Genomic DNA, 282,909 nt, shown 5'->3' on the forward strand with positions numbered 1-282,909 from the left:
CTGTAATTAACACAAGATAACCTTTCTGCTGAGGAAAAGGGGAGAGTTATGATGTGTTTCCTTATTCACAGCAGGGAGGTTTTTATCTCTTCCCATCCAGTTCACAAATGACATGGGAAACTTAGAAGGACTCACATTTCACCCACTTCCCCTGCAAACATGTTTATCCTTAAGATGAAACTCATCGCCCAAGCCCCAGCCGCCAGTCACCCTTTTGCACCCTTTTCCATGAATAATCTTTCCAAAATGTCTGCTTGTAGGAGCAAGATTTGGGATTTCACGGAAAACTACAGAGACACACATACACACCCTGTTAGCTAGAAAGAGACAGAGACGAGACAGAAACGACCGAAAGGAGAACAGCTAACGTGCCAACAAAATAAAACAGATCCCCCAAACAGCAAAGTGCAAAAGATGATTTAAAAAAACACATAGAGACCGTGTTTGTAATTACCCATCCAGGTCATATTTTCAGGGCTTCCACGCAAAGAAACGGCTGGTTGAAGTTTTGTGCCCGTCTGATTGTGATGGGAGGGTTGTATTTGAAGCTCTGGGCACGTAGAGATGGAATGAGAAGGAGGCTGAGCTGGAAGAAACAGAGAGGGGGAAGGGAAGGGGAGAGAGTGAGAGAGAGAGAGAGAGGGAGAGGGAAAGGGAGAGGGAGCGGAGCTATCTCTAGCTACGCCTTCCTCTAAGCTCCGGGAGCCCAGGAGAGCGCTCATTTCAGGATCTGGGAGAGGGGTAAAAAGAGGAAAGGCAGCCCCCGCTCTGCCCTGGCCTTGCCGCCCCCGAGGGAAGGGAGGACTCTGGCCCGCGCCCCCCCTCCTGGCGGGCCGCCGGGGGAGCCGGGGAGCGCGCGAAGCAGGAGGCGCAGGGAGCTGTCCACTTCAGCACCACCCGGTAATGCAGTAGGTGTGGGAGCGCCTCCGCCGGGGGCCGAGCCGGCGGGGAGTGGGGTGGGAGGGGGCAGGCGGGCGGCCCATCCTGCAGCAAGACGCCGGCTCCCTTGTTTCCAGGAGCTTTGCAGATAGGGGGAGGGAAACCCGCCTCGATTCTCTGGGAGAAACCCCCTCCCTCCCCCACTTCGCCAACACTACCACCGCCACCAACAACAATAACCGCCGCCGCTGCTCGTCCTGCCGCCGCCGCCGCCGCCGCCGCCGCGCCTGCCCGCCCTGCTGCTGCAGCTGCCGCTGCCGGGGCACAACCATGGAAGGCGAGACCCCCGCACCTGTTCAGCTGAAATCAAGGGCTTACAGAATACTGGGAAGTCTGGTCTGAAACGAAAACGCCCGAGACCCCCCCCAAGGAAGAGAACTGGCGAAGCAAAGGCTTTTCATGGCGCAGGCCGCAGAGCCGAGAGCGAAGACGGAAGGTTGCATCTCGGCTTTTACAGTCTCTAACTGTCTAGGTCCCGACCATGAGAGATTGTGTTGAGAATGCGGCTGATCCCTGGTTCACTGTGGAAGCCCTCTCCAAATTAGCTATCACATATGGAAACTGGAGACCAGAATTTTAGGAAAAGAGATTAAGGCATCTCACTTGGGGGGGTGGGGGGTGTCTTTTTATTTTTTCCTTTTTTTTTTTAATCACTGCAACTGGAACAGTTTCTGATCTCAAAAGGCAAGCCTCTCTTCCCGTGTGATCTTTATAATTTACACTCTTTTCCGTGAGCTTTCTTACCTCCCTTTTTTTATATCTTTCCATATCCCCTATTAACACATATATCCATTATATTCGTAGTGGAATTATTTTTATTTTTATTTTTTTTGCTTTAGTACTCGCACCCTCACACACACTCTCCCGAGAACCAGAAGTCGGTTGGGTGTTTATATAATGAAGAATTATGGGGCTGTTTGATCGAGGTGTTCAAATGCTTTTAACCACCGTTGGTGCTTTCGCTGCCTTCAGTCTGATGACCATAGCTGTGGGGACCGACTATTGGCTCTACTCCAGAGGGGTTTGCAAGACCAAAAGTGTCAGTGAGAATGAAACCAGCAAAAAGAACGAGGAAGTTATGACCCATTCTGGATTATGGAGAACCTGCTGCCTAGAAGGTATTTGATTTCCCATCTCCTCCCCCTCTCCACCCCCCCTCCTCTTCTCACTCCCCCTCCCCACCCGCCTCCAAATAAGTTCCCTTTACATTCCACCATTTTCTTACTTCACTCCTTCCACCACAGATCAAGGTTGGTTGGGTTAGTTTCAGAGGAAAGAAAATCAATAAGCAAAAACCATACTCAACTCTCAAGCCTCCACCCCCCCGCCTTCCTTCAAACCTCTTCATTGAAATAATCTATGATATGATGAAAACAACAAGAGATTGTCTTTAAAAGTCAAATGTGCTCCACCTGCTTTGGAATCATTAGGATTTGCCTTTTGATGTAGTATGGCCATCGATGAGGGGGTAGAAAATAACTGCCTCTCTCAACACTGCTCCTCTTTTCGTAATGAAGAATTCCAAAATGCTCTTCCTTTCCCATCCTCCTCCCCTTACTCCCCAAAAGTAATGATGAGACACCTCATCATCTGCAAATCTCCTTTTTTAAAAAAATCTGTTTTTTCTAAGAACCCTTATTTGGTAAATCCTAATTATTCCAGGATCGCAAGCTGAGTTCAAGAGCATTTCGTAATGTCTATGAGCCACACATATCATTCGAGGCGACTGGCTGTGTGTCTATGTGTGTTTTAACGTTTACAAAGTCTAAAAACACGTACGTCTCTCACAGGAAACAGACCCAAGTTCTAATAAGCAGCAATTCACTTGCAGGTTAGACTGAGAACCAATTCACTTCCACACAGAGTGACATGTCTATTATCCAGAAGCGTGTAGAATCAGCACTGCAGCCAGCTTGGGAATGAGACATCGTGCAGGGAGGCTGGGAGGGAGACGAGGGCATGGGGAGGTTGAGGGGAAACAGTAGAGAGCAGTGGGTCAGGGGTGTTAGCTGTTTGCCTTGATCTTGCAGGGTCATTGGGACACGTGTGCCTGTGCATGTGCTGTGGGCAAAGCGGTCCCCACGGTGGAAAGGCTGGAAGATCAGGGTATGGATGAAAGCATGTGCTTTGAGACACATTAATAAACACAGGGGGGAAAAACTCCTGCAGGTCATACAACCTGCATTTAGCAACAGACTTGAATATGAGGGGCTGCATTTGAGCAGCTACTTACGTCTGTGTGTACAAGCTACAGCCACCCATAGGAAGACATGCACAGAGAGATACATGTTCCTGGGTGGAAAGAAAAGCTTATGTGCTTTGCTTCGGGTATGAACCAATACGGAGGCCGTTGGAGGTGGTGTCGGGAAGCGGGGACTGCAGGATTGTTTGTTAAGCTCAACATGGGATGGTGATGCAGGGAGTTGAAGCCAGGAGATAGAGGAGAAGAGAAGAAAACAGACAGGGAGAGGGAGAACTGATGTGGCCCCAGAGTCTAACCCAAACTGAGCAAAAGCTGCTCTTTGGGAAATGTTTACGTCTGGGAAAGAGCACCAATTCCATGCCCCCCCCCACCAACAATCTTGGTGCAAGTGGTTGAGTGATGGCTGAACATGTTTTGAATAGCTAAGTGACTTCACTGAGCGATGTTCTGTTTGACGCATACTGCATTTGGTGCCCTTTCTCAATCCAAGCCACTGCCTTGAACATAGTCTGCAGCGGAGCTCTATGCTGAATACTATATGCTCTTCCCCAGTCAAAGAATCAATATCAGGAAATTAATAGGTGCTGTTTTAAACACACCCCTCCCTTAAAAAAATGAAGAGGCTTTCATGCAGCTAGTCACTAACCGTGGAAAGACTTCCATTTAATTAAACATTTATGGCACGCTTTTATTCCAAAAGAGAAGAAAAGCAAAGTGAATGAGGATTGCTTTAGGGAAACGATCATAGTAGCAATTTGCCTTCCTTGGATTTTAGTTAGATGGATGAAGATATGCAGCCAAGAGATTAGACGAAAGACAGGACATGAGTTTAGGAGAAATATTCCCAGAGATTGGTGAGTTGGTATAAATATACTTTATCAGGGTTTTATGGGCAAATTCTTAATACCATGATCTTTTAAACATTTTCTAATTCCCTGAAGGGAAGAGGAGTAGACAGTGGCTTTGAATCACTTATGCATTAAAAGGCTTAAGTATTTTCATTAAAATTCCATCTGTTTGGTGTCCACATCCCCAAATGTGCTGCCCGCCCCCTTCAGCGTTCTCTCCAAGCCGTACCCACACCTCCCTCCCTGAATCATCCCTAAAAGGGTTAGTGTTGCAACACTTCCCAAGGATTGTGTGATTCGTACAGGAGCTGTGGGTTTGGCTCTTCTCCCCAGGACTGGGGCCTCCCTGCAGTCGGGGGTGGGGGAAGGCTGGGCCAGGCTCCTTTAGGATTGTTGTGCCTTTTCCACTTGTAGCCAAGGCCCAGGCAGGAAGGGTGGGTACTCAGGGCCCCTGGCCTTTCATTTCCAAAGCCTCTGTCCATATGGAGTTTTGAAGGCCTCAGACTCCCCCTTAGGAAGTTAGGCCTTGGCCACTTAAGAAGTGGTTTGAAGGTTCTAAAGCCACATATTTTCAAAGACTGCACTGATTTCCAAAGATTATAAATGCACTTAATTCTGCAGGTTGACACAGATGGTTCTTGTGGGGTGTTCATGTGCTTGCTTTATTGAGCATTCAAAATAAGGTTGGCCTTTATGGAAATCAAGTTGCCAGGTTCCCCCAACCTGTGTTTTTTGTGAGAAACTGGACTTTCAGAAAAGATTTCCCATCACCCCTTTACTGTGTTTCCTGCCCGTATCCAAAAAGTTGTGAACAGATTTCCAATCTTCTCTCCAAGATGCTGCTAATGACTCCACATGAAAAACAACCCTGTCTTCTTCTGATCTCTTTGGCTCTCCAGTTTGCATTAGGGCTTTTTATCTCCTGAGATGATTTTTTTGTTGTTGTTCACTTCTTGATGAAAATAAGAATCAGAAAACATTCCTTTGCTTCTATGGCTGTTTTTGAAATGAATTCCTCTGTTGAGGAATGAGAAGAGAACAGGACCACTTGTTAGGGGTAGACACAGTGGGAAGGGGAGAGGAATCAAGAAGAAACCACAGCCTTTATTTTCTCCCTCTGCAGAGTAAAGAGTAGTAGTGTCTCTGTGTGTGAACTTGAAACCCCTAGCAGACTACTGTCCTTAGTGGGATTTGAGGGCATGGGGGATGGTCTGCACATGGATCCATGTAGATGGAAAGTGATAGGAAAAGTTCTTGAACTTTTCAGGAAAGCTGCTTTAAGTGCCTCCGAATGGAGAGATGAATTGGCCCTTTCAGAGAAGAATTCAGTAAAATCTACAACAGGACATTAAAACAGCTTGTTCCAGGCGTGCTATCTCTGGGCCACGCGGTGACTTGCTGTTCAGTATATTAACCTCTGTTGTCACCAAAAGGAATCATCGTCTCCAGGGGCAGCAAGAAATTCACTCTTTGTGTTTATTCTCTCCTACACCTTCCTCCCCTCTGTCTGGGCTCCATGTCTCCCCCAGAGGATTCCCAGCCCTGCAGAGGAGGAGCCAGTGGCAGTACAACGTGGTCCATAGCAGAAATGCACCCTCCCTTCTCTCTCCCTCTCTCGCCCTTTTCCTTGCTGTGCTGCAGAGCAAAAATCTTTCTCTCTGTCTGGATTGTTCAAATCCCTCTGCTGAGTTTCTGAGCTCCTCTTCTTCCTGGCTTTTCCTCTCTTCTCCTCCACAACTTGCTTACTCACAGGGGCTCTGCCATCCATTCTCCATCCCTGTTCTCTTTGAGTAAGAGGTGTCTGGGTTTTCCTGAACTATCTTTTCCAAGTTCGTAATTGCATAGCTTTTGCTTGGCCTGCAAGGTGCCCAGTGCCCCACGCTGGGTTCAGCCATGGCTCTCTTGTTCTGCAGAAGGAAAGTATATCTCTTTTATTTTAGAAAGGCGAACTGCCTTCCCTGGACACTCTTGTCTTTACATGTGGAAGAGCTGAGTTTAGAAGTTATTAATGGGCCTTCATACTGTGCACCTATCGCTCCATAATTCCCAAGATAATTTGATTCTCTTTAGGTCCTTTGCACACAGTAGGTACAGAAAAAATATCTATCAATGGATTGATTCAGAAATTCTTAAATTATTGAAATTAATTCAAAGATCATAAGGACATGCAACAAGCAAGTAATTGAGAGAGAGAGAGAGAGAGAGAGAGAGAGAGGGAAGGGGGTGAGGAAATCAGGATGATTTGTTTGTTCTTCCCAGAATTTCTTTTTTATTTTTTTAATTTAATTTTTTATCTTATATTGGAGTGTAGTTGATTTACAATATTGTGTTAGTTTCAGGTGTACAGCAAATTGATTCAGTTATACATACACATATATCCATTCTTTTTCAGATTCTTTTCCCACATAGGTTATGGAATTTCTTTTTTAAAAGAATGAGTCATGACTTCATTGTTGTAAAATGAGAAAATTCAAAAGGAGTCAGTCATTGGGTTGCACAGCTCCTAATTAGCTAAAGAAAAATTATCAGTACACTCAGTCTCTATGGGGAAGAAAAAAGTTAACCCACTGATTTTCTTCCCTCTTCAGCTTTTAAAGGATGCCAAAATCTAGTTTGATCCTAATACTCACCAGAACAGACACTTTGGGCAGAGAGCAGGCATCATGGACCCTCCCTTTGTAGCTTCCCCAAAACCTTCCCCAGAATTCTTTACCAAACTTCCCCACCCAGTTCCCAGGACCTCGAGAACTTTGCCTAAGGTCTTAGGTTCTGATCAGCAGTTTTCCATGGAGCCAGGCCCCACTTTCCTAGCCCTCCTCACCTTGTAAGACAAACCTGATTCCTTTATTGAGGAACCAGCCCTGCAAATCCCAGCCCATTCACACTGCCCTCCTGCCCCTCCCTTTACAGGTGCCATGTGTGACACCTCACACCAAGGCCACATGGGCAGGGGATGGCAGAGGGAGAACTTGAATCCAGGCCTCTTGTTTCCACCCTGCAAACATCCAGAGGGCTCTAGGCGTGAACCTTGGCCTTCTGTGGCCTTGTGTTCAGATTCACTGCCAGCACTGGATTCTATTCTGTCTGCATCAGTGTCCTCATTGAGTGCCCAACCCAAGCATGTCAGGACACCTGAACTCTGACCCACCTGACTCCCCTACATGCCCCTCCCTCCAGCTGCTTGCACCTTGCTGGGTGACAACTCTGCCATAATCTTCTCACTCCCATGAGCCCAAGGGAACAAATACTGAACTTCAGGCTGGACCCACCACATGCCTCTTCGTGTTTGCCCTTTCATTTTGGAAGTGTCCTCAATGTAAACTCTCCATGAGTTTTATGTTGGCAAGCAGTTTTCAAAGAATAACAAATTTATGTCCCCTGAAGTCACAGAAGTTTTCAGATGCAGCTTTGTTGCATGTGGTGCAGTGGAAAGAATTTTGCAGCCACACAGACCTGGGTTCACTTCAAGCACTGCAGCCTTATAAGCTGTGCGATTTGGGGCAAGTCATTTAACCTCTCCAAGCCTCGGTTTCCCTTTCCACAAAAAGGAGGTCTAACAGCCTTCTCACAGGGTGATTCATTGGGATTAAACCAATGAGTGCCACCTTCTTTCCTGATCACCTGGTTTGAAATTACAGTCAACAACCCCTACTCTGTACCCCCTCATAAATCCTCCTGGCCCTGTTTTTTTTTTTTTTTTTTTACAGAGTACATCCCACCTTCCAGCGCACTATGAAATTTACTCATGCCATTTATTGTGTGTCTGCACCACTAGACTATCTGCCTCAGGAAGGCAGGGATCTTTGTTCTGCCCATTGCTGTAGCCGCAGCAATTATGATGGTGTAAGAATCAACCCACCTCTGTTGGCAAATGAACAAACCGCCACTGCCCACTACAGGGTGAGCATTGAGAAATAATGATCCCTTCATATCGTCAAAGGATTGTTCTTTAAATTACAGACCGCGAGCAATGGTGGCAGAAGCATCTTTCTTTCTTTCTTTCTTTCTTTTTTTGACATCACAAAAAATAAATAATGGACTCAACACAGAGAGAAGAGAGAAGGGAAGGAGAGAGAGTGTTTCAACACACAAGGGACAGTAACAAAGATAATAAGAAAGAAAGTGTTTGGAGAGAAAATAAATGCCTGAGAAGAAAGTGCTGGGGGGTGAACATCCTCTAAATAGATACGGGCCATGCTTTCCTCTCTCCACATCATCCAGAGCGTCTGTCACAAAGATCCTCGGGGAGAGTTTCCCATGAGTGTTTGCTTTCAGGTCAGTGGGGGAGGAGGAGATATGTATCCAGACTGATAATGCAGGAGATTTTTAAATGGTTCAAAAATGCAATGGCTCCTTTTAGCCTTGACTATAAGTATTTGGCCAAAAAACCATATTCAGATGAAATATGCATTTTAAGTTTCCAGGTTAGTTTACAGCCACAGATCAAGCAATTCCTTCACTCATTTATTTTATTTGTTAAATCTTTGATGAGCCCCTGCAACGTGCCAGGTACTGGGCCAAGTGTTGGGGTCATGGTGGGCAGCAACTCCCTTCAGGATCACTGCCCTCAGAGCCTTCTGGAAGAGACAGACCTTACTTTAAAGACTCTCACTTAACATAATTGTAAAGTAAGTTACAACTATGCTAAGTCCTCACAAGGAGAGTCACAGGAGACTGTGAGTTCATGATATTAAGATCGTTCTAATCAGAGGAGCCTTCCCTGAGGAGGTGAGATGTGAATGGCTATATGAAGGATGCATAGAAGTTAACTGGGTGAAGAAGAAACTTTCCAGGTTGGAGGGCAGCAAGTGCAAAGATCAGTGAGGGAGAGAAGGAGCAAGTCCTGAGAGGAGGCCAGGGTGGCTGGAGGACCCAGAGGGAGGGGAGATGGGGGAGGGGATGATGCTGGATGGTGTGGGGAGGGGGATGCAGAAATAGTTAGCACCCAAGGGTGTGGGGCCTTGCTAGTCTTGTTAAAGAATTTTGCTCTTTGACTTCTGGCTTCTTGCTTATAAGCTGTGTGACCTTGAGCTAGTTAATTCTATCTCTGTGCCTCCTTCACACCGTCTATCTAATTAATGGTGCTGATGATGCCTGCCCCTAAGGCTGTTGTGAGGATTAGAGCACTCTTCCCTTCTCTTTGTCATGCTCTTCCTGATTCCACGCACATCTGAGTGTGGTGGTCTCTTTGGCCTCAAAACTTATGACAGCACAGAGAAGGGAAGAAATAGATTGATTCAACTCCAATCAACAAAATTCAAACGATGCTTAGTGGAGGTGTTGATGGTAGGTTCCAATCCTGCAGTAGACATTGGGAGGCAGAAGTGAACGAGACCCACCCTCCCTCAGGACCCTCCAGGTGAGCCCGAGCAGGGAATCCCAAAGAACAGGCACCTCACAAAATGACTGTGTCTCAGGCCAGACACTTGACACAGCCTGCTGCCACCTCGCCTTGTCACCCTCCCCCAAACTCAGAGAGCTTCCCGGCGTCTCTTACGATCAGTTAGGATCTTTGAGGATTTGAGCTGGAATGGCAATGAGGCTCAGTTAAATCCGCCAGACTTTTTGAAAATAGGAATGAGAGTAGAGGGATGTGAACTGTGCTCCCCAGTGCCAAGAAATGCATGTCAGCCGTTGTGGGATCGTGGCTGAACTCTATGGCCTCGCCGGCATCCCGGTCCTTTCTCTTGGGTATATAAAGGGCTCTAATCTCCCAGTTCCATCTTCCCTCAGTTCTGATGCCATTGATTATAAAAATGAACTATCTATTTAAACAGCTTTCGGGACAGGGAAAAACAAATTTCATGAACATATCAGTTGTAAAACATACTCTAATTTCAGAAACCTTAAAAACTTAAAATTTGTGCCTTGGAATCAAAGGAAGATGGAAAACTATCTTGCTGGCAGAGAGAAATGCAGGCAGGGTGTTGAGAGAGCCCAAGGGATTTCTCCAGGTCTCCCTTAGTGCGTGTCCCGTGACTCAGGAAACAACATGGGGGAAGTGTGTGGTCTTATGAGAAACTTTCTTGACAAAGAAAGGGTGATAGTTGATCTTTGTTCCACAGCTTTCCAAGTCCTTGCCAGGTGCTGGGTGAGAGTCTAGGACAGAGGCAAAGTCTCCATCTGCCCTCAAGGAACTTCTAATCTAGTAGAAGACAAACCAGTGAACAGACGATGCTGATGACACAGTGGGAAGCATAAGCCCGGGGAATTCTGGGACCAGAGAGACTGGGGAGGAGGGGATGCCAGGGAATATGGGGTTCTGAGGGTGCATAGGGGTGAGCAAGCTGGGGAGATGAAGAGCACTTCAGACAGAAGGAACGGCACGTGCAGAAACACAGATGCCCAAGCAGCCATGCCAATGGTCCAGTGAGGCTGGAAGGTAGAAGGCAGGGAGGGGGAGTGTGGGAGGCAGTGGAGATGGGATCCCAAAGGGACAGAAATGGCTCTCACAGAGCAGTTTGTGTTTCGGCGTGGGAGAAAAGGGGGGTCCAGAGAGGTGGGAAGCAAGGGAGGGGCGCACTTGGCTTTGTCCATTAGTGAGATCACTGGCTGTTCGGACCCTGATGGATGGGAGCTGGGGTCGCCGGAGCTGGTGTGATTTAACTGGGAAGAGGCGAGCACAGGACGTTGTGGCAGTGACCAGGTGACTCGCCCTAAGTCACTTGTAGTGAGCAGAGAGTAAGAGGGGGAAGGAAGAAGATCGTAAGCGATATACAGTAGAGGTGCTTCAAGGCGCTCCCTTCCCAGCAGAACGAGCCTTTATTGGCCACACACAATGAGCTGGGCGCTGGGGTGACAAGGATGCAGACAAGTCTCTGCTCAATACCACCGTCTTGAGGAGCCTTCCTGACTGCCCCGTCTAAAGTAGCTCCCTGTCCAGTTACTCGATTTTATTTCCTTCTTTAACATCTTAACATTTCTTTTCTTTTGAACATTTATTTGCTTATGGTCTGTGTCCCCCTAGAAGACTGTGAGCCACGTGAGGGCCGGGGCGTGTCAGCCTTGGCACAAAGAGTGTGCTTAGGAGCTAAATGTGCAGTGAACGAGTAAGGCAGCGGTGCCTGGCCTCAAGGAGCTCCCATCAGGGGAGGGAGGTGGGCTCTTAAAAACTCCCTCCTCTTGACCAGTCATCCTTCCAAGGTGTGGCTGGAACCGCATCTGAAAGATCCTTGAGAACAGGCAAGGGTTTCCCTGGCACCCCGCAACCTGGGATGCTCTTTGGGTGCCTCCTGGGCCACAGCTTTGCCACAAAGCTTCGGGAAGCTGATAAGCCCCTGCGAGCCTGTTCCCTCCTGGGCAGCCATCACCTTTTCTCTCAATCCAAACCCTCATATGTTATCGCCTGGCTCAGAGGCACTGACTTGGGAGCCCTGAGTCAGCCTCTGAGGAGCCGCCTCCCCTTTCTCCGTGTTGACACTATATTTATTCCTTCTTCTCTGAACGTCCTCGACCTTGGGTAGTCTTCCAGCTGCTAACAAGCATGCCACAGATTAGGTACGGGATCCCAGGTGCACAGTTGCCATAGCCTCATTGAGTGGGGAATTGGCACCTTGCTTTGCTACACCATCCACCATGCAATGTACATGCCCCAGTGCCAGCCTCTCTCTGGCCTTGTCATCGGGAAAAATTCACTGGTGACCAGAGCTTGCTGAGCCCCAGACCTTGCTTTTTTTTAACTTCTTATTTTATATTAGAGTATAGCCGATTAACAATGTTGTGATAGTTTCTGGTGTACAGCAAAGCAACTCAACCATACATATACTTGTATCCATCCCTAGACCTTTCTTTTCTTTCTTTTTTTTTTTTTTTTTTTAAATCAGATTCCTAACTGCTTAGAGAAGGCTGTGACTGAATTTTTTTTCTTTTTTGATGTTGGGGGTAGGAGTTTATTAATTTATTTTTGTTTGCTGTGTTGGGTCCTCGTTTCTGTGCGAGAGCTTTCTCTAGTTGTGGCAAGCGGGGGCCACTCTTCATCGCGGTGCACGGGCCTCTCACTATCGTGGCCTCTCTTGTTGCGGAGCACAAGCTCCAGATGCGCAGGCTCAGTAGTTGTGTCTCACGGGCCCAGTTGCTCCGCGGCATGTGGGATCTTCCCGGACCAGGGCTCGAACCCGTGTCCCCTGCATTAGCAGGCAGACTCTCAACCACTGCGCCACCAGGGAAGCCCCCTAGACCTTTCTTTATCCCAGTTTTGCCCCAGGCTGTTTTTTCTCACTTTCTCTGCATAAAGGATCATTTATTCATTTCTGCCACATTTTCCCCTCAACCTGGATCTCTGTCTGCACAAGTCTTATTCTTTATCCTTCTTGAATTTTCCCTATGGTTGAGAAGTCTCCTCCCCAATTCTCCTCCAACGTATTTTGCGAAGAAAGCAAAATACGTTGAAAATGACTATTCTGGCATCATTTTAACACTAATAATATGATAATAATAACTAATCATTCATTGAGTGCTTCCTTTATGCTGAGCACTGTTTAGATGCTTTCCAGGGGTTAACTCTTATTTAATCTTTACAATTCTAAAGGTATATGCTATGATATCCAGTATCTCCATCATAAGAGGCTCAGAGAAGTTAAGTGACTTGCCCAAGGTCACACAGCAAGTAGCAGAGCTGGAGTTCTAACCCAAGCCTGTCCAACCCAAAAACCTGTGCACAGCCTTCTATTACATGAATTATATTTACAATTTTCCCCTGGCCCCAAAAATCTATAAATAAATTTCTTTGAGAATTTGAAGGCAAAGCTAAGCAGAAATTGCTGTTTGTGTTCTACGTTTGATGAAGTTTTTAAAACTTTGAAGCTTCAGTTAGGATATGCTCCTTACCCAGAGAAGAGTAGGGAAAAGTGGAGGGGCTACCAGGTTTTCCCACAGCTCTGAATACAGAAGGATGCCTCAAAATGCATAGACATCCCTCTCTTTGTAGTTTGTGGAGGGGGAGGAGGTGAATACATACATATATTCCCTCTCCCCAGCCCTCTGCCTAGAGGGCCATTTCCAACCACATTCCACTTGTCTTCAGGACTCAGATGAATTGTCACTTCCCCCAACAGCTTTGCCCCCTCCCACCCTGCTCCCACCTGGCTCACGTTCCCTCCCTCTTTCCTTCCACAGCATCTCTGCATGTCTCCGACGCAGCATCTTCCATCTTTTTTGTTGCCTGTTTCCATTTCTGTCTCCACGTCCAGACCATGAGTCCCCCTGTCCATTTCTTCAACAAAATGTACTCAGTCACTGCCATGTGCCAGTTACCATCTTAGGCTCTGGGTTTACAAAGGCGAAAAGACACAGCCCCTGCCCTCAAGGAGCTTATGCCCCAGTGGGGGATTGGAGGACCCATGCAAGCACATCTAGGGGTGGAGAGATTCTTCCAGGAAGAGGTGTGAGAGAGCATGCTATGTTTGGGGGACCACACAAGTTTCTAGTATTGCTGGAGGATCAGGTGCAGGAAGGGAGGTTGGGGAAGGTGTTAGTCCTGAGGGATGAGGTTAGACAAAGACCACGTCATGAAGGGATGGTTCATGTGTAAAGAGTCTAAAGAGGAGAACTTTGAGGAGGAAATGATATGATCAGATTTGCATTTTAGGAGGATGGCTCAGGAAGCCATGTGAAGTAGGAATGGGAAGAAGAGGAGGACAGAGAAGGGAGTCCAGAGAGGAGATGGTTGCCCAGCCCAGCAAGTGATGAAGCAGCTGACCCAGGGCAGGGGGCAGGGGGGCTGTCGAGCAAGGGAACAGAATCAGAGGATCCACAGGATCCAGGACTGTCACTTGTGTTGAGCAAGGTGTGACAGTGAGTGACCTTCACTGAGACAGGGGAAACAGGAGAAATTTGCAGGAAGAAGATGGTACCTTTAATCTTGGGTAGAGTGATTCCACACCTGTATTTCCAGGGCCTGGCAAGTAGTAGCTGCTCAGTCAGTATTGAATGAATGAATAAAGAAAAAAAAGCTTTACATTTGAGATTATGATGCATATTGAATCTCAGATTTTCCCCAGCATCATCATAATGAAAGAATGCATTATGTTCTAGCCAGGCCTGTAGTTCGTGTCAGCTCTGGCATCTGACAGCCTGGGTTCAAATCCCAACCTTATCACTTACCAGTTTTGTGACCTTGGACAAGGAATGTCACCTCTCTAAGCTGGTTTTCTCGTGTCTAAGTGGGGAAAATTGTATCTCACGCATGGGTTGATTGTGAAAGTTTAGTAAGATGCTCCATGCAAAGTGCTTAACAAGATGCTGGTACATAATAAACACTCTCTAAATGCCAGATGCTGTTACCCCTAGCATGTTTATTATTGATTATACCAACAGTTGCAAACAGTGACCTGTGGGTTGTCACTGTTTGGCAACTCAAAATATTCTACAAATCGAGAACTTTCCTATTAAAAAAAAAGCCCTGTCTTTGGCTTCCTTTGGGGGAAAAAATCAGACTTTTGTAACCCTGAGCCCCCTTCCTGCTTGGCAACATCGGAGCAGGGCAGCCGATGTCCCTTCAGGTATGAGACAGGGACATCCTGTATGGCAGGTATGGCAGGTTCTCTGCAGTTCCCCAAAGTCCCCACCGCTCCCCGAGTATCTTTGGAGGCTGCTGGGCTGCTTTGGCCTTCCTCTGGCCTCCGTCGGCATCCGAGTTTGCAAACGCTCCTCTCTGCCAATGGCAAATTACAGGTGGAGTCTCTGTCTTCCAAGGGCTGAAAACGTAAGCAAAACACCACCAGCCCAGGCAGAGTGTAGCAGCTAACAGAGTGAATAAAGCCATGCATCTGGAAATACATGCATAAACATCCAACATTCCCAAGCAGTGCTTGCTGGTAAGACTCAGGTGGAAGGCAAGTTCACCTACTCCTTTTTACTCAGCAGCTCTAGGGTACGTTGTCGCTTTTAAAAAAGAGAGACTCTCACCCATTTTATGCTACCTTCAGAGCTTCTCTTTTAGAAGTTGACATTTTCTGACCTTGACCCCAGTTCGGGGAAATGCACCCTGTCGTGCTGACCACGTGGTGTGCTTTATTCAATAACTAAATGGCAACATATTAAAAAAAAAAAAAAAAAAAACTAAATGGCAGACGCCAGGGAGATGGTCCGCGTTGTCCGTGCTGGCTGAAGAGAGAGAGGCAGGGGATTCGCTGGAGAATGGGGGATTCTCTACTTTAAATTTTTACCTCGGAAGACTTCATAGAGAAGAGGGGAATTTCAGGAGTTTCTTGGTAGGAAAAGAATTGCCTAGCAATTGCTCGGAAAGGACATGAACTTAAAGACATGCAGTTTGATCTGGGAGAATGGTCAGATCTGATCCAATCTGACAGTTTTTGAATGTTTGATATGTCAGGCTCTATGCTAATTTGTGGGGCACAAAAACAAGTCAGCTCCTATGGGGGGTGGTCTGCCCTGATCCCCCCAGCTGACAGCAACCATCCTCTTCCCAGTCTCTCTTTTCTTCATTTCGTGTTCTCCTAATTTGTCTACAGTGTTTATTATTTCTTTCCCAACAGAATATAAGCTCTGAGAAACCAGGATCTTTTCTGTCTTATTTACTACCATAGCCCCAGGACTAAGATCAGACCTGGCACCTAGTAGGGTGCTTAGTCAGTTTCAATGTTATTTGGATGACAGAAGACATACCATTGCTCCAAAGGAGATCAAGGCCTAGAAGAAGAGATAGGCATGTACCGAGACTATTACCAGTGAACTCACGCACTGTGAAGGCCTGTGTAAGGGCCAGACAAAAGAACAACTCTATGTGGGGAGGTCCGGAAGGGGTCCTAAGGAAGTGCCCTCTGCAGTGGGTTTTGGAGGATGAAGAGGAGTTTGCCAAGTAGAACAGAGGGGAAAGGCACAACACAGATGAAGGAACTGAAATCACTGGAGGCTGCCTCCCAAAGAATAAGGTCAAGGAGAGAACAGAGCATTACTGGGTCTAGAGCAGCACTTCTCAAACTGGGATGTGTACCCTAATAACCTGGGGATCTTGTTGAACCGCAGATGCTGATGTGGGGTCCAGGTGGGGGCTGAGCCTGTGCTTCTAGCTCCCAGGTGAGGCTGATACCACACTTTGAGAAGCAAGCTCTTGCAGCATGGCCAGTGGGCTCTGGTGAACATGGGTCTAAATTCTACCTCTGCCACTGGCAGACTGGGCCTGCTTTCTCACCTCTAAAATGATGATGACAACTTTTCTCCCAGACACTGAATAAATTCAGAGTGCCTGAATTTGGTAAAGCCATCAGTTCAGTCCTGAGCACTTCATATCAATATGTTTCAGCTATTATTGTCATTAACGGCTAAAGGCGATTGTATAGAGGTGTGAGAGGAAGGGATGATTTTCCCTGAGAGCTAATGTTGTTTGAGGGTCTCCTGTGTGTTGGGCCCTGTCCTATGGACCACTCAGTTGTCACCTTCCTTAAACCACACTGCACTCTATAACATAGGTGTTATATGATTCTCACTTTGTCAGTAAGAAACCAGAGGAAATGTGTTCATTTCCCATTGCTGCTGTAACAAATGACCATAAATTTAATGGCTTAAAATGACACAAACTTATTGTCTTACCATTCTGTAGGTCTGAAGTCTGAAATTGGTCTCAGTGGGCTAAAATCAAGGTGTCAGCAGGACTGTGTTCCTTCTGGAGACTCTAGGGGAAAATCTGTTTCCATGCCTTTTCCAGCTTCTAGAGACTGTCCACATTCCTTGGCCAGTGGCCCCTTCCTGCATCTTCAAAGCCAGCAGCATCAGACGGAGTCTTTCTCATGGTGCAACTCTGTAATGCTAATTCCTCTGCCTCCCTCCTCCATTTCTAACGATGTTTGTGACTACATTGCCCAGTGCCTGGATAATCAAGGATAATCTCTCTATCTTAAGGTCAGCTGATTAGCAACCTTGATTCCATCTGCAACTTTAATTGGCCCTTGCCATAACATGTGAAACATATTCACAGGTTACAGGAATTGGGCTGTAGACATCTTTGGCAGGTTATTATTCTGCCTAGCACAGGGAGTGAGTGCTTAAAGAATTCCCGTAATATCAGAAGCTCAGAATGGCTCCCCTGGAAGGGATTTTAGAGCTTGTATCAGGAAGGATTAGATTTGACAACAAGCAACAGAAAAAGAAAATTAACAGTGGCTTAAATAAGCCAAAAAGTTTATCCTTTCTCAAGGAAACCGATCTGGAGACATGAAATACAAGGCTGGTCTGGAGGCTCCACAAACTGGTTAGCAAATGCAGACTCCTACCAGCTCCCTGCCCCACCATCCATAGAGTACGGCCTTTAACCTCACATCTCCAGTGTGAGTGCCAGAGCTCCCGCCACTGTCTTCACATTCCAGGCATCAAGGTGGAGGATGGCACAAAGAAACAAAGGCAAAAGGCACCTGTTACATGGCTCTTAAGGAGGTTTCCTGGAAGACACCACACAATATTTTTGCTTTGGTCTCATTGGCCAGAAGTTTGTCATGTGACCACACATTAACGATAAGGAAGTCTGGAAAATAGAATCGTATTCCCAAGTGGCCACATGCATGGTGAAAAATTAGGGGTTCTGTTGCTACAAGGAAAGGAAAAAAGGAAAGCAACTAGCAGTGTATCCAGGGAGCTCACCTAGTCCAGACCCTCACCTTATGACCCAAGAACTTGAGGTCCAGAGAAGGAAGGGACCTAGTGCCATAGAGCCAGCTAGAAACAATGCTGGGACTAGGACCCACGCACCCCAGTCCCAGTCCAACATTTAGCCTCAAGCACCTAGCACGGTGCCTGGCACATAGTAGGAGCTGAGTTATGCTTGTGGAACTGAAGAGAGTTTGCCATTCCACTGCACCAGACGTTCCCCTCTGGACCATACACTCTGCTGCTGATGCTTTAGGGCAGATGAAATCCCACCTTTCAGAGGCCCAGCCGACTGCACTCCTGGGTCTCTTTATCCTCCTTCCTCCCAGCTTACTTACATCCCTGCTTGTACCCTCAGATAAGCTCTGGGCTTCTCTATCTGTCCCACAAAGTCACATGAAAGGGCAGTAGGATTTGGCAAGAGAGAGGCCTCGAATAGCAGTGAGAAATGGATGGTTTTCTCCTCTTTGGGATTTTCTCTATAACAGGGAGACGTCTGCTTAGAGATGGGGCTTTATATCTGGGGTGGATTGTGACAAGAAACCATTTCTACTGTCTTGGCATTTCACAGTTTTCGTTGTGACATAGTGATAGGAGGGATGGGGACTGATCAAAGCCAGAAGCCACGTGGCAACTCTCAACTTTTTCCCACGGGCTGCAAACGCCAAAGGAGCTCCACAGTCGGGCATTTTTCACTCCGGCCAGTTCAGACGTACAAGATCTGGGCACTCTCTTGTACTTTGTTCTCAAACCTTTGTCCCTCCAATGGAACAGTAAGGGTCTTGAGACAGGAGGTGTCAGGTTTGCCTCTGTGCCCCTTGCCTGGCATGGTGTCCGGCACGTGGCAGGCACTTGGTTAAGAAATGGGGGATTGGTCGATGCGTCAAAATGAAGGAGCTAAGGCAGTGTCTGGCACGTGGTGGGCTCTCAGCACAATTTTTCAGTGAAAGAAGGAAAAAAAAAGAAAAGAAAAGAAGGACAGATGGAGGAAGGGAGGGAGAAGGAAATTGGTTTGAGTCTTGGCTGGACGTGGAAGCAGCAGCTCCCCGGCTCTCCCGGCCTCAGTTCTGGAATAGCGAATTCCTGCCCACTGAGTTCAGAGGCTAACCAGGGACCCTGGCCCCGAAGTTCTGTTTCAAAGGGCTTCCCCTCCAGCTTGAGAGCACTGTGCCTTTCAGGCTTCCCAATGGGCCTCCGTAGCCACGGTACCTGGTGCCAGGGTTACAGGGATGTGGCCAGAGGTAGAATTGGTGGGGTGGCTGGTGTGAGGGAAAGCGGGATGCAGAGGGAGAGGAACTCACCCCCATCCCACATCGAAGAGAGGAGACAGGGATGGGCAGAGGCTGCCTGGGCACGGAGGCTGCACCCTCTCGGAGCAGATGGAACTCAAGGGCCAGAGAGTCCATGACCGTTGGTGGGAGGGAAGAGGACCCGCAGCAGAAATCAGGGAGGGGCCTGCCTCCTGCCCCGCCCCCCAGGCAGGAACAGACACGCCTTCCAGCCCCAGGAACACTGCTGAAGGAGAACTCGATGAGGACCTGGAGATCAAAGAGAACTCCCCACAGGGGAGTAAATGCTTGTGGACTGAGCGAGGAAACCGCAGAGCCTGTGGCCAGGACTCAGGCTAAAATTACAGGCCAGATGACAGGACCACACACCGGGGCAGCCTAGGACCACAGATTTTCCCTAGAACCCAACCACTGCCTGCCCTAGTTTCTTCTGGATTGATTGGGCAGCAGGATCCAGGAGAAAGAGCCCCTTTTGGACATCAGACGGGCTTGGGTTTGAAGACCGACTAGCTCTACAACCTCAGTCAGGGTGGTTAATCTCACTGAACCGCCGTTTCTTGCCTGCAACAGGCAAGAAATAATATTGCAAGGAATAATATTGCTTATCAATCAATGTGTTATAAAAATTAAAATAATCTGTATAAAGGATTTGAACACAGAATAGGGACTCAAAAGCTGGCGGATATTGTTTTAAATCGAGATTTCCCATCCTTCAGTATTGGGGTACCACCTGCATTATTTTTGCCATATCCAGGGACCACCTACATTGTTATTAATCAAACACATATCTTTAAATTGATCCCATTTTAGCCTCATCCTAAGCAATAATATCTAAGGAATCACTGATTTAATGCACTGTTTAAATTTTTGACACTCATTAATAATACTCAGCTTACATTTGTTTAAACATTCATCCCTCTACCAACTAAATTCATCTCAGATACCGCAAAAACCCATCATTCACTTTGCCAAAGCGCCATCGTGACTAATAAACCATCCACTGGATTTGAAAGAGATGCAGAGACTGGTGTTCCTCCATCCCCATTACTCATCAGCTTTTTTCTTTAGACGATAAAAGGGCAGTGGGATGGAAAGTGAAGAGAAGGTCAGAGGCCAATCCACAGAAATTGCTTGGACTCCAAGAGCCGCTCTGCGGCATCAGGAACTCTCAGCTCTTGGTTATAATTTGACAGATTCTTCCATCTAGAAAGGACAATGGTGTGGACTACAGCCCAAGGAAAGGGGTAGTGAACACGTCTCCCTTGTTGACATGCTGGCTTGAGTTGGAGGGTTTTCCCTTTGTCTTCCTGCAGGGTCTTCAGGAGATGCCCCTTCCCAAGACCACCAGAGTGAGAGCAATTAGCTCTTTCCACTGCATCTACCAAAGGGGAAGGGATTTCTTGCTCTATGCTAGAGTCTTTCAAACCTAGAGGGATTTGCCTCTAGTGTGAAGAGGTACTATGAGATTTCTCAGTAACGAATGTGCCCCGGCGGGGGCGGGGGGGGCAGAGGGGAGGTGAAAAGTCAGCCTTTTAATAATAGTAATGACTATCTCCCATGACAGTAATGGCAGAAAGGATTTGGGGAAATATAAGAAGGGTTTGACATAAGGTGACACACAAGCCCAAGAGTCTCAAGGGTTAGGAATCCAGGTGTTGGGTCCGAGCGGAGGAACACAGGTATTACTTTCCCTACCTTTGTTCCTGACTGAGTCACTTCGTTTCGTGGGCTTCAGGCCCCTCAGCTATAAAGCATGCTCTGAACTTGAAGTGTTGGACTTCACCTCAAGCCTGTTTATCGTGAAGATCCAGCACTGTCTCGTTAGAGCCTAAACCGCTGAGAAGAGACAGTTATTTCTTAAACAGTTGAATGAATCAACACATTATCGAGATATAAACTAATTTCTGGGTATTAACGTGGGGGGTTGGATATGAATCACAGGGTCTGTGCAGCTGTGAATGGAGAGGCCAGGAAAGAAAAGCAGGATGCCTCAAAGGAAGAGTCGGGAGCAGCACACCTTCCTTTGGAGGGTCCTGAGGTATCATGAACTCGTCGGCTCCGAGAGCCCCCTTTGGGATGGCAGGCAGGGGGGAAGTAAGCGTTCTCGCAATGACGCTGATGGGATTTTAACAGCCAGACAGATGGTCTGAGAAAAAAGGAAGATTATTTTTTCAGATGAGGGAAAACACTTCCATTGCTTCCCTTCAATTAAAACAAAGTGAGAGGGCTTCCCTGGTGGCGCAGTGGTTGAGAGTCCGCCTGCTGATGCAGGGGACGCGGGCTCGTGCCCCGGTTGGGGAGGATCCCACATGCCGCGGAGCGGCTGGGTCCGTGAGCCATGGCCGCTGAGCCTGCGCGTCCGGAGCCTGTGCTCCGCAACGGGAGAGGCCACAGCAGTGAGAGGCCCGCGTACCGCAAAAAAAAAAAAAAAAAAAAAAAAAAAAAAAAAAAAAACAAAGTGAGAGCCCTTCGTGTTGGGAAGATGTATCACCATTATTAGCATTGTCAGTTTGGAGGTCTTCTTTTTAATAATTGAATGATTGAGCATCAATAATGAGCTAGGGTGGTATTTTCAAACACATTAGAGGGTGTATCTGTCCACTGACTTTCAATGCAATTATTATTACTTTGGTTTCATTTGATCTCACAGTTTAATAATGATCCCCAATAATTCTGCTCTGTTTATTTATGCAATCAAACATGTATCACTTAATGGATTTTTTTAGTGGCCATTGTCCTAATGACTGCAGGTTCCATACAAGCCACTCATAAGCACCCAGCATTTCTCAAAATCTATATCATGAAACCTGGGAGGAAAGGGGAATACATAGAAAAGGAAATCTTCAAAAAGAAAGGGGATAGAGAGGGAAGGAAAAGGAGAAAAATAGCATCTCTTGAGCACCCCCGTGGGTGCCAAATGTTTTTATTTTATCCTCAGAACAACATGCAGAATCTGCTTTAGGATCCTCATGTAGCTGATGAGGAAACTAAAGAGCTGAGAGATTAATACCTTGCCCAAAGTCACAAAGCTAACAAGTGCAGAGGTAAGAGTCAGGTTCAGAACTCCCTCTTTGCCCTCCACTCCAGCATGGGGCTTCCATCTTTAAGTATCAGCAGGCTGTGGAAACCTGTGGAGATGGGCTGTCTCGTATGGCTCCTGCAGTGAGTAAAGGGACACCAAATTCACATGGGAATTCTGCCTCCTGGTCTGTCTATGTCACACGTCCCTCATCCAATTATCAGATTTGCCTAATGGCTGAGCATTGTAAAGATAAGCTGATGGTAGAGGGAGAGCTGATCCCCAAGAGCATGCAACCCAGGCATCCTTTGGCTGTACCAGAAATGGACACCACAGAGAGAAGAGGAAGCAATATTCCACATGAAATGTACAGGTACTGAGCACACACCTACCATGCACTGAACACACTGGGAGCTACCGTATAGACCTTATTTCATTCCATTTCCACAACATTTCCTGTATTGCACAGATGAGAAAACTAAGAACTTCTTTTGAAGTTAAATGACTTTTTTCAGAATAATCATTTGTGGACTTGGAATTTAAACCCTAGTCCACCCAATGGATTCCAAACATTAATGGTTAATTTTACTTTAGCATCTGGGTCATGAATTTTGGTAAAAGACAAAAGGAAGAAGTGGGAGAGATTGGGGATATGACCTGAAAATAAAGGATTATGACTGAGAATAAAGTGGCCCAAGGGGCCATGGATTTAATTCCCTTCCTGTGCAAAAGCTGACACTCATTCAATTCAACAAGCATTCACGGGATGTCACCAATGTGCACATCATGGTGCTAAAGTACCAGGGGCTGATCAAAGATCTGGATTTACTGCCTTCTTCCATTTTAGAAATCTCTTCTCTGAATAAAGAGCTGTACTCTTTTTCCCACAAAAAGATAACGGAATTTAGTTACTCTTCACCATGCTGTTTCTAAATATGAACAGTCTGGTATCTCTACTAGGGCACTGGGAAGCATTTTCTATATTTTCAGGTGCTGTGTCAATTACTTTAGGCTCTGAGATCTAAACCAACTGTAAGTGATGGTGGAGGAATGAAGAAAAAGAAAAAAGGAATAGTCACAGAAATACAACCAAATATGGAAAGAAAATGATTAGATAGATGATAGATAGAGAGATAGAGAGATAGAGAGAGAGATAGAGGCAGGTCTTGAGCTTCTAACTTACGAATAAAACAGATAAAAATTCTTAAAATAAAATAATAGAAAATAGAAAATGATTTTTCATTCTTATTCTTTATAAAGGATAAACTTATAACTAAAGAGTTTGACAGGAGAGAAGAATTTAAGAGGTAAAGATCAGGATCGGAGTTGTTCAGATACAGTGGTAGCGATCATGGTGGTAACGATGAAGATTGTGGTGAAGATGGTGGTGGTGATGGCGGCGGTGGTGGTGGTATTGGTGGTGATGACAAAGGTGATTATAATTGTGATGAAACTGGTGGTGATGAAGTTGGTGGTGATGATGGTGACAGTGATGAAGAGGTAATGATAAAGATGGTGATAATGAAGGTGGTGATAACTGTGATGGTGATAGGGATTGACATCATAACAATGACTACCATTTGGAACATTCTTCACGGTATCCGAAGCCTTTCAACTTGCATTACTTCATTTTAGAAGAAAAACTCTGTTCACAACAAGAGGCTAGATTTTTCAAAACAACAACTATTTCTAATCCTAGTTCCACCCTGAGTGTCACCCCAACTCAACCAAGTTCAGAGAAAAAGGAGTGTGGTGGGCTCTTTCCCCATCAAACATAAGCGGACAGTTAGACAAGGATGAACGGACAGTTATGGAAACTAGGGCAATGCCACAAAAGCCCTCTCCAGTCTTCCCTCAACCAATTGCTCCTGCCCCAAGGTTATACATCCAAATTAGTGCCCAAGGGCTTCCCTGGTGGCACAGCGGTTGAGAGTCCGCCTGCCGATGCAGGGGACGCAGGTTCGAGCCCCGGTCCGGGAAGATCCCACATGCCGCGGAGCGGCTGGGCCCGTGAGCCATGGCCGCTGAGCCTGCGCGTCCGGAGCCTGTGCTCCGCAACGGGAGAGGCCACAACAGTGAGAGGCCCGTGTACTGCAAAAAAAAAAAAAAACACAAATTGGTGCCCAAAATTAATAGTACATAATGCCCTTGTCACCTGATAGCAGTTTTGTAGCTTTTATAAAATGCATAAATGATTGTGGTCCGGTTCCAGTGGATGAATAAAAATCATTTGTGATAACTGAAACATATTTACTTTTTAATTAGGTAGCAGCAAAGAACGAGGAGTCCGTGGAGAGCCAACTCCCATAACCTCTTAAGGAGTCCTAATCACATAGCGAGAGGGGTGCTTGGTGGCTGATGCATTTATTTGTTCTTTCCCACATTTTCCTACAAAGGCCTTTAGCCCTTGACTGTCAGTCCACTCCACTTCACCAGAACTATTCACACATCATAGTTTTTTAAAAAAGAAAATTGAAAATGCTGACAGATATGCTGTCAACACAATAATTTCTTTAAAAATAACCTAATAACTGAATATCAGATTAAGGCACAGACAGCTGTGCAGTTTCCTCTGGCCATGCCAGGTGCCACAGTAATTGCCTGCTCTGGGTTGTGCTACAGACTTTCACTGGGAATGTTGACTGTGTCAGAGGGCTGAACATTCTGGCAATGACACAGACACAATGTCCTTGGGAAGAGGGGGTGTGAGGAGATGGATGACCTGAGCAGTGTTTGAGGAGTGGGAGAATCAGGTCACATCACATCCCTGCGCATATTCCTGAGGGGAGAAAATGTTGCTGTGCAGAAGTTGAAGCTGTGTCTTCAGTATTTTTAGAGAAGGGGCTGCTGGCCCGTGTGCAGGATGAGAATGTAACGGTTCTGGCTCTGGTCCGTTTGGGGTGGAGGGTGGGGAACAGGTGTGAATGACTAGCCTGGAGGTGGAAATTAGGTCAGATCTGTAGTGTGGGGAGGTGTAGGGGGAATGTTATCGCATGTGCATGGGGAAGGATAGAGGCAAATTGGGTCATGTCTTTGTGGAAATGATGAGAGAATTGGGTCAGAACTGTGGGGGAGAAGGCTCGAGAATTGGGTCGAGTCTTTGGATAGAAGGGGGAACTGGGTCAAGTGTGGATGTGTGTGGAGGGAAGGTAGTAGAAGGTGATATAGAGAGTGGGCTGATTCTCTGAGATCGGAGGGGAAGGGAAATGAGGAAGCAGCTTGCACCCACATAGGGGTTAAAACTTGAACTTCTCTGAGTTATGGTCATTGCCTCTCAATTCCATTGACTTGCAGGCTTCCTTCATGTAACGTTAGACAAAGTAAGGCTTTCCTACTCCTATCCCAAATTAGGTGTCCTATGTCTCCTCCAAGACAGGGTGTAACTCATTCTTCAGCACTTTGCTAGCCAACCCAAATTGGCATTTGGGGAAGTAACAGTTCCATAACTTGATGTGGCCTCATTTCACCCAGGAAGTAAGCCCGGTGAGCAACTGCCCTCCCTTTGGGTTTCCGCTCATCAACAAAGTCAGCACCAATTCTCTCTTCTTCCCAACCACTGGCATCATTGCATGATCACCACGTAATGTGGAGCCTCAAAATATATTTTGTAAATAAGAGCTGAGTAATACGTTCATTTGAGTGGCCTTCAAACTGGCTTTGTTCAAATCTCTGGTATTATGAGGCCATCAAACCACAGCAATACTCAAAATTGAACTTAAAAGGAATGTACTTTTATTAATTAACTGTGCTCCCATTGGCTACTTGGTTGAATAGAACTACTCTCAAAGCCAAAACAGAATGTGCAATTCACAGCTCTGTCTGCTGTGACACTCTTCAGAGAAAATTGATTAAATTCACAGAAGTTTATTACGATTGAACAGAGCCACAGGGCCAGCATACACCAGTGTATATTTCTCTGGTAATTTCAGCTTCATTTATGCCCATGTGGGTTAAGTAGAGGTTCTGTTGAAGCACACAGTACACCCATGACTTGCCATGTCCTCTGGAGACCTATGTAAGGAGCTACAATGAATCTGCTCAGGGCCACATTGTTTAAATCTGCATTTCGGCTTCTTCTGAGAATTCCCTTCTATTGATACGGATCACAGTGATTAATGGGATAAGCCTGTAATAGGCTTCTGTGGCATATGGACCACACTGACCCATCCCAGAGGGAGATGCATGTGCAGGCAGTACAGTGGTGAGGAGACCATATCGTTCCCCATGGACCAGAGAAAGCTTCAAGGAGAGACTACAACATCAGTGCTTCCTATTCTTAAGGTGAATTGGTGGTATTTTGGAATTACCAGTATAGATACCTAACAAATACATTTTTAGATCAAGTAATTTGACTCCGGTTTTTCTTGACTCTTGGAATCTTTGGATGTAGAAGGATCTTGCAGATTCTGAAAGCCTTTGCCAGGAAACGAAGAGAAAGAAGAACTAAAAGGGAGTCATTCCCTCTGCAATTCAAATCAGACCTTCAGTTTCTTCAGCAGAGTTATTTTAAGTCATTCATTATTATTTTTGCTCTGAAGCGGAGGCTGTTTGATACTGCTAGATTTACCAGAGGGAGTAAAGAGGACACTGGAGTATTATTCCTGCCGCAATTTCAAATGAATTTGGTACTGACAAAAGATTTTTTAAATACACACATGCATGCATTTGTGCACACACACACACACACTTCATATTAAAAGAAGCAGAAAGAGAAACGAGTCTTTCAACAGGCAGCTGAGGGAAATGAGGTCCCTGCCATTTTTCCAGGGTACTCACCAAGGCTGGCCCAGCAGCTGTTCCCAGCAATGGGGTAGAAGAAGTGGCACCGGATGTGAAGGCAGAGAATCTGGGCTAGAGGCGGGTACATCTTCCACTTCTGAGCACAATGACCTTGATCAAGTCTCTTCACCTCTCCAAGCACCCATTTCTTCCTCTGCATAACAGAGGGAGTGGATAACAGCTAACGTTTCAGGAGCAAGTCACAGCTTCCAAAGCCCCTTTCCAGGTAGCCCCTCACGTCAAGCCCCACAGGAGCCCCATGAGGAAGCGGGTGTTGACACAATACTCTAAGACCTGGGTGGGTCTGAGAATTGAATGACTTAAAATAGGAGCCAGATGATGACCTTAGGCCGGTGGTTTAGCCCCTCTGAGCCTCACATTTCTCGTGTGCAAAATGAGTGCTGTTGCTGTTTCATGAGATCCTGTGGCACATAGTAGGGACACATAAATGGCAGCCATGTGCATTAGTTACAGATGGCAAATACTCTTCTACAGAGAGGGTCATGGTCCCAACCAGAGAAGGATCTGCTGCTTCCAAACAAGATTTGGGTTTGGAGGGACTTCCAAGACAGTCATAATTAAAGGTCAAGGTGCAGCTCCAGGGAAGGCAAGAGCAACTGTGTCTGTGAAAATGCACATGGGGCAGCAAATGTTCTGTGTCTAGCCTTCCCAAGAGGTAATGTGGGATAGAAGGTTGGAACCACCCAGTGGCCTTGAAGTCCCACAGGCCAGGTATGACTGGTAAGCATCCACCACTGCCCAGCCCTGTGGACACAAATCTACTTCACCTCTCTGTGCCTTCTAAAATTGGGGGTGTGGCCACGCCAACCTCCTAGGGTGGTTGCAAAGATTCAGCTTGATCTTGCCAATGGCACACTTCCGTAAAAATAGTGGCTGCTCCTATCACCCTGTTATAATTGTTGATAGTCACTGTTGTTAGCGGTAGTAACAGACTATTACAAGCAGCTTTTCTTTTCTTCCCTCTCTGTCTTTCTCAAATATCTCCCTATGGAGAGAGAAAAGGAAATAGGTGGAAGGCAAGAGAGAGGCACAGCAGTACAGGAGCTGTAAGCTGGGCACCTCGGAACCCTGGCACTGCTGTGACAGCCATGCCTTCCACTGGCAGGGTGACGTCAGAACTTTAAGGTAGCCCCAAAGTCCCATGGGTGTTTGATGAGACGTAATTCCTACAACCATTATCCATACAATGAGACTCACCATCTTGGAAGTACTCCCAGCTCTTGGAAAAAAGTCAACATAAAAAAAGTGGAGTGTGTGCGTCATAGGATGAAATTCACTCCTGCCTGGATTTAGCATCGGATCAGAGCTTACCTGTTGGTTCAGAGAAGAAGGACAGGGGGAAGGGCTATTAATTTTTGATCACCCACCTCATAAATTTATTCCGTCCTCCCACCAAGCCTATGAATAATAAGAGTGAGAATTTATCGAGCACATACTATATTCCAGATGCAGTTCTAAAGGACTTATTTGTGAGACCTCATTTTACTTCTCAGAATGACTTTTTAAGACAGTTATTATCATTAAACTTGCTCTACAGATAAGGAAACTGAGGCTCAGGAAAAATGAAGTAACTTGCTCAAGGTCACACAGCCAATTAGCAGAGAGCTGGGATTCAAGTCTGGACCCAGAGCGCCCACTCGGAGCCTCTATGACCCCCCTCCCCTGCAGCACGGCACAGCGGATCAGAGCATGGTCTAAGGACTCCAACTTCCTGTGTTCAATCCAGCTCTTTGAGTGGCCTGCGCTAGTGTCCCCGTCACAGGCGTGATTTAAGAATTAAATGAGAATGAGTGAGTGTATCGCAGATTTATCCTGAGGAAGCAGGTGCTGGAGGAGGTGAAGTAGCTTTCCCACACTCACCCTCCCCCTGCTCAGAGCTGGCAGAGCCAGGAACACAGCCTGGCCTGAGCCTACCACGTGGCACCATCAGCCAGGACCAACATTAGCCCGCAGCCATCAGCCGCAGTGTGGGGACCAATCTCTTCTATCTCTCCTATCACCAGGGCAGACTCAGCCAAGCACGGGGACCACCAGACCTGTTTCCTACTTGATCATGAAGGAGGGACAGCCACCAGCTTCCCCAAGCCCCATGACCCACCAGCCATCAAGTGCAATCTGCAAAGATTCACATGGGACCCCATTACCAGATCACCCTGTCCCCCTTACTCACAAGCGTGTCCACCCTCTGGATGTGTCTCCAGATGCTGCCACTTGTCCCACTTCCCTGAGTGTTTTCACCTCCTGGAAATGAAAAGCAGAGAGGATATAAGTGACAACTTCATAAATTGTAAGGTGCACTGCTCATGCATGGTCTTGGTACGGAGGCTGGCACCCCTGGATGGAGTCCATGCACTTCTTCCCCTACCTGCACTCACCTTTCTCCAGTCTTTCAGCAACAGTGCAGCAGAAAGGTGGCCAGCTCCCATCTTCCCTCTTCCTGGACTTGGGGCCCAAACTTCTCTCCCCCGTCCTGCCTCTCCATCTGCCTATCCTGCTCTGGACTGTTCTTTCCACTGGAATGACCTCTCCATGGAGATGCGTTTTCACAGCATTTAAGAATTTGTAAAGGAGATCAATATGTATGTCCTGCAAGATGTCTTTCTCATAGGCAGGCTACCATCCACATAGAAGTTTTACCACTGGTTCTGACATTATTAGAGTTCAGAGAATCCGGCCACCAGCCTTCTCTCTCTTCTCCTAATCCTTGCAGTGTATTCAAATTGATTGATCGCCCCCTTTCCTTCCCCTGGACCACCTTCCCCGCCCCCATCGTCTTTGCTTCTACAGAGATTCACGAGGTCACTCCTTCAGTGTGTATCTATTAAGGTCCCATTAAGTGTCCAGCCTTGCGCTTCAGAATAAGAACAGTCAGCAAGGTAGACGCTGCTGAGCCCACGCACCAAGCTTACGGTCCTCAAGTTTGCCTCTCAGACTTCAATGTGCATGAATCACCTGGGGTCCAGTTCAAATGCAGATTCAGGTTCAGTGGGTCTGGAGTGGGGCCCTGCTGTAGGGAACCCAATGATGTACGTTGACAGTGATGATGCAGGAAGCAGAGGGTTTGCTGGGAGGCTGGGGAAGGAGGACTGATCGTGTGAACTGAGAACTGAAATTGCTCCCAGGTTCAAGGTCACCCGAACAAGCTGGGGAATCGGACATCTTAAGACCCAGCTAATTCGAGTGGCTGCTATCCCCGCAAACCCTGGCTGAAGCCAGCCTGTGGAAGAACCCTCATTACTTGTGGTTTCTCAGCCTCCTCCCACCCTATTCAGAAGGTAGCCCCACCTTGTGCCCCTTCCTGGCTTCCCTTCCACGCTTTCCCAACAGGTGTAGCTTCGAGGCCTGTGTTCACCTTCTCTCTATTACCTTAGGTCCAAGGAAATGTCTTTTCCCTTTCTGAGAATTGGGTCTGTTTCTTTCTTCCCATCATTGCTTAGTGCCCCTCCTCATTCTTTTCTGTTGAAGTTACCACTGTTTTACCCCTCCTAGCCCCTCCCCCCATCCCTAACCTCTTATCTCCAGGAGTATACCTCTTTTCTCTTCTCTTCAAAAAGCCTGGCCACTTTGCCCATAGGGGAAATTTCTATCCCTGACAAGTGGCTGGTAGAAACTGGAGTCCCCCTCCTTAACTGCAGAAGGTCTGAGTCATAGTGAGCCTCGAAAGGTGACAGAAGCTCCGAACTAAAGGACGAGAAGGCAGGGGTTCCATGTAGACCCTTGGAACAAGCAGCTCCAGCCAGATCTGTAACTTAGAGCACAGATGTCTCCAGGTGTCCCAGGAAACATGGTCAACCCTCTCCCTTGGGTCACAGGGAGGCTGAGGATACACATATGTTCAGAATATCCAAAAATTGCTTTACAGAAGGGTGAGATCCTAACAGAGATTTGCCTTAAGATGCTGGGGGAGGTGACGGTTTGCGCCTCTTTCTGGAACATGTCAGCCTGTAATCTCCCATCAGTCAGAGCCCTCATCAGGCAAATGCCAACTCCAAACAACAGGTCTCACGAAAGGTTACGAATTATTTAAACCAATCAGCTGTCAATGAGTGGAACAATTATGGGGGTCAAATCCAAGGGGAACAGAGTGGTATTTTTCAGCCTGCTTGGAGATTGTTAGAATAATTTTCACTTATTTATTTCTGGCCTTACAGAAAATGTATTACTACAAGGTCAAACTATCTCTCTGTGTCTATAATTTTAGAACTCAGAAGTAGAGAGAAAATAGATTTTGGACCTAGCCTGCAAATCCGGCTACCCTGCCCCTTGGGCAAATGATGTAAACTTGCTGAGCCTCTGTTTTTCCTTCAGAGTAATGGGTATGAGGAGGCCTGCCCTGGGAGGGTGTTCTGGACATTAAACACATTGTAAGTAAAGCCTATTTTAAAAGCTCAATTATATAGCTATTATGATAATTATTCTTTCATCACAGCCCAGCAAGATTGTCCTGTTATAAAGATACATACTTAAAAATATATCCCTCCAAACAAGCCAACTAGTCAGAAGATGCTGAGCTATATAATCTATATGTCTATTTCATATTTAATTTTATTTGTAACTGGCAGCATCATTTGGTGTGTCAGGTCAAATTTGAGACTGTGGACCTTTGGGTTTCAAAAATTGCACGGGCACTAATCTATTGGATTTTCCTTAATTCCCTTTTCACATCACTCATCAACAGTCAATCACGGTCTAGTCCAGCACCCCAGTGCAGGTTGTGGTGTCTAGTATACAGTAGGTGTTTAATAAATGTTTGCTGTTGATTTTTTTAATGAATGAAATCTGTAAGGAGAATCTTACAGTTAGATCAGTGTTCTATTGAAGCTGAGAGGCAGAGACTCGATTCCTACATCCATATGGTTTATAATCTCAACATGGAAAGAAAGCGATCCCACGAGCATGCACACACTTGCACATACATGCCCACTCAGGCGCGGACAAGCATGCACACCACCCCTGGACCACCAAACGTTAAAGCAGGTGGTTTGGAACCCGAGTGCAACAGGAGTACAGAAAGTACTTTCTGGCAGAGTCTAGACAAAAGCCTTGCCTTGGAGGATGCCTGGCGGGGTACAGGCTGGAGACAGGCGGGCATCCTGGGGCAGGCTTGCGAGAGCATAGGGAGGCAGGGCCCCAGAACACCATCACCCTGGAGCCTGGGCTCGTACCTGGGAAGCCACATGCCCCACATGACCAGGATGAGGAGTGAGGGTAGGGCCTGGGAAACAAGAATGGGGAGGGAGAGGGGGTCTGAGAGCCACGCAGAGGTGCCAAAGGCCCCGGACCAGGGAGCCTCCATCCCCTGCCTGTAACCTGGTGATAGTAGTATCACCTGCCTCCTAGACCGTGCAGGGATCTGAGGAGTCCGTGGGCCACTTAGAACGGCGCCCAGCCCCGGGCTGGAGCTGGTGCGCTTGCTGTCTGGTGGCGTGGTTACCATCATCCCTGAAGTCTTGAGAAGTAATGGTGTGGATGGACTGTTTTAGGAAGGCGAGTCCGGCAAAGCAAAAAACCAAGATAATTACCAGATATTTAGGCCAGAAGAGAACTGATTAGCATAGCTCTGTAAGGCACACTTAACAACACCCAGTGACCTAATTTCTCGAAGGAGAAACACCAACCTTCGCTTTATTCCTCCCAGTTCCGGAGGCGATGTGCCCGCAAAGGCAGCCCTCCCTCCCCCGGCTCTTCGTCTCAAGGGGTTTTAACCAGGGAAATAATCTGAGCAGCTTTCAAGGTTCTGTGTGGACTTAACATTTCCCCATCACTAGGCATGTGCTTACTTTATAGTAATAACAGGTCACGGAGGCCCTTCTGGCCTGCACTTTCTCCTTTTTTAACAGCCAAATCCATATTCTGCAGCTGCTGACTAAGGCACAGTGCTAAGAACTGAGCAGAACAGGGAGTTCAGGTTCGGCCGAGCCTGGACCCTAACTGTGGAGTGGTGGAGGCGGTCATGTGAACATCTCAGAACAATGAAATCATGAGGGGACTGGGCCAGAACCTTGGAAGGGCTCAGTACCGGCACAAGGGAGGGAGCAGTGAATTCCAGGGTGGACGAAAGGGTCAGAAAGTTCTCTCCAAGGTGGGAGCTGAGTCTTAAAGCTGACTCGTGTTGCATATGGGCAGTGGGGGGGTGGGGGGAGCCGGGGGGAGGTCCCTGCAGAGGAAGAAGTACCAGCAAGGCCCAGACGGGGAAAGAGCAAGGTGCTGGCAGGAGCTGTTGGTCACTGAGTCCAGTGGGAAGGCAGGGATGGACAGAGGGAGCTGTGATACAGAAAACTAGATGGGCCAGCAGAGGCCAGATCTCAAAAAGCCTCAAATGCCAGGGTTTCCTCTGAGGGCAACCAAGAGGCTCCACCCATGGTTTTTAGAAAGGTTGTACTATACATAGATTTAAAACAAAGACCGCACCTCGCTTTAATTGAGCGCCTACTACATGCCGGACACTATTCTAAGTGCTTCGTGCACATTCTTTCATTCCATCTTCATGACAACCATGAGTCTGGCACTACTTCAACCCTCACTTAGAGATGAGGAAATGGGTGCCCAGAATGGGCAAGTAATCTGCCCAGGGTCACACAGCATCAGAAGGGACACAGTGGGCTTCAAATCTAAGCAGCTTGGCTCCAGGGTCCACATGCTCATCACCAGGCTCTACTGTTGACAGAAAAATCACTCTGCCTGCCTGTGAAGGTGGACACTGGAAGAACAAGCAGGAGACTTAGAGAGGGTCGAGGAGGTGTTTGAAATAAATCCAGCGGGTCATCCAGATCTTCACTATCGCGTGCCTCCACCAACTCTCCTACCTTTTAACAATTCTCTTCTCATCAGCCTCTCTGCTCCATCCTGATATCCTTCCAGTGGGACCTCCCATCCTTGGCATCTCCCTCCAGGCACCAGCCTGGTCTTCCGTGGCATGCCAGCCTCTCAGGGCACCTGGCACCCCTTCATCAGTGCTGAGTTGTATAATCAGGAATCGATTTCTTCTGGGTCTATTCTCTTTACATTTCAGCCTAAAACACATGCTTTCTCCCTGGAAATTCCAATCTTAATTTTGCTTTCTTGTTCTGTACACATTAGAAGATGAAGCTTATGAGAGAACTCCGTTTTATTACACTGCAGTCTAGCAAACATAATCGAATTAGGAGATGCCTTATTTGAGCGCACTTCAGCCGCATTCTTCCTCCCAGATGGCACAGTCCCTCTCAGCTCAGTTTTCTTAGTCGGCTTTGAGCAATGAGTAGAAAGAGAAGGGGTCCAGAATCTAGAATCAGATTCCAGGTCCACAAACTTGGACAAGCTGACCTCCCTGAGCTTAGATCCCTTGTCCAGAAAGTGGGGATTCAGGTGGTGTCCGCACCCATTGCATAATAATGTGGCTTTAGTGAGATTAACTCTGTGACATCCTGGCTTCTGGAGAAACTCTCCCACTAGAAGACTGAAATGAGTTTAAGTTCTAGTGCAACAAGAACCTTAGCGGTCCTGTGCACTGCTGGACCCCCAGTGTCCAAAACAGTGCTTATCACCGAGTGGATGATCAATAAGTATTTTTGAACAAATGAATGTCAAAATATGCCTCTCCATTTCTCGGTGTGTGTGTGTGTGTGTGTGTGTGTGTGTGTGTGCGTGTGCCTGACCCTGCAACATTCTTGGTTCCTGAGTCATTACTGTAAAACTTTTCAGTTCTGTTGTGCTTTCTTGAAACTACCTTGCAATTCCTGACTCACTAAGTCAGTGGAATGAGGTCTGCATGATATCAAGTTACAGATTTTTTTGGCCACCCTCCTGCCATGGCCAGCCACAGGGAAGGAGGCGTGGGAAGAAGCATTTAGCCAGGCAATGAAGAGCAGAGCTGTGGGTGGAGATGAGGGTGCCGGTGATTGGGTGCGCTCCTTACTGAACTCAGGCGTGACCCCTCCTAGGCATGATTTGTGCTTGTCCCTGCAATGAACAGCCTGGTTCCTTCTAAGCCTCTTCGGGACATCTGTGCCCTTGGTTAGAAGCGGGCCCATGTGACTGAAGCCCGTGTCCTGAATTTCTCTTGTCTTCCAGCCCCCCACAGATGGGAGCTGGGTTAGAGCTGCCTTGTTCTTGCCCAGGACACAGCGGGTCCCCGTGACGTGACCCTGCTAGACTCTGAACAGTATCAGACAGTCATCTAAGGCACCCAGGGATGCTGAGGACTGCAAGCGATGCAAACTCTTTGGATGTCTGCTTCCCACGGCTTGCGGGAGAGGCCCCCTTGTGATACATTAATAAAGATTAAAGGTCCCTCTAGTCCCTGTGATCTTCACCATGTCAAAGCGAAAGAGTCATTTTTCTAGGCTTCTCTCTGTCATTTATTAATATTGCAGGGTTTTGCTCTAAAAAGGAAAAACTCAGGATGTCTGGGGAAGATGGGTATTCTGAGCGCTGTAACTTTCATACCGCTTCGTCATTTCATTTCTTGCTTATGAAATGCAGCAGTCATCAGAACTCTGATTTCTCTGCCTTTGGGGAGAGTAGCGATCTCTCTTTCCTCTACGTATCCCTTGGCATAAGCCAAAGATTGTTGGACTCGGGGGCCTCACAGTAGACTGGATCCACAGACAGCAGAACCATCTAAGATTTCACACATGAGGGAGAAACGCACCTAATTATCAACTCCATATTTCCTGAGCACTTCCTCTGTGCCAGGCACTGGAATAGACATGCGTCTGCCCTCCCAGGGCTTACCCTCCTAATAAAACTTGTCTTAAACCAGCCAGGAGCCTAGGAACAGGGGATACTTAACTGAGATCTGCTTTTTTAAAAAACTATGATTGTTCCAGAAACACATCGTGAGCGCTCAGCATTCATTCAGTAACTATTGTTTGAATCCCTGCGTCTCTACATGGCATCTCACAAAGACATCCGCAAGAGGGATCTAGTTATGCTCATTTTCCAGACAAAGAAACTGAGGCTCGGAAAACTTAAGGGTCTTGTCTGAGGCCCCACAGGGAGTGAGGGCAGAAGCACTGTTCAAATTCAGTCAGTCCAAGTCCCAAGCCCATCAGGCCACTGTGAATCCAGTCCCAGAAGTTTCATCCTCCAATAAGTTCTGGACCAGGTCCTCCCAACCTAGGGGACCATCAATTTTGGTGTCCCTTTCATTTGGTGGCATAAAGTGGAGCTCGTTCCAAAACAGCTCTGCCTTCCGCCGGGGATACCCCAGTCCTTACGCGGGAGAACTCCGGGGCTTCAGGATGCCAGCATCACTGGTTAAGGTGCTGCTCTCAGGAACAGAACTCGGTTTTAAACTCCACACCCCAGGCTCCATGCTAAGCCTCTGACACACAAGACCACACCAAATCCTCCCAACTCCCTTAGTGTAGGTGCAATTATCAACTTGATTCACAGATGAGGACGTTGGCGCAAGAGACGTTGAGTCCCCTGTCCCAGCTAACTCAGCTCAGAGGTGGCAGAGGTGCGATGCCAAGGCAACATTTTTCCTCTTCATCGGATAATATCCAACTGAGTAGGCAATATGTTTCCAAATGAAATATGTTCTCAGGAACCCAGCATTTAAGGTTTCCTCATGGGCTTCCCTGGTGGCGCAGTGGTTGAGAGTCCGCCTGCCGATGCAGGGGACGCGGGTTCGTGCCCCGGTCCGCGAAGATCCCTCATGCTGCGGAGCGGCTGGGCCCGTGAGCCATGGCCACTGAGCCTGCGCGTCCGGAGCCTGTGCTCCGCAACGGGAGAGGCCCGCGTACCACAAAAAAATAAATAAAGTTTCCTCGCTATCTACACGGAAGGACAGGAGAGAGCCACACCTAGGCCAGTCCACATGTCAGCCCAGCCCCTCATGCCATTCCTCGACACTGGAGACTTCATTCAATTTGCTCTCAAACTGTGTACCTGGGAGGGTCTGAGCATGAGGATGATTTGTTTCACGGCCATGGGGTGTATGGCCGAGGAACATAGTGCCCTGCGAAGCCCTGAGCTCAGAGAACACTTGCTAAGGCTGGTACAGGACCTCAGCATCACAGCCAACAGCTCCTGAACACGCACTGTCCACCAAGCACTGTGCAGAAATGTCACTAGATCTTTTTTTTTGCGGGGAGCGGGGGAAGTATGAGGACATTCATTATGGCTTTATTTAAAAATGAAAAAATGGAATAATATTCTTTTAAAATCATGTTCTTAACATTTAAATATATGGAAAACGGTATCTATACAAGTGGGAAAAAAGTTTACAATACAGCATATATAGTATTGTTGCAAAGTACATAAGCTATAGATATGTATACATTTTAAAGACTATCAGATATAAAACAAGTATTAAGAGTGGTTATCCCTGGGTTAAAGGTTGACATATTTTATTTCTTTATACTTTCTGTATTTCCCAGTTTTCTCAATAAACATGCATTAATGTTATATTCAGAAAAAAATAAATGTTATACATTTTTTGAATTGACATTTTATTTTATATTTACAGTAATTTGCAATCACATTACATTATAAATGTACATTACAATACATTTCCATTCTTTCCTTTTGGTCAAGTAAAGTAACTTTTTGGCACCATCCTACCATCACGTTAACCATATCTCATTTAATCCTCATAACCATCCCGTGTTATGACACCTCCATTTTCCAGATGAAGAAACAGAGGCACAGAGAGAGTAGGTGATTTACCCCAAGTCACACAGCGAATCAGAAACTAGAAGGCGGCCTGATTTAGAAAACCATGGGCGAGGGGGCATGAGTAGGGATTGGGATGTGGTGACTGACAGGATTATTCCCACTGGGCAACTCACATCCATGTTTATTTCACAGCCCACACCTCCCGACCCTGGGTGCACCTACCATGGGGCACCATGTGGGTGAGAACTGGGCCATCCAGGCACACACGCTGCCCCCTCTCTTCTGGGCAAGGCTGGAGGACCAGGCTGGCAGAGGGAAAGAGGCCACCGAGCTGGAAGTGGCAAAGTCTTTGTTTGTGCAGGAACTAGGGGTCATGTGCTCGATTATGCTTGAATCAGTTGGCAAGAATTCCAGGAGCAGTGTGGAGTTTCCTTGTGATTTTCCAAGACAGAAAGTGAGAATGGGCTGGGATAAAACCAGCAATCGAAAGCATCAGAAGGAAAACAATGCTGAAATGTGGCAGATGCCTATGCGTGCTTTGCATGGAGGGCTGCTGCATCCATTGTAGTGAGCACAGCTCACAGACTCGGTGATCACGGGACTCTGTCTCTACCGGGATCATCCCCAGGCAAGGATGGGGGCGATTTCCTGTTCGATTCAGAAGGGAATTCAACAAATATTTGCTGAGCAGCCCCTACATTGTGCCAGGTCCTGTTGTGGGCACTGGGGACAGGAGATGACTCAGGCGCATCTCTGCCCTGCAAGAGCTCACAGCCTAATGAGGGTGACACGTTAACATACAACCACATAGAATAAAGCGGTACAGGTGTGTGCTGGCGATGAGAGGCGACCTGGGAGGCTGAGGCTTCTGCAGGTACCAGGATCAGAGTCGTGATGGGATTGTCCTGGTCTGTCCCCCAGAGGAGGCTGGGCAGTAAGACCAGGCTGGGGAGGCACGGGGCCACCGGGCCACTGTCCTCCCTGCAACTCCAGTGGCAGGGAGCCAAGGTGAATGAGTCAGGCTCTTCTGGGGGACTGCTTGCTCAGGCCGCCAGAGGGAAGAGAAGCTGTAGGGGCTTCCGGGGGGTGGGTGGCAGGCTGGGGGAGGGGCAGCGGGGGAGTTGGGCTCTTCAAGGTGCTCCCTTTAGCTGCTAGATTCTAGCAAATGGCACAGGGGCGATTTGAACACAGGTCTCTCTGATCCCGAAAACAAAGTCCACCCCAGCACACCAGAGTTGTCCCCTCACCACCACTCCCTGCCCACCCCCCAAGAATGACCCCCAGGTCCTACTCCTCTGGTCCCGTCCCGCCCCAGCCCACCTGATCCGCTGCCCCCCAGCCTGGTTCACAGGGAAGAACATGGGTTTGGAGTCAGGAAGACATGCACACCCTTAGTAGCTGAGTGAGCTCGGGCAAGTTACTTTAACCTCTCTGAGCCTCAGATTCCCCATGTGTACGACAAAGACAGAGAACCCTCTAGGAAGTAAGGCACGTGAAACAGGTAACACAATGTTCAGGGCAGAGAAGCTTTGGCCGGCGTAACCTCCCTCCCCCTCTCCTTTTCTGGTCCCTGAGAAATGCCATCGGGATCTCCATGGTGGGTGGGCTCCCAGCCACACGTGGCCCCCAGCCTCTACCCACCCCCTCGTGGCTCCACCCCAGCCTCGTCTCTGATTTGGGGTCAGAGCTTGTGCTGTGGGAAGACAGGTTATCATCCAGGACCTCTCCCTCCAAAGGGTGGAGCCCCTGTTTCTGTGGCCTTAATAATGCATTAGGAAGCTCTCAGCGGCGCTGTGTCTACACTTACAGGAAAACAGTTGGTGTTTTCCCCCCGCACCGTCCCTCGCATTTCCAGAGGCCACAGGTTTCCTACCCACTGTATAAAGTGGTATTTGCTCTTCTGACTGGACACCCTCTTGCGAAGCCACCTGCTAGCATGAGGAGTGCATGCGCTTTGGAGAAACACCTTCAGACTCTCCCTCCCCTCTGCTCGCTCCTCTGCCGCCCCCCAGGTGTTCTCTTGGCTCCCATGACATAAAATGGCCTTCCCTCCCAGCCCTGCACCCAGCCCTTCTCATGCTGGGCTCCATCTCATCTTAAGTCTCTGTAGAAGCCGGTCCTTGACCTCTCAGCCTAGGGAGGCTCCACCCTCACTTTCTCTCCCATCACTGCACCCTGTTTTCCCTTCACAGCAGTCACAGTCTGTGATTGTCTCACTGGTTTGTTACTTTGTTCGCTGTCGACATCTCCTCCATTGATTGGAAGCTCCATGAGGGCAGAAACATTCCTGCCTGGGCCACCGCTGGCTACCCAGTATCTGAGCAGGGCCTGACACCCAGAGGGCATTGGATATGAATGTATCAGAGGAAGGAAGGAATTAAAGAACAGATGGAAGAGAAAGACAGGCTTAGGTGCGAATCCCAGCCCAACATTTAGAAGCCATGAGACAGTCAGTAAACTGGTTTCTGAGCTTCATTGCCCTAATCTGTGAAATGGGAATAATAATAAGCATTTCAGGATTTTTAAGGTGCTCTACTATCTGCTCATCTTCCCTCCCCCAGATCCCTTAACAGTCTCCATCAGTCTGTCCGCTGGTACCTGTCACTCCCCTGCCCTTTTTGGTGAGGCAGCACGTTCCCTTAACGTCAAGGGAAGCATCTGCCCTGATCTTGGTTCTTGTCCTGGTTTGAAATTCACAGCCCAGGGCCCATCTTTCTCCCAGTCAAGGTTAGGCTGTTTTCCCTTTATCCCTGCCTGCACTTGGGTTCACTGGCCAGTTTTTCTTTACTCCTGTGGCTATGTGAGGTCTTTGTTCATAAATGTTGCCCCTGTATTTGTTCAAGCGACTTAAGGATTCCCATGGACCACGCTGGCAGTCCTACTACAAACCAGTACATGCTGTAATACTCCAGGGTAATACGCTTATATCTGACAATCCGGAGGAATGTGCTGGACAGCCCTCTAGAAATACCAAGTCTACAGGCTCATCTCCCGAAACACAGAGTCCCTGCTGGCCCACTGTCCCAGTAAACCTCTCTAGGGCCTCTGCACTCAGAGCAGTTGGAAGTGGACAAGGATTAGAGAACGGGTTTGAGCCCCCAGGCACCAGAACCACACCAGGATTTTACCGCCTGCTTGGTTCACTAGAGCCCCAGAGCCCTCTGTGCTGCTTGATATTCTGGAATCAGAAGCTTCTGGTCCCTGGGTCATGACAGAGGAAACGCACAAACCTCAGGACATCCTTCCTCATGATGGCACTGCCCATTCACAGGCCAATCTTACTATGTCCAGCAAAAAAATGTTTTAAGATTTACAAAAATGAAAACTTTATACAGGTAAAAAAAAATTATAGGCAGAGTGTACATCCAGTGTCCAGCCCCATCTGATTTAGAAAACAGAATCTTTTAAAGATAAACTACACAATCCAGGGAACATTCATCCAATAAAGGCAATACCAGCCGAAGGGTCCCACAGCCTGACTTCTAGAGCAGCTTTCGCACCCCTTCTCCTCCCAGGCAGAGGCTTCCTGAGCCCAGGCCAGGCTTCTCTGTCCTTGACATGTGAGCCACATGTGTCTTCCAGGGCCGGTGGTTCTTTTCCTCTGAGGCTGGGTTCTGTATACCCCCAAGTCTAACCATAAAACATAACCTTCACTGGTTTCCATCTCCTATTGAACTGAAGATGTGGACACCTGGGTTCTCTTTTGCTCAGCTCTCCTTGCATGCCCAGAGCCACTTGATCTCTCCTGAAGAAAGCACAAAGGCAAGAATTAAACATTCATCCACAGTAATTAAGCCACAGGCATTTCACACATATACACAATCATCTCTGCATGATCGTGGCAAACCTCAGAAACACAGGCACATGCCACACGGAAGCGACCACCCATTGCTGGTGAGAGCTCTTGGTGTTTATTTCACAGACACAGTCAGGCACTCCTATGTGCCAGACACCATGCCAGGTGCTGGGACACAATAGTGGACAGAGAAGACAAAAGTCCTTACCCTCATGAAGGGCCCTCGTTCTACTGAAGATAGACAGTCAATAAACAAATCAAAAAGCCAAATGTAGGTCAGATGGAAGTAAGTGCTATGGGGAAGAATTCAACAGGGAAGGGGGCCAGGGAGGGTGGGCGAAGGACCTGCAATTTGTAGGCCAGGGAAGGAAATGAGGGAAAGAGCCACAGTGATATCTGGGCCTCGAATAACAGGAGAATAAAGAATGTGCTCAGTGTGTCTGAAAAGTGCAAGGAGGCCAGTGTCCCTGGAACTGGGGAGGTCAGGCAGGCAGCAGGGGCCAGACTTAAAAGACTTTCTTTGGTTTTTCTTCTGAGCATGTTGGAAGCCATTGGAGGGCTTTGAGTGGAGGAGGGTCATGATCTGGTTGGTGGGAGGGGAACAGACCCCAGGGGCCAGAGTGCAAATAGGGAGACCACTTAGGAGGCCATTACAATAGTCCGGCTAAGCAAGGATGTGGCTTGGGTTAGGGGGGTTGGGAGGAGGTGATGAGAAGTGGCTGGATTCCGGCTACACATTGAAAGTAAGGCCCACAGGATTTGTTAGGGACCGAATGTGGGTTAGGAGAGGAAGACAGGAGTCAAGGATGAGTCTAAGTTTGGGACCAACTTAGTATCACTGACAAACTCATGAATGCATAGTCTCTACTTTCCCTGAATCATTTTTTTTAACATCTTTATTGGAGTATAATTGCTTTACAATGGTGTGTTAGTTTCTGCTGTATAACAAAGTGAATCAGGTATATGTATACATATATCCCCATATCTCCTCACTCTTGAGCCTCCCTCCCACACTCCCTATCCCATCCCTCTAGGTGGTCACAAAGCACCAAGCTGATCTCCCTATGCTATGTGGCTGCTTCCCACCAGCTAGCTATTTTACATTTGGTAGTGTATATATGTCCATGCCACTCTCTCACTTCGTCCCAGCTTACCCTTCCCCCTGCCCGTGCCCTCAAGTCCATTCTCTATGTCTGTGTCTTTATTCCTGTCCTGCCCCTAAGTTCTTCAGAACCTTTTTTTTTAGATTCCATATATATGTGTTAGCATACGGTATTTGTTGTTCTCTTTCTGACTTACTTTACTCTGTATGACAGACTCTATGTCCATCCACCTCACTACAAATAACTCAATTTTGTTTCTTTTTATGACAGAGTAATATTCCATTGTATATATGTGCCACATCTTCTTTATCTATTCATCTGTCGATGGACACTTAGGTTGCTTCCATGTCCTGGCTATTGTAAATTGTGCTGCAATGAACATTGTGGTACATGACTCTTTTGAATTATGGTTTACTCAGGGTATATGCCCAGTAGTGGGGTTGCTGGGTCATATGGTAGTTCTATTTTTAGTTCTTTAAGGAACCTACATACTGTTCTCCATAGTGGCTGTATCAATTTACATTCCCACCAACAATACGAGAGTGTTCCCTTTTCTCCACACCCTCTCCAGCATTTATTGTTGGTAGATTTTGATGATGGCTATTCTCACTGGTGTGAGGTGATACCTCATTGTAGTTTTGATTTGCATTTCTCTAATGATTAGTGATGTTGAGCATCCTTTCATGTGTTTGTTGGTAATCTGTATATCTTCTTTGAAGAAATGTCTATTTAGGTCTTCTGCCCATTTTTGGATTGGGTTGTTTGTTTTTTTGATATTGAGCTGCATGAGCTGCTTGTAAATTTTGGAGATTAATCCTTTGTCAGTTCCTTCATTTGCAAATATTTTCTCCCATTCTGAGGGTTGTCTTTTGGTCTTGTTTATGGTTTCCTTTGCTGTGCAAAAGCTTTTAAGTTTCATTAGGTCCCATTTGTTTATTTTTGTTTTTATTTCCATTTCTCTAGGAGGTGGGTCAAAAAGGATCTTGCTGTGATTTATGTCATAGAGTGTTCTACCTATGTTTTTCTCGAACAGTGTTACAGTGTCTGGCCTTATACCTAGGTCTTTAATCCATTTTGAGTTTATTTTTGTGTATGGTTTTAGGGAGTGTTCTAATTTCATTCTTTTACATGTAGCTGTCCAGTTTTCCCAACACCACTTACTGAAGAGGCTGTCTTTTCTCCACTGTATATTCTTGCCTCCTTTATCAAAATAAGGTGACCATATGTGCGTGGCTTTATCTCTGGGCTTTCTATCCTGTTCCACTGATCAATATTTCTGTTTTTGTGCCGGTACCATACTGTCTTGATTACTGTAGCTTTGTAGTATAGTCTGAAGTCTGGGAGCCTGATTCTTCCAGCTCCATTTTTCTTTCTCAAGATTGCTTTGGCTATTTGGGGTCTTTTGTGTTTCCATACAAATTGTGAAATTTTTTGTTCTAGTTCTGTGGAAAATGCCATTGGTAGTTTGATAGGGATTGCATTTAATCTGTAGATTGCTTTGGGTAGTATAGTCATTTTCACAATGTTGATTCTTCCAATCCAAGAACATGGTATATCTCTCCACCTGTTTGTATCTTCTTTAATTTCTTTCATCAGTGTCTTATAGCTTTCTGCATACAGGTCTTTTGTCTCCTTTGGTAGGTTTATTCCTAGGTATTTCATTCTTTTTGTTATAATGGTAAATGGGAGTGTTTCTCTTTCAGATTTTTCATCATTAGTGTATAGGAATGCAAGAGATTTCTGTGCATTAATTTTGTATCCTGCTACTTTACCAAATTCACTGATTAGCTCTAGTAGCACTGATTAGCTTCTGGTAGCATCTTTAGGATTCTCTATGTATAGTATCATGTCATCGGCAAACAGTGACAGCTTTATTTCTTCTTTTCTTATTTGGATTCCATTTATTTCCTTTTCTTCTCTGATTGCTGTGGCTAAAACTTCCAAAACTATGTTGAATAATAGTGGTGAGAGTGGGCAACCTTGTCTTCTTCCTGATCTTAGTGGAAATGGTTTCAGTTTTTCACCATTGAGAACGATGTTGGCTGTGGGTTTGTCATATATGGCCTTTATTATGTTGAGGTAAGTTCCCTCTTTAGCTACTTTGTTGAGGGTTTTTATCATAAATGGGTGTTGAATTTTGTTGAAGACTGTTCTACATCTATGGAGATGATCATGTTTTTTCTCCTTCAATTTGTTAGTATGGTGTATCCCATTGATTGATTTGCATATATTGAAGAATCCTTCCATCCTGGGTTAAACCCCACTTGATCATGGTGTATGATCCTTTTAATGTGTTGTTGGATTCTGCTTGTTAGTATTTTGTTGAGGATTTTTGCATCTATGTTCATCAGTGATACTGGCCTGTAGTTTTCTTTCTTTGTGACATCTTTGTCTGGTTTTGGTATCAGGGTGATGGTGGCCTCATAGAATGAGTTTGGGAGTGTTCCTCCCTCTGCTGTATTTTGGAAGAGTTGGACAAAGATAGGTATTAGCTCTTCTCTAAGTGTTTGATAGAATTCACCTGTGAAGCCATCTGGTCCTGGGCTTTTGTTTGCTGGAAGATTTTTAATCACAGTCTCAATTTCAGTGCTTGTGATTGGTCTGTTTATACGTTCTATTTCTTCCTGGTTCAGTCTCAGAAGGTTGTGTTTTGCTAAGAATTTGTCCATTTCTTCCAGGTTGTCCATTTTATTGGCATGTAGTTGCTTGTAGTAATCTCTCATGATCCTTTGCATTTCTGCAGTGTCAGTTGTTACTTCTCCTTTTTCATTTCTAATTCTATTGACTTGAGTTTTCTCCCTTTTTTTCTTGATGAGTCTGGCTAATGGTTTATCAATTTTGTTTATCTTCTCAAAGAACCAGCTTTTAGTTTTATTGATCTTTGTTATTGTTTCCTTCATTTCTTTCTCATTTATTTCTGATCTGATCTTTATGATTTCTTTCCTTCTTCTAACTTTGAAGAGTTTTTGTTCTTCTTTCTCTAATTGCTTTAGGTGTAAGGTTAGGCTGTTTATTTGAGATGTTTCTTGAGGTAGGATTGTATTGCTATAAACTTTCCTCTTAGAAGTGTTTTTGCTGCATCCCATAGGTTTTGGGTCATCATTTTTTCATTGTCATTTGTTTCTAGGTATTTTTTAAATTTCCTCTTTGATTTCTTCAGTGATATCTTGGTTATTAAGTAGTGTATTGTTTAGCCTCCATGTGTTTGTATTTTTTATAGATTTTTTCCTGTAATTGATATCTAGTCTCATAGTGTTGTGGTTGGAAAAGATACTTGGTATGATTTCAATTTTCTTAAATTTACCAAGGCTTGATTTGTGACCCAAGATATGATCTATCCTGGAGAATGTTCCATGGGCACTTGAGAAGAAAGTGTATTCTGTTGTTTTTGCATGGAATGTCCTGTAATATCAATTAAGTCCATCTTATTTAATGTGTCATTTAAAGCTTGTGTTTCCTTATTTATTTTCATTTTGGATGATCTGTCCATTGGTGAAAGTGGGGTGTTAAAGTCCCCTGGTATGATTGTGTTACTGCCAATTTCTCCTTTATGTCTGTTAGCATTTGCCTTATGTATCGAAGTACTCCTAGGTTAGGTGCATAAATATTTACAATTGTTATATCTTCTTTTTGGATTGATCCCTTGATCATTATGTAGTGTCCTCTTAGTCTCTTGTAATAGTCTTTATTTTAAAGTCTATTTTGTCTGATATGAGAATTGCTACTCCAGCTTTCTCTTGATTTCCATTTGCGTGGAATATCTTTTTCCATCCCCTCACTTTCAGTCTGTATGTGTCCCTAGGTCTGAAGTGGGTCTCTTGTAGACAGTATATATACGAGTCTTGTTTTTGTATCCATTCAGCCAGTCTATGTCTTTTGGTTGGAGCATTTAATCCATTTATATTTAAGGTAATTATCGATATGTATGTTCCTATTACCATTTTCTTAATTGTTTTGGGTTTGTTATTGTAGGTCTTTTCCTTCTCTTGTGTGTCCTGCCTAGATAGCTTCATTTAGCATTTGTTGTAAAGCTGGTTTTGTGGTGCCGAATTCTCTTAGCTTTTGCTTGTCTGTAAAGGTTTTAATTTCTCCATCGAACCTGAATGATATCCTTGCTAGGAAGAGTAATCTTGGTTGTAGGTTTTTCCGTTTCTTCACTTTAAATATGTCCTGCCACTCCCTTCTGGCTTGCAGAGTTTCTGCTGAAAGATCAGCTGTTAACCTTATGGGGATTCCCTTGTATGTTATTTGTTGCTTTTCCCTTGCTGCTTTTAATATTTTTTCTTTGTGTTTAATTTTTGATAGTTTGATTAATATGTGCCTTGGCATGTTTCTCCTTGGATTTATCCTGTATGGGACTCTCTGCACTTCCTGGACTTGATTGACTATTTCCTTTCCCATATTAGGGAAGTTTTCAACTGTAATCTCTTCAAATATTTTCTCAGTCCCTTTCTTTTTCTCTTTTTCTTCTGGGACCCCTAGAATTCGAACATTGGTGCGTTTAATGTTGTCCCAAGACTGTCCTCAATTCTTTTCATTCTTTTTTCTTTATTCTGCCCTGTGGTAGTTATTTCCATTATTTTATCTTCCGGGTCACTTATCTGTTCTTCTGCCTCAGTTATTCTGCTATTGATTCCTTGTAGAGAATTTTAATTTCATTTATTGTGTTGTTCATCATGGTTTGTTTGCTCTTTAGTTCTTCTAGGTCCTTGTTAAACGTTTGTTGTATTTTCTCCATTCTCTTTCCAAGATTTTGGATCACCTTTGCTACCATTACTCTGAATTCTTTTTCAGGTAGACTGCCTATTTCCTCTTCATTTGTTAGGTCTGGTGGGTTTTTACCTTGCTCCTTCATCTGCTGTGTGTTTTTCTGTCTTCTCATTTTGCTTAACTTACTGCATTTGGGTTCTCCTTTTCTCAGGCTGCAGGTTTGTAGTTCCCATTGTTTTCAGTGTCTGTCCCCAGTGGCTAAGCTTGGTTCAGTGTGTTGTGTGGGCTTCCTGGTGGAGGGGACTGGTGCCTGTGTTCTGGTGGATGAGGCTGGATCTTGTCTTTCTGGTGGGCAGGACCACATCCGGTGGTGTGTTTTGGGGTGTCTGTGAACTTTTTATAATTTTAGGCAGCCTCTCTGCTAATGGTTGGGGTTGTGTCCCTGTCTTGCTAGTTGTTTGGCATAGGGTGTCCAGCACTGGACCTTGCTGGTCATTGAGTGGAGCTGGGTCTTAGCATTGAGATGGAGATCTCTGGGAGAGCTTTTGCCATTTGATATTACGTGGAGCCTGGAGGTCTCTGGTGGACCAATGTCCTGAACTCGGCTCTCCCACCTCAGAGGCACAAGCCTGACAGCCGGACAGAGCACCAAGCCCCTGTCAGCCACATGGCCATGTATGTGGGGGACTTTCTTGCCTTTTGGGAAGTCTGAGGTCTGCCAGTGTTCAGTAGCTGTTCTGTAGGGGTTGTTCCACATGTAGATGTATTTCTGATGTATTTGTGGGGAGGAAGGTGATCTCCACATATTACTCCTCTGCGCTCTTGAAGGTCTCTCCCTCCCCTGAATCATTTATAAGAAACAAAATTAAAGGGCCCAACACTGTTTCCTTGGAACACATTTCCTAATTTAAATCAGCTCCCAGAAGTAATCAATTAGGGTCTATTCATCAGACCACTCCATCCTTTGCTGCCTGAATATTTTCAGTAGCCCTTGATATGAACCTAGTTAAAGAGATTTGAGAGGCTTAAGATTTGAGAGGCTTAAGTCAATCACATCCATTGGGAGCCTCATTCATTTGTTCAACAAACATTTACTGAGTGTCTAGTATGTGCCAGCAGCTGTGTTCTTAGCTATGAGCTGAATCCATAAAGAGCAATAAAACATAGTTAATGTCTCTTTTCCAGAGCCTTATGGCCAAGGAAGGGAAACAAACATAAATTGATAAGTTGCCATACAGGGGAAGAGGAACGCTACAATAGAACCAAAAACAAACTGGTGTGGGGGTGTCAAGAAACTATCTAACTGCAGAGGAAGAGAGGAACGCTTCACTTGATCCAGACTTTTGTCACTTAACTAAGACCTCAGGTAGAAGAGTTGATATTCTCCTTACAGGCACTATATTGCCATAAACCCACTAACCTAAACTTGTGTAACCCTAACAAATAATAAAGCTCCAAGTGGTTCAGCTCTGCAAAGAGTCGCTATCAAGAAACCAGCCAAAGAGTAATTGAAAAAGAATGTCAATCCAATCTCTACTCATGAGCCCTAAAGAACATTAAAGAGGATCCAATTCAGGGACTTCCCTGGTGGAGCAGTGACTAAGACTCTGCGCTCCCAAAGCAGGGGGCCCGGGTTTGATCCCTGGTCAGGGAACTAAATCCTGCATGCATGCTGCAACTAAAGAGTTCACCTGCTGCAACTAAGAAGCCCACATGCTGCAGCTAGGACCCAGGGCAGCCAAAATAAATAAATATTTTTTTTAAAAAAGAGGATCCTCCAATTCATAACCCACAGAAACATTTCTCACTTCTAGAGCCTCCTACACCAAATACCAAAATCTTCCAGCCCCAGACCCAGCCTTCTATTCTCTCCTCTCCCAATCACCTTTAGTTGAGGTGACCTTGGGCTTCCTCGCTAATCCTGTCCCCTTTCTGTTTGCCTCTCTGATTCTCTCAACGTTTTTCCTCATTCTGCATCACAAAGACTCAGACCCCAGTTTAGCAAAAACTAAGTTGAGATGGGGAAGAGGAGGAATATGTCCCATCACATTTGTGTAAGGAGGTTGAGATCCTCCCTTGATAACCAGAGTGCCCAACACGGAGAAGAAACTCAAGCATCTGAAGTTCTAAGAGGTCCTTCTGAAATTCTTCTAAATGAAGATCACTCTGACACTATAACAGGTCTGAATTAAACTAGAACATTTTTATAATGCTGAAGTTAAGACAGCACTTCTTAATGGACTGTTACATCTGGTTTTTGACTTTTGATTTTTGAAAGGCTTGGCTTTCTCCAGTCTCTCCAAATACACGTAACAATGAGCAGTGCCCTAACGCAGACTTCTTCTAAGTATGGGTTTTTAAATCACAAGAAGAGGGACTTCCCCGGTGGCGCAGTGGCTAAGAATCCACCTCCCAATGCAGGGGACGTGGGTTCAAGCCCTGGTCTGGGAGGATCCCACATGCTGCGAAGCAACTAAACCTGTGCACCACAACAGCTGAGCCTGCTCTCTAGAGCCCGTGAGCCACAACTAGTGAGCCCGTGTTCCACAACTACTGAAGCCCTCATGCCTAGAGCCCGTGGTCCACAACAAGAGAAGCCACTGCAATGAGAAGCCCGCGCACCGCAGCAAAGAGTAACCCCTGCTCGTCACAACTAGAGAAAGCCCACACGCAGCAACGAAGACCCAACGCAGCCAAAAAGAAAATTTTAAAAATAAAAAATAAAATAAAATAATTTTTTTAAAATATCACAAGAAGAAATGGGAACATGCAGAGTAAAGCAAATGCAAATTCACTTCTTAGTACAAACAGATGGAAGAAGAAATGAAAAACGCTCCTGAAAGAGAAAGGTCAATGCTCTCCTGAGAATACAGGAAACACCATTCATATGACGCAGGTATGAGTTTGGCCCACAGCTTTTGCATGTAAAAAAACTGCGTTACTATATTTGTTCTAAAATAATTAAATCGAACTCTCAATACATGCAAACACACTGTTCTTGGAGCAACCAAAAAACAAAAATTCTGATAGCTGTCACATTTTTGAGAGGCCCCTTTTCTTTCCCTGTCATCATGTAAGAAACCTTGAGGTCTTATACTATCAAGAACCTCTAAGAAATGGCCTGTAGTCTTCAGGTCATCTCCTTGTCTGGGTCCTCCTGGTCCTGAAGGTGGGCAGCTCCATTGCTTCCACAAGCTTGGATACAGGGGACTGGCCCAAGCTGGAAGTTCAGTTTCAGGGTCCCCCACAAAGCCCAGAGCCTTTAGAGTCTACGAATACCTCCGGCCTCTCCAGGTTGTGTCTGCTTGACCTCTCACAGCCCTTGGGGCCCTTCTCATTTTAGATAACACAGCTCTGTGGTCTCCATAAGCCAAGGCTGGATACTACCACCTCCAGTACTCAGAAAGGCCAGATGGGTAGCGTAATGGAGGAAGCATTCCAGGTGGGGACTGCGGGCAGCTGCAACACACAGGACCCAGCCAAAGCAGCCCCAAGTCAACTCCAGTCAGCTGACGTACTGCAGGCCCAAAGTTGCTGGATCTTTCGGTTTTTCAGAAGAAGCCAAATATTCAAATTTTTATGCTAAACCTCTCAGCTTCTCAATGCTAGCAACCCGTCCAAATTTTTGGAAGGAAGGAAGGAAAGACCATGTGGGCCAACTCTGTGCTTGCCAAACAAAGCATCTCTGCATCCCAGCCCAGGCCCTCCAGCATGGGGGCAACATTGCATCTTGGCCCTACAGCCTAATGCCATTGCCCTACCCCTGAGGTGTTTCTGCCTCCTTGGGATGGAACGTGAAAACCAACTACCCAATGAAGATTCAACCTAAATTAATTGCTCAGCAGGGCATCCTGCCACACGTCACTCGCCCAAGAGCCATTGGAGGGTTTGGAGTGGAAGCATGGCCTAAGCTGACCTGTGTTTTAACATCATGACTCCAGACTCTGAGTTGAGAATTTAAGGAAGGGAGATGATGGCAATGGGACAGAGAACAAGTAGAGAAACAGAAAGATAAGCTGAGAGGCTATCCGCATCATCCAGGCAAGAGTTGGAGGTGGCTTGCACCAGGGTGGTCCCAGGAGAAGCTGTGAGAAGTGGTCAGATCTGGGGCACCTTCTGAAAGTGGAGTTGACAAGACTTGCTGGTCGATTGGAAACAGGGTGTGAATTAGAGAGAGGAGTCGAGGTGACTCCAAGTCTTCTGGCCTGAGCAACTGGAGGGATGGAGCTGCCATTTCCTGAGAGGCAGAAAGCTGGGGGAGGGACAGATGGGGGGCTGGAGGGGATCAGGAGCTCAGTTGAAGACATGTCCAGTTTGCGAACCCTGAAGTGAGGATGTTGAGTTGGGAAGGCCCTGAGGTGAGGACAGCAGTAAAATGAGAAAGACAAGAACCAACTCACACAGGGCTTGGGAGGTCACAGAGGGGAGCCTGGATTTGTTTCTTGGTGAAATCGGAAACGACAGAAGAGTTTTAAGTACTATCTAATGTACTTTCAGAAGATGGTGCTGACCACTGAGGTGAGGTGGAGGCAAGAAGGGTCATCGGGAAATCTCTGCAGAGAAGATGATGATTACAATTAGGACAATAGAATTGGAGAAAAGGAACAGATTTGGGACAAGATTTGTTGATGAATGGGATATGGCTGCTCTTGGAGAGAGGAGAAAGAAGTAAAGGTGAATCCCAGGGGTCCGTCTTGAGCAAATGCGGGGGTAGATGGGGCCATTTACTGAGATGGAAAAGGGGAAATTAAAACTGCAGTTGGATATGGAAATGTTGGATAAGGTGTTACTTGGGCAAGGAAATGATAAAAGGATGCTCACCCAGGGGATCCTGGAGATAGAAGCGTGAAGAGGGAGGAGGGAAAAGGCCAGACAGTTTGAGGCAGAGGGAACCACGTGTTTCCAGTGTGGACTTGTTTGGGGCACTCTGAACAAGGCTGTGCTAGAATATAAGATATGAACAGTGGATGGCAAGACAAGCTAGAAATGCCAGCAGGAGCCTAGTGAAGGAGAGTCGTTTATTTCATGTTACGGAGAGCTATGGGTCATGAGGACACTCTGTATCAATGGATTCTTCGTTATCTATTTCACTAATTTAAAAAAACATCATTGTTTCAATATATGGTACTATATTTTTCTGTTGCTTGATTTAGAAATCATATGGTCTTTTCAAATTTTTTATTTTCATTTCACTATGGGCCTCTTGGACACTTGCCACGACTTGATGGAATCATTTTATAAAGGGCTGAACTTACACTGGGAAAAGAATTGCACCATTTCTCAGGTTGATACCAAGGACTTGCTGATAGTAGAGCTGGGTGATGCTGTTACCTGGGTGATGTACACCTTCCCGGCAATTGGAAAATAGACTTTTGAGCATATAGATTTCTCCTCTGGCTTTTGCTTTATTAGATAAAGATCTTAAATTTATCCCAGAGTTATTCATTCATTCATTCAACAAAATTTTGTAAAACCCTACTTTGTTCCAGGGGAGCCTGAGCTCTGGGGATAGAGTGAGGAGCAAACAACTGAGCCGGTTCTTAACCTCATGAAGCTTAGACACACACACACACACACACACACACACACACACACCTACAAACTGTGCTAAGTGTTATGAAGGAAACGTACTGGGAGTTAGAGAGTGTGTAACCAGAGATTTAGCTAGCTTTAAGGGATGACATGGCAATTAGGTGAAAGGTGAGGAAGAAAAGAAAGTTTTAGGCAGAAGTAACAGCATATGCAAAGGTCCTGAGGCAGGAGAGCAAACTGAGACAAAGACCAAGAAGGAAGGCAGAGTGGCTAAAGCAAAAAGTAAAGCAAGACTTGTGGAAGGCAAAACCAAGGCAGATGTTTATTTTTATCCTTAGAGCAATGGGAACCACTGAAAGGTCTTAAGAAACTGAGGACTGATGTGATTAGCTTTGCATTTTAAATGGTCCCTCTGGGTACGTGCAGATGAAGAGATAAGAAGGAGCAAGAACGAATGAGGGCAGACCTGTGACGAGGCCACTGCAGCTGTGCAGGTGAGGGATGATGGTGGCCTGGACAAGGATGGTGAGTAGAGAGGGAGAAAAGTGGAACGATTTGAGAGGTAAATCAATAAGACCGAATGCAGTTAGGTAAGTGACAGCATCCATAGGAATTTTAAATGAAGATATGCCAGAATCGGGGCTTCCCTGGGGGCGCAGTGGTTGAGAGTCCACCTGCCGATGCAGGGGACACGGGTTCGTGCCCCGGTCCGGGAAGATCCCACATGCCGCGGAGCGGCTGGGCCCGTGAGCCACGGCCGCTGAGCCTGTGCTCCACAACGGGAGAGGCCACAACAGTGAGAGGCCCGCGTACCGCAAAAAAAAAAAAAAAAAGATATGCCAGAATCATTTGACTTATTGATCATTTGCAATAAGGCTAATCCACTAGGAACAAAAGCTTTCTGGAGCTATTGTGAGCCTATAGTGACTGGATGGTTTGAATAAACAGCATCATTGCCTGCCCCCTGCAATCAGACCACCATACCAAAGGCTATAAGAAAATATAAAATGAAGACCCCCCCCCTACCTCATGAAGTAACACCCAGCTCATCTATTCATTTTTTCTCTTGTTTACTATTATTGTGAGAAATCTCATAAGATATAAAAGATTATGGAAGCCCAGAGGAGAGAACACCAAGGTCTGGAGCTGGGAAGGGTGCGGCAGGGGGAAAGAAAAAGTAAGGAAAGCTGATGAGAATCCCAAACGGAATAAAAAATCATAACACTGGAAAATCTAGGAGGTGTGTGGTGTGACTGGAGCTCAAAGTGTTGAGGAATAAGAAAAGGGCCATTACTCTAGATATGGGTTTTACATTTTATTCATAGAAAAGAGATAATTATTTGCTCCATTTTACGGACTAAAATAGGCTTCTTAGATTTTATGGGAGTTTAAAAAGCAAATATAGCTGATTGCAAATCAATTTTTGTGAGGCTGTGGATAAACTTAGCTGAGGAGCTGCTAATAGCAACAATGATAGCATTCCTATCTGATTCGGGTTTCATCACCACTTGAACAGCTCCCAAACAAGGTCTTATGTTCTTCCCCTGTGTAGTGCTAACTTTTACTTCCAGTGAAATTTCTTTTTGCAGTATGCCAGGATTGATGTCATTATCTCAAACTTGAGTTAGGAAACAGATACCTTAAAGTAAATGGATAAGTTTCATCTAACAGTGGCCAACCATACTTATAAAATAAGTATTTCCCTATAAAACAGAGGGAAATAGATAATAAAGGGAAAAGAAATGCACGTATAACCATGGAAAGATCTTTCTGAGATGTGAGCTTGCTATTAGTCATTTCACACTTTTTTTTAAATAAAATCAAGCCCAAGCCAAGATTTTTTATTCTTTTCAGGATAAGAAGCCCAACACCTAATGTTAATCAGTGTTTACGTCTATCCTTAATTCCTTTGTTTCCGCTTTATATTTTTATTTCAACTTAACGTTGCTCAAACTTTAGCATAAATTAATGGGAAGGGTGTTCTATTCAGAAAAAAACTGACTCTATACAGGAAATTTTATGTAGAAACATGTATTTGGGCTTCTTAGGTTTGGATACACATGGTTGCTTCTTATAATGTTTCTTTTCACATTTGTTATACTGTGGAAATAGGAGTTGAATGAGGGGGAGGGTACAAAAGTGAAAGAAGAAATGCTTTATGTACATTTCCCATTATGAGATTCCTGTAACTCTAGAGATACAATGTTTCCATAAAGTGATTTAACATCCATAAATGCCAGCTGACAGAACATTATCCACTGCCATCAAGGAAAAAATATATTCTCCCTCTTTCCCTACCCAATGAGTAAATTTTGAAAACAATTACAAGTACCTGTAATGATAACACAGCAACTTGCATTTCTATAGCAACTTTCACTAGAGGATTTCTCAGCGTTTTGCAAACAGAAATTAATTAGACCCCCTAACATCCCCATGAGGGAGCCAAGAGATGTGGGTATGCGTTAAACAACTCCCAACACTGACTCGCTGTCATCTCTGGGGTGGATGAACAGCTGTTGTTTAAAAACTGTATAGCAAACAGAATTCAACATTTTAGAAAATTATTGGAGTCAGAATTCCAAGATGCAACATAAAATTGGATTTGGTGCATGATTTTTGTCTTGTGTAAGTGTGATAAGAGGCATGATAGCAAGATATTGTTTTCTATGTCATCTGCCATCACTGCATCCCCTAAGGCTAGATTTACCTCTTGGCATGAAGTAGCTCTGCCAGGTTGATCATCCCAGAGATGACCCCATTACCAAGCAATTTTGCCTTAAGGAATGTAACAGACTTTCTTAACAAACACATATACAGAACTTTTTGGGGGCCAGGCACTGTTCTAAGTGCTTAGTAACTTATAACTCATTTGATCCTCACAGCAACTCTTTGGGGGATTGTTATTGTTGTTACCATTTTACAGATGAGGAAACTGAGGCATATGACCCAAAGTCACTCAGCCAGTGAATAACAGAGCCGACATAGTCTGGTTCCAGAATCCTTTACGCTACCTCTCAGGGTTGACATCACTTGAAATAAACGTGAACTCTTGAAAATTGGCACATTTTCTCAACTTGGTCATGCAGGTTGTATCTTTTTTCAAGGAGTTTTTTTGTTTGGTTGGTTGGTTTTTTTCCCCCAGTCATATGGTTACCAGGAGTAGTGATTCAGAGGCAAGAACCCAATCTGAGAGAAAGAAAAATAACCTCAGCTTGCTTCAGCACCTTGGAGAGTGCCTTCCGAGTGTTTCCCCTCCGATACAGCAGCTCTTGGAGGCCTAATGAGGTTCCATGATAACAGGGTGAGCCTGAGTATAGGCAGGAGCCAAGCTAATGGGGATTGTTTTTACTCCTTTTTCTTACTAAGATCATCCCTTTAAGACAACAGAAAATAGGTGCAGGATTGTCAGGCCAGTTTAGCCCCGGTCATTTCGAGCCTGGGACCTGACAGCTCTGGTTTTCCTATTCATGGACTATTGGGGTGTCTTGGGCCTAAAAGCCGATGAATTTCATACTTAACATCCAATTTTCCCACTGCATATGGATTTGCTTCTCTCTCTCTCTCTCTCCCTTTTTTTTTTTTCTTTTTTCCTCCCAGATCCCTGGCAGGAGACTATCTCCCCTGGCAAATAGGCTTTTGCCCAAGGACTATTGATGTGCTTTTTCAGATTACCCTGCAGGAAAGGCAGTGAAGTATATGGTTAAGAGCACAGGCTCTGAATTTAAACTGCCCAGAAATTTACTTCAGCCCTGCCACTTCCCAGTTGTGACTTTGGGCAAGATCCTTAACTTTTTTAAGGCCCAGTTTTTACATCTGTAAAACGGAGCTAATAGTGGTCACTGAGTCACAAGCTTGTTCTAAGGCTTACATAAAGTAACATGATTAGATAACAGATTTTATTATGTGGAGAAATAGGGAAAGTAGTGATGTCTCTTTCTGAACAATGAGATTCACGTCACTGACATACTTTCCCACTCTGCCCTGGCTATCAGGGAGCTTCGGGCCAAAGTTCTCACTTGTCACTGGCAACTTTTTAGGACCCTATTGACTGCCCATTGGCATTTCTTTTCTTCTCCTCTTGTGCTGATCTTCCCTTCTGACTGACCTATTTTTGATCCTGATTCTTGTTTTGATTTTATTGTCTGTGTCATTTCAGGTCACTGCATAAGATGGGTAGAGAGATGTAGATCATTAGACTATAAGCCCCAAGTGAGCAATGAGTTTCGTCTGCTTTATTTGTTGCTATACTTGCAAAAGACTAGGACAGTACAAGGCAATCACATCTGCCTATAACTGATGCTTAGAATAATCTTTTTACTTGGATTACTACAATCACTAACCCAATAACTTTGCAGTGGTGCTGGGTTAGCTGGCTGATACAACTTCACTAATTATCCATGATTCCAAGAGCCCTTGCCAAGCACACAAGCTGCAGGGGACTTTTCGGTGAAAATGCTATCCACAATACAGTCTATCTTTCCCCTGTTGTTTAAGGACATAAAGTGAGGAAGCAGAGTAGGAGGCTTGTTATGGAAATTCCTCTTTATCAAGGTAACTAATACTGAGATCTCAGCTGATGCAAGCTCCTTCCCTAAAAAGCTAACAGGATTTAACCAATGAAATAGAAACAACAGTAGTAAAATCAGTCACAGCAAAAACTTGCCCTTCTGGCTCAAGAGACCCAGTGTGTGGGCCAAGATGTGCCATATCTGTGATGGGGAGATTCCCCTGGGAAGCGCTGGATCCTTCTTTGTGACACAGCCAAAGTCTTCAACACTGCTGCTATTTGGGACAGATTATTAGGCAACCTGAATGCACAGGGGGGCTGAGCGGGGAGAGACATGGTCAAATCCCCATCCACATCACAGCAGCTAACACAGCCTCCAAACCCTCACAAGCTAAATTCAGTTCTAATTCAATTGACGTTTCTTGAGTGCTTACTATGTGCCAGGCCAGGGAATTGCTGGATGCAGCAAATTTTCAGGCATTTGGTTTGAACATTAAGAATTGGAAAAGATGCTCACACATTTCCCTCTCTCCTCCACTTCCTCCCCTTTGTCTGTCAGCCTTGGTCTTAAGATATTAACACACTTCCAAGTTGGAATCAGCTTCCCTTCTGAGTTTTGGAAGGAATCCAGTCTACCCTCTTCTCTCTCTCAGCAGGTATTATACACACAGCAATTCCAACCAGGCAGGGAACGCTTTTCTTTCTCCCTCTTCAGGAAATCTTCCAGTTCTGGTCTTGTTATAAGAATCTTGCATTTGAAGTCGCCCTGGGAATAAACACACATTTCTGATAACTCTAAAGATTAAGCCAATGAAATAAAAATTCATTTTTGAGACATAAACTGTAAATGGCCAGGATTTTTCACAGAAATATTGGCACTTTGGTAGAGACACGGCGGCCCTCAAGTTGACAGTAATTTCCTGCAATGTGCCAGGCAGTCCTGAAGTCGTTCAATAGAAAAGACATCATCAAATACCACATCTGAATTCTGTTCATATTATTAGAATGAAAAGGGTAATGCAATTCAATTGCCTGGAGAACCATTGTACACACAGACATAAACAGAGCTGGCCAGAGGCAAAATTGCTTAGCGAGTGAAGTTCGTGGAGCCCCTGGCTTGCCTTCCTTTACCCTCCCAACCCAGGCCTCCCTTTTACAGGAATCCCATGTGAATTTAAATCAATGTGCTGCCCCTCCCACGGGTATTTGTTTTTTTAATGTTCTTCCTAGTTTGATAACGAGGGGATTAAAAACTCTCATTTATCAAACACCTACCATGGACCAGGCACATTTTCACAAACAGTGTTAACTCTGGTTGCATATTATGCAATTGTTCATTCAAAAAATACTTACTATTTACACCGAGCCAGACATGCAGTTGGGTACTGGAGATCCAGCCGAGGTAGAAAAGTCAGACCCTCCCCTCATGGGCTCTACACCCTAATGGGAAGAAAGAAGTAATAAAATAACAAATACATAAACATTTGTCAGGGGTTGATAAGTGTTATGCAGAAAAATAAAGAAGCGTAGAGGATTTTGACAGAAAGGGAATGCTCTACGAGATAGGGTGGCTCTGGAAGGCCTCTCAGAGGAGGTGACACTTGAGCAAAGCCCTCAAAGGAGATGAGTGAATGAGCCATGTTGATATCGGGGCCAAACACCTTCCAGGTTGAGGGAATGGCAAGTCCAGAGACCCTGAGATGCTCAGCATTTCCAGATGGAGGCAAGTGGAAGAGAGCAGAGTAAATAAGGGGAAAATGGAGGGAAGTGGGACAGAAAAGAAGTGGAGGCCGGACGTGGAGGTCCTTGTAGAGGCTAGCATGAGGATTTCACACTGAAGGACATCGGAGGCCACTGGAGGGTCTAAGGAAAGGAGCGACATTCCTTGTCTTGGGTTTTCAGAAGCTCACTCTGGCTGCCGGATGAAACATAGCTTGTATGGGAACAAGTGTGGAAACAGAGGCCAGTTAGGATAAAGTTGCAGAAACTAAAGCAAGCAATGAAGGCAGCCTGGACAGGAGTGAAGCAGGGAGGTGAGGCTAATCAGTCAGACTTAACCCTCTGATGTGGGGAGGATGGTCTCCATCCTTCAGGTAAGGAGACTGAGGTACAGAAAAAGTACCATGGCCAGTTGGTTACTAGCCAAATCAAGTCCTACAGGCTGCCCAGCTGCAGAGGCCTGACTCCCTTTAGTCTGCCACAAGCTTCTCTGTTACCAGGTGATGAAAGGCAATTCTCCTTGGTGAATAAACTTTATTCAATATAGAGCAGGAAGAAGCAGGATTTGGGGAAGCTGAGGATTTTCCTGGGCCCTTGTAATCTCACTCTAGTCCTTGCTTTAAAAGGGCTCCCCCAAGAGTCAATAATAATACTCAACACTTACCAAGCTATCACTATGGACTCGGCAGTGTTCTATGTGCTTCTCGCTTGTTACTGCACCTATTTCTCACAGCAGCTGCCATAGAAGAACTATCTTCATTCCCATTTTACAGATGAGGAAATGGAGAGAAAGCTATGTTAACTGGTCCAAGGTGATAGAGTGTGGATGTGGACCCTGGCAGTCTGGTTCCCAGTGCCCCCACTCTTGAACATCATACTATTTCTTCCTTGAAGAGATGTTTACTTTTCAGTACTTTTGTACTGAATTTGGGGCTCGGAGACTAAAATTCACACTACTGACGCACATTTGAGCTGACGTCCATTGACATGAGCTCGGGGGTCGTTGGAGATGTCCAGGCAGGGGTTGAATGCCCCTCCTCAAGAATGCTGCCAAGGGCTTCCTGTCCAGGGTGAAAGCTGGATGAGGTGGCCTCAAGGCCCCCATCCATCTCCAAGTTGTTGACAAATCTCTCCTCGTGGATCACTGGCTTGTCCATCCCAGGGCACAAATCTTCCAGATGTTGGGAGAGAAGAATTGAGTAGTCATTAATAAAACCACAGCTGCCAACTCCCAATTTTATTTGATGGATGACAGACATGTTTCCAACCCTTCTTTCTTCCCAGTTTTAAGGGGAAAGAGGTAACTAGAGGTACAAGCTAATACAGGGAGGACAAAAATGGGAACAGGGTTGAGAGTCAGGGAGGAGGAATGGATGGGGGGGGAGGGATTCCCAAAAGACAAACTGAACTATTCTGGGAAGGAGAGAGGGAGAGGGAGAAATGGGAGAATGCTGATTCTCAAAATACCACAATCCCAGACTCCCCCAGAATACCATTTTTGCTCTCACTCCAAAAACATTTCCTTCTTTATCTACCTTCCCTCAAGAGCATTTACTCATTTATAAGAGCCTCCTTAATCACCCTCCTTAGGTAGAACTGACCAAACTCCTCTTTATGTCACATCCAAGTAATAAAAGCAAACAAGAATAACATTTTCTCTTTATTGAGCTTTGCTTTTAAATACTTTATCTCATTCAATTTAGCGTCAAAACAGCCCTGCAAGATGCATGTGGTTATCTCCATTGTACAACTAGACACTCAGAGCTCAGAGATATGCCGTCACTTGCCCAAGGTCACACAGTCAATGAGCTGAAGTACCAGTAATCCAAACCTGGAGCAACTTGACTCAGGCCTTTGTCCTCCCATGTTTCCACATCTACCCTAGTTCACCCCCAACTGAGTTACTGGAGGGATGGCACTTTTTCTCATTCCCTTTTGCATCCTCAGCACCCAGTTGGTACTAAGTAAATATTGATGGAGATGATTCACAGATGAATAAATGGATGAAAACGGAGTTACAGTGAACTGGCTTCTATAAATATGCTCATATGTACTTACATTGCCAGAGACAATGCCAACAGTTTTTGAGAACCATTTATTCATTCAACAAATTTGAAAAGTGCTTATTGGAAATCTACTGCATACTGGGCTGATGAGATTGTGGGGAACGGAACCATCCAGGCCCCTAATGTTGAGTTGCCCATAAAGTAAAGGGGGAGAAAGACCAAAGACAAGCTAACAGCCAGTGATGTCACAAAGGAAAAAATACTTGCAAATTGATAAAGGGAGAGTACAGGACACTAAGGACAGGGTTATGGTTAGACAGGGACATTCTCTGAGTAAGAAATACTTAAGGTTGCGTAAAAGTCATCCAGGACATATTTGAAGGTCCTAAGGCCGGACTAAGAGATTAAAGCCTTCCAGAAAGTACAGGAAGACCAGTGTAGATAGAGCCAAGAGTAGAGGAGATGGAAGGAGACAGAGAAAGAGACACAGACAGGGCCTTGTCGGCCTCATTAAATATCTTGGATTCTAGCAAAATGGCGATGGGAACCCTTTGAGGGGTGTGAAGCGAAGACGTGACATCTTCAAATCTGATCCTGCTATGTGGGCGTGGGGACCAGAGAAGGAAGCAGAGAGACTGGTTAAAAGGCTATTTTAGTCATGCAGATAGGAACCACTGGGGCCAGGCGTAGTGAAGAAAAATGGATGGATTGGAGATCTCCTTTGGAAGCAGGATATTGAGCACACAAGACAATATTTACACAACTTGGTCACTTCCACGATGTAGTAAAGGACCCACGGTGTACTATAGGCAGTGTGGACTTAGGAAACAGGCAAGGTTCTAATCCACCATCTATCTTTTATGGTTATGTGGTTGTAGGCAGGGCATTGAACCTCTTGGACCCTCAGTTTCCCCAATTGGAAAATGAGGATATTCCGGAGAAAACTCTAATTCAAAAAGATACATGCACCCCAATGTTCATAGAAGCACTAGTAACAATAACCAAGAATGGAAACAACCTAAATGTCCATCGACAGATGAATGGATAAAGAAGGTATGCTATATATACAGAATGGAATACTACTCAGCCATAAAAAGGAATGAAATAATGCCATTTGCAGCAACATGGATGGACCTAGAGATTATCATAATAAGTGAAGTAAGTCAGACAGAGAAAGACACATGTCATATGATATCACTTATATGTGGAATGTAAAAAAAAGATACAAATGAATTTATTTGCAAAACAGAAACAGATTCACAGACATAGAAAATAAGCTTATGGTTACCAAAGGGGAAGGGGGAAGGGATAAATTAGGAGTTTGGGATTAACATATGCACACTACTATATATAAAATAGATAACCAACAAGACCTACTGTATAGCACAGAGAACTATACTCAGTATCTTGTAATAACAAATAATGAAAAAGAATAGATTTTTAAACTCTTTTTTATTTTTTAAAGATTTATTATTTATTTATTTATTTTATTTTTGGCTGCCTTGGGTCTTAGTTGTGGCACGTGGGATCTTTGTTGAGGCATGTGGGATCTTTCGTTGAGGTGCACAGGCTTCTCTCTAGTTGTGGTGTGTGGGCTTTCTCTTCTCTAGTTTTGGCACGCAGGCTCCAGGGCACATGTGCTCTGTAGTTTGTTGCACGTGGGCTCTCTATTTGAGGAGCGCGAGCTCGGTATTTGTGGCACGCAGGCTTAGTTGCCCCGCGGCATGTGGGATCTTAGGTCCCTGACCAGGGATCGAACCCATGTCCCCTGCATTGTAAGGTGGATTCTTTACCACCATATATATATATATATATAACTGAATCACTTTGTTGTACACCAGACACTAACACAACATTGTAAATCAACTACACTTCAATTAAAAATTAAAAAATAGAAAGAAAGAAAATGAGGATAAGAGAACCAGCATCCGGAGAATGCTGTCATTAAATGAGACATGTGGGGCTTCCCTGGTGGTGCAGTGGTTGAGAGTCCGCCTGCCGATGCAGGGGACACGGGTTCGTGCCCCGGTCCGGGAAGATCCCACATGCCGCGGAGCGGCTAGACCCGTGAGCCATGGCCGCTGAGCCCGCACGTCCGGAGCCTGTGCTCCACAACGGGAGAGGCCACAGCAGTGAGAGGCCCGCGTATCGCAAAAAAAAAAAAAAAATGAGACATGTGACAGTGCAGAATGTGATGACCCTCCCCCAACAAACAAGCATCCCTTCGCCACCTCCAGATACTGGTAGTCTGACTTCCCAACACCCCTCCTTGATTATTGGGCTCTACTGCCCCAGTAAATATTTTTAAAGAAAGAATTAATCCCTGTATACTCCATGCCAAACAGAAAATGCAGGGTGGCCTTGCATCAGCCTGCCAACCTCATGCCACTGATACTTGTCACTGACCACAGCCTCTCATTGCCTTAGCAGTAACTCAATTACCAGTTCCTGGGCACCTTCAGGCACAAAGTCTCTTCCATGGGTCCTCATTGTTTTCCTGAGAAGCCCAGGACACAAGTCAATTTCTTGGTCCTAATGAAAGCTTTTCAACACCTGACAGTAGCTATTGAGCATGTGCTAAGTGCAGCCTTAAGGCCACCCAGGCTGCCTCCCAAGACAGAGGTCCTGGCCAGCCAGAGGGTGTGCAACAGGGGCTCTGGCATCAGAGCCTCACACAGCAGATCTTGACACCTTCAGTGGTGCCCCAATTATGAGGTTAGCGCCCTGGACATTAATCCCTGGGTCCTTGCCAGCCAGGACCTGCTCGGCTCTCTGGTTTAAAAACACAAGTCCTGGGGCTTCCCTGGTGGCGCAGTGGTTGAGGGTCCGCCTGCCGATGCAGGGGACATGGGTTCGCGCCCCGGTCCGGGAGAATCCCACATGCCGCGGAGCGGCTGGGCCCGTGAGCCATGGCCGCTGAGCCTGTGCGTCCGGAGCCTGTGCTCCCCAACTGGAGAGGCCACAGCAGCGAGAGGCCCGCGTACCACAAAAAAAAAACAAAAAAAACACAAGTCCTTTGTGGGGATCAAGGAAGAGTCTTGGGAAAGCCATGCTTTCAACTGCTCAGATTCAAAGCCCCATTTCTCCTCTGCATCATATTCAAGGCCTGAGTCAATGCCCAAGGATTTCAGCAGCATGAATGCCAGCCCCGAGCCACCACAGGGCAGTCAGCAAGGATCGTTATTGCAACAGAGACCCAGAAAATTAAATGTCTTACTCAAGGAAATAAAACACATTTGCAGGAGTTCCCTGAATACAAATTTGCTTTCCTGATACCGGGTTTTTGAAATGTGTTAAGTAAGTGGTAACTTCCACAAGAGAAGGGGAAATAGCAGAGGGTCTGGCACTTCATAAATATTTTTGGCATAAATGACCAGCCCTGATTCAAATTCAGTATCAGAATTATGCTCTATGGCTTGACACTGAGTCGTATAAAGGAAGAATATCCAGTCTGTATCATCAATGATGAGTGTTTTTTTAATTTCTGGCTCCTTACCATCCAGAAGTCCCTGAGCCACCTTTTCCTTTGCCCGTATAAGCTACGAAGCAGGTCCCGAAGGAACCTGACCTAGATGCAGGACAGCATTTTTGAAGTCATTGAGTCTATGAGATCTGGAAGACATGTAGACATGAACCTGGCAAGGGTGCATTTGGAGGCAGAGGAGTGGGTTTGGAAAGTGAATTCTGAGCAGAGAGAACAGCTGTCCCATATCCTGTGGCTAGATTGTGGAGAAGGAGGTAGAGAAGAGTAGAAAGGGTGGAGAGACAGGCAAGGCTCAGACAATGAGGTATTCAGTGGGCCGTATGAAGAACTTTGGTCTTTATTCTAAAAGCAGTGGGAAGTCATTGTGGAGTTTGGGGGGTGGGGGGGAGGAAGAGCAGAAGTGACATGATCAGATGTGACCTTGAACAGACTGAAAAGGAACCTAGTTGGCAGATGGGAAGCTAAGCCACAGTCCAGGTGCAAGGAGATGGCAGCTTTGACCAAGGAGGCAACAGCAGAGATGAAGAGAAGAATATGGATTTAAAGATATTTAGGACCTAATAGACTGGATAGGAGATGAGAGAGAGAAAGATCAAGGATGATTCCCAGAATCCTGACTCTCACTACCGGAGATGGTGAGGCAGGAGATGCTGGAAGAGGGGCAAGTTGGAGGGGTGGGGAAGGGGTGTGAATCATAAGCTCAGGTCTGGGAACACTGAGTATGAGATGTTTTTGAGACATCCAAATAAATACATCCTGTAGGCAGCTAGAGACATCGGTCTGGAGCTTGGAGAAATCAGGGCCAAAGTCATAATGCAGGGGTCATTCTGTGCAGGTGGTAATTTAAACTGTGGACTTTGATGAGATTTCCTAGGGACAGATTACATCTAAAGACTGTGCCCTGATTTACTTAAGCATTCTCCCCATATTGAACATTTGGGTTGTTTCTGATCATTTGACATTATAAGTGTCCAAGTAATGAGCATCCTTGTCCTAATTTATAGCTTTTTCCATATTCTAGGTTAATTTTCTAAATAGCCTTCCTTGCTAACATGGTTAACAATGGATAACTGCTAAAAGAATGAATATATCAAGTGTTCCAAATGAAACAGAAATTCTGTTTTGATTGCCCACTATTTGTGGCGACCTATGTAACTGCTCTCTTCTGATATTGATTATTGTCTTCCCCAACTAGCCCAACCAAAGGGACCTTCTTTCTCTGAATTCTACTGATTAATACTAGAGACACTCCCTCCATTCTTGTCCTTCAGAGGCTTCATATTTTAGGTTACAGATACACATGACGGGTAACTGTCTTCCCCATTGTACGTATCTGGAACTAGAGATCTGGGACTATATTTTACACTCCTTATATCTCCTTGGGGTCTAGCAAAACCCTCACGGGGTCAATGCGTGATGACTATTGTAGATTAACTAGGCAAGAGGATGGTAAGAACCAATAGCTATTAAACCCCTGCTACATACCAAGACATTCTGAGAGCTTTAAACAAAATATATATCAACCCCTCCAAAAAAATCTTTATCCCCATTTTACAAAGGTATTAGGGTAATGGTATCTGATATAACAACTAAACACTCAAATCCCAGTGGCTTAATACATGGAAGTCTATTTCTCACTCGCATTTGTTTTTCACTCTGAAAGTCCAAAACAGACAGCTCTCCTCCGAGCACTGATTCAGAGACATATGCCTTTCCACCTGTGGTTCCACCATTTTCAGCACATGGCTTCTGAAGGCACCAGGCTCCTCTGCCTCAAACCAGAAGGGGAAGGAGCATGGCAGATGGCCCAGGAGAGATTCTTATGGTCTAAGCTTGGAAGTGACACACATCACATTCGTCACATTCTACTGGCCAGAACTCAGCCATGGGATCATGCATAGCTACAAGGAGGGCTGAGAATTGCAGTCACGCTGAGTGCTAGACTACAGGCAAAACAGATTTGGGTGATCATAGCAGTCTCTGCCATGTGATGATAGAAACCAGAGTCCAGAGATGCTAAGTAACTTACCTGATGATACTCAGTCTATACACAAGAGAGCTAGGTTTCAAACCCCAGTCTGTATAACTCCAAAGTTCATGCTTTCTCCACCATGTCCTGCTGATTGACAGCAACAATTGGGGTGCTGTCCTTCCAGGGCCTCTAAGATGCGTCTATTTGACTCACTTTGGCAATTGTTTGATTTCACATAAAACCCAACTCAAATGGCAGTGATAGTGACAGATTCACCCTAAACCCAATTTTCAGGGGTATTTTGCAGATTCAACTTCTGTTACTTCCAAATATGTTACTGGTGTCCTCCTTCAGCAGTCAGTCAACTCGCTGACATGCCCTCACATTAGATAGGAACATATTCCTGTTCTGAAGTCTTTGCCTTATAAACTTGACATATCCAGATGCTATGGCTCTTATCATGAGTAAATTAAAGCTCTTAAAGTGTCAGAATGTTTTTGTTTCATTTGACATTCACCATAGGTCAAAATGCCTCCAAAATACACATGCCTAAATGGCTGTCTAACCATATCGCTCAGGGTGGCTTTTCAGGAAGTCTAGGACATCCAGGAGTGTGGTGATCTGAGGCTCTTTAGCATCAGTAATTCTGTTTGGATCTTTTCCCATGTAAGCAATTTACAGAGCATCCACTGTGCTACAGATCCTGGGCTAGGGAGCCTGAAAGGGATCTTGGGAAGTCACTGGCTCTCCCTCTTGCTTTAAACCATAGAATCTTAAAGTTGGGAAAAATAATGACATTAGTAATAACAGTAGCTGTAACCCTCAATGAATGCATTCATTCAATAAATATCTATTGAGAGCTCACTTTGTGCTAAACACAGTTGTAGAAACTGGAGATAGAACTGTGGATAAAACAAGATCCCTGTTCTAATGGTGTAAATGCACAAATAAATATATAATGCTTTGAATGGTGCTGAGTGCTATGGAGATAGATTAAGGGGAGATGATGAAAACTGATAAGGTGTGGGTGCTCTGGGGTTATACGAGGTGGCTAGGGACAGTTTCTCTGAAACAATGACATTTGAACAAAGACCTGAAAGAAGTAGGGTTGTGAGACTCTAGGTAGAGGGGATAGTAAGTGAAGAGGCTTGAAGGGAGAGTGTACTTGGCATTTTCCAGGAAGAGTAAGGAGACCAGGTGACCTGGGAGAGTGGTAGGAGAGGTGCCAGATCAGATTGGAGAGGGGGAAAGATTGGCTAAAGCCTTATAGCCCATGATAACGATGTTGGGCTTTCTACTTGAACTGGGATAAGGAGACTTGAGGCACTCCATGGTTCAGGGAAGATAGGAAGAACCAGCAAATACCCTGAGAAGGAGTAGCCAATGAGGTAGGAAGACAGCCAAACAAGGGAGTGCCCGAAGGCAGTGAAGAAATTCAAGGAGAGAGTGGTCAATCAGATCAAACACCACTGATTGGTCAAGTAAGGTAGGACAGAGAATAACCATCAGATCCGACAAGCAGAGGTTGCTGGAGATGAAGGCCTGATGGGGGAGAGATGAAGAGAGAATAGGAGAAGAAAGAAGCTCTCTCTCTCTCTCTTTCCCTCCCTTCTTCCCTTCCTGTCTTACCCGTACTATTTTCTGGACACAGTACAGGATTTTTATGAGTTTCCCAATTTCATTCACAGGACAACCTTTTTTTCCTCCATTTTACAAGTGAGACTTGGGGAGACAATGCAGCTCCAAAGTGTGAAAGCTGGACTTGACCTTCACGTGTGCCAGATCCCAAAGCTCCCGTCTTTGTCCTCTGGGCTAGCCAAATCCCTTAGAGGTCGTCTGGGGCAACCCACACAAAATGAATTCCCACTTTTTAAAAATCTCAGAAAATAGGTCATTCAGCTTCTCTCTGAACAGTGTCTGAATCATTTTAATGATTAGCATCTCTCTTTTGGATTTTTAATAAAAGAGGTTCCATAATCCACCTCTGTACACTACCACACCATGGAATGTGTTCTTCAAGTACATTCTTCCTTTCATTACTCCACCTCCTTCCTTGTTTTAAAAAAAGAATAAAAAAGCCTTATTTGGGTAGGAAAACCATCCTATTAATACTAACTCTCAGAACACTGTGAGCATTAGAGTTCTTTGTCCATCTCAGACCACAGCCTGATCTCCAGGTCTAGACAGAAAGCCCACGTGCCTGCTGGAAATCTCCACTTGGATGTCCCACTGCCCCTTGTATCAGTTTAGATGCTCTGAGCCGCAAGTAAGAGAAAATACAACTCAAACTGGCTTCACAATATGGAAATGGGCTGCTCACATAACTGCGTTGCTCCAGCCCATTTGCCTGTTTCTCTCAATATCCTCAGGGTGATAGTGAGACAGCTACAGTGATTTAGGGCTACACATCCTCAAAGGACAACACCCAGAGAACCAAAGAGAGTCACTTTCAGGTGGTTTCAGGGTAAAAGCAAGGAAGTTGCTTTCCCAGAAGCACCCAGAAAACCTCTCCTCCTATCTCAATGGTCCAAGTCAGTCACATGACTGCTCTCATGTTAATCATTGGCCAGTGGTGGGTTACCTGCCTAAACACAAGAACCATCCCTGGAGCTGAGGGTGTGGTCAGCTTCCCCTGAAGGACATGACTGTACGGAGGAAGGGGAGGGAGGCAGTTATGAACAAAGTCAGCATTCAGTGAGGAAGGAGGAAGGGCCGATACTAGGGGAGCAGCACACCGTATCGATTACACTGGAGTCCATAACTGCACTCTTCTCCTCAACCTTCCCCATGCTCTGCTCTGCATTGCAGTGAATGGAAACACCATCTGTGAACTTAGAAACCTAGAAAATAAGACTTCACCCTCTCCCTCATCTCACACATGTAATGAGTCACTGGAATGGGTGCCTGGAACACAATAAGAGCTCAATATATGTGTTGAATGAATGAATGAACACATGGTTATTCTACCTGTCTGGCTTAAATGCTTATCACCTGGCCCCCTTTACCTGCCTAACTCCTTCACATCCTTCAGGCTCAGCGCTGCCAGTCATCAGCTTGTGCGCAGGCACATGCTCACACACACACATACATACACAGAGTTGCCTCTCCTCTATCTCCCACAATAACAGCCAGCATTTGCCCCTATCACTGTATATAACACCCTGAATTATAGTTATGGCTCCTCCCCCAGTGCTCCAGGCTCCTTGGGGATGGGTCCTTTCACTCTGCATCTCCATCACCCACTTCACACCCATCACAGAGAAGGCACTCAGTGACTATCTAGTAAATGAGTGAAAGAATGTATTCTTCACTGATAATTAGGGCTTTGATTGTTCCTTAAGAGATAAAATTAGACCTGTATTACTCATTTCTCTCAATCAGCCTCCAAGTTTGAGATTTGGGGGGCATCCTAAAGTTCCTCCCAATGGCCCTTTCAGTCTATACTCTTGCTGTAACAGGCTAACACTTCTCTGAATTATTTGGGAACTGGAGCCTCCGTCAACATTGTATTTCTGATTGGCTGCTATTTGTTTTGACAGCTGTCGGAATTTTTTATTTAGACCAAGCTCTCTCTGGGGTTTAGTTTACTGGATCCTCTCAATCTAACACCTAGAAAGAAGAGAAAATGACTTAACTGTAAATCGTTTTTTATTGAAGATGTACCATAAAACAGACCTTCTTTCACCTCTCCACTCTCTCCTGAGACTTAAGGATTCTTGGTTTTTATTGTTGTCTTTGCCACTCATTTGGAAAGGACAGAGCAGTGGGAGGCTGGAGAGGCTTATTAGCTCCACCCAGGAGGGACTGGGGCTCCCAATCTCCCTGCCAGTGGACCCAAACAGAGGGAGCTTTCAAGGGAGTTCTTGACAGTTTCTTACCAGAAACACATACCAAGCTGAGGGAATGTACTATATGACACACATCCACAGAGCCAAAATTACAGGCCATTTTCTCCTACCTGTCTCTTCTGTTTGATTTCTGGCAGATGTCCATGGGCAAAACCATCAGTTTCCAATGGGAAACTGGGGTGTCTAAAGAGAGAAACTTTAAAAAAATTTTTTTTTCTTTACTTTTAACATTTTTTGGCTGCTCTGCATGGCATGCGAGATCTAAGTTCCCGGACCAGGGATCGAACCCGCACCCCCTGCAGTGGAAGTGCAAAGTTTTAATCACTGGACCGCCAGGGAAATCACGAGAGAAACTTTTTCTTGCTCATTTTAACTGGTGTTTCCACTCATAAGAGATGGTGCAGAGTTGAGGCATTTGCAGGAAAGAAATATTTCGCAAACTCAAACATACTCCCTGCCAGTTCCTCCACCCCAGCCCCCAATATCCATCCAGACTAGAACGTTGATTAAGGTCAATGGGAAATTGCTTAATACTCAGCTTCATTTTGTCTCTGCACATACAAGTCACTGTGTATTTCGAAAATATCTCGGTCCCAAACATCTATCTTTTTTGAAAATAGCATGTATTATTCTTTGTCGAAGCAAAACATGTTCATTACAAAACTTTAGTAAATACAGAAAAATATAAAGAAGACAATTAAAATAATTCACCCAGAAATAAACATTGATAACATTTCAGGAAAAATACTGAATTTCTATGTCTTTTTTTCTGTGAATGGGATATCTCCTTTTATTAAGGTATAATGGATGTACAATATTATATAAGTTTCAGGTGTACAGCACAGTACTTCACAATTTTTGAAGGTTATATTCCATTATAGTTATTATCACATGTTGGCTGTATTCCCTGTGTTGTACAATACATCCTTGTAGCTTATTTATTTTATACATAGTAGTTTGTACCTCTTAATTCCTACCCCTATCTTGCCCCTCCCCCCTTCCCTCTCCCCACTGGTAACCACTAGTTTGTTCTCTATTGTAGATCCATATCTTAAGCAAGACTCAGATCACATTGGATACATACTTCTATGTTCTCTTTTCTCGTAATATCATATCAGAACTTTTCCCATCTCCTTAATCTTTGAAAACATGACTTTTAATGGGCTAATTTTCTTTTGTTAGCTTTACAATTCTTCTTAGATAAAATAAACCCAAAGAAGTTATCAGGTGACAACAACCTGGCTATCCCAAAGTGACAAGTGAGTTTAAAATTTGAAAATCAGAGTTATTCATGTTAACTGCTTTCTGGAGGCAACTCACCAATAGGCAAGACCAAGGTGAGTTTACGGTAGCTAAACCTGGGAATGTAGGACTCAAAGTCCAGCCGTGGGTCACAGTTATCTCTAGATTCGGGGATAATAGGCTGTTTTCACTTTCTTTTTTATTCCTTTCTGTACAGACTAAATTTGTTACCACAAGCATGCCTTGCTTTTAAAATCAGAAATAAACCATAATGCTATTTTCATTTTGGAAATAGACAACACCTAATTATATATTTACCCTGGTTCTCTCATCCTCATTCTCTCTCTCTGTACAAACACACACACGCACACACACGCAAGCACAGCCAGGAACCCCATTCCCACCTCCCATTTTCCAGGTGCACAACCTCAACCCCTACTCATCCCTCCTCCCTCCTCCCTCTCCCCTGCCCCTCCAGGATCCTGGGCAGGCAGGAATGGGAGTAGGGGACTTTCACCTGATCCCTCAGTCTTGTCCTGTCTGGCTCCAATTCACTCATCTGGAGCCTGATGCCAGGAGCCAGCACTGCTCAGCAGAAAGGAGACAAACTTTGATGGAAATAAGCTTTTGATGTCAGAAGGGCTGTGCCACTTCCTGTCTGTATGGCCCTGACCAAGTCACTTAACCTCTCTGAACATCAGTTTCCTCATCTGTAAAGTGAGGATGATATCTAGTTTGCAGGATTATACCACAATTAAATGATGTAATCTCTTTATCATACTAAGTGAAGTAAGTCAGACAGAGAAAGACAAATGTCATATGTTGTCACTTATACGTGAAATCTAAAATATGACACAAATGAGCTTACCTATGAAACAGAAACAGACTCACAGACATAGAGAACAGACTTGCAGTTGCCAAGAGGGAGGAGGTGTAGGGAGGGATGGAGTGGGAGTTTGGGGTTAGCAGATGCAAACTAGTATATATAGGATGGATCAACAAGGTCCTACTGTAGAGCACAGGGAACTATATTCAATATCCTGGGAAAAAACATAATGGAAAAGAATATAAAAAAGAATGTATGAATATGTATAACTGAATCACTCTGCTGTACGGCAGAAATTAACACGACACTGTAAATCAACTATACTTCAATTTCAAAAATCTCTGACAAAAGCTTGCACCACATACATGCCTTCATCATAGGCTCACTGACCACCTCTGGGGCCTTAGTTTTACTCTGAACTTGTCCATCCTTCCTCAGGCCAAGGCCAAGCCCAAGACCTCCTTAATCAGCCAGGACTTTTCTGCTTGGAGAAAGGGATACATTTTAACGTTGCAGCTGGAACTCTCACAAAGGGCTGGGAATCTGGTTCTAAAAGCAAAATATTGAGTAGATGAGAACCAAAATATCACTCGACTCTTAAGAATGCTCTCTCCTGGTTGGTTGAGGTTCTCAGCTTGCCTTTGCAGTGAAATCCACAAAGCTCTTCCTTAAATACTGCCTTCATTGATAAAGAAGGGAACAGACCAACAAAACCCTGACAGTTTCTCTTTTCTAATCCCACATTTCATCCAATCGAAAAATAAGAAAGAAGAGACAGGGTAAAGGAGGAGAAAGAGGAAGGAAGAAGAGGGGAAAATGGGGAAGAGTGATATGGATATCTTAGATGAGTCTTTAAAATGACAAAAAAGTGGGGATGGGGAGAGAAAGAAACAGCGCATAAGAAGGAAGTAGGTCGGTGCTGTCATCTTGTGCCAGAAGAGCAAACTGGGGCTGAGCATTTAAATGACTCATTCAGAGGCTAAGACAAGTCAGGATGAGAAATAGCATTAGAATTTGGAGCTCTTAGTTGGTCTGCAAGTGACACTAATTTTAAAGATGTCAATGAAAATGTATAACCAGGTTTTAAGACGGCCAGCTCACTCTGCTCAATTTTTCCTCTTTGTACCTTTAAATTCCCAAGCAGCATTGCCTGTTACTGAGTAACACTTGTTTTCATTGTTTGCTTTTCTCCAAGAAAAATGACTGGAGGTAGAAAACTCCAGATTGTCAAATTACTTTCAGAAGGTTTTACTAGAAATTATTTTTTAAACTGTAGTTAAAGATAAACACAATGTCTCCAAAGCTGAGCTATTTTATCAAGTCAGACAAAACAGAAAACAGTTTTTTTTTTTTAAGAACCCAGATTAGCTGCTATCGTGGATGATTATCTGGATGTAATACGTTACCACGTGCAGAATGGAACAGCCTACTAGATACATTTGAGGCATCATTCATTCATTCTACAGTACTGACTGAACACAGAATTTATGAGAAGTGCTGTCTGGACCCTGGAAACACTGACCAAGGCAAAGGAGGGGTACTGGTGCCCTTCTGGAAGGACCCTGCCTTCCAGCAAGGGGGGGGGGGGCAGGTACACAAGCATTTGGAAGGCAGAATGTGATCTCCAAATTGTAGAACCAAGAAGGATCATCTCATCCAACCATCGTTTAAAATGAGTCCCAGAGAGGGGAAGGGACTTGCCCAAGGTCATACACAGAGAGTTACTGGGGGAGCAAGAGGGAGTTTTCAGACTCCATATCCAGTGCTCTTCCTCTGTATAAAGAATAGATTTGAGTTTAATTTTTGAAATGTGCTATAACCCCACACCTGGGATTGTACAAAGCCTAATGGAGCTGCAGAGATTCCCGTTAACAGATTTTAGGACCCTAGTCTCAAAGAATGTTAGATCCAGAAGGGACCCCAAGGATCATCTGAACTTGTGTTTCATAATCAAGAGGACACATCACCCCAGAGCTACCAAATCAGAGTCTGGCGGTTGGGTGTCTTCACTGCTTCTTAGTACCTTGAAGGTGCTTATCACATCTTTCCTGGGACACTAAGAGCAGGTTTGGAGAGAGGCCAGCAGAGTGAAGGGACAACTAGGAATCAGGGGAAAGTGGAAGAAATAAACACAGAGAGACAGTTTAGGGTGGTGGTCACTAATATGGGCTTGGGACACAGACAAGCTGGGGTTCAAATCCTGGCTCTGACCCTTGAGCCAGGTGGCTTTGGGTGAGCAGCCTGACCTCTCCGGACCTGTTTTCTCATCTGTAAAAGGGACACTTTCTATGTCCCTCCATCATAGGCTTGCTACACAGGCTCAGGGAGCCCAGGGGGATGTCGTGTGGCATCTGGCAGGCAGTCAGCGCCACATAAAGAAGGGCCATTACTTCCACCACCGGGTGGGCAAGAGAAGGTGCCAGAAACCACTACCTGGTTCACAGCTTCATCTCAGGCCATCCTGCCACCTCCCACACAGAGGTCCAGAAGTTAAAAGTCCTGCATGGTTTGGGAATGATTCGTGAGGTGTCTAGAATTCCAAATCACAAGTTCCAGGGCGCTTGGCCCTTTGACACCTGAAGCTCGAGGGAGAGGAGCTCCCGGCTCTGGGGATCCCAAGGCTTTAAGAACTGATGTGTCTTAATGATACGGGTTGAGGAGCCACCAGGTAGGAGCAGCACAGCCCTTAGAGAACATTGAGGCCAACCACACCTTGGAGGCCCAGAGAGGTCAGGCAACTCACCCAAGGTCACACAGAGTATTAATGAGGCCAGGGAGAGACTCAGTCTCTCCCTCCTGAGAGCAGAGGTAATAACTGGGATTACTGAGAGGACACAGTGAAATTTTGCAGTAAAGCATTTTGCACATGACTGGCCCACAAATGTCTCAATGAGCAATACAAGTATCTAATATTACTATTATTATCATCATCATCAGTATTATTACCATGTGTTTTTAGGCAGTTCCCCAGTCCCCAGACTCTCAGTCCAGTTCCCTTTCTGCAGCTTGAACCTCACTCTTTCAGTCTTTCTGTGCTAACTACCCATTAACAAAGTCATTGACAAACTTCGGGCTAGGCACTGCTGTTCTAACTCACTTGGCCCTCACAGTGAACATTTATAAGGTAGGTCCTCTTGTCACCCCATTTCTCAGACAAGGAAACTGAGTACAAGGCAATTACATCCCATGCCCAAGATGACATGACCAGGAAGGGGCGCAGCTGTGACTTTTACTGAGCTGGTCTGGCCCCAGCATATGAATGTCAAGTGTTCTATCCTGTTAACACTTCAAAATCTTCTCCAAAGTTATGCCTCTGTTACTTCTCCAAATTCTGAAGACTGAATAAGGAAGATGTCTTGCCTTTGAAGTAGTGTAGTGTCAGAGCAGGGCTGGCATATAAGAAGGGGCTAAAAATTGTTCATTCTTCCCACTTGAGTTCCAGAGCTGAATTTCTGTCCTCACTGGACGATTTTTGGCCCCGGTCCAACCCATCGATAGCTTGTGTCTACATACATTGCTAGTATCGCTTTTCCTATTCTAAGAGTGAGGGAGAAAGGTTTAGACCAATGGCTCTCAGAGTGCATCCCCAGACTGCCAGCACCTGGGAGCTTGTTAGAAAGGCAGATTTTCTGGCTTCACCCCAAACTCACTCAGTCAGAAGCTCTTGGACTGGGGTCCAACAGCCTGTATTTTGACAAGCCCTCCAGGACATTCTGGGGCACACTGACGATTGACAGCTACTGATGGAGTGATTTGTACCACACCTAGACTGTGCCCAGTGCATAGTGGGGACTCGGGAAACATAGTCTGAGCCAACTGGCCAGGTCTGAATCCCTCACCTGCACTGACTAGCTAGGCAACCTTGGGCAAGTCACTTCACCTGTGTTTGTTTCCCCGTTTCTAAACAGGGAGTGATAGTAGCGCCTGCTTTGTAATCATGTTTGGAGGGTTAAATGAGATCATAGGTATAAAGCACTGAGTAGAGTGAGCAGCAGATAGCAAGTCCTCAGTAAACGTCACCCGCTGTTTAATTGCTGTCGTCGCTGGCAAATACATGAACCAACATGCATATTTAACAAGATGGAAAACACTGTGGCTTGTCTTGCAAACCCGCAAGTTTGTCTTAAATGGCTGGAGCACCAGTTGTCTTTTTAATTCAGCTCCATTCAAGAAATATTTACCGGGACTTCCCTGCTGGCGCAGTGCTTAAGAATCCGCCTGCCAATGCAGGGGACGCGGGTTTGATCCCTGGTCCGGGAAGATCCCACATGCCGCGGAGCAACTAAGCCCGTGCGCCACAACTACTGAGCCTGTGCTCTAGAGTCCACGAGCCACAACTATTGAGCCCGTGTGCCACACCTACTGAAGCCCGTGCACCCTAGAGACCGTGCACCATGACTACTGAGCCTGTGCCTAGAGCCCGTGCTCCACAAGAGAAGCCACCGCAATGAGAAGCCCGCACGCCGCAACAAAGAGTAGCCCCTGCTCGCTGAAACTAGAGAAAGCCCTCGCACAGCAGCAAAGATCCAACGCAGCCAAAAAAATTAATTAAATAAATTAATTTTAAACAATTTTTAAAGAAATATTTACTGAGCATCTATTATTTACCAGTACCTTTTCGATTCTGTGATGCCAGGATGAATAAGACACTGTCCCAGGAGACAAATGCAGCTGTACTGTGGGGAAAGGAGGGAGACAGGCATGTGTCCCAGCACCTGTGGGTGTGTGGAGCAAAAAGGGAAAGCTCCTGGGGGGGGCGGGGTGGTGTGCGCACATGCACGCATGTGCACAAACTCTACTCAACCTTTGATTTTTTTAGTAAAAAGCACACATGGACACTAGGGATGGAATTCATTCTGTTCTTATGACTTCTTTTTCAATTTCAAGAATGATTTCAATACCTATGCCATATCATTATTAGTCATTAGGCTGAAGCCAAAAACAAAATCATCCTTGCCCTCAAAATGCTCCCATCTCATAAGATGAAAGATTCTTAAAGATAAAATATGTGACCAGAATAAACAAACTTGGACTGGGTGGCAAATCCAGCAGCCAGGAGTGGGCTTGGTGAAGAGAGCCCTCGCCCCGAGCTTCCGGAAGTAGGGAAGGCTTCCCAGAGGAGGTGCAACACAACTCAGCCATCTTGAAGGATAAGGACTTGAACAGTAAATACTGTATTCCTTCTTTTTGGAGCTCTTACTGGCCTCTGGCCAGATAAAAGGTGGTGAATAATGCAGATGTGATCTTGCACTGGCTAATGGACTCAATGATACAAAACCACACACTGAGTATTTAATACGCATGCCTCTTGTGAGCTCCGTAACAAACCTGGTAGGTGGCTACACATTACTATCAGCAGCATTTTACAGATGAGCAAAAATAGGCACAGAGAGGTTAAGTAACTTGCCCAAGGTAACACAGCCAGTAAACAGCATTGCTGGCATTCAAATCCGGGACACCTCACTCATAAGTCTATACTCTCAAACACTCCATGACATCATAGAACAAATGAACTGGCAGAAGAGGAGATTTTGTAGGTAGCAATTGTTTAGTTGAAGGAAAAGAGAAAAAATTTTAGAATCCTTTTCCTCCAAGTGCATCCACGTGAACACATTCCTTTCCATACCATAAGCCTCACTCTGCAGTGAGAATTGTGCTATCACTTGGCTGAGAATCATTCAGTTGCCTCCAAGGGGACCACCTGCCTTAAATTCTCCTGCCAGTAAGGGAATGCTTCTCTGAGCCACTTGCTCTCTGCAAACAGACTGGGAAGATTTCTGCTGAAAGGTGAATGTCCCATCACTTGTCTTTACTAGTCTAATCTGAGCTCAGTCACAGGGGGCAGGGGAGGATTTCCCAGAGTGAAGTCCTTCCTAGACTCACGGTCCAGGCTCTGTGTGTGTGTACGCCCACACTCGTATGCATTTTCTAGTTGATGATAATCTTTTAAAATCCACTTATGCATAACTGGCTTATATGGATCTGAAGAGGCCCCTTTGAACACCATTTCAGTGCTGGAGCTTGACTTTGTGTTCACACAAAGCAACCACCCCAAGTGACAGCATTTAACTTTTTTTTTTTTTTTTTGCGGTACACGGGCCTCTCACTGTTGTGGCCTCTCCCGTGGCGGAGCACAGGCTCCGGACGCGCAGGCTCAGTGGCCATGGCTCACGGGCCCAGCCGCTCCGCGGCATGTGGGATCTTCCCGGACCGGGGCACGAACCCGTGTCCCCTGCATCGGCAGGCGGACTCTCAACCACTGCGCCACCAGGGAAGCCCAGCATTTAACTTTTAACAGGTTGATAAACATGTCCAGCTGCCACTAGAGTGGCAGGTATGTCCCACTTTCAAGCGACAACAATCGGCCGTCAGGTTGAAATCTTTTACATTACAAAGGCTGAACTTCTCTCTTGCTGTGGTCTGTGGCAATGGCAAATCAGACTCGTAGAGTATCGCTTTCACCTCTTAAATTATTTGATAAGTTTAATTTTACATCACAAAAGTAGTATCACTGGGCAGGAAATTTACTGCCTTAATTGTCACAGACTAAGGAGAAAAGGACAGAAGCAACGTGGATGACAGGCTCCTATGAACTGAGGTGACATGATGGTGGTCTTTCTTTTTTTTTAAGTATAGTTGATTTACAATGTTGTCTTAGTTTCAGATGTACAGCAAAGTGATTCAGATATATATATATATATATATATTCTTTTTTAGTTGGTGGTGATATTTACATGTTAGGGTCTTGAGTTAATTCACAGTGAAAACATTGGTAGATAAACAGAGTAATCACTTGGCACGTACTGGCCGAGGCATAATGAACTCAAAAGAGAGTCCAGCAAGATAACATCATTCATCACATTAAATCAGTGTTGTTCATTTGAATTCAATTAGTACAGTACCTCTGTATTTCCTTGGTAATTTTGCTTATGGTTTAAAATTGTATAAGAGCTCTAAGCTTGTATGCTGTGAGCATAAGAAATTTGTTTTTACGTTATAAACATCAGAATTTTTTTATTCTGTCATCCTACAGAGCCAGAAGAATTATATTCACTTAATACACCCCCTACACTACTCAAGTTTGAGAACTCCTGACGCAGTGGGATGAGCACAGAATTGGGAGGTGGACATAACTGAGCTTGAGTCCTGGCTCTGGCCCGTGGCTGCTGTGTGAGCTTGGGCAATCCCTCATCAACCTTGCTGGTTCTCAGTTTCCTCATCTGAGTGGTTGGCTGTGAGAATTTTAAAAGATCTTTTATGGAAAGAGCCAGAGCTGTAGTAGGCACTCACTAAAAGTGAATTTCCTGCCCTTTTCTCTCAGTGTTATCTCCCTCTGCATGCCATTCTGTTGTTTGACTCCTTTCAAAGCTGGAGGATAGTCCTAGGAGAGCAGCCACATCCACTGACAGCGACACCTCTTGCTTAAGCACGCCCATTTCATTCTTTCTGGTTTGTCAGGAGCAGGAAGGAGCAGGCAAGCCTCCGTGGCCATCAGGATGACAGAGAGGTGGAGAGGGACCAAGAACACATAGCTGCCGCCTGCCTCCCCAGGAAGGGGAGAGCCAGTCACGCGTGTGAGGGCAGAGGGCAGACCTGGCAGCAAGTCGGGGCAGCGTCTGCAGCCTGGGATGTGACACTGGGGCAGCTGCCTCAGAGGGGCCCCTGCAGGCACACTCGGCTGCGTTCCTCTGGCTTCCGCCCAGGTTCCAGCCCCCATGAAGTCATGGCCATATGGCAGCGGGCTCCTCTTCGGGAAGAAAGAGGAGGGAGGAAAGAGGAGGTCAGTGCTTCCAAGACCCAAGGGAGCAAAGTCACAGGGGAGGGATTGGCAGTGTCCCAGACCCGAGTCCTGGGACCCATCCAAAAACCGCCAGGCGTCACCAGCACGCAACTCAGAATTCACCACCCACCCCTCCCTTCTGCCCTCTGCCTCTGCCTAGGACGGAGTGTAGCCACGGAAGATCAGACAGTCGTTCAACACACGTTAATTCGCCAGCTACTATGGCCAGAGAGACACTACAAGGCCTTCATGTTTATACTCTTGGCAAACAGCTAAAACATGTCAGGCTTCTGCGTTGTACACTGATGACTAACAGACTTACCAGACCCTAGAATGGGATAGGTGTTCAACATAAATTATCTTGGTGAATCTTCTCAGAAATCCTCAAAAGCAGAAGCTATTAATCCATTCTATAGGTGAACAAACAGGCTCAGAGAGGCGATGAACACAGAGTTCCATCCTTGTCCGATTCCCAAGCCCATCTCCATCCCACCACACGGTATTGCCTTTTGAACTGAAGAGGGACAGGAGACTGATGTTTTATTGAATGCCTTCTAGGTGCCAGGGATAGGGATTTTACATAGATTTCTTCCTTTTATCTTCAGAATATGCCTATGAGGTAGATACGATTATACATCTTTTTTTTTTGGGGGGGGGGGATGAGGAAATTGAGACTCAAATGGGTTAAGTAAGTGACGAAGCCAAGGTTCACACCAGGTGTGTCCACTTCCAAAAGGCCGTGAACTTCCCCTCCCTTGGGTCCAATCTCTGAGCAACTTCCAGATTACAACCTTTTCAACATGACTAGATTGATATAATAATCCTACCCATCATCAGCTAACTTACATTAAGCACCTACTTTGCTTTCAGCCCTATGCTAGGCTCCATAATAATTTTTTAAAAAATAGTTTCTGCTCCTAGTCCCCAAGGAACATCCATCCTGGTAGGTAGATAAGACATGAAGCCTGAAGAGTGATAAATACACCAGTGCTCTAACAGACTTGATGATGGGGAAACATCAGTCTCCCCTTTCCCTGCCCTCTGCCCAGCTAGTTCCTGGTCATCCTTCAGGTCTCCACGTCAACACAGATTCCTCAAGGAGGACTTCATTGAACACCCAGACTGAGTCATGTCCTAGTTACACATCTCTAGGATTCTCAGAACTTCTCTTTCCCTATACCCCCCACATGTACCATCACTCAGTCAATATCTCTGTGCCCCTCCCCTGTGTATGTCGTGAGCACAAGGATGGTCCCTGATTCATCCTCTCTGCCCCAGTGCCTTGCATCCCTAATGCCTAGCACAATGCCCAACACAGAGTAGAAAATAAACCATGATCGAATAAATGAATAATGGATTCATCAGGACAGACTTCATGAAGGAGGAGGGATTTTAGTTGTGCCTTGAAGAACGTGGGAGACTCAACTAGATCATGAGAAAGGAGATGCCAGTCCAGGCAGGGAGTACCTTATGAGCCAAATAAGCAGGACTGTGCCAATTGGATACTCAAATGGGGCTGTGCAATTGGATACCCAATGGGGGACCAGATGTATCTCAACCCCTACCTCACACCACATGGGAAAAAAATCAATTGCTAGCAAGTTGCATATCTAAATGAGAAAGGTGAATGTAAACTTCATCCAGGTCTCTATTAGCAATACTCTATATTCTTCAGGGACTTACATTCTCATCGGGAAGACAGAGCAACAAGAACAACTGGAAACAATAAAATCCAGTGCACCATAAAGCCCTGCTCAATATGGTGCAGCCTCACGAGGATAGCGCTCAAAAATAAAAGACAACTGTTTAATAGAAATCTTACCTACAATACAACTGCATGAAAAATACATCCGAAACTCAAGGATAGAATTTTAATAAGGGAGAATTTCAATTATAATTCAGTGTTAAAATGGCTCAATAATAATAACTAACCGTTAAAGAGTTCTTGGAATGTGCCAGGCACTTCCCTAAGCACTGAACCAAATTAACTCCTTCACAGCAACTCAATGAGGCATTTACTTTTCTTATCCCGGTATCACAGATAAGGAAACCAAAACAACCAGAGGTTAAGTAATTCGAGGACATTGTCATTCAAGGGATATGAGGTTTGGAATCTTCGGGGCAAGTGACTTTATTTTTCTGAGCCCTGGGTTAGAAAAATAGAAACGGAAAATTCCCCCTACCTCCTAAGTAGTTGTGAGGAATAAATGGGGGAATGAACATAAACACACTTCCTTACCTCTCAGTGCAGTTTGCCAGTTAAGGTCTTGGTTTTTTTACCTGATACCCACTGTGACATTGTTTCTTTAGGAAGAAGAAGGCTAAATCAAAGCAGGCAAGAGATTTATTCAAGTAATCCGTCAGTATTTGTCAAGCACCTTCTATGTGCCAGGCACTGATTTAAACACTGGGGCTGCAACAGCAAACAAATCAAAGCCTTGCCCTTGTGGATCTTCTATTCTAACAAGAGAGACAAATTAAAATGTGATGAGACATCAGCTAGTGATTAAATAAGAAGAAAAAATAAATCCTGCTAAGGGGACGTAGGATGGTCGTCGGACGATTTTTGTTCAGAGACCTGAATGAAGTGAGAGAGGCAGCCACGTAGATGCTGGATAAGTGCACTGTGGGTGGGAGTCCCAAGTGCAAAGGTCTCGAGGGGGAAGCCTGCCTGATGTGTTTCAAGACAAACTAGGAATCTTATGTGGCTAGAGCAGAGTGAATGGGGGAGGGTGGCAGCTAAGTGTAGCAGTCATCACAGACTAAACCAAGCCTGGTACCTATGAGATATACAAAATGTGTACACTGGGCAGCAACTCGTGCAGTTTGCTCACTGGTCTTCTCTGTATGAGATTCCAGCCAATCACTACAAACCTTGTGCATGCACTTTTCCTCCTACGCAATCCGATGGAACCTTATATGCTGTAGCGGTCATATGGCTGCGAACACATTCATTAAACTCATTCATTCTGCAGAGCACCTGCTATAAGCCAAGACCCTCACTGGGCACTGGGAATACATTGTGAATAAAACCTCTACAGTCCCTGCTCTAATGGTGGGCATCCTCTTGTGAGGGAAAGAGGAAGTAAACCAAGTCATAGTGCCTGGTGACAAAGACCCTTGCTGCCAGCCTGGCATTGCTCAGCGGGTGAGGGAAGGCACAAGAGAAGCTGGGAGAGGAGAAGTCAGTTCTCCCTCCAGGTTCCAGAGCCCCTCTCCCCTGTGCAGCAAGTCAGGACATATGTCATTACTGTCAATTCCACATCACAGCTGGTAATGGGCAAATGGATTGTTGCAAACTGCAGAAAATCCCCAAACCTCATTTAAGTCAATAGCTGCAATCTCTTCCCTCCACAAGCCTTTCGCTAGCTACGTGAACACAGGGAAAGTGATTGTGGCATCATAGTCCCCACTACCTGCTGCTCCCAACTCCCTGCTGCGCCCTGGCAAGGGCTGAGATGGTGCTTGGGCACATCTGGAGACACGAGGAGGTGGGCAGGCTGCCTTTTGCCTAAAGACATGATGGTAAACCCAGCAGCTCTCTAAGAGGCAAGGAAACAGGCCAATGTACCATCTCAAGGTGGTGTGGGAAGTGTTACCAAATGGGAGAGCATGGCGGGCTGTGGGAAGAAGAAGAGGGGTCAGCCCATTCTTTGGGGTGATGTGGAGGCCGGAGCAGACTTCAGGGTAGCCTTCCTAGAGGAACTGATGAGTAAACTGAGAACTGAAGCACCAGTAGGAGGCATGGGGGCGGGCAGAGAGGAGGGAGTTGTAGGGAAGAGGGAAGGGAAGTACGTGCAGAAAGGATGTGGGGAAGTTCGAGGTAGGAGCAGGCACGTGGAGTGGGAGTCAGGGCAGCTCAGGGTGGCTGGGGCGTGGCTTCTGGAGAGGGCTGAGGCTAGAGATTGGAGAGGCAGTCAAATTGTGCTGAATCCTGGAGGCCTTGCCAAAGAGCCCTATCCTGTAGGAATGGGGAGCCACTGAAGGTCTTTAAGCAGAGAAGAGGCAGCCCAGATTTCACCTTTTGCAAATCACAGTGGCTGCAGGGTGGAGGGTAGATTGGAAGTGGTTAAGAGGAGAGCAAGGAAGCCAGTTGGGTGGTGGAGGGTGTTGTAATAATGCACAGAAAGTGGGTAGTAGTCTGCACTCACTGAGGCATGAATGATTCAAGACGTGTTAAAGAATTGGCAACTAGGGCTTCCCTGGTGGCACAGGGGTTGAGAGTCCGCCTGCCGATGCAGGGGACGCAGGTTCGTGCCCCAGTCCGGGAAGATCCCACATGTGGCGGGGCGGCGGGGCCCGTGAGCCATGGCCGCTGAGCCTGCACGTCCGGAGCCTGTGCTCCGCAACGGGAGAGGCCACAACAGTGAGAGGCCCGCGTACTGCAAAACAAAACAAAACAAAACAAAGAATTGGCAATTAGACAAGAGTGAGGATGGAGAGGTAGAAACCAAGGATGACCCCGAGATTTGCAGCTTGGGAAACCGGCTGGATGAAGGCATGGTTTATTCAGAAAGAGCCTCTGGGAAGAGGGTCTATGTAGACAGTGGGCAGTAAGTTCAGGTTGAGGTGCAGACATCTGTGAGATGTGTGTGAGGGGAAGCCAGTGCACCATAAAGTCAAAGGTAAAAAGACAGGTTTGGGTTGGACACAGAGACTCATGGGTGATCAGTATGTAGATGAAAATTGAAGCCATGAGATGAGATTCTTGGAGGAACTTACGTAAAATGAAAAGAGAAGAGGGTCAAGGGGAGAGCCCCAAGGACACCAAATGAACAAGACAATCAGAGGAAGAGGAGCTTGCACAGGAGTCTGAAATGAGCAGGAAGAAAACCAGGCAACCATGGGGTCCCAGGCATGACGGGAAGAGGGTGCCTCAGGAGGGAGGAGTACTTGGCTGGGTCAAATGGTGCCAACAGGGCAGAGCAGAGGCGGGATGTTGTAGGGACATGTGTAAAAACACCTCCCGTGCTAGCACTCAAGGAAAAAAAAGGTGTTGGAAACCTCTGTACTCTACTTTTTCATTACCCTCTGCTCTGCATGAAAGCATAGGTGTAAAATCCAAGATTCATTTAGTGCAGTGTCTCCCAAAGGACAATCTAAAGGATCTAAAGAATCTGCCCCATGATATGAAACACACACACACACACACACACACACACACATCTCTATTGAAATGAATTTTTGGAAAGGTTGTGTACTATGTTCCCAAAGGTGATTTTGAGAATGCAATTAGCAGAGTAAAGCCTCAGAAAAGCCCTACAGTAAGGAAACGTATTTAACCCCATTTAACCCAGCATTGCCCCAGCTTAAAGGAACCCCATCGTGATGTATCTCTTACTAGCATCTCTTGGGCTGGCATCAGCAAAACACACTTTGGAAATCACAATATTCATGGAAAAGGGCATGTCTAACTGATGAAATGTCTGCAGCTGTAAACCACTGGTTAAAAACATCCTCTCCCAAGTTTAGGATGAAAGACTTCCTTGATCCGAATTCCCTCATTATTCATTGATTTTAAATTTATTGGTTGCCTACTAAGTAGCAGCATAGCCTGGAGGGTGATGGACATGCTACTTTTAGGGGAACAGGATAGAGGAGACCTGGGGGAGGGCATTCTTTGGACCTGTAGGCTTGTGTTCATTATATTACGAGCCAAATAACCTGGCAGATGCTGGCCAGTTGGGAGGGATGAGGGAAGAAGCATCACCATGAGATGGTCTTCTCTCTTCTAAGAAGTTATGAGGTTTGGGGGAACAAAAGCCGTGCAGAACATTGATACAGGCAGTGAAGAATACTGGTCAGGACCATTCTCAAAAGTGGTTGTAGTTGTTACCATGTATTAAGCACTTATTCTATGCCAGGCATTTACATAATATAAATATAGTAACATTTACTGAATTCCTACTCTGCACCAAATTCTCTCCTAAGTCCATTAGCTTATTTACCCTTCCAACAACCCCAGAGATATTTATGATCTCACTTGCCAGATAAGGAAGCTCAGTGAGAGGTGACATTTCTTGCCCAAGATTGTGGCTAGTAAGTGGCAGAGCTGAGATTTGAACCTAGACAGTCTGCTCCAGACATTATATTCTTAAACTATGCATTCTACACCCTTTAAAAACATCCCACTGATACTTGAACTTGGATTTCTGGAGTATGAATCTAAAGTGCTAACCATTATACCCAGGAACCACCTACACTATTTATGTTCTTTGATTTTTACAGCAATGTTTTGACGTAGGTGTTATTAACCCCCTTCACAGAGAAGGCTCAGAGAACTAACACAGCTCATAGGCAGCAGTGCTGAAGCTCTTGAATTCAGTGGGCTCTGACTCCGAAGCTCCTACTACTAGGTCTGTAACCTCTTGCCGCCCAGACTGCTGTCCCTTTTAAGGCTGAAACTGGGGTGATAGCATTTTGCATGACTGCTGAGACCTAGACCCTGACCAGGCAGAACGGAGGCTGGCCATGGTGCTGGAACAGCATCTTGGAGACACCTGCATCAGGCTCCAACACTTTAGTAGCTGGTTGGGGAAACAGTCCAGCAGATCCTAAAGGGGGGCCAGTGTGGCCAGGCAAGTGGGGAGAAGGGGGATTTGGGGGTGTTTGGACAGTGTTCTCGTTACTAACCCACATATGACAACCAGTCTAGTTGTATCAGTACATGTCTGCAAAACATCAGCCCTGGCTAGGATCGAAAACATGATTGTTTACCAGCGTCCAGCAGCCTGGACCTTCTCTGCCCCTGGGGTCAGGGCCAGGTGGGCTTGAAGACAGTTCCTCAGTCCAAGGAGTCCTCGCCTGACCTGGGGTCATGACCTTGAACCTCACATAGTTTAGGGTTCATTTGCGTCGTTCTACGGTTACTGCTGCAGCCCCCACCCTAGCAAATGTAGGTTTCACACAGAGTGGGCTGGAACCCTGCATTACCTCTACTACAGCTGCACAAAGCAGTGCCCTTGAACTAGAATCTGCAAATGGCAGACCTCAGACTTGAAAGTGCCATCCCAGCCCATGCAGTACCTCGATGGCGCTGGAGATTCATCAGAGCAGACCCCGAAATAGGTCCTAATTGAAGGGCTTGAAAAACCCTCTGTGCTTTGTTGATCTAATTAAGTTCTGACATTATATCTAACTGAATCCTTTTATTAAACATTTATCTTCAAATTCCAGAGTGTCACAACACCACATTGTTTTAAGTGACAGAAATGCAAATGGCATTTGCCTTCCCAATAGCAACCAAAGTGCTGCTCTTAGCAGCCAACTGCAGTCAGAGGCACTGGCAGGGCAGATCTTCCCAGAGCCCACTCTTCTTCAGCGGGGTGGCAGAGGCTTTGGTGGTCCACCCACTTCAAGAGCTTGCCTCCATCTCTTCCATGCACACCTGGCAACTGGTGCAACCAGCTCCGCCTGATCCTTGTCCTCACTGAGCTGTCTGGGTCAGCTACAACTTCTCTCAGTAATTTTCCTCATCCCTCAAGAACCCCTTTCCTCTTGCAGATTGTGGTGAAAAGGCAGAAGGCAGGCAGCCTGGCTGTCTTGTTTGCACCTCTCTGAGTACAGGCTGGCTTTGTGGGGCTGAGGCTCACTGGGTCCACCCCTCCCCCAGACTACGAAGGCTTCAGAGCAAAGATTCTGATTTTTTCATCCCTATGTGCTTCCCTAGCAGAGTGCCTAGTACAGGGAAGTCTGCCAACATGTTTTTGATCAATCAATTAATCAATAACTGAAGACCAAGTCTTGCCCGCAGCTTTGTAGTTTTTGTTTTGTTTTAGTTTTTTAACTCTAGAAATAGTTGCTCAGGGTTTTTTTTTAAATATTTATTTGGCTGTGCCAGGTCTTAGTTGCAGCACGTGGGATCTTTAGTTGCAGCATGTGGGGTTTAGCTCCCTTGACCAGGGATTGAACCCAGGCCCCCTGCATTGGAAACTCGGAGTCTTAGCCACAGGACCACCAGGGAAGTCCCAGCTTTGTAGTCTTGAAAACTCTTTTGGCAATTTCCCCAGCGGTAATCAAGTTCTGGGGGATGGATTCCTGCCAATTAGACTCATGAGATACTCACGTTTCCATTTCTACAAATGGCTTCTGGGCAGGAGTCTCTCTCCCGGAGAGAGGGACAATTCTGAGAAAATCACAAGCTCTGACAGTGAGTGGCCCTGTCTTCCCACCTGGATGACTGGTCCAGATTTATTTAAACTCCGGGAAATACTAAGACTCGCATTCTGATCATTCTTTTTTCTAGATATGACAAGTCTCACCACTCTTTTGATAACAATGACAATAGAAACTAATAACAGGTAACATGTACTGAAAGCTCATGACATGCACTGTTCTAAGAGTTTGACATGCATGTTAACTTATTCAACCCTCACAGGAACCTGTGAAATTGGAGATGTTATTATCCCTTTTTTTTTTTTTTTTTTTTTTTACTCCTGTGGCATGTGGGATCTTAGTTCTCTTACCAGGGATAACTTAGTTCTCCGAACCCGTGCCCCATGCATTGGAAGCACAGTCTTAACCACCGAACCACCAGGGAAGTCCGTATTACCCCATTTTATAGTGAGGAAACTGAGGCCAGAAGCACTTAAGCAATTTGCTGGAGGCTGCATACCCAGGCAGTCTGATAGCATCAGTCTATTAAAAAGAGTAGCTGATATTAATCAAGCTCTATGAGCCTCCAGTTTCTCATCTGTAGAATGGGCATTAACAGAACCTACCCAAGGGGTTGATGTGATAATTGAATCAAGTGAGGTGTAAAGTATTGGCACAGAGAAGATTTTTAATAAACATGAGAGAGGTTCCCTCACCCACTGAGAGAGAGAACAGAAAGTGTACAGTTCGATCCTTTTCCTCAATGCATGTGGAACGTTATTAGGAAAATGACACATACACTTGTGAAATTTGAAATGACAAGACGGCAATACCAGAGCTGTCACGAGGCAGCCTGTGGTTAATTGCCAGATGAGTGATCTTGGAGGTCAAAGCAGAGTTGAAAGAAAGGAGAAGCAGCTCTGAGCTGTGGGATTAGGGAGGGCTCCGTAAATCCTAGCTTCCAGAGGATGGAAGACCTCAGAAGCGCCTACTCTACCTCCCAGCTAGTACAGAAATTACCTCTTCAGCATCCCTAAGAGGCAGCTGACCACCTTCTGCTTGAACCCCTCCAGTGACAGGGAGCTCACTACCGTGGGAGTTCTGAAAACCACAACACCCACCCAGGTACTAATCTGACATCTCCCCTTCACTGGGCCAGGCTAGGACAAACTGCAAACTTGAAGGAGGTGCTCACTGCACTTGCACGACCCTGAGGGTGAGTGCCTCCTTCAATTGGACCCTAGGCACCTGACCCTAGTCCCGGTCCTGCCTGTACATTCCTACCCTCTGGAGTGAAACGGGCATTGTTTCAGATGGAGAAGAGGGGAGAGCTTGGTTCAGCAGGGGAGGAAAGTGTATGCAATGGTGAGGAAAGGAGAAAGGCAAATGTTCTCCTGAGTCCAGCGTAGCTGGGAGACAGGAGTCAGAGCAGATAAGGTGGGAAGCTTTGGGTCCAAGTGGACACGGCTGAGAATCGGGCTCTGCCGTGATGTCTGCCCTTTGTGCTTCAGGTAATGGGAGACTTGAAGATTTCTGAGCATGTTTGGTTTGGAAACAAGAGTGTGGTTAGATGGGCATCCCCAGGCCTATGGATTCTCATCTCATGGAACAGTTCCATCCTTGTGGGCCAGTGGTTTCGATGGCATTTGACCACTTTGGCCTGGATCTCTGCCATGAAATTGAATACACCTAAGCAGATGAAGATGAATCAAAGAGGGTTGGGGAAATTGGTGGTCAAAAAATCAAGGCAGATTATGCAAAGCGGGAGAGGCCATTGGCATTTTCTCATTCCATGGAGACATCTGGGCAACATGTTGAAGACCTTCACAAGATGCTGCCTGTGGGACGCAGCCTGGCAGCCAGGCCCTGTGATCTTTGTACACAGAGTAGTGGAAGAGACACTAGCTCTGGAAAGATTTTTTTTTTTTTTTTTTTTTTTTTTTTGCGGTACACGGACCTCTCACTGCTGTGGCCTCTCCCGTCGCGGAGCACAGGCTCCGGACGCGCAGGCTCAGTGGCCATGGCTCACGGGCCCAGCCGCTCTGCGGCATGTGGGATCTTCCCGGACCGGGGCACGAACCTGCGTCCCCTGCATCGGCAGGCGGACTCTCAGCCACTGTGCCACCAGGGAAGCCCCTGGAAAGATTTTTATTTCCTAACACTTTCTATGTGGCAGGCATAGTGTCAAGTACTCTGCACCTTATCTTATTCATTTTTACAACATAAACACTTTTACAAAGGAGAAGATAGAAGTTGAGAGGAGGGGAAGTGACTTACCCAAGGTGTCACAACTAGTGAGTTTTAGAGCAGCAATTTGTCCAGGGAATAGGAGGTATATATATACGGAGGGAGAGTTGTTTGGCCTCATCTCATTCACTGAAGGATAACTGTGCTAATCAGCCTGCACCTCTGTGCAGAGTTTTGCAATTTACCAAGTGGGTTTATTAGCTCTCAATTTCACCTCATTTCATCTATTCAATTACACCCTCAGGAAAGCAGAACTGGCCCATTTCCCATTTTACAGATAAATAAATCTCAACTGACTTCATATCCACCCACATCTCTCTATCGCCACCGTCCTGACCCTGCCTGAGCCACGTCCATCTCTCACCTGGACCACTTCCATCGCACTGATCCAGGCAAGAGATGCTGGTGGCTTGGACAGGCCTCATGGCTTCCAGGCTTGTCCCTCCAGTCCACTCCCCATGCAGCCACCAGGCCCATCATCCTAAAGCACAAGTCTGGTCACATTAACCACCTGCTTAAAAGCAGGTGGCTCCCCACTGCTACTAAGTCCATACTTTGCATGGCTTATTAGGTCCCAAATAATCTGACCACAGCTACTATCTCTCTGGACTGGTTACACACACAGGCTTATATCCAGCCCAACCATCTGTCCTTCAGACAGACCAAAGCTCTTGGCCGCAGGATCCCATCTTCCCTTATTGGCTAAACCTTGCTCTTCCTCCCAGCACCTCCCCACCCTCCCACTCCTCTGCCAATCTCTACTTATCCTTCGTGGCTCATCTGAGATGGAGCTTCTTCCAGGAAGCCTTCCTGACAACCCACCACCACCCAGACGGAGCCAGGCACCCTCCCGCCCACCCTCCACCTTCCCGTGCTCTGCTGTAACAATGTCACCTAGTGGTCACTAGAACCCCACTGCCTGGGGTCAAATCCCAGCTCCTTCGCTCACACTGTGAATCCTTCAGTGCATGTCTTCACCTCTCTGTGCCTCTATTTCCACACCTTTAAAGTGGAGACAATAATAAAAGGGTTTTTTTAGGATTAAGTGTAAAGTGCTTAGCCCAGCACCTAGCTCGTGGCAGCTTCTCCAAGGGACCAAAACCGTGACCATCCCCGCCCTTGCTGTTGTTTTCACTCTGGGTCAGATAAGTTGATTATTTGTCTCAGTGTCTCCTAGACACCATTCTTGGGGATGGCGACTCCTGCTGTACTCATCCCCTCTCTACCACGGCGCCCAGCCCAACCACCATAGCTAGTGGGCACTCAGTAGACGTTTGAGGACCAGCTGAAATATTGAATAAATCCCAGAGTGAATGACTTGCCCAAGATCACATGGCTAAGACGTGGCAGAAAGACGGCTCAAGCACCAGCTCTCTCACTAAGTGGCCCAGCCATCTTTCCACTATGCCACCAGCCTCTCAAGAAGAATTTAGAGCTGTTGGCACATGGCAGTATTTTTTCATTATCCGCCTACTCCTGGGGCTCTGGGGTTGACAGAGTCCTTTGACCAGTCCTGTTCCAGAGGATCTATGCCTATCAGGTTCCCGTACTCCCTGGGCCTGCCTCCACATGGGAGCAATCTTGACATCAGAGTGTAATCACTACTCTCTCTGACTAGTCTGTGAGCTTCTTGAGAGCAGAGACTGTGTGTAACTCATCTGTACCCCCAGCATGGGGCCCAGGCAGTAGCACCGGACTGGTGCTACTTTATTGAGCACCTCCTGGATGCCAGGCACTGTGCTAAACCCTCTCAATTCAGTGTGTTATGCAATGCTGACAGCCCTATGAGATAGGTCTACTGTCTCCCCATCTTACAGATGAAAAGACTGAGGTTCAGAGAGGCTCAGTGGTATAACTGGGATATGAACCCAGGTTGCCCGTCTCCAGACTCTGAGGTTAACCACTGACCTTCGCTATCTTTCTAGCAGCAGGAGTTGAACTAATAGCATTGTATTTGGGAGAGGTTTCCTCACGGCTTATGACAACACCCAAACCTACAGGCCTATTTTATAGAGTACATTTTAGGTTGACTTGTAACCTCTGTGGAGAATCCTTAACCTCATCGGGAACAGGCTTTCAATCACATGGTGGTGATTGTGGGTCTGAGGTCTTCCTGTCCCCGGGAGCCTGCTCCAGTGTCAGCACTATGGGGCAGGGGGGACAGAGCTGCGAGGCTGTGATGAAGGGGCCTTGACGTTCAGAACCCAGATCCTTCCAAGTTCTCAGTCTTTGTCAGGCTCCTATTGATCCACCAGCCAATGAGGACACCCCTGCCTGTGACACCCAGAGCCCCCAGTGTAAGGCCCTGACCAACATCTCTGGGACCTCGTCCACAACCTCTAAGCACTTACAATCCTCGTTCACTTATCTTCACTGGGATCCATTCACTCTTCCTGTCTGAAGTCAAACCCACTGTCTTGCACCTCCTTCCTGGCTCCCTTGTCTAAGTTGACTTTCTCCCTTGCAAGCTCATTCTCAGCAACGCCCCTGCCCACCTCTTCCCTTATGTACAGGCACAGCCAGCACTGAACCAGAGCAAAGTTTATCCTGAACAAAGGGGTTGTGAGGAACATTGAGATAATTTTTTTTTTTTTGCGGTACACGGGCCTCTCACCGCCGCGGCCTCTCCCATTGCGGAGCACAGGCTCCGGACGCGCAGGCTCACCGGCCATGGCTCACGGGCCCAGCCGCTCCGCGGCATGTGGGATCTTCGCGGACCGGGGCACGAACCCATGTCCCCTGCATCGGCAGGCGGACTCTCAACCACTGCGCCACCAGGGAAGGCCATATACACATATTTTGATACTGTCAAATAAGCTTTTAATAAGAGAGGTACAAAAGATCCTGGTGCCCCAGGGATTCTAATAGTTGTCATAATGTTCATCTATCTATTCAGGAGAATGGAAATGTATAGAACACCCTCTGCCCACACAGGCACATACACACACACACGCACACAGATTCATTTGTTTATTTGTCCATTTGTTCAATAAACACTTGTTGTGTAGCCATTATCATTAATTATGAGACACACCATCAAAGTAATAATGATTTTTCAGGAGAAAAGAGACACATAGCAGTAAATGAACGCATCAATTATAAGACATAACCCAATTTCACTGAAATGTGCATGTGAGCATCTTGGAATCAAGGGAAATGTGGTATGTTCAGGAAACTCTCTAGAAGAAATTCTGCCCTTGAGAAACTTACAGATTTGCAGCCATTTGTTCCTAAACAATGACACCAGAACAAAAAATAGGATCAAAGCAGATACAAAGTACTCGAAAACCAACCCAAAGTGTGGTCCACCAGGGACCGTGCAGCATCAGCCTCACTTGGGAACTTGTGAGAAATGCAAAGTCTCAGGCCCCACGCCAGACCCATTGAGTCAGAAGCTGGTTTAACATGATCCCCCAGTGACTCCTATGCCCATTAAAATCTGGAAGCACTTCATAGAGGCATAGAGGAGGAAAAGAGTTTTTCCAACTAAGGGCAATCAAGAAAGGCTTCCTGAAAGAGGCATCATTTGAAGAAGAAAGAGAAAGAAGGATTACATTCGTTGAGTGCCTGCTCTGGGTTAGGAATTGCACAAGGGGCCTTCACTTCTGTTATCTTCTTGAGTCCTCAGAATGTCCCCAGGGGGCAGAGATTAATATCCCCCTTTGACAGCTAAGGAAACAGGCACAGGGAGGTCACATGACTTGCTCAGGGCCACACAGCTAATAGCTAGCAGAGCCAGGCTTAGAAGCTGGAACTCTCTGAGTCTGGGGTCCAATCTCTTCCCCACATCACACTGAAAGGACTAAAGAAGCAGCTGACAAGAATCAGGACAGGATATACTCCCAGAGGTTGTGTGGGCAAGTGCTCAGTGCTGTGCCCAGGGCTTCTGGAAGGTGAGAGCTCAGGGCACAAGATAGGGCAGAATCGAGGAAGGCAGGCATGCAGAACAGCCTTCTTACCCCACTTAATCCGGCCCAGTGCCTGCACGGGGACCTAGCACATAGCAGGCATTGAAAACAATTCAGTGAATGAATGAACGGGGAATGAGTGAACTTATGGACAGCCACAAAGGCTGTTGTTTCACACCTTCCAGCAGCAGCCTGTGCCAGCGCTGTTTGGGGCCTGGGACTCCCAAGAGGGACGAGCCAGGCCTCGCCCACCTGCCCCAAGGTCTCCTTAATCCCTGCGGTCAGGGAGGGCCCTGCCAGCTAAGCAAACAGCCAGGAGCAGAACAGGTCTAAAACACAGCACAAGCAGCTCCCACCAAGCCCTGTCTTTGCTTCACTTAAAAAATTACTTAGCCGATCTCCTCCCCATGCATCCACCGGCCCCCTCTGTGCACCCTCCCGGCTCCGAGCTGCTCTTTCAGACTCTCGTGAATATGTGGAAAATAAAACAGTGTCTGTTCAACCCTTAATGACCAGGTTTATGAAGAGCTTATTGCATCTCAAATAAATGAGACGGCAGTTGGTGCTGTGAGATATTAATGTGCTTTTCACAAAGCTGATGAAACCTCCTTTTAGACTACTTAATACCTGCAAGCTGAAATTTTCAGTCTGAAGCGGGAAATTCCTGGAGGCAGAGTTGTAGCTGCCTCAGGCACAGCCCTTGGCCTTCCCACCTCAGCTTGGCCTGAAGTCCCTGGGCTCTGGGGTTGGCGTGGCATCACTGGCCCTTCTGGGGTGGAGGTTCAGTAGAGATTTCGCGGTGATTAGAATAATCCTTTATATAGTTCATGGTGGGAGAGTCCCCCCATCTCTTCATCCTCCAAAAGCTCAAAGCCAATGCTTGTAGGGGGAGTGGACGCTGAGATACCCTCTCCTCAGTTCAGTCTGGACCACAGGTCCCTGCGGGACCTGGCCCCTGCCCCTCCCCAGCCATCTCCTGACCTCACGCTGACCCATCCAGCCCTCTCAATGGGACCAATCTTTCTGTAAATCTCCAGTCCCAGGAAGATGTCACGTCTTTGCACCAGCCAAGCCCTCATACGGGATTGCCCTTCATGCAAGGGTGTCCTGGTAAATGTTTAACAGCTGGCTCTCTGGGCAGGGAAAGGGGACCTTGATTTGTAGTGTTTGCCGATTCCCGTGGTGCAAATACTACCACCATGGCTGATTTCAAGCTACTCATGTGAGTTAGGAAGAGACACTAACAATCAGCTCCCCTGATGTAAGCCGGCTCCAGCACACCGCTGCTTTCCGGCCTCCCTGTTACCCACAACTCTGCCCTGGACGACCTGCCTGACCCCTGAGACACTCTGCTCCCTCCTGTGTGCCCAGCAGTTCCCTGACTTTGCTCTTGCTGGCCCTTCTTCCTAGAATCCCTTCTCACCCTCCACCGCTTCCTCACATGCCCCAACACACACACACACACACACACACACACACACACATCCCTACCTACCTGCTTCACCTGGCTAACTCCTCCACCTTGCAAGTTAGGAGGCCTGTGTCAACACCTGCATACGCACACACCTGGATCTGCAGCCCTCTGTGTGCTCCCAGACACGTCCTGCTTTGTCACAACACACATCCTGCTACCCCACAGCCTCTGTTCTCTGTCTCCCATAGATGGCATGCTCTGTGGGAGAAAGTATATTTTTTTCTTTGTGTCCTCAGCAGATCGCACAAACATGGCATACAGTTGGTGCTACATAAATGTCAGCTGAACAACTATGTTCCCATAAGGCCTTATACATCCCTCTAATATACGACGTGAGACATTACATTCTAGTAAATTCCGTGCTTTCTGTCTTTCCTCCCAGACTGTGTGCCCCTGAAGGGCAAGAATCAGGTCAGATTTCCCTCCACCACACCAGGCCCAAGCACTTAGTCGGCCCTTAGTCTCTACCCTGGGGAGATAGGAAGGATGATCAGAAATGGTGAGAGACACCAGATTTTTGAGCACCTGGATCCATCTATGCCTGAAGCTGTGTCAACTCCTGGGCTTGATGACCACCAACCAGAAAGAAATACAGCAGAACTCTAGGCTGGCATCAGGAAAACAAGATGACACCCCTCTTCGCTCTTGGTTGTAATGTCTGCCGACACAGATGTTCTACCAAACTTAAATTTCACCAAAAGTGATGGGGTGCTACTGGTAGCACCACCTTAGTCAGACTGAGTCCTGGGCCACAGAGCCCCCAGTGCTGCCGGAGACCCCTTATGCTTCCAGCTGACACTCACAGCCTCATCATCACCATCAACCTCAGAGACCATTGGGACCAATCCTGCCAAAGCCTGAGTTCCAGGTTATCTGGGTCTTTCCTCACTACCAACCATTCATCCCTCAGAGCTCTGATCCAATCTCCAGCTCCCCCAGCCCCACAAATCCTTGCTCTGGGATTTGTGGAATTTTGTCCTGATGTTGACAAAATCCCCCATGTTCTCAATCTCTTCTCTTCTTGCTCTGATGGAAACCTGTCCTCGCCTGAGGACACCACCCCCTGCCCTCCCCGACACGGGGGTGTTTTATCACCCACACCCCTGAGCCTGGGGGTGGTGGGACCCTCCCTGCTGTTTCCATCTCCAGGCCTCTCTCCTAAAATCCTTTCTCCCTGAAGTTCATCCCAGCCTTCTCTACCCTGACTCCCCCTCGCCTCTATTCTTTGCCTCCCGGGCATTCCCCCCAACCACTCTTTGACATGTTTACCACTTGCTGCTCCCTCATTCCCTAGTGCTACTCCTGTGGTCCTCTGGGAGATTTCACAAGCAGGCAGAGAGCCCTCCCAGCACCTGGCCTCACCCCCTCGCTCAGCCAGCCCTTACAAGTCCTGCATCATTGCTTGTTTAATACTGAAACCCCATAGCATCAATCAGCCCCACCAAGAATGGGGAAGAGGGCTGAGCAGGGTTGTGACAGGCAGAGAAGGAAGGGGCTGGGGCTGAGGCCTATGGCCTCTCCCCACTCCCCAAGGATGGATGGAGGGTGAGCTCTGTGCCTCTACAGGCTCCGGTACATCTGGCTCTGCAGGGGGTAGGCAAGGACCCAAGAAGAACAGAACCTTCGAAGGGTCCTGAGTGGCAGGGCCGGGCTGTGCTCACCCCACTGCCCACAAGAGCACCGCCTCTTGAGGTTTCCGTCCTTCTCACCTCCACCACCACGCCCACTCTTACCACTCCCAGCTCTGGCACTTTCCAGGACAGAGGGCTATTTTCTTGGAGAAGTCCTCAACTGAACTGCATCAGGCAGGTTAGGAGAAAATTCTGCATCACAGAGACAGGATGACTCTTCCTCTAACACAGAAAGGCCAGAGCATCTGGTGTGGCTCCCTGTGTCAAATCTTGGTCCAGACAGGGCCATCATTTAGCTTGTAAGAGCCTCATCATCAAAAGGTCACGCCAATAATTTCTAAAAACCAACCATTGATTTGGGGTTTATTAGAATAATTTGATGAATCATTTGCATATCAACATTTAACTTGGTAAGCAGTTTTATAATATGTAATTGATGTATATAGGAAATAAAAGCAAACATTTAGTTTTGTTTTATGTACAAAAGTTATTTAGTTTTGTCTTGTATATTAATTTGTATGAGCTTTGCTAAATGCTTTGAATGACATCCCTACCTCCACCCGACTTGAGCCACCCGGTTCACGGTCTTATCATTGACCCTGACGTTACCAATAACCATGCCCCTTCCACAATCTCAGTCTTTTGCATCTGCTCTCTGACTCCCATGCCCCACCCTTCCAGCTCACTCCCGCCACCATCCCTTGACCCTCACCTTACGTTTCCAGTACATTGATCGCACCACCTTTTCACTGTCCCCTTTACCAGCTTAGGATCTGATCCATCTTCAGAATCATTGCCTTTCTCCCCTCACCTTCTTGCGTTCATCTCACTGACCCTCATCCTGGTTAAAGGCAACTCTCCAGCTAGACTGCAGCCACATTCTAAATGTGTTCAGAGAAAACCACAGAATCTCAAGAGGGACCTTCAAGCCACTAGCACCCATACTTCATGTCTCAAGCCTGGCCCATTCCCTCTCCCACTCTCATGGAGAAAAATTTCACTTTCCACTTCCCTCAAATCTCCAACCCTTCCTCCCCTTCATCATTCTCAGTTGATGAGCATGCTTCCCATTTCATCAAGAAAAGCAACCAGAAGAGAAGTGTCACAAGCTCCCACCATGCCTACTCATCCCCTGCATCTGTATCCACAGATGCCCCTTCCCTCCCGGTGCGGTGGACACACCATCGTCCATATAAGGCCAACCTCGCACTTGTGTCCCAGACCTCATCCCCTCTCACATTGCTCCTGCATTGCTCCATCCCCTCCCTGGGTTATCAGTTCTTCCCTCTCTACCAGAACATTCCCACCAGCATCATTCATGCCTTAACACCTCCCCCCAACACAGAGCAGCCAGCATAGTGGCAGACACCCCACTAGCACAGTGCAGGAGGGCCAAAGAAGGTTGAGAGAGGGACAACAAAGGATATGATGGGGGCACAGGAAGGTAGACCAGCGTGTGCAAAGGCCCTGTGGTAGGAGCAAGCATGGCAGGAAGAACAGCAGAGATAGAACATGCATCAAGAGGGAGGTGAAACCAGACAGAAGTCGGGGTCAGGCCCAGTTAAAGATGTTGAGCTTTTCCCTAAGAGCATCAAGAAGCTGTTGAGTGTTTCAAATTGGATGTGGCTTGAACAGATTTGCATTTTCAAAGGTCCACTATGATTACTCTGTAGAGACGGATAACAGTGGGTACAAAATGATCAGTGGGGAGCCTACCGCAGTCATCCAGGGAAGGAAGCACCCACCTGGCAGTGGGTGTCACTATTGTTGGAAAGAAATCGATGGGTTTGAGAGATACTGAGAGCTAATACAGACAGGACGTTGTGATAAATGGAGCCTGCAGGGAATAGGAGGAGATGTCGGCGATGATAACTAGGCTCAGTTTTCACAAGGGAGCGATGGAGAGGCATTGGCTGACCTAGTTGGTGCCTCCAGAAGACCAGGCTTGAGGGACAGATCATGAGTTCCAGTGTGGACCTGCTGAGTGTACGGTGCTTTTAAAACATCCACCAGGAGACGTCAAACAAGCAGCTGGATACCCAGGTCTGGACCTCACCGGAGAGGTCTGGCTGCTGAGTATTTGACACAGCCTCTCAACAAGCATCTCCGGAGTGCTTCTCCTGTGCTAGGCACCATGCTGGGACCCAACGGTCCAAGGCTGACGGAGGCACGGGCTGGGGCAGCGGGACAGCCAGGCTGCGTGGGGAGAAGGTGCAGGTGTGGTCCACCAGCCCGAAGGGTGGGGCCCTTAGAAGAGAGACGTGGAGGCACCACCTGTGATCCCTTGGTTGGGGGTTGAACACTGCCCCCAATTCTTTAGGAGCTCGGGGCACGTCAGTACCGTTCTCCGCGCCTCACCTCCTGTACGGATTCCTTGTAAAGATGCCGGGCACCAAGCTGGCACCGACAAAATATTTGTCAGACCGAATTGAGGGAAAATGAAAGCGCTCTGCAAAGTGCTTTGTAAACACACCGATTTGTACTTTTAACAATGGGGAGGCTATGTTATCCTCTTAGCAGCGGGTACAAAGACTCTTCTCAGGAGAGAAGAGTGTGTGGCTGGATGGAGGATAAGCTAGTAGGGGGAGCGGGAGGCCTCCGGTTAATGCAGCAATATGCCAAGGGCAGCGTGGGACGTGATCAGGACAACAGAGGAGGGGGAGACAGCAAGGTATGGGGTGGGGAGGGTGCTGAGCAAGAGAAGAGATTGCCCACCACACTTGGAAGACGCCTGCCCTGATGGGAGCATCTGCAGTGAAACGCTGTGCTCTTCGGATCCTACAAAGCTGCAGTGAAGCTACCCGAAGTTCCGTTATGCTCTGGGGAATTGTTTTTCTTGCAAAAGTTGGGAAAGGAAGCGAATTTGGCATAGAGACAGTTAAGGGGAGGTTGGAGAGTAAGGATCAACCATCTTCTCTGTAATATGTAGTATAGAATTACCTACGTAACATAATAACAGCAAGAAATACCTAAAATACTTAGTTATATAAGCATACCTGTATCCTATGTATACAGCTATATGTGAGATACACAGGTCTGTGTACTAATGCCTTAAAATTCCTAAATAATTTCTATAGTACATGATAAAACCTACTCCATGGGCTACAAAGGCTCAGGATCCTATAAGAAAAGAAATTGCTCCTTCGGGTGAAGGTGGGAGTGTTAAGCTCCGCGCCAGCGGGCTGGAAGTCGTTCCTGAAAATGGGAGGTCTGTGGCTTTCGGGCACTCCAGAGAGGAACTTCCCTGGAGGCTCAGTGGTTTAGAATCCGCCTGCCAATGGAGGGAACATGGGTTCGAACCCTGGTCCGGGAAGATCCCACATGCCGCGGAGCAACTAAGCCCGTGTACCACAACTACTGAGCCCGCGAGCCACAGCTACTGAAGCCCGCGCACCTAGAGCCCATGCTCCGCAACAAGAGAAGCCACCACAATGAGAAGCCCACACACTGCAACGAAGAGTAGCCCCCGCTCGCCGCAACTAGAGAAAGCCTGCATGCAGCAATGAAGACCCAACGCAACCAAAAATAAATAAATAAATAAAATTGAAAATAATAATAATAAAACTTCTTTATACAATGGAATACTACTCAGCCATAAAAAAGAATGAAATAATGCCATTTGCAGCAACATGGATGGACCAAGAGATTATCATACTAAATAAAGGAAGTCAAAAAGAAAGCCAAATACCATATGATATCACTTATATGTGGAATCTAAAATATTACATAAATGAACTTATCCACAAAGTAGAAACAGACTCACAGACATAGAGAACAGATTTGTGGTTGTCAAGGGGGAGGGTGTATGGGGGAGGGATGGAATTAGCAGATGCAAACTATTATATATAGAATGGATGAACAACAAGGTCTGTATAGCACAGGGAACTATATTCAATATCCTGTAATAAGAAAAGAAATTGCTAACACGTATTGGGGACTGTATTAATTAGGTTACATTAGCTACCATCACAGGAAAATCCTGAATGTCAGGGGCTAAATGTAGTCAAGGTTCATATCTCTCTCACGTCAATACCCCCAGCGCATTTACTAACATGCCAGGTACTGCTCTGAGCGCTTTAGACATGTCAACTCGTGTAATCCCCGTGACAATTGTGAAGGAAGAATTGCTCTGATCTCCAATTTCCTCTGAGAAAACTGAGGCGTCTTCGTGAAGCTGAGCCAGACCCAAGAACCAGCCAGTCCAGCCGCAGAGCTTGCCTCTCACCCGCTGTTGCCATATCTCCCTACACAGGTCCGAGGGTTCAGTCATTCAGAGAAAGTTAAGCAATATCCATAGTGCCTATGCTGGTGTTGGGGATACAACGTGAATAAAACAGACAAAGTCTCTGCTGTCACGAAGCAGCCATGCTTGTAATTCTAGTCTCCACATGCGTTTTTATGAAGTTCACATTCAATAGTTCACTCATTCATTTAGTGATCACTGCTGGGGGCCCACTGGACACTGGGCTAGGGGTTTTCATCTGAGCCAGCTCTCACTTTCTCAGCAATCACCAAGGAAATTTTTAGAACCAAAAGGTCTTTGCTTGAGCCCTTATTCCATCATTTCCTGGCCATGAGTACTTATTCAGTCATTTAACCTCCCTGAGCCTCAGTTTCCTCATCTGTAAAATGGAGATGTTAGTACCCCTCTCACAGGTTGAGTCGTAGTCCAAGAGCCTGGCAGAGGGCCCAGCCCCCTTGGGGGGCTCAACCCTAGGGGTATTTCAGAACTTTCAGGGGCTCCATATAGTGAATTCTATGTAACTGCCAGTGAGAAAATGCTTTGCAAGCTCATCTAAAGGTCTGTGGGAATGTTCTCCAGCTCCGTCTGGGGTCGGCCTTCTTTGGAAAGCGATCTGCTTTCTCGCATGTAAGACACGAGGTGACTCCCAGCCGGGCTGGGGCGCAGAGGCAGGTGTACTGACATTCACCAGCTTCCTCCGTGACAGTCCCCAGCACAGATTCAAACCTCCACTGCCCGCCATGCCTCAGCTAATCCTCAGAAGCCCTGATGCAGAGATGGAAGGCTGGGTTTTGAAGTCTTAAGCCTTAGATCCTCTCCACAGCACCGCGGGTGTGTGTGTTTTGATTCACCAGACAGATGTCCAAACAGACAAAGCGATACCTTCCTCCGGGGATGAGGGAGAGGGCTGAGCCAGCTTCAGAAGAGCGAGAAGTCTGGAAGAGGCCGGTGGGCTCTGAATCCCCGGAGCCTAGGATGTCTGACGAGCTCTTTCTTCCCTTGTTTTCCAGGGAACTTCAAAGGTCTCTGCAAGCAAATCGATCACTTCCCAGAGGATGCAGATTACGAAGCTGACACAGCAGAATATTTCCTCCGTGAGTGCATGCAATTTTTTTTTTATCTCCTTCCTCGTGGTGGGTCCTGCCCTTCCATCCTTCGAGAGTCAAAGGCCAGGACTATCTAGAGGCCCCTGTCACCACAGAGGGCAGGAAAAAGCTGAGCCTCCCTCCTCCCCTCCTGCCCAGTGGCCAAACCTTCATGCATGCTGTTTCCCTCTGCCTGCAACAGCCTTCTCTCCCCTCTTGGTCGGCAAGTTCCTACTCATCTTCCAGGTTTCAGCTGAAATATCACCTCCTCCAGGAAGTCCTCCATGCCCTTGAAGGGGTTCCCAGAACCTAGCACCTTCATCACTCTGTGGGGTCCTGGTCTATCTGAGCAGCCAGCTCCCTCACAGTGCTGCCAACTCCACTAGGACTCTGATAGACTCTACTTATCTCGTTCATGATTGTATTCCCAGCCCAGCACCCGGCCCGTAAAAAGCACTCAGTAGCTATTTCTTGAATAACCCAGTGACGAAACTCATCAGGCGGTGCCAGACTGGAACTTCTACTGAAACAATGAGATTTTTTTTCTTTCCTCACAAGTCAAGTCCAAGTTAAATCCTGATGTAAGAGCTGTGATCTTAAATCCACCTGAGACATATTATCAAGAGAAAGTATTTTGAGACCCAAAGGAAATCTCTCAAGAATCAGCAAAAACTAACAAGGCAAAATGTTCCGGGAGGAAAGGATTTCCAGGAGAGGGGCTAAAGGTCCTTGATGCCTGGTACAGCAAAGCCGCCCCGAGCAGAAGTGGTTGAAAGTTCTGCTCCAGGCTCTTAGGCAGCACGTCCTGAGGGAGTTTACCCTCCTCCCAGGAGCATTGCCCCCCTCTTCTGCTCCCAGGTCCCCTTCCCGGGCCAAAGCCTCCCTCCCATCCCCCCACAGCATCGGTTAGTATTACCCTTGGATCACTTTTATGAAAAATGTAGGGGGCATTTTATTGTATGGATCATCCCTGTCGCTTTCAATAATTACTCCTCACATAAAACCTAACTCTCAGGTCAGCCTGAAATCTGGGTTTCATTGCAAGCCCATGGAACACGAAGCCAGCCAGGCGGCTGGGAAGAGAAGGGAAGGAAACATCACGTCATTGACCGCTTTATTTTTAAAGGGGGGAAATATCTTACAAAGCTCATCCTTTCCCTGTATGAATTCCTGCAAGATGCTGCTCTTAGATGGAATTCCTAAAGGGTCATTTGGTCGTCATCCCCATTACCAGGTCTGGGGCTCTCAAAGGAGCCTGGTGGTGGCATAAAGGCAGATTGAGCGCCTTCTGTATGCCAGAGGCCGTACTCAGCGCTGTGGTGATCCAGAGGAATGAATGAGACACAGTCCGTGGCTGCAGGTAGAGCACAGCCTGGCGGGAGGACCCTCTGAGAACAGCTGGACTTGGGATGCAGGGGCCGGCAGAGACACACCCGAGGGCAGAGGTGGAAGGAGGGGCGAAGCAGAGCCAGCACCCAAAGCTGCACTGGCTGAACACAGTGAGGGCGTGATGCTTTATCAGCCAGATGCCAAGTGCTTGTTGGGACAGGACCCTTGTCTCATTCTTTGCTCTGTCTAGAACAGCTCTTGGAATATAGTAGGTTCACAATAAATGCTATTTGTTAAATAAAAGAAAGATATAGGATTCTTCAGTGGCTATTCCTACCTAGTCTATACCTCCATTTCCCTAATTTTAAAGAGAGAATTGCTTAGAGTGTTTGGTTCATTTTGGTGTCTCCGGACAGAAGACTTGAATGTACATTAGCAGTGCAGGTTTCCGAGGGTCTGACTTGAATTGACTTAATCCAACCATATTTTTTGAGCATCTGTAACAGAGATTGGCAAACTTTTTCTGTAAAGGGACAGATAGTAAATATTCCAGGCTTTGTCGGCCATACAGTCTCTGTCCCAACTACTCATACCTGACCTTGCAGCACAAAAGCAAATACAGAAGCACATGAGCGCGGCTGTGCTTGCTCCATTGAAACTTAACTTCACTTACAAAAACAGGCAGAAGGCCTCATCTGGCAGAGTTTGCTGACCCTTGATCTGTAATATGCCAGTCTGGGCCAGACAACAAAAGTGACTTTTTTTTTTTTTTTTTTTGCGGTACGCGGGCCTCTCACTGCTGCGGCCCCCCGCGTCGCGGAGCACAGGCTCCGGACGCGCAGGCCCAGCGGCCACGGCTCACGGGCCCAGCCGCTCCACGGCACGTGGGATCCTCCCGGACCGGGGCACGAACCCGTGCCCCCCACATCGGCAGGCGGACCCCCAACCACTGTGCCACCAGGGAAGCCCAGAAGTTAGTTTTTAAAGCTGGAAGATGTGAGTTCCCATCATCCTCCATTAAGCTCTAACCTGATTGGCTAGAGAAGCTAGAAGACAGAGGTCATTCTTCTGGCCCAACGAGGTGGGCAAAGCTGGGGCCCAGCGAGGTGGGCGGAGCTTCTCCTGGAGATGGGTGTGCCTTTGGCCCAGGGAGGTGAGTGGAGCTGCACCCGGGTGGGCGGGGCCTGAGTCAGCTTCCGGTTCAGGTCTGTTAAACCTACAGCACACCTGCCACGAAGGCTGGACAGACTCATGAGCCTAACATAGACGCCTCAGGCAGGGATAGAAGGCAGTGTGGGGTGCTGAGGGAGCCTGACTGGAGGCGATCATTCCAGAAGGGTTCCCTAAGGAAGGTGGCACCAATGCAGAGACTTGGACTCTAGAAGCATTCATTCATTCATTCGTTCACTCAGGAGACACTCACTACCACTCACCATGTACAGGACACTGTTGATGGTATGGGAACCCAAAGGTGAACAAAACAAAGAAAGTCAGAGCCTTTGTGAGGGTTACATTCTGGTGAAGGAAACAAGCAAAAAGCAAGGAACCTGTTATAATCGTCCAGACAAGAGAGGACAGCAGCTTGAACCAAGGTGGTGGCAGTGAAGGAGGTGGGAAGGGGTCAGAGCCTGAAAGTATTCCCGAGGGTACGCATACAGGGTCTTCTGAAAGGCGGCATGAGGATTTCCAGGGACAGGAAGGAATCAAGGATGGCTCCAAGGTTTGTGTCCGTGGAGGGAGCAGGCTGGGACGGGGAAGGAGGGAAGCTCAGTATCAGCCACACTAAGTTACAGAGGCCCGCGGGGAGGTGTCCTGGCCCGAGACAGGAGTCTAAGAGCTGTCAGCTTGGAGATGATATTTAGAGCCGTGAGGCCTGATGAAGGCACCAAGGGAGTGGTGCAGAGAGAGAAGAGGTGCAGGAACTGAGCCTCAGACTCCAAGGCTTAGAGGCAGAGGAGGAGGCCCCAGGGAAGAAGATGAGGAGGGGTGGCCAGCGAGGGGGCCTGGTTAACCCCTGCCATCCATGATCCACCAGCTGGATGCAGGATCTGGAGCAGAGGGAGAGGAGGGAGAATGCTAGGAGGGCGTGGCTGGCCGGGAGCGCAGAGCTTATCTCCTGGGCTGGCAGAGAAAGTGGGGCTCACCTGCTCTCAAGCCAGTAGGCCAAGCTTCAGGCAAGTCCAGCGCCTCTTGGAGGATAGGGCAGAAGGAAGGTGCCGAATTAACATCTGATGGGACAAATGAATGACTGAATGAATGCATGCGTGCTCTTACTCCCCAGTCTCCATGAGTATGTGAGGAGGTCCGCAGCTTCTCCTGAGCTGCAGAGTCCAGGGAGGAACAGCTGTAGCCGGTCCCAATCATCACTCTGGGCCACTGGACCTCTGGCCCCAAGAAGACGTGGCTGATACAAGCCTTGCCCACCTATTGCTACCTTACCCACAAAGGAATGGTGACCAGCCTGTTTTTCCCAGGCAGCTCTGCGGGGCCATCGGCTGGGTCTGCGGTGTGTGGCGCCTCCCTAGCCCTCTCCCTCCTTACCAAAGCTCCTTACCTCAAGCTGGTGAAGCGCAGAGGCAATGGTGACCAGGGTGTGACTTCCTATGACTCTCAGGGTGTGTTGGTGTGTCTGTGTCTTGTGCACAAGGGCATGAGTCGGTACTGTGTTCCGTGTTTTTTGATGCCTGCATGTCCATGCGTCTGAGTGGCTATCAATCTAAATGTAAGTGCCTGTGTGTTTGCATGTGTCCACTTGTGTGCGCATGGGTCTCTTCGTGGTGTGTGTGTGTGTGTGTGTTGCATCCAGGAGATGGGAAGTGGTATTTCCCAGCTGTCCCAGTGAGATTTGGAGTGGGGAAGAAGATTCAGAAGAATTTAGTCTCCTTCCACAATCATGTCTTAAGCACCTACTGTGTGCTAGACCTCAAAATCCACTGTAGTGTGGCCCCAAACTGCAGGGTAGGGTGAAGCTCTCCCCACCCCACAGTCAGAGCTTGGGGCTGGGGGTGATGGTCCCAGCAATGGCTACTGTCCCTGACACACTCTGCCCAGGGGGAGGGGAGGGTTTGGCCCCCATAGGTCACACGTTCATGTACACACACACACACACACACACACACACACATACACATCAGAGTTGCAGTATCAGGGTCTTGCCATGCCAACTACTCTTTTTCCAAAGCCAGCAGTGGACAGAAGGGGGAAGGGAGGGAAGACTCTGGACAGGGCCTATTCCTCCCCCTCAAGAGAGATCTCACCTGATTACGCTTGAACTGGGAGTTGACGTCTTCCCAGAGTCACTGACCCCCTGAGAGCAAGAACAGGCAGGAGGAGAGTTCCCTGGGAGCGGCCGTGTGTCAGGAACGGACACCTGTAAGGGAGACAGAGGGGCCATTTGTAAGGGAGGTGGAAAGCAGCCAAGGCAGGCAGGACCTTGAGGATTATTTGGGGGTAAATTTACAGAACTTTACCACCAGTAGGAGACAGGAGAACATAACGGCGGGCTTTAGCACACGCTGCCTGGGTTCAAATCCAGCTCTGCCACTTCTCAGTTAACTCCCTGGTACTCAGACTCCTCCGGATGGGGAGGATGTTCATCCCTACGTTCGCAGGGTTGTAATGAGGCTTGAGTGAGTCAGCATAAGACAGCTCTTCCCTCCAGCCCAGAGCACAGTAAGCACTCAGGAGGTGTTAGCCATTATTGTCGGTATGTTACACAGTGAAAAGTACAAAGGATAAAGATTAAGGAAGGGAGAGAGGGAATGCGAGAGTTTTCAGTACAGTGGTCAGAGAGGTCCTCACTGGGGAGGTAACGTTTGAACAGGGACCTGAAGGCAGTGAGGGAGTGAGTCTGGTCCTGCAGATGCCCTGAGAAGAGGGTTCCAGGCAGAGGGAACAGCCAGTGCAAAGTGTCTGAGGCTGGCATGCAGCGAGGCAGAGGGTGTGAGCGGTGGGTGGGAAGCCAGGCCAGGACTTGTGGGTGTCAGCTTTACTCTGAGACTGGGGCACGAAAAGGTTCTGAGCAGAGAGGCGAGGACTGACATCCACGCTGACAGCACCGCTCTGCTTCTGCTGTAGAACTGACTACGGGGTCCCAGCAGAAACAGAGGGACCAGTAGGAGGTGACGGCCAGAATCCAGGCTGGACACACAGGTGCTCAGGCCAGGGCGGAAGTCGGGGAGGTAGATGAGAAGGGGGCCGGTTCTGAGGCCGGCAGGTGTCACTGACAGCCTGCATGGGGGGAGGTGAGAGAAAGAGGACTCAAGAGGACACCTAGGCATCCTGGCTGGGAGACAGTGGACAGTGCTGTCCTTCTCTGAGGCTGGGAATGTCCAGAAGGCTGGGTCGCAGGGGGGTGGCCGCTCTGTTTTCCAGCCTGCACGTCACAATTTCTGTTACGGACTCTTCTTTCCCACTGGATGGTGAACAGCTTGAGGACACCGCAGGGAGTAGCTGCAAATAGGGGGTCTGCTCGCACCCCGGCCAGCACAGGGCCTGCCCCCGGTCAGGCCCGGGAGATGCTTGCTGAGTGAATGAATGAGGAAGCACCCTCGCTAGAGCCGCCTGGAACGTTCACCCTCTCCCCAGAATGAGGACTGAGGCGGATGGAGGGTCTCAAGCTGAGCCAAAGCCACCCTTCCCAGCCTCAGAGAATCCCCCTCCTCCCTGTTCCCCCTTCTCCACTCCCCTCTGCCAGTCCCACCAGGCACACAGCGGGTTCCTAGGTGGGAGGTGAGAGGGATGCCAGGAGTCAAGGTCTGAGCTTGGGACTTGGAGTGAAAGGTCCTGAATCCAAGGCGAGCTCTGCTCTGTGGTCTTGGATCAGTTGCTCAACTTCTCTGAGCCTCGATGAATACCAGTCCCCCAGGGGGCTCTGAGGATACACTGAGACAAGGGTTAGGGAGGTGCTTTGTTAGGGCTCCCCAGCTGCCCCAGGGGAGCACTGAGGGAAGTCCACCACCCCCTCCTTCCCACCAGAGTTTAGAAGTTCAAGGAGACATCCTTGCAGCTCCGGAAATGCTGGAGATAGACACGCCCCGAGGGTCACCCAGCCCCACCCTCCCATTAGACAGATGAGGAAAAAACCGAGACCCAGAGAGGGAAAGTGACTTACCCCAGCCCAGCACACTTTGTGGGATGCCATCTGCCTCTGTGATGGTTTTCCAGGCTGCGTGCTCCTGTCCTCTGCCCCGGACCTGAAGCCCCTTCCAGTAAACCTGTCGTGAGGGACATTCCCTCCAGAGATCACCACAGTGGGTGTGACCACATCCTGCAGTCAGGGAACATCTAAGCTATAAATCGTACTAACTCACATCCACGCAACCAGAGCGAACGCTTCTCGAACGGCACCTCCCCTTCGCGCCCTCCGCCCACGGAGACAGTTTCTCTTCTGTCCTGGTTCATTTATTTAAGTGCTGGATGCAGCTACCACCACGCTGACTCCACGACCTGCACTTTAGGAAACATCAGTGGAGGTAACCCCAGGCCCATGAGAAGCAGCAATAATACGCTCTGCTGTGTGAGAACTAACATCTCCTGTTGCCAGTGGGTACCAGGCACTGTTCCAATAGCCTCGGATGCATTGACTCAACAGCCCTCATTGCTGCCCTGGGAGCTGGGTGTGCTGATGGTTGCCCTGCAGCAGAGGAGATCACGGAGGCTCAGGGGGCTGGCGGGCAGCACAGCAAGTGAGATGCGCTCAGGCCATCTCTCCGGAGCTCGTGCAGCTGATCACCCACCCCAGAGACCACAGGAAGTGGGAAAGCATCCAGCACCTGCACAGGTGGTGCTCCCAGAGGAAGCTTGCTGGACACCAAAATCCCTTTCCTATGTCCGTAGATATCACAAACGTTCATGGAACACTTGACTATGTGTGTGCCTGGCCTGACACTTTATAGGTTATCTTCATTCATCTCACAACAACTCTAGGAGATGGGTATTGTTGGTGTCCCCATTATACAGATGAGAAAGGAGAGGCACAGAGGCCACGCAGCCAGTGGGGGGACCAGGATGGGACCCTAAGCAGTCCACATCAGGAGCCCACGCTCCTAACCACCACTCAGGACGGCTCTGCCTCCCTCCCTCTCTCCCTCCCCCTCCTTTCCCCTCCTCTCCTCCTCTCTCTCCCATCACTCTCTCTCTCACACTCACACTTTCTCACACTCACTCGCGCATGCATTTACGGCAGTCTATCCCTTTTCACAGCATTCAGGAGGAGAGGGCGAGAGATGCCCCAGAGCCTAGAAGGTCCTCCCAACCCCAGCACATCTGCGATTCTATCCCATTAGAATGGATCGAATTCCAAATGGAATAACAGGCATAAAGTTAAATATGCCCAGATAATAAGGAGCCTGCCTTCTATTTACCTGATCATGGCAACTGTTTTGATCAAAGGCATGACCAGCACCTGGCCAGCCTGGCTGAGTGGTCCCTAAGCAGAGGTCTGGGGGGCACAGGACCACCAGGGATGGATGCAACCTTAGGCGTCATCTGGTCCAACCTCATCTGAGCCAGACCTGAGACCCAAAGAAGGGAAAGCCCACACTCAGGCCCCAGGATGGGCCAGGCAAAGAGTGGGCCCCAGGAAGAGGTCTGCCCACCTCTCCCCACCCCCAGGGACCACCCCCGCCAGACCGAGTGGGGAAGTGGAGCCCCTGTGTGCAGCTGTCTGCCTGTCCTCCAGCTGTGTCCACCACAGCAGGACACCATAGGTGCCAGGCCCACAGGGCACTGGATCACGAGATGGTTTGTCTACAGAATTTGGCCAAAAAGAGGGTGAGCGAGCTTATGGCTGAGACCGCCCCCTCCAAAAGGCAAGATGTCATTCCCTCCTGGGTACTTATGACACTCTTCATTTCTGTCACCAGCATAGAAGACAATAAATTGTTCATAGTTTACCAAGGCTCTGTATTTTCAGAAGCTTCCACATTCTTCTTCCTAGTTAACCACTGTCACCCTGTAAGTTAGACAGAGTTCCAATTTTCAGCCCCATTTTACAGACAAGGAAATGAAGGCCCCGGGACACCATGAGATTGGCCCAAGGTCTTCCCAAGCCAGTCACTGAACACTGGGGCTCCCCAAGCCTCAAGGTGAACCCTTGTACTCTTCCAAGCTCAAGCTCTGCTGTGCTCACCTGTGTCTGTGACGCCCCTGTTTACAGCTTCAGCCCAGAGTGCACCTCCACTTCCCAATCTTACACATTCGACTGTCCCTCCACACTCTACGTGTGTGTCCCCAAAACATCTCAGACTCCACGTGCCCCAAACCAAACCTTGATTTCCCTCCCCTCACCCCTTAGGCTTGATCCTCTCCCAGTTGCATAAGTGGTTGTATCCAGCCAGCCAGCAAACCTGAGACCCAGAAGTTATCCTCAACGCCACCCTCTTCTCCACCCATATCCACTCATCACCACGTTTTACTTCACCTCCTAAACATCCCTCAAAGCCAGCCACCTCTGCCCACACTCTTTGTACCCACCCTGGTCCAAGTACCACCATCGCCTGGTCAGCAGCACCTACTCCTGGTGCCCTGTAGCTACCCTGGACCCCTTCTTAATTAATTTGCTTTGTTTATTTTTTTAAATTTTCTTGGAGTATAGTTGATTTACAACGTTGTGTTAGTGTCAGATGTACAGCAAAGTGAATCTGTTATATACATGCATATATCCACTCTTTTTCAGATCCTTTTCCCATATAGGCCATTACAGAGTATTGAGTAGAGTTCCCTGTTCTATACAGTAGGTCCTTATTAGTTATCTATTCTAATACCGAGTGAAGTAAGTCAGAGAAAGACAAACATCATATGACATCGCTTATGTGTGGAATCTAAAAAAAGGGTACAAATGAACTTACCTACAAAACAGAAATAGAGTTACAGATGTAGAGAACAAGCTTGTGGTTTCTAGGGGGTAAGGGAGGTGGATAAATTGAGAGATTGGGATTGACATATTCATTTGCTTATTAAAATGCACATCAGATCATGACAGCCCTGTCGGCTTTAAGGCCTTTATAAATTTATTTATTTATTTGTTTGTTTGTTTGTTTGTTTATGGCTGCCCTGGGTCTTCGTTGCTGTGTGCGGGCTTTTCTCTAGTTGCAGCGAGCGGGGGCTACTCTTTGTTGCAGTGCGCGGGCTTCTCACTGCGGTGGCTTCTCTTGTTGCGGAGCACGGGCTCTAGGCATGCGGGCTTCAGTAGTTGTGGCACGTGGGCTTAGTAATTGTGGCTCGCGGGCTCTAGAGCGCAGGCTCAGTAGTTGTGGGGCACAGGCTTAGTTGCTTCCTGGACCATGGCTCAAACCCGTGTCTCCTGCATTGGCAGGCGGATTCTTTAAAGACGGCCCGTGAGTTCCTGTGTGGCCTGGCCCCAGCCTGCCTCATCTTCCTTAGAGCTCCCCAAGGCCCCGCACTGACTCTTTGTGACCAGCCCTTTCACGTCCCCAGATGAGCCATGATTCCTCCAGCCCTTGCTCATGCCACATCCTCCCTAGAACACCCTGCCTCTACTCTGCCCAATTAGCTTCTCTTATCCATCCATCTCAGCACCAACATCACCCTCTCAGGGAAACCCTCCCTGTTGCCCATGTGAGTTCAGAGGATGCTCTGAGAGCCAGGGGGTGCAGTTGTTAGGCACGCAGAGCCTGGACTCAGAATCCCTGGGTTCACAACCCAGCTCCTCCATTTCCTCGCTGGGTGGCCTTGAGTGAAGGCTTAACCTCTCTGAGCCTCAGTTTTAGCCTGTGTGTGATGGGGGTAATTACAGCACTTACTTCATGGAGTTGTAAATGAAAGCAGTGTACTATATGTACACAGTCCCACCATACTCTGATCCCTCAGGCAACATCAGCCATCTACAGGTGACATTAGCCTGTCCCTTGCCTTCACGGTGCCGTATGGGTACCTTTCTTCCTCAGCACTTCATCCTGGTTGGTAATTACATGTTCATCTGTGCTGTATCTCCCTCATGAGAATGAAAGCCCTATAACGGCATGGACCAGGCCTGGTTTTGCTCCCCTATGCCTTCTGTGCCCAGCCTGGAACAAGGCACGGTGATGGCCACTCAGTCAAGAGCAAAGCATCTCCCCGCTCTGAACCACACAGCTTTTCCCCAGTACAGTGTATTATGCTCTCCGCCTGGGGTGGCCAAATTGCAACGGTTAGGCTAAATTTGGCCTACCAACTGTTTCTATAAATAAAGCTTTATTGGAACACATCCACACTCATTTGTTCACATATTGCCCATGGTTGTTCTCAGGCTACAAGGGCAGAGTTGAGTAATTGCAACAGAGACCATATGGCCAGCAAAGCCACAAACATTGACGATGTGTCCCTTTACAGAAAAAGTTTACCAGTGCCTGCTTTAGGTATTTGTAATCTCCTTTAAGCCAAGGCCCATGGCTCATGGGGTTGGTAGGAGGTTTAAGTGGGTTCATCCATGGAAGGTACTTAGCACAGGGCCTGGCACATAGGAAGAGCCCCAGAAATGTCAGTAGGTGTTAATATGCTTACTCATAGGAGATCAATAAATACTTGTGCATTGAATAAATGAGATATTTTCTGCCCCTCACGATAGATTTTAGCGGTAAGACCACCCCAGCCTTAGTGGGAAGTCAGGACAATTCATGTGTCTGGCATGAAGGGGAAAGGACATTAGAAATAACAAAAAGGGCTTCCCTGGTGGTGCAGTGGTTGAGAGTCTGCCTGCTAACGCAGGGGACACAGGTTCGAGCCCTGGTCTGGGAGGATCCCACATGCCGCGGAGCGACTAGGCCCGTGAGCCACAACTACTGAGCCTGCGCGTCTGGAGCCTGTGCTCCACAGCAAGAGAGGCCGCGATAGTGAGAGGCCCGCGCAGCGCGATGAAGAGTGGCCCCCGCTTGCCACAACTAGAGAAAGCTCTCGCACAGAAACGAAGACGCAACACAGCAAAAATAAATTAATTAATTAATAAACTCCTACCCCCAACATCTTCTTAAAAAAAAAAAAAAGAAAAGAAAAAAAAATTGCTACCTTTTACTGCCCGCCTAGCATCAGAAACAATACAGATCTTATCCAATTTAACCCTTACAATAGTGCTTCTCAAACTTTCAGACACATGCAAGTCTTGTTACCAGGATCTTGTTAAAATGCAGATTCTTTTTTTTTCAATTTTATTGAAGTATAGTTGATTTACAACGTTGTGTTAATTTCTTGACCAAGGTCACACAGTTAGTAAGTGACAAAGCCAGGATCTGAAGTTAGGTGTGACTTAACTCCAAAATCCCCACTCTGTCTGTGACATTGCCCAGCCAGAAAGACCTCTTTTGAGAGATTGTTTCAGTGTAGGGGTCCCTGCCTGCTCCAAACCAGCTTCCTGCCAGCCTGAATCTGGGTCCTGCGGACTTCGGCCTTCCTAGGCTTGGCACTGTTTACCGGCTTCCCCCTGTCACCTTTTTTCTGGGCAAAGAGGCCTCTTCCAAGGGAAGCTAGTGTCTGGGTTGGCTGTGCCGGAGTGAAGAGGCTTCTGTTTGTGTTGCCTGCTTGTCACCATATCATAAGCTGCTTTGGTACCTTGTGAAGTGGTCCTGTTTTCTCCACATTGCTCTCTGCTGGCTGCAATACAACAGACCTCTCCCTCCAGCCTCCCCGCTCTTTATCACGCACACACACACACACACACACATGCCCATGCGCACGCGCGCACACACAGTTTCTCATCTCCCTCCACAGCTGGTGCTCCCTCTCTCTACCGGCAGGAAGGCTGAGGTGGGACACCCAGGCTCCCACAGCAGACCAGACTGAACTGGAAACGTCAGGCCCAGGGCTGCTGTGAGGCATGAGCTCTGAGGATGCAGTCCCAGTCTGCCAAACGCAGCATACTGCGGGCAGGAAGAACCTGCTTTCTTGGAGGGAGAAGGTCAGAGAACTTCATCTGCCTTGCTCATCTGAGCGGCCACCACTGCCCCTTGGAAGTCACACCAGTCTCTCTTTCTTTCTTTATGCTGTCGTCCCCCTTTCCAGTTGGTCAGAAATCATATCCACATGGAGAGGGCAAAAGCATTAGAAATCGGCTAACGGTCCACACCCATTTTACACATGGGGAAACCAGAGAGGGCAAGGTACTTATCTCAGCCACACAGCAAGTGAGTGGCAGAGCTGAGACCAGAACCCCGATTTCTGGACCCTGCATGCTTCCCAGGCTCTTTGAAATCCCCAGAGGGAGAGTCCAGGGTAGTCCAAGAGTTGGGCTGATCTGGGCTTGAATCCTGACTTACTAGCTGGGTGGCTTTGAGCAAGTTACTTCACCTCTCTGAAACTCAGTTTTCTCATCTGTAAATTGTGGCAAAAAATACACCCTGCAGGGGTGTTACAAGGATTAAATTATAACATGTACATCAGACCCAACATGGTGTGGGTGCTTCACCAATACTATCTCTTGTGCTCTGGGTCTTCAATACGTTCTTACCATCTCTGTGTGCTTATGAAGATTGGCATCCAGGTAGCTATGAGTGTGCACGTCTGGGCATGCGTGTCTGTGCGGGGGGGTGTGGGCTGGGGGATGAGGTTGGGGATATAGCTTGTCATCTCAGAAATGACTTGCAGGAAGAGAACATCCGCTCGGGTCTGGGAGGGAGGCAGCACTGTCCTTGCCTGCAGTGGGAGAGGGGTACTGGATTGCTGAGTAACACAGCTGTCCTCCACCCTCTCACCACTGCTTCTATATGGGCAGCAAGGTCCCCCCCACCCCGGATGCAGAACTCCACCCTTCTTCAAGGCCCCTCAAAACAATCCACTCATCCAGGAGCATCACTAGCAGTGTAGCCTTACTGAAGAAGATCCAGGGGGGAGAGAAGAGAAGGGTTTTACATCACACGTCACAGCAAACTGCCTGAAACTCTTAGAAAAATTCTTCGAGTGCTATATAGAAAAATTCTCTTCTTCACATATCCTTCGTGGTCACACTGCCACCAAAAGGAACAGGGGTGGGGCATTGGGGAGGCACTTCCCCTCCAAAACATAGACCCCCCAGCCAACCTCTGGGCCGAGCCAAAGGGCCCTCTGTCTAAAAGGACTCAACTTCCTAGGTTACCATTCAAGCCACCCAAACATGTCAAGAAAGCATCCCTTTCCTTACACTAGCCTCCAGACACCTCTGTCTCCTGCCTGTCCATAGCTCCCAGGACAGGGAGTCAGGAGCCCTGAGATCACTCTCTGCCTATTTGAATCTGGATAGAAAAAAATATTTTACTTTCCAGACACACTTTGTAGAGGACTCCACCCCTCTGGGTCATCTTTCAGACACTGTCCCCCCACTGTAGACCCTCTGCCGCCTTCCCTTTGCCCTCAGCCGTCCGTGCCCCTCTGCATTCTCATCCTCCCACACGCAGGAGTAAAATAGTCATTAAAATATTTTCTTCCCCTGCCTGTTAGCCCTTCCTTCTTAACTTATCCTGAAGGGTTTTTTAATTTGCTTTTTGTTTTTCTTTTTCTTTTCTTTTTTCTTTGCAATGTGTCAGCTTCTTCCTCTTCCTGGACCACCTCTCCACGTTTATTCACAAGGCAAGCTTGTATCAGAGGCTTACTGTGTCTTTGGCTTTGAACTAGGTGGTGGGGACAGAACGAATGAAGGGAGAGAACTGAAAAAACAGCTACATCCTGGCTCTCATGGGAACCCATGACCTATGGTGGACACATATATATATAAGCACATATTTACTATAATAACTATCATTTATCAAATGTTTACTATGTGCCTTCAGAGACTTATCTAAGTACATTATCAGAATTAACTCATTTAATCCTCACAGCAATCTTAGGAGGCAGGCACTGTCACCATCCCTATTTTACAGGTGAGGAAATCGAGGCACAAAGGTGAGATGACTTACCCAAACTTATCCAGCTAATAAACGCCAAAGCCAGCGTCCAACCACTAAAACACACTGCCTTTCCATGTGCCCCAAGTGCCCCAAAGTGCAGAGGAGAGAGCTAACAACTTTGCCTAAGGAAGTCAGGAAATGCTTTGTGGCGGGGAGGGGACTTTTGAGCTGGGTTGTTTTTTTTTTTTGTGGTACGCGGGCCTCTCACCGCTGCGGCCTCTCCCGCCGCGGAGCACAGGCTCCGGACGTGCAGGCCCAGCAGCCACGGCTCACGGGCCCAGCCGCTCCGCGGCACGTGGGATCCTCCCGGACCGGGGAACGAACCCGCGTCCCCTGCATTGGCAGGCGGACTCTCAACCACTGCGCCACCAGGGAAACCCTTGAGCTGGGTTTTGATGGATGAATAGAAGTTTGCTGAGTGAAAAAGAGCAGGAAAGACATTCTAGGAAGAAAGCTCGGTATGTCAAAAGTCAGAAACGTGCATTAATGAGTCATGGGAAGTTTGCCATGGCTGGACGAGAGGGAATGTGGGGATGGGCAGAGACCAAGTCCCATGGGGCCCTGTGGGGCTCATGAAGCGCTGGGGTTTGATCCTTGAGGAAGTGGAGCGTCCCTGAAGGGCTGTGAGCCAGGCAGTGGATTGCTCCCTCTCCCTCCCTCTCTAGTGTTGCGAAACAACCTCCACTCTGGTCCTGTGTCCATAACCCACCCCCAGGCCGGCTCCTGTGGACTGCTCTTGCCCCTCCCTACTGTGTCCTCCCCCCCAATCCCTGTCTCATAGCCCTGCCGTTCTCTCTCCCCCACCCCCCATGTTCTCCAGGGGCTGTGAGGGCCTCGAGCATCTTCCCCATCCTGAGTGTGATTCTGCTCTTCATGGGTGGACTCTGCATCGCAGCCAGCGAGTTCTACAAGACTCGACACAACATCATCCTGAGTGCCGGCATCTTCTTTGTGTCTGCAGGTAACAGCTGCTGAGCCAGGTGGGCCAGAGTCCAGGCCCACCGGTGGGGAGAAGGCTGAGGTTGGGTGCCCAGTGGCTGGGAGGACCTGGCACAGAGAGGAGGGGAGAGCAGAGAGGAATTTCCGGGCCTTGCAACAGGCTGAGCCGCAAGGAAGACAGGCTGTGCTGGGGCTCCCACCCCAATGCAATGCCCGAGCCCCCCATGGAGTCCTCCAGGACCATCCCCAGACCATGTCCTTTAGCCCAACGATGCATCTTTCTCCCACCTCCTGGAAAAAGGCCCCAATCTCAGGATCCTCTCAGGACACTAGGCTTATCCTCACTTGCCCTCTCCTCTCACTGTCCTACCCAGGTGGGAGCAGGCAGGCACCCAAAACCACATTTCTCAGCCCAGTTACGTGACAAGTCACATTGGCTTCAGATGCCAGAAAAAGAACATGGGCTGTAGTATGAGCCATTTAATAAGAACGACTAACGTTTAAGCAGCACCTACCACATGCAGACTTCACAGCTTTCATGTGTATTAACTCACATGCATCAACTCATATGTATTCAAATATATTAATCCTCCCCATGACCCGACAGGGGTAAGTAAGTCCTATTATTTTTTTAATAGATCTTTATTGGAGTATAATTGCTTCACAGTACTGCATTAATTTCTATTGCACAACAAAGCGAATCAGCCATATGCATACACATGTCCCCATATCCCCTCCCTCTTGAGCCTCCCTCCCACCCTCCCTATCCCACCCCTTTAAGTCATCGCAAAGCACGGAGCCGATTTCCCTGTGCTGTGCTGCTGCTTCCCACCAGCCAACTGTTTCACACTCGGTCGTGTCTGTATGTCGATGGTACTCTCACCTCGCCCCAGCTTCGCCCTCCCAACCCATGTCCTCAAGTCCATTCTCTATGTCTACCTCTTTATTCCTGCCCTGCAACTAGGTTCGTCAGTACAGATATGGAAACTCAAACAACAGTTCCTTTGCCAGAGGCTTTGCATCCAGACAGTCTGGCTCTAGGAGCCAGTCTTAACCCCCTGCTACACCAGCTTCAAATCCCTGTGCAGCCTTGAGCAAGTTACTTAACCTCTCTGCAATCTGTTTTCTCATCTGCAAACCCCTTGAAAAGCACTCAGCAGTGCAAGCAGGTAGTAAATGCTCAATAAACAATATTATTATTATTACTATTATTATTACTACTCAATACACTGTAGGATGCCCCTTGCTTCTTTCCCTTCTTCCCATAGCTCTGTTTCCATTAGCTCTTCCCTTTGCAGCTCTCTCCAAATGGAATAATAGGATAGTACGGTGATGCTTGCAACACCCCTCTAGACCGGCCCATCTGTTCTCCATGAAAACGCTGGACCAGGGAAAGACCCTCCAGCTGTTCCTCGTCCCTTCACCCTGCCCGGGGCCTGGCATCCTCCTTGGAAACTAACGATCCTTCCCTCTGCTTCCCTCCCCGCCCCGCGCCCACCCTCTGCCTGCAGGTCTGAGTAACATCATTGGCATCATAGTGTACATATCTGCCAATGCCGGAGACCCTTCCAAGAGCGACTCCAAAAAGAATAGCTACTCGTACGGCTGGTCCTTCTATTTCGGAGCCCTGTCCTTCATCATCGCCGAGATGGTCGGGGTGCTGGCCGTGCACATGTTTATCGACCGGCACAAACAGCTGCGGGCCACGGCCCGCGCCACGGACTACCTCCAGGCCTCCGCCATCACCCGCATCCCCAGTTACCGCTACCGCTACCAGCGCCGCAGCCGCTCCAGCTCCCGCTCCAGCGAGCCCTCTCACTCCAGGGACGCCTCCCCCGCGGGCATCAAGGGCTTCAACACCCTGCCGTCCACGGAGATCTCCATGTACACCCTCAGCAGGGACCCCCTGAAGGCCGCCACCACGCCCACCGCCACCTACAACTCCGACAGGGATAACAGCTTCCTCCAAGTTCACAACTGTATCCAGAAAGAGAACAAAGACTCTCTCCACTCCAACGCAGCCAACCGCCGGACCACCCCCGTATGAAGCTCCCGCGGGCCTCGCCGGCGCCGCCGCCGCCGCCGCGGTCCCGGGCAGAGCCGGGAAGCGGGGCGTGGCCCGCGGGGTGGGCCAGGGGGTGGGGGGGAGGGGGAGGAAACGAAAACATCCACGGGGGACAAACCTTCCAAAAGCAAAAACAACAAAAAAAGAGAAAAACATGAGTAAATTTTAAAAAAACAGAACAACATATAAGAGGAACAAAGAAGCAAAACAATAGAAAATGTGCAAAACTATAAACGAGGGAAGGAAAAACAAACTTTAAAAAAAGCAAGAGAGGATAAAAATTAAAAATAGAAAATAAATCTAAAAGAAAATGCATGATTTCCCATGTACCATTATTTTAACGTTTAATAAAAACCAATTTAAATGAAAACATACAAGGGAACCAAGATAATATTAAAGCAAAAAAAAGGAGAAGGAGCAGAAAGGAAGGGAAATGTTCTTTGCATTTATCAGGGGTTTATGTTACTTTTTCTTCATGCGGAAGAGTTACTTTTCTGGTCCCTTTAACCCCAAGCTGGCTCTGCCGCCCTGGGTGAGTGTGGGGGGGTGGAGACTCAGGGGCCCCGGGGCCAGGTGAGCCTCCCGGTCACTGCCAGGTCCCTGGAGCTTCTGCATGAGTGCCCTAGGAACGCTAGGTGGCTTGCAAGCTGGCTCCACCCAGCATTGATGGGGCAATTGTAAGCCTCCAGGTGACCCAAGAGTCCCTGGTCCCTCCTATCCGAAAGGTGCCTGGAGGGGGGTGCACCTGGGGCTTGTCCGGCCCCAGGGTTCCCAGTCCTTAATGGTCCTTAACCCACTGTGATGACTTCCTAGGCCTTGAGGGAAGGGAAGGAGAGGAGATGGCTGCTGGTGGCTTGCAGAGATGCCCGGAAAACCCCGGAATCCTCAGGGTGAGCCTCTTGGGGTCACTGCCCCAAGCTCCTGTCCTTGGGGGCAGGAGATGCCCACCCCCCGGGGGATATAAAGCATCTCTCCCTCCTCACCCCTCACCTCAGGGCCACGCGATGACCCTGGGGCGATGGTGGACCCCCAGACTCAGAAGCCCCCAGCCCCTTGGGAGGGGTTTCACAGACCCTTTGGGGGTCCTTGGACTCACTGAAGCCCCCTCAGGGCCCAGCGGGTCCAACAATGACACTGCAAAAAGGTTTCTTTTTACAAAAGAAAAAGGAAAAACAAGTGGTGATTTTTTTTAATAAAAAAACCACAGACTATAAATAAATGTAAATATATAATAAGTGGATTTACTTGCAAGAAAATCAGATAGTATTTTTCTTTTAATTCTTTTCCAGCTTTAAACTGTGAAAACAAACAAAAAAATGGGGTGGGGTGGGGGACTTAAAATTTAGCAGGGAACTTGTAAAGAGAAAACAGAAAACAAATATACAAATCCATTTTAAGAAACAAACAAACAAGCTGCTGTGAGAGATGAGAGCTGGGCTTCAAGCAGGAGGGAGAGGAGAAAGGCCCCAGGGAGCTGCACGGGGCTGATAGAAAAGATCTCCTCCTTACTCCAGGAAAATGCTACTAAAGTGAAAGAGAGAGAATCAGTCTACACAAGTGAGATCGCACACCCCACTCTCACACAGACACACACACACACACACACACACACACACGCATGCACAGTCCTCGAAGCCCAGCACTGGAATCACTCATGGGGACACACACTCAGTCCATATCCTTCCATCCCCTTCCCCAACCAGAGGCAGGATTCAGAGAAGACTGACTCATGCCCACCAAAGCCATTGACGACAAAGCTCTATATTGGCCTTTATGCTATGTGCGCACTCCCACCACACCACAGTCACATATGCACACGTGCGCACACGCGTGCACACACACACACACACACCGCTCGCATGCAAGGAAAGGGCACCAGTCTAGAATCCAGCTCTGGATTCTGGAATCCCTGGCTGTGTGGCTTCCCTGGGCCTCAGTTTCCCCCTGTGTAAGCATGTGGATTGACCCAGATGAAACTCCAAAGGCCCATTCTTCTTCTTGGTGTCGATGACTCTTAAGATCTGCCACCTGCCCAGAGGAAGATGCCAAGGGATGACCAAAATAGCTGCCATCCAGCCCCCAGACATTGAGAACATTCCCAAAACATCAGCCACTCAGCCACACACACCACACACACACACCACACACACAAACACACACAACACACACACAACACATCACACACACACAACACACACACACACCCCATATGCCTCCTCACTGTGCTCCCAACCCTCTGCCCCCACATCCAATGTCAAAGCAAAAATACACACATGTGAGCAAACGTCTTCTGCCGTTCAGAGAGGGAAAGGTACCAGAAGTCCCCAAAGCCACTCTTGATTTTGTGTCCCTTTTCTTGAATGCCATAACCCCATCACAGAGAGCAGAGGGGACTTCCTTGGGAGAAGATCAGCCACCAGGCTTCCCCCACTGTCTTTAGAGGTCAGGGAAAAGGAGGGTCCTCCAAGGTTTGCTGGGAGGGGTGAAGGCTGAGGGATGGAGAGCAGAGATTCACAAAGTTTGGTCCCAGCATGAGGACCAACCCCCAAAGTTAAACTTAGACCACAGACTAAAGTTTGGGGGCATCCCATGTTGCTCCCCTTTCTTCCCAGAGCAACAAGGCCACTTCAGAATGAAAGAAAGCCAATCACTTTCCCAAGCTCAAATTTCAGCCCAGCCTGCCAGTCACTCTGCTGAAGGTGGGGCCCCTGCTGTCCCCATCAGCATGGCTTGGTTGGTCTCTTTCTTAACACTGGCCTGTCCTGAAGCTTCTTATGTTGAGCTCTGGGGAGTTGGGGGGAGTGGCTGGAAAAGTTTTGGGGGCTTGCCCACTCTCAGCTGCCCTTTCCATCTTTTGTCTGGGAAAGGAAAGCTCTTTTCTTAGGTCAGTAGCAGCTGGGACCCTAAATCCAGCCTGAGCCACAAGACAGAACATCTGTCTGCCAGCCCAGAAGTGCACGGGAGGCCCTGGGAGCCCCAGGACAGAGCCATGGTGGCCAATGCCAGGTGTGGTGGTCACCCAGTATTTCTCAGTCTGGGCAGAAATCACAATCTCTCCCTCCCCACTTCAACCTTGCCCACTGCCCCCATCAGATCCCAAACCTGAAAGGATCAAGGACTAGAGAGAAGGGAGAAAGAAAGAAAACAGCAAACGCACGGGCATGGTCCAAAGAGGAAAATTGGTCCCAGTTCTCTGAGTTCTGGCAGAGTGTCTGGGATGGCAATCAGCGTTTCTTCCCAGGCCATGAGACCTGGAGCCTGGGTTCCCTTGAAGAAGGCCAACCAGGTGTGGGGTGAAAGGGCTAGGGGGCCTGGAGGGAAGGAGCTGTGTTCAGGACTGCAAAGGCGCCGCTTGCCAGGGTGGACAATTGCTCATGTCCAGCTCAAACCAGTTCAAGAAACCAACCTCCATTTTATTTTGTTGGTGGGTCCTTTTTTTTTTCAAACTGTTAACAGAAAAAAAGTTTTAAAAAGCTGAAAACTAAAAAAAGAAAAAAAAAAGGAAAAAAATCCTGGTACATGAAATAAAGATTTTTTTTATAGCTTGGTCCTCACTTTGGTGGATTTCTTTCATTGCTTTCCCAACTTCTGACATCTCATTTAAAACCATCCTAAAGCTGAAATCTGAGAACTCACATTCTCAGATTTCAGTTGAGGGATGGGAGGCTTAGAAGCCAGGCAGTAGAATAACCCTAGTCCCCAGGTCATAAGTTTCCTCTTAAATATCCCTTACTGATATTTGCACACCTCCAGTGACAGAGGGATCACTCCCTCCTTAGGCAGCCCCAGCCCGTGAAGGGTAGTGCTCATTGGTAAAAGTCTCCTCCCCACAATGAATTTCAATCCACTTCTTCCTTTGACTCCAGCAACAATGAATGAATCCCTTCCCTTTTTAGAACAACAGTCCCTCGGATATTTGAAGGCCATGAGCATGACATCCTTGAGTTTTCAGTTTTAGAATAAATCAGCCCCCATCAAAATTCCAGTGACACTCCAGGGTTTCAGTTTTTCCCGTGAAAGTGTGCAGCCCGTAATGGACATGACCCTGCCGCTGTACTTAGATGGCCCCTATACAGGGGTGCTCCTTGGAGGGGACTGTGGATTGGGAGACAAATGGGGAGGGTCTAGCAGGGGGCCCTGGGACTCTCCTAATGTGAAAGGCAAGATGGAATGTGTCTTAGTCTGCTCAAGCTGCTGTAACAAAGTACCACAGACTGGGTGGTTTAAACAACAGACACTTATTTCTCATTTATTTCTTAGACTTTCTTAGACTGGAAAGTCTAAGATCAAGGTGTCGGCAGATTCCATTCCTGGTGAAAACAATCTTCCTGCTTGCAGACGGCCACTTTCTCACTGTGTTCTCCTCACACCACAAAGAGCGAGCTCTGGGCTTTCTTCTTTTATTATAAAGACACTAATCCCACCGTGGAAGCCCCACCCTCATGACCTCATCTGAACCTAATTACCTCCCCAAAGCCCTGCCTCCAAATACCATCACATTGTGGGTTAGGGTTTCAATATATGTATTTTGGGGGGACACAAACATTCAGCCTTTAAAGGAGGCTAATCTCTCAGGAGGATTTGACCCTTGACATGAGAGAAAGGCCCCATTTGAAGGCAGCTAAAGAACTAACACACCAATATCCGGCCCTGTTCTGGTCAAACTGTCAGGGTCAGTTATTTGAAGGAAAGCTGTAAAAGAGATGGCACACAGAGCAGACCTGAGTGACACAGACCTAAGAGAAGGCCAACCCCACACCCGGGGGCCCTGGAAAACTCCCCTCTAGAATTGGCCAACATTCACAACTCCCTGCTCCTCTCAAAATGCATTAAATACATTTAATTTAGTTCATTTAGACTTTAAAAACTGTCATATTGGGTTTCCCTGGTGGCGCAGTGGTTGAGAGTCCGCCTGCCGATGCAGGGGACACGGGTTCGTGCCCCGGTCCAGGAAGATCCCACATGCCGCGGAGCGGCTGGGCCCATGAGCCATGGCCGCTGAGCCTGCGCATCCGGAGCCTGTGCTCCGCAACGGGAGAGGCCACAACAGTGAGAGGCCCGCGTACCGCAAAAAAAAAAAAAAAATGCATGGAGGTCTCATTCATTACAATGGCTGGGATTCACTGCCCTGGTTATTTTAATATTTTCGTTTGGAGAGCCAGAAGTGTGATCTATGAGGGGTAACCAGGTCACCTTAGATACAGTCATAACAACACACAGTGATGGGGACCAGGGAGGGTCCCAGACATCACAACCCCAGTCCTGACACAAACCAGGGCTTCTTCATAAGCTCCAGGAGGTAGGGTCTCTGGGGACAAGACATTGTCTAAGATGCAGGGCAGGAAGCTTAGTCATTGTACAGCTCTCCTTGGGGCTCAAGAGAAAGGAGAGGGCATGTAGAGGAGACCTGAGTAACACAGACCTAAGAAAAGGCCAACCCTACACCCCGGGGCCCCCGGAAGACTCCCCTCTAGAATTGGCCAACATTCACAACTCCCTGCTCAATTCAGCCTTTGGGCCACACTGCCAAGCTTCCCATCAATCTCAAGCATCTCTTCCTCCAAGCTCACCCCTAACATTTGCTGGTCCCAGGACTTCCCTGGCAGTCCAGTGATTAAGACTCTAGCTTCCAATGCAGGAGGTGTGGGTTCGATCCCTAGTCATGGAACTAGGATCCCTCATGCCACATGGCAAGGCCATAAATAAATAAATAAATAAATAAATAAATAAATATTTTTTAAATTTGCTGGTCCGAGAGCAAGAGTCAAATGGGGGCCCCCATACCATCAATCTAAATATTTAACAGCTACAAATCAAACTAACTGACTTTAAAATATGTTCTATCCTGACAAATCTATCTCCTTGATGACCTAAAATACAAGGTTCGAATTTAGAATTCTTACCCCCCTCTGAATTCTGTTCCCAAAAGTGGCACAGGGCAAGCCCACCCTGGCTTGGAGCCTACCGCCCGGCCCCCTTCCCTTCCCATCTCCAGCTCCACCCGGCACATGCAGGGCCTCTCCTGCAAAGGGGATGCCCATCCCAGCCTGCATATCCAAGTTCCAGCTACAGCCGCCTGAAACAGCGACTCCTCGGCCACTGTTCAGGCCAGTCCAAACTCAAGACAGATGGTGGCCAGCCCTGGAAGCCAGCTCAGGAGACTTTGGGCAGAAATTCTGAAAAGCAGGCACCAGAGAGAAAGGGCTACAAGAGAGGTGTGGGCTCAGGGTGAGCACATCGTGTTGGCCTGTGGACTCTTCACCCCACAGGGAGGGGCATAGTGGGAGGAGGGCCAGAGCAAGGTCCCCTAAAGCCCAGGGCCCCTCTTGTCCATGTCTGGGAGCAGCTTATCCTCTCTCTGGCTTTTGAATATAGATCTCAGGGTCCAATCCAAGGGCTCCTACTCCCGGAGGGTCAGGTAAGGGGATGTAGAGCTCAGAAGACCTATCCCTTCATGGGAAAAAGGTACTATTTAGAGCCCAGAAAATTCAAGCAACTTGCAAACCAGACTTGCAAAGTGAATTGGCTTCAAGCAGGCTGCTGGCCCCAGAATCTGACCTCTGGCTTCCCCAGCCACCCCATCTGATGAAGGTTTGAAGCTTTCTTTCCCCCTCCTCCATTCATGCTCCAAGCTTAGAGATTCCTCCTCGCAGGAGTGCTGACCTCACCAAACTCCAAAAGCTCTGAGAGTGTCTGCCGGGGGTGAGAGAAGGCTGCTGTTTTGGTGAGTGTCTAGACCTGCCTAACAAGGAGCATCAGTTTGGACCGGCTTCCAAGCCGATGGTGAGAAAGGCAGCTGGTAGCCAACGACTGCCCCGCTCCGCTGGTGCACAGGCTCTGGAAAGAAGTGTCTGTGGGCCAGCTTGCAGGGATTTCCCCCAGGCCAGGCCAGAGGAACTTGGCCCTGCCCGCCCTCTCCGCCACTCTATCACAGACAGAAATCCAGCGTGTGCAAGGGCTGCCTCTTACAGGCTCACACGAACCCACCACGTGCATCTCTTCTCCACTCTGAGTTCAGTGACAACACACTGGCACCCTGAAATTGGCTGTGATGGGAGTGTCTACACCACAGAAATGGGCAAATGTTACAAATCAGGCAATTCTTTTTTAATAGAGAGCTGATTGTCAAACACCAACATATCACTGCATAAGGCTGTAGCTATGGTGTGTGCATATATGTTCACTCATGCACACCTCTGAGGCACATTCATAGCCCCTAAAGTGGGTGTGCCTGTGAGCATGTGTGCATGTACGTATTCTTATGTGTATGCATGCCTGCGTGTGCAAGTGCACACAAACATGCACTTATGGAATTAGATCCACTCACACAAACATATCCATTCAGTCTGTCAACTTTTCTTGACCACATCCCCTCCACCAGGTCTTGATCTTGGTCCCAAGTGTACAGACATGACAAGGACACGGACTTTCCTGCAGGAAGCGCTCAGTAGAGACAGGATCATGGACAGGGAAACAGAGGCTTGCTGAGAAATGCGATAAGCTGCACAAAGGCGTGGCAAGAAGGGTGAACTAACATGGGTGGGCACACAGAGCAGGTGGTGCTTCAGCATGATGTGCCCCCCGCCGCAAGGATTTCTCTACGTACTTAATCTACATGCACCTGTAGACCCATCTGTGCATTTACAGGCACAGGTAAGTGCTCGCATCTATATGGACACATGTAGCATATGTGTATGTTCATGTGTCCATACGTGCTCAAAACATTGGTCAGAACAAAGGAACGCCACACTAGGTGAGATGGCCCATTTTTGTCACCAGGAGTACCCAGCCCTGAAGCAATAAGCCCAGCCTTCCTCCTCCTCTCTCTTTCAGCCTCCCTCTCTCTCTTGCTCTGGCTCTCCTTCCCCAAGTCTCCCTCGCTTTCTCTCCCTCCTTCCTCTCCCACCGAGTTACCCGTCTGTCTCACCTCACCCACACTGCTATGCAAAGGATCCCAAGGGAATAAGAAGCAAATGGTAAGATCACCCCAGGCACCTCTCTCCACCTCTACTACTCAAAGAAGAGAAGGAAAGAGGCCCACAGATGTGCTCTCTGAGGCAGCCCTCTGAGATGAGCCCAACAAGAGCAAGAATGTCTGTAATGAGGGGGAGAAGGAGAGTAGCCCTTCCCATCCAATTCAGGTCAGGAAGTCTGGGATGGCCTGTCATGGCCCTTAAACAGTTCAAGATCTCACGGGGGTGATAAGACATAAGGATGTGAAATTCAGACAGCAATGTCAGGCAGGATGTAGTTAGCTGTCAAAGGGTGATTCCTGGGGGAGAGGAGGGAGGAAGCCAGGGGAAGGAAAGGGTAGGACTTGAGCTAAACCACTGCTTCTTTATGTCACTCCCTTACTCGAAAACCTTCAATGGCTCCCCAGTGCCCTCACAGTAAAGGCTTTAATGCCCTCCCTGGCCAGACTCCTGGTTATCTGTCTTGCCACAGCAAACTGGAATTTGGGGGAGCCTACAATGTGCCAGGCACTACCAAATCACATACTATTATAGGTTAGCAAGCAAGTATTGTCACCCCCTTCACAGATGTGGAAACTGAGGCTCAGAGAGGCAGAAAGTTCTGGGGGTTAAGAGGGTGGGCTCTGGAGTCACATTGCCCGGGCTCAAACCAGGCTCTAGCCACTTACTAGCAGCACAACCTTGGACAAGGTATCTATGCCTCAGTTTCCTCATCTGCAAAAGGGAAATAATAATAGCACCTAATACATAAGGTTAAGTTATGTTAAGGTTAAGTTATGTTAGGAAGTTAATGAATAAAAAGCATTAGAACGGGGCTTCCCTGATGGCGCAGTGGTTGGGAGTCCGTCTACCGATGCAGGGGACACGGGTTCGTGCCCCAGTCCGGGAGGATCCCACATGCCGCGGAGCGGCTGGGCCCGTGAGCCATGGCCGCTGAGCCTGCGCGTCCGGAGCCTGTGCTCCACAACGGGAGAGTCCACAACAGTGAGAGGCCCACGTACTGCAAAAAAAAAAAAAAAAGAAAGACTCATGTTCAAGTGGGGAAGAGGAAAAATTAGCAAGTTAAGAATCAAATAATTATATAATCACAAATCTCTCTGAGACACTGGCTTTCAGCTGAAATTTGAAGGGTAAGGAGGGAGGACCAGGAAAATGGGATGGAAGAGAGGGGGAGGCTCCAGGCAGAGGGAACAGCATGTGCAAATACTCATTTCTTAAGGCAGGAAAGAACTTGGCCTGTGAGTAAATCTAAAAGATGATCCAATCTTTATCCTAGGTGAGCAAGAGACAAGTGACACAGGAGGAGGTGAAAGAAATGGGCAGGGGTTGGTCCTCATGGGGCAGACCTTTGAATTTTATTCCAAGCACAAAGACAGCCCCTGACCCAGAAATGACATGAAAAATCACCACTGAGGTTTCCATACAAAATTCACCAAGCCAGAGCCATGGCTAGACACAGTGGGAGGGACAGATATAAGTAAAACACATCCCTTTCCTTAAGTTCATAGTTTTATTTGAGTTACTTACTGGTGATTTGTAATCTGCCCTTTTCCATTCAATTAATGTCTATTTATGAAAAGCTCCTCCCAAGGGTGAAAGAGCTTACAGCAAAAGACACATAAAGAAAAAGGATGTTAAAGGTAGAAACCCAAACCATGGAAAGGAGAAGGAAGCAATGTGACAAAAGTACAAGCCTCCTGACAAGCAAGGCAAAAAGAGAAACATCATAAATTCTGTAGCTTTCATGGTCAAAGTCAACACTTCAGTTGCTGTAGAAAAGAAAATTTTTTTCTTGATCTCACACTCTCTGGAAAAGAGAGAAAACACACATGCAACAATAATTAACAATCAAGGCTAAAAGTACGGAAGGCCAAAAGAGTGTCCCAAACAGAAACTGAGATGAAAGTCTTTGAATCCTGGCATCTGAGAGCACGCACCCCTTGAAAGGCAGCAGAAAAGGGCCGGCAGGAGAGCATTGGTAGAGTTAGAAAAGCCTATATTTGAAGCCCAGCTCCATCCTTAACCAGCTGCGTGACGTGAACAAGAAACAGCCTTGGACTTTCCTGGCGGTCCAGTGGTTAAGACTCCGTGCTTCCAATGCAGGGGATGCATGTTCGATCCCTGGTCAGGGAACTAAGATCCCGCATGCTGAGCAGCACAACCAAAAAATTAAAAAATTAAAATTAAAAATAAACAGCCTCCCTGAGCCTTTCATTTCCTCATCTGCAAAATGGGTTCAATGATCTCTATGTAGGATTAGTGGCTGGGATGCTCTGAGGAGGCAGTGAATGTGAAAGCTCCTAGCACAGTGCCCTGAGGTAGCTGGTACCCAACAAAGAGTGATTATAATCATAGCTAGAATCTGTTGAGCTTTCCCTTTGTGCCAGGCTTTAAGCATTTTCCATAATAACGATAACAGCCACATGATGAGCTAGATCCTATTATTATCTCCATTCTATAAATGAGGACACTGAAGCTCAGAGAGATTAAGATATGTGCCCTAGGACACACAGCAACAATACGGTAGAGGCTAGACAGTAAGCCCAGCAGTCTGTCGACTCCAGAGCTCATGTCTTCACCCCTACATGAACTTACTTCTCCAGTAGTGATCTCCTCGCCCCCTTCTCTTTACCTCCATCCCCCAGTACACAACCACTCTGTCTGCTAGAGTGCTCACCACTGAATGGAAGCTCCCTCCCCCTGCCCCACTGGCTCACCTCACTCTCACCTCCTTCCCACACTCTGCCTCTCTCCTTGCCTTAGCTCTGTCCTGTGGAGTTTGTGAAAACCAGACTAAACTTTCTTCCACAGAACAGCCCTTTAGAGTCAATTGCTTCTGCTTAGGGGACTGGCAAAGGGTTAACAGAAGTGAGACACAAAGCTGGCCGTGAAGGATGAGGAGGCCTCTTCCCTGGGCTCCTTGACAGCAGAGACGTGACTCACTTTTCACTTGCTTGGCACATGGCAAGACCTAGGAATCTTATGAACTGAATAAAGGTGGGCCGAATTGAACTGAGCTGAATTGAACTGAACTGGACTGAACTAAATTGCAAGGTTGAATGGATGGAGCGTGGGTGGTGGGTGGATAGCTGGCTGGCTGGCTGGATAGATTCATGGATAGGTGGAAAGATGGATGATTGAATGGATTGATGGATGATGGAGAGCTGGTTCGAGAAGTGGAAAAATGGATAGATTTTTTTTAGTTACTAAAATGATGGATGGATGGATGGATGGAAAGTAAATTCAGTGACCATAGCTGGTAGGGAAAGCTGGTAACTGAAGGTACAGAGGTAGGAATGTCCCAGGTATGTTTGGAAAACACTGACTAAACCATTGTGACTGGGGCAGGGGGCTCATGCCAGAGAAAATAGAAGAAGAGTAAACACCCACATTCCGCCTCCTACAGGAACACATGGAGGCACTGACGAGGGTGCTGTGCAGGTTGTGTGTCGGTGGCTGCTGGGAAGGGAGGAGTTAACAGCAGGATGGCTCCCTGGCCAGCTGCAACCAGGGTGACACTGACAGATTACAGCGTGTCCTCCGCACTAATAACACTGCGGCGTTCTCCTGCCGCTCCCCGGCCAGCTTCGGCTCCAGTGGATCAATACCAGAAGGCACATATTGAAAATCCTCAGCCAACTCCCTCCAAGGCATGGATGCTTTAAAGGACTGAACTGCAGAGTAGAAGGGACCCTCAAGCCCAGCTCATTCCCTGGACTGGGCACTCCTTGGGCCAGGGGTGATGTCCCATTCACCTTGGCATCCCCTGTCCCATTAGAGGGCCGGACAAGGACAGCCCTCTCCAGAAGTTTGCTGAGTGGATGAATCAACCTCCTGGCCAATGCAGGAGTCCTCACAGAAACATCTCTATGGCGCATGGTCCCTCAGCCTCCATTTGCACACCTCTGGTGACAGGAGGCTCTCCACCTCCCCCAAGCAATGACAGCCTTCTTTGTTGGACAGATTTGACAATGAATCATCTTCCCTATTCTGAGCTAACCTTCCCTCCTCTTTATTTGTCCATGGACTTCTATTTCCCATCTCCTCCTCTTCCCTAGCCTCCTCTCTTCCCCTCTCCCAAACCGTCCGGTAATCCAGTCCTCATTTCCTGGGATGCTGAAGTCACATGATTGAGGAAGGGCATCTGCATCCACTGAGCACCTGCTCTAGGCGAGACAAGTCAGAAATCTACACGTGTCGTCTCATGTAATCCCCCTGGATGTCCTGTGAGGTAGGTGCTATTATCCCCTTGTCAAAGACAAGGACCCCGAGGCTCAGAGAGGTTAAGTAATGCATGCAGAGTCACTCAGACACATGGCAGCAGAGCTAGGGCTTGATTCTAGGTCCGTGGGCTTCCACGGTGCCACTGCCGCCCAAGGGCACACAGTGTGAATATTTCCCACATCTTGTTCTCGGCCTCAGTCGAGTCTGAGAAAGGACTTAACTGGTCTTCTAATCCCCCACCCCAGGGGGAGCGGGAGGGACTTATTCAGAGCTAAGGGGCTGCCCAGATCAGAGGCTCTTCCCCCCAGCACTTGCCACTTCCCTCCGTCTCTCCCCCTGGGGCTGTAGCCCCCAAAGAGCACTCCTCACGGGAGGGAACCAGGGCTCCTTGGAGAAAAGGCTGATTCCAGGACTGGGGAAGGGAAAGCACAAGATGAGTCTGGAACATTGTTCTTCCAGAAAGCCAGCGAGTTACCAGAGACTCCTGAGGGCTGGGTCACAAGGCTCAGTATCCAACTGGATGGGGCTCCAGAAGAGGAGAGGTGATAATCAAACAAAATAAAATCCACATGCATTACATGTTATTAACATATTACATACACATTAGCATAACATGTAGTATTCTATCTATAGGTAGGCTTCCGACTCTGCCTAGGAGAGCTCTAGGCACTGTGGACACTCATTCAGATGCAGCCTGGGAACCTCCAGAACAGGATCCTGAGCCCACAGCCTATCCCAGGCTGAGCATCTCCCAAACTCTTCCACTCCCCGTCCCCGACCCCACCTTTCCCTCCATAGTGAAAAACAGTAGGGGATATAAACTTCTGTGAAGCGCTCACTGGCACTGACTCCTGGGGAGGGAAAGGATTTGCCCAGATTGCCCTGTGGGCCACTTGGGCCAGACCTCCAGGCTCCAGAGCCCACGGCCTCCCTGTCAGTCCACTGCCAGCATCTCAGCTCTGGTGTGTGGCCCGATGAGCTGGAACTGTTCCAGGAGTTCACACGAGGCCTCAGACACGGACTGTCCCGGCCCCAGGGGCCATCTCTGTCCCTCTTAGCGTACCTCCAGCCCTGCCAGACACCTGCCTGGCATGACAACCCCTCTGCAGCCTCTGTTCCCTGCTGGGCCCCCATTCAGTCTCTCTCCAGGTCCCACGGTCCTCCCTCCTTCATCTCCATTCCATCACCACACCGTCCCCCCAAGTCCAGCCCAGCACTGTCACACACACACCCTGACACCCCCTGCCCGCCCTCCAAGCCCTCCTGTCCCCCTGCTCAAATAATGATAACACTCTTAAAGCTCAGACAAAAAAGTCAGGATTCAGCCCCCTGCAGGCTGTTCTCAAAGCCCACGCCTGTGACTCACATGCACTTGTCTTTTCTTACCTTTTGTGCTTGAGTCTGGATAGAACATCTCTAGAAGGAAACACCAGAAACCAGTAAGAGTGGTCACCTCTGGGGAGGGAGAGCCGGAAGCAGAGATGTAAGCAAAACCAACTTCACTGGGCATCTTTTGAATTTGGAACCATATACATAAAAAATCTATGTAACATGAGTGAATTAACTTTAGTAAAGGTGACCATTCAAAGGCCAAAATGACAAGCCTTGACTCCACCATGACTAGTTCTCTGACCTTGGACAACTGTACTTAAGTACTCCAAGCCTCAGTTTACTCATCTGTAAAATGGGGGTGATCACAGTATCTATCTTGCAAGGTAGGTGATAAACCAGTGCTGAGGAAGCACTTAGCGCCATGCACGGCAAACAGTCAGGGCTCAGGAAACATGACTGATGGTTTTCTCTTTGTCCACCTTCTCCATGAAACTCTGAGCTCCTTTTTTTTTGGCTGCACAGCGCAGCTTGTGGGATCTTAGTTCCCGGACCAGGGAGACGGTGAGAACCACAATGTTCCACTTTGGATCCCAGAGTTTAGCACAGCTCCTGGCATGATGATTAAAACTCTTGAAACATTCCCTGACGATTATGAGACACATTTCACTGTCCTGAGGATGGCTTTCATGGCCCCTCTCTGTCTGCCCCCGTCTTTGGGCTGCACCTCTTACCCAATCCTCAAATGCCCAATGGCCTTTGACAGCTCTTGTTTCCGTGCACTTGCCATCACCCCTGACTCTTTCCTTCCCTCCACCTTTGCACTCCCTTTGCCTGGTAATCTGCAAACTCATCTCATCCTTCAGGGCCTTTGCAAAAGTTCCCTCCTCTGTGTAGCCTGTCCTCCTGCCCCTGGTGGACTCAGTCACCCCCATGGCACTTAGAACAGACCTCTGAGCAACACCTATCAATCTGTATTCTTCACTATTTACCCTCTGTCTCCCCTACTGCTCTGAAATCTCCAAGAGGACAGGGGCTGTGTTTTTCACTTCAAATGTATGGATACATTTTCTGTATCCCTAGTGTTCAGCAGGGTCTTAGGAAATGTTTGTTGAATGAATAAATGAGTGAATGAATAAATGAGCAATTCCTGTCCCCTCGGCCACGTGGCAGCCGTCAGGGGGCAAATTATGGTGAGTCACTCATGCCCTGCCCATGCCTTGTGGTGAAAGCAGTGACCTCTCTTTGCAGTGTCTTCCACCAGCTCCAAGCCAGAGGCTGCATCTCTCAGCCTGAGTGCACCCAGAGAGCCTTCCAGGCCTGGCCTGGGAGCTGCAGTTGGCTGGCTGTTCAGCACTGCGGTTTCAGGGAGACTGAGCAGCCTGCAGGGAGCCCCCTGCTTCCCCTCTCCCTGCTGCAGAGTTCTGCTGAAGCCCTTGACCAGGCACCATCCTAGTATTGGGGCAGAAAGGCAGATAAGATAGTCCCTGCCCTCCCAGACAAATAATGGCATGGAAAAGATGGTTGCCAGGTCCACCCCATTCAATCCACCACCTATGATTCATCGAGTGCCTGCCATGTGTCACTCTGTGCCTTTATGCAAGTCCTGTCACCTCTCTGTGCCTCAGTCTCCTCCCCAAGTGGGGGTGAGGAGACCTACCTCACCTAAAATATCAGGATTATTTGGCAAAAGGAACGTATGAGAATTGCTCAATGAACTATGAAAATCTGTACCAATGTTATTATTACTGTTGTTGTTATTTATATAGCTTATGATAACATTAATAAATAACTGAAGCCCTCTCCTCAGCAGCCACAGTGATTTGCACATAGTAGGTGTTTAATTGATCGTCAATGCATTGAAATGCAGTCCAAGTGCTGGTTAGGACTCTTCATGCCTTGGGGAGCAGCGCCATCCTGTGGCCAGAACTCAGAACACATGGACCTCCCGGTGGTCAACAGGGATCAGGCTGAGAAGGGATGGCTGGGAACCCATGGAGGTCGTTTTAGGACAAATGCAAGGAAAAATCAGTCTGACACCACAGAACAAGGAGAAATTTCTTCACCCTCAGAGGTGGTACAGGCTCAGAGTATAAACAGGGGCAACAAGGGTCTGAAGCAACACTGGATTATTTCTCTATGAAGAGGTCATTGGGAAAATTGGTGTGCCCAAGGAGCAGCCCAGCCACCTTTGCAGATGGACTGGCCTGGCTCTGTGAACAACGCTGTCATTCCTTCATCTGAGAAGACTTGAACTTGGCTCTGTCACTCATAAGCTGTGTGACCTTGAGCAGACTGCTGCCCTCTCTGGGCTCCAGTTTTCTCATCTGTGCAGTGAGGTCATAATCCCTACACTGGCCACCTCAAAGAGTTCTTGTGAAGATCAAGTGGGATAAGAAAAGCACAACTAGTTCATAAATGGTAAAATCATGTACAAAAATGATAGTTATTACTATTTCTAATAATACTAATAACTGGCATTTATTGAACTTCTCACTGTGCTTAACCCTTTATGGTATAATCTCATTTAATTTCACAAAACTCTATAAGATAGGTACTTTTACAAATCCCATTTTGGGATGCAACTAGAGATTATCATACTAAGTGAAGTATACTAGTCAGGAAGAGAAAGACAAATACCATATGATATCACTTATATGTGGAATCTAAAATATGACACAAATGAATCTATCTACGAAACAGAAACAGACTCACAGACAGAGAGAACAGACTGGTGGTTGCTAAGGTGGAGGGGGTTGGGGGAGGGCTGGAGTGGGAGGCTGGGGTTAGCAGATGTAAGCTTTTATACAGAGAATGGATAAACAACAAGGTCCTACTGTATAGCACAGGGAACTATATTCAATATCCTATGATAAACCATAATGGAAAAGGATATTTAAAAAAGAATGTATATATATGTATAACTGAATCACTTTGCTGTACACTAGAAATTAACACATTATAAATCAACTATACTTCAATAAAAATAAATAAATAAAAAGAATCCCATTTTGCAGGTGAGAACACTGAGGTTTAGGCATGTTTACAATTTTGCCAAAACACACACTCAACTAGTAAGGAGGAAGGCCAAGATTTGACCTCAGGACAAGGTGACCCCCAAATCGAGATAGTCAGCCACAATGCTATACTGCTTCAATAGTTCCAGCCACTGACAAGGGGTTTCAAGGTAGCCCCTGATATGCAGGGGTAGGGGTCTTGAAGAAAATTAAGGAATTATTGACATTTCTCCTCTTTTTCCCAGGAAATTCTGCTTCCTTCCCATCTCTAGCTCAGTACCTCCTTTGACTTTGGAAGAGGGGAGCCCTTGGGCTCTGCACCCAGAGTCCTGCTCACAGCCAAGGTAAGAGAATCTCAAAACATTCCCTTCCTGGGTCCACACCTGGAAAAAGGCCATGCCTGCTCCCACAAGGCACTGGCAAAGGCAGATGGGGGACAGGTCCCCTTCAAGGTCTCTGTCGAAGAGATGGTGACAAATCTGTCAGGGGAAGGTGGCTAATTTGCAACAATTATAATGACCCTCATGTGTCAAGAGCCCTCTTGAGTTTATGAGTGTCCCCCTATCCATTTTCTCATTATTTGGCCCTCACGATGCTCCTTTGAGGTCAGAATCCTTAGAGATTTTTACAGATGAAGAAACCGAGGTTTTAGGAGATGAAACAACTTATCCAAGGTCATGCTGCAAGTAAGTGGCAGAGACAGGCCTCAAATTCAAGACTCCAGAGTACATAATGGACAATATCAAAACGCTGGCAAGGCATGAGAGAAGGGTGAAACTTCTACACTGGTAGTGAGATTTTTTAAATAATGCAGCCACTTTGGAAAACGTCGGCAGTTTCTCAAAAACTAAATACAGAGTTACCATACGACCCAGCAATTCCATTCCTAGGCATATAACTAAGAAACCGTATGTCCACACAAAAGCCTGAACATGAATGTTCATAGTAGCATTATTCATAATAACCAAAGAACAGAAACAACCTGAAAACACACAATTGTTTAAAATTTTCTATTAACTACTGTATCAGTTCAGGGCCTACTATAAACAAATGTAAAAAAAAAAAGAAGAAGAAGATTCCAGAGTACAAATTCTCCTGACACCCAAGGCCCCCAGCTATTTCTGGTTGACAGTCCTGGTTCTAGCCCTAGCTGTGCCATCCTCAGCCAGGCCACTTAGCTTTGGTTATGTCAGAGATCCCTGCCAGCTCTGCCTTTGTGTCCTCTGTTAGTGTCCTTGAGCCATAAAGATGAGGGTGCTCAGCGGTTTCTGCAGGTTTTAGAGAGAAGCAGCTGTGACTTCGCCTCCCTTGAGGAGCTCTTCCTGACTGCCCAAGGCTGAATTATTATCCCTCATCCTGTTCCCACAGCACTCACAGCATTGCATTGTAATTTATCTGCGAATTCCCAGGGGGCCAGGCAGCGCACATTCATGAACATGAAGTGGGTCAAATACGATGCAATAAGGAATAGTGGGGACTGTGGTAGAGAGCCCCTGGTCTGTGGGCAGCCCGTATGCAGTGCCAGTTTCTTATCCTCAGGCAGAAAAGCCAACCCAGTGTTGCTCGATCTTAAGAGAAGCCAAAATTCTGGATTTTTATGTGAAATCTGCTTTTTAAAGGTAGTTCAAAATCTATTTCATTAAGCACTTCATAGGTATTGCAGCCCCTGGATTAGCCACACCTACTTTCCCACTAGACTTTGGGCTGCTTGAGAGCACAACTGGGTCTCTCTCTCTCTGAACTCTGAGTGAGCAGCCCAGGAACTGGTTCCCTACAAGTGACAAGAGATTGCTTTTGAAATGCTGCAGTATCTTGCCCCAGTCAAATCCCTACAGGTTTCTGGTGACCATGCCAATCCAGCTGGCATGGATTAAGGGTTTACTGCACACCAAACACTGTTTAAGCACTTTACATATTATCTGACTTAATTCCCATTACCTACCTACTATGATTCTGTCTATTTTACAGATGAGGATGCCGAGACTCAGATAGTCGCACAACTTGCCCAAGGTCACGTGGCTAGTGATAACCTAGGATGCAAATTCAGGCAGTCTGTCTCCAAAAATTTCTGCTTGCATTGCTGTGATACCATACTGCCCCATGAGACGCCCCCCCCTTTAAATATCACCTGCAGTCACTTATCGGGGATAAAGCTCTCTGGGAAGCTGCCAGGTATGGTTTCCAGTCTTAAGGACAGTGGGAGCCAGGGCATGAGGCAGAAACAGAGAATAATGCATGCACTGCAGAAAGTGGACCTGAGGTTCAGAGAGGGGTATGTACTAGTCCAAGACTATACAGCTAGATCAAGCCAAAGTCAGTGTTTACCGTTTACCCCAGAGCAACAAACCCCAGCTTCTAACAAAGGAAAATGTATAGGGCAGAAAGGAGGAGCCAGGAGAAGCCTGGTTCTCGCTCATCCCATTGAAACAGTCAAGCACTCTCTAAACTAGCTAAATGGTTCCGAAGGAAATGGGAGTCTATTTTGTCTCCTGTCACCAGGGCTGCAAATCCTGATATATCTCAGGCCACAGCAGAGAAGTGGATGGCTCAGCATTTGGAGAGATGCCCGCACCAGACAGGAAATGGGGTGTTTGATTCAACAGGTACCTCTCTATTCTGAGAACTGATCCTGTGATGGGTGAGTGTACATCCAGCTGAGATAAAAAAATAAATTTGAATGCCAAACATCGGAACCTACAGCAAGCCTCCCTTTCTTCCAGGGGACTTAAAGCATCCTTTGGGATGCTTTAATCCTTCCAGGTTTTCTATTTTTAAAATTTTGCTGGGGCAACAAGGCTCTTAGGAGGCTGGGGTAGGCTGGTGATTCAAAGGCTTCCCTTCCTCCCGGCGCACCCTCCTACAGGATGATAAAATGCTGCGGTTCCACAGAGTTGGCCTGGGCACTACTTCCCCCATAGTCAGTCCTTCTCATCTGTAAAATGGAGGTAGTGCCCTTTGCATCGCTGAGACAGAAAAGTTTGGTGCAAGTCCACGATTCCTTATCTGAAACACTTGGGGCTCAATGTGTTTGCTAACAGAATTCTTTGGATTTCAGAAAGGTTTTATGGTGGATCTACTGTATATTACACAACATGCCCAGCAAACTCTGGGGCAGTACTCCATAAACCCTTTCATACACTCTTTAATATTCCTATACAGCAAAATGTATACATATTCATGCTAAGTGGGATAAAAGAAAGACTATAAATAACCTCACATCCAATTCACATCGGGTTTGTTATCAAATGCTTGCCCCAACCTCATGAGAAAGCTTTTGGTTTTCAGAGCTTTTTCGGACCTTGGAATTGTATATGAGTGCCAGCTTCGGTTTCAGGCACATCTGGGTTTCCATTCCAATTGCACCTTTACCAGCTGGCTGACCTTGAGCAAGACATTCCTTTTGACTGCACCTCTGTTTTCAAGTCTATAAAATGGGGTGGTAATCCCTGTGTTGGTTCCTAGAAGGCACACAAGGTTGCTGCACTGGAAGGGGGTGGCCACACTGACAGGTCCCCAAAGGAGGCCTTGGTGAGTCCATTGCAGTTTGGGGTAAGTCTGCACACAAGGCAGGGGCTTGCAAGGCTGACGCATAAACAGATGATCCATCTATTAATAGACAACACAAGAAATACAGCCGCCAGCAGGACCCGGCGCTTCTGTTGGCCTGACCAGCACATACTCCCCTTCAGTAAAAGCTCAGCGAGGATTCATGGTCATGATAGGAGGGAGTCCAAACAAGCGGCAGCATTTTTCTGAAGAAGCATTCATCAGCAGAGGGAGCTTGAGGGGACATTCTTGCCCAGGAAATGGGGGTGACACTCCAGCCCCCTCGACAGGGCCAGCTCTGGCTCCAGGACCCTCCCCCTTCTACATCTCCATTCCCTCCTCCATTCCCTGTGATCAGTTTCCCTTGATAAACCATTCCAGGACTCCTTCCAGCCAGACTCGCTCAGAAACTCTGGCATTTGATGTGTCCCCAACTCTTCAGCCACACATTTGCAGACAACCAACTGGTGACTCTTACAAAAGGCCAGTTTACATATGCGGCAGATTTTCTGCTCCTACCATGGCCACGATAGCATCTCCCACTCCACGTTCTCTTCTAGAACCTTGTGCCTTGACTCTGGGCAGGCCTGTGACTCGCTGGTAACCCAGGGAAGGGGTGGAATTGATGCTGTGTAACCTCTGAGACCAGATCGTAGAAGGCCATGTAGCTCCCAGATTACTAGTCAGAATACTTCCTCTGGAAGTCTTCAGCCCCCATATAAGTAGTCTGACTGTCCTGAGACCACCATGTGGTGAGGAAGCCCAAACTCTCCATGTGGACTCACCACATAGAGAGACCCTGAGACGAAATGGCGAGAAAAAGAAAATTGTCTGGCCAGCCCCCAGCTACTCCAGCTCCCCCCACATCTATCTACCATTGGCTGAGAGACCCCAGGCCAGAAGCACCCAGCCAAGCCCTTCCCAAATTCCTGACCCACAGAAACCAAGAGAGAGAATAAACAGATTGTTGTAAAACACCAAGTTCTGGAGAGATGTTACACAGCAACAGATGACCAGAACAGAGGCCAATTTTATTTCCTTTCTGCCTAGGGTGACCATACCTCCCAATTTGCGAGGAACAGTCCCCGTTTATACCTTTTATCTGGCATAATTATTGATAGTGACCCCTTCTCTCCCAAAAAGTGCCCCAATTTGGATGGTAAATTATATGGTCACCCTGAATTTGGCCAAGTTCTCAGAGAATACTACAGATGCTGGCAACAACCTTCCACCTCACAGTCTAGAATAATCAAAATACATGAGATGCCACACACACAGAAAGCCTTCGAGAAATCGGTGCGGTCCTCTCGTCCCTTCCCCTTCTCCCAGTTCTGTCCTGTCTGGATGCTCAGCAGTTCTGCCAGGAGATGGCTTAAGGAGCAGGCTCAGCCTCCTCACAGTCTCCAGAGTGCCTTCCCCAAATGAACATACAACCCCAGTGAAAGCAGGACATCTGCTATGCAAACACAGCTTCAAGACAAGCCCGGGGCTCCCCCTTTCCACCAGATTGCTCTCACTATGCCCTTCCCATGGAGAAATTCTGGAGCTGCCACTGATATCCAGGATAAGAAGGGTCTGAGTAAATCAGAGAGCAGAGGCAAGAGACAGAAGAGTGGTGAGAAAAAGAAAACCCAAACCTCAGGAAAGCCCTTCTCCACCACCCTGGAAGGGATGGGAGCTTTTTTTTTTTTTTTTTTGCGGTACACGGGCCCCTCACTGCTGTGGCCTCTCCCGTTGCGGAGCACAGGCTCCGGACGCGCAGGCTCAGTGGCCATGGCTCACAGGCCCAGCCGCTCCACGGCACGTGGGATCTTCCCGGACTGGGGCACGAACCCGTGTCCCCTGCATCGGCAGGCGGACTCTCAACCACTGCACCACCAGGGGAGCCAGGGATGGGAGCTTTTAAGGGTACAAAACTGCTCTCATATCCTAGTGCAGCCACTTACTCACTGGGCCAAGTACCCAACTGCGCTGAGCCTGCTTCTCCCTCCTGCATGAATGTCTCAGAGAACTCTTAGAAAGAATTGAAGAGATGACGATTTATGTAAAGCTCTAGCACAGCACCTGGCATATAGTACGCACTCAATAAATGCTGGTTCCCTTTTTAGAACATTGGAGGTTCCTATTAGAAAATGCATTTGTTTTATCTGGAAGGGACAGGACAGAACAGAACAGCACAAAGGGCTGATCAGAAAACAGTAATAATGGTGCCTCTTGCTTCTAGACACAACGTAAGGGTATGAATGTGGAGGGCCTGGCAGACACCTATGTCTCCCCTTTTTAGTTTAGAAAATGCTTTTGCAGTCACTCCCTCGTCTAGAACAGAAGCTCTTTGAAGGCAAGACTCTCACTATTGATCATTATATACACAGGGTCCTGCTGCAAAAGTGGTGGTTCTTATAATGCAAGCTGAATAAATGACCTCACACCAATTTTGATCCCTTTATTCATTGATTTAGTCAATAAATTCTTACTGGTCACCTGCTCTATGTCAGACACTGTTCTAGCAGCTGAGAACACAGGCCCCACCCCCACCCCCTCGGGGTGCTCCATGTGACAGAAGAAACATACATGAAGCCAGATTTACCCACGGCTGGCCTGGTCTCATCATCCCTGTGTCTGCTCAAGAGTTATCTCCGCAATGAGATCTTCGACCACCACTCCTAAGACAGCTGCTTCTCCCTCCATCCCTCTTCGCCCTCCAACTCTGCTTCATTTCTTCGTAGTTCTCCTCGTGCTCTGAAATATTTTTGTTTCCTTGTTTAGGCTCCGTCTCTGCTTCTAGAGTGTCAGCTCCGTGAGGTAGAGGCTTTGCTGTCTCACCTAGAACAGTGCCTGGTGACACATATTTGGGGAACTGTTGAATGAATGATGGGGTTTTGTGAGAATTAAATGAGAAAATGAATTTAGCACATTACCCTGGGCACATAAATAAGGACTCAGTTAATGATAATGTATTCAATATCAATAGTAAGTTGTAATATGTGCTAAAATATAGGGGGAGACGTACTTTTGCTGAATTGCTTGGATCATGTCTTTTGTTTTTTGGTGTTGTTTTTTTTTTTTTTTTTTTGCTGTGGGCCCACAGGCCATCTGCCAGTCTCTCTCTTGTGTCAGAGTTTCATCGTCTTTTCCATTTTGTCTGTGAGGTCTCTGCCCACCCCAGATGAAGAAGGATTTGGAGTGTCTGTCTCATTCTCAATTATGGGTCCCTGGGCTTGGGTGGAAGATCTTCCCTCCATTCCTTTCTCAATGGACGCCTCTGCTGCCTCTTTCTGCCTATCCAGTCTCCACAGGATGACCCTCCTTTACATTAAATCAGGGCATGACCTCCCTCCCTCCCCACTTCAAAATCCTTCAGTAGCTTACCTTTATCCTGAGGATAAAAGCCCATACTCTGTTCCATGGACTGCACATTTCTACGTGGCCACTTCCGCCTTCTGGGTCATACTCAGGCTCCTTCCTGCCTTGAGACCTTGTCACCTGCTGTTCCCTGGTGCAGGGAATACATCTCCCCTAGATCTTCACTAGCCTGTGTCCTCAACCAACCACCCCTCTGAGTAGCCTTGCCCCGTCCTCATTCACTCTCGCTCACCATGTGCCTGGTACCATTCCAAGAACTTACATTAACTCATTTAATTCTCACCACAGCCCTGTGGCATAAAAAGAAAAGCATGATTGGGAACTCCCTGGTGGTCCAGCGGTTAGGACACGGCACTTTCACTGCCGGGGCCCAGACTTGATCCCTGTTCGGGGAACTATCCTGCAAGTCATGCAGTGCGGCCAAAAAAAAAGCATGATAGCTAGCAGAGAGTGAGTATAAAATGGCAGGATATAAAGATGATAGGTAGCCAGGACCAGACAGTCCACAGGAAGATATTTGTATTTTACCCCAAGTACGTAATGGGAAGCTGCTAGAAGGTTGTGAATAGATTACTTTGATCATCATGCAGAGAAGGAACCCTAGAAGGACAAGAGTGGACACTGGGAGTCCAAGCATGAGGCTGGAGATGGTGAGGGAAAAGTGGTGGCATTCACGATGGGTTTTTTTTTTTTTTTTTTTTTCGGTATGTGGGCCTCGCGCTGTTGTGGCCTCTCCCGTTGCGGAACACAGGCTCCAGACGCGCAGGCTCAACGGCCATGGCTCACGGGCCCCGCCGCTCCGCGGCATGTGGGATCCTCCCGGACCGGGGCACGAACCCGTGTCCCCTGCATCGGTAGGCGGACTCTCAACAACTGCGCCACCAGGGAAGCCCTCACGATGGGTTTTTATTTTGGGGGGCCACGCCTTGAGGTTTGCGGGATCTTAGTTCCCCGACCAGGGATCAAACCCGTGCCCCCTGTAGTGAAAGCACATAGTCCTAACCACTGGACCACCAGGGAATTTCCTCAAGACGCCTGTTTTGTTTTGTTTTGTTTTGTTTTTTGCGGTACGCGGGCCTCTCCCTGTTGTGGCCTCTCCCGTTGCGGAGCACAGGCTCCAGACGCGCAGGCCCAGTGGCCATGGCTCACGGGCCTAGCCGCTCCGCGGCATGTGGGATCTTCCCGGACCGGGGCACGAACCCGTGTCTCCTGCATCAGCAGGCGGACTCTCAACCACTGCGCCACCAGGGAAGCCCTCAAGACGTCTTTTGAAAGAATAAAGAGGACTTACTGAAGGATTGAATGTGGTGGAAAAGGGAAAAGGAGCTACCAATAATGACTACAAGGTTTTGCAGTGAGCACCATTCGCTGCATAGCATGAACAAAAAGTAGGAAAACTGGAAGATGAGCGGATTAGGAGAGAACTTATGGAAACAGATGCTGCTGTTAACATTTTCATTTTACAGGTGAATAAGGTTTCAGAGAGATCGTATAACCTAAGTCTGCCCAACTGGTAAGTGGGATTCCTGAGTATTTTCACATACATTTATCTTTACCCTCAAGGCACCCCCTTTTAATCTTCTCCAATTTACAGATAAGGAAACTGAGGTCCAGGGAGGTGAAGGCTACACAGCTAGAAAGTGGCAGAGCCAAGAATAGATATCAGATCTAACAGCAGATGTATTTCCCAATAAAGGAGACACGCTGGGAGACTAAAAAGGAAACCTCAGAGGCCAGGTAGAAAAGAATCTGAGGTTTGAACAAAAATCGCGCGCTCAGATTCTCTTTTGATGTTTTGAAATTCCCCAGTAAGACTCCAGGACCAAGTCCGTAAGCTGGGTTTCGAAAAGGACAGCACAGTTGCCATCGTAGGCAAGTGCTTCCTGGTCGCCACTTCAGAATCACAGCTGCTCATTAAAATGCAGATTCTGGGCTCCAGCTAAGACATGCTGGTATAACAATCTATGGAAGGGACACCCGGAATCTGCATTTTTCAAATTAGCGCCCCAGAAATCTCTGTCAAATAATAAAGCTTGAGAACTGTGGAGGTATGGTTTGAACCCTGGCAGCCACCCACTACACTAGTAGTCTGACCTACGCAGGTCACTTTGCAACTCCTGGCCTCAGTTTCCGAAACTGTGAAAGAACAGCGCGTCCCGCCTGAGACACTCGACCTCCCCCTAGCAGTGAGAATCGAACAACACGATCGCTTAAAGAAGGCAGGAGCCGCGGGGCACTGTGGGATACAGAGGTGCAGAAGCGGCCCGCAAGGCATTGTGGGACACAGGGGGGCTGTTAGGCACTCTCGGCCTCCAGCTTCGACTGCAGGGCCGCCTCGTTTCAAGAAACTTGAAAACCCTCTCGGAGCGTCGCCGGGTGTCCCATGACGTAACTGTAAACATCCTCCGGTGTCTTGCAGGCTAATCACAACAGCTCGAAAAGAACAGTGACGAACTTCCGGGTTGCCTTTGCTTTACGACTCGTGCGTTCTGCCGCCGAACCGGAAGGAAGCTGGGGAGCAGTTTACGACAGCGCCGGTCGTGTTTACGGCGCCGGCCGCTGAGCGCGCGTCTTTCCTCTTTTCCCAGTTCCTCGGTCCACAAGTGGTGGTGCGGTCTCCGGCCTGGACAATCTCTCGCCATCGGGCCCGGCTAAGGCCGTTGCAGGTAAGCAGTGTGTTTCGTAGCGTTCCGAGGACCTCCGGAGCCGAGTTGGGCGGCTCCTGGCCTTTGGGGGCCTACCGGAAGAAGCCCCCGTACACCCCCACCTGCCTCCGCGGGGCGGGGCAGGACTCTGCCTTCGGGGTCCCAGGTCCGACCCAGTGCGGGGCAGAGCCTTCTGGCTGAGGTCTCTGGCCCTAGACTCCGTTTAGCGGCCACGGGCTGGGCGAATGTGATCATGTCACTTAACCCAGCTGGGTCTCAGTGTCTTTTTAAAGCGGCCCACGGCTCCCTGAACTGCTATGAGAGAGGTATTGGGGGTGCCAAGCTGAGCGGTGTTCGGCCCTCTCTGAGGAGTTCATGGTCCAGATGTTTTCCTTCCCTTTCCTGTGAAATTGGAGGCCAGGATGGAGTTGATTGATCTCTGATCTGAAATTCTCTAACCCCCAGGAATTGATGGGGAACGACCTGCAGTGGCTGCCATAACATACCCAGTACCGTGGCCTGCCAGCCGGAAGGCCCCTTCTGCCTGCCCTTTTGGTGCCTCCTCATCCTACCCCTGTAGCCAGTACAGCTGTCACTCCGTTTTAACTGAAAAGCTTAGTTTCTCCAAGTATGTTTGGAGATATCTTACTGTGTTATCAGTAGGGGCTGAAACCCCAGATCTTTTCAGGCCGCTGCCCTATTACTATAAAATAATAGGAAGAGTGTTGGACTTACGGCAGACGACCCTAGAAACCAAATCTATTTTGAAATGATGGGCAAGTCAACTGCTTGATTTGGCTGAACTGCACATTTTTGTCTCTAAAATGGGGGCGGGGGTGGGAGGGTTAGTGGTGTTGCATCCGACACGTGTAGGAGCCTGATAAGTATTTAATGTGAATTGTTTTGAGACCACCACCGCTTCCCTCAGTCCGCTTCCTGTAGTGTAACTTAAGTTCAAGTTGGAGGATGGAGCTCCCAGGTCATTCCCTGTTGCTCTCACCCAAGTGTCCCTTGTGTAGGAAGCCTTAATCTCCCTATCGTTGAACAATGAAGAGAGTTTCCTAAATTTAGTACCCTGCACTCTTTGATTGCTGTCCAGACTCCAGAAATGTTTGTGTAATGAATTTTCCCCTGGGAACTCAGCTTCTGAGCATTTTCAGGGGATTACAGTGGATGATAAATGTGTAAGTTTTTGATAGGACCTGTCAGATGAACATCTGTCTGGAGCCCCTGGTTTTTACGCAGAGTGTGGACCCTGGAGCCAGTTTGCCTGGGTTCAAATTTTTCGTCCATTAGTGTTGTGACTTTGGGCAATTTCTTGATTTCTCTGTGCCTCAGTTTTTTTATCTGGAAAGTGGGGCTAATACTGGCCCTACCTTGGGATTGTTGGGAGGAGTTAATGAATATATGTGTGGTAAGCACTAAGAACATGCCTGGTACTCATAATGTTTATGAACATTGGCTGTATGGCCACTTTTATGAACTAAGGTTTCTGGTGGCCTCCTCAGCCTTCTGGCGGGCCTTTTGCCTGTCCCTGTGTCTACTTGCTCTGCATAAGGATTTTCATTGACAGAAAATCAGAAGAACAACAAAGGAAAGTTACATTTCAGGATATATTCACGGACCCTTGTTTTCTTCTCAGCACTGTGTGTAAATATATTTTTACAAGACTCAGGAGTAATTGTGCAGCATTTTACAGTGGAATCATTTCCAAATATGTTAATTAATACCTACGGCTTTCACAATGATTCTCTGATAGAAATAAAACAAGGATCTTATGTATTTTACAGATGAAGAGACTGAGGCGTAGGGATTAAATATTGTATGCCTGGTGAAGGTGAGAATGAGAACTACAACATGCCTATTACACTTGAAAAAAAGTTACTACGTTTCATCAAATATGTGAGATACCACTCATTTCAAGAAGCACAATTATTTCATGTAACACCAAGAAAGAAAAACTACCAATTACGATATGACACCCCATCAAGCAGAAGGTGCAGACTCATTTCAGAGGTGGTGCAGCGGGAAAAAAATCAATGAAATATGATACATCAGTTTTGTTAGCAGTCTTCTGAGTTTTAAGTATTCACAATATTATTTACAAGAAGACATTGAATGGGGAGTAGCTCAACAGTTGAGGGTTCTGTTTTGCATTTTTAGTTTTGTCATTCATGTCTTAGCTTACCTCAAATGGAAGGCTTTTTTTCTAGTTTGAGGCTTTTCTTCATGGAGCTACTTATATTATTTGTATTTTTAAGGTTTTAGAAGATGGCAAAGTTCATGACACCCGTGATCCAGGACAACCCCTCAGGCTGGGGTCCCTGTGCGGTTCCCGAGCAGTTTCGGGATATGCCCTACCAGCCATTCAGCAAAGGAGATCGGCTAGGAAAGGTACCTGCCTGTCAGCGGGGGTCTGAATCTTTTAACCTGTGGCTGCTCCTCCAAGTTTGTTTCAATTTTATTCTCTCAAAAGCATGAGGGTTATAAGTATCCATTATATAGTATATATAGTATCCATTATATAGTATCCATCTGGATACTTCCAGTGGTCATAGGAGAACTGGGCTCTTAAAAAGCCATCCTGAGCCAGTCCTGACACTTCCCCACCCCGTATCCTCACTTTGGGGGGGTTTCTGAGTGAACAGAAACCCACCTGGTTGACCTGTGCTCCATGTCTTCTTCCCTTGTTGCTCTTACTAGGTTGCAGACTGGACGGGAGCCACGTACCAAGATAAGAGGTACACAAGTAAGTGTTCTCCGCCTGACTGCCCGGATCAGGGCCTTGGGGGATTGTTAGTTTTTCTAGTAACCTCCACCTGAAAGCATTCTAGGATGGGAACAAAATGCTGATAATAATTCATAGTATTTCAGGGCATATTCTGGACTGTGGAAACAATCCACATTCTTTTTGGAAATAGCCTCAACTTAGACTGTTCATTAAAGAGGTTCGGCCTATTATAGTGGTTTCCCCCCCCCCCACTTTTGGGGAACCACGGCCCCTTTTACAAATCTGGTGAACATGTTCCCATTTTTCATTTCATTGCAATTTATTGAACCTACGAGGCCAGTCAATGGATCCCAGTTTTAAAACTCCGGGTTTTAAGATCCTGATACGGTAAATTGGTTTCTTCCCTCTGTGCCAGTTGAGAGAGCTCGAAGTGGCTCCCTGGAATACTGAGTTAAGATTATCTGAGTCTGAGGTCAGCAAGAAAGTCAGTCATAGCCCATTAGCCACGTGTGCCTTGGGCACCTGATGATGACAGTGACGATGCTTAGACCGCATACTTGCCTCTCCTGAGAGAGTAGATTTTAACTCATATTCTTACAGAATAAGGCAGAGAGTGAAATGGGCTTGTCTTAAGTTCCTCAGACTCTGTCTTGACTTAGAAAGTTCTTTGGACCAGAGCTTTTCAAACTTGAATGTGCATTTGAATCAGCTGGGGATCTTATTAAAATGCTGATTCTGATTCCGTGGGTCTGGGGTGAGGCTGTGAGTCTGTACATCTAAGATGATCCCAGCCAATGGGTCAGGTCCTGAGACCACACTTTAAATAGCAGGGCTTTAGACCACCATGTATTTGTAAAATCTGTAGGCAGTGTTGTTACACGCTGTCACCTTTGCCTCCAGATAAGTACTCCTCTCAGTTTGGAGGTGGAAGTCAGTATGCTTACTTCCATGAGGAGGATGAAACTAGTTTCCAGCTGGTGGATACAGCACGCACACAGAAGACCGCCTACCAGCGGAATCGGATGCGGTTTGCACAGGTAGGCCAAGAGCCAGCAATCTGACCGTCTTGGGGCTGTCACCTGCTGCAAAAAATGCTACCGTGTAGTACTGCTGAGAGGAGAGCATGTTATTGTGGGTCTTCTAGTGAATTCCAAGTAGCTATTCAGTGATAATTGTGCTAAAATAAATGGGTACTAAGTCCAGGGATGCATTTAAATAGTTTAGCTTTCTGTTGACCAGTAGCAAGGACATCTGTGCTAAGGATGGATGTTAGCACAGGATTAACAAGGTGATCTGTGTCTGTTGCCTCACTTAATTGCTATGTCCAGGATTTATTAAGTAGATCGTCCAGTTGGGCTGCATCTTCTCATATAAAGAGGCAAACTCAACAACTCTAATAAGAGCCAGTAAACCTACTTCAATAAAAACTGCGTGTGGATATAAATCTAAGCTAATTCCAAGTACAAACATACCTCATTTTATTGTGCTTCACAGCTTTTTTTTTTTTTTTTACAAATTGAAGGTTTGTGGCAACCCTGAATCGAGCAAATCTTTTGGCGCCTTTTTTTCCAACAGCAGTTGGCTCACTTCATGTCTCTGTGTCACATTTAAGTAATTCTCACAATATTTCCAACTTTTTCTTTATTATTACATTTGTTATGGTGATTTGTGATCCGTGATGGTTCATGTTACGACTCACTGAAGGCTCAGATGGTGGTTAACGTTTTTTAGCAATAAAGTGTTTTTATAATTAAGGTGTATACATTGTTTTTTTTTAGAAATAGTGGTATCGCACACTAATAGTCTACGGTGTAGTGTAAACTATATGTATAGCATAACTTTTATATGCACTGGTAAAGCAAAAAAATTGTGTGACCCGCTTTATTGTGATACTTTATTGTGGAGGTCTGGAACCAAACCCAAAATATCTCTGGGGTATGCCTGTGCATACTTGTAAACCCCCAGATGTTGATTCTATGAAAGCAGAGTAAAATGTGCAATTTGGGTTTGCATCCTAAACTAACTCTAATGGCCTCCCATTAGGCACTGCCAATTGTAAGCCAGAGCTCCAAGATTTTATCATGGATATTTTTTTCCTGCTTCCCAGCGGAACCTCCGCAGAGACAAGGATCGACGGAACATGTTGCAGTTCAACCTGCAGACCCTGCCTAAGAGCGCCAAGCAGAAGGAGAGGTGAGGTGCCCATCCCACCAGAACAAGATATTCCTCCAGGACCGACTGCACTCTGACGGCAGGAGGCCAGAGCAGGAGAATAGTCGTCTTCCCCACCATGGCAGGAAAACCAAAAAGTCTTCCCAGGGCCAATTAAGCCACTGTCTCAGCCCTGGTGTCATTCTCGAAGAGCTGTTAACAGCAGGGAGCTTGGGCAGGAAACTGCTCACAGAGGATGTGACTACTGAAGGGAAACAAAGGCAGACAGGAAGCAGTTTGGGAGCTTACCTAGGCTTGGGTCTGCTGTGGCACAGCTCCAGGGGGCCCCATTCACGCTGGGTCCCGTGAGTCTCTGGAGCTGTGCAGGATGGTAGCCCTGCCCAAGCTGGGGCTGCCAGTGGACAGCTGGATAGATGGAGTAAAATATATGCGTAATACTGGTCAGTAGTGGGGGCGGTATGCCTCTAGCATGTCCAGTGTGCGCCCTGTTGGTCTGTTCTTTTGTTTAAGCCCCTGTTTTCCTTAAAAATCTGCACTGAAAGCACAGTTTTCCTGTCTTTCCAGAGAACGCATACGACTGCAGAAAAAATTCCAGAAACAATTTGGAGTGAGGCAGAAATGGGACCAAAAATCACAGGTAGTATATCCATATCAGAATTCTGTCCAGGAATTTGATTTTGTTTATTTGTTTGGTTTTATAACAGCTTTATTGAGGTATAGTGCACACACTATACAATTCACCCATTTAAAGTGTACATTTCGGCGATTTGTAGTGTATTGACAGAGTGCTACAACCGTTATTACGGTCCATGTCAGAAGGTTTTCATCACTCTAAAAAGAAGCCCAGTACCCTCTGCCAGTCAGCCCCTCTCCTCCCCAGCCCTGGGCCGCCCCTTATCTATTTTCTGTCTCCAGATTTGCCTGCCCCAGACATTTCATATAAATGAATCATAGCGGAATGATCTTTTGTGACTGGCTCCTTTCACCAAGCATCATGTTTTCAAGGCTAATCCATGTTGTAGCACATGTCAGCGCTTTATTCCTTTTTATCGCCACATTCTGTTAGATGGATAGACCACATTTTGTTTATCCGTTCACCACTGATGGGCACTGGGGCGGTTTTACTCCAGGGCATATTTTGAATGATGCCCCTGTGGGCATTCCTGTACAAGTGTTTGTGTGGGCGTGGTGAGACTAGAAGACATGTAAGCAAGCGTGAAGGTACAACTGTGGAAGTTACATTTTGCTGGACATGGTGCTTGCTGTAGCAGCAAGAATAAATAGCTGATACCCTGAGAGAAATATAAAGGAGCTGTTACAGCTCCTGTATAAAATGTAGGAATATGGAAGAGCTGATGTTCCCAGGGTGGCATCGTTACTGAGGAGTAGAATTCCCATTTGTTTCTGAGCTCTTGTCCCTTCGGTCCTCTTCTAGATTGTAAGCTCCTAGGAGTCAGGGACGCTGCTGGAAAACAGCCAGCACATAGTAAATGTTCTGGATGTATTTATTGAATAAAAGCCTTCGTACTGTTAACCTGCCTTTTGCTTACGTTTTGCGCTGGCTGTCATTTTTCCCCTCCGATGGTTTCCCCCAACAGAAGCCCCGAGACTCCTCGGTGGAAGTCCGCAGTGACTGGGAGGTGAAGGAGGAGATGGACTTTCCTCAGTTAATGAAGATGCGCTACTTGGAAGTGTCAGAGCCCCAGGACATGTAGGTGACGTCTTTTACTACTGTCCACCACCACACATCACCAGCTGGTGATGACTGTTGGCCTAAGCCCTAGTATTTCCAAAGGTGTTGCATAAGATTGACAAACGGGTTTTAAAAAGCAATGCCAAGAGGGGAAAGCAGAAAAGTTTACTGATATTAAAACTTCATCTCCTCGGGAATTCCCTGGCGGTCCAGTGGTTAGGACTCCACACTTGCACTGCCAAGGGCACGGGTTCAATCCCTAGTCAGGGGACTAGAATCCCACAAGCTGTACGGCACGGCCAAAAAGAAAAAAAAAACTTCAGCTCTCTTTGAACTTCCTGGCATTGTGAGCAAAAGAAGAATTAAGTGGGCTTCCCTGGTGGCGCAGTGGTTGAGAATCTGCCTGCCAATGCAGGGGACACGGGTTCGAACCCTGGTCTGGGAGGATCCCACATGCCGCGGAGCAACTGGGCCCGTGAGCCACAACTACTGAGCCTGCGCGTCTGGAGCCTGTACTCCACAACAAGAGAGGCCGCAATAGTGAGAGGCCCGCGCACCACGATGAAACGTGGCCCCTGCTCGCTGCAACTAGAGAAAGCCTTTGCACAGAAACGAAGACCCAACACAGCTAAAAATAAATAAATAAATTTATAAAAAGAATTAAGTTATAGAACTCTTGTTGGCAGAAAGAAATTTGCTGTTAAACTCCAGATTTCTTTCCACTTCCTGAAATCCTGAGCAAAAGAAAAAATTAAGTTCTGTATCTCTGAGGGCAGAAAGAGAAAGATAGCAGTCCTTCAAGAGTCACGAAGCTTTTGCTTACATTTCAAAGAGCTCCTTACCTCAAAGGGCCAGTAGATGGAAATACCTTAGTGGGGAGCTGGAGCACCAGGCCGGAGTCAGTGTGCCTGCTGGGGGCTCTAACTGCTCCTCTCCCTGTCTTGGCCTCAGCCTCCCTGTCTTTAAAATGAGGAGGCTGAGCAGAATCAGTTGTGTCCTCACTGTTCTGTGGAGCCACATCAGGAGGTGCGGGGGCAGGGCCCAGAGCAAGCACTGAGAGTCTAGTCAGAGGATGTTTTCATCTCATACTCTAGACTTTGGGATAAGACTTTGGATTCCGTGGTTTAACAGAAAAGAAGTAGGTGGTCTTCTCCTTCACTTAGCGCGTGTTGCCTGCTCTCCCCTCAGCGAGTGCTGCGGGGCCCTGGAATACTATGACAAAGCCTTCGACCGCATCACCACGAGGAGCGAGAAGCCGCTGCGGAGCATCAAGCGCATCTTCCACACTGTCACCACCACGGACGACCCCGTCATCCGGAAGGTGGGCGCCCCCTGCCCCGCACCTGTCCGCCCATGGGGAGTGTCGAGGCCTCAGGACAGAGATGTGGGGATGCGTGTGAATCAGTTGGGCCTCGGAAGCCCCTGTAGATAAGACTCTTCTGAATCGACTTAGGATTAGATGAAAATAAGAGCACTTTGCTGGCCAGACCATAAGTGTTGACGTTAGGTGAAGCTGGGCCCGGGTCCCAGCTCTGCCGTGCTTCCTGGCTTCACCTCTCTGAGGCCTTAGCTTTCTTACCTGTAAATTGGGGTAAATGTACTTACCACGTGCCGCTGGGGTGAGGGTGGAAGCATCGGGCAGTGCTCTCCTGGGATATAGCAGGTGCTCAGGGAGCTGCAGTTCCTTGGACCCCAGGACACAAGTTCACTGGCTGGCTTGCTGCAGCCTTGCTCAGACAAGGGTGTGGGTGTGAACGTGCCTTACAGAGGAGTCCTCCCCCTGCTGTGAATGGCCAGTTCAACCCTGAAGTAGCCTCATCTCTCTTCTGCCCTCTGCAGCTGGCAAAAACTCAGGGGAACGTGTTTGCCACCGATGCCATTCTGGCCACACTGATGAGCTGCACCCGCTCCGTGTATTCCTGGGACATCGTCGTCCAGAGAGTTGGGTCCAAGCTCTTCTTTGACAAGAGGGACAACTCTGACTTTGGTAAGAAGCCTGTTTGGGAACAACACAGAGGTGCTGAGTGTCCTTGTTGGTTCAGAGCCATTCCCTGCTCTAGAGAATGGGTAGAAGAGGGTCTGTCTCCTCACAGGCATCAACAGCCATGTCAGAATCCCACTCAGCCTTCTCAGCGACAGGGGAAAGGGACTGTCACTGCAGTCCCTCTTGGGGCATCAGCTTCCGGAGTCCTCATGGTGCCCGAATACCGTACTTCTAGTTTTTACTCATTTGAATAGCACTTTCCTGACTTCCGTCATCTCTCTACACCACCTTTCGTACATACTTAATGTTTCTCTTTAAATTGATGCCTTTTTTACTTCAGCATATTTACGAAGGAAAAAATACGTACGCGTATGTCTTACACCATACGTGTGTGTATGTGCACACACGGTGAATGAAAACCACTCAAAAATAGCAGAGTGAAGCCAAACATGATTATATTGCTTCTCTTTGTTGAAACACTAATAAAATCAAACATTCTCTTGAGGAATCCAAAAAGAAGGAAAAGGTATGGCTTTCCTCCACATGATCGTGACTGCATTTAACGTTAGTGTCTCAAGTTGCCCAGAAGCGCACCCTGCTCCTGCCCAGTGTGTCCCACACTCAGGGGACCCACGTTAGCAGATGGCGGTTCTTTGGAGGAAGGGTGTGTGTCGTTTGGATCACCACTGCTCCCCAAGGGGCCACACACCTCTGTGGTGACTGTTTAGTGAGTGGTTGGCTATGTCACCGCCCTTGCAGACCTCCTGACGGTGAGTGAGACAGCCAACGAGCCCCCGCAAGATGAAGGCAACTCCTTCAACTCACCCCGCAACCTGGCCATGGAAGCAACCTACATCAACCACAACTTCTCCCAGCAGTGCTTGAGGATGGTGAGGCCCTGGGAGCATCTGGGAGGCCATTTTTAGCTTGTCGACTCCAGCTGCTGTTTATTGAGCATCCGCCGTGTCGTCAGCTCCGGGGTTGTGGGATTGGTTAGGATAGATGGGGTTCCCTGCCTGTCACAGAGGAGGTCCGAGCTTGGGCTTTAAGATCAGACAGCCTGACTTTGAACCCTAGATCCACCAGTTTTTAGCTTTGTGGTGCTGGGCATGTTTCTTTGTAAAATTAGAATACCAATAATACTTGTTTCACTTAGATACATTGTGACCTTTTCTTCAAATATCTGTGTACAAGTGCACTCACTGTTTCGGAGCTGGGGATACAGCAACCAGCCAAAGTTGCAACCCTTCAGAAGCTTTGTTACAACGGAGGAGGAAAGACAGTAAACCCTGAGTACACATATGTTGTGACAAGTGGCTGTGTGTGCCATGGAGAAAAACAAAACAGGAGGGACGAGATTGCTATTTAAATGAGACACCTAAAGCACGTGGGCGACAAATATAAGCACGGGGTGAACGCGAGCTGTTACATCCGTTTTGGTCCGTGGGCTGCTTGCTTGCGCTCGGAAGGGGTAAACGATGCACAGCACGTAGTGATCCCAGATCCCCCTCAGGAGCCAGGGACCCAGTCAGGGCTGTGACAAAGCAGAGGTGCAGGGTCTGGCTGATTGCCTTGGCGACAAGTTGCTGCCGTCTCGTGACACCTCTGTCATCCTTGCAGGGGAAGGAAAGATACAACTTCCCCAACCCAAACCCGTTTGTGGAGGATGACATGGATAAGAATGAGATTGCCTCTGTGGCCTACCGGTATGTCACCTCCCTGGTGCCCGTGCCCTGTGTGGGTGGTGCGTCTGAAATCCAGGGTCTCAGCTGACCTTAGGAGTTTCTCCTTCCTTGCAGTTACCGCAGGTGGAAGCTCGGAGACGACATTGACCTCATCGTCCGCTGTGAGCACGACGGCGTCATGACTGGCGCCAATGGGGAGGTGTCGTTCATCAACATCAAGACCCTCAACGAATGGGACTCCAGGGTGAGTACCATCCTGTGTCTCTCTTCCCCTCGCCTCACTCAGAGAGCTACCGAGATTTTTTTTGTCTTCTGAGTTTTTCCCCTACTTACTTACTGAGAAAGAGATGGTGTGTGTGAGGTAATTACCTTCTTCCAGTGCTTTCTGTCCCTCTGTTCCATTCCCACCTCCTGTTGATTTCTGCTCTCTGCAAGCGTGATTTTGATCTTTCCTGTGAGCCGGGCTGGCAGGTTTCCCGTAAGCCACGCAGCTCTTCTTTTTGACCTGCTCTTTCGCTTACTGCAGCCCCTACCTGGTCTTCAACCTTCGGACGCCCTTTTTCCAACTCCTTCACTTCCTGAAGTCAGAGATGCTCAGATAAGCCCAGATTTGGCTCTTCAGGGGGCATCTTGAAAGAATCATGTGTCCTTCGCTTTTCCTCCTCTTTCTGTTCTCTCTCAGGCTGCTGCGCCATGATTATTGGGCTGTCATCCTTTCTGAAAGTACCTGGGCTACGTGCCTGCATTTGAAATGGGTGGCAGAGCTCCTCGGTGCTGCTGTGTAGAATAAAGGATTCTTGGTGCAAGGACAGGAAGGCCGGGCCTGTGTTGAACGAGGGTCCAGTGAGATGGAGTTTGGGGGCCGTTGTGCTCTGCTTTCATTAGAGCCAAGGGATTCGCATTCCAGGCTGCTGAGTCTCACCCCCAGATGCTCCTCAGCCTCCATCACCTGCTGAGAGCACACCAGAAGGTTTGCTGCGAACTTAGCTCTGGGCCAGTGGCCTTTTCTTAGACTTTACACCATGCCCTCCCTGTAGCATTTGGTGTCGTTATATTTGTATGGCTGTGCCCTCTGTTAGTACCTTAATCTAGTCTTACACGTTTCTCAGCTTCCTTCACGTGTTTCCTTTGCTGGTTCCCCTCGTTTTTGACCCCCAGTGGAGCCTTCTCTTAGGCTCAGTCCCCTTTGCAAGTCATTTTGCCATAATCACTTCTTTATATAGCATGTATTCTTCATCTTTGGCTCCATAACAAAGTAACAGAAACTTGGAGGCTTAAAATGACATCCATTAGCTCATAGTTTGGTAGGTCAGAAGTCTAGCATCATGTGGCTTGGTTCTCTGCTCAGAATATCCAAGAACTAAAGTTAAGGTTTCAGCAGAACTGAGTTCTCAGCTAGAGTTTCTGGAAGAAAATCCACTTCCAAGCTCATTCTAGTTGGCATAATTCAGTTCCTTGCAGATTGAGGTCAGATTGAGGCCCCTGGTTCTCTTGCCAGATGTCAGCTGGGGCCGCTCAACTCCTAGAGGCCACCCACATTTCTTTCCATGTGGTCCCCTCCACCTTCAAACCAGCAACAACATCAGATTCTTTTCGTGCTTGAAATCTCTGGCTTCCTCTGTGTCCGACCTCTACACCCAGATTTAAGAGGCTCGCATGGTTAGGTGAGGCCCACCCAGATGGTCTTCCTGTCTTAAGGGACCTTAACTCCATCTGCAGAATCCCTTTTGACATGAGATGGCATGATCGTGGGTATTTCATCATCCTCACACGTTCCATCCAGACTCCATGGTAGCAGATGCTGCAAGAGCGGGGTCACCGGGGGTCATCTTAGAACTCCGCCTACCCCGAGCCTCAGCCTTGAACTCTAAAAAGGATTCCCGAAATCTATTCTGACTCCTATTCCGTTGTTGGTTTTCTTCTTTTTTCTAAAATACCTTGTTCTTCCAGTGGCCTTGTTTGTCGTTCCCTCTGGCTTGGCCGTCCGTCAGCTTTGTCTCTCCTGCTCTCTTCGGCTCAGAGCCTCAAACATCTCCTCCTTTGCACTCTTGAATTCTGCTGTCAGGTGCAGTCTGTCTTCTTGCTCAGCTCTGGCTCTCGCTGACATCCTCCCCCTAGTTTAGGGCCCTCCTCTCCGTGATGCCTGTTATTAGCTGACCTCCCTAACTCGCTCCTCCCTCCCTTCAGTATCTCTGCCAGTTAACTGTCCGAAACACTGCTTCCTTGAGGAAAGGCCCTTAAAATGCCACAGCAAACTCACAAGGCTGCTGCAGGATAGTTTTAATTTTTGAAGAAAGCCCAGAGACATCTGTCAGAATACTGCCCCTAAGTGGTTTGGACCTAACTACTTAATAAAAGGAACTCTTTAGTATTTCTTCTGGCCTAGGGTTGCCAGGAACCAAGAAAGTTTAGGAGTCTCTGCCATGTGCCCTTCAGCCGGTCACTTCACTCTGAGGCCAGGTTCCCACATCTGCAGAAGAGGTGGTTGGAGAAGGTGGTCTCCGGGGTCTCTCTGCTTTTTGTCTGTCTCTGTGTGTGTGCACAGTGCCAGACCCTGACCTCGCTCTCTGTGGGCCTCCACGCCCACCGGGGCTAAACCGGCCCGTCTCTCCCCGCATCCCTCTCAGATCACTCCACCTCCAGCTTCTGCCAATATCCTCCATGGGGGAGCTGCCAGGCTCCCATGCAAAACCTTCCTCTCCGCACAGCATGTGATAAACATGTGCCCTCACCACTTGTGTGGCACTTGTTTTTTTAACTTGTGCGCGTGCGTGTCCTGGTCTGGATGAGCTCTTGTGAAGGGAGGAGTCGCGCTCTGTTGAGCACCTGCTGCGCAAGGGACGGCCCGAGGCCCTGCCTCTTAAAAGCTAAGTCCGACCCCTGCTTTACCTGTGGGCTTGCCCCTCCCCAGTCAGGCCCCCTAAGGAGTTTCCTCTCTGCCAGAAGTGGCAGCAGGCCGTGGGCAGTGGGAGCCCGCCTTGGCCCCTGTAACCGGGGCTCCCCCCCTGCAGCACTGTAATGGCGTTGACTGGCGTCAGAAGCTGGATTCTCAGCGAGGGGCCGTCATTGCCACCGAGCTGAAGAACAACAGCTACAAGTTGGCCCGCTGGACCTGCTGTGCTTTGCTGGCCGGATCCGAGTACCTCAAGCTTGGGTGAGATTCCTGTCCGGGAGCTCATCTTTGGAAGGGGGTGGTCTGCAGGTTGGGAGACGAGGGCTGGCCTTTTCTCCTTTTTCTTGGGACAAGCATCAGACCAGGTGTCACCATTTAAATGATACTCGACCCCAGGCGTCGCTGTGTCTCTGTGCCCGCCTGCCCCCCCTCCATAATACTCCTCTTCCCCTCGATAGTTACGTGTCCCGGTACCACGTGAAAGACTCCTCACGCCACGTCATCCTGGGCACCCAGCAGTTCAAGCCCAATGAGTTTGCCAGCCAGATCAACCTGAGCGTGGAGAACGCCTGGGGCATCCTGCGCTGCGTCATCGACATTTGCATGAAGCTGGAGGAGGGCAAGTACCTCATCCTCAAGGACCCCAACAAGCAGGTCATCCGCGTCTATAGCCTGCCCGACGGCACCTTCAGCTCGGATGAGGACGACGAGGAGGAGGAGGAGGAAGAAGAGGAAGAAGAAGGTTTGTAGCAAGCCTCCCTCCAAAGTCTGGAGTGAGCGTGTGCCGGCTGGGGCCCAAGCTCTGTATGCACGGTCCTCTCTAACCTCGATGGAAACCTCTGGGAATTCCCTGAGATGTCACTTGGAGTAGCATTCAGTCTGGCTCCAGAAGCTGCTTCCAGAGCCTTTAGATCACAAGACGGGGTCAGGGAGGAGAGTGGTCTTTTAGAGGCTAGGGCAAGGAAGAAGCATCTAGAGGAAGGCACTGGAAGTCCCTGATGTTAGCCAGTGGTCTGAGGGAGGAAAGATGCTCCAGGTGAGTTACATGGGCTTTAACCTTTCTCTCACCTGCTTCACCAGTAGGTGACGGAAGGAAATGTAAGGATCTAAAAGGTTTCACTAATGAGTGTAGGTGTTGAAAATCATAAGCAACTCACCAGTTTGACGTGGCTTTTGTATCTTTCAGAGGAAGAAACTTAAACCAGACAGTGATGTGGAGCTGGATTCTGTGATTCTGCCGAGCCTAGGAGGGCCTTGGATACCTGGTGGAATGTTTGTCTGATCGTTGCTCTCTGCAGCTTGACAGTTGGAGTAAAGTATAAGTCTGTCTAGTCTCTTACCTTCATCGCGTGCCTATGTCATGATTGACAGCCCTTCTTCTCCGAGTAGCCCTTGGGAGAGGGAGGGTGAGATACAGCAGAGTCTCTCTGGAGTTCATAATCTGGGTTCCAGCCTTTGTTCTTGAGCATTAGTAGTTTTACATTCCTGTTAGGAGGTGAATGCCCTGAATTTTTTTGTTCTTGGAACCCCTTGAAATTATCCTTTCCTGGGGAGTGTTGTCCATTGTGAGTTCCCCGTAGGAAGTCCATTTCCACAAGCACGAGTGCCTGCTGGCTGCGTGCCAGCCCCAGCTGCTGCCTTCAGAGACACACATCACTGGTGAAACATGAAGCAGGGCAGTCTTTGAAGGTTGAGGTGGGGTGGCTTCAGGTGCAGGAGACTGCCTCGGAAGATTCTGATGGATGTTCCACTGTGTGGTGATCGTAATGGTTCGTAAATTGTTTTCAAGCTTGCCACGGGCTGGTGACGGGATCTCAAGCTGGCACCCTCAAAGAACTGTGTCATGAACAAATCAGAGCTACAGATGTTTAGTACTTGTAAACTTTTTATAAACGGACAGTGTTCTGTCCAATGTACAGAACACTATGAAGTAATATACGGTGCCACATGTTATACTGCATGTTCTATAAATATCTCATCGGACCCTGACACAGAACTGTAATGCTGGTGGAAGTCATACCATTATACAGATGAGAAAACTGGCTCAGCTTTTGGGTAACGGTCCTAAAGTTAACAATTTTAATCAAAATAATTGAGCCTCAGAAAGCAAGCAAAAACTTACTGGACTGTGTTGTCAGAGTTACTAGGAAAATAGAGCACAAGATGTGCTTCTTGGGGACCTTTCACTGTAGGTGGAGCGTTACAAAATTCACTTTAAAGTAGTGTGACAAGTGTCATGGGGTTTCAAGTTCGGGCTGGTACTCCCCGAGCTGCCTCCTGCAGACCCATGATGCAACCCAGCAGGATTAGCTGGAGCAAGTGGGCAGGTGGAAGTTAATTTCAGTCACATTCTCTAAAAACATCTTATATCAGCCTCCACATGCCTCATGTCTTTCATCTATCCCCTACTTCCACCTGGTCTTGCTTGGGGCCACCAAGTTGACTGCTGTAAATAGTCCTGACTCTAAACTTTCAATCGCATCCTGTGGCCTACAATCCAGGCTCAGCCTAGTCTGAAGGCCCTGCCGTATTTTATCAGTCCTAATTTCCCAGTACAAAATACAGCCAGCAGCTATTTTAAGTAATTAATTGCCGACACCCATTCTCATAATCTTCACAACTATTAAGTAGACCTCCCTAACTTCATTTTTGGTCTGTCTGGTTTCAGTGTTTATTCAACAAATTATTAAGGGCCTCCTGTATGTCAGATGCTGATGGAAGCTGTGAGGTCACTATAGTGAATAAGATCATTTCTGCTCTAATGAAGCTTTTCTCTGATGCTGATATAGGCTAGGGAAAAAATAGATAAATGGCATTCCTTAGGGTTAGGGGGTACTTAGGTCTGAGAGCTCAAGGAAGACTGTTCTAGAGAAGTCCCAGTGATGATTTTTAATGAGAAGCAGCTCCAGCCATGCAAAGCTGGAAGATCACAGGGTTTTTCCACACTAGGCACGGCTGCCTTCCCACCAGGACCCTCAGCCCCATCTCACAGGACTACTTTAACACCCCTTGAGGTTTCCTATACTTGCGCTGTGTTCTACCCATGTAAATCTCATGCAGGATCCACATCCCACCTCTGGAAAGCCAGCCCTGGTCATCCAGTTCACTTGAATGGCAGTTCAGGGTCATCCTGTCATCCTCCATGTTGCCTCCACTTTGGCCACCGTTGCTGGGCATGAGCAGTGGATTTGTGTTTAAGTGTCTTTACACTGAACTGTCGTAGGCCACTTTGTTTACATGACCAATGATGAAATAAAAATTCACATTTTAAGGCAAGACAAGAAAAATTTCAACATAAAACCTTTTCTCTGTCTTTCAACCTTCTCCCTCCCCTCTAGTGTGCATTGTGCATCCACATTATGCGTTAACCAAATCTCCCCTATGGCAGAAATGCCTGCTCAACCATAAAGATCAATTTTTTTTCTGGTGCCAGCAATTCCTTGGAAGAAAACATTCATTTCTCAATCCTGTAAGGGGTCACAGTGACCCTCCACTCGCCCTGTAGTTGCAGACATCTTTGGTGAATTTTATGTACAATGCCAATATGCCATTTCCCTTAAAGACAGTGATGGGGGCAGAACAGGCTGGTCAGGTGACCTAGGGAGATAATGGCCTGCACCTAATGAAAGTTCTTAGCTTAAATACTTACTTATGACCGTATTAATATTGCTAGCTATATTACACATTCTGCCTATTTTATAAGGGTGTTGTTTCTTGCACATATGTGTGACAGAGCCTCCGATAAAAATGATGACTAGGCAACTTGAAACAATTACAAACATACAATCCTATAAGATCAATGATTGTAATAGTCTTAACTCTAGATATGGGAAGAAACAACAGGTGGGAACCATTTCCTGAACCATAATAGACTAGTAAGACAGGTGGTCCAGAGGCTTTTGGCTACTGTTAACAGGGCCTAGTCCAGCAACAGCACATGGAGTGGCCTATCAGTAAATTTTGCATGGCCTGGGAATGAGCATTCCTAGCACCATGTGACAAATCAGTCACAGAATGCCTCCCAAACCTTGGTCGAAATTAAGACTGAAAGGGAAGCAATTGTAAAATAAAGAATAAGCTACCGCCCAGTTCTACAAGAATCAAGTCATTAGCCACTGCAGTTGCTGACCTACAACATACCCTGAAGGAATTGAGGATGAGGATTGGGACGAGGCGCTTTTTGCTCTAAAAGTGGCAGAACCAGCCTTCAGACAGACATTTTCAAGAGAAAATCTGAACCCAGTTTCTTGCGTTTTCCAGTACTTAAGAGAACTAAAACCATTAACTAAGCTGTTAATTCCTTGTGAACAGCAGCAACCTTCTACCAAGATGTGTGCTTGATTGCACATACCCCTTCATCAAAATCACATATATGCTGGCCTCCCCTACCGCTTCGTTACAGTCCTCGAGCTTTCTGGAAGAGCTCATAATTTGGAGTATAAAACGGGGGTTTCAATGTCACACTCCATTTAACTGTGTGATTTTAAGCAAATCACCCCTAAATTCCATTTGGCCAGTCAGCTATTTACATTATATTGGAAACAATCCCGGGCCTCCTTCTGGTGGCAGATCCAGTCAGTCCTGTTTCTTAGTAAACTATAGACTGAATCATTGTAGCGAACACCAGTTAATTTGTTTATCCGTCCTGGCTTCATCAACCTGGTTTCCGGTCCCAAAGTACTGAGTACCCAACTAGTCTTTGGCTACAGTAATGGAGTGTAACAGCTGCGATTATCTCCAAAAGTCGTCTGCTCCCGTGCCTCCCTTACACGTGGAAAGACACAGCTTTAAAGAGCCCCAAGCCACTTGTCAGATTTGATCTTCAGTCGGGCCACCACCTGCCAGGGCGCGCCGGCCGGCGGAGCAGCACGTGCCCGGCTCTCGCGAGCGACCTGGCGCCCAGAACCCGACAGCCCAGCCCCGCATGACGCGCGCCGCCACGTGACCCCGCCCCCTGCCATTGGCGGGGCGGGGCCGCCGCGGTGGCGCGGGCAGGCCGATCGCGGCCTGACTTGGCTGCGGGCTGTCTACGGAACGGCTGGGAGGTTCGAGCTGTGCTGGGGGTGGACTGGCGGGCCGGGGAGGCGGGAGCTGCGGGCGTGGGCACCGCGCACGCGTGGGGAGCGGCTCCCGGATTCAGCGCGCCCGAAGGAGGGTGGCCTCGCGCCGCTCCGCGGGCAGGTGTGCTGGGGCTTCCCTGTCACGTGACCGAAGAGACCCGGGTGTGGGACGGGGGCCGGCAGACCACACCTCCTTCAGGCTGGAGGCCGGAGCGCGGGGGCGTGGCCAAAAAAGACGTGACCCTCGAGGGTCTGGCCTTGGGAGGCCCTAGGGGGGGTGTTGGGCATCCCTGGAATTAGGGGAAATTGGAGAAAACACCCAGCCTCCTATTACCATGTCAATAAGGAGTCTGGCGCCCTTGGGAACTAAGGTCCTGAGGGAGATGGAGGGGCTCGGGACTCCTGGGGGGAGCCCAGATGCGAGCTTGAAACGATGGAGTCGGGGCAAATGAGTTCAGAGGTCCTTGGGTTCTGGTCCTGGCTGCGCCCCAAGTCGCAGTGAGCGCTCCGGCAAGCCCCTGCCTTTCTGGGCCCCCAGTTCCTGGCTCACGTCCCCGGGCCTCGAGGGGCCTTCGTGGTCCGAGGCCTCACCTCTCTGGTCTGCCGTAGGATGGGCCTCTCCGCCGCGGCCCTGCTGTGGGGCCTCCCAGGGCTGCTCCTGACCATCGCCCTGCACCCGGCTCTCTCCCCGTGCCCCGCCCAGGCCTCGGTGCCCGCGCACCGGGACTACTGTGTCCTGGGTGCCGGGCCCGCGGGGCTGCAGATGGCCTACTTCCTGCAGCGGGCCGGCAGGGACTACGCCGTGTTCGAACGCGCCCCGGGACCGGGCAGCTTCTTCACGCGCTACCCCCGGCACCGCAAGCTCATCAGCATCAACAAGCGGTACACAGGCAAGGCCAACGCCGAGTTCAACCTCCGCCATGACTGGAACTCTCTGCTCAGCCACGACCCCCGGCTGCTCTTCAGACACTACTCCAACGCTTACTTCCCCGATGCCGGCGACATGGTGCGCTACCTGGGCGACTTCGCGGACCGGCTGGGGCTCCACGTGCTATACAACACAACCATTGCCCACGTCACTCTGACCAAGGATCAGCGGGCCTGGAATGGCCATTACTTCATCCTGACCGACCAGGAGGGCCAGGCATACCAGTGTAGGTAAGGAACCGGGCTCCAGAGCTCACCTGCTGAAGCCAGTGCCTTCCCTGGAAGAAGGAAACCCATTGGTTGGCCCGTAGGTGTGGGAGAAAAGAGGCATTTCTGCCCATCCTTGCTCCCACTGAAATCCAGTGCTAAGAGGTTCAGTTCAGCCGTCATTTCCCAGGTGTTTCCTAGAAATGTATGTACTCAAAGATACTTGAAAATTCTGACCATTTCTTTCCTCCAGGATTTTTCAGTCTTCAGTATCTTCACATTCACTGAAGGACTCCAAGATTGGGTATTGAGCATTGTCTGAGCTTATGCACCCACAAAACCCTTTTTGTAGAGCATCTCCTAGAACTTGTGTTCCCCAAAATACATTCTGAGAAATACTGGCAAGTGTCCAGCAAGTGTTAGACAGGCTCAGTAGGATTTCTGAACTGAATGAGAGGGAGGGCCAACAGGCAGTGCTGCCAGGATTCGGTTTTAGCTCGCTTTGACTTGGGATAAAGCTTAGCATAGTGTAGAGAACCCAAATTCAGAGTTATACGTTATACCGTGCTTGTCTAATCCTCACAAGGACCCTTTGAGGGAGGTTCACTGATCCCCATTTTACAGATGAAGAACTGAGGCTCAGAGAAGTTAAGTAACTGGTGCTGTGCCACACAGCTAATAAGGGGTGCAGCTGCCACCTGAGCTCACATCTTCCTGAGTCTGAAGCCTGTGTTCTTAACACTGTGCCCGACTGCCTCTCCGTTCCCGGCCGTCAGCCTAGCACCTGGCTCCAGGCAGGTGCTTGATCACGGTTCATCTTCTCATGCCTTTTGCCAGAGGCTCAACCTTGCTCCTTGCTTGTTACAGCCCAAGGAGAGAAGGGTTGGGCCAATTTGGACCCTCGCATCTTAGGCAGCAGTGCTACAGTGTAGGGGATTCAGATGTGAGCAAGTGGACAGGCCAGAAAGCAAGGGGCCACAGAGGCTGACCGGGCCACAGAGGCTGACCAGGCCCCTTCTCCAGGCCACCCGGTCCTGTTTTCGAAACTACCTTGTGATCAAACCATTCCTCTGCAGGCCAGCAGGGTCCAGTTCCCAGCCTGTCCACCACAGGATTGTAATCCCCACCAGTAGAAAGAGCAAGACTCTGGAATTAGGCTGACCTGTGGTCAGATTCTGGCTCTGCTATCTAAGGAGCTCTGGAGGTCGTGGGCCCACGTGGAGCCTGTATCTCCTCACCTGTTGAGCAGGCCGAATAACACCAATGCAGAGCTTCTTTGAGCAGTAAGATGAGGCAGAAAGCACTTAGTACAGGGCCTCATACAGAATCACTACTCAGCAGATTCTGCATCTGCCAGGCAAGTAAGAAAGGGGGAAGCAGAACGTCTAGTTTCATTTTCATGACTAGGGTTGTACTTGGTGAGGCTGCCACGTTCAAAATTATGAATTAGTCCATTTCTCATGGCGTCACCCTCTCCAAAGTCAGAAAGTAAAACTAATTCTCACATTTGGTATAATCCCAGGAAGGTGTAAAGGAAACTGCACCCACTGGATCACTCAGTGAGAGGCCAGGGTAAGGTCTCAGATGCACTGGGACAGGTCAGGAGTGGGTGAATAAATGAACAACCTGCTTTCTTTTAGGAGCCAGCAGTCTGGGTGAGGCGGGCGAGCCAGACAGCAGGTCCAAAGAGGGATTTTTCACTTCCTGGTCTCATAGCTAAGAGGCCAAGCCATCCTCCCTCTGTCCCCCCCCACAGCGTCCTTCTCGTGGCCACTGGCTTGTCAGTCCCCAACCAGGTTGACTTCCCTGGCTCCGAATACGTGGATGGTTATGAGTCCGTGTCCGTGGATCCCAAGGACTTCGTGGGTCACAATGTGCTGATCCTGGGCCGAGGAAACTCGGCCTTTGAGACGGCAGAGAACATCTTGGGTGTCACCAACTTTATCCACATGCTGAGCCGCTCCCGGGTCCGGCTCTCCTGGGCCACCCACTACGTCGGCGACCTCAGGTATGCTGGGCAGGTACTGTGTGTGCTGTGCTGCCAGCCCCTGACCCCCCGCCCGACTAACCACCCTGGCCCCTGAGGCTTCCTTACCCAGCACAGACTTCTTTCTCTCTCCTGACATTCCCCTTGGGCCCCAGGGCCATCAACAATGGCCTGTTGGACACCTACCAACTGAAGTCCCTGGACGGGCTGCTCGAGTCTGACCTGACAGATCTGGCCGTTGTGAAGGACCATGAGGGCAAGTTCCACGTCACCCTGAAGTTCTTCCTGGAGGAAGGCAACCAGAGTGCCGACGCCGTCCCCCTCCCCCAGGACGATAACGACAACTTCGCCTTGCGCGTGGCCTACGACCGGGTCATCCGCTGCCTGGGCTGGAACTTCGACTTCTCCATTTTCAGCAAGTGAGTCCGAACAGAGGGGAGGAGCTGGATATCTCAGCAAAGCCCTCTGGTCAAGGCCCAGGTGGACAAGGAGACGCCAGAGGGCTTGAACAGATCCTCCTGTGCCATCAGGTCACACAGGGACCCAGAGCCCAGCCTCCAGTGAGGCTTGTATCCTGGCTCTGTCCCTGACCCACCACCACATCTTTAACATGAACCTCAGTTACTCTGTCTGTTAAATGGACATCATCATACCTGCCTCCTGAGGTCATGGTGTGGTTTAAATTTGAGCAGGAATGTAAGCACTTAGCTCAGTGCCAAGGCTGTAAAAAGTGTTTCATACATAGCAGCGATTTTTATTCACAGCCCTTTCCACTCACAGGTCCCTCCGACTCTCTGCAGGGGGTGAGCTCAGCAAGAAGTACCCCCTGGTCAAAGCCAGCTATGAGTCCAAAGGGAGCCGGGGCCTCTTTGTCCTGGGGACTGCCAGCCACTCCGTGGATTACCGGAAATCTGCTGGGGGCTTCATCCATGGATTCCGATACACAGGTGAGCCCGGCAGAGAGGGCCGCTGTCCCCAGGGTTTGTAAAGACATGCCTGATTCCCTTAAAGCAGCCTTAACAGCAGTTGATTGTCATAAATTCCCTGTAGGGCAGGCAGCAGTGGGTTTTCGTGGTCTGAGGACACATCTAGAGAAGTACCAGATAAGGGGTAAAAGTAAGTACATCTGGGGATGGCGTGTTACCCGCATCACCATGATTGGCAAGGATGCTGAGCTTGGGACTGCTAACCTGGGGAAGCAGCTGCATGGTCTCAGGGGTGAGGTTTCATAACCTCCCTAAGCCTCTGTTGGCCCTCCCAGATGTCAGAGTTGTAAATGAGGTGAATTCTTCACTCCATAGAGCTGTTGTAAGGACTAAATAAGGTAATATCTGGAGACCGTGGAGCTGTGAAGCATTACGTACACATAGACTCTTTGGGTACCAACAAATTTCAATAAAAGTTGCAACTAGATTATATCAGCTCTTTTTCAAAACTCTCAGTCTTAGTACTAAGGGTACCAATTTTCTGCGCTCTGGGTAGCCCATTGGATGGGTGCTTTATTGCATGACGAGTGTTACATGGGCCAGTTAATTTGACCATAAAAACACCATAAGGGGGCTTCCCTGGTGGCGCAGTGGTTGAGAGTCTGCCTGCCAATGCAGGGGACACGGGATCGTGCCCCAGTCTGGGAAGATCCCACATGCCACAGAGCGGCTGGGCCCGTGAGCCATGGCCGCTGAGCCTGCGCGTCCAGAGCCTGTGCTCCGCAACGGGAGAGGCCACAACAGTGAGAGGCCCGCATACCGCAAAAAAAAAAAAAAAACCATAAGGGTCCTTCATCCTGATGTTTCTGTATTTAATGTGATGCCTCACTTGCCTTAATGCTACTATTTGCATTTCACTCCCCTTCCAGTTTGACAGGGAAAGATAATCATGCTTTGCTGTTGATTTCCAGGCGATATGTTTTATACCCTTTGCATGTTGTCAGGGAAAGAAACCGAGAATGTTAGCTGTCTGTTCACCAAAATATTTGCAAATGGAACACACACACATACACAGAATGGGAAGAGTCTGTCTCTCTAGCTGTGTCCCCAGCAAGAAACCCTCCTCACGTTCCCGTGCATGTCACCCCTCCTGCACCTGCTGTCCCGACAGGTACTGCCCCATCCCTCTTGCTTCCCTCTGTCCCCTCATCCTTCCCCAGCTCACATTCTTAACTCTCCCAACAGCCCCATAAGAGACATCTTGTTATTTCAACTCCATTTTTCATAGAAGGAAACGGGGGCACAGAGAAGTTAAGTCACTTACCCAAAGTCACCCAGCCAGTGGATGGCAGAGGTGGCATTTGAATCCACACCTGTCTGACTTTGAGGCTCCCAGCTGACCACTAAGCTTCAGGCAAATGGGAAACAATCCTGGATGGACAGGCCACCAAGAGCTGTGGTCACTCCTACTAGCTGGGGACCCCACTAGAGGGAGGGGCAGTGTGGCTGTACACAGTACATCCTGCCCGACCTTGCCCATCATTCAGCTGAAAAAAAGGTCCCCAAGGGAGACAAGTAGAAAACAGCAAGGCAGAGTAAAGCAAGATGAAAGATGGTAACCTCAGAAGGTAGGGCCTGCTGGGAACCCTGCCCCTCCCCCTCCTGTCTCTCTCCAGTCCATCCCAGCCTCACTTGCCTGACTTGGGACCTCTTGGTCTCTCTTGACTGGTCTTCCTGCCATTGGTCCCTCTGGCTTCCCAGCCAGCTACTCCGGTACCCACCAGAACACTGTTCTTTAAACAGAAAAACCTCCAGAGGCTCCCCAGCCAGGTCCTCAGCATGGCATCCAGGGTTTTGTGCAGCAGCCGGCACCAGCTCTCCTGCCCAGCCTGGCCCTCGCCTCCTTTTCAGAATGTGCCAGGTTCTCAAGGTTTTATGTCTTTGCACCCATGCTTCTGTTGTCAGGCCCCCTTCCCACCCTTCCCTAGCTGTGTAATTCCTCATCCTTTCACAAAACGCAGCATAACCTTGTTTCCTCTAGAGACCCAGATGTCTGTCTGTCTGTCTCGTGAGGCTGAACATCTTTCCTGTGACCGTTGGTCGACCCAGTCTCCCATCACGTGAACTGTCTGTCTGTGTCCTCGCTGTTACCGGATTTGGGTGTTGTGTTGATTCATTTCGAGGAGCAGGCACCTGTGTGTGGTGCCCCAGTGTCACCACTGAGTAAGGGCAGCCGCAGGTACACAGAAACTGTCCCCCTGTTGTTTGAGATAGCTGTTGCTTTTCTAGCCTTCCAGAAATATACAGAGCATCTCAACGTAGAACTTAGTAACAGATGTGGGTTTCGGCTGTGAACGAGAAGGAGCAGTCAGAGGGTTTCCATTTGGGAGTCTCCCATAGACATGGGGACTGTGGGGTGGGGAGAGATGGCAGAGGAAGGCTCTGGGTCTGGTTTGGACGCATCACATGTGAGGTGACAATGGCAGGACTTCCATAGGCAGGTGGCCTAAAGCAGAAGCGGGCAGTCTCGGGCCTGGGGACCAAATCCAGCCGCGCCCGTTCATTTCGCGGTCCTCCATGGCTGCTTTCCCACCAGAGGCAGAATTGAGTCAAGTGGGAGAGACCGTCTGGGCTGCAAAGCCAGAAACACTTGCCATCCAGCCCTTTTCAGAACACACGTGCGGACCCTGCTCTAAAGGCACCTTCTTGGAGCCGTGCAATACAAGCGTGTCCTGAGTGCAGAGCTGGTGGGGGGGCTCTGCGTCCCTCCCCCCGCCGCCCCCCGCCCCGCCGCGGAGGTGAAAGATAGCATCTTAAGGGCAGCATGCCATTCCTCTCTCTGGCCATTTCAGTGCGTGCTGTCCACCGGCTGCTGGAGCAGCGTCATCACGGCGTCACCTGGCCCTCCACTGAGCACCCCATCACACAGCTGGCCAGTGCCATCATCCGGCGCGTCAACGAGGCTTCTGGGCTCTACCAGATGTTCAGTGTGCTGGCCGACGTGGTCCTGTTGAAGGAGTGAGTAGTCCAGCCCTCGCCTTCCCACTGCCCCTCCCCCTCGCACGCCGTCGTATTCTTCTCTTCCTGTTGCACGTGTGGAAGAGCCCAGTGGTTCTTTCCTAAGATGAAGATGGCAGGTGGGGTGGGCAGGGAGGGCGGGGATCAGTCTATTCTGGGGAAATCAGTGAAATCAGCACCACAAGCTCTACTGACAGACAGACAGACAAGACGTGAGTGTGACTGCAGCTTTGCCACTTTCCACCAGTGTGATCTGGGGCAAGTTAGTTAGCCTCTCTGAGCCTTTCTCTCATCTGAAAAATAGAGCTAATAATACCTACCTTGCAGGACTGTAGGAAGGAGTAAAGGTAACTGGTAGAAAAGCATCTGGTACCAAACAGATGAGCAGTGAACTGCAGTGATGACGGGTCGCCACCTGCGTGGGTTTAAGAGCTCCTTGGGCCAGACCATGTCGGCTCCTTATCAATCAAGTGGAGCAGCAGGTCACAGAGGATGCTCCCTGAGGAAGAAACTACGCAGAGCAGGGAAGGGGGAAGAGCTGGGGGTGGTGAGCAGTGGGGCTGGTTCTGAAAGGACACGGGGCAGGTGAGACACCTCAGAGGGAACAGCCTGCTGCAAAGCCAGTGAGTGCAGCAGCACATCGAGTTCAGGGACATGCGGGAAACTCAGCGGTGCTCAGAGCAAAACCCCCATCACCCTTCACTCCTCTCTCTTTCATACCCATTCACCGCATTCACAGCATCCGTAGGTCCCATCAGCTCTACCTTCAAACTGTGTCTAGAATCTGCCTCTCACTAGCCCCTCCCCCCACTGCCACCTTGGTCTGGACCATGAGCATCTTTCACCTGCACTGAGATAGCAGCCTCTCACCTTTGACCCCATGGTCTGCTCTCAACATGGTGGCCGGAGTGATTCTTTTTTTTTTTGGCTGCTGGTGCGTGTGGGCTTTTTCTAGTTGTGGCGAGTTGGGGCTACTCTTCGTTGTGGAGCATGGGCTCTCGGCATGCAGGCTTCAGTACTTGTGGCACGCAGGCTCAGTAGTTGTGGCTCGCGGGCTCTAGAGCGCAGGCTCAGTTGTTGTGGCGCACGGGCTTAGTTGCTCTGTGGCATGTGGAGTCTTCCCGGACCAAGGCTGTGTCCCCTGCCTTGGCAGGCGGATTCTTAACCACTGTGCCACCAGGGAAGATCCAGAGTGATTCTTTTAAAACTTGAATCACTAGAATTCAGTTCTGTTCACTATCTTCCCAAGGCCCACAACTTCCCTTCCCAGCCCAGATGACACCCGACATTCCCATCGTGGCACACACGGCCCTCCTCGACCTGCCCCCGCCGACTTCCCCTCCCCTCCCCCTCGGCTCCACTCCTGCCACACTGGCCTTCTTCCTGTCCCTTGAACATGCCAAGGTGTTCACTCACTCCTAGGGCTTCTCCATCACTGGTCTCTCAGCCTGGCTCACCCTCTCCCTAGATACCCACTCAGGTTACTCAGCCTCTTCTGTCTTCTCTCCCCAGTGTAAGTCAGGGCTCAGCTGTAACAGTAATATTCAAGTGAGACGCGCCGGCCTGATCAGTGTCTGTACGCTGTTTGCCGGGCACTTCTAGGCAGGAGAGGCAGGCGCACGCACACACCACACATGCACGCACAAGCCTGTCACCTCTGCCGCAGCACTCAGGGTCTTACCCCAGCCGTGTTGCCCCTGTCCCCAGGAATGCCACTGCTTTTGAGTACCTGGAGGAGTTCCCCATGCAGATGCTGGCCCAGCTGGAGACCATCACAGGAAGAAGGGCAAGGCACGGGCTCTTCGTCATCAATATGGAGTACGGCCGGAATTTCTCTGGGCCTGACAAGGACGTCTTCTTTTATGACCGCTCTGTGGGGCACACGGAAGACGCCTGGCTGTCTAACTTCCTCCATCCTGTCATCTACTACTACAGGCACCTCCCCACCGGTGAGCTGGGTCTCCGCTCTCCCCCGAGCGAGGGCACTCCTCGGACCCCAGCGCCATCAAGCTGTCATGCAGCACCCTCAGCTGACAGAAGGGGGGCCGCTAGGGGCTCTGCCTAGAGCCTAAACAGGGCAGATGGTCCAAGAACGATAAATGCTATTCCCGGATTCTGGCCCCCACATCGACCTGGGCAGGCCACGTGTGGAGCGGCGTGATCGCCTCCAGGCACCACGTCGTCAGAGGGGCACTGTTGTTGCTGTCTCCAAAGGAGGCTGACCGTGGAGTGGGGAGCGGGGATCTGGGGACTGACTCTTAGAAGGAACAGGAAAGGGAAGGGGAACTGGTTAGCACAGGAGGGGAGCAGGAGAGCTGCGCAGTGTTCCCAAGGCCGTCCTTTCCTCGCTGTGTGACCTTGGACCATTACTTAACCCCGCTGAGTCTCAGCTTGCTCGGGTGTGAAATGGGGGTGGCCACGGTACCCTCCTTGTAGGATGAGGGTTAATGAGATGATACAGCACAATGCCAGCGTGGTGCCCGGCACGGAGTAGCTACCGAATGATGACCAACCTGGGGAACACGACTCCTGCTTCCAAACTTGAAGGGGTGTCCCCTGGAAGAGGATGATCTAAAAATAGAGGTCGTGGGCTTCCCTGGTGGCGCAGTGGTTGAGAGTCCGCCTGCCAATGCAGGGGATACGGGTTCATGCCCCGGTTCGGGAAGATCCCACATGCCGCGGAGCGGCTGGGCCTGTGAGCCATGGCCGCTGAGCCTGCGTGTTTGGAGCCTGTGCGTCTGGAGCCTGTGCTCCTCAACGGGAGAGGCCACAACAGTAAGAGGCCTGCGTACCGCAAAAAAAAATAAAAATAAAAATAAAAATAGAGGTCGTTCCAAAGGGCGGAGGTAGTGGCAACAGGTAGAAATGACAGGAGCGCAGGCTGACGTTCACTCTAAAGGAGCAGCGCATCGTGAAAGCTGCTGAGGGTGGGAAGGGCCACCTCCTGGAGCCTCCCGATGCAGGGATGGCCGTGGCTTAGTGCCCCGTGGCAGGGACACACAGAAGGGCACCCACCAGGTAGGAAACTGGACTAGAGGGGCCCTAAGGCCCCTTGGATGCAGGACTCCGAGTCTCCTCACAGAAAGGCCAGTTTCAGAGCAGCCACAATAGACCTCAGCTCACGTAAGTCTTAGAAGCAAACCAAGTTCAAGTGACTGGTCTTAGTTCTGCCCGCTGACAGTGCAGGGTTTGAGTCTAGTCTAGTCCCTCTCCCTCACGTCCACCTTCCAGACATTTGGAAGGACAGCTGAACAGGCTGACCGTGGCCCATGCTAGAGGTGCATCAGGAAGGCTGAGCGCGAGGGGCTGGGGGGCAGGCACCTGGGATGTGGCCCCGGGAATGGAAGCCCCGCGCTCGGCTCTGACATGACGCCCTTTCTCCTCCCCACAGAGCAGGAGATGAGGTTCCGCCCCACAGGCTGGCCTCTTCCGCGGCCCACGGCCATCCACCACATCGTGGAAGATTTCCTGACAGACTGGACGGCCCCGGTGGGGCACATTCTGCCCCTGAGGCGCTTCCTGGAGAACTGCTTGGACACCGATCTCCGGAGCTTCTATGCAGGTAACTTAAGTTTCCCGAAGGACAAAGGGGCTGAGCTGGAGGGTGAAGACGACCAGGTAGATCCGTGCCCTGTGGAACTTTAGGATGTGCGTCTAGAAACCCAGACCCAAGACTTGCATCTTCTACCACGGGAGGACTCGGCGTTCACAGAAACCCCCTCCCAGTACAGCACACCTGCAAACACTGGATAAAATGTCTTTTTTAAAAAACTGGCAGGAAAATAAGGGAACTCCCCAGAGGCCAAACACCAAGAAAAGCACAAACCCACCGCTGGATGAGAGATACCTGCTGGTTGTCAGTGGCCTAGAGCCCGGGTAACTGACCAGCACTTGGAGCTGGGAAGACGAGGCTGGAGCAGGGTAGGATGTCTGTACAGAGACCTTTAAATAGAGCTGGGATCTCAATAGGTAAAATAGAAGGCAGAAAGCACTCCCGAGAGAGAGAGGAGACGCACGCTTTTTGGCTCTGGGTAGACTGGGGGGATAATCTCCCCTGAGAATTTCCATCCACTAGGCCTCACTCATATGAGTTTGGGGCCAAAGTTCACACTATCGTTGTGGTGCAGAAATCACAGAAGTCAATGTGAGTCTTCTGTGAGGACACATACCTTACAACTAGGCCTCAAAGAATTCCCCCAGATAAAGTTCCCAGGAACATGAACTCCCAAGCAGAAATCACTTAACACATAAGGATACAAACTACCATGAGGGAGTGTCAGCAGAAGCAACACACTGTAGGATGAAACCTACAGAGACTGTGGGAAATGGAATGGTCAGAGAGAGGATGTAAAGTATGTCCAAAATCTATAAGTAAATAAAAGATGACTGAAAATAGAATGAAAGGGTAGGACTACCAAAATTGACTGGGCAGATTTGAGAAAGGTCCAAATAGAACTTCTGGAAATGAAAATATAAATTTGTAATTGGAACCTCAATGTCAAGGTTAGTAGCACATTAGACAGAGATGAAGGGAAAATTGGTGAACTGGATGGAAGATAGCTTTGACAGTCAAACCCAAAGAGGGACCTGGGGAGAGAAGTCTCATGATCCACAGGAAGAACTGACCAAAACAAGCCAAATTTTTGTCTTTTTTTTTTAACCCCCTGAATTACCAGGATACCCACTCCTTTTTTCTGTCCAGCAAACATCTGTTGAACAGTGACTGTATATCACGCACTATTCATATCAAACCAGGTTAGAGACGGTCAGTCCTCGGCCTACGGGTCAGAGAGCAAGTGTCCTTCTTTCATCCCTCAGTCTACCTTGAAATAAAAATGCATATATTAAGGGAGATGGCTTAAAACAATACTTTAAGTTAATAGTCTAAATGTGTGTAGATGCTCAAACAGGGGTAATTCATAGAGCAGAGCTAAGCAGCTTTGAAGTACTAGCATTCTGCAGACATAAACTCTGACCGTACACTTACACATGAAATTACCCACTGTAGGTCTAGAGACCTCAGCTGCAAAACCTCTGTCTGTTTCTCGAGGTTTCAGGAGTACACAGAGATGCCAGTGCCTGTTAGGGAGTGTACTCCTCCCCTGAGTTACGGCTCCTGCCGACCCAGCATCACAGGCCCTGCAGCCTCCTGGCTCCTACTCCCTAGATATACTCAACAGTACAAGCCACTGAGTGTCACTGCCTTGAACTTGAAGGAATCGTCCCCACAAAGGGCCAGCTGGCAGAGGGTGGGCTTTCCCTCCACCCGGTTAGTGGATGTGCAGCCGCTAGTTCTGGACCCGGATCTGCCGGGCTTCTCCACCCCCTGGCCCCTGCAGAAGGGGTGACGTATGTCATAGGAGGAGGTGCTTGCCGAAAGGCCACCTCACTGCCCCTCTCCGTCCTCTCCCATATCTGCTGCCGTCCCTGCTCAGAGAGGGTGGTCATGGACCATTCTGGCAGGGGCCCTCTGTACTACAAGTCAGAGGTAAGGTAGGAAATAGTTTTCCTGTGGCACCTCACAGCCTGATCACTCATGTGAGCCTTACAGCATCCTTTGGTAATGTGCCCATTCACTGAGGCAAGAGACCCAAGATGGTTTTCTGACAGACACTCCATCTTCCCATCTTGTCTCTAAATCCCTTAGAAGATTGAGCCCACCTCTGTTTCATCCTTTCTATTCTTTAAGTCAAAGTTATATAAGTACTTGGCTAAAAGGTTTTTTTACCCACTTCCATTCCCATTCCCCAGAAGGAATGACTTCTAGCTCTTCTGGTTGTCTCTTAATATTTCTGAATAACACATATCCACAGCTCTTTCTTCATTGATCAGATTTGACCTCCACAGCAACCTTCTGCTGTGGCACAGACGAGGGTCTAGCGGTTTTATCTTTACGTCCCCCACAGTGCTTAGAATCATGCTTTACATACAGTATCTGCAGCTCAGACATTGTTGAGGGGATAAATCCTTGCAGGGAACTCTGAGCTCAAAATGGAACTGACCACCAAGTTCGCAGCCCCCCCGGGGTGGCTCCCGGAAGAGAAGGCTGAGGGCTGCTCCTGGGTGGCTGAGCCCCCACCCCGCTGGCGCCACGCACAGCAGCATGCGGGCCTCCCACCTCTGGGAGCTGAGCCGTCTCTTTGGTTTGCTTTCCTTTGGAGCCTTGTTTTTCCAAAATGTTGAGGCGGCCTCCCAGCCTTGGAACCTCAGGGAGGGATGAGATCCACGGCTACCCAGGTCAGACGTGAGATACCCAGAAAAGTCAGCTCCCAGGCTCAGGGGATGGAGGGAACCGGGTGAGGCCCCTGGGGCATTGGCACCCCCTCCCCTTGCACCTCTCCCCACACCTCTCAGCCCGATCTCCTCTTGCTTTTGTGCAGAGTCCTGTTTCCTGTTCGCCCTAACACGCCAGAAGCTGCCACCCTTTTGCCAGCAGGGGTACCTGAGAACACAGGGGCTCGTGGGGACTGAGAGCCTCCGCCAGCACGGCGTGGAGAGCGGGCTCCTGTGGGACTATGCCACTGTGGGCCGGAGAGACAGCGGCCAGCAACCTGGCAACCACGGGCCAGGACAGCACCCTCTGGCTCCAGGGCCTCCGGTCTCGCCCTTCGACAGCAACAAAGAGGAGCTCTGATGGCCAGGCTTCTCCCGCCCAGGCCCACAGTCGGCCCTGCTCTTCCCCCACAGTTCAGTGCTCCCACCGACCTGATTGCCAGAGACACCTCAGATCATCGCAGTGACCACACCAAAGCCACATGGAGGGCGCGTTAAGGGCTGAAGGGCGGCCACTCGGTGGTCTCCCCTCCTGTTCGGTTCAGGGGTGCCTGGGAAGTGGGGTCTAGGTGAAGCATCTTCTACCAGATGGAAGGGAGCTGCCTTCCACACCGGACTTGTCTGCAAATGAGCTGTCACGGAGCACCGGGCTGGCCTCAGTTCTGTCCCCATCAAGTGCCCAGTGGTTCCTTTTCCTTCCAGTTGTCGACTTAAAAAATATTCACAACCTAAAAGTTGAGAGTTACGTTTTCTTCAGCGGGAATTCTTAAGACTTCAAACCCAGGAGGCAGCATCTCAAGTAACCCTGAAAGAACTGCTCCGATGAGGTGACGGGGGAGCCGGGTTATACAGAAGTTTTGCAACAGGGCAGGTGGTCTGAACATCAAAAGATGGTTAATTAAAGAAAATCAGATATCCCAAGTTTAGGAACTTAGTGCTTTTCTGTGTTTGGGAAGATGCAAGAGTCTGGGCTCACTGAAGTCTTTCCTTTGATCTGCACCTCAGCTGTCTTGGGCCAGTATCCTATGTTTTCACATCCTGAGTTTCCTCAGGGCTCACCAGCTCATGTCAGTGGTGGCTGCAATCACTGATGAGTGTGGCATCCTTTGTTTACTGATACAGTGGGAAATACTCCATTTCTCAGATCCTCCTCTTGTTTGGAAATTTGACCAATATTTGGGAGACGTTTCATGACCAGATTTTGTCCCACGGCACTGGGAGGCGCATCCCAGATCAGGTGAAAATTCTTGTTGATGTGTCACTCCAGGTGCTAGTTTCCAGATTAGGCCCTGTTGATAATTAAAGATTCTCTGGATCGTCTGTCTTACTAGTCTATTATGATCTAGGAAATGTTTTCCCTTTTTGCTCCTTCCCGTACCTAGAATCACACTATTACAGTTATCCTATAAGAGTCATAAATGTGATCTGTTTCCTCAAGATGTTTAGCCATCATCAATTTTGTTGGAGGCCTGGTTACACACTGGGTACTGTAAGGGACAACAATCTTATAAAATAGACAGGATATAAGTAATGCAGCTAGTAATATTGACAAAGTCTTAGTGCATCAGGGAGACACGAAGTATAAACAATTTGGAAAGAAAGAACAAATTAAAACAATTATTAGTATAACTAGTTGTAATCCAGTTGCAATAAACCATCAAGTCCACAGGAGGGCCAGCTGGAGAGGCCAAATTTTGGCAGGAACAGGTAGAGAGAAAAAGATAAATGTTTCATTTTTGTTTACAAAGGTATACCTTATCAACTTGTACATCATAGCATAAGAGAAAAGGTTTTTTTTGAAAAAGATTAAAGCTAGTATATTTCCCAAAGTCATAAAGTTATAAATCATATTCATCAGTTCCTTCAGTCCCATGTAATTGATTCCTGTTGATCTGGATGAAGTAATCAGGTTTTGAGTTTTGTCATTTGTTACAGAGTTCAGTGGTATTATCTAAAGGCAATCAGAAACTTATATTTGGGGACTTCCCTCCCTGGTGGCACAGTGGTTAAGAATACTGCTGCCAGTGCCAGGGACATGGGTTTGAGCCCTGGTCAAGGAAGATCCCACATGCCATGGAGCAGCTAAGCCCATGCACCACAACTACTGAGCCTGTGCTCTAGAGCCTGCAAGCCACAACTACTGAGCCTACGTGCCACCAACTACTGAAGCCTGTGCACCTAGAGCTCATGCTCTGCGGCAAGAGAAGCCACCGCAGTGAGAAGCCTGCGCACCGCAACGAAGAGTAGCCCCTGCTCGCCGCAACTAGAGAAACCCACGTGCAGCAACGAAGACCCAATGCAGCCAAAAATAAATTAATTTAAAAAAAAAGAAACTTGTATTTGTTTTTTATGAGTCTTCTTAAAAATCTTCATTTTGTAAAAGCATCAGGACAAAACTTAAAATAGCATGGTTAAAGATCTGAGTACAATGCAATTGGCAGGAAACTTGGATATTTCTGTGACATAGCACTAGGATAATAACTAGAATTATGACTGATAACATTATATCAGGGCATATCAGATGTTAGGGATTCCATATAAATTTTGGAATATCTATATTAATGACATTTATCCATACACTGTAACCTAAGGTTCATCTCCAATCACTTGACAATGTCTCCGAAGTAAACATACCAGATAAACTTAATTAGTTTAACATTCATCTTTGAGATGTCTCAGGATGTTCCTTCAAAGCATCCCAGAGTCAGCCGTAGGCTAAAAGAGCTTTAGTTGGATTTTAATATTTGGGAAGTTTGTTAAAAATATCAAAAATGTTTTAAAACACAACAGAATCACAGATCACTGTGAATCAGTACTTACTCATTTAACCAAAATTTTAAAAAAAGCCAAATACAGATCACTTAAGGGCACAGGAACTCACACAATCTGTTATCAAAAAGGAGCACTCTAACAGAGAAATCAAATTCCAGTCTTGTATTAGCTTACTTAACAAAATCCATTTACTTAGCTAACTTAAATCTAAATTTAGTTAATCCTGACCACGCATAAACTTTCTCAGGGTTTCTTTCCACAACGGTTTATCACTTTCTGTATCCATATCATCCTGTCCCTTATTTTTCCATCTAAATAAAACCAACTGGCTCTGAGATATACTTACTTTTTCCTCAATAAAACATAATCCCATTCCTCATACCTTCTTTACTGAAAACACACATTCTACTTTCCTACTGTACACTGAAATGTTTCCGTTTTATTCCTATTAGCTTTAATTATATGTTTAAATGAGAATTCTCAACTCTTAAAAACCTTAATTTCTAGTGAAAACTAAAAAGTAAGCAATTCTGAACTGTCTTTTATGTTAGCATTCTGTAGGTTGGTGAACATAAATACCAGTGATAATTTCTAAAAACATTCATTTTCTTATAGAGAACATCTCAAGGTGGCACTATTTTTACTAATAGTCCTAAATGCCTTTAGTTTCCCTATTTAGTAATTGATGTCTCAGTATCTTTTTTTTTTTTTTGGAAGTTAGCTATTCAAAAAACTTCCATCACTTAAATTAGCACAACTCTAGAACTTTAAGTTACCAAATATCTGGAAAGATCATCTTAAGTAGACATTTCTAAAATATAATTATTTTTAAAGAGTTTACCCAAAAGCTCTTATCATTTACATTTAAAGTCTCATCACATCAAGTTATTTTTCTTGTAACATATAATAATGTCTTATTTGACTTCTATTAAACCTAGGTACAATACAGTATCATACTTAATGTTGGTGACTCTAAAGCAGCGGTCCCCAAATTTTTTGGCACCAGGGACCAGTTTCGTGGAAGACAATTTTTCCACCACCTGGGGGTGGAGGGGGAATGAGAGCCAAGGGGAGCAGCAGATGAAGCTTCGCTCGTCCACCCGCCACTCACCTCCTGCTGTGTGCCCCGGTTCCTAACAGGCCCTGGACTGGTACTGGTCTGTGGCCCCGGGCGTTGGGGACCCCTGCTCTAAAGACATGTCTATATTGATTACATCAACAAACAAACTTTAATACCAGGAATCAACTTAATGTTGACTATTTCCCTAGTTCACATGAACCTGAGAGTCATTTTGGCTGGTTTCTCTATTTGTAAGCGCTTTCTTTTAAATTAGAGCTCTTTATAAATTCAATTTTGATAATACTTCCCAGAGGTAGAGATATCTCATATGTATAATGTGTACACAGATATATGATATAGACAGGCAAAACGAGATTTCATGGCTTTACTTAAAAACTTAGTTATGAATCAGGTATTACACTATAAACTTACTAGTTTACAAAGAACAGTTGGAATACATTAAAGTTGCTTACTTAGATGACCAAGGCTTTACTATTTGTAAAGTTTGGCTGAGGGAGCACTCCCAGCGGTTTGAATTTTTAAATTGCCACTGTCATTTTTTTCTTCCTTGGTTTCAGGTCTTGCCATGAGGCAGGAGATAGATGGGCTCCAGGTTAGACATTTACAACTGGTCTCCTGTTTACATTTCATAGGGCAGGAAAAGTGGACTTCAGCCTGGACACTTACAACTAGCCTCCTGTTTGCATTTCCTGAGACAGGAGATAGGTGGGCTCCAGGTTAGGCATTTACGACCAGCCTCCTGTTTGCCCTCTAAAATGGAAGTAACAACAAGAACGGGGTTAATAGCCAGGCTGGGTCTCTTGTGGACGCCTTAAGACAACAGTCATGGCAGGAACAAAGGGGGCAAAACCTTGTCTGAGTAAAGGATCAAGAGATCACATATCCCGCCCCCAACCCGCCCCCGCCCGAGGCAAGGGAGACACTACACATGCGCAGAAAGGCTCCTTGGGGGTCCAAAGTCAGGGGACAATGCCAGGCCATCATGAGCCTTGCTTCTCCCAGACGCCTTTGCCTGGAGATCCATCTTGGCTGAGAGGTGCGTTTGCACCTGGGGGGAGGGTCCTGAAACAAATTAGCCATGGGGGAAAAACAAGACGTTTGGCCAGAAGGAAGACAAACACCCGGAAGAACTCCCTACGTAAATGGCTTTACCGCCTCTTTACTGCACTCCTCCTCCTTAGTGGGGAGGCCCACACCCCTTCTCTCCGGGTGTGCAGCTCTGCCTTCCTTCTATCTTAACTAAACTGTTTCTCTGTGTGCTCTCCCACTTGTGCTATGTCTCTAATAATAAACTTTGTACCTGATTTTACAGTTTTTGCCTCCGTGAGAAATACATTTTTCACTGGAGACAAGAGCCAGGGAAAAATAGCTTCTAGCCTCTAGCCCTTGCTGGACTGGTGGCTAGAATTAGTGGTTTTCATCCAGGCTCTCCGGGATCAATTTCTGGGCAAGGAATTAAGATCTCGCTTCACGCCACTGCCTCTCGGAGATCAGCCAGATTGAGCTAGTTAGGCTCAGTCATCCTTGTGGCCTATATTTACATTTCTGGTTTGTAGTGATTTGCAAGAGAAAGACCTGTTCCCCAAAGAAAAAGGTCTGTCAGCTAAACTATACTAAAAGATTTTATCAGTGACAAGATTTCTAACTAAACAAATTTATTTTACGAGTTCTGTGTTCTAGAACTTGAGTTTAATTTATCATGCTTTCAAAGGTTTGTATAAGGCATTCAGCAAAGACCTTCATTTTGAGTTTACAAGTTAAACCCAGAGCAAAATCACTATATATATATATATATATTTTTTTTTTTTTTTTTTTTTTTTCTTTTTGCGGTATGTGGGCCTCTCACTGCTGTGGCCTCTCCCGTTGCGGAGCACAGGCTCTGGACGCGCAGGCCCAGCGGCCATGGCTCACGGGCCCAGCCGCTCCGCGGCATGTGGGATCCTCCCAGACTGGGGCACGAACCCGTATCCCCTGCATCGGCAGGCGGACTCTCAACCACTGCGCCACCAGGGAGGCCCCCAAAATCACTATATTTTTATTAGCCCTTGAATGTTAGTTCCCAGCTTTTACCTATTTGTATGACTCAGGTAACCCTATTGGTTTCCTTTAGTATGTTTAATATTTCCTGAGGGGCAATCTATATGCCTTGTCTTATAATACCATGCAGGGGAAGTATCAGTATTTCCTACTGAAACATGTCTATCCTGTAATATAATTAAACAAAAGAGATGTAACCATCTCATAGAAAGCATTTAAATATACCAATTTTATACACTTTCATCTCAATTCTGTCAACTTTTATACCTTTAACTTTATCTTTCATTAGGATCCAATCAACAAGCTTTGATCTTACAGGAGGAGGTCTAGAAGTTTTTCTTTTTATTTCCTGTCCATTTTATCTATTTTTATATAAAAGGCTCTGGGATTTGCAGAGGGGGGTTGAGCCAAGAATGCAGGCCCTTTGGCCTAACTGTTGCCCCAAATACCTTCTGGTCAGGTATCTCAGTGTAAATTTTCTTTTCTAGCCCCTTAAATGTATACTTAAAACTAGGGTAAATAGAATGGACTTGTTTGGCTTTTAGTACTGGGGACCAGTAGACGGTCCCCTTTTGGCCCATTTAACCTTAGGTAGTGTAGTAATATCAAAATCTTGTGTTTTGATCACATATATCTCCATTTTATTTATCCCATTTTAAATAACCATCCAAAGATTTCTTTATTCATTTGAGATAATTCCTTTTAAAATTTCTACCTTGTTGGAAATAGTATCTAGACTTTCCTTAAAGGATTTCTCCTGTTAACATTAATTATTCTAATGCTTTTATTAGCATCTGTAAGACCCATTGAGGGAAAGCAAAGGCCACAAATGAAGCTTCCCAAACTAGTTTTTTTTACTTGTTTTAAACTAAAGACATTCATAGGTTAATCATTAGATATAACTTTTTTCACCTTTAATTTGATTTTTTATAGGTACCAATAAAACAGCTGTTTATAATGAGAGCACCCTAGATTTGCCAATTTGTTAGTTTCTCCAATTTAAAAGGATCCATCATTTGGCCATTAATAAAATATATTAATATTGATTCAAACCAATAAGACACAAGAGGCTTCCACATAAGAGTGGGGGAAAATGTAATCTAAGTAAAATCTAGAGAGCTTACTCTCAAAAAATAGCATGGCAGAGGTCAAGTTTTCAAAACACATACACACTCACACTCACACACACAGAACATCCTAGGAAGATCAGGTAGAACATTTACATCTCAAAGACACAGAGAAATGCAAGTTTCCCCCAGAAAGCCTTTGTTTGAAGTCAGAATTCTGAAAAGATATTTTTCTTAAGCCAGCTTTTTTTTTTTTAACAATTTCTTTTTTTTTTTTAATTAATTTATTTTATTTTTAGCTGTGTTGGGTCTTCGTTTCTGTGCGAGGGCTTTCTCCAGTTGTGGCAAGTGGGGACCACTCTTCATCGCGGTGCACAGGCCTCACTGTCGCAGCCTCTCTTGTTGCGGAGCACAGGCTCCAGACGTACAGGCTCAGCAGTTGTGGCTCACGGGCCCAGCTGCTCCACGGCATGTGGGATCCTCCCAGACCAGGGCTCGAACCCGTGTCTCCTGAGTTGGCAGGCAGATTCTCAACCACTGCGCCACCAGGGAAGCCCCTAAGCCAGCTTTTTAAACTTAATTTAACTTAACTGCATACACAGTAAAAGAGTCCCTTCATTTTTAGGGTGAGATTTCCTTTAATTTCTAAGTACATACTTGTAAGTTTTGTACATACATAAACCTGGCTGGAGTATTAGCTGGAGGCCGGCAATCTGTTGTTTCTTTTTTTGTTCTGAAACCTTTATTTACCATTCTGAGGTCAGTTTGTCAAAATAAAATTGCTAGTGATGATCCATCGTGTGGTGGGCCAATGTGCTGCTTGAAAGCTTGTTGCCAAAAAAACCTTGGCTCTGTGCTCTGATGCCAAACAAATACAGAGACAGAGTTTTTGGAGGAAAAGAAAGTTAGCTTTAATTCTTTGCCAGGCAAAGGGGAAAACACAACAGGCTAGCACCTCAAGGACTGTGCCCCACCCCTGGGGATTTGAGAGAGATTATATAGCCTAGGGCTCATGGTCTAGGGTAGGTGATAAGGCTCAAAGTAATGAAGGTCTTGCATTCCTCTTCTTCCTGCATTACTTCAAAGGGTCACCACTGGTGTCAGGTAGCCCAGTAATTGGGTCTTTCTGTCTCTGGGTTACTGGCCTGCGACCTACATTCTGAAATGCAAAATGCTACAAGGGGTGATTTGCTACAAGGGAGTGCAAGGAGGTAAACACCAGGTGCAGGATGTAATTCACACAGAGTTAGGGGGTGACAGATTAGCTTTGTGAAAGACAAATCTAGTTACAGACTACAGATCGGTAAATTAAAATAAAACTAGGATTGATTAACTCTTTCAGGCCAGTCTATGTCTCTTCTCTAGCCTGTTCACTGTTTGCTTTATTTTTCCTTGTTATGAAGGAGAGGAAAAACCTCATTTCTATTTACGTTGCAACAAATTCTCCACTGCTAGTTCATGCCCACCATATCAATGGAGGAGGGGAAACAGGCACCATTCTTGTCTGGCTGAGGATAAAACTTCAGTTTTGCTCCACCTGACAAACACCAGCTGTCTGGCCCAGGGGTCCATCTATCTCCTACCTCAAGTTCCCCCTGAGAGACGTGAACCCCAAGAAATCTTTATTGGGAGGATGAGAGACGACAGTCTGTCTCCTGTAGTTTCTTAAGGCTGGCAAGGGACTCATAGACCCCACCTATTTGGGGTCATGGAGCTCTCGCCCTGTTTTATTTAGGGGCTCCAGTGTGACTTCTGCTCTTATTTTGGCAGGATCTATCCTGAGAAGTGGCTGGAATCTCTGCATCACCATTATCTTGATGTGAACCTGTTGTAATCTGGAAGAGATAAAACTTAACAAGTAGGTTTAAAAAAAAAAGGCAGAGGCTAAAGATCAGTAAAAGAATTATTGTAACCAGGGGCCAAAGCAGGAGTAAGAGCCAAGTTACCTTTGATAACAATTTTGATTGTGGTCCAGATAGAGTCAGTGCTTGGGTTATCCTGTCCAGAGGAATGGTGCCATTTGGTGTGGTCATATATGTTTTTGATGTCCTTTTTATTAGCCCAGTGTGACTGATGTCAGTGTAACAGACTCAGAAGTAATTGGAGTGACAACCTGAACATTAATAGACAAATAGATCTTATTTCTTTTAGGAGAATAACCCTGAATCCTAATCTAGACCTGACACTTAGGGGAGAATTGTAGCCAGGTAGCCAGTTGTCTAGGTTTATCCAAGTAGGTTTTAACCTTTGATGTGTTATTAACATATAAACCAAAGCAGTTGTCGCCGTTAACAATTTTAGTATTTTTTTCTAGGTATGAGAAGATGCAAGAATTTGGGCTCATGAGAATTTTTCTGAAATATCTATCTGAAGGCCTGTTCTGCCAGTTTCCCCCAGAGCACAGAGGGCCTCATTCCTGATCTCCACCCTGAGCTGCTTTCAGGGGGTGTTGAAGGTCACCAGCTGCAGTGACCATGATTTAATCTTTGTAGAGGTAGATGGCAAGTGCTAGTTTCTAGTCAGCAGGGCCCCTTCATGGTAATACATTTGACCATGGTTTTGGGGCAGCATTTCATGACCATTTCATCCCATGGTGCTAGGAACGCTCATTCCCAGGTCTAGCGAAGATTTTTCTGATAGGCCACTCGATGTGCTATTACGGGACTAGGCGTTTACTAGCATCCAAAAGTCTCTGGACCACCTGTCTTCATAGTCTCTTATGGTCCAGGAAAATATTCCCTCTTGTAGCTTCTTCCCATATCTAGAGTTACACTATTTCAATCATTGATCTCATATGGAACTATATATCATCGTTTTATCAGAGGCTCAGTCACACATTTGGTAATGTAAGAGACAACAGTTTGGTAAAACAGGCAATATAAAAAATATAGCTAGCAGATTAGTAAGGCAATAAGTAAGAATTTAAGTCAAGAACTTTCATTAGGTGTGACCCAGTATATCCCAGGTCGCCTGACTTAGTCTGTTCTGTACTAATCCTTATATTTTAGGGAAATAATATATTGGCATTGTCCACAAGGCACCTAGTCCAGTTTTCTAGTTACTAGACTGACTGTCCTTAGTATGATTTAATTGTTCCCAGCATAGAGGAGCCTTTAAACTTAAATGACCATAGCCCGGTGTTAACTACATAAACCCATCCCATAATCGTGGGAGGTTTTATTTCTTGGCTGAAATTTTGCTTGTTGCTCTGATTGAACTTGAGTAGTAGAGAAAAATGTATATTTATGGCCAAGGTCAGAACAGGTATTATAAATCCGCCAGGTGAGGGGATCTCATCTAGTAATATCAATAGTGGCCTGAACGTGACTATAATTTTTCTTTAAAATAAATTTCCTAAGAGTCAACCAATTAGAGCCTTGGAGTGGAGAAATTCACTCAGGTAAACCAGAAATACCAGACACAGGTAATTGGCCACAAACCCAACAATTAGATTGATTTCAAAATTAGCATAGGATCATGCCTATGATAGAAAAACATCTGATTCATATGCAAAGGTCCAGGAAGTCAAGAAAACATTATAAATGATCATACGAGTCAGGTCGGGGATCCTGGGCAAGCTGTCTACTTCTGATTGTCATCTTCTTTTCATCCTGGTGTGAGTATAGTTTCCTCGTTTGAGCATAGTTTTAAGGTGATTTTGAGATCAGGCATCCTCTCTAAAGGCCAGTCCAGTACAGGGGCACTTTGTGAGTGAAAATTAATCCAAGAGTTAATTCCCTTTAGTTACACTGTGAATGAGCTAGTTAAGACTACCTGATAAGGGTCCTTCCATCCAGGTTGGAGATAGTCCTTTAAATTATGTCTTTTCCAATATGCATAATCCCCTGATTATAAGTCTGGGGCATCTGATCTTCATCCAAAGATAGATTACTGAGATAAGCTTTAGAAACAAACTTAGAGTGTCATTTAATAATTCTATTAAACTTTTTAGCAGTATAACATAACAGCAAGGAGCTATCAGAAAGTGAGTCTTGACAAACACAGACCTTAATTAGCAAAACTAGAATTTAATATTCAGTGAAGCATAATTTTTTTGTTTCCATTGTGAGGGCATTAACCCTGCAGCCAGGGAAGGCTTTAACCCATCACATAAAAATGAGGTTTGTCACGGAGCTGGAAAAAGCCAAGCAGCTGTCTTAGACTTTCCATAGCCCTGACTGATAGCAATTTTTAACTCATTTTAAATTCTCTGACTTAGGAGTAGACCATTGCCACGTTACAAGGACATCAGGATAGCAAAAGTCTGACAATGGGGGGTTAATTTTTGTAGAAGCAGGAGGAACTTTATCTACATGTGTCAAAATCTTCATAGGTCATTGTGAAATAATACTTATTTACTTTACCAAAGTAACAAAAGATTTTAAAAGCAAATACAAATCACTTAAAGGCAAAGAAATTTACATAGTCTGTTATTAAAAACAGAATTCCAAGAAAATTTTGTTCTCTTAACAGAGAGAGAGAATCAAATTTCAGTCTGATGGTTTATATAATTGTAATCGATCATACAGGCTTTTTGCTCACTGAAATTTTTATAAGGAGTCTCAGACTGAACTTTTAAAAGACCACTCAGGGGGCTTCCCTGGTGGTGCAGTGGTTGAGAGTCCGCCTGCCAATGCAGGTTCGTGGGTTCGTGCCCCAGTCCGGGAAGATCCCACGTGCCACGGAGCGGTTGGGCCCCTGAGCCATGGCCGCTGGGCCTGCGCATCTGGAGCCTGTGCTGCGCAACAGGAGAGGCCACAACAGTGAGAGGCCTGCGTACCACAGAAAAAAAAAAAAAAAAAAGACCTCTCAGGACTAGGAAAGTCACACCAAGGGCTTGTCACAGATTTCGCTTACCAGATCTAGGTGAATTCCTTTCTTTTCAAGGTCCCCAAAATAACTTGAGATTTCTATACCTGTTAGTGATGTAGCCTTCCTAATTTATCTGATAAAGCTGTTGGGAACCTAAGAGTTTCCAATCTCTGGAGGGAGCAGGCAGAGAGAAAAGATAAATGTTTCAATTCTGCTTACAAAAGTATAATTTATCAAATTACTGTAAGCCATAATTTGCTTGATGGGAAGGTTTTCCTCACACCTGGAAAACATAGATTCAAACCAGTAATTTTTCAGATAGAAACCATAAAATTATAACTATATTCACCAGTTCATTTAGTCCTTTTGTTAACTTTTTATGAAGCCATCAAGTTTTTTCTAGAATTCTTCAATTTCTTACCCAGTTCAGTACAAGTCAGAAACTTGTATTTATCTAAAAGTCCTTTCTATAAATCTTCTTGAAGAGGAAGCGTTTTTGCAAAGGCATCAGAATAAAACCATAACTGTCTATAATGATAAAAGACTTAAGAAGACACATTTAAAATCTGATTACAATGTAATGTAATTTGACAAAGTAACTTGGCTACTGCTGTGACATACAACACCTTAAGATAATAACTGGATTTATGACTGATAACATTTTACCAGGACACATCAGAACTTTAGGAATCCCATATAATTTCTAGAGTATCTATATTAGTAACATTTAGCATACAATATAACCTAAGAAGATTTATTACTCATTTGACAATACTTCCCATGTAATTTAACATACCCAATGAACCTAATTAGTTTAATATCTCTCCTTGGGATGTTTTAGTATCTTATTTTATTTGGAAATGACCTAGTTATTCAATAAACTTCCATCACTTAATTTAATTTAGCACAACTCTAAATTTTCAAGTTGTCGAGCATCTGGAAGGATTATTCTTAACTTGACATTCCTAAACCATACTTATTCCTAAAAAGTTTACCCAGAGCTCTTATCTCATTTGTATTTTCTTTTCTTAAAAATTTCTTCACATCAAGTTACTTTCATTGCTGACAAATTTGCAACAGATATAATAGGATCTTATTTAGTTTATATTAAACCTAGGCACAATAAAACTATTTTACTTGATGACTCTAAAGACATGTCTATATTAATTTGATCAAGAAACATTAATACCAGGTATTAATTTAGTACTGAATATTTCCCAGTTCACGAGAACCTAGAATTCGGTTAGCTTAATTTCTCTTGTATTTAGAATTGTTTGATTTGTAAGCGCTTACTTTTCTTTTAAGTCAATGAAATAGAGCTCATTTACAAATTAACCTCAGCAATATTATCCAAAGACAAAGACACATACTGAGATATACACACGTATCCAGACAAACACAGATCTCATAGTTTTCCGCTTGGGGCTTAAAATGTCTCTGCCCCTTTATTTCCCCTCGCTTGAAGTTCTACTAATTAACCCAAAGCTGAAATCTCAGGCAAAGTGGGTTGTGTTTGTATCTCAAGGGCATGATAAGAATTAACTTCAAGCTTTCTCCTAGGCATATTTGTGTTCTCTCAGGGTCAGGATTCTGAAAAAAAAATATTTCAACAAGCCAGCTTTTTCTCAACTGGTTTTGCAGTTTCAAAAAATGTTTATTTTAACCAATTTTCTCTGGAGTCTAAAGAATATTGTGGCCAAACTGTCAAAAATCATCTTTCTCTTTATATAGTCATAATTTCATAGCTAAAATATAAACCAGATAGTGCTCAAATTGACCCTAATAACAGGGGCAGACTGGCTGATTAAATGTCCTAGCAGGGCTTGTTTCTCTGGGGAGGTGGGATCTTAGTTTGATGAGAAGATTCTGGAGGAGTGAGGGAACTTGCAGGAGTGGAGCAAGCTTCGTTCCCTCCTGAGAGTTGGTTGAAGTTGGAAGGGGATCATTTAGAATGTTAGGAGAGATTTTTTTTTGATTCCTCAGGCTTTTGATTGTGGAGCCACCTAGAGCAGGATTATAATAAAGGGAAAAATAAAGTCCTGAACATAAGGGAACCTCGGTCCATTTTCCCCATCCTGTGGCAATAAAGATCTAATTATAAGAGACCCATTTTTTTCCCCCATTGGATCATAGCTATAGGTCGACCAGTCATTTAAATTTTTCTCCAAGTGTTCCCAGGTGGGTGTGGTACCTTAGAGGAAGCACTTCCCATTTTAGCTCAAAAAGTTAGTAACAGATGTCTGTGCGCTCAAACCAAAGTAAACAAACCAAACCAAAACCTCGCCAGAGGGAAGTCACAAAGTAAAACAAAGAGCAAAGGGATACCCCCAAAAGGATGGCAAAGAGATGCCCAGAAATCAAAAGCCAAACGGCAAAATGCCCCAAACGTGACTTCCAAGTGACGTTTGTCCAAAACGGTGCCTTACAAACAGAATTTCCCTTCACAGCGAGAATTCCCCAAATTGGAACCAAAGTTCCCCAAATGGACAGAGTCAAAAGGCCTCAGCTGTGTGCCCTGGGGGACTTACCAAAATGCTGGCGGGTGTGTCGTGACTTAACAAATGCCCTCTTTCTGATCCTCCAAGAGGATCAAAGTCTTCTCGGAGAAGTCCGGGCTGGCTGGTGCGGGGAAGGGAAGAGAAGGTGTCCTTAAGGCAAAAAAAAAAAAAAAAAAAAAAACAACCTCGGCAGCTGCTAGGGCAACGTCCCCCCTGTTCTCCGCCGCAGCTTTGGAGATCTGCAGCCATGACGGCGGGTCGGGTGAGGTGGGACACGGCCCTGCAGCAGGGAGTCCCTGGCAATCTGGCCTCAGAGAAACCCCCAACCGTTCGCTCTCCTGAAGGAGGCTGGCAGGCTGGCATGGAGAGAGATCCCCGAGCATCTAATCAGGCCAAGGGGCCCTGCGGGGCTGCCTGCCCGCGAGCATATCCTGGATGAACCCCCAAATTTTGTTGCCAAAAAAAAACCCACCTTGGCTCTCTGCACCAGTGCCAAACAGAAATACAGAGACAAGAGTTTATGGAGGAAAAAGAAAGATAGCTTTAATTCTTTGCCAGGCAAAGGGGAAACACAGCAGGCTAGTGCCTCAAGAACTGTGCCCCCCTTCTCTGGGGAATAGGGAAAGGTTGTAGAGCTGGGACTTGTGGTCTGAGGTAGGTGATAAGGCTCAAAGTAATTAAGGTTTTGCATTTCTTTCTTCTTTTCTGCAAATTTACGGCCAAAGCTGGCGTCAGGCGGCTCAGCAACCGGGTCTGGTGTCCCTGAGGTTATCTGCCCCTGACCTTTCTGAAATGAAGAATGTTACAAGGGAGAGTAGAGGGACAAGAATGCCAGGTGCCGAGTGTAATTCATATGGAGTCATTAGCTTTGTGAAGGACAAGTCTAGCTACAAGTGTTTGTTAGTCTAACAGCTAAAAAGTAACCAAGATTGCTTAACTCTTTCAGGCCTGTTTAAGTTGCTTCCCTAGCCTGTTCATTGTCCCCTTGTTTTCTTTGTTTATCAGAAAAGAAAACTCTCATTTCTATTTTTGCTGCAACAAGGGTCCCAGCCAGGAGTCCCCATCTGGGTAGCCCTTAAGCCTGTCCGGCTTCACCACACTGCCTCTCCCCGCCCCCATCTCTGCTGTCAGGATCCCAGTGAGGCAGCCGGGTTGTCCTAGGCCCTCGGGCTGTTGTCAGGCAGAGATAGGACAGCTCCCTGCAGGGCTGTCTTATCTAATCAGGTCTCTCCCAAGCTGCTCTCTCCCCAGGCCTGCCCTCCCTCACTTGCCTTCCACCTCTGTGTTCTCTTCTCTTTCATCCTACTCCCCTTCCCTCTGGCATCCTGCACAGCGCCTCGCCTCTGCCCTGCCCGATCAAGTTTTGTAAAATTGTCACCGTGCTGTCTTTCACCGGGGGATCCTTTCGAAGGTGATTCACCCCACTGATTCACCCCACTGTACAGAGCCCGGCTCAGCGTGTATAAGGAATCATTTATAAATGCATTTGTAAGATAACTGATGAATTTAGTTCCTGGTTCCCTGAGCTGTTCTAGCTCTTTTATTGTCCTTCCTCACCAGCAATCCGTCCCTTCTTACTCTATCAGACTTTTTTTTTTTTTTTTTTTTTTTTTTGCACTACGCGGGCCTCTCACCGCCGCGGCCTCTCCCACTGCGGAGCACAGGCTCCGGACGCGCAGGCTCAGCGGCCTTGGCTCACGGGCCCAGCCGCTCCGCGGCATGTGGGATCTTCCTGGACCGGGGCACGAACCCGTGTCCCCCTGCATCGGCAGGCAGACTCTCAACCACTGCACCACCAGGGAAGCCCTACTTTTTTTTTTTAAATCTATATTTGACTGTGTTGAGTCTTCGTTGCTGCGTGCAGGCTTTCTCTAGTTGTGGTGAGCAGGGGGTACTCTTCCTTGCAGTGCATGGGTTTCTCATTGCAGTGGCTTCTCTTGTTGCAGAGCACGGGCTCTAGGCATGTGGGCTTCAGTAGTTGTGGCACACAGGCTCAGTAGTTGTGGTTCGTGGGTTATAGAGCACCGGCTCAGTAGTTGTGGCGCACTGGCTTAGTTGCTCCAAGCATGTGGGATCTTCCCAGACCAGAGATCAAACCCATGTCCTCTGTATTGGCAGGCATATTCTTAACCACTGCAGCAGCAGGGAAGTCCCTCAGAGAAAAATTTTAAAGCAGCTATTAAATATATACAAAAGGACATAAAGGAGAATATGCACATAATGAATAAATGAATAGAAAATCTCAATAGAGAAATAGAAACTATTAAAAAGAACCAAATGGAAATTCTAGAACTGAAAAAGTGCAATATCTGAAATTAAAAGTTCACTAAATGGGAAAAAAAGTTCACTAGGTGGGTTTAACAGCATATTGGAGATGACACAGGAAGGTATCAATGAATTTAAAGAGAGCTCAGTAGAAAGCATTCAATCTGAAGAACACAGAATAAAAGAATTGGAAAATCAAAGAGCCTAAGTGATCTATGCGACAATAGGAAGAGCTCTAATATATGTGTAATTGGAGTTTCAAAAGAAGAGAAAAGAGTAATGGAACAGGAAAACATTTTTTGAATTTTCCCAAATGTGGTCAAAGACATAAATTTAGAGTCCAGAATCTCAGTGATCCCCAAGCAAGATAAATACAAAGAGAATCACACCCTAGCACATCATATAAAATTCTGAAAACCAAAGATAAGAAAGAAAAAAATCTTGAAAGTAACTTAGAGAAAAACAACACTTTGCACACATGTAACAACAAAACAGATAACTGCATACATCTCATTTGAAACAATGGAAACCAGAAAACAGTGAAAGGATGCCTTTAAATTGCTAATACAAATGGAAAAAAAAAACCCTATCACTCATAATGCCATATCTAATTAATTATTCTTCAAGAATTAAAGCAAATAAAGACACTTTTAGATAAACTAAAATGCAGAGAACTGATTTCCAGCATATATAAACTATAACAACGGCTAAAATAAGTTATTCAGGCTGAAAGGAAATGATATCAGATGAAAACCTGGATCTCTTCAAGAACTGAAGAGCACCGGAAAGGGCAAATATATGGGTAAATATTAAAGATTGTATTTTCATCATGATTTCTTTAAAATATATATATGACAGTTTAAAGCAAAAACATCAACTTTATAGGATTCTTAGCCTGTAGATGTAGCACATATGAGAAAACAGCATAAAAGACAGGAAAGGATGGTAAATGAACCGATCTAGTTGCAAGGTTCTTACATTATTTTATGTGTACAATATTAACTATGGAAAATTAAGGATGTACACTATAATCCCTAGAGTAGCTGCTAAATATAATGCAAAGAGGTATAGCTAAAAAACCAATGGATAAATTAAAATGGAATTCTAAAAATACATATTCAATTAACGCAAACAAACTGTGGAAAGGAAGACCAGAAGAACAAAAGACACACAGAACAAACAGAAAACAAATACTTGAAAACTAATAGTTGACCTAAATCAAAACATATCAATAATTATGTTAATTGTAAGCAAACTAAACATTCCAATTAAAAGGTGGAGATTGTCAAGATATGTAAAAAAGCCAGACCCAACTATATGCTGTCTATAACAGATGCACTTATATATAAAATCACAGGTAGGGCTTCCCTGGTGGCGCAGTGGTTGAGAGTCCGCCTGCCGATGCAGGGGACGCGGGTTCGTGCCCCGGTCCGGGGAGATCCCACATGCCGCGGAGCAGCTGGGCCCGTGAGCCATGGCCGCTGAGCCTGCGCGTCCGGAGCCTGTGCTCCACAATGGGAGACCCCCCAACAGTGAGAGGCCCACATACCGGAAAAAAAAAAAAAAAATCACAGGTAGGCTGACAGTAAAAAGATTGAAAAAGATATATCAGACAAACAGCAATCACAAGAAGGTTGGAATGGTTCTATAAATAGCAGATAAAGTAAACTTCAAGACAAAGAGTATTGCCAGAGTTAAAGAGAGACATTTCAAGATGAAAAAATGGTCAGTACATTAGGAAGATATAACAATCATAAAGGTGTAGCAGCCTAATAACAAAGCTTCAAAATAGATGAAGCAAAAATTGACAGACTTAAAAGGAGAGTTAAAAGCAGACAGACTTAAAGGGAGAAATAAATTCACAATCATACTTGATTTTAACAACCCTCTCTCAACAACTGATAGAATAGTTAGACTGAAAAATCAATAAAGACACAGAGAATCTAAACAACATCTGTCAACCACCTTGACCTCATTGACATTTAGAGAACATGCCACAGAGCAACTATAGAATAGATATTCTTTTCAAGTATCCATGGTACATTCACAGACAGACCACAGGGTGGGCCATAAAGCAAGCCTCAATAAATTTCAAGATTGATATCTAAGAGCACTTACTATGAGCTCTTTACTTGCACTATCCCATTTAATTCTTCACAATAACCCTAGGATATTGATAAGTATTATTATAAGTCCAATAATACATAAAGAAGCAAAGGCTCAGGAAACGAAGTCACTTCTTTTTTTTTTTTTTTTTCTTTTTGCGGTATGTGGGCCTCTCACTGCTGTGGCCTCTCCCGTTGCGGAGCACAGGCTCCGGACGCGCAGGCCCAGCGGCCATGGCTCACGGGCCCAGCCGCTCCGCGGCATGTGGGATCCTCCCAGACCGGGGCACGAACCCGCATCCCCTGCATCGGCAGGCGGACTCTCAACCACTGCGCCACCAGGGAGGCCCCGAAGTCACTTTTATTCACTGGACTTCATTGTAACTTTTGGCAGCGACACTTTCACAAACTAAAGACAAATACACTTAACATCACACCTAGCCCCACCACATCCTTGTAGGTCAGTGGGAAAAACTTAGGACCTGTGGTCAAATGATCTGAGATGGGCCTGCCCTTGCCTCTAACTAGCTATGTGCCCTTGGTAAGTTACTTATCTAAAACTTGATTTGCACATTTATAAATGACATCTGAGGTACATACTGCAAGCTCCATTTTACAGATGAGAAAACCAAGCCTTAGATGGGTTACATCATACTGCATGTAAGTGGCAGAGCCAAGATTCCGATCCAGGTCCATCTGACTCCAAAGCCCATGTGTTCACCAATCTGGGCTCCACCAATCTAATGCCAGCACACCTGAGACATGTCTTCCCAGCACAAGTCTGAGATTTGCACTGCCAGGTGAAGCCTATGATAAGACCAAATATTTGCAGGGAATTCCCTGGTGGTCCAGTGGTTAGGACTCGGCATTCTCTGCCTGGACTGCCTGGGGTCCAGGTTTGATCCCTGGTGGGAGAACTAAGATCCCGCAGGCCGCGTGGTGTAGCCAAAAAAAAAAAAAAGACCAAATATTTACATTAAAGGGTAACCTTTTCAAAGAGTATTTACACATTAATTTTTATTTAAAGATAATATGAAAGACATAGTAGAGCTAAGTTGTTAAACATACATACACCTCCTGGGGCCAGTCTGCCTCGGTGAGTCTCGGCCCTGCCATCTGCTTGATTCATGATCTAGGGTAAGTTATTTATCCTTTCATGACCTCAGTTTCTCTCACATAAAATGCAAGTGTAACAGTATTTTGCTGTAAAATGTGACTGATGACAGTATTTTGTTTACTGTGAGGATACAATGAGTTGAAATGTGAAAAGTGCTAGAACATTTGGGAGGCATGTGTTAAGGACCACAGATGTGCTGGCCATTATTTCATTATTACGAAAGTTCTTAATCCTTCTGCAGAGTAAGCACTGTTGGTGCCTCATACAGCTAAGGAACAATGCAAGAAGGGTGGACAGATGTGCTCAAGGGCACTCAGTGGGTTGGGGGCAGAGCTGGTGAAGAAGTATATAGTTCCAGTTCTGGGCCAGGGCTCATTTTTCTACCCCATATCTGCCCCTGTTCAAGGATGGGGAGCAGGAGAGCTCCGAAAGGTGAGGGAGGCAAAGGCATTTGGCCAAGAGCAAAGGTCCTTCTGTGGGTACCCCCGCCAGCCTCTCACAGCTGTGAGGCTTTGCCCAGCAGAATCTGAGCCACCAGGTGGGAACACGTGAGGAGCCTCACCCCAACAGGGGGCGGGACCCGGAATGAGCCCTGGTGCCCCGGTCCGCATGTGTCTACTGAGGGCACTGGCGGGGGCCAGGGCGGTAACAGCATATGCCCCCCTACATCACAGCCATGACACTTGCATCTACCGTCCCAGGAGGGAGCGGCTGCCAATCTAGGAGTTGAGGGTCATGTCACTGTTCCAGTGCCAAGTCTTTATGTTCAGAAAGGGGTGAGGGGACACTGTGTAATTGCTGGAAACACGGCAGAACATGAAACACAGGAAACCAGCTTCTTGCACAACGCAAATCATGGTTCCAATTGTCCTGCAACAGTGTTTCAAAACAAACCACAAAAAGCAGCAATTGCTATCAAGATGGGAACTGAAAACAGATACTCCGGGACAGAGCTCCCCAACCTTTTTGGCACCAGGGACCGGTTTCGTGGAGGACAGTTTTTCCACGGACGGGGTGGGGGGGTGGTGGGGAGAAGGGGGAGGTGGGGAGCGGCAGGTGAAGCTTCGCTCCTTGCCGCCGCTCACCTCCTGCTGTGCGGCCCCTGCTCTAGGAGCATTACCTCTTGAAGAGAAACTCACTGTCAGCTTACACGTGGCCCACCATCTCTCTCTCTCTTGTTTTTGTTTTTGTTTTTTAATGGCCGCCCCACATGGCTTAGTGGGATCTTAGTTCCCTGACCAGGGATCAAACCCGGGCCCTCAGCAGTGAAAGCACGGAGTCTTAACCACTGGACCACCAGGGAATTCTGTGTTGTTGTTTTTTTTCATGTTTATATTTCCTCTCAATTACATTTTTTAAAATAAAAATTTAAATTAATTTATCTATTTTTGGCTGCATTGGGTCTTCGTTGCTGCACACGGGCTTTCTCTAGTTGCGGAGAGCGGGGGCTAGGGGGCTACTCTTGTTGGGTGTGCGGGCTTCTCACTGCGGTGGCTTCTCTTGTTGCAGAGCATGGGCTCTAGGTGCACGGGCTCAGTAGTTGTGGCACGTGGGCTCAGTAGTTGTGGCTCACAGGCTCTAGAGCTCAGGCTCAGTAGTTGTGGCATACGGGCTTAGTTGCTCCACGGCATGTGGGTTCCTCCCAGACCAGGGCTCGAACCCGTGTCCCCTGCATTGGCAGGTGCATTCTTTTTTTTTTTTTTTTTTTTTGCGGTACGCGGGCCTCTCACTGTTGTGGCCTCTCCCGTTGCAGAGCACAGGCTCCAGACGTGCAGGCTCAGCGGCCATGGCTCACGGGCCCAGCCGCTCCGCGGCATGTGGGATCTTCCCGGACCGGGGCACGAACCCGTGTCCCCTGCATCGGCAGGCAGACTCTCAGCCACTGCGCCACCAGGGAAGCCCAGGCAGGTGCATTCTTAACCACTGCACCACCAGGGAAGCCCCACTCTGTGTTTTTTTGAAGGTGCCTTCCTCCAGCCGTGAAATCCTCAGACACATGGTCACTGAAATGTACCCGTCCCACAGCCCTGTTCCCTGCAGACTTGAGGGACCTGGGTTGTGCCCAGCTAGTGGCCTGGCTTGCCCTGGAGGAGGCTGTGAGACCACACTGCCACCATGTGGGCACCTCTGCTTACAGCCACAGCTGAAAATCTCTGCTGCCTGCCCCGCCACCAGCTGCAAGGGTTTGAGCCCCACATTGCCCTCTGGTGGCCTAGATTGGCTGGCTGGCCCTAGAGGTCGGTGGGAAAGAGGCAGCAGTGTAGGGTCAAATCAGACCCTTGCTCGGGGATCTAAAGCACAAGTTTAAGCTTCCGCCTCCTACTATTGGGGTGACCCTGGACAAGCTACTTATCCTCTATGTGTCTCAGTTTCTCTATCTGTAAGATGGGGGCTGTAACAGTAACAACCTCACAACGTTGTAGGATTAAATGAGTTAATACATCGGGGGTTTGGAACCGTGTCAGATGTCTGGTAACTCTTCAGTAGATCAGTAGCTTTCAAACCCTTTGACCATGATCCACAGTAAGAAATACATTCTTTATCACCACCTAGGACACACAGCTATATATATACATAACACTAACAAATATTTCACAAAATAATACTTATAACATGCAACGTACTCTGACAATTCTGATTGTTTTTTTAAAAGCTGATCATAACTCAACTTAATTTCTCAAACCCACTGGTGGAGGGCTTCCCTGGTGGCGCAGTGGTTGAGAGTCCGCCTGCTGATGCAGGGGACATGGGTTCATGCCCCGGTCCAGGAGGATCCCGCATGCCGCGGAGCGGCTGGGCCCGTGGGCCATGGCCGCTGAGCCTGTGGGTCCGGAGCCTGTGCTCCGCAACAGGAGAGGCCACAGCAGTGAGAGGCCCGCGTACCGCAAAAAAAAAAAAAAAGAAAACCCACTGGTGGCTCACGTCACGCAGGCTGAACAACACTGCAATAAATAAGTAAGTAAGCATGTGAGAGATTTCCTGCTGCATTGACAATATGGCTCCATCTTTGGAATACGATCCAAAGGAAAGGTAGTTATGCAGTTAGGTAATACCCACAGAATATCTTGTAGTAACCTATAGTGGAAAAGAATCTGAAAAAGATTATATATATCCGAATCACTTTGCTGTACACTGGAAATAAATCTTTATTGGAGTATTAAATAAATAAGTAAGTAAGTAAGTAAGTAAGTAAGTAAGTAAGTAAGTAAATAAGAGGTAGCAGAAGCTTTACCCTAGCTCAGGCTGCCAGTCCTGGCTTCCTTCCCTTCCCCTCCCACCTGTGCCCTGAGCCTGCCTTGTAACTGAGCCGGAGCCAGGCCAGGTCAGCTCTGGCTGGGCAGATGAGCCACCATAGAGCTGAGGAGACCCTCTGCAGCCTACTGTGAGTGCAGGCTTCTCGCAGGTTCTCGCCCTGCAGGCGGGAAGGACATGCTTTCACTCTCATCAGACACAAACAACATGGCAGGCCCTGTGCTCCGTCCATCCTGCAACCTCACAGCCCTCTATGAGGAAGGCATCATTCTTCCCATTTCTCAGCTGAGAAGCCTGAGGTCAGCAGAGGTGAAGTGACTATGGACTATGGATAAACAGGACTGGTCCTCCTTTGGAATTTGCAATGTGAATTAATCAGGGAAATTGGCCTTCCAGAAAATGCTGTGAAAATGCTAAATAGGGTTAATTGGAGGCTCTGAAAGAGAAAGCACTGGAGACAGAAAAACCGAACTGGAAACAGGCAGGGTGGGAGTGCCCCTGCCACATGGCATCTGGCATTAGCAGGAACAGCTGCACCAAAGAACACTGACCTCAGCAGGGGCAGGGGGACCGGTGTCCCACTGTGGATCACCACTGTTGGCTCCAGTCCTAGGCCGGGGCAGAGGCAAAAGCAAGAGGTCAGACAAGGTGGAGGAGACCATGCTTGCCCACGCCCTCCCCTGGTCTCCTGCCTGTGATGGATGAGGAACTCTATTTAGCAGAAGGCTGACCAGGGGATGTGAACCTGTTCCAAGGAAGTCCATCACCCCATTCCAGAGGAAGGTCCCTGCACAGCTGTGGCTGTGGCCCTGCCTGCCTGGGGAGTGAGGCAGTGAACCTGCCAGTTGGACAGACGACAAATAACAGCATGATGTGGCTAAGATGAGCTGGAGAAAAACATGGCAATGATTTTGGAAGGGCACAATGGGCCCATGCAATGTCGTGGGGGAAATAGGATTTGGAGTCAAAGATGTGACTTGGGTCCCTGCTCTTTGTTCACGGAACAAGTAATCACTGAGCACCTATTACAATGCTCCAAGCCCCAAAGTAAGCATTGATGCACTGGTGATAGAGTGGTGAGCATAGCTGCCTCCCAAGTAAGCAATGGAGAGACAGAGACCCCCAGGTGCTTATAGTGAGTGAGGAATAAAGAAACTGTAACAATCCAGGGTACTGAGTCTGGTGATTGATAGACACACAGGGGCTGTAGAAGCTCAGTGGAGGGAATCTACCCCTGCTCGAGGAGGATCAGGTTTGTGTCTCCAGAGATGATGCCTAATCTGGTAACTGGTAGCATTTTCTCAGATGAACAGTAGAGGGAAAAGCCTTCCAGTCGTAGGGAGTAGCAAGTACAAAGCACAGGGATGGGAGAGACATTTAGGTGAACTATGGTTCTGTGATTCCCACTGGCTGGAGTGGAGGTGTGAGATAGGGCTCTGCCAATGTACCTGCTTCATGACCCTGGACAAGTCATGTAACCTCTCAGACTATAAACTGCTCCCTGGGATATCAAAAGATACTTGGTTTAATAAGCATCTATGGAACATCCTCTGTGAGCCAGGCACTGTATCAGGTTGGTGCTGGGCATATGGAGATGCGTAAAAGCTACAAATCCCTACTCACAGGAAGCACAGGGTCTCGTGGAAGAGACAGACACTATGCACTGTTTAATAAGAGTCATGAAGAAAGCACCAGAGAGAAGGAGGCAATTAATGCTGCTCAAAGAAGAGGTGATGAGTAAGTGTTCTACCAAGTGGACAGAGAAAAAAGCATTTCAAATTAAGCAAAGGCAAGGAGGAAGGAAAAGGCATTGATGTATTCATAGAACAGGTCAGGAATGGTTGTAAGGTAAGGTACAGGGTGCAGGGGAGACAAGGGGTGACTGTGACACCAGCCTGGGACACACAGGTGCCTGGACCCCTGTTGTCCATGACAGTGACAATGGGTATGAAAGCAAGGCCCAGGCCCAGGCAGGTTCACAGGTCACCACACTTTCTGTGGGGCCTCAAAGGCAGGCCCTCCAAGTACTACCACCATCTGGCATCTTGTCCGGGCCCAGTTCCCCAGCACTCCAAAGAGACAAGCTTGAGGAGCCTGGGTGGAGGACAAGCCCAGCCATTTATGTCACGTATTGGGAAACAGAAGCCCCCAGGGGCATGGTGACTTTCCCGAAACCACGAGGTTATACAGTCGCAAGAGACAATCAGACAAAGGGGTGCGATGCTGGCTGACATATACTGCAACAAGAGCTTGCAAACTACAGAACCAGCCCTCCCTCCCGCCCTTCTTCTCCAACTAGTACCTCCCGGTCGCTCCCTCCTCCTTCCCCTCCTCTTCCGGACCCTCCTCTGGGGCCCGCCGGCCTCTTCCGGTCCCTCCCCCTGAGGACCCGCCCCTCTCGCCGGTCCCTCCCCTAAGGGCCCGCCCCTATTCCGGTCTCTCCCCCCAACAGCCCTTCTCTTCCGATTCCTAACTGAGGCTTCGCCCCACCTCCCGTCACGTTGCAGAAAGGCTTGCTCCAGGTAGCCTGTCCCCGGAAGTGACGCTAAAGGCCCGCCCCTGAGGAAGTGACAACAGGAGTGCCCTTGACCGGTGGGGAGGGCTACGCTGTGCATGCCTCCGCTCTCGCTGCAGGGAGGTAGGAGGCCCGTGGGGGTGGCGCGAGGTGGTGTCGAGGCGGCTGAGGCACTCTGCCAGCGCGCTCCTGTGCGGGCCGGCGGCCGAGCGGGCAGAGACCCTGGGCTGGGGGAACCTGCTATCCGGGTAGCCGGGGTCTCTGGTCCCTGGTGGCGTCCAGTTCCTTCCCCACACACGTTCCTCCTTTTTTAGTTTCCCCCTCCTACCCCGTGCCTCCGTTCCTCCTCGAATTGTTGCGGTTTCTCTTTCCTGATCCTTTGACAGCCACCCTCTTTGTCCTAAATTTCCCATTAAAACACTTTGAAAAAGAGTAATCGGTAGAGTAAGGACTTCTCAGACCGCCGTGGGTTCCAACGTTGATTCTCACTTAATAATTGGGTTATTTTGGACATGTCACGATTTACCTGAGCCTCGGAGTTTCCCATATACAACTCTTTTAATGGTGTATTGACTGCCCCTACCCTTCCTGCCTCTTACCCTCACAGATGGCTCAGCGGCTTCTCCTGAGGAGGTTCCTGGCCTCCGTAATCTGCAGGAAGCCCTCTCAGAGTCGGTGGGCGCCCTGTGCCTCCAGGGCCCTGCAGACCCCACAGCGCAGTCCTAATAACCTGACAGGAATACCCAGCCAAGCCCGGTCAATATACACCACCAGAGTCTGTACAACGACCTTTAACATCCAGGATGGACCAGACTTTCAAGACCGAGTTGTCAACAGTGAGACACCAGTGGTTGTGGATTTCCATGCACAGTGAGTCCTGGGAGTTGGCAGAAGACTGGGGTATCACTTGTTCAGGTATTTGTTTATTGAGAGCCTGCTATGTCTCAGTACTACATTTGATTCTTCTCATACGTAGACTCATTCCAAAGACTGATGAGACCCAATCCCTTCTCTCAAAGATTAAGTATAGTGTGGCAGGAGACAAACTAGTAAACAGTCTTCAGAACTCACTGTGATTGGTGCTGCGAAACACTTATGTTCTGTATCTCACTGCCCGATTGGCCCCGGTCATCTTCAGCTTGAACCAAAGCAGGAAGAATATGACTCCAGCATCATCTGACTTCTGGTGTATACCAGTTCCTGGCCTGTTAGAGAGTTGATTTTATTTTAACATCTTGCCACCTAACCTGGGAAGGGCTGACAAAAAGTTATCAGTGCCGCCGCAGTGGTGCCCAGGCATGCAGGGGATGGGCAGGAGTTTCTTTCCAGTGCTGTGTGAGTTTGTTTTAGGGATATTTAAGTGTCTGTGGCCTTCTGATTGTTGGCCTGGCCTTCTTCATTTCCGGACCTTTGAGGCCTGGCTAGACGCCTGACTCCAAAACTACTGGACAAACCCCTCAGAATGCGGCATCCTGAAAGAAGCCAGCGTAGCCTGAGTTAGAAGTTGGAAGGCCTTTTGCGCAAACCAAACCACTGACAGATTCTTTTGCTTTCTTTCCCATTCTTTCTGTGACTCAGCGTGTTGCCTTGGGCAGGCCATGTGGTGTCCTTCTGCCTCCCTCTCTTCACTTTGATAGGAGATAAGGGCTTGCAGACTGGGTTTTTAGGTGTTGTGAGTTCATTGAAATCTCTGAATGCAAAGGGTTTAAAGGCTGAGAATAAAATAGGAGTCACCAGTCAGGGGTTCGTGAAAGGCAGAGCTGTCCTACCCTCCTGGTCTGATGAGCGTACCGGAGAATGCTTCTAAAATGGATGAAAAGTGGGGTAATGCCTTATCTTCTTCCCCAAAAAGGAAGCAGGGGGTGAGTTTGTTCATTCAGTGCCAGGCACTGTCCTTAGTGGCACATACTTAGAGATGACAGCCTAGGCTTACCACCTAGAGGGGAACACCTGTGTTAGTGTAGTGATGGCAGTTGACACAGGGCCTGGGGGATCACAGAGTAACCTGGGCTAAAAGAAAACACTTGGAACACAACCTTGGATGCAGTCCCAGACCTTGCACAAGTCTTATAACTTGTTTGGGCCTTAGTTTCTTAGGAAGACGTTTTCTTTTCCTTTGCAGGGTTGAGGGTTCTGTGTAGTAAAAGCCGAGAAGGTCCTGGCACAGTGGCTGGCAGTCATAGATACTCCCTAGCTACTGGTTTCCGTTCCCTTAGTTCTGAGCCCGTGAGGTGTTTGAAGTAACTCTGCAGCTTACAAAGCATATTTATCCTCATTGCCTTAATTGATTTCTTATCATAGCTTCTAGATCCAGTCTCGCTTTCAAATGAGGAAACTGAGGCTTCAGAACAATCAGCTGGTTGGCAGGAGCCTGTCTTTGAACCTAAACCTTTTAACTTCAAATCCCATGTTCATCTATATGACAGTGTATTTCCTTTAGATATAGTGAAATAAGTGAAATAACCTTTCTAAGGGTCTTAGGATGAGGCCCGTGTTTTAGAAATCCAGGACCTGTAAAAATTCCCCAGATGCAGAGTCTCCTGGAGTTACCTGGCATGTCAGCATTACAGGTTAATGTCCAGACACTGTAAGCAGAGGTGATGAGGCCAGACAGTCCCTTGGAAAGATGTGGGTCAAGGGAAGGTCCTGGGAAACCGTAGATTGATTGGTGAGCACTTTTGTGACGGGATGCTTCTCCTTCCCCTTCCGAGGTGGTGTGGTCCCTGCAAGATCCTGGGGCCAAGGTTAGAGAAGGTGGTGGCCAAGCAGCATGGAAAGGTGGTGATGGCCAAGGTGGATATTGACGACCACACAGACCTCGCCATAGAGTATGAGGTATGTTTCGGCAGGGGATGGCCACAGGGCAACTGGTGTGGGGATGCTTGGGGCCACAGGATAGCTGGAGACGTCTTGGGGGCCACCAGGGAGTCAGTAAGGGGGTGTCTTGATTCTTTCTAGAGATCTCAGGGGTTCAGAGCACTTCAGATGTGACTCCCTTGGTCCTCTGAGCCTCCTGTCTCTCTTCACCACCTTTAGGCAGTGGGATGTGTGACGCCAAACACCAGGTTTTTCTCAGAATCTTGGGAAATTGATGCCCTCCCTCATTCATGGATTCATCCATCCATCTGTGAGCCCTACGGCGTGCCAGGCGTACATGATTCTGGCGCAACTAAGATGAGCTCCTTGTCCCTGGGGTTGGGGTGGGGGAGTAAAGGGGATAGGGAACGTGTCACGTTAGAGGGACCCTCTGAGCAGAGCCATGAAGGATGCACAGAGAGGAAGGCAGGGCCGAGAGCACAGCAAACACAAAGACATGAGCTGTTCTGTGTCTGACTGGCTTGTGCATTCCTTCAGCAGACATGTATTCAGAGTCCCTTCAAGGCCAGGGCTCTTACTTGGTGGTGAGGATGTGGCAGTGAACAAAGCTGACAGAATCCCTGCCTTTGTGAGGCCTACATGCTAGTATTTTAGATTGGGCGTCCACAAACTTGTTCTCTAAACGACGAGGTGGTACATGTTTGAGGCTTTGCAGGGCATTGGTCTCTGTTGCAGTACTCACCTGTCTTGTAGCACGAGAGCAGCCATAGAAAGTATCTAAACAAATGGGCGTGGCCGTGTGCGGATAAAACATTTACGAAAACAGGCAGCGGGCAGCAGGTTTGGCTTGTGGGCCACCGTTCGCTGATCCCTGTTTTAGATAATAAGTGCCGTGGAGAAAAAGAAATCAGGAAGAGGGGGTGGGAGTGCTGGGCACAGGGCTGGGGAGGGTTTCCTTTTTTAAAGGGTGGGCTAGGGAAGGCCTCGCTGAGAAGCTGACAGCTGAGCAAAGACCTGGAGGGAGTAAGGACCGAACCATGCCGCTCTTTGGAAGAGCGATCCAGTGGAGCAGACATCCTTTGCAAAGGCCCTGAGGTCAGGGTCTCACACGTTTGCTCACAGAACCTCAGGGCCTGTGTGCCTGGAGCAGAGCTTGCCAGAGGAGGAGGAGCCGGAGATGCGTGGGATGTGGAGCATCCTCTGGGCCTTGGAGACCACTTTGTAGTTGGAGAAAGGGGAGCGGTCCATTGTGGCTGGACGGCCACAGTGAAGGGCCGAGCAAGCGGTGAGAGGACAGCCAGCTGGGAAAGCCGACTGCTGCCAGATTGGAAGGGGCCTGGATAGCATTATTCCAGAGCCAGGGTCGCCCCTGGTGGCCTGTGGGCCACATCTGGCTCACTAGCTTGATTGGTCTGGCCCTCAAAGTGTTTTTGTTTTTGTTTTAAAATGCTGAATCAGATGCTGTTATTTAAAACTCAGAAGATTTCACGGGAACATCCAGATTTCTGGTTCTCTTGAAATATCTAGATCTGGCCAGAGTGAACCTTCATCCCTCCCTGGTAATAAGTGACTGAAAGAGGTGGTGTCTCTCTTTCTCAGAGTTTGGAAGTCCAGGTTCGACTCTCTCTAGACCAGGCGAAGTAGAGATGCCCATCCTCCAGCCAGTCCCTGTGGCAGGAAGGGGATGGGGGCGGGGGTGAGAATAGGCTGGCTGCCCTCGGAGCTGGGGCTGGGGGTGGTCACTCAAAGGAAAAGCCGGCTGCCCTGACCAGAGGCAAAGGAAAAAGATGCTGGGCAGGCAGACCCACGGATGACGACTGCAGGTGGTTGGGGGGATATTACCAAAGTAAGACTATCCATGGCACTGGGTGGCCGGGGGCCGCTTACAAGGGCTCGAGGGAAGGAATGAATTGTAGTTTGTTTCTGTTTTTGTTTTCAAAAGCTCTCCCACTGATTGCCCAGTCAAGGGGGTACTTGTCTGACCATTTAGGGGCGCCTAGCTTTCACTGCTTGCCCCTCCCTCCCCCAGAGATCCACGGCAGCTGTGGGAGTGAGGGTGTGGCCTTCTCGTGTGAGCTTAGGGCTGGAGCTTCTGGGCACCCCAGGGTGATGGGAAGGCTCCAGGTGTCTTAGGCTCCCTCCCTCCTGAGCTTCAGCTTCAGCCTCAGGCAGTGGAACTTCGGCCAACACATCCTGAGCACCGACCGTGTCCCAGCAACTGCAGTAGCTGTAAGGATACAAAAAGAATAACCCAGTTCCTCCAGCTCTGGCCACACGGGTGGTGAGAATCACCAAGACCACCCCACCTGCATTCCAGGGAGCCTGCATTCCAGGTGATGTACGGCCAGGCCCTGAAGCCCTGTGGTTAAGCCTGGGAAGTGTGTGGTGGGGGAGAGGTCCTCTTGTAGGGTCTTCTCCCTCCGTCCACTGTCCACATAGTACGGCATAATATAGAAATTCCTCAAGGCTGCTGGGCCCACGTCCCCTGGACCCAGCCTCCTGGTTTTGCCAGGCCCTGGGCTGACGTCATTGCAGGGTTTAGGAAGCTCCAGTGGGGATTCTTCCTGACCCCTCCCCAACCCCTTTCCTTCCTTTCTTCCTTCCTTCCTTCCTTCACACCTGTTGTTTTGAAGAGAATCTGAGGAAGAAGTTTCAGCTAAGAGATCCGTAGTACCTCCTGGGACAGCTTCCTCCAAAGCCTGAAGGCCTTTTCCGAATGGTGGATGGACTTGGAGAAACTGCTTTAAGTTTTTCAGGGAATATAATTCTTCCCAAGCTCTCCTGCCACCCCCAAGCCCAGCACACACCCTCAGGGTGAGTCTCCCTCCTCACACAAGTTCCTCTTCCCCTCCCTCCACACTCTATGCTTCAGTCAACTGTCCACCCTAGAATTTCACCATCTCCCAAAGGAGAGGGAAGGGAAAGCGGCCCGGGGCCTTGGGGTGCCCCCCCCCACTCTGCACCGCCTGGCTTGGCAGAGTGAAGAGCTCTCTGCTCCCCCGTCACCTCAGGTCCTCTGTTGGGTGCCCCCCAGTCGTTCAGACCGTGGGGAGAGAGCGGATCGGGCTGCGGACCTTCACGCTTTCTTCTGGGGCTTCTGCTGCTCGCCTCACACTTGGAGTTTCATCCTTTTATTTCTCATCTTACAGAGAACGCCCTTTAAACAACATTATAAAAACAACCAAGTAGCAATAATCTTAGCATGGAAACAAACCACTGTCAATATTTGGGGTACCTCATTGGAATTTTTTATTTGAATTTTTAATGGTCCATATAACCTCATAGACAGTTCATTGAATAGTATTTCAGTATTGTTGAAATAATGCATAGCTGGAATGCACAGTACTTCTGTCATTACCATATTCCCTTATTTTGAAAGTTTTCTAAATCAGCACTTTCAAACATGAGTATGACCTGGGATATTGTTTAAAAGCAGATTATGATACAGTGGGTCCAAGAAGGGTCCAAGATTCTGCATTTCTAATAAGCTTCCAGGTGATGCCACTGCTGGGAGTCCAGGACCCAGCATCGAGGAGCAAAAACCCTGAAGCTCTGGGCCGGCCTAGGGGAGGCGCCGTCAGCAAGTGGGTTTGGACAAGTGGATAATGACTCAGTATCCACCGTTACCGTCTCATACAGAAGAGTTTCACCATCCTAAAATCCTCTCTGATTGACCTTTTCCTCCCTTCTCCGCCTGAACTCCTGGCAACCACTGATCTTTTTACTATCTCCGTAGTTTTGCCTTCTCCAGGATGTCATATAGTTGGACTTGATTCTTTCAGTCATAGTTTTTCCGAGAACCCTCCTGTATCCAGAAGCTTCTACAAAGCATTTGGCCCTTCTCGTTTGAAGCCTGAGATCCTTTTAATGCTTCCCCCCACATCCTTCCCTGCCCTGCTGGGACTCAATGTTTTTATCTCCAATCCCTTGCTCTTGGGCCGAGGTATAGCACAGTTTGATGTCACGACAGCAAAGTCCCACAGATCTTGTTTCAAATTCCAGCCCTATCGCTTAGTCACTCAGCCTTTGAGCCTCAGTCTTCCCATCTGTAAAACGAGCCCACCTTGAGGCAGGAGTTGATGAGCCAGCACACACAAGTGGTCCGGGTTGTCCCTGACACCTAAAAAGCACCAGTATGTGGCTGCCGGGGGGACAGTGACCTTTTCCTTTGTGTTCTGCAATTGGCTGAGGAGGAGGTCACCAGTCTCCTGTGACAACTAGCACTGTGCCGGTCTGCCTGTCCCTCAGGAGGTCCTTCGCATTTCCCAAATGGAGGAAATTGGGGTGAGACGGGAGAAGACCAGGCAGGGACACCAAGCTCAGTGGCAGTGTGGGCTGGGGGGCTGCAGGTTGGTGGGAAGACACACACGCACACACGCACACCCCTACCCCTCCTGAGTTCCCAGGGCCTTTAGCCAAGCATGGAAGCCTCCAGGTGGCTTCACGAGCAGGAGCTCAGCGCATCTTAGCGCATCTTTTCATCTCTTCTCCGGCCTCTTGATTCCCTCAGTGGCACCAGAATTGAGAGGGGAGCTGAATTCTCGCTCCACCACGATCCCCTTACGCTTCCATCGCCTTTCCAGAAGAATGTGCCAGGGACCTATGTGCTTCCATTTAAGGCAGTCTTTTTACAAGCACCAGCCCTTCCAGATCTGTGAGCCGAACTCAGGGTCAGCAAAGCCACATCCTCCTCCTTGGGGGTAGGGGAAGTCCAATCACAACCCAGGTATCCCTGCAGTGTCCTAGAAGATCCAGCTTCTGGCAAGCCCATGACTCTGTGTTTGTGTGTGTATGTGTGTGTGTGTGTCTGTCTGTCTGTCTGTCTGTGTGTCTAGGCTCAAACGTCAAAGAACTCCCTTGATCAGTAATGACTAGATTTTGGTTGTCATGAAAATACAGTTGCAGCGTGTGCTGTACACCCAACTACAGCATGGTCTGTGTGTGTGTAAGCACACGTGTGAGTTTACACAAATGCGATTGTAAAGGGAATCATCTAGAATTCTGGAGAAAAACTGAGTCTACTCCAAGCCACCTCAGTGAGCACAGCGTCCTGCTTAGAGGGAGGACGGTAAAAACAATTAGACCACTGCTCAGACATTGAGATACAGTTTTACCTCAGTTAAAGAAGCACAGGACAGCATGGGATCCAGCATGGGCGAAGTGGAGCAGTTAGTGCCTGAGCCTTGGGCCTCAGTTCAGAGCTGCCGGATGTGAGGCCGCTGCCTCCACAGACCAGTAGAGGGCGCAGGAGACTGCATGTGCGGGCCCGGGGGCGCCTCCAGGGACTGCATCCTGGAAGGAACCTTTCTGGGCCTGCAGCCGGGGCAGCCATGTGCTCAGCCTCGCGCTTCACGCTATCACACGTGCCAGGGGCGCGAAGGACGGATCCAGTGGTGGCGCCATGAGCAGGGGCACACGTGGTGGTCAGCCCACCACCAGATGGGTCTGCCTGCACACTGCCTCTGGGAAGTATATCAGCTGCCACCAACAGTAGCCCCAGGACAGCCCTTGAGGGGACCTGAAGGCACTAACAGGGACAGGCACTCTTGTCATCTTACCTGCTGTGTTTGTCCCCAAAGCCCATTAGAAGAGAGGTGCACAGCTTGCCACCTACTGAGATTGGGCCTGTCAGGCCCGCGCTTCTGTTTTGTAACTGACACATGCACAGTCAGAACGTTCCAAATCTTAGGTCTGGCTTCCCAGGGTGACTCATGGGCAGGACAGCACTCAGGACACGTGAAGAACTGGTACGTTTGTAGAAATCACCGTTGTTACTTTGTAGTTAACTTGTATGTAAGAAAAGTCTGTTTATTTTGTTCTGTTTATATGGTTTTTTCAAACGCCGACAATGCCAGGTGGGGAGCCCAGGCAGCAGAATGCGCGCTGCCAGAGCAGGTCTTGGGCCTCATTTATGTACCACGTGATCTCTACAGGTCCCCTGGGGGACCTTGAGAAAATGCTTCACAGGCCAAGAATGTCCAACCCCCCTAATAAATAAATATAGGCTCACAAGGCTGAGCCCCTCCTCCCACACTGCCCAGTGTGTCAGTGAATTTCTGGAGCCTGTTAACCATCGTGGCGTGGAGCTGAAAGAGGTTGCGCGGGGCCCTGGGTTTTCCTTTTGTGACGTGCCCTCTGTGGCCTTCATTTGTTGAGTGCCCACTGTGTGCTGGGCACCGTGCCAGGTGCAGGGCGCTGTGCTAAGACTTGCAGAAATTAGCCCGTTCAGCCCCCATGACCGCTAATATAAGTCCCGGTAGTATCTCCATTTGCTGATGAGAACACTGACACTTAAGAGTGATGAAATGGCTCGCCCAGAATGGCCTGAGATTGGCTCAGCCGGCCCCAGAGCCTGAGCTCCCGACCACTCAGCTTTATATCCAAATCTTTAATCCCTGTCCTAGACCTGCACCATAGAAACTCATCCCCATTTCACAGAAGAGGGCACCAAGGCTCTGAAGGTGGCGTGACCCAGCCAAGGCGCCCAGCTAATGCGTGGCAGGGCCAGGATTCCGATTCTCCTGGTCCGCGTGTGCCAGGCCGCCCCTCGGGGCGGTTCTCTTAGCCCCTCAGCTCCTCCCTGCCCACAGCCCTGGCCTGCAGCTGCACGGGTTATTTTAATCTCCTGTCGTTCCAGCCAAACCACTGGGACAGTGAGTCAGGCACACAGTTGGGGGAGGAAGGGTGCTGCTGGGAGCCCACAGTGGAAAAGTTCCTCCAGGTCCGGACCTGCAGGCCCTGCTGTACCCCTGCGCAAAGGGAAGGGGGCCCACCTGCGGCTTTGGGCAGTCACTGCCCTGCATGAGCCACCAGCCCTCTCCCCAAAGCTTGGGAATAACGGGCAAGAAGAGCTCACCTCTGAGTGACTTGGCCTCCTTTGTCCCCTCCACCTAGGTGTCAGCTGTGCCCACCGTGCTGGCCATCAAGAATGGAGACGTGGTGGACAAGTTTGTGGGCATCAAAGATGAGGACCAGCTGGAGGCCTTCCTGAAGAAGCTGATTGGCTGACAAGCAGGGGAGCGTCCTGACTGCCCCGGCCCACCTGGGCCCCGTGTTCCCGTGGGGACCCCGATAGAACTCAGCCCTTCTGTGCCGGCCCTTCCCGCCTCCTCCCTCTGTCTGGCCCCTGTGGGCCCGTGCTTTGGAGACCAGGCCTCCAAACACAGGAGCCTCAAGTGCTCCCAACCCGGCTGACGGCCAGGGTGGCTGCCCAAGGAGCAGTGCCGCCGCCGAGCTGGGACAGATGTCTCCCCACCCACTCTGTCGGCTTCCTCTAGGGCTTGTCGCCATGCTTCCGGGATGCTGGGGCAGAGTCCCGGGGCCAGCCTGCAGTGACAGCTTGGTCTCCCTGCTCCCCTCTGACCTGAACCCCGGTGCCTGGCTCATCTGCCTCCTGCATTTTTCTTTCCTGCTGCTGTTTTGTAAAAAGAAGAAGGAAAAAAGAAACCCAAACAAGTGAGAGTAATATACATAATTCCTTCATTTTTTGTAGGTCTGTAATAAAGAACTTTATGTGATCCCCTCTACCTCCCGCTGTGAAGAACAGACCCTGGGCCCTGCGCTAGCTTACCGTGTCCACCCCCACCCCCCACCCCCCAAAGAGCCACCTCCCTGTTTCCTCCCAGGCGCCGGGGCAGCGGACGTGTGTTGGGCTGGGGGCATCCTGCAAACCCTTGCCTCTGAAAGGCTCGAGACACTACCCTCCTTTACCATTAGCTGGCCCTTCTCCGAGCAGGAGGCTTCACTGAAAGAACTGGACCAATAAAACTAGGGTTTGCACTGTCAACAGCTTCCATTCTGTCTGGGCCCTGGGAGCACCGTGGCCCCTTGCCAGGCTCTGCCCCTGTCTTCTCCTCTGACTCCCACCACTCTCTTGCCCTCGACCAGCCCCTCCTGTGACTAATACCGGTTTCAGTGGTGGCCACTGTTCTGAGGACGCCTTTACATACAAGTAAGGCAGAGGCGTGTTTGTTGTTCCCATTATGCACGTGAGGACACAGAGGCTGTCAGGGTGCAGAGCCCAGGTTTCTACCCAGAGCTGGTTGCCTCTGCAGCCTGAGCTCTTATAACTGATCCTCGGGGGGCCTCTCCTGCTGATGGGCCCACACTCCTGCAGAAGCCTGGCCTGCCCCTCTCGCCACCCCAGCCCATTGGGAGGTGGGCTGTCCTTCCTGTGTGTGTGTGCACAGGAACTCCGAGGCCTCAGGGCCAGGCTCTCTGCTTCTTGTGCCCAGCCCCCGCCTTGGCCCGTGGAGGAGGGTGCCAGGCACACCAGGCTTGCCAGCTGGGAAAGCCCACCCTTCTTCCTCATGTGGCCAAGCTGCCCTTTGGCTGACTTGCCCAGCTGAGATGCCCGCTTGCTGGGTGCCAGGCAGCAGGGGTATCCCAGCACCCTTCCCTCTGGCCCTGGGGTGCTGTGTGCACTCTTCTCAGTGTCCTTGGTGTACCTGTTGGAACTGCCTGTGTTACTGCAGGGTCTTTGAGGGGTCGGCCCCAGGAGTGCCTTGGGAAGGCTGCTGTGACTGGCGCCAGAGGGCGGAGTTGGCTCAGAAGCAGGGCCTGTGGCCTCTGGAAGGCCGCAGGCCTGGGATCTGTCACAGGCATGTGGAAGGGAAGTAAACCAGCAACTGGCATTCGTGGAGAAAGGCCAAGAGCTATGTGTAAGATGAATAAGAACAGCCAGTGCTCAGAGGGCACTTCCTGGGTGCCAGGCCCTGTTCTAAGCACCGCCCATCCCAGCAGCCCCACAAGGCAAGCACTGATCATCGGTCCCGTTCATGCACGAGACCCACTCAGGGAGGGTGGGGACGTTGTCCAAGACACGAAGTCCACAGGCACCTGGGCTGGCCCTGCGCCTGCACCTCCCCCGTCGCCTTACAGAAGGTAGTGTGTGATCCTAATCTCACCCGCTGGCTGACAAGGCAGGCAGCGTCAGCTCACGTTAATAGAAGAGACACTGATGCAGAGTTGAGTAACTCAGAGACGCCCAGCGAGTAAGGGTTGGGGCGAGAATTCAGAGCCGGGCAGCCTGACTCCCGAGCCCGGGCCATTCCCGCTGTCCTCCTCTGCCACTCCTTAAGAGCTGCCCACTGCCAAGCACTTTGCATATGCACTGCCTCATTTAGTTCCTCTCTTGCGAGGCAAGAATTATTTCCACGTTACAAGTGAAGGCACTGGTTCCAGGAAATTGACTTGCCCAAGGTCACGTCTGAAAAGTGCCATGCTGGATTTGAACCCAGGTGGGGGTCTGGCCCCTGTACTCCCCGCCCCGGGCAGGTGTGGAGAAGGGCTGGCAAAGTCCTCTGAGCTGCCTGGAGCGCTCTCTCCTTAAAAGGTGTGCTGCGGGGCGAGGTGAGATGTTGCCGCCGCCTGAGCTGGCTTCTCCGCCTGTGCGGCTGGACGCGGCATGAGTCACTGGCTGTGAGCGCAGGATCCTCAGGGTGATCCCGTCTGACTAATTCCACTGCGCTGATCTCACCAGGACACCGCTGGCTCTGCATCGTCGGCCCCACCGTTGCCCTCTGGGTGCCTCAGGCTCCTGGGCCTGTGGAAGAGGGGTTGGCAGTGCAGCTGTGGGGCCTGGCAGCTCTGCTGGGGTCAAGGGGACACCCCCCGCCCCTCTGAAGCACAGATACGTGCAAAGCCCAGGAAAGGGAGCCACGGGCTCCCCCTCAGCCCCGAGACATCCTGGGGTGTGGCTTCTGTACACTTATTCTCACAATACCAAGTTTATCCAGTTGATCCGGAGGCGGGGGGCAGAGGTGGAAGCTTCAGTTTGTAGAGTTTATGTTCTCTCCTGTGACCCCTACAACTCCCCTGCCAGGCAGTTCTCCCCATTACACAGACGAGGAAACAGCGCTGAGTGACATCAGCGGAATGGCCGAGACCCTGTTCCAGATGGGAATGCTCACTACCAAAGAGCCTTAGCAGGTCTTAGAAACATTTGGATGGAAGAATGGTGGTCACTACTGTGGGTTCCCTCTACGCCGATGAACATGGGAGGGAAACCGACCACAGCCCCAAGAAGCTCTCGCTCTAAGACAACAGAGCAAAGGGCACCAGGTCACCCTAAATGAATGTCAGAGCGCGAGGGGGCCTGGGGTATCCTCTAGACTCTCAGAAGGGCACGGGGAGGGGGAGGCTTGCCCAGATCGCAGCATGTTTGTGACGGGGACCTGAAGCCGAGTGCCCTGACTTCAGCCAACCCTAAAATGAAGATGAGTCACGGCCTCTTCTTCCCTGGGCTCCAGGAGCGGGAGTGAGGAGGGCAGCCGTGTCTCTGAGAAGGGCAGTCTCCGGGGTCAGGACCTGAGGTCAAGGGCATGTTATTGGGGCCGCGCCAGTGCCCTTCCCAGCACGCCCTGCCTGGGGCTCGGGGCTCGGGGCCAGCTCAGCCCCTACCCCAGCTGTCTGGCAAAGGCTTCTCCGGAAAGTGAAGGTAGTTTGGCCAGGCTGCCGGAAACCCCTAATGTTCAGCCCCTGGGCTGAGAGGGTCCAGAGAACAATGTCGGCGGAGGGCAGGATGCTGCGGACAAGCCGGGCTTCCAGGCATGCTGCCGCAGTTCCTCTCCGCTGCCTGGAACACCGGCTGCAGGCGTGACCCTGAACCCCAGTCCCCAGGCTGGCTTCCATGTCTCTGCCGGAAATCTGGGAGCCTGCCCTCTTCAGCCACCTCCTGACAGCCTTTTGGAAGCTGGAGGCCACCGTCAGCCAGTCCACAGTGGTGTAAGTAGGGCCAGAAGAATCATATCTGGGTTCAGACCCTGAACTTGCCACCCACCAGTGGTGGGCATCACCATTCTGAGGCTCAGTTGTCACTTCAGCAAAATGGGGATGATAGTGGCTAGTGCTCGCTGAGTGTGTGTCACCTGTGCCATCTCACCGAGCCCTCACAACCACCCAAGGAGGTAGGGACTATCATTATCACCATTTTACAGATGAGGAAACTGAGGCCAAGAGAGCTTAAGTAACTCGGCATGAACAGGTGTCAGAGCTCAGATCTGAACTCAGATGTGTTTGATTCCGAAGTCTCTGTGTTCTTACCCGTTAGCTATACCGTTTTGTCTTTGGGGCAAAGTTTTCCAACATTTTGAGCCTCGATTGCACCATCTGCAAAGTGGGGCTAATAACAATCACCACGGAATGAGGTCATCCTGAGGATTAAACATGCTGGTATACCCAGCAGGCTCTTGAGAAATGTCCTTTGCTTTGCTTTTCCCCTCCCCGCAGCTTCCCCGAACTCTAAGCTACATCTTAAACAGGAAACACCAGATTTCCCGAGATAAGGACCCCAGCACCTCACAATGGGAGGGGTCGGTCGTGGTGCCAGGCCGTGGGTCTTGTATTTATTTGGCTCTGTGTCCTGGCTCCGACCCCCACCTCCACCCCCTCCTGCTCTAGAGCTCTGCTCAGTGGTGCCTGCGGCTCAGGCAGCCTGGGGAGCTAGGTGGTGACCTCACCCTCGGAGAATGCCCACTGGAATTCACCCTGAGTCTGGTCCCCTGTTCTCCATGCCTCCCGGCCACGTCTGACTGGCCTCTAGCTCAGCCTCTGAGCCAGCTGTCCACACACAGCCATGGATGGGAGCACCTTTTGTGAGCAAGGGCGCCACTGTTACACAGTCGCTGATTACTGACTGAGCTGGTTCCCCACCTTTAGCCGGCATCCCGGCTGACCACAGGCAAGTAGCTGTCCGTCTGTGGTCCGCTGCCTGCCTCAGCGTCCGGCAAGCAGGCAATCCGGCATCGGTTCCTTTGTGTCCCACCCTGCCAGGTGTGCCACCCACATCTAAGCCCCCAGCACCCACCTGAGGTAGCAACTCTTGTTTCCATTTCACATATGAGGAAACTGAGGCCCAGAGAGGCAGTGTGATGTGCCCAGGACACACCCTGGGAAAGGAGGGTGGGGTGGCCCGACCCAACCCCTCTGCCTCTCCCTTTGCCACTGTGCTGCCCCGGGGGGGGGTCATAGGATCCCTGTTCTCATGCCAAGAGTGGGGACTTTGGGCGTCTCTTTCATCTGCCTCCCCCACCCAGTCCCCGGGCAGGAGGCGGAAGATTCCTTTGCTTAGGATCTATTGCTAAGGCTGGAATATTCTCTCCAGTTCCAGCATGGCAGCCCCACCCCCTAACCTCAGCCAGCCGGTGTGTGTGGATGCCTCTCTGGGCTGCCTGGTGCTAGGAGTTAGAAGTCAAAGCAGAGGAGGACACTGCCCCCACTCTCAAGAAGCTTACAGCAAGCACATGGATACAATGTAAAGTATAAACGCCACAGTAGAAACAAGTAACATTTACGTTCATGAAGATAAAGCACAGAATGACTGGAAGCCCTGAAAAGGAGCAAATCTGCAGGGCTGTCAGGTAAAGCATAGAGAGGAGGTGAGGTTCAAGAAGGGTTTTGTTGGGACTTCCCTGGTGGTCCAGTGGGTAAGACTCTGCGTTCCCAATGCAGGGGGCCTGGGTTCGATCCCTGGTCAGGGAACTAGATCCCGCATGCATGCCACAACTAAGAGTCCACGTGCAGCAACTAAGAGTCTGCATGCCACAACTAAAGGTCCCATATGCCACAACTAAAGATCCCACATGCTGCAATGAAGATCCCACATGCAGCAACTAAGACCCGGAGCAGCCTAAATAAATGAATAAATAAATAAATGGTTTTGTTTAGGAGAATTGAATAGGAGTTAGCCCGAGAGGCAAGCAGTAGGAAGAGCATTCCAGGCAGAGGGAACAGCATGTGCAAAGGCACAGAGGGGGGAAAGTACATGATCTATCTGTCCAAGGAGGAAAGCTGGGGATGGAAGGGGCTGAGTGGGGCCCCACCAAGGGGGATGGAGCCAGGCTTTGAATGGGGTCTTGGAGTCACATAGACCTGGTTCCAATCCTAGCCCTCCCCCTCACTAGCCAAGCCTCAGTTTTCTTCATCTCTGAAATGGGAGGATAGTACATAACCTCCTCATGGTTGAGAGATTGACATGCGATAATAAATGTAATGTTAGAACATAGTGCTGTTATGTGGTAAGTATCATGTTAAAATTTTCTAGGCATGTGCATTAGTGTGCTAGGGCTGCCTAACAAAGTACCACAGACTGGGTAGATTAAACAACATAAACTTATTTCTCACAGTTCTGGAGGAGAGAAGTCCAAGATCAAGGTGTCAGCAGGGTTGTTTCTCCTGGGGCCTCTCTCCTTTGGCTTGCAGACGGCTGCCTTCTCACTGTGTCCTCACAAGGTCTTTCTTCTCTGTGTGCATCCCTCATGTCTGTTTGTGTATCCCAATTTTCTTTTCTTATAAGGCTACTAGTCATATTGGATCAGGTCATTTTAACTTAATTGTCTCTATAAAGGCTGCATCTCCAACTACAGTCACATTCTTTTTTTTTTTTCTGTGCTAGAGAAAGTCACATCCTAAGGTCCTGGGGGTTAGGGCCTCAACAGATGAATTTGGGGAGACACAACTCGGCCCATAACAGCCTGTTTTACATAGTTTAACAGTAGTGACTAACACCCAGGGGTTCTAGACACTGTTGTAAACACTCTGTGTATTAACTCCTTCAGTGCTCATATAATCCTAGGAGGTAGGTCCTATTATGAGCTCTAGTTTATGGATGAGGAAACTGAAGCACAGAGGGCTTTAGTTCCAGCCTCAGGTCACACAGCTGGGAAGGGGCAGAACCAGGATGTAAACCAGACAGTCTGACTCCCGTGTCCCTTGCTCTCCTCCCGTACAGCCCTCCCACCACCCCACAGCTGCGGCTCTCTGCATTCCCATGACCACCCTTTAGTGTATCCCCAACCAGGGGATGTCACTCAGCAAGGGTCACACCCTTAACCTTTCCCCCATGGTCCAATATTTAGGTAGTTTTCAGTTAATTTTTTTATCCATTATAAATGAGGCCAGAATGAACATGTTTGGACACAGAGCTTATTTCTTCCTTTAAATTTTATAGATGTGGGACTCCCAGGTCAAAGGGAGCATTTTATGGTGGCTGCGAGCTCCGGAAGGAGTGTCCCCAGGCCTGAAACCTGAGCTGGAGCCCTCCACCTGCACCTCTCACCTGCTGGTTTACTTTGGGGGAGGGGAGGCCAAGCAACAAGAATGTCATCAGACCTGACCCACCTCCAGCCACCTTTTAGTCCCTGCCACCTTTGCCTTAGAAAGTTCCAAGCCCTGGAACTTCCCTGGTGGTGCATTGGTTAGGAATCCGTCTGCCGTTGTAGGGGACACGGGTTCAATCCCTGGTTTGGGAAGATGCCACAGGCCATGGAGCAACTAAGCCCATGCCCACAACTACTGAGCCTGCACTCTAGAGCCCGCGAGCCACAACTACTGAAGCCCATGCGCCTAGAGCCCGTGCTCCACAACAAGAGAAGCCACTGCAGTGAGAAGCCCTTGAACCGCAACAGAGTAGCCCCTGCTCGCCGCAACTAGAGAAAGCCCACATGCAGCAACAAAGACCCAGCACAGCCAAAAATAATAAATAAATAAGTTTATTAAAAAGAAAAAGTTCTATGCCCCAAATTCTGACATTTCTGAGATACCCCAAGTCCAAAGCAACCTTTTTCTTTTTTTGGTCACGCTGTGCAGGGTACGGGATCTTAGTTCCCTGGCCAGGGATTGAACCCGTGCCCCCTGCAATGGGAGTGTGGAGTCTTAACCATTGGACTGCCAGGGAAGTCCCCAAAGCAACCATTTTTATAAGGATCTGGTGATGGTCATGGGTCTGGGGTAGGACCTAGGAATGTGCATTTTTAAAGCCCTAGTGATTTAAATGCAGAGGATTGTGGACTAGGCTTTGAGAAAACGCACCTGCAAAGATCACAGCCCTAAGCCCCTGCTGGTTCAGCTCTTTGAGCTGCCTTCCCTACCCACACCCTTTCCATGGGGCCAGGCACAGAAGAGGACTCTCCCAAGATGAATGAGTGAAGCAATGGATGAAGCGTGTCACCTACTGGGGAGCTGTTCCATGCCAGGCCCTGTGGCTGCTCTGGTCCTCATCCTCATCCCACCGCCCAGGCTCTATTACAAAGGACCCTCTCTCCTCACCTAGGAGGCCTGGCTGGTCTCCAGCACCTCTGCCACTTCCCATGTGACTTTGGGCACCTCTGTGTCCTTGGGCCACCGAGTACTCCCTCCCCATGAAACAGACGTATTTGTTGCTCTCATGTTATTTCCTGTATTAATCGTTCCCATCTCACAGGGACCCTGTGATGTTGAAATAAGGGAAGGAATCTACTGAGGCTGGACCAGGAGAGGGAGAGGGAGCCAGAGAGGATGGGGGCCTTGCCTGGGGTCAACCAGCAAGAGGAGAGAATCCAGAGCTGGTTCTGGGTTCCCACTGCCAGTTTTTTTTTTTTTTTAATTAATTAATTAATTTATTTATTTATTTTTGGCTGCGTTGGGTCTTCGTTGCGGTGCGCGGATTTCTCATTGCGGTGGCTTCTTTTGTTGGGAGCACAGGCTCTAGGCACACAGGCTTCAGTAGTTGTGGCACGTGGGCTCAGTAGTTGTGGCTCACGGGCTCTAGAGCGTAGGCTCCGTAGTTGTGGCTCACGGGCTGAGTTGCTCCGCAGCACGTGGGATCTTCCCGGACCAGGGCTCGAACCCGTGTCCCCTGCATTGGCAGGCGGATTCTTAACCACTGCGCCACCAGGGAAGTCCCCCACTGCCAGTTTTGAGGTGGTTCTTGACTGAGGTTGGCAGGGAGGTTGATGGGGAGAGAGTATTTCTACAGGAGGTGAGGGGAGCAGGAAATAGTCCCCCTGGGGGTGCCTTCTCCCTGCCAAGTCCCCCCAAAAGGCTTTGCCTTCCATGTCCGCATTTGCTGTCCCTGCTGAGTACCACGTGGCCCGGGGGGTAGGGGGCTTCACGGTGGCCACAGGTGGGGGACCAGCTGCCCAGCGGGCCTGGTGTTCGCTCAGCCTTTGGCCCTGACCACCCAGCCATAGCCAGGCCAACGTCAGGGCTGCGGGTCTCAGGCCACAAGAGTGGGCGTCTCCTCCTCAGCAAGGGGAAGGAGGGCAGGCTGTGTTGGGCCAGCCCTGGCCCTCTGTGTCCCGGCGCTGGCCCCAGGGCCTCTGGGGAACGAGCAGAGAAGCAGCTGCCCTGGACAGTGGCCCAGGAGGATGAGGCCAGGGGGTTGGGAGCTGGGTCTGCTCGGGCTGGGGCAGCCTGGGAAGATGAGTCTCTTTGCACATGTGAGGCCCGGGCCGGGCCCTCACTTGCTCAAGAGGGCTTGACCTCTTCTGGCTCCTCTCTGGGGGCTGCATTTCCCAGCACTCTGCTGGCCCCAAGTCTAACCTCAGGGCGGGAAGGCCCTCAGAGACCAGCTCCCTTTCCCTGGTTAATAGAGGAAACCAGGCCCAGGGAGGGGAGGGGAGGAAGATGGGGTGGGAGCCAAAGGCCAGCTGGGGAGGAGCCAGGTCAGGGGGTTGCACATCAGAGACCCTTCTCCAGCTGGCCAGCCACCAGACTGATGCCACAGGTCCACACGTCCCTCTCCCCCGCCAGCCTGAGAGCCCTGAGGAGCCTCCTTCTCCAGTCACAGGAATGGCCATGAGTCTGTCAAAGTGAGCTGAACTCCTAGCCCCAAGTCTGCGCCCTTCTCTTCCCCCCAACCCCGGTTGTGCTGTGAGTTTGAATTTTGGAGTGAGTAAGAAAGAATAAGAGGGAGACTGATTTTTTTAGAGGCCCAGGCCCTCTGGACTGGAGGGCATTGTCTCCTCTTCAGGAAACTCATTAAAAAACTTAGGAACAATGACACGGGCCCAGAGGAGGGCGGAGGTGGGGTTCCTCACAGACTAGGGTTTGGAACTTGATGTGGAATGACCAACCATCCTGGTTTGCCTGAGACAAGGGCGTCCCCGGGACACAGGACTTTGAGTGCTAAAAGGGGACGCAACTTGAGTCCGCCTCTCACTGTGTAATTTCACCTCTGCGTGCCTCAGAGGTTCACCTGGACACAAGGGGATCAAAAGCGATCCTACACCCCTCCCGGGGTGCCCTGAAGCTCCCCGGGGAGGCTGTGGAGGGAAAGTCAGAAGATGCTCCATCCCAGCAGATGCGTGGTCTACTTTTTCAATGTGAGTGGTGGCCATTCCGGTGAGGGACCGCCTCCACCCCTCCCCCCACCACCTGAAATTCACTCATTCACCCCCGAGAACAAAAACTCAGGCGCAGGATATGCATGGCGGAGAAAGAAGAGCCCAGCTCTCATGGAACTCGGAGCACGAGCGTGGGTGAACACAGTCAGATGAATTTGTTCAACACACTGTCTTTTTTTTTTTTTTTTTTTTTTTTTCTTTTTGCGGTATGCGGGCCTCTCACTGTCGTGGCCTCTCCCGTTGCGGAGCACAGGCTCCGGACGCGCAGGCCCAGCGGCCATGGCTCACGGGCCCAGCCGCTCCACGGCATATGGGATCCTCCCAGACCGGGGCACGAACCCGTGTCCCCTGCATCTGCAGGCGGACTCTCAACCACTGCGCCACCAGGGAGGCCCCAACACACTGTCTTGAGCGTTGTACGGGCATTAACTCATTGGACCCTCACAATAACATAGTGAGGTGAGCATTAATTTATCCTCATTTTGCAGATGAAGAAGTTGAAGCTCAGAAAGATTAAGTAATCAGTAGAGAAGTTGGGGGAGGACATTAAGAGGTAACTTTTTGAAGGATGAGCATATGTCTGAGTGTGTGCAAAGGAAGGGTTTTCTTGGAGGGAAGCATGGAACAGCATGATGCCTCCAGGGAAATGCATTGACATAAGACAGATTAACAGAAGAACGAACAAAAGTTTAGTAACATGTATACCTTCTGTATACGTGGGAGATTCCCAGGAAACTGAGTAACTCTTCTGGCTGGACAGACTGACGATTGGCTGCAACACAGGACGTGTGTGGCAGGGATGGCGCTGGTGCGGGCCTGGAAGCAGATGTCCTGGTTCTACTACCAGTAGCTGCCGGTCATGGCACTGTACATGCTGGAGCCCTGGGAGCGGACTGTGTTCAATTCCACGCTGGTTTCCATGTGGGGATGGCACTATACATGGGATATGTCTTCACGCCTCAGCACATAATGGCGATACTGCACTACTTTGAAATTGTACAGTGACCAAGATGTGACCGAAACCAAGAGGTTCCTTAGAGAAGAGCCGCCATCTGAAATTGGAATGAGACTTCATCAGATGTCATAAGAAACTCTACTAGATGTCAACATAACCAACCCTATGAATATAAAGACTAAGATTCTTGAGTAGAACAGGAAAACAGTCCTTACTCATATGTGTGTTGTGTTCTTTATTTTTCATTTTAAAAGAGGCTCTTGTATGGTAGTTTTTGTCTATTTTAACATTGTAATCATTTGCACTTTGATATCAGTATTTTCTTAACCTTTGTGACTGTTTCAATATTACCCAGTGAAAGCTTTTCTTAATGTAACTTTGAGTACATTTTAATTGCTTTCTATTTCTAAAACTCAAACTCATTTGTTGGGCTTTACCATTCTTGTTGTTGTATGGCATATACATCTGCCTGGTTATATTTCTACTCCTGACCAAAGTTTTGTAAGAAAAGATCCAAGATTAGGAGCAAGGGGCTGGGGAGAGAGAATATTTTATTGAGAACTATTTACAAAAGACGTATGTGTAACCTTAAACTCAGAATTACAGTTTTAGCTATCTGGACTCTACTCTTAACAGCTTTTGCTTTAAAACTCTTAAAGTGTTTCTTAACAATGAAAAAGAAAGATCTTGCTAAAGTTAAAATAAGGAACGTTTCACCTTTTAAATATTTAATTCTTTTGTGGGCTCATTTCCAGAAAACTTTGGTGATGGTTCTTGTGAAAAATGGTGATTAAGTAGCATTATTACGTAATGCTTATACACTGTAGAGTTTTTAATAGAAGGTAAATCAGTTTCCTCTGAGGGCCATTAGTAACAATGTACTTCCTTAAATTTAGTTTCATGATTGTAATGGGTGCTGCAAATGCATTTGCATATTGCAATATGATGAGATGAATTGTTAAAAACCATAGCAAAAAGAAATATAATATTGGTTAAAATCCCCTTACTCTCTGTATTGTTTTTTTTTTAAGATTTTTATTCCTTAAATGTAAAATGACTACCTAATTTTTTGATGTAAACTCATTAAATTAAAAAAAAATGTTGGGGCTGAGAGTCAGTTATGGGAGGTGACCATGAAAAGCACAGTAAAGGCGGGTAAGGTTGTTATGCAGATTTAAGTCCTTACCTTCTCCTTGGATAAGAGTTTCTAGAGATTAAGAGCCATCCTACTCTCCCTGGTACAGAGAGGGAGACACCCTTACAAATAGAGATTTCTCTTATAAATGTAAACTTTTCTTCCAAGAAGGTAACTTACACTCAGTTTTCAGACATTCTCTCATGTTTCATATACCGTATTTAGGGGTGGTATATTTTGCTCCCCTTTCAACACAGCCGGTGGGCACCTGGGAGTCTGTGAAGTGCTGTAAAGAGTGGAGGTCCCAGAAGAGCAATTGGACAGATTAGGGTGGTAAAATGATCTGGGCAGTGAGGAGGATGTGGAGGGAGAAGACAGGAGGTCAGGTAACCAGCGGGCTGACTGATGCTGGACGCTTCCTCTTAGGTTTGGAGGCTTGTCCCACTAAGAAGGGCTCAGTCAACCAAACACTTCCGATGGATCAATGGCTAATGTTTAGCCAGACCCTAGGCTGAGCCTGGGGTTACAGAGACTTCCTTAGTGCGAGTTAGGAAAGGCATCCACTTGGGACAGACCCGGCCGGGAAGGCGCACCATCTGACTTTAAGATCCGGTGAGTGAGCGCGCCAAGATGCGGTCACTAAAGCTACCCCCGTCGCCCCCCAGGTACCCCAGTAAGGACCTGCGACCTCGTTGAGGTGAAGAAGCCCGCCCACAATCACAAAGGGAGACAGTCAAGTTCAGCCCGTGTGAGACGGGGTCGGCGCGGGCCTCAGCCTGGAGACGGGCGCGGGGGGAGTCCCGAAAGGGACTCTGGGCACCAGGGGGCATCACTGCACGGGCCCACCCTTGCAGAAAAGTTTCCCGCAGAGGTTCTTTTGGCTTAGGGGCGGGGCCCGCAGGGTAGGACGCCCCGCCCCGCCCGCGCCGCGCCGCGCCTGCCCATATAAGGTGAGCGCGGGCTGAGTGCCCCGTTGAAGGAGGTGTCGTCACCTGCGTTCGTCTGCCGGCCTCTCGTTGCAGCCCGCCCGCCGGGGGCAACCTTCCAAGGCCGCGCCCCTCAGCGCCTTCATGCCGGGAAGCGTCGCCCCGCCTCGCCTCGCCTTGCCGCCGGGGGCGGATGCCACGGGGCTCCGGCTCCCTTTGGGGCGCGCACGACCCCCGGCCACACCCGTCCCAGGCCCGGGTCCCGAGCACCTGCACCGGCTCCGTCCCGCTCGCCGGAGCCTTGGACCCGCGGAGCGAGCGGGCAGGAGCGGTTGAGGCAGAAAGTTGGGGAAGGGGGTAGTGCTGGGCTACCTGAAAGCCCGTGTGGGGTGGGAGGAAATCAACCTCCTTTCAAGGACGGCCCAGCCCGCCGGGCGCCTGCTGAGTGCCTGGCATGGAACTCAACTTTTAAAAAGTCAGTGGCCTCCGCCAATTTGAATGGTATAACTCAGTAAGAGCCAGCACTCAAGAACCACACGACCTGGGTTCGAATATAGCTACATTGCTTACTGGCTTCGCGTCCCCGAGGGTCGCCGGTAACCCGAACCCCGGTGTCTGTGACTCTGAGTTCAGCCTTAGCCCTTGGACTTCTTTGCCAGTGTTAGGGAGTATGGGTGCAGTTTTTAAAAACAACGAGGTGCTTCTTTTTCACGTTGCAGTAAATCCTGGTTAGCGTCAAGGAGAGTGTCTTGCTAGATTTCTCGAACACTTTAGCAATCTCTTTTTTTAGCAAAGGAAAGACAGGTCTCAGACTTGGAGCCTTGGGCAAGAGATAGGAGTTAGGTAAATTTAAACACATGACTTGTGTATGTGTATGTGTGTGTGTGATGATGATTTAAGAGTTTCCATCGAGAGTTTAGAATGACTATGGCACTTGGCTTTCCATATATACATGGTGGTGACATATTTGCTTAATGTTTTTGGTATGAAAATGTTCACACATACAGGGGCATAGAGAATAATAGTACAATAATCCTTCATACATTCCTCTAATGTTCACTTTAAAAATCCATGCATGTGGTCTTCCCTGGTGGCTCAGTGGTTAAGAATCCGCCTGCCAATGCAGGGGACACGGGTTCGAGCCCTGGTCCGGGAAGATCCCACATGCCGCAGAGCAACTAAGCCCGTGCGCCAGAACTACTGAGCCTGAGCTCTAGAGCCCACGGGCCACAACTACTGAAGCCCGCGAACCACAACTACCGCGCGCCTAGAGCCAGCGCTCTGCAGTAAGAGAAGCCACTGCAATGAGAAGCCCGCGTACCACAAGGAAGAGTAGCTCCCGCTCCGCTCGCCGCAGCTAGAGAAAGCCCGAGTGCAGCAACGAAGACCCAACACAGGCCAAAAAAATCAATTAATTAATTTTAAAAAATACATGCGTGTGTTAAAACGTGAGCTGACTTTTTAAAAGAGAAAAATAAGATGAAAGTATAAAGAGTGCAGAGGCAAAACTGAGCATGCTAACTGCCTGAGGCTTGACCTGGACCGCCTGCCGCTGCCCTGAGCCTGGCGGAGTGGAGGAGGCCTTCTCCTGCTCATGTGTAGCGGGTGGAGGGGAGGCGTGAGCCGCTGATCCCCCCAGGGAGCCCAGATTGGCCTTGGCCTTGGCCGCGCACGCCTGCAGCATGCAAATTCCTCCGCGCCAGAGCGCCCCACTCGGCTGCCTCTAGACTCAAGTCACCCCGCCTGGGTTATTTCTCCATTCGCTTTTTTGCCTGCCCACCTGGGTCCCAGGAACGCATTCCACACACTGGGGCCAGAGGAATTTTCCTTTTTCTTCCTTTTCTTTTTTTTTTTTTTTTTATTCTTATTTATTTATTTATTTGGCAGTGCCGGGTCTTAGTTGCAGCCTGCGGGCTCTTTTTTAGTTGCGGCGTGAGGGCTCTTAGTTGCGGCATGCATGCGGGATCTAGCTCCCGGCCAGGGGCCCCTGCATTGGGAGCACGGAGTATTAACCACTGGACCACCATGGAAGTCCCCAGAGGAATTTTCTAAACCCTGAATCTTACTACCTGTCTCTGGTATAAACCCCTCCATGGGGCTCCCTTGTGCCTGCAGGAAAAAGACCCAGCCCTTAGCAGGGCAGCCTTTCCGTGGTCTGGGGCCCACAGACCCCTCAGCCCCTTTTCCTACCACTTCCTCTCAGGTCAACCTGAGCCATTTGCAGTTTCCTGAATGTTCATTCAGCAAATATTTAATTTGCTAGGATGCAGCAACAGAAAAGGTGTTCAGCAGTGGTGAGCAGTGCAGGCCAAGCCCCCTCTCCTGGAGCGCACTGTATAGTGGAGGAGTTAAATAAATCAGTGTTTTAAAAAGTATTTTAAAATGTTAGGTGCTATAAAGAACCTACAAGGTAGCAGGAGAGTTTTTGCCTTTTGCCTGGAAGACCCCCATCCCACTCTGACCTGCTTTAGTCCTTTCCCCGGTGGCTCTTGTCATCCTCTTAGATGCTGGTACATAGTCATCAGCTCCATGGGGTCCCTTTGCATGTGTCTTTACTGGGGCTGTTATCACACTGGGACGGTGATTGACATGCCTGTCTCTCACATTAGACCATGAATTCCTCAAGGAAAGTCGCCTTACTCTGGTTGCTCTAGTGTCCCCAGTAGCTTGTAGGGTGCATGGCGCTTAGTAGGCGCACAGCAATTGTTGGATGACTATTAAAAGCAGTAAACCGGGCTTCCCTGGTGGCACAGTGGTTGAGAGTCTGCCTGCCGATGCAGGGGACACGGGTTCGTGCCCCGGTCAGGGAAGATCCCACATGCTGCGGAGCGGCTAGGCCCATGAGCCATGGCCACTGAGCCTGCGCGTCCGGAGCCTGTGCTCCGCAATGGGAGAGGCCACAACAGTGAGAGGCCCACATACTGCAAAAAAAAAAAAAAAAAAAAAGCAGTAAACCTTTGCTCCAGGACCCCCAGACCCAGAGCAATTCAACCTTCAGTGAGGGTATATTCCTCACTTATTTTAAAGGAAACATTTCATTCATTCATTAAATCAGAGTGTGTGCTAAGCTCTCCCCACCACCTCCGCTCCCCCTCCCCAATATGGACCAGTTGATTTACAGAGGGTGAGTGCTGGGGCAAATCATGGGGCTGCCAACAATGAAGGGTTTATCCTGCCCGGTGGAGTGTCATGTGAACTGTGAACAGGACCTCCTTGGCTGAAGGCAGGATTGGGCGTCAGGCTGAGAGAAAGGGGAATTTGAAGGAGGCAAAGAGGTGTGAGTGAATGCAGCTGCAGGGGTGGAGTCCCCAGTGGGGTGTGTCCGGAACATGAGCTCTCCTGGGTGAGCCAGGAGCTGAGGCAGGTAGGTTGGGGCCAGATGGGAAGGGCCTTGCATGACAGCTCACTTTCTCCTGCTGGTGAACAAAGGGTTAGACATGGAACCTAAGGCAGTGGCTTTTCAAGGTTTCTTGACTGTGACCAGGAGTAAGATGTACATTACCTCACAACCTGACACAACACCCAAAATTGAAACAAGAGTCTCATGACACAATTTACTCTTACTCTGATGTTTTCTCTTCTATTTTGTTATCAGTGTGATCATTATTATTATTAAATTCTGAGTGCACGGACTTCCCTGGTGGTCCATCGGTTAAGAATCCGCCTTCCGGGCTTCCCTGATGGCGCAGTGGTTGAGAATCTGCCTGCCAATGCAGGGGACACGGATTCGAGCCCTGGTCTGGGAAGATCCCACATGCCGCGGAGCAACTAGGCCCATGAGCCACTACTACTGAGCCTGCGCGTCTGGAGCCTGTGCTCCGCAACAAGAGAGGCCGCGACAGTGAGAGGCCTGCGCACTGCGATGAAGAGTGGCCCCTGCTCGCCTCAACTAGAGAAATCCCTCGCACAGAAATGAAGACCAAACACAGACAAAAATAAATAAATTAATTAATTAAAAAAAAAAAAAAGAATCCGCCTTCCAATGCAGGGGACACAGGTTCGATCCCTGGTCGGGGAGCTAAGATCCCACATGCCGTGGAGCAACTGCGCCACACACACCCCAACTACTGAGCCCGCGTGCTCTGGAGCCTGCGCACCACAACTAGAGAGAAGCCCGCATGCCGAGAAGCCCACGCACTGCAACTAGAGAAGCCCGCGCATGGCAGCGAAGGGTCTCTCATGCTGCAACAAAGATCCCACGTGCCGCAACTAGGACCCAACACAGCCAAATAAAAAAAATAAAAAATAATAAATCTGAGTGTGACTCACTAAGTTAATTTCAAGATCCACCAGTGGGTCACAGCCTGCAGTTTGAAAATCGTTGATCCAAGAGTTCTTCTCCAGCCTCAAACCTAAGGGTCTATGCTGTGAGGCTCCTGATTCATAAAGTATTTTAACTTTTAGGATCCTGAGAGGTGGCCCTTCGCTTCACAGATACTTTAACTAGTAAAGCAGCCTAAGAGGGTGGGGCAGTTCCACCAGCCTCCTCCGTATCCGTGTGCCCATCCCCCATCACCAGGACCCCATGGCGGCAGGGTGCTCCCAGATGGAGCTCCCAGGTGGGCCTGAGATCCAAACAAGAGCAGAGCAGCCAAGGGACATTTCCCCCTGCTTCCCCCCTCCCCAGCCCCCCAACCCCCCCACCTTTGCTCTGAGAAGTCCCTACTTGGCATCCAATTCCCTTGCCAGGCTGGCTTTGAATGCCATGGGTCCTGGAATGCTGGGGTAGGATAAGGAGAAGTGGGTTGTTGAGGCCCATCTGGGCTTTGACCTCTGTGCCATCACCAGGGGCCAGCTCTCCCCTGTGCTCTTGCCTGTGCCAACCACCCACAGGCTGGCACTTTGGCTTAGTAGAAGGTGACTGTAGGGGCCACAGTCCCTCCACCCATTCAAGCCTCTGTCCAAATTCCTCTTCCATGTGCCCTCGTACACTGTCGGTGGGAATGTAAACTGGTGAGCCACTGTGGAAAACCGTGTGGAGGTTTCTCAGAAAACCAGAAATGGAACTATCGTATGACCCAGCAATCCTGTTCCTGGGTATATATCCAAAAAAAACCAAAAACACGAATTCAAAAAGATACCTGCACCCCAATATGTTCATAGCAGCTTTATTTACAATTGCCAAGAAATGGAAGCAACTTAAGTGTCCATCAACAGATGAATAGATAAAGAAGTTGTGGTATATATATGCAATGGAATACTACTCAGCTGTAAAAAGAAATAAAATCTTTCCATTTGCAGCAGCATGGATGGACTTGGAGAGCATCATGCTAAGTGAAATAAGTCAGACAGGGAAAGACCAATACTGTATGACATCACGCATATGTGAAATCTAAAAAAATACAACAAACTAGTGAATATAACAGAAAAGAAGCAGCCTCACAGATATAGAGAACAAACTAGTGGTTACCAGTGGGGAGAGGGAAGCGGGGAGGGGCGAGATGGGGTGGGGGATTAAGAGATACAAACTGTTAGGCATAAAATAAGCTACAAAGGATATATTGTACAACACAGGGAATAATAGCCAATATTTTATAATAATTTTAAATGGAGTATACCCTTTAAAAATTGTGAATCACTATACTATATACCTATAACATATAATATTATACATCAACTGTACTTCAGTTTAAAAAAAAGTTCCTCTTCCATCTCAGAGGATCTCTGAGGCCTCTGGAGAGATGGGGGAAAGCTGGGCTGGAGGTGACTGCAACTCATCATCCTTGGCTCTCAGAACATTGAGCTAGAGGGGACCTTGGAAATGGAGCCCAACTCCCTGGTCTGGTCGATGTGGAAATGGAGGCCCAGAGAGGGGAGGGAACTCACCCAAGATTATGTGGGAGTTAGTCTCAGAGTGAGTCTGGAGACTCAGGCCCCTGGCTCTTAATCCAGTGCTCTTTCTTTTCATTGTTACATCTTGGCGGAAAGGGGGAAAGGGCTTGGAGAAATGTCCTGTCTGGGAGAAGTTGGGTTGTGTGCTCGCCAGAACCCCAACCCAGGGGACACGTGTCCTGGCTGCACTCAGCCACCCTCTTTCTGTGGACCCTGCTGGAGACACTGCCCCCTCTGGGCTGCAGAATGAGAGGGCGGGACCAGGTGAGTCCTGTAACCCATCAGCCCTGAGCCTGAGCTGCCCTGCCCTTTCCTCTTGTGTGTGTGTGGGGGGGAGCCCTCCCTCACCCCAAGATAAGAGGAGACCCCTCTCCCTCCTCTCCCCCGCCACACTCGAGCCTGAGCCACCTGGAGGAGTCATAGGGGAGGATAAAGCCTGAGGGAACCTGTTTTACCCAGGAACTTGCTGCTTCCCTGGGGGCCTCGGGATTAGGGTGGTAGCTTCTAGTTCTTTTTTTCTGGAGACACTGGATATGGCCTGAAATCCAGGCAGAGGGGCTCTCCCTGAGTCTTCCTGGCCCTCATCACAGGCTTTGCCTTCTCAGTTCACTTACCTTTTCCATGTAGGTGTCTTGTCTCCAATGGGACTCACAGCTTCTTGGGGCTTTGAGACCCTCCTGTGGGCTTGAGACCCTGTGTCTGCAATCGGGGGATCTTACAGTGGGGAGGGATTGGAGCCTCTGCCCAGGAGAGGCAGGGCGAGTCCTGGATAAGATCTGGGGCTTTCAATGAAAAGTACCTGGGTTTGAGCCCAGCCCCCTGCTGGCCTGCTGGGTGGCCTTGAGGAAAGCAGATTTAACCTCCCTGTGCTCAGAGCCCTCATCTGTGGATTGAGGCTAGTCGTTACCACTTTGAAGACTAAATGAAGGGATACAGGTAACACTCTCAGTGCTGTGTTGGCACATGGCAGGCAGGCGCTAATTGTGCTGCACGGAAGAAGGGATATTTATCTGGTGTGACTCCACGTGGTGTACACCCTGGGGAGGGGAGAAGCCTCAGCTGTGCTGAGTGCACCTCCCAGTTATCCTCACAGAGACCCTGTGAGATAAATGTGTTCATCACCTCATTTCACAGACACGGAGGCTCAGAGAGGGAAGGGACTTGCCTAAAGGCCACAGCCAGAAGGGAGGGAATCTAACCCATGGCTCACTGCCTAAGGGGCTCTCGACCCTCCCTCCCATTTCCCAACTGATGCAATGACATTCCCACCAAATGGACCCCCAGTCCCTGTGTCATAGTCAGCGCCACCCGTGATACCAGTACACCACAGGCTGGGGGGCTTAAACAGCAGACATTTATTCCTCGCAGATCTGGAGACTTGACATCCAAGATCAGGGTGGCAGCGTGGGCAGGTTCTCGGTGAAGGCCCTCTTCCTGGTTCACAGACAGCTGTCTTCTCGTTGTATCCTCGCAAAATGGAGAGAGAGAAGGTTAGCTCTCTCCCTCTTCTTTGAAGGGCACTAACCTCATCATGGGGGTGTCCCTCCCAAAGGCCCCACCTCCAATCCCGTTAGGGCTTCAACATAGGAATTTGAGGAGTCACAAACATTCAGTCCGCTATACCCTCTTTTCTCAAGTCCCACCCAACTAGAGAGCTTCTCCAAAGTTGAACAGTTCTGATTACTGGCCGGCTCCTCCTTCTAGAGAGACTGTATAATATTGATTGGGGTTCTTCGGTTTCAAGCCACAGAAACGAACTCTGAATAACTGCGCAGAAAAAAATGGGGGTGGCAGTGTTTATTAGAACACAACCAGCCTGGCTGCTGGAATGTAGGGAGGATCAGATGCCTGAACCTCCCCCAGGATGCTTCTTTTCCTGGTGGTTTCTGTACCTTTGGCTGTTGGTTCTGAAAAAGATGACTTTAAGGTTAGGAGTGTCTGAGCTCCATCTCAGGAGTCCCACGGAAGTGGACTACCACTTCCTCTTCCGTGGCTGAGTTTGGGGACCACCTCTCCAGTCTCTCTCCCGAGTGCCTCTCATCAAGTTTCAGATTCTGGGAACTAAAGTTGGGTTGCCGGGTTTAGCCACAGGCCTGCCCCAGGACCTTGTGATTGGCAGTCCTGCCATAACCAAATGGAATGAGGGGGAGGTGTGGATCTCCAAAGGAAAGGATTGCTGTGATCAGAACAAGAAGGTAAGAGATGCTGGGGAGGCAAATCAGAAGTTTTCCAGCCAGGAATTCTACCTATTGGCCCTAGACCTGGCCTCCCTGAAAATAAATTTCTTTCCCTACTTTCTCTCTCCTTTCTGACCTCTTTCCCTCCTTCCCTCAAATATTTATTGAGCTCTTGCTCTGTTTCAGGCACACTGTTGGGCCCTGGGCATAAAAAGGTGAATCAAACTCAGGGCCAGCTCCAGGGAACTCATCCAATCCAGATCAGCATACGCCGCTGCTCAGCCATGGCAAGGCCAAGGCAGACATTGCCAGTCAACCACAGAGCAATTTCCCTGGGAGCCTGGGCTTGGCCTCAAGATCCTGCTCAGCACAGAGCTCCAGGCAGCCAGTGCTCATCAATTAGGGTTGGTTCAAAATATGGAAACTCTTTGCTGTGCCCAGCCAAAAACATTCCTCTTTCCCATAACATTTCTGACATTTAAAAACAGCAGAATTGGGCTTCCCTGGTGGCTCAGTGGTTGAGCGTCTGCCTGCCGATGCAGGGGACACGGGTTCGTGCCCCAGTTCAGGAGGATCCCACATGCTGCGGAGCGGCTGGGCCCGTGAGCCATGGCCGCTGAGCCTGCGCATCCGTAGCCTGTGCTCCATAACGGGAGAGGCCACAACAGTGAGAGGCCCGCGTACAGAAAAAAAAAAAAAAAAAAAAAAAAACCAGCAGAATTCCCCTAGGCTCACCACCAGGGTCATTTCTTCTCCTTAAGGACAATGGCATTGGTGCGTTTAACTCCTGACTCCGGTCGGCTGTTGAGTCAACGTCGTGGTTGGGAGCCTGAACACAGTTCCTGCGGACAGGGGACTGCATTTGAGTCCCATACCTACCACTGCAGCCTTCTGAGCGTCCCTGGGTTTTGGATGAATCGTCTATGACTCTTGTACGAAATTACCACACGCTTAGCAGCTTAAAATAAGACAAATGTATTAACTTACAAATAATTCTGGAGGTCAGAAGTCCAAAATGACTCTTATGGGGCTAATATCAAGGTGTCAGCAGGGTTGTATTCTTTCTCTCCAGATAAGAATCTGTTTCCTTGCCTTTTCTGGCTTCCAGAAGCTGTACACACTCCTTGGCTGATAGTCCCACCCGCCATCTTCAAATCACAAGGCTCCAACCTCTGCTTCCTTTCTTTTTTTTGCAGTACACGGGCCTCTCACTGTTGTGGCCTCTCCCGTTGTGGAGCACAGGCTCCGGACGCACAGGCTCAGAAGCCATGGCTCACGGGCCCAGCCGCTCCGCGGCATGTGGGATCTTCCCGGACCGGGGCACGAACCTGTGTCCCCTGCATCAGCAGGCGGACTCTCAACCACTGCGCCACCAGGTATCTGCTTTCTTTCTGACTCTCTAACTGCTACGATGGGCTTCTTTAGCAGTGGTTTCTTCGTCTTTAAACGGGACAATAAAGCCTGCGGCTTCTGGGCTTGTGTGAGGCTCGGGTGGGATTAGGTATACGAGAGCATTTTGCAGGTTGTAAAGAGTGGTCCAGATGTAAGAGCTCGTCCTCATCATTTTCCCAGGAGCCATCTGCAAAAGGCTCCCTGTGAATCTCGGGGATGAGTCACTGAGGTGATGTACTAGCAAGCGCTCCATAGACGGTCACTGTCCTATCGACCCAGCAACACTCCAGGTGTGCAGAGGTCGCGTTATCCAAGGCTGTAGGTGGACCTCAGGGTCTGCATCAGGACCGGGACGTCTGACCCCTGGCCCAGCGTGTCTGCTGCCCACCCACCTGCCCCCACCACTTCCGGAGTAACCTGAGCAAGTCGCCCTCCATCTGCCCCCAGGCCTGATGCGGGTCATCGTCAAACCTTACTGCTAGGAGGGCTTTAGAGGTCGGCTGATCCTGTGGTTTTTCTTTTTCTTTTTTCTGCGTTTTTTCAATGTATGTATCAGCAGCAAACTCTTTCTCCAAAGGACACCCTACCTGGAAACCCAATAGATGGGACATGTGAGTGTGGAAACTCTGAGTCCCCTGACGACCTCTCCAGCCTCCTGTCTCCTTGGGCCCCCACCCCAGACCCACCAACTAGAGGCCTCACAGCCTTGGGAGGTAGAGCTTGTTTATCTTGCTCCCCTTCCAGACCTTTCCTTCTCCTCTCTTCCCTGAGGCAATGTGCCTAGTGCTTAAAAGTGGGGACTCTGAAGTCCCAGGACTGGCCCCTGCACTTACCTGCTGTGTGCTCTTGGACAAGTTACTTACCCTCTCTGGGCTTCATCCCTCTCATCCGAGCTATGGGTATGTGATGATAGTCCAGTGGTAGGGTTTTACGAGGAGGAAATGCAAGTCCACACAGCTGGCCTGCAGCCACTCCTGACCCCCGGGGCACACTCCTCAAGCTCACTATTCACACAGGTGCAGCCCCTCACAGACACCCCAGGTCTCACTCACCTGCCCTGCTCTTGTTTACCCATCAATAAATTCATCTGGAGCACCTCCTCAGTGCCAGGTTGGGCGGGGTCTCACTGGGAGACCCGCAGGAATCAGGCAGGGCCCTCCTCCAGGGCAGCTCTGAAGACAGGAGCTCAGCCTGCAGGGTGGGAAGCCCCAGGAATTTGTCCTCTAACATTCTAGGGCTCCCTGGGGCCTGAAGGGGTCAGGCCGCAGCCTGCCAGCCCTCAGGTGGCCCTGCACAGACTTGAGTGGCTGTGTGACAGTACACCCAGTGGGCGCTGGCAGCCAAAGGAGCTGGAGAGCCTGGGAGGGGTGTCAGGGTTCAGACTTAATTTTGCATCTCAGGCTCTGCCCCTGGGCTGAGCAAGAATGGCCTCTGGCCCCTTGACTCGGGAATGCAGAGAATTTCTTACCACCACTAAGAAGGAAGGGGCCAGGCCTCCGAGCTCTAGAAGGATCCAGTTGTTTGCTAAAACCACAGCCTAGGAGAGGTCGGGGAAAACGAGGTCTGGGGTGTGGGCGGCAGAGATCCTGGCTCTGATTACCCTGTGGGGGAGGAGAGGTCTGTCCCTAAAAAGGAAATTGATCCACAGGGTGGATGGATGGAGGGCAGGCAGGAAGGGAACTGTCCCTCCCACAGTGGCTCCAGCTCCGGCTCCCAGGGGTGGGGAGGGCTGGTCCTCAGGCCTCTAGGCACCCCACCTCCCAGTCCAGGGCCCTTCTCATCCCAGCTCCCTGTTCCATCCTTTCCTCTATTCCCAGGACTTCATGTCAAATCCTCGTTTTAGGGTCTCTATGGACAGAGCCTCGTCTCAGGCAATTTGTTCAGTAACTATTTATTGTGTGCCAGACACCACACTTACTGGGCAACACGGGGAGGGGAACAGTATGACCCATGAGGGCAGCGGCTGCTCCTTATCTTCTGCTGGGTCCCCAGGGCCCAACCCGGCCACACAGCTGGTCAGATGAGCAGGATTTGGTCCAGCTTTTCCAGTACCTCTAGGCACTCTCTCTCCCCCAGAGACCTCTCCCAGCATCCAGGGGCTCCAGGCCTTACCCCCTCCCTTCCCCCATTCCCCAGCTCTGCTGCCTCCCATCCCCCACTCCTGGGTTTGCTCAGCTGCCTGTGGGAACTGTACTCCACCTCCACCTCTCCCACGGCCAAGGTCAGCGGACCAGCCTCCATGGAGACCTGGGCCCCACGTAGTCCCCAGCCGAGGGACACATGATGTCCTAGACTATTCCTAGGCTGGCTCCCCTCTGCCCACCAGGACCCCATTCTGAGTGGTCTCCCAGATAGAGACCTCAGAGGCCAATTTCCCTTGCCCCCTGCATCGTTCAGGGTTCAACAAAAGAAACAGAACCAGTAGGCTAAATATATGCTGTGGACAAAAAAAATGTCACCTGCCATTTCAGCGAACAATGAAGATTGCCTGCCATCAGGGCATCAGCCACTGTAGCTGCCTCCAAAGGAGCACGCTGAGGGGATTCAGGATGGAGGAAAACAGGCCACTGGCCCTAGATAGTGAAGATGTACATCAAAGGAATAATTCCAATTATTCCAGATGCTTGCATCTTCCCATACACAGAAAAGAACTATCATTAACTTGAGATATCTGGTTTTTTTGTGGTTAGCAGTAATCTTTTGATGTTCGACTACATGTGTTTTTTTGTTTGTTTTTTTGTTTGTTTTCAGCAAAAACTCCTATATCTTGGCTCCTCCTTTACTTCTTTGCAATAGTCCCTCCGAGCTACGCCAGAGGCTGCCTCGCAGGCCGTAGTCCCAGTAAGGTCACCGAATATAACATAATTCTCACCTTTCAGGGTGTGCTCTTTGTCAGTGGGCAGTACTGAGTGCTGGATGGACTGATGGTAAGGACCTGGCTCCTGCAGCTGTGGGAGCGGTCCAGACGGATCTGAAGTCTGCAAGGCAGGCCATCAGGAAGGGCGGCTGAACGTTCACGCCCAGGCTGAAGCTGTGGTCCGCAGCGGAATTTCTTCCCATCGCTGCATCTTTAACTTAAACACACCCACAAGGTTCCTTTTGCCTTATAAGGCAGCATATTTGCAGGTTTCCTGGATTAGGATGCGAACACCTCTGGGAGGCCGACCACAGCCCCCGAGAGGCCACCACCCTTCCCGTTCATTCATTCATTCGTTCATTCTCTCATTTCTCCGCCACATGGTCCACCTAAGCGCTAGGCCTGTGCTGAGGGCCGGGGGCACAAAGGGAGGCAGTCTGCGGCCCCGCCCTCGAGGGAGGCCACTGTGGAGGCCGAGGCAGCCAGAGAAACAAATGATCGTGATGCACAGTGGAGGTCGGGGTTCAGAGGACTTTGGTGAGGCGGTGCGGGGTAAGATCTGGGAAGAGAGGAAGGAAAGGCTGGCTTGTATGGAGGGAGGAGGGTGTCTGTGGGGACAGGGGCTGTGCCAGGGCGTGAGGGATGCCACAGCTACAAAGGAATGGGACCCTCTGTGCAGTCAGGTTTATTCCCACCCTTCGTGGCAGGAGGGGAAGGAATCGGGTTCTAGGAAAACCAACACTGATGCACTAGGGAGTGGAGCAAAATTCCCAAGGTTTCTGAAGGAAACAGTGGAGACCCGAAGTGATTGATTGTCGAGGGGACCTCTGGTTAGTCCTTGAGCCGCGGCCCCCTCCTTCCTCCCCTCCCCGCTCCCTCCCGCTCCTTTTACATCAGGTGCTGCTGGCAGGTGGAGAGTCCAGGCGGGACCAGCGAGACTGGGGCGCGTTTGCTCTGCCCTTCATCCTGCAGAGAGTGACAGGAGAGAGGCCCAGCCAGGCCCTCCCTGCCGAGGGGCACACCTGAGGCTGGGGCACTGCCAAGGGCCGCTGGGCTGGGCCTCGCTGCAGACTGAGGCCTGTGAAGGCCTCTCCTTTCACCGGCCTTCTCTGAGGGCCCCCGGCCTCGCCTCCCCCAACTGCTAAGTGCTAGGGACGCAAGGGAGAGCCAGGGTGGCCTGTAAAAGGAGAATTCAGGCTCCCACCACTTGCGGCTGAGTGGATGGGGTGGGAGGTGGGGGAGGGCGGATTGGGAGGGTCTCCTTTCCTCTGCTGTCACATTAGGGTAATCCCCCACCCTCACTCCTGGCCCAAGGTCATCGGCTCCGCTGGCGGGGTGGGGGTGGGGGTGGAATCCTGCCCACGGTTACAAAGCCCCAGTTACTTCACCGCCTGCTGCCATTAACCACATCCGCAGCCCATTCGAGAAAAACCTCCAGCAAGGCAGCGTGTTCACCACACTATCCCCAGTGTCTCCCTCAGTGTCACGTTGGGGGCACAATAAATACCCCTCTTCCTTCCTTCCTTCCTTCAAATACCGCACATTAATTAGTCTATAGTGTGGCCGGCAGGCGCTAGGCTGAGACTTAGGCTTTAGACCTTTCTTCACTTTACAGGGGAGGAAAGGGAGACTCAGAGGGGTGAAGTGACTTGCCCAAGGTCACACAGCAGGTAACAGAACGGGTATTTGGACCTAGTTCTTCTACCTGACTTTTTCCACTTGACCCAAAGTGTCCCAGTGGGGAAGTGTGGAGGCAAGGAGAGGGGGTGGCCTGTTAGGGTGGCGGCCAGAACATCAGAAGACGAGCTGGGACAAGTGGGCTGAGGAAGGGTCACGGTGAGCATCAAAGGTCAAGGGAGGGGGCTTCCCTGGTGGCTCAGTGGTTGGGAGTTCACCTGCCAATGCAGGGGATGCGGGTTCGTGCCCCGGTCTGGGAAGATCCTACATGCCGTGGAGTGGCTGGGCCCGTGAGCCATGGCTGCTGAGCCTGCGTGTCCAGAGCCTGTGCTCCACAGCGGGAGAGGCCACAACAGTGAGAGGCCCGCGTACCGCAAAAAAAAAAAAAAAAAAAAAAAAAAGGGTCAAGGGAGGAATCCGTGAGGGTTTGACCTTCATCTTGTGGGCCACAGGGACCGGAAGTTTGTTCCTGCTTTGGGCCCTTGTACACCTAAAGTAGTCTCAGGGAGAGGGTTTGTCACAAGCATTCAGTTTTCTCTTCTGAAAAATGGCACAAATATATGGATAAGTGTTAGTAATCCCAGCAGAAAGTTTGAGTGAAATATACCCGGGTTAAAATCCCAGCGCTGCCCCTTCATGGTTGGGGGATGTTGGCAAATGATGAAATTACTTACCTTTTCTGCGCCTCACTATCCAGCAGGGGAAATGGGCCTGATGACACTCTTCTTGCAGGGCCCTTGTGAGGCTCAAAAGGGACAAGTCGTGTAAAGCACCCAACAGTATAAGCATCTGACAGTGGTAGCTGCCATTATTATTATTACCATTAGTCAGATCTTCTGGGCGGGTCATATGTAGCACCAAATACGCTAGCCAGGGAGCTCCCAGGCATTCTGTGGGTCCTCCTCCCCTCAGAGAACTAGAAGCCCTTTGTTTCTGACTTCCTGTCTGTTCCTGTGCACAGAAGCTCAGATTTAGAATAGCTGCTGTTGATCCCCATGATTACCCTACTGAGAAGAGTGAGAAAAAGACTGGTAGGGAGACAGGAGACCCAGGGCCCAGCCCCAGCTCTGCCCTGACTTGCTGTGTGATCTTGCGTGAGTCATTTCCCTCTCTGAGCCTCATACAAGGGAGGTAGACAGGACGACTCTGAGAACCTTTCACTTCTTATTTTGGTAACTGAGGCCTGGAGATAGAAATCCTTTGCTGTGCCCAAAGCCTGGTGCATGCAGGGTCCAGTTCAGAATCAGGCCTGGGAATGGATGCCCACCAGGATCACGTGCCCAATTCGTGAAGCCCCCAAGGACTTGATTATAAGGAGTTCCCATAATAGAGCAAGGGGGGCTAGATTCAGCAAGTTAAAATAGCTCTTTAGGGCTTCCCTGGTGGCGCAGTGGTTGAGAGTCCGCCTGCCGATGCAGGGGACACGGGTTCGTGCCCCGGTCCGGGAAGATCCCACATGCCGCGGAGCGGCTGGGCCCGTGAGCTATGGCCGCTGAGCCTGCGCGTCCGGAGCCTGTGCTCCTCAACGGGAGAGGCCACAGAAGTGAGAGGCCCGTGTACCGCAAAAAAAAAAAAAAAGCTCTTTATGGGCCAATATGAAATGCTTGCAAAGACATGTTAAGGGAAAAAGCAAAGGACAGCACGGGTAACATGCATCCCTGTGTTAAAAAGGGGAGAAAAGGAGAAGAAAGATGTCTGTAGAAGCAACTGGAAACATGGGCTGCCTCTGGGGAGGGGGCCTGGGTGCCACGAACGGGAGAGTGGGAGACTTTTCATGGTGCCTTCTTTGTACCTTTTGAATTTTGTACCATGTGAATATTTTATCCAGGCAAACAAATTAAATAAGTAACATAATCAGGCGGTTTTGCCCTGACCCAGCTCCCCGCACACTTAACCTCCTGCATTCTGGAAATACTCCAGGCCTTGTGTTGTCCTTATCAAAATTCCTTTAGGCCTTTGACTCCTGTCTCAGCCTGACTGCAGCATCCACCAGCCTGTGGGAGTGGGGTGAGTCACAGACACCCTCGGCCAGCTGTTTGCCATCTGCAGGCCTTCCTGGGAAAGAGCCCCTTCCAGCTATGGCCCCATCTCTTTAAAGCCGCTGGTACCCCTTTCATCTCTCTTTCTCCTATCTCTCCCAATCGACTGGAATTCAAATGAATTCAACCCCCATTTACTGGGTGTGCCAGGCACTGTGCTAGGAGCAATGAAAACCTCCCAACAGATCTGAAAGGGGGGGGGATTACTAGAGCAAGGAAAGAAGTGTGGGGTTGGGGTGGGGGTCATTCTATATGTATGTCTGCAGGGAGGTACTTCTGAGTACTTTTCTTTTGAGGTACTACCTCCTCCAGGAAGCCTTCCCTGATGACACCTCCCTGCAGACATAAAGGCCCCTGACTCCCAGCCCAGGGCTCTCCTGGAGCTCAGGCCGGCATCACAAAAGGCTTTCAGAAGCAGGGATTGCCAGGCACTCAGACCCTGGGCAGTCCTTTGGCAGTTGGCACAGATGGGTGGTATTAGTGCTGTCCCAGAAAGGGAACTGCCTACTTTATAACATGGGGTGACTCTGCCCTGGTTGGGCTCTGCTCACAGCAGCCTGCCAGGGCAATCAGGGGAGGGGAGGGCCACCTGATAAAGGCTATCTCATGGACCCTCCTAAGGGAACCAGATAGGAATCCGGCCTGTTTACAGGTAAGCAAATGAAGGTTTAGGGAAATGAAGTGGCTTGCCCCAGGCTCCTAGGCAGGGATGACCCAGCTGTGGCAGGGCCTGTGCTGTTTCCAGGACACCATTCTGCCTGTGCTTGGAGGTCCACAGCCCTCCCACCAAAACACACACACGTTCCTGACAAGGAGCCTGGAACCGGCCGTGAGCTCTCTTTCTTCCTGGTTACTACGAACAGCCCCTAAAAAGCAGCAGGCACCCCTGAAGGCATTATCAGCCATTTCTACTTGAGTGTAAATTAGTTATCAGACCCTGAGACTGGAGCCCAATGCAGGGCCCTGCACCAAATGACACATGGCAGGTGAAGAGGGAGAGGTCCCTGGGCAGGGCTGTGCCCTGGGAGTGGCTGGGTGGAACTTCCCTGGAAACACCTGTGCCCTGGGCGTTGTGTCCAGGTGGCACCGTGAAGGGAAGTGTCTAGGGGGGCGAGGTGCAGGGCGATGTGGAAAGAGCACTGACTTTTCTCGGGTTCCAACCTGAGCTCAACCACCTCTTACCTGCGTGGCCTTAGGTGAGCCAGTCACCTCCCTGAGCCTCACAACCTCACCTGTGCCACGGCGATACTATTACCGTATCTACCTTGCAGGTGGGGGTCCTCGAGAAGATGCTCCATCCCAGGGTTCTCAAATTGACTGAACATTGGAAGCCCCTGGAGGGCTCCTTAGAACCTAGGGTCCCCACCCCAGAGTTTCTGCTTTAGTTAGTCTGGGGAGGGGCCTAACTAACTAACTAACTAAGCGCCCTAACAAGTTCCCAGGTGGTTCTGATGCTGCTTGTGCTGGGACCACTCCTCTACAAAAGATCTCTGTGAGAACAGACTTGTGGTTGTCAAGGGGAGGGGGAGGTGGGGTGGGGGAGGGATGGAGTGGGAGGTTGGGATTAGCAGATGCAAACGGTGATACAGAGAATGGATAAAGAACAAGGTCTTACTGTACAGCACAGAGAACTGTGTTCACTATCCTGTGACAAACCATAATGGAAAAGAGTATGAAAAAGAATATAGGTATGAATATCTACGTATATAAAACAGTCACTTTGCTGTACAGCAGGAATTAACACAACATTGTAAATCACTGTACTTCAATAAAATACATTATTAAAAAAGCTCTCTATGAAACTAGGAGATCAGGGAGGGGGGCAGGTGCAGAGCAGAGCCTATAAAAGACACTAAATACAAACTTGACATTTTGCAGGGATTTCACGCCCCTGTCACCACAGTTGGACAGAGGGTACCCAGGAGGCAAGGAAGAGGTGGCTATGGGGCTGAGGTCCAAGGGTCAGGGCTCTGAGCTCTCTCCAATAACCCCTCCTTTAATCCCCCCATCTGCTCTGTAACACTGCAGTGAGCAGGTCTTTTGCACCTACTTCATACATGAAGAAACAGGCTGGGAGAGGTCATGGGACATGTCCAAGGTCATGCAGGCAGCAAGGTGAAAATTGAATCGGAAGCCAGACCTCTGACTCTGACCCCTGGACGTTTTCTAACCACCACACCGCCTCTCCTAAGGGTCATCCAGAGGATGTAAAAATATATTAAGAGCGGTGCAAATCCTGCGGGTGGTTCTTCTCCTCCTGGCTGGCCCGGAAGCCCCAGCTCTGCAGAGACCGCTCTTTGCCCCCAGGCTCTGGTTCGTGCCACCCCGCCCCCCAGTTCCTTGTCCTTATGGGTCCTTCTGTCTTCCTGGAAAGGGACTGTAGCCATTGATGCTCCCCCCGCCCCCAGGCCCTGATGCAGTGCCAACACCCAGGAGGTGCTCAGTGAACTTGGGGTTCTCCTCCCCTCCTCCCCCGGCCCCAGCCCAGCTCCCTGCTCTCCGCCCTCCTGGGAAAGGCTGTCCTCAGAGCCCCTCAAAAGTGAGATCCTCCCTCCTGAGCCCCGGGAGCCTGCACAGGCTGCCTGAGTGGAGCGGGTGGGAGGCATGCTGCATCCCCCCAGGCCAGCTGACAGGGTCAGAGGGGAAACTGCACTTCATGCTGGGCCCTTGGGGAGCCTTGTCTCTCAGAGAGGCGGGCTGGGTCTCTGCACAGGAGCTCCTGGGGAGAGGGGGCAGGGATGGGGGAGGAAGGAGGGAGGAAGAGGAGAAGGGGAGAGAGAGGAAGGCAGGCATGGAGAAGAGGAAGGACAGGGCAAAGGGGAAGGGAGGCAGAGGGGGCTGGGAGAGAAAGAGGAAAAGAGGCAGAGGCGAGAACCAGAGACAGAGGGTGACAGAAGGTTGGAGCGCATGAGATGCAGAGAGGAAGAGGCGGGAGAAAAGCGTCAGAGAAACAGGAGAGGGAAGGCACGTTAGAGACGAAGTAGAAAGAGGTGTGAGCAAAGGACACAGAGGCTTAGACAGAGACCAGCCGCCAGGCAGAAACCTCCAGAGACCAGGCAGACGAGGCCCCGAGGAGACACTTGAATTTCCCACACCTCGCAGATTTTCTTTTGGGTTTTCTTTGTGTCTGTGCTGTGAGGCTTCAGGCCTGGGGCCAGCACCACATCGAACCGACCAAGAAACATCACCGTCATGGCCACTGATGGCCTGATGGGTAACGGCCCAGCCGTAGAATTTGGAGGAAGCTGGCTGGACCCGGGGGGCAAGTGGTCAGCTCCCCACAAGCCATGGGGAAGAGTCCCCCTGGGGCCCTGACTTGTAACAGACTCTTGGGAAAGCCCTTGTTCACCCTCCCCCAAGCACTTCCAGAAATTCTTTTTTTTTCTTTTCTATTATAGTTTATTACAAGATATTGAATATAGTTCCCTGTGCTATACAGTAAGACCTTGTTGTTTATCTCTTTTATATATAGTAGTGTGTATCTGCTAATCCCAAACTCCTAATTTATCCCTCCCTGGTTTTTCCCCTTTGGTAATTGTAAATTTGTTCTCTATGTCTGTGAGTCTGTTTCTGCTTTGTAAGTAAGTTCATTTGTATCATTTTTTAGACTCTTTAGGGTCTCAATTTATGCCTCTGGCACAAGGACATTTCTCAAGGGGGCATGGAACACTTTAAACCAACCATTCAGTGGACAAAGAAGGTGTGGGGCTTCCCTGGTGGTGCAGTGGTTGAGAGTCCGCCTGACGATGCAGGGGACGCGGGTTCATGCCCCGGTCCGGGAAGATCCCACATGCCGCAGAGCGGCTAGGCCCGTGAACCATGGACGCTGAGCCTGCGCGTCCGGAGCCTGTGCTCCGCAATGGGAGAGGCCACAACAGTGAGAGGTCCGCATACCGCAAAAAAAAAAAAAAAAAAAAAAAAGAAGGTGTGGTACATAAATACAATGGAATACCACTCAGCCACTAAAAAAATGAAATAATGCCATTGGCAGCAACATATGGACCTAGAGATTATCATACTAAGTGAAGTAAGTCAGACAGAGAAAGACAAATATATGATATCACTTATATGTGGAATCTAAAATATGACACAAATGAACTTATTTACAAAACAGAAACAGACTCACAGACATAGAGAACAGACTTGTGGTTGCCAAGGGGGAGGGGGTGGGAGAGGGTTAGATTGGGAATTTGGGGTTAGCAGATGCAAACCATTATATATAGAATGGATAAACAACAAGGTCCTACTGTATAGCACAGGGAACTATATTCCATACCCTGTGATAAACCATATTGGAAAAGAACTTTAAAAAAGAATGTATACGTAAACCAACCATTCAGGCTTCATAGTGGAAAGAGTCTGGGCTTTGAGGGCAGGCCAAGCTGAATTCAAATCCAGACTCTAATATCTACTTGCTGGGTGACCTCAGGCAAATGACTGCCCCTCTTGGAAGTTTGCAACTCCCGAATGTGACTGAGCCCCCTGAGGAGCTATTGCTCTCATCCCTGTGCTCACCTGGCAGGAGCTTTCAAGGGTTTCAGGCCTCCTTCCATGGGCAAAACCACTCCTCGAGACTTTAGTGAGTAATGAGATTTTACCGAAGGTTTTGTGGGTCTGTGAAGGAGAGTTACAGTGCACAGAAGGCAGGAAATTGAACAGAAGTGCCCATTAGTCCTCTTGATTCTCCCTGTACAGTCCGCTCTGGGCAGTAATAGCTCTCTCTCTCTCCCCCTTTCCTTAGGCAACCACTCTAGTCTCCCTGGCTCTGACATTTAGTCTTTTCACTGCTTTTCTTTCTCTATGTAGCACTAGTTCTTGGAGTCTTTTAGCCTTTTTACCCCAGGAAGGAGTTGAGCATCGCTGCTAAGAGCAAATCTCCAGAGTCAGACGAGCTGTGTTCACATTTCAATTCTACTTCCTATTACAAGTGTGGCCTCGGATAAGTGGCCTCACCTCTACATGCCTCAATTTCTTCATCTGTTAAATGGGTTACTAATAACAATGTCTACCAGAAAGAGCTGTCTTGAGGATTAAATACGTTAATATATATAAAGCATTTAACAACAAAGCCTGGCACAGAATAAACACCAGATAAATGTTAGTGATGATTATTATCACCCCCTAAGTAGACAAAGGACCCTGCTTAAGATCTACCCTCTTTCAATGACAGTGAGGGACTGTAAATAACAATTTTCCCCATTACAATTTTTCCTGATATACATCAAATAGGCATACTAAATCTATGTTCATCGGGCTCTGTGGCTGCCTGACATTTTTGAAAACCCTTCCTATGTTTGGGAAAATTTCCACATTATGATTTTTACCTCCTTTTCCTAGCCTCTTTTGTAGCTGGGAAGCAAGCATGAGACTCAGGCTCTGCCAGTTAGAAGTGACACATGCAGGAGACTTGGGTTGCAGACACCGGGCTGGGGATGATGGGGTGGGGTTGGGAACATGTCAAGTCCATTTTCTAGCAAGAGCGATGAATGGTGGGGTGGTAGGTGCCCAGCACCTCAGGTCAGTGGGCAACCTTCATGTGGGCCTTCCCTGGAGCTGTCCCATCGTGTGGTTTGGGTTTGCTTCTTGCTGTGTAGCCTCTACACCTGACTCTCAGTTTCCCTTACTGGTTCTATAATGTTCTTTTTTTTTAATTGAAGTATATTTGTTGTACAATATTATGTAAGTTACAGGTGTACAGTATAGTGATTCACAATTTTTAAAGGTTATACTCCATTTATAGTTTTTACAAAATATTGGCTATTTTAACAAAATATTTCCACATGTTATAAAATATATCATTTCATATGTAGCTTATTTTATACCTAATAGTTTGCACCTCTTAATCCTCCACCCCCATATTGCCCCTCCTCCTTCCCTCTCCCCACTGGTAACCACTGGTTGGTTCTCTATATCTGTGAGTCTGCTTCTTTTTTGTTATATTTACTAGTTTGTTGTAATTTTTAAATTTATTTATTTATTTATTTATTTTTGGCTGTGTTGGGTCTTTGTTGCTGCATGTGGGCTTTCTCTAGTTGTGGCGAGCGAGGGATAGTCTTTGTTGTGGTGCACAGGCTTCTCACCACAGTGGCTTCTCTTGTTGCGGAGCACGGGTTGTAAGTGAGTGGGCTTCAGTAGTTGCAGCACACAGGCTCAGTAGTTGTGGCTTGCGGGCTCGAGAGCGCAGGCTCATTTGTGGCACATGGGCTTAGTTTCTCCATGGCGTGTGGGATCTTCCTGGACCAGGGCTTGAACCAGTGTCCCCTGAATTGGCAGGTGGATTCTTAAGCACTGCGCCACCAGGGAAGTACTTGTATTTTTTTTTAGATTCCACATATAAGTGGTATGGTACAGTATTTGTCTTTCTCTGACTTATTTCACTTATCATAATGTAACCTTCTTAATAGCATTTAGTCCAGTGGTTCTCAAAGTGCAGTCCCAAGACCTGCAGTTAGAAACTTGTTAGCAGTACAGGGAACTTGTTAGAAACACAAATTCTTTGGCCCACTTCAGACCTCCTGAACCAGAAACTGTGAGGGTGGGGCCCCGCAGTCTGTATTCAACAAGCCCTCCGGGGGATTCTGCTGCTGGCTCAAGTTTGGGAATCACTGTTCTAATTAATTCCCGTTCTCATTTCAAGGCAGCCTGTATTCCACTGTTTGCAGCTGAGTGCCCGACTGAACTGATGTCTCTAAATCTCTGGAGAGTTATTAGTATAGCCTGTTCAAAAGTTCTGGACATACTCTAGTGCCCAGTCTGCTTCATAGTCACATCATCACGTACATCCTGTCACCTTTGCCACATTCAGTTGGTTAGAAGCAAATCATGGTCCCACCGACACTCAAGGGGAGGGGATTCCACAAGGATGCGACCACCTAGAGGTGGGCTCATGGGGCTGCTCTAGGGCTCAGCCACCATAAGCAGCCTGAGCGGCTCCTAGAGTCGAGATTTAAGTTAAATGAGAAGAGGACATGAGACCCATACAGGAAAGTTGTTCCCATTTTTCTTTTCTTTTCTTTTTTTTTTTGCACTGTGAGTCTTGTGGGATGTTAGTTCCCCGACCAGGGATCAAACCTGGGCCCTCAAGCACAGAGTCCTAACCACTGGACTGCCAGGAAATCCCCTGTTCCCATCTTATGCCACGATCTCTTGAGAGTAAGAAATCTCATCTTGGGCTTCCCTGGTTGCACAGTGGTTAAGAATCTGCCTGCCAATACAGGGGACATGGGTTTGAGCCCTGATCCAGGAAGATCCCACATGCCGTGGAGCAACTAAGCCCGTGCGCCACAATTACTGAGCCTGTGCTCTAGAGCCAGCGAGCCACAACTACTGAGTCTGCAAGCCACAATTACTGAGCCCGCATGACAAAACTACTGAAGCCCACATGCCTAGAGCCCGCGCTCTGCAGCAAGAGAAGCCACCACAATGAGAAGCCCACTCACCGCGACGAAGACCCAACACAGCCAAAAATAAATAAATAAAATAAATAAATTTATAAAAACAACAACAACAACAAAAACTAGGTGACATTTTCAAGATCTCATTCATTCACTCATTCATTCATTCAGCAAGCATTCACTGAGCCCCTCCCGGGTGTCAGGCCCTGTACCGGGTGTCAGGCCCTGTACCAGGTGCCAGGACACCGGGTGGAGTAAGGCCAGGGCTTTGTGCTCCCTGGGATGATAACTTGCAGCTGAAGAGTATGACAGTTTCTGGTCTCTGGTTTCTGAAGCCCTCTCGTGTACGCATCGTGTGACCCTGAAGGGTGGGTGCTGTTGGAGAGACGGAGGTTTGGAAGATAGACTCTTGGGTGGGGCCGCTGTACAAGTCAGCAGCGGGATTCCCTTCCCAGTGCTCTCTCCCAGGACTGCCTGGCCCGGCACACGTTGGACCCCAACCTCAGGGCACCACCTGGGGCTCCTTCTCTGGCTCAGTGTTTTTTGCGGGTGCCCTGTGGTGACCCCCAGTGGAGCTGGGATGTCCTCCTTGGAGAAGGCTCCTGGGGCCCTGGGAGCTGGGGAAGGGCCTGATGTGTGTGCCCTCTGCCTCCACCACAGGCCCGATAAGAAAGTGACCACAGTCCTTTTTGGGTCACTTTCTTGGTCAAAAGAGGAACATAGTCTTGAGTGAAAAGGGAAGATATAGCGAGAACTGCCCCTGAGTGACTTGGTCAGTGCAGAGGATGGGACAGCAAGTTATCATCACAGGGCCCCGCCTCCTACCGCCCTGGTCCTGGGGTGCCTGTGCTTTCCTGTTTACTACCTTCCTTTCAAAACATATTTCTCTTGCTCAAGATCCAGGGTTGAACCTGAAAACAACCCCGTGAGTCCCATTTTGTAGGTGGGAAAAGTGAGGCTCCAACAGAGCTGGAAGGGACAGAGAGGGGAAGATGCATGGGGTGGGTGGCTTCCTCTGCTCCCTTGGACGTTTGTGTTTTCTCTCCTCATAACCCCATCACTCTGTCCCATGTCTGCAGGCCCCTTGAAGGGCAGGGGGAGAGGGAGTGTCTGGCTTCTCACTGTGTTCTCAGTGCTTCTGTGGGATTTTGCTGACTGAATGAGTGAGGCTATGTAGATACATAAGTCACAGGAGGGGCCTACAGGAGCCAAAAAAGTGAAGCCATAGGGAGGCCAGGCTGCTCGCCTCTTACCATGTTCCTGGCCCTCATTAGTGCCAAGCCTGAGCCTTAGAGAAGTCTTCCAAAGCCAGCATTCACTCCAGGCTTACTACAAGCTGGGCAATAAGGTAGGCGCCATTATTGTACCCACTTCACAGATGAGGAAGCTAAGGCTTCCAGCAGAAAAGCATCTCCTAGAACTCTAACAGGATGGTCGGTGGTTCTGTGCAGGCTCCACTGGGAGACTTTTGGTCCAAGTAGTTCAGAGGCATGTGTCTTCTGTTTTATCCCAAATTTTAAAAAAAATTAATAATAACACACGAGAAAGGTCCATTTGGTCCAACCACCCAGCAGCAAACCTTCCGTTTTCCTTCGACATTCAAGTCTGTCTATGGAGATTCTGCCTGGCAGCTCCTGCCAGAGTCTTCTGGGATCTCAGCAGAACTCATGTTTTCTAGATGAATACAAACGCCAGTCTCTGCAACCCCTGGCTTTTCTTTGGCTCTGTGGGAATGTTCACTCCTTTGCATTCCTCCAGCTGTGTATGGGAGTCCCTAAGGAATTTCCTCTTGACCAGTGACCTCTGAGACTTTAGTAAGCAGATCTTCCTGTTTGGCTCACTCACTCCTCTCCCCTCCCCAGGAGTCAAGCTTGAACTCAGGAAGGCTGCTTGTGGGAGTAATCCATTCATCCATTCAAAGGTATAAATTGAAGCACCTCATACATGGCAGGCACTGATCGGAATGCTAGGGTTATAGATGTACCTTCTGTGTGGGCCTGCCACCCTCACGGATTTACAGTCCAGCAGGGAAGACAGATATTAAGTTAACACTAATTAAAACAGTGAGATATCACTTCACACCCATCACAGATCAGAAAGGTCAATACTCTCAAGTTGGTGACAATGTGGGGAGATGGGAGGCCCCAAGTACTGCTGTGGACATGTGAATTGGTGCAGCCATTCTGGAAATACCTGGCAGTATTTGGCAAAGTTAAATCTGGGAATACCTTGTCACCCAGACATCTTATTTCTGGGTAATCATCCCATAAACATAATCATCTCATAAAAATCCCTGAGGCAATTTGGGCAGAGATGTTCACTGCAACGTTGCTAGTGGCAAAATGTAGCAGATCTGTGCTAGGGAAGCTGGAGCAGCATCAAGAAACAACATACAATGTCTATACAACAATGAGGAGAGGTAGATCGCAAAGTATCAATAGTAAAGAGAGGGAAATTCCATTTTTGAAAATTAAAATGCATGCAAGAAGTCCTTAAAAGGAAATTTACAAGATTCATGCGTATTTGGGGAAAGTGAATAGGAGTGGGGATCAGGGAAGCAGGAAAACATAAAATGAATAAGAAAGTGGTCTTATATATACTACCAAAGATGAATTGCTATATGCTGAAAGAATGTCAACTCAACTCTATGTAGCTGGTGGTCCATAGATGCTAAATAAAGACAAATAACTAAGCCTAGTAGAGATCATCTGAGGGTCACATCCCGGGCTACTCTGTGTCCCTAATTCTCTCTTCTGGCCTTGGCCTGGTGCTCTGAAACCAGCCTCCCATGTTTGGACTCTCTCTTACCTTCCAGTGAGTTCTTTCCCAGAACTCTCCTGGGCCTCATGCAGATAGGACCATGTTGGATACCCCAGAACCTCCAGTCTTACCTGAATCACAGGTGAACTCGGCTTAGGTCTCAAGTGGAGATTCCAGCTGCACCTGAACCATGGACCCATTCACCCCCACCCCATTCTGTAATCATTTACTGGGTGCCTGCTTGCTGTCAGGCACAGGCAGCATAAAGACGACTGGCAATGACGAGAAGCACTTCTATTTTGCTTGCAGCGTGGCAGGCTCTATCCTAGTGCTTCATTTATATCAACCCCCTCAAATCCATTTAAACTCGCAGACACTTGTGGCATTGGTTAGTTGATCACCGTGTCCCTAGAAGAAAATGTTTGGGCGGTCTACTAAACTCTTTACTTGATCTGTGTAGGTGGCAGAATTCCAGCTCAAGTGAACAGAGCCTAACTTGAGTCACCAAAACAATCACTGCCCTTGACCAACTCCTGGACTTGAACCAGTTTACAGACCCAGACAACTTGAATGAGGAGGGTGCTGGTTCCCCTTGAGGAGGGACCCCACTACACCATCAGAAAGTTACCCTCTTATCTTTCTCCCAGCCTTCCCCAAAGGGACTTCCAGCCATTTACCAGGGTGACAGTGTATTAGAGAGAAGAAGATAATCAGACTTTTCTGGCTCTGAATTGACCCTAATTCCAGGAGACCCAAAACGTCACTGTGGTCCACCACCACAGTAAGGGCTTATGGAAGTTGGGTGATCAATGGAGTTTTAGCTCAGATCTGTCCCACGCTTGGCTAAGTGGGTCCCCATAACCCATCCTGTGGTTATTCCTCCAGTTCTAGAATGCATAACTGGAACAGACATACTCAGCAATTGGCAGAATCCCCATAAGGCAGACACTGTCATTATCATCCCCATTTTACAGAGGGAAATACCGAGGCTTAGGAGATTAAATTACATATCCAAGGTCACACAGCTGGGAAGCTGGGATTCAAGCCATGCCAGTTTGGCTCCAAATCCACGTCTTTAATCATTATCCTATACTACCCTTAAGTGCTTGCAGCTTCGTAGAGGAGAGAAGCAAGTACACAAATAACTGCAATGCATTGTAGAATTGTTGTGACAGAGATGAACGCAGGGGTTATGTGTGTCTGGGTGGTGGGATAGGGTCAACCAAGGGTTGCCGGCAGAGATGGTGTCTAAACACAGTGGTAAAGCATGAGCTGGAGTTAGTGGGACTAAGGTGGGTGGGGTGGGCAGAGGGGTCCTACAGAGGAGAGGGGTGGCGGCAGGAGCAGCGAGGGGGCAGCATGAGTGTCCATGAGGGTGGCCCAGGCTGTGTGGGCAGCCCAGGCTGTGTGGGCTCAGGTGCAAGAGATCACGAACTCCTGGACATGAAGGTGCCAGGGCGCCTGGGAGGGCTGCACGGGCCGAGTTCTGGTCCTGCCTCTGAGACCCAGCCCGGCTGCTCAGACCCAGGCCCCTTCTCACACTGCTGCAGCCTGTGACATTCCAGAGCACCCCAGCATGTAGTTTCTGTACATCAGGCCTTGTGGGTAGTATTTAGCAATGCACTCTCATCCCAAAATAAACATGTTTTGGGCTTTATTTTTGCTCCTTCTTTATTTATCTCCCTGGGCATCTCCCTGACCCCCATCCGAGGCCCTGGAAGGTGGGAGAAGGCTCTTCTGCAGCCCTTGGAGGGTGGGTGGCCTTTCGTTAACAACGCTCATCCCGGTCACGTGGACTGAAGCGGCAGTCCTTGGAGACAACAGTTCTCTGGTCCTTTACAAACCAGCGGCAGCCTGGGAGGTGAGGGAACACGCTGCCCCAACCCCCCAGGCCCCACCCCCGCCATGGATCCAGGAAGAAGGGAGGCATGGACATGTGTGGGGTGGTCCATTCTTTCTCTTAACCCTCGCTTCACCTGTGAGATAGGCAGTAGTTTAACCATTTCATAGAGGAGAAAAATCTGGCACAGAGAGGTCAGTGAACCAGCCCAAAGTCGCACAGCAGCACATGGAGGGGCTGGGTTGAAGCCCCTTGCTGACTGGCTACGACACTCATCTTTTCCACTAGCCCACCCTGTGGCTTGAAGCACGGACAGTCCAATGTCTTTAGGCTGGTGGAACCTGGAGGAAGAGACACAGAACGTACAGAAGAAAGAATCATCATTTTTCTTCTCTCATTTAGTCTTGGTCCGAAGTGACTGTATGAAAATAACAATAACTAACTTATTGAGTGCTTACTTAGTTCCAGGCACTGGAACTAAGAACTAAGTTCTGAGGACTTTATTGGCACGAAGTCCTTTAAACCTCACCACAGTTCTGTTGAGCTAGGTGCTATTGTGATCCTCATTTGATAAGTGAGGAAACTGAGGCACAGAGAGGGAAAGCAACTTGCCCAAGGTCACACAGCTCATGAGTGGCAGAGCTGGGATTTGAGAGCAGGCTGTCTCTGGAAACTACTCTTTTTTCCCCTTAATTAATTATTAATTGGGGTAAAAAACTAATATAAAATTTACCATTTTAACCATCTTTAAGCATATAGTTCTGTGGCATTAAGTACATTCACATTGTTGTGCCACCATCCATCTCCAGAACTTTCTTTCATTTGCAAAACTGAAACTCTGTATTCATTGAACAATAACTCCCTATTTGCCTTTCCCCTCAACCTTTGGCAAGCAACATTTTACTTTCTGTCTGTATGAATCTGACTGCTCCAGGTACCTCTTATAAGTGGAATCATACAGTATTTGTCCTTTTGTGTCTGGCTGATTTCACAAAGGAGAATGTCTTCATCCGTGTTGTAGCATGTCTCAGAATTTCCTTCTTTTTTTTTTTTTTTTTTTTTTTTTGTGGTACGCGGGCCTCTCCCGTTGCTGAGCACAGTCTCCGGATGCGCAGGCTCAGCGGCCATGGCTCACGGGCCCAGCCGCTCTGCGGCATGTGGGATCTTCCCGGACTGGGGCACGAACCCATGTCCCCTGCATCGGCAGGCGGACTCTCAACCACTGCGCCACCAGGGAAGCCCGAATTTCCTTCTTTTTAAGGCTGAATGATATTCCATGATATGTATATATCAGATTTTATTTATCCAGTCATCTGTTAATGGATACTGGGTTGCTTCCACCTTTTGACTACTGTGAATAATGCTGTTATAGATGTCGATGTACAAATGTCTCTTTGAGACCCTGCTTTCAATTCTTTTGAATGCATAGGAGTCCAGAGACCACTCTTTTTTTTTTTTTTTTTTTTTGCGGTATGCGGGCCTCTCACTGTTGTGGCCTCTCCCGTTGCGGAGCACAGGCTCCGGACGCGCAGGCTCAGTGGCCATGGCTCACGGGTCCAGCCGCTCCGTGGTAGGTGGGATCTTCCCGGACCGGGGCACGAACCCGTGTCCCCTGCATCGGCAGGCGGACTCTCAACCACTGTGCCACCAGGGAAGCCCTGGAGACCACTCTTAACCCCACACTTCCTGGCTCTTAGCAGAATCCCCATGGGGCTTGCCTGTGGCCTTCCAGCAGTGAGTCTGGCCAGGGACCATTTCAGGGAAGTCAATGTGACCAGAGAAGATGCCCTTGTCCATCCTCCCCCACTCCCACTTCCCCAGATTGGTTTCTAATAAGCCATTCTCATGAAGGTGACAAGAAGCTGGGGAGCCATCTGCCTAGATGTGGTGTACCAAGGAGTGTGCGTGAACTTCCAGCCACAGAGAGCTCAGAAGCCGGACTCTCTGGGCCACAATCCAACCTTGATGCTACCTGGCTTTGTGACCTTGACTAAGTTCCCGACTCCCCTTATTTGTTCAACTGTGTGATGGTGTCATCATCATCACCAGCATCATACCCACCAGTATCTTTTTTAAAAAATAATAATGAGATTGATATTTTTATTTTTTATTTATTAATTAATTAAATTTTGGCTGTGTTGGGTCTTTGTTGCTGCACACGGGCTTTCCCTAGTTGTGGAGAGTAGGGGATACTCTTCGTTGCACTGTGTGGGCTTCTCCCTGCAGTGGCTTCTCGTTGTGGAGCACAGGCTCTAGGCACGTGGGCTTCAGTAGTTGTGGCACGTGGGCTCAGCAGTTGTGGTGCACGGGCTTAGTTGCTCCACAGCATGTGGGATCTTCCCGGACGAGGGCTCGAACCTGTGTCCCCTGCATTGGCAGGTGGATTCTTAACCACCGCGCCACCAGGGAAGTCCATACCCGCCAGTATCTTATTGTATGGACCACATGAGCAAAACATGGCAAGCACTCACAACAGTGTCTGGCTGTAATTACAGGTAGAGCAGAGCCCAGTGGAGCGCCAAGCCCTCCAGCTGAGAGCTGAAACACCTAAGCCTCAGCTCTGCCACTTCTTGTGTGACCTTGGGCAAGCGACCTCATCTCTCTGAGCTTCGGTTTCCTCATCGTTTAGAGATGATTATACTTCCCCTGATTCAATCCTGGGGAGGAGATCAGATGAGACCCTGGATGTCTGTGATGCTGATCTAGTCACCTCACTGTCTTAGGCACCCTTGTTGCCTGTGTGTTGGTCCCGTGTTCCAGTTTGTGAGGGGCAGGGGCAGGGTCTCACACTTGACACCTCCCTCATTAACTGGATGGGGTGCTTCTGGACCCCAGAGCTCTGTCCCCAGCCATTTGTAGTTGCACGGGCAGAGCCCCAACCTCAGGGAACTGAAAGGGAACTTACTGGCTCACACAGGGAAAAGTCCAGGTAGAGCTGGATGCAAGCGTCTGACGAGGCTCTCAGGACCCTTTTCTCTCCCTTAGCTCTGCTTTCCTCCATTCAGGGCTTATTTCCAGGCAGCCTGTCTCTACATGTCGGCAAAGACAGTCAGCTGCTCCAGGCTCACAGCAAACCACTGAGCAACCTCAGTGGAAAGAGAGTTTCTTTCTCTAAATAGTTCCAGCAAACATCCTGGGGCTGCCTCCCACTTTCTGAACTTAATCTCAGACCATCTCAGAACATATCCTGGGATTCTGATTGGTTAGTTCCATGTCATGTACCCACTCCAGACTTGGGTGGTTCAGCCCCACTTGAACCCTGGGAACTTGAACTGTGACCCGTGTCTCCCCAAAAGAGAACTGAAGTGCTATTATCAGAAGCCAGGGCAGGCAGAGACTACAGGTGACGAATACAGGTGTTAAGAGCCAGGTTCAGGGAGCCTAGTTTCTGGTCTAAACTTGATCACTTACCCCTGTGTGGCTTGGAGAAAGTCACTGTCCTTCCCAGCCTCAGTTTCCTCATCTATAAAAGGGGGTTTGACTCCATCATTGGGTCCCCAGCCTGACTGCTGCTGGAATCTCCTGGTGAGCTTTTTTAAAAATTTATTTATTTATTTTTGGCTGTGTTGGATCTTCATTGCTGCACGTGGGCTTTTCTCTAGTTGCAGAGAGCGGGGGCTCCTCTTCGTTGCGGTGTGTGGGCTTCTCATCGTGGTGGCTTCTCTTATTGTGGAGCCCGGGCTCTAGAGCGCAGGCTCAGTAGTTGTGGCGCATGGGCTTAGTTGCTCCGTGGCACGTGGGATCTTCCCGGACCAGGGCTCGAACCCGTGTCCCCTGCATTGGCAGGCGGATTCTTAACCACTGCGCCACCAGGAAAGTCCCTCCTGGTGAGCTTTTAAAAATGTAGATTCCAGGGAGTTCCCTGGTGACCTAGTGGTTAGGATTCAGGCTTTCACTGCCGTGGCCCGGGTTCTATCCCTGGTCGAGGAACTGAGATCCCGCAAGCCCTGCAGGCCATGTGGCCAAAAAATAAAAATAAAAATAAAATAATAATAAAAATGTAGATCCCTGGCCCCATCCTAGACTGTTCTGATTCAGCAGGTCTGGGGTAGGACCAAGGACTCTGCATTTTGGACAAAAACCTCAGAGGGTTCCGATTTGCTTTTGGATGAGGTGAGTCCCAAGATCTCTCGCATTCTTATGTCCTCTGATTTTAGAGTCAATTAATATCGGCTAAAAGGCTGAGCAGGCAGACACAGCAATGCCCCCGGGATACTCCACCCACTCCCCAGCACTGGCCTGCACCCTTTTACCTGGGCGGGGCCTGTGACTAGTTCTGGCAGAGGAGATGTGTGAAAGTGACATATGTCACTTTCAGGTTATGACAGTTAAAGCCCAGGCCCCAAAGGTCAGTCTCTCTCCTGTCTGCCTTGATAATCTGTGAAGCAGAACCTGAACTGCCAGGTCACTGCCACACACAGCAAAGCAGTGACAGTAGGACACAGGGGTTTCTGCCCTGTGGGCTTGGGCCTTGCGGTTCTAACTGCCCTCCTTTCTCAGCTGAATGGGAGCCTCCAGTGTAGAGCAGTGGTGCCCCCAGGGGAGGAAGCAGGAAGGCTGTCCAAGGCTAGAGGCGTCTAGGACATTGGAGAAGTCTGGGTGTGGATTGGCTGGGTGGCCCGGAGCTAGCTGATATTCATGTAAGGCATTAGGGTCTGGGGAGAGCTATTGCTCTCAGATGAGGTGTTCAACCTTATCCCGCTTGGAGGGCAAGCCCCGAAGGGAGGAGTGAGTCACCCGGAGATGCCGAGGAAAATCCATCCAGAGGGCTTCCAGATCGAGGTCATTTCCTTCCATAGAGCATGACTTCAAGTGGCTCTGAGAATGTTTACACCAATGGCTGGTCAGTCCCTTCAGAGGTGACCCCTTGTTGGATTTGGCAATTTTCCCTGTGATCTTAGAAAAAAACATGACTGCTCTTCCATGGCACATTCTGGCATGTGTGGGTACAAGGTTATACTTTGCATTTGGGGATCTTCTTACTGCAGAGAAGGCCTCTACCCATGAGATTAAAATTTAGCTTTAAATTTTAATTTATTACATTTTGATGGTTATTATTTATTACAGACACAATGCATTATATTTCCATTTTAAATTTTATTTATTTAAAAAAATAATACATTCCCATAATATAAGTCAAAAGATACAGAAGGATGTACAATGAGAAGCAAGTCATGTTTTCAACCCTGTCTCTCAGTCCCTCAGTTCCAGAAACAGAATCCAGGGAAATTTAAAGAAAAACTTGCTAGTAATAATAGGGACCGTTTATTAAAATTTGTTGTGTACTGGGTGTATAGTAGGCATTTTCCATACACCATTTTACCAATGTCCACGATGGCCCTATAAAGGTGGTATATTGCAGAAGAGGAAACTGACCCTTTGACAGGGGAAATCACTTGTCCAAGGTCACACAGAGGATAAAAGGCAGAGCCAGGGCCAACATCATGCTTTTTCCCAATGTGCTGGCTGCCTTGCATTATCACTAATTAACATTGGGGTTTTTTTCTATTTATAAACTGAGTCACAAGATATTTAGGCCTCATAACAATCCTTTGAGGCATATGGGGAAGACATTATGGTTGTATCCTGAAGACAGATGAGGAAACTGAGGGTCCAGGAGGTCCCATGTTTGTTCCTAGCCAATGCACGTGTCTTGGCCCTGTGCCAAGGGCCTTATAAACCTTAACGCGTTTAATCCTAAAAACAGCCCTTGGACTTCTTGACTTTAGAATTGAATAAAGCGAGAGTCAGAGTGGTAAAGGTGACTTTCCTAAGGCGGGTATCACAAGTAACTGGGGAAACCAGAATTTAAACCCTGGTGGGTCTAACCTCACAGTGATACTTTTTTTTTTTTTTTTTTTTTTTTGCGGTATGCGGGCCTCTCACTGTTGTGGCCTCTCCCGTTGCGGAGCACAGGCTCCGGACCCGCAGGCTCAGCGGCCATGGCTCACGGGCCCAGCCGCTCCGCGGCATGTGGGATCTTCCCGGACCGGGGTACGAATCTCACAGTGATACTTTTAAAATCATCAAGCACTATGACTTGCAGAGATGGAAACCCCTTGCGTTTTCCATTTGACTAGCCCACTGATCCTCACATCAAAGCCAGGAGGGTAGTGTTATTAATCCCAATTTCCAGGTGAGGAAACTGAGGCGTAGGGAGCTGAGGCGGAGTGCCCAGTCACACAGCTAAGAAATAATAGCAGCAGGATTTGAGCCTGCTTCTGATCCTCTGCGGGGCTTTCCCCCACACCCACTCCCAGATCTGGGACCTGCTCCTTCTGATGAAGCTGCATCCTTTTTTCACGTCTGCGGGTAGTGATTTCACCAGACCGTGTGAGCACCTGACAGGAGTCACGCGGAGTGAGGAAGAGGGTCAGTCCAGAGGTCAGACGAAATGACCTCTAGCAACCCTTCAAGCCTCAGTTTCTGTGATTCAGTGCCGTCAGTCTCACCTCGGCATTCCATTTATGCCCCAGTCCTCATTTCTCCAGCTCCCGAAGTTTCTAAACTCCTTTTACCCTTGGCAGAAATTTTACAGACCACTCCGAGCTCGGTCAGAATGGGAACCTGGCGGAACTGTTGCACCTCGGCAACCATTGGTTGTCGTGGGGTGGGGGTGGGGGCGGGGCGGAGAATTGATCTCGGTTTACATAAACGTGCTCATTGGTTCATGCGACAGAAGTGGGCAGGCTCAATCAATCCACCTGGCAGAGGGTGAAGGGCGCAGGACTTCCGGGCAGGAGGGGTGGAAGGACCACCCCGCCTGGTGAAACAGGCCCGGCGGTGTTTGTGGGTCAGAGGTGCCAACCGCCTGCACCCGGCTTACAGCCGCGCCGCAAGTGCGGCCTCGCTGTAAATGTAAATCTGCTGGGGCAAGACACAAAACACAGTAACAGGACTTCCCTGGTGGCGCAGCGGTTGAGAGTCCGCCTGCCGATGCAGGGGACACGGGTTCATGCCCCGGTCCGGGAAGATCCCATATGCCGCGGAGCAGCTGGGCCCGTGAGCCATGGCCGCTGAGCCTGCGCGTCCGGAGCCTGTGCTCCGCAACGGGAGAGGCCACAACAGTGAGAGGTCCGTGTACTGCAAAAAACAAAAACAAAAATACATGTGTGTATGTGTAATTTTTGTATGTATAATTTTAATTTTATATTTAATTTTATTTTAAATATATATATATATTTTTTAAATTTATGTTATTAGGCTCCCATGGTGTTTGTGTATATGTGTTCCACATACGTGTGTGCAGTTAGAAATCGATATGCCTATAGATATAGATAATAGATAATAGATGAATAGATCATCTTAAGACACTACCAGAGACTTATAAGCTCCAAACTTCTTAGCCTGGCATTCAAAGCCCTCTGCAACCCACCCTAGCCATCTTCTCACCTGCCCATCAAACCTGAGCACAAAGCTACAGCCCGTGGATTGTTCTGTGTGCCCGATCCACCTTTCTGCCCCTGCATCTTTGCCCTTGCCTCTCCCTCCATATGGGATGCTCTCTCTCTACTTACAGCTCCATCTTTGAAGTTCCACCCAGCTCCAGGGATCACTCAGAGGCCTCCTCCTCCTTGACCCACAGTCACAATTGATCTCTGCTTCCTCTGTGATCTGAGGGCACTTGGCTTGTACTTGTTAGAATGTCCACCAGAATGGCTCGCCATGGTCCCCACTGGTTCATTAGCCCAGCGCCGCAGTCTGGGCCCAGTGTCATTGATTGATTCAACAAACATTTATTGAGCACCTCCTCTGTGCCAGCCACTGTTCTAAGCACTGAGAATAGAGCAGAGAACCAGCCCTATAAGTTCCTGCTCTCCTGGAGTTTATGTTTTAGTGAAAATAAGTGTTAATGCATAAACCAAGGCAGTGTATAATTTGTCAGGCTGAAACACACTCATAGAAAAAGCTAAAGTGGGAGAGAGGGGCTGCCCTGGACAGGGTGTGTTGGTTCTCATTCAGATTAGGGGTTTAAGGATGGTTGTATGGAGGTGACATTTTAGGGGCGACCTGAATGAGGTAGGGAGGGCAGCATCAGTAGTGTTCCAGGCTGAGAGAGGGAATGGCCGTGTGTCCAGTCAGTGCCCAGCAAATAGACATTGAATTAAACTGGACAGTGGTGTAGGGGGAGAGAAGACAGTCACAGACCCAGGAGAGAGTAGGGGCAGCTTCTTATATTCTCCAGGAGAGGCGAACTTGGTCTCTACCCAAGTGACTGAGCTGTAACCAGTAGCACAACCTTTGGAAGCCACACCAAACAAGTTAAACTTCTCTAGGAAGGCAGTGTGGAACTGCTGGAAAGAGAGCCTGATTCACGGCTCAGTCCTGGTTTTGGCCCTTGTCTATGTGACCTTAGGAGCCACTTAATCTCCTTAAGCCTCATTTTCTACCCTATCTGTAGGGTGATAACACCCATCTTGCTGACATAGGGACCATTTCTTCATCCCTAACCATGAACTAGGTCCTGTGTTAAACGGTTCCCATACCTTATCTCACTTACTACTCACAACATTCCAGTAACTTGCCAAAATCTGCAACAGGATTCCATTGATGTGCCACGAAGGTAATGTCATGACTAGTATTTTCAAAAATGAAATGGATTAGAAAATATCAGAGTACTGGGGGGATACCTGTTTCATTTATGTAAGAGTATTTGTATTACAAAATATATTTCTTATAGTGGGTTGGGGGTAAAAAACGAAAACTCTAAAACCAGCCTTGGGTAAAATGCCTGCTGTAGCATTTGGCATGTAGGATTTGCTACATGCAGGGTTGCTATGGGAATGTAATGAGTTAGGCAGCACACCTGGAATTGCTCAGTGACCCTGGGTCCTAGGACCTCCATGCTGGACCGATGCTAACAGCAGGACTGCTGGATTCATAGTTCTTATTACGCCTGCATGATGAGGATGATGATGATGATGAAGGTCCTAAAGACCATACCCAGCCTGATCCCTCTGCTGGGGACTCTCAGGCCAGCCTCTACCCACTGTCTCCATCTCCACACTAAAAAGAAGTAGAAGTGAAAATTATGTTCACAGAAAAACCTGCACATGGATGTTTACAGCAGCTTTATTCATAATTGCCAACACTTGGAAGCAACCACGAAGTTCTTCAGTAGGTGAACAGATAAATAAACTGTGGTACCTCCAGGCAATGGAATATTATTCAGCACTAAAAAAAAAAAAGAGCTATCAAGCCATGAGCAGTCATGGAGGAACCTTAAATGAATTATTACTAAGTGAAAGAAGCCAATCTGAAAAGGCTACATTCTGTATGATGCCACCAGCTATATGACAATCTGGGAAAAGCAAACTATGGGGACAGTAGAAAGTTCAGTGGTTGCCAGGATTTGGGGAAAGTGGGGGGGAGAGGGATGAATTGGTGGAGCACAGGGGATTTTTAGAGCAGTGAAAAAGCTATATGATACTCTAATGAAGGATACATGTCATCATACATTTGTCTAAAGCCACAGAAAGTACACCACCAAGAGTAAACCCTGATGTGAACTGTGGATTTGGTGATTATGATGTATCAGTGTGGGTTCATCAGTTGTAACAAATGTACCACCAAAAAGGGTTCTAGTTATCAATTCCTCTGTGTGTGTGTGTGTTTTTCCCCACACCAAGAAGCACTGCTCTGGATACCAGCTGGGTGCCCTACAATTCAACTCAATTCTGGCACTATTTACCTGGAGATGGTGTCAGATCCCATAGGTTAAGGGCTCAGTCTTACAAGACCATTCCCCCACTTTAGATGCCAATCACAACTCCAGGCTGTCACCTGTGCTTCTGACCAACTGGCTATAGATCAGAGCTTCCAATGACTTCCTCACTGGGTTCAATTAATTTTGAACTCAGGAAACCCATTTACTCACTAGACCACTGATTGGTTATGAAAGGATGTAAGTCAGGAACGGCCAGATGGAAGAGCTGCATAGGGCTGGATATGGGGAGAGGGGGCGTAACTCCCATGCTTTCTCTGAGTGCACCACCGTCCACATGTCTCCCAGCCTGGAAGCTCTCTGAACCCTGTCCTTTTTGGGTTTTTATGGAGGCTTCATTACAAAGCCTTGCTTGATTAACTCACTGGCCATTGGTGGCCTGATTCAACCTCCAGCCCCTCTCCCCTCCCTGGAGGTCAGGGGGCTGGGAGAGAAAGTTCCAACCCTGACACAAGGATGGCTCCCCTGACAACCAGTCCCATCCTTAAGTGGGGTCCAAAAGTCACGACAAAAGGCACCTTTTTTGCTCTCTTCACTTAGGAAATTCCAAGGGTTCTAAGAGCTGTGAGCCAGGAACTGTGGATGAAGGCCAAATATATATATATGAAAAATATATTTTGGTTATCGGAATGACCAGATACATGTTTCTTGTAAACCACAATGTCTCAGCCACTCTGGTGGGGGACACTGATAACAGGGAGGCTATGCATATATGGAGGCAAAGGGTTTACGGGAAATCTCTGTACCTTCCCCTCAATTTTTCTGTGAACTTAATCACGCTCTAAAAAATAAAGTCGGGGGCTTCCCTGGTGGCGCAGTGGTTGAGAGTCCGCCTGCCGATGCAGGGGACACGGGTTCGTGCCCCGGTCCGGGAAGATCCCACATGCCGTGGAGCGGCTGGGCCCATGAGCCATGGCCGCTGAGCCTGCTCGTCCAGAGCCTATGCTCCACAACGGGAGAGGCCACAACAGTGAGAGGCCCGCATACCGCAAAAAAAAAAAAAAAAAAAGAAAAAAAATAAATAAATAAAAAATAAAGTCGGGACTTCCCTGGTGGCACAGTGGTTAAGAATCCACCTGCCAATTCAGCGGACATGGGTTCGAGCCCTGGTCCAGGAAGATCCCACATGCCCCAGAGCAACTAAGCCCGTGCGCCACAAATACTGAAGCCTGCACACCTAGAGCCTGTGCTCCGCAACAGGAGAAGACCACAATGAGAAGCCTACAGACCTCAAGGAAGAGTAGCCCCCGCTCGCCGCAGCTAGAGAAAGCCCGTGCGCAGCAACGAAGACCCAACGCAGCCAAAAATAAATAAATAAATGTATTAAAATTTTTAAAAATAAAGTCAGTTTAAAAAAGGGCAGGAGGGCTTCCCTGGTGGAGCAGTGTTTGAGAGTCCGCCTGCCGATGCAGGATACATGGGTTCTGCCCCGGTCCGGGAGGATCCTACATGCCGTGGAGTGGCTGGGCCCGTGAGCCATGGCCGCTGAGCCTGCGCGTCTGGAGCCTGTGCTCCGTAATGGGAGAGGCCACAACAGCGAGAGGCCCGCGTACTGCAAAAAAAAAAAAAAAAAAAAAAAGGGCAGGAGAAGGGTTGCTAAGAACTGGGCCCCTGGAGTCAGGCATCCTGGGCTGGAAGTCTGGCTCCATCACTATTAGCTCTGTGAAACTGAGCAAGTTACTCAATCTCGCTGTGCTTCAGTGGCCTCATTTGTAACGTGCGGAATGTAAAGAGACCTACCTCATAGCGCTGTTGCAAGGATCACAGGAGGGCACATAAGAAATGTTCTCAGAAAGCGCCTGGCACGTAAAAACATCACCTGTTACTGTCCTCTTAAAGGCCATGGGAAGCCACCGATGGAGGGACTACAAGCAGAGGAGGTAATTTCCAGTCCCCTGGAGACCACCTTAAAGCCAGACACTGCCATTCACAGCACCTGCCCCCTGCACGGGTGCTTCTAGTAGCTCGAAAACTTTGCCCCCTCTTTACCAGGAGGCACCAGCTGTGATCCTCCACCTCACGTGCCTTCGATGGCATCTCCCTGTCTTGCCCAAGCACTTTGTGGTTTTGTCTCTATTTCCTTTGGTTACATGTCTTTGAGGTGCAGAGGCCTCTCTTGGGCAAGAGCAGTGCTTCCTCAATCGCTCTTCCCTGCTTGCCAGGGTCTTTGGCCCTGGCTGCCTCAGCCTTGCTCCAAACCCTCTCTTATCTCCAGAATCTTGCAAGTCACCCTGTCTCCACTTTGGCCAAGACAACCATGTCCGCACTTAGGCCTCTCGAGTTTGTAAAGCACTTTTCCACATATTTTATCAGACGAGCCTCATGCAAACAATCTTGTTAGATAGACGTGGCATGGAAACACTGAGGCCCAGTATAGTCAAGTGACTAGCTTAAGATCACACAGGGAGGAGGTGGCAGAGTTGGGACCAGCCCTCTTTTCTATGTAACAATAAACCACCATAATCCATGTGTGTGACACCTATGGTGTGCCAGGCAGGTTTTTACCTGCATAATCTCATTTAATTCTCACCAGTGCTTCTCAAACTTTACCATGTATCCGAATCCCCTGGTCGTGATGTTTAGATGAAGATTCTGATCTAACAGGCCAGGGGTGGGGCCTGAGATTCCGCATTTCTGACAAGCTCCCAGGGGATACTGAAGCTGCTGGGTTAAGTGGACTTACAATTTGAATAGCTGGGGTCCTCTCAGTGTCCTCAGACCTAGGGATCACCCCCCTCATTCTTTCAGGTGAGCAAATGTTGGCTCCAGGTGGTTAAGAGACTGCTCTGGACCACCCAGCTAGCAGGTCGTAGAGCTGAGATTCAAACCCAGGCATTCAGGTGCCCGATCCAGGGTGCCTGCCTTTATATCCCAGCTGCTTCACACTGGGGGTCAAATCGTTGGCTCCAGATCGCTGACACGCTATGACATCACCTGACTCCATCATCACCCAGCTGGGCTGGGGGGCTACCTACCACAGCTTCCCCATCTGGGAATGGACTTCACACCACATGGCCTGACCTCCCAGCAAGGGATACGTTATGACCGTAAAGTCCTTTGCCACACAGAAGGCCCAATGTTAAGAATGCACCCTCAAAGGGAAGAGAGGCTAAGAGACACTCCCACACCAAATCAGAGAGGCCACGCTTGGCTGTGGGTGCCGTGCTGGCCCCAGTGAGTGGACGCCATGCTCTGTCACAGCATGGGCAGGGGACCAGGGCACCTTCAAATACCTGCTTCCATGGAACTGGAAAAGGCAGAGATCATTTTTATTCTTTTTTCCTTTTATACCAGCTTTATTGATATATCATTCACATACCATAAAATCCACCCTTTTAAAGTGTACGATTCAGTGGTTTTTACTGTAGTCACAGAGTTGTGCAACCATCACCACTATCTAATTCCAGAACATTTTCGTCATCCCCGAAGAAACCCCATACCCGTGAGCAGTAACTCCTCTTTTCCTCTTCCCCTCAGGCCCCGGCAACCACTAATCTACTTTCCAACTCCATAGATCTGCCTATTCTGGACATTTCATAGAAATAGAATCATACAATATGTGACCTTTTGTGTCTGGCTTCTTTCACTGAGCATCACATTTCCAAGGTTTATCCATGTTGTAACATGTACCAGAACCTCATTCTGTTTTATTGTCAGATAACACCCCATTGTATGGAATGCCACATTTTATTTATCCATTTCTCAGTCCATGGACATCTGAGTTGCTTCCTTTCCTTGGCTATTATGAATAATGCTGCTATCAACATGAATGCACATTCGTGTACAAGTTTTTTGTGTGAACATATGCTTCATTTTTCTTAGGTGCATGCCTAGGGGTGGAATTTCTAGGTCAGATGGTAACTTCATTTTAGTACTTTGAGGCACTGCCACACTGTTTTCCAAAGTGACTGTACCATTTTACAATACCAGTGATGCATCAGGGTTCCAATTCTCTGATATTTGGATTTATTCATTTCCTTGTAAAGCTTCTCAGTGGGAACTGAGACTTTCACTTGGGCAATGCAATGTGGAATAAACACCCAGCAACTGTGCTGTGCTGAAACAAGTTTACCCTTGGAAACAAGCAGGCTTGGCCTTGAGGGCTGGTCCTCCCACTGAGCTGTGTGTTTTTGATAGTCACTTAACCTCTCTGAGCTGATTTTCTCTCTTGAGACCTGAAGTGGGATCTAATAGTAGAGATGACAGGTAAGTAGAGTTTGAGAAGCTTTGGGCAACCTTGTGCTTTACTTATTTATTTATATTTATGTTTTTTAAATATCACTTGAATATTTTATTTCATTTTTAATTGAAGTATACTTGATTTACAACGTTGAAACTTATCCTTTTTTTAAAAAAAAATCATCTACTTCCAAAGGCCTGATTCTAAATTCACCCTTGCCCTAAGAGGGACCCACTGGTGGTAAAGAGCAGCATATTGGAAGACAAATGGGTCTAGATTTAAATCCCCACTTTGTCTCTTACAGTCTAGGAGGCCTCGGGCTTGTAAACTTTACCTTTCTGACTTGCCAATTCTTCTTCTGTGAAAAGGAGATTAGACACCACATCCCAGGGTTGTTGTCAGGATAAAACGTCTTGTGGTCAGCATGCAGTAGATGATAGACACTATTTTTAAATTAATTAATTAATTGTTTTTGGCCACACCACACGGCTTGCAGGATCTTACCCCAACCAGGGACTGAACCAAGACCATGGCGGTGAAAGCGCCGAGTCCTAAGCACTTGACCACCAGGGAATTCCTGATAGGCACCATTACTAAAACACAGAAGACCCATTCATCCCACTAGAATTGACCCAGATCCTATTAAGTGTCAGTTGCTGTGATATTAAGGTGATTTTCAGGTCTGCACTCACAGGTTCGGGGGACCAGACAAATAAACAAAGAACTGTGTGACAGTGTGACCAGGGCTATCAAGAGGCATGTTTAAAGTTCTCTGTGACTGGAGAGGAAGGGGCATGGCAGGCAGGAGGAGTGACCCCAGGAAGGTCTGGGTGGCGCTGGGGCCGGTGGGGGAGGCTGCTTTCTACAGGGTGGATGGTGGGGTAACATACTCCCAGAACTCGGTCTCCTCTTGGCTAACACCCCCTCTCCCTCCGCCGGCCCCATCCAGGAGCCAGAAGTGGTCTGTCTACACTGAGGCTGGAAAGAGGGCAGACCTTTGGCTTATAAATCCAGATCAGATAAAGGCTCAACACCCTTCCTGAGCATACATCCAAACCTCTGTGTATCCAAGGCCTGGTAGCCATAGGGCACTGTGGACACCATGAAAAGTGGATTTATAAAGGGAAAAGGGAGATGTGACATAAACTGGATTGGGGAGGGAGGCAGAATGGCACAGAGAAAAGGGCTTCAGATTATGACTCTGCTGTTTAATAGCCTGTGATCGCTGGCAAGTCAACACTGCTCATTCTAGCCTCAGTTTACTCACCTGCAAAATGGGGATAAACACAAGCTTCCTCAAACAGTAAATGTCAAGATGAAGCGAGGCAGCGTGAGAATGCAGTTGCAAAAGCTAAATGCCGTAAACCTGCATGAAAGTTGGTTATTGTCATCTGATGAGTGGATAAGTAAAATGTGGTGTATCCATACAATGGAACATCTTTCAGCAATAGAAGGAATGAAGTACCGATACATGTTCCTGCATAAATGAACCTGGAACACTCATGCTAAGTGAAAGAAGCCAGACACCAAGGACCATATATTGTATGATTCCATTTACATAAGCTGTCCAGAATAGGCACATCTATAGAGACAGGCAGTAGATTGGTGGTTGCCTAGGGCAGGGGGAGGAGGTTGGGGGGAAATGGGGATTGACTGCTAATAGATATGGGGTTTCTTTGGAGTGATGAAAATGTTCGGGAATGAAATAGTGGTCATGGTAGCACAACTCCATGACTATAGTCAAAATCACTGAATTGTACACTTTACATGGGTGAAAGGTATGTGAATTACATCTCAAAAAAGTTCTTAGCTGCTTACCTGAATGTGTTTCTGCAGAAATTTAGAAAATGCTGGCAATAGGAAAGCCATGTTACGAGCCTTAAAGACATTGACATCTTTAAGGTCCCTGAAAATGGCTATAAGACATTTTAATGGTGGGAAGCATTTTCACGAGACGTGCTGATGTTTTTTACAAGCTTCATTATAACTAGTGCTAACAATTTAGTTGAGTTTCTAAATTTTAGTAAAATCACATATGTTTTTAAAAAAAAAAAAAAAAAAAAAGAGTTCTTAAGAAAAAGAGAGGCATGGTTATTTACTCTCCCGCACCCATCTGTGGAAAGACGCCACGCAACAAACACAAGTGAATAATTGTGTTGCCTAGCATTGATGTCATGCTTTCACCTCTATTCTTTTTAAAAAATTGTTTATTGAAATATAGTTGATTAACAATGTTGTGTTACTATGGAGAACGGTATGGAGGTTCCTTAAAAAACTACAAATAGAACTACCATATGACCCAGCAATCCCACTACTGGGCATATACCCTGAGAAAACCATGATTCAAAAAGGGTCAGGTACCACAATGTTCGTTGCAGCCCTATTTACAATAGCCAGGAGATGGAAACAACCTAAGTGTCCATCATCGGATGAATGGATAAAGGAGATGTGGCACATATATACAATGGAATATTACTCAGCCATAAAAAGAAACGAAATTGAGTTATTTGTAATGAGGTGGATGGACCTAGAGTCTGTCATACAGAGTGAAGTAAGTCAGAAAGAGAAAGACAAATACTGTATGCTGACACATATATATGGAATTTAAGAAAAAAAATGTCATGAAGAACATAGGGGTAAGACAGGAATAAAGACACAGACCTACTAGAGAATGGACTTGAGGATATGGGGAGGGGGAAGGGTAAGCTGTGACAAAGTGAAAGAGCGGCATGGACATATATACACTACCAAACGTAAGGTAGATAGCTAGTGGGAAGCAGCCGCGGAGCACAGGGAGATCAGCTCGGTGCTTTGTGACCGCCTGGAAGGGTGGGATAGGGAGGGTGGGAGGGAGACGCAAAAGGGAGGGGATATGGGAACATATGTATATGTATAACTGATTAAATTTGTTATAAAGCAAAAAAATAAAAAAGAAAAAGAAAAAAAAACAAAAAAAACCAATGTTGTGTTAGTTTCAGGTGTACAGCAAAGTGATTCAGTTATACATATATATATATGTATTCTTTTTTTAGATTCTTTTCCGTTATAGGTTATTATAAGATATTGAATATAGTTCCCAACAGTAGTTCCTTGTTGGTTATCTACCCCCTATATGGTAGTGTGTCTATTTTAATTTTTATTAGCTTATTTATTTGTTCATTCACTTTACAAACATTTAACTGTGCCAGGTCATGGAGATACAGGTACAAACAAAGCAGTGATCTGTGCATAGAAAGCTCCTGGCTCCTTGTTCGGAAGCAGGCAGGCTGATAGTACAAGGATGCTATGACAGAAACAAGCCCAGGGTGCTATGGGAAGAGGACCTCCGTACCAGGTAGGAAGATGTGAGAGGCCTCCTGAAGGAGTCACCCCACTCAAAGGCTCAAGAGGAAGGGGGGCAAGTGTGTGTGCATCTTTGAGTGATGGCAGGGAGACCAGGGTGGGCCCTAGAGAGAAAAAGGTAAATTGGGCTTGGGAGCCCATGCACCAGATTCCTGGCATGATGTTTGTTGAGTGTATGCTAAGAGACAGGCCCTCCAGGAAAGGAGAAGGCGTGGTCCTGTACTCAGTAATCTCTTTTTTTTTTAAGATGTGACATATTTTATTTTATTAATTAATTTTTTTTTTTTTTTTGGCTGCGCCGTGCGGCATGCGGGATCTTAGTTCCCTGACCAGGGATTGAACCCGCGCCCCCTGCAGTGGAAGCATGGAGTATTAACCACTGGACCGCCAGGGAAGTCCCAGTAATCATTTGTTGAATGAATAACAACTTTATAAAATAAGGATCCTCAGGACCCACCACCTCGGATACTGATTGAATGCAAATCTCCCCAGAGATTCCAACGTCCACTGGAGTGGAAGCTCCTCAGTAGGACCACAGGTCACCTGATTAAGCCCAGTGGTTTTTTTGTTTTTTTTGATTTTTTGTTTTTTTTTTTGCGGTACGCGGGCCTCTCACTGTTGTGGCCTCTCCCGTTGCGGAGCACAGGCTCCGGACGCGCAGGCTCAGCGGCCACGGCTCACGGGCCCAGCTGCTCCGTGGCATGTGGGATCTTCCCGGACTGGGGCACGAACCCGTGTCCCCTGCATCGGCAGGCGGACTCTCAACCACTGCGCCACCAGGGAAACCCAACAACCCAGTTTTGTAAGGAGTATCATCATTCCCATTTTCCAAATGAGGATACTGAGGCACAGTAGGTAGTAGAGTCTGGATTGTGACCCAGGAGGCAAAAGACAGGACACGATGGAAGGGGAAACGTGTGGTCAGAGGATGCTATATGTCAGGAGGAGGGAGAGGTCGCTTTCTAGAGGGGGATTGGGGTCTGGACGGATGGGTTGGGGCCAGTGGGCAGAATCGCCAGAGAAGGTATGAAAGCAGTGGTGGGACAGTGGCCAATTCGTAGAATGGGCAGGTTCAGTGAGCTGCTGCTGCTTGGGGGGTAAGTCCCTGCAGGGGACCAGGAGGTGACAGGTCTTATCAGGAGATTGGAGATAATTGTATGCAGCCCAGGATACCAGGCTAGGAGTTTGGGCTTCACAAGGAAAGCACTGCAAAGGTTTTTGGCCGGAGAAGGGCAGAATGTAATCTAGGCTCTTTGAGGGCCAGAGCAGAGTCTACGAAGACAGCATCAAAATGAGAGGTTTTGGATTTTGTGCAGTGAGCACAGCCGGGTTCAAATCTCAGCCTCACCACCTATTAGCTGAACAACCTTGATCAAGTTACTTAACTTTCTGTGCTTATTTACTTCTCTGTAAAATGAGGAGAAAAAGTCATGATGATTGGGTTGTTGGGAGTAATGAACCAATACTAATCGTAAAGTTGTTATCAGAACGTGAGCGATCTAGTATAATCTTGGACAAATTACTTAACTCCTCTGAGCCTCGGTTTCCTCATCTGTGAAATGGGGGAGAATAATAGTACCCACATTGGGACTTCCCTGGTGGCGCAGTGGTTAAGGACCCGCCTGCCAATGCAGGGAACACAGGTTTGAGCCCTGGTCCGGGAAGATCCCACATGCGGCGGAGCAACTAAGCTCGTGCACCACAACTACTGAGCCTGCACTCTAGAGCCCGCGAACCACAACTAATGAGCCTGCGTGCCACAACTACTGAAGCCCGTGTGCCTAGAGCCCGTGCTCTGCAACAAGTGAAACCACTGCAACGAGAAGCCCGTGCACCACAACAAAGAGTAGCCCCCAGCTCACCGCAACTAGAGAAAGCCCACACACAGCAACAAAGACCCAATGCAGCCATAAATAAATAAATAAATAATATAATAAATTTATTAAAAAAAAAGTACCCACATCAAAAGACTGAGATGAGAATGTAATAAGGCAATGGATGTGACAAGTGCTTAGCTCCATGCCTGACACATAGTAAAAGTTCAGTAAGTCTGTGCTGAGCTGATGCTCATAGCTGGGCTTCAGGACATCAATCTTGGGATGTGGAAAATACCAGTGGAAATGGGAAGAGACAGTGGGGGAGAGCCCTGCTGGGAAGCTCAGGTCACGGTCTGGAGGGGAGGAGGGGAGGGCAAGTGCCAGAGAGCAAGGAGATGCTGGGGAGAAGGAAAGGAAGGCTGGGTGAGGTGAGGGTAAGGGGAGTGAGGAGTGAAGTCAGGGAATCAGGGAAGAGAAAGGACAGGGGAGTGAGAGAGCCCTCTGGGCTTGGGTCTGGTTGGCATGGAGAGGCTGGCAATGTGAGCAGAGCTGGGAGTCAGGTGTGCAGACAGGTTTGGCAAGAACCACATCATTACACAACTGAACAATAGGGAAACGCACCAAGAATCTTGGGTAATAAAACTGTAGGTGATTTAGATGTTTTTCTTTATGCATAAAATTTTTTTCTAGGTTTAAAAAATGAGAATGTATTATTTTATACCTATATTTTAATTTGTAGCATATCTTTTTATATTTAAATTTGATTTATTTAAATAGATAATGCATTCAAATGAGTCTCAATTTAAGAGAGAGAAAGGTTTTTTTCAGTGAAAATTCTCCTACTCCTATTTCCCCATCAGCCAGTTCTTCTAAGAACAGCCAGTGTTACTTCTTGTATATCCTTCCAAAGATATTCTATGCTTAGTCCAAGATGTATTATCTTAGCATAAAAAATTATGTGGATTAAAAAAGGCTGAAGGGCACATGCAACAAAAGAAAAAAATAGGCAAATTGAACTTCATGAAAAAAAATTCTGTGCATCAGAAAACACTATCAACAGAGGGCTTCCCTGGTGGTGCAGTGGTTAAGAATCCACCTGCCAATGCAGGGGACATGGGTTCGAGTCCTGGTCCGGGAAGATTCCACATGCCGCAGAGCAACTAAGCCCGTGTGCCACAACTACTGAAGCCTGCACGCCTAGAGCCTGTACTCCACAAGAAGACAAGCCACCGCAATGAGAAGCCCACACACCGCAACAAAGAGTATCCCCTGCTCTCCGCAACTGGAGAAAGCCCGCGCGCAGCAACGAAGACCCAATGCAGTCAAAAAAAAAAAAAAAAAACCAAACAGTATCAACAAAGTAAAAAGGCAAGCCAGAGATTAGGAGGAAATACTTGCAAATTATATATCTGATAAGGGATTAATATCCAGAATATACAGAGAACTCCTAAAATTCATCAACAAAAAAGACTTGAATAGACATTTCTCCAAAGAAGATATACAAATGGCCAATAAGCGCATGAAAAGATGCTCAACATCGCTAATCATCAGGGAAATGCAAATCAAAACCACAATGAGGTACTATCTCACACCCATTAAAATGGCTACTATCAAGAAAAAAATTTTTCACCTATTTTCCTGTTGCATATATCGTCTTTGTTGACAGTACTTTTAAAAAAATTTATTATTAAAGAAAATAAGCAGAAGTGAGGGTGTGGACAAATTGGAATCCTTGTGCACTCTTGGTAGGAAGGTAAAATATATAGCTGCTGTGAAAAACAGTATGGTATTCCTAAAAAAAATAAAAATAGAATTACCATATGATCCAGCAATTCTACTTCTGAGCATATACCAAAGAACTGAAAACAGAAGAGATATCTGTGCATCCATGTTCATAGCAGTATTAGTCACAATAGCTAAAATGTGGAAGCTACCCAAGTATCCATCAATGGATAAAAGGATAAGCAAAATATGGTATGTACATACAGTAGAATATTACTCAGCATTAAAAAAGAAGGAATTCTGACATATGCTACAACATGAATGAAAGTTGAGGACATTATGCTACGTGAAATAAGCCAGTCACAAAAAGGCAAATACTGTTGATTCCACTTAGCAGGAGTGACAGACCTAGAGTCAAACTCATAGGGACAGAAAGTAGAATAGTGGTTTCCCAGGAGGTGGGGGCAGAGCAGGAGAGGAGGATGGGGAGTTATTAGTTACTGGCTATAGGGTTTCAGTTTTGCAAGATGAGAAGAGTTTTGGAGCAGGATAGTGGTGATGGTTTCACAACAATACGAGTGTCCTTAATGCCACGGAACTGTACACTTAAACCTGATTAAGATGGTAAATTTTACGTTATGTATGTATTTTAACCACAATAAAAACAAATTAAAAAAAAGAGACTGGGGGCCTTCCCTGGTGGCGCAGTGGTTGAGAGTCCGTCTGCCGATGCAAGGGACACGGGTTCATGCCCCGGTCGGGGAAGATCCCACATGCCGCGGAGTGGCTGGGCCCGTGAGTCATGGCCCCTGAGCCTGAGTGTCCGGAGCCTGTGCTCCGTAACGGGAGAGGCCACAACAGTGAGAGGCCCGTGAACCGCAAAAAAAAAAAAAAAGAGACTGGGGCTTCCCTGGTGGCGCAGTGGTTGAGAGTCCGCCTGCCGATGCAGGGAACACGGGTTCGTGCCCCGGTCCGGGAAGATCCCACGTGCCGCGGAGCGGCTGGGCCCGTGAGCCATGGCCTCTGAGCCTGTGCATCCGGAGCCTGTGCTCCGCAACGGGAGAGGCCGAAAAGAGACTGAACATCAGGAAGAGGCTGATGTTGGAGATACAGGTTTGCAAGTCATTCACATGGCTATAATATTTAAAAGTGGGAGAGTGGGTTAGAAGCCCAGATCTAGGATGGAGGAGAAGAGGGGAGAAGAGAGCTGGAAATAGTGGTCACCTCAGTATAGTACGTAGCACATATGCTCTGAAGCTCCACTGACATGGGCCGAACTCTGACCCCACCACTGTGTGAACTTGGCAAGTCACTTAAGTTCTCTGAGCCTCCTCTTCCTCATCTGTAAAATGGAGATAATATTCACCTCTAACCTCACAGTATCCTTGTGAGGATTAAATGAGATGATATTTAAACAAGGCATTTAGCACCGTGCCTGTCACATGGTAAATCACTCAATAAATGTCAGCCTCTGGCAGAGGCACTATTAAAAGTATTTAAGGACAGCTACAACCCAGGTACCAACCAATTGGAAGAAACACCGCCTTCAAAAAACAGATGCAGCCCAAACCTGTGCATTCCAGCAATCATGGAAGAGAGAAAAGGGAAGGTGACCAGTCCTTCTGGGGAGTTTCTAGAAAGTCTGTGCTGGGAGGAGGGGATGTTGAGCAGTTTCAAATTCCATCCAGGAAGGCAAGACCCGAGTGAGGCATTGGGCTTGTGGACCACGGAGGGGCAGTTTTCGGAGAGAGGGAGGGGCCCAAGGTGAGTGAGAGCAAGGTGAGGTATCCGGGAACCTCATGCAGATGCTGTGATTTAAGACTCACTTTCTGGAGAAGTCTGCTGATGAGAAGGAGGGGAGAACGAGGAATGTATCCCCCATTAGAGTATTTTCACTGCCCTAAAAATCTCTGTGCTCTGCCCTGTTGGGCCCTCCCTCTTCCCACAACCCCTCGACAACCACTGATCTTTTCATTTTCTCCATAGCTTTGCCTTTTTCAGAATGTCATGTAGTTGGAATCATATAGCGGGCAGTTTTTTTCATATTGGTGTCTTTCACTTAATAATACGTGTTTAAGCTTCCTCCACTTCCTCCAGAGTTCATTTATTTTTAGTGCAAATATTTCATTGTCTGGATGTACAACAGTTTATTTATCCATTCACCTACAGAAGGACATCCTGGTTGCTTCCAAGCTTGGGCAATTATGAATAAAGCTACTATAATCATCTGTGTGCAGAATTTGGGGTAAATGTAAGTTTTCAACTCCTCTGGGTAAACACCAAGGAGCACAATTGCTAGATCATAGGTAAGAGTACATTTAGTTTTGTAAGAAACCACCACCCCGGCTTCCAAAGTGGCTTTGCATGCCCACCAGCAATCAACGAGCGTTCCAGTTGCTCCACATCTTCACCAGCATTTGGTGTTGTATGTTTTGGATTTTGGCCATTCTAAGGGGTGTGTATCAGTGGCTCATTGTTGTTTCAATTTGCATTACATGATGTGGAGCATCTTTTCATATGCTTATCTGCTCTCTGTATATTTTTTCTGTTAAGGTCTTTGTCTTGTTTTTTTTTTTCTTGCAGTACTTGGGCCTCTCACTGTTGTGGCCTCTCCCGTTGCGGAGCACAGGCTCCGGACGTGCAGGCTCAGCGGCCATGGCTCACGGGCCCAGCCGCTCCGCGGCACGTGGGATCTTCCCGGACCGGGGCACGAACCCGTGTCCCCTGCATCGGCAGGCAGACTCTCAACCACTGCGCCACCAGGGAAGCCCTGTCTTGTTTTTTGTTTGTTTGTTTGTTTTGCGGTACGCGGGCCTCTCACTGTTGTGGCCTCTCCTGTTGCAGAGCACAGGCTCCGGATGTGCAGGCTCAGCGGCCATGGCTCACGGGCCCAGCCGCTCTGCGGCATGTGGGATCTTCCCGGACCAGGGCACGAAACCGTGTCCCCTGCATCGGCAGGCGGACTCTCAACAACTGCGCCACCAGGGAAGCCCCCGTCTTGTTTTTTAATCATGTTGTTTCTTTTCTTATTGTTGGGTTTTAAGAATTCTTTGAATATTTTGGATAACAGTCCTTTTTCTGGTTTATTTTTAAGACAGAGAAATCTCCAGGTATGTTTATAGGTAGATGAGCTGCCACGATGCTGAAGAGAAAAAGAATTAGCAGGAACACAAAACTATATATACTGTATATTTGAATTTTATTTCTTTGTGTTACCTGTAACTTTTAATTTTATATAATTACAAACTTAAAGAAAATTGCAAGAATAGTACAAAGGACTCCTATATACCTTTACTCTTTTTTTTTTTTTTTTTTTTGCCGTACGCGAGCCTCTCACTTTTGCGGCCTCTCCTGTTGCGGAGCACAGGCTCTGGATGCACAGGCTCAGCGGCCATGGCTCATGGGCCTAGCCGCTCCGTGGCATGTAAGATCTTCCCGGACTGGGCACGAACCTGTGTCCCCTGCATTGGCAGGCAGATGCTCAACCACTGAGCCACCAGGGAAGCCCTCCTATATACCTTTTACCAGTCTTTGCCCATTGTTTACATTTTGCTCGAAGTTGATTTTATTTTCCTTTTTTTAATTGAAGTACAATTTACAATCAGTACAGCACACAAGTCTTAAGTGTACAGATCAATGAATTTTACATGTGAATACCCAGTGTAACCACCAACCAGACCAAGATATAGAACATTCCAGTATTCCAGAAGGTTCCCTTGGGTCCTCTCCCGTTCACTAACTCTCTTCAAAGGGAAACTCCTGGCTTCTCTCACTAGAGGTTGATTTTGTCTGCTTTAGAACTTCACAAAAATGGAATCATACAATATCTACTTTTTTTTAAAATCTGAACTCTTTCACTCAATGGTATGTCTCTGAGATTCAGTAAAAAAAAAAAAAAAGCTTAATTAAGATATGTCACATACCATAAAGTTCATCCTTTTAAAGTAAACAATTCAGTTTTGTTGTTTGTTTGTTTTTTTAGCATGTCACAGAGCTGTGCAACCATCTCCCACTATCTAATTTCAGAACATTTTCATTGTCTCAAAAAAAAACTCGCTCATACCCATTAGCAGTAAATTTCTATTCTTTCCTTGCCCCAGCCTCTGGCAACCACTAATCTATTTTCTATCTCCAAAGATTTGCCTGTTTTAGACATTTCAGATGCAAGAGATTATACACTATGTGGTCTTTTGTGACTGGCTCCTTTTACTTAGCATAATGTTTTTAAGGGATATCTATGTTGTAGCATGTGTTAATACTTCATTCCTTTATATTGCTGAGTAATATGCCATTGTAGAAATATGCCACAGTTCTGTTTATCTACTCATCAGTTCATGGATATGTTGTGATATTAGTGTTACTGTGTTTTTTACACATAAAACTAATTTGTTCTTTTTTATTTCTGTATAGTTGTCCATTGTATGAACATTCTCACCATTGTACTCTTGTTGTTTTTTTATAAATATATTTATTTATTTTATTTCTGGCTGCCTTGGGTCTTTGTTGCTGCTTGCGGGCTTTTCTCTAGTTATGGCGAGCGGGGGCTACTCTTCGTTGCGGTGCGCGGGCTTCTCATTGGGTGGCTTCTCTTGTTGCAGAGCACAGGCTCTAGGCACGCGGGCTTCAGTAGTTGTGGCACTCGGGCTCAGTAGTTGTGGCTCGCGGGCTCTAGAGCGCAAGCTCAGTAGTTGTGGCACACAGGCTTAGCTGCAGAGCACGTGGGATCTTCCCCGACCAGGGCTCGAACCCGTGTACCCTGCATTGGCAGGTGGATTCTTAACCACTGCACCACCAGGGAAGCCCCATTGTACTGTTGATAGGCTTTTCTCTTCCTAGTTTTTGGCTGTGTTAAGCTGCTATGAACATTTCCTTCTTTTTAATTTTATTTATTTGGCTGCATTGGGTCTTCTTGCTGCTGCAAGCGAGCTTTCTCTATTTGTGGTGAGCAGTGTGCAGGTTTCTCATTGCGGTGGTTTCTCTTGTTGCAGAGCATGGGCTCTAGAGCACAGGCTCAGTACTTGTGGCACACAGGCTTTGTTGCTCCGCGGCATGTGGGATCTTGCCCGACCAGGGCTCGAACCCATGTCCCCTGCATTGGCAGGCGGATTCTTAACCACTGCGCCACCAGGGAAGTCCCTGCTCTGAACATTTTTGTACTTGCCTTTGTTGGGCCTGGGCACTCATTTCTGTTGGGTATATAGTTGAGTGGAATTGCTGATCATAGGTTATACAAGTATATTCAACTTTAGTTGATACAGCCAAACACTTTCCCAAAGTGGTTGTAGAAACTTACACTCCCACCAAGAATTTATGAGTTTCAGGAGCTCCTCATCTTTGCCAACACTTGGTATGTTAATTTCAGCCATTATTGTTGGGGTAGTGCTAACTCATTGTGGTTTTAACTTGCATTTTATGATAACTAATGATGTTTAGCACCTTTTCATTTGCTTACTGGCTAGTTATCTTTTTTATGTAGTACTCATTCAAGTCTGCCCATTAAAAAAAATTGGGTTGTCTGTCTTTTTCTTAACATAGATGTTCTTGATAAATTCTGGATACACACCCTTGGTTATATATAATGTACTGTAAATATTTTCTCCTAGTCTGTGGTCTGATTTTTCACTCTCTTAAATGTATCTTTTGATGAATGAAAGCTCTTAATTTTAATGAAGTTCTATTTATCAATTTTTCCTATGGTTCCTATGGTTTATAATTTTTGTGTCTTAAAATTTTTTTTGCCTACTTCAAGGTCATGAAGAGCTTTCTTCTAGAAGTTTAATTGTTTAATTTTCACATTTAGGTCTTGGATTCATCCTAAACTATTTATCTCAAAGGTATAAGACAAGGGGTAAACATTCATGTTTCCATGTGCAGATAGGCGATTGACCTAGCACCATTTATTAAAAAGACCATCTTTTCCCAACTTATTTTGCAGTGGCACCTTTGTAATAAATCAGATGACCATATATATGTGGATCTCTCAACTTTATTTTAAATATGTGTGTGTATAAAGATTTGAAGGAAATAAGATTTGTTAACAGTTGCTACAGTGTGGTGGTAAGGTTGTGGGTAATTTTGATTTGTCTTCTTTTTGGTATTTTTCTACACCAACCGTAATACTATTTTTTTTTTTTTTTTTTTTTTTTTCTTTTTGCGGTACGCGGGCCTCTCACTCTTGTGGCCTCTCCCGTTGCGGAGCACAGGCTCCGGATGCGCAGGCCCAGCGGCCATGGCTCACGGGCCCAGCCGCTCCGCGGCATATGGGATCCTCCCAGACCGGGGCACGAACCCGTATCCCCTGCATCGGCAGGCGGACTCTCAACCACTGCGCCACCAGGGAGGCCCCGTAATACTATTTTAATACTCAGACAAAAGAGATAAAATATTTTTCTAAAATATTACAAGGGTAGACACCATTGAGGGTGCAGGTTCTGGGAGACAGAGGAAGGGTTAGGTTGGACAGTGAGTAGGAGGGCTTCCTGATTTAGGGAAGGATCCAGGCTAGTAGATGGGGAGGAGAGAATTCAGAGTTTGGCTGACAGGTTATCTTCTGAGTGACCTCAGTTTCCTGGAAAGGGTGGTGTAGGAGGCTGAGGGTGTGGAAAGTGGAAATGATCATTATCCATAATGTTGTGTTGTAAGTACACATTGCTTAGCGGTTTATAAAACACTTATAGGCCTGCTTCTGTGTTCCTCCCAACAGTCCTGCGGGCTGGGCAAGCCCCTGTGAGTACATCCATTTTATTTATTTATTTAAATTTATTTATTTTTATTTTATTTATTGTTGGCTGTGTTGGGTCTTCATTGCCACACGCGGGCTGCGTGAGAAGCCCGCCCACTGCAGCGCAGAGTAGCTGCCACTCGCTGCAACTAGAGAAAGCCGGTGCGCAGCAATGAAGACCCAACGCAGCCAAAAATAAATAAATAAAAATTAATTAATTAAAAATAAAGATGACGTGGGGGTGAGTCTTTTTCTCCCAGTTTTGAAAAAATTATGCAAGTGATATATATGTTAGAAATACAGATAAGAAAAAGAAAAAAATCAGTCACAGTCCTTCTGTCAAGACATAACGCCTACTTACATTTTGATATAATGCCTTTTAAACCTCGTTCTTTCTCTGAGACATAACACATATGTACACACATAACACAAACATTATGAAAAAATAAATGAAATCCTGCTATCATAGCATTCTATAATTTGCTGTTCCTCACTTAGTATATTTTAAGTCAGTAAATACAAACCTACATACAATTTTTGATGACTTTCTGGGTACTATTCAACATGTGGATATATCAAAATTTATTCAACCTCTTACCTTGTACATTTATTTCTAATATTTAATGACTATAAACAGTGTTGTAAAGAACTTTTAAACCCATCTTGGTGCACTTTTCCAATTATTATTTTATGATTAATTATCAGAGAAAATTGATCAATTTACTTTCCCACCTGTATCTCTAAACCTGGCTAACAATGGACATTTTTATTCTTTTTTTTTGTAATTTGATAGGTGAAAAATGGCATCCCGTGTAGTTTTGTTTGCATTTCAGATGACTAATTTTTTCATAATTACGGGCCATTTATATTTCTTCTAATAGCCTCTTCCTTTTTTGGCTATTTTTATTTTGGAGTATTGGGTTTTTTTTTATGGAAGCAGAAGAGCTCTTTACATATTGTTGATAATAATTCTTTGTCACAGAGTTGCAAAATCTTTTTTCCAGTTTTCTCTTGCCTTTAGATCATACTTTTTTTGAAGCTCATTTGGGAGAATAGTCATGATAGGAAGAACATTCCAAAAGGAAAGAGTAATGAGAAATTTGCCCTTTAGATATAAAATGTATTATAAAGCTACCATCCTTAAAGTATTGTGGAACTGGCACAGGAACACACAGAAAGGTCACTGGATACAACTCAGAAACAGATCCAAGAATATATGAGTTCGGTAGGTGATGGTGGTGTGTGGATAGCTGGCTATTACAAAAATTATATTCGACTTCTTTCCCACTCCAGAATTTAAATGAATTCCAGATGGATTAAAAATGTAAAAAAATCTTAAAAAACCAAAATTAATCCTCTTGTTGTGGGCAGTAACCAGGAAAAAAAAAAATGTGCTTTGCCTACCTAAAAAACCCCAAGAAAACATTTTGCAACAAATACCCGAAAGGAAGTGTGCGAGTTAACCACGTGGAGGTAAGGAGAGGCTCGGAAGGGCACTCCAGGCTCAGGGAACCCGTTCGTGCAAAGGTCTGGAGGCTGAAAGACGGCAGCATGCCCACTGTAAAGAGAGCGTCAGAAATCGAACTTAGGGCGCACAAAACGGATCCGGGGCTGAGTCCAGGTCCGCCCCCAC

General features: G+C 48.2%; 4 protein-coding genes and 1 pseudogene across 7 annotated transcripts; all 5 read left to right on the top strand.

Moving 5' to 3' along the window:
• Positions 1-1,626: 1,626 nt before the first annotated feature.
• CACNG2 (calcium voltage-gated channel auxiliary subunit gamma 2) lies at positions 1,627-120,226 on the top strand. The gene is made up of 4 exons (XM_081250382.1): positions 1,627-2,057; positions 102,435-102,518; positions 117,510-117,650; positions 119,140-120,226. Exons 1-4 carry the CDS (start codon positions 1,847-1,849, stop codon positions 119,673-119,675), a joined length of 972 nt encoding a protein of 323 aa, XP_081106508.1. The 5' UTR covers positions 1,627-1,846; the 3' UTR covers positions 119,676-120,226.
• A 25,438-nt stretch (positions 120,227-145,664) lies between these two features.
• EIF3D (eukaryotic translation initiation factor 3 subunit D) lies at positions 145,665-160,287 on the top strand. Of its 2 annotated transcripts, XM_081250349.1 has the most exons (16): positions 145,672-145,811; positions 147,581-147,627; positions 148,052-148,184; positions 148,494-148,539; positions 149,422-149,558; positions 150,629-150,714; positions 151,258-151,330; positions 152,292-152,404; positions 153,575-153,707; positions 154,226-154,373; positions 155,130-155,260; positions 155,991-156,076; positions 156,170-156,299; positions 159,067-159,209; positions 159,407-159,690; positions 160,135-160,287. In XM_081250349.1, exons 3-16 carry the CDS (start codon positions 148,062-148,064, stop codon positions 160,146-160,148), a joined length of 1,647 nt encoding a protein of 548 aa, XP_081106475.1. In that variant the 5' UTR covers positions 145,672-145,811; positions 147,581-147,627; positions 148,052-148,061; the 3' UTR covers positions 160,149-160,287. The 2 variants fall into 2 exon arrangements, with proteins under 2 accessions (XP_081106474.1, XP_081106475.1); XM_081250348.1 differs by lacking the exon at positions 147,581-147,627 and having other exon boundaries at positions 145,665-145,811.
• A 3,635-nt stretch (positions 160,288-163,922) lies between these two features.
• On the top strand, positions 163,923-179,760 carry FOXRED2 (FAD dependent oxidoreductase domain containing 2). 2 transcript variants are annotated; one of them, XM_081250347.1, is made up of 9 exons: positions 163,923-163,993; positions 164,618-165,166; positions 166,899-167,150; positions 167,285-167,548; positions 167,910-168,076; positions 170,908-171,073; positions 172,781-173,022; positions 174,465-174,635; positions 177,454-179,760. In XM_081250347.1, the coding sequence occupies exons 2-9, from the start codon at positions 164,619-164,621 to the stop codon at positions 177,705-177,707; spliced, it is 2,064 nt and encodes a 687-aa protein (XP_081106473.1). In that variant the 5' UTR covers positions 163,923-163,993; position 164,618; the 3' UTR covers positions 177,708-179,760. The 2 variants fall into 2 exon arrangements, with proteins under 2 accessions (XP_081106473.1, XP_081106472.1); XM_081250346.1 differs by lacking the exon at positions 163,923-163,993 and adding an exon at positions 164,000-164,129.
• A 23,124-nt stretch (positions 179,761-202,884) lies between these two features.
• Positions 202,885-213,210, top strand: TXN2 (thioredoxin 2). The gene is made up of 4 exons (XM_081250386.1): positions 202,885-202,990; positions 203,475-203,737; positions 205,579-205,702; positions 212,579-213,210. The coding sequence occupies exons 2-4, from the start codon at positions 203,475-203,477 to the stop codon at positions 212,690-212,692; spliced, it is 501 nt and encodes a 166-aa protein (XP_081106512.1). The 5' UTR covers positions 202,885-202,990; the 3' UTR covers positions 212,693-213,210.
• Positions 213,211-223,585: 10,375 nt separating this feature from the next.
• On the top strand, positions 223,586-223,791 carry LOC308625832 (serine palmitoyltransferase small subunit A-like; annotated as a pseudogene). The gene has a single exon. The product of its transcript is annotated as a serine palmitoyltransferase small subunit A-like (transcript).
• Positions 223,792-282,909: the final 59,118 nt, after the last annotated feature.

This window comes from Mesoplodon bidens (genome assembly GCF_964165515.1).
Source record: "Mesoplodon bidens genome assembly, chromosome: 11".
Lineage (NCBI taxonomy): Eukaryota > Metazoa > Chordata > Mammalia > Artiodactyla > Ziphiidae > Mesoplodon > Mesoplodon bidens.

What these genes read in the sequence shown, in the direction of transcription:
- CACNG2 (XM_081250382.1), top strand. Translation starts at nt 1,847, where the DNA reads ATGGGGCTGTTTGATCGAGGTGTTCAAATGCTTTTAACCACCGTTGGT. An exon ending in CACAGCAGAATATTTCCTCC is followed by an intron (nt 102,519 to 117,509) that starts GTGAGTGCATGC and finishes CATGTTCTCCAG; the next exon opens with GGGCTGTGAGGGCCTCGAGC. An exon ending in CATCTTCTTTGTGTCTGCAG is followed by an intron (nt 117,651 to 119,139) that starts GTAACAGCTGCT and finishes CTCTGCCTGCAG; the next exon opens with GTCTGAGTAACATCATTGGC.
- EIF3D (XM_081250348.1), top strand. Translation starts at nt 148,062, where the DNA reads ATGGCAAAGTTCATGACACCCGTGATCCAGGACAACCCCTCAGGCTGG. An exon ending in ATCGGATGCGGTTTGCACAG is followed by an intron (nt 149,559 to 150,628) that starts GTAGGCCAAGAG and finishes CCTGCTTCCCAG; the next exon opens with CGGAACCTCCGCAGAGACAA. An exon ending in TCAACGAATGGGACTCCAGG is followed by an intron (nt 156,300 to 159,066) that starts GTGAGTACCATC and finishes CCCCCCCTGCAG; the next exon opens with CACTGTAATGGCGTTGACTG.
- FOXRED2 (XM_081250347.1), top strand. Translation starts at nt 164,619, where the DNA reads ATGGGCCTCTCCGCCGCGGCCCTGCTGTGGGGCCTCCCAGGGCTGCTC. An exon ending in CACTACGTCGGCGACCTCAG is followed by an intron (nt 167,151 to 167,284) that starts GTATGCTGGGCA and finishes CTTGGGCCCCAG; the next exon opens with GGCCATCAACAATGGCCTGT. An exon ending in TCTCCGGAGCTTCTATGCAG is followed by an intron (nt 174,636 to 177,453) that starts GTAACTTAAGTT and finishes GCTTTTGTGCAG; the next exon opens with AGTCCTGTTTCCTGTTCGCC.
- TXN2 (XM_081250386.1), top strand. Translation starts at nt 203,475, where the DNA reads ATGGCTCAGCGGCTTCTCCTGAGGAGGTTCCTGGCCTCCGTAATCTGC. An exon ending in GTTGTGGATTTCCATGCACA is followed by an intron (nt 203,738 to 205,578) that starts GTGAGTCCTGGG and finishes TCCCCTTCCGAG; the next exon opens with GTGGTGTGGTCCCTGCAAGA. An exon ending in ACCTCGCCATAGAGTATGAG is followed by an intron (nt 205,703 to 212,578) that starts GTATGTTTCGGC and finishes CCCTCCACCTAG; the next exon opens with GTGTCAGCTGTGCCCACCGT.